Here is a 288,358-nt window from a genome sequence, read left to right as displayed (position 1 = left end):
AAATATTGATGAGAAATAATATTATTAAGCTGCTTGTTATGTGCCAAGTACTGTTACAGATTCTTTACATGTATTTACAGGTAGAGATTCTTTACATGTAAATAATGCAATTTACATAAGAAAATGCACGTATAAAGTAGAGAGATCTTTTTAATATGTAATTTGACTTGTTTATTTTTGGCTGTGCTGGGTCTTCATTGCTGTACGGGCTTTTCTCTGGTTTGTGGTGCTCAGGTTTCTCCTCGCGGTGGCTTCTCTTGCTGTGGGGGACAGCTTCTAGAGCATGTAGGCTTCAGTAGTTGTGGCACACACGCTCAGTTGCTCTGGGCACTCAAGATCCTCCCAGATCAGAATCCAACCCATGTCTCCTGCACTGGCAGATGGATCCTTCTGGATCACCAGGGAAGACCCGGTGAAACAGCATGTGGTAGTTCGTTCTTATTGTCTAGTTGCTAAGTCGTGTCTGTCTTTGCAACGCCATGGACTGTAGCCCCCCAGGCTCCTCTGTCCATGGAATTTTCCAGGCAAGAATACTGGACTGGGTTGCCATTTCTTTCTCCAGGGAATTTTCCTGACCCAGGAATTGAACCTGCATCTCCTGCCTTGGCAGGTAGGTTCTTTACCACTGAGCCACCTGGGTAGCCTGATAGATGTTTAACAGCAGTGGATGTTTGAGAAAACTGAGATTCAGACAGATTATAGTAAACAACCTGCTGAGGTCACACAAACAGTAAAAGCTGGAGCTGGGTTACGATATCTGGAAGCTCCAACAGTCATACCACTGGCCGTCTTGTAATTGTATCTTCCCTGTTCAGCAACTTTTCTTCATGGTAAACATTCCACTTTCATGTGGTGGTGGTGGTGTTGTCACTAAGTCATGTTCAACTCTTGCAGCCCCATAGACAGTAGCCTGCCAGGCTCCTCTGTCCATGGGATTCTCCAGGCAAGAGTACCCGAGTGGGCTGCCATTTCCTTCTCCAGGGGATATTCCCAACCCAGGAATTGAACCCAGGTCTCCTGCATTGCAGGCAGGTTCTTTGCCAGCTGAGCTACAAGGGCAGCTCACTTTTATACCTGGTTATTAGATGAGGCACCTGAGGTCCAGAGATATTACTTAATGCAGGTAGTAACTGGGGTCCTCCTCAGATCCCTTGGAATCCAAAGCCTTGGCAACTGAGCAAGGAGCTCTATTTCCCCAGAAATCTCAGAGGATGTCAGGCCTTCTGTGTCTGTCTTGAAGTGATGTCTGAGGTTTTCTCAAAGAGCTGCCACCTCTCTCTTTTCGATTCTCTATCCCCTTTCTGTCTCTGAACTCTCACTGGAGTCCACCTTCCCCACCACCCACCAAACCCCCAGGGCATCATCTTAAAACTGCTCCCTCCTTTGTCTTCTTGGGGGAGGGGCTCTATACAAAAACTAATACTTTATTATCCCATCCTAATTTTTCACAGTCTGAGGTAGTTCTATAGAGTGCTGAGTCTGCTGAAAATGCAAACTTCAGGTTGTGTAGGGGTAGAACTGAGTGTGGCCCAGGTATCCACCTTTCTTTATGAAGCAGCCCCTGATTCAGACCCAGGCAGCCCCCCTCATTTACTCTAATCCAATATTTCACTATTTTCTGGCAACAGATTTGCATAGCAGAGAGGGATTTTCCAGTGGGAATTCCAGGCCAGAGTGGGTGAAATATTTTATAGCCAAAAGGCCTTTGTTTTTTCTCCTACTATCATATAGGTCACTCTTGGGTATAGATTTGATTCATAGAGATTTAAAGCAAGCACCTTTTAAATATTCATCTCATGTCAAATTCAAAGAATAGGTCTTTTAAAAAAACAAAAATGAAACCTCAGGTTTATTATCATGAAACGTACTAAATAACCATGTTTTTCCTTTTTGATCATTAAATATATACATATATCACATATATGAAATAGTGTTGGAGTTCATAATCAGGCTTCTTTCCCCACTGCTCCAAAGGATCCTGAGGAATAATGTAGAGTTTTTAAAGACTCCCTTTCTTTATCAATATTCTATAAGCTATGTCTTGAAAGATCTGAGCATTTTTCTCTCAATTTCAATGTACTTTCTTCCAATAATAATCAACATGAAAGAACTAAAACATTGATGATAAGAAAAAAACATAGATAGTGGAGAAAATAAAGGATTAATTCTTATTGCTAATAGAAGTTTGAACATTAAGTATTTTGGACTGTTAGGCATCACTTAAAGGATGAAGAGACCCACCCCAAGAAGATTTAACAGTTAACAAGGACAACCATAATATCATAAATAAATTAAGCTTGAATAAATACTGATGCATGCCCTACCTCTTTTATTTTGAGTGTAGAGCTTTTGCACAAACTTCTCATTAGTAATAAATTCCCTTTGCTGTGATGGTGACCTCATAGTTTAAAATGCACAGTTTTTTTTTTTTTTTTTCGGTCAACTTTGGATGTGTTCTGAAGGATTTATCTGAACTTTTTTTTTTCCCAGATACTCCTCTGCTTATATTTGCATAGTCATTTGCATAATGTTATCCCTGATAAAGCCCTGGTTCTCTGAAGAAGAAAATTAGCAATTATTATTTTGCCACAAAATGAATGATAGCAAAGGATGTTAGCTACCAACCTCATTTAAAAACTTTTGAAACAGGGCATACAATAATATAAAGACATGTACTATTAAAAAAATTACCATCCCATCACACATGGCAAAGACTTCTCTTTCAGTGATTAACGGTGTCCACTGAAGGTCTGGTGGAGAGGGGGAGGAGCAGAGTTGTCAGTTGCTAGAAAGGCAGGGAGAGCAGGCAAATTATTCCGAGCAAACCGTTTAATGAGGGCTTTGTTAGCGTGGAGGGCTGCCACGCTGTATGACAGCTGGCACTTAAGAGTCACGTTATTAAGGCAACATAATTCTGTCCATCTGCAGTTCAGCAAAAGGGCCAATAATGGCCCACAATAGCCCAGAGCAACACTTGGTTTTAATTACATTTTCCCTTATTGTAAAATACTATATACATATATGTTATATACACCAATATGCACACACACATTTGTTTAGAATAAAGAGGATTTTTTAATCTTCTCAACACAACCTAAAATGACTCTTCTTCTCATGGTCATCAGGGAAGGCCTCTGACCTCTCCTGTTCTCTGAGGAAGAAGTGCCCAGCTGTTCTTCCTCCCCAAGTAATAGCGACAGGCATCAAGTCACATCATTAGCAGGACTGCCACAGATGGGGTGAGGGAGAGGGCTGCCAGCAAAAGCTAGTCAACACTATCTCACACACCCCCAAATTAAACAGCTTTAGTATTTCTAATGTATTGAAAAGCCAATGGTCACCAATACTATTTCTTTGAGGGACAATGGCAAGCTCTTTTAAAAAAGGAAACTTAAAAATAAATGTAAATTTTCCCTTATAACTGAAGTTATAGAACATTTTTGGGAAAAAGCTATAATTTCATTATGCAGAGATCAAAACTAATAAGCTTATAGTGATGTCTTCTTTTTTCTATATTTTATCTGTCTGTAACTTGTTAAATAGTAATGTTATACCATTATATTGATTTATAACTTTCTTTTTTCCATATAATAATATTCTGCTAACATCTCTTCCTTATCACTCAATATTTTATTCTACAACATGATTTTTAATGACAACCTAATAGTTCAATTATAAGAATCCACCATCTGTTATTTAACCCTCCCCCTAAGTTGGCCACAACTCTGTGACTACACAACAAAAATGTTGGGCATTTAGGTTGTTTACTTTTTTGTTTTTGTTGCCCCTTTACAAACACTTTTTCAAACATAAAAAGAAATTATCAGATAGACACATGAAATAGTCATAGTATTTCCTGAAGAAATTTCCAGAAACAAAAGGCAACTATTTGTTGCACCATATGGGTTGCAGGATCTTAGTTCCCTGACCAGAGATTGAACTCATGCCACCTGTAGTGGAAGAGCAGAATCCTAACTAATGGACTGTCAGGCAATTTCCACAAAAGGCAACTATTAATCTAGGAGTACTTTTCAGTGAGTTTGTATTTTCTTAATCACAGTAGTGTCTATGCACATTTTACAAGGAGTCATACACATACACAGGTTAAAAAACTATTCAACTCCTGTATGAGTTCCTAATATTCTATAAAATTACACAAGTTCAGTGGGGGTCTCTTGTGCACAGGTGGGAAAGAGTTGATTATAGCACAGATGTAGGAAGGGTGTTCCAGAAATCGGCACAGAAAAGTGGCATTAATGTTTCCTCAGATTGTAACCCTCCAGTGTTATTAAGGTCCCTTCAAATGAAAAGCAGGCGCTAATTTGCGGTCAGTGATCTGTATCTGTTTTATGTAATATTTAAGGAAACTTCTTAAACAGCAGGGTTAGAAATCATAACATAGCTTTCATGCACATTATTACAGGTCCACTCATCTGTTTGTGTCAGCAGCTAATATTCAAGATCAGTATTTTGCTTTTAAAAAAACTAAAGAGTTTCTATCTACCAGGAAAATTTGTCTATATCCAGTAAGGAGAATGAAATGGCAACCCATTCCACTATTCTTGCCTGGAGAATCCCAGGGACGGAGGAGCCCGGTGGGCTGCCGTCTATGGGGTCGCAGAGTCGGACATGACTGAAGCGACTTAGCGGCAGCAGCCGTAAGGAAATAAAAGGGTAAACTAGTTTTCCTGCATAAGAAAGACTTTTAGCACATTTCCTAACTCTTACAGCCAAAAGGTAAAGAATAATGTAGAAGTGAGAGAAAAATAGATATTGAGGCAAGAACAACCACAATAAATCTGTTTTAATAGTTCACACTAATTAAAGTCAGCTCAATACATCTATTTTGATGTTTTAGCACATTTGATGCAATTTCACTATTTAAAATTCAAGGGGGCAAGTCATTTGCTATTTCAGCATTTAGTTATTTGTAGGTACACAGCAACAATTTTAAAATTCTTGTCCAAATCTACAAAAAGGTATTTATAAGGACTGTACAAATATCTTCCAGTATCATCTGTAATGGCAGGCCTATAAATTTTTCTCTATTTTTGAATTGGAATAGGCTATAACTTGTAATAAAACTTTTAAGAATCCAGATTTAGATAGAATATTTTTTTAAAAACACAGAATGCCTATGAAATGTGGGTTGGGGGGAGGACGTAAAATTATGCCCTGTGTCTGTGCAAAAATTTTTTTTATTATATTGATGCAAGCCAAGTGTCAGTTGACACTATCCTTCCTTAAGTATTTAAACAAAATCTTGCTTCCTTTCTAAATCACAGTTGGAGTTTGTGACCATCTCCAAAATCTCTGTGCATTTTGGGGTTTACTTTCTGAGTCACTGTGGTGCCAGGCTTCTATGAAACTCTGGATCTCATGCAAACATCATCATGTTTCTCTGCCTTGTTCTGCACTGATACGGATATGGGATGCAGCCATTTTGATTTCCCCTAAACCACTCACACCAGCATCAGGACATGAAGCAAGATGACATAGATTAGGGTGACCAAAGAGGATCACATATCACACAAGTTCAAATGAAGTCTCAGATATCCTTTATTCATAAAAGTCCCTTGATCATGCTGCTATAGAAATTTCTCATTTTTAATTCAGCCATAGCTCCCAACTTGCTGCACAGCTCACTTCTCATTTCCTCTTTCCTCCTCTCTCTCCTTTTCTCATAACTACACTTCTGATTGTTGCATATGCAAGGCAATTTCACTGTCTCTTTGCTATTTCCTTCTAAACATGCCCTGGAGCCTCATTTTCTGTATACAAGAGACTTATTAAAGCACTCATCCTAAACAACTACAACTACAGTTTCATTCTACCCACCTCTCTCTCTTCTTCCAACACATACACACACACACACACACACACACACACACACACACACACACTCTCATACACAGGTAGCGTGATAAATACTAAGAATGTTTATCATATAAAATTACTTTTATAGTTACAAAACATGAAATAATGACTTCATGGGTTTTCTTCTCTGTGTTGGTATGGAAACTGCCTGCAGAGGTACTTGAGGAATGCCCATTGTCAGACTGAAATATAAAGTGACAGTACTAGGCACTGTTTTTTCTTTATAATCCCCTCCTGCCGAGAGAATTGAACTCAGAAGCTTTCTTTCTGTCTTTCTTTCCCTCTTTCTCTTTCTACCCCTTTGTTCCTTCCTTTTTTCTCTTATAACTAAGAGGTGTTTTTATTCACAGTTCCTACAGGTGTTGGCTATGGTTATTTCTGCCAAGTTACATTCCATGTAGTTGAGATGGGGTCTGGACTATAAATAGGATCTTTAAATAATGTTCAAAAAAGAAAACACATGTATACATACTCACATATTCTAAACCATATGTAGCCAACATTTGTTGCTAACACAACAACCATTTTCCTTTCCTTTTCTTTATAATAACCTGCTAAGTCGCTTCAGTCGTGTCTGACTCTGCAACACTATGGACTGTAGTCTGCCAGGCTCCTCTGTTCATGGGATTCTCCAGGCAAGAATACTGGAGTGGGTTGTCATGCCCTCTGCCAGGGGATCTTCTTGACCCAGGGATCCAACCCACATCTCTTGTGTCTCCTGCATTCACAGGGGAGATTTTTTTACCACTAGTGCCACAAGGCAGAGCCCCTATTTCAGTCCTGAGGTGATTCCTCTCCCATGTGACTCAAGGATGAATCATAATTGGTCTAAGCCAATTCTGATGATATAATTCTCTTGCCAGTGACTGTTTTAAACATGGACATGTGATCTAGTCCTGGACAACATATAATAATGAGCAAATAGCAACTGGGGAATGTTGGGAAGCATCCTCTTTGTTCTTAAAAGAAAAAAAAAAAATCCCAAGGACGGGATAATCTCTTCTTCTACTGAATGTTTTCATAAACACATGGAGCTATAGTCGCAGTCTTGTGACTATTACAGTAAGCTAGAGGATGAGTCTGACAAGATGAGATGGCAGAGTGAAAATATGGAAAGAACCTAAATCCTTGATTATATCATTTTACTTTTGAATTAATCAACGCTGCAGCTGCCTCAACATTTATCTTTTTCCTGAGGGGAAAAAAAATTGCCCCTTATTTAGCCAGTTGATTTTGGGTTTTCTGGCTTCTAGTGTGGAGAGCATCCCAGTACCTTGTTTCAAGTCCATTGACTAAAATCAACGGGTTGGGAAGATCCCCTGGAGAAGGGCATGGCAATCCACTCCAGTATTCTTGCTTGGAGAATCCCATGGACAGAGGAACCTGGTGGGATACGGTTCATAGGGTCGCAAAGAGTTGGACATGACTGAAGCAACTTAGCACACAGGCATGACTAAAATCAAACCCCTTTGAACACAATTTTCTCTAAGTCAGTTGGAGCTGCTATCTGAAGGGCTGATGCTTTCATCTTCATGTTTAAAGATGCTTGATCTCATTCACCAGCCATTCTAGAATTGCTCTGTGTTTATGTTGCTTTCTTGGCAATTAATACCAGCTGTTTCTGCTCAGAAACATGACTATTGGACTCCCTGGACTTCTTTTTCTTCCCCCCTTATGCCATATGGTCTCAGGAAGAAGAAGGGTGCTGACATGGTGATAGGTTAGCCCCATCACAAGAATGGCTCCTTTTGACTCACAGCCAAATTTATGAGAAAAGGAATCACCAAGGCCATCGAGTTTCCGTAATTTGATAAGAGGTCGCTAATAGCATCCATTCGTCCTGTCTCTTGTATGTAGACCTAAATGTGGCTCAAAGATAGCAGAATGACATTTCTTAGACAAAGACACCATAGTGAATATTTAAAAGACTGACTTGTTTCGAAAGAGCCTCTGTTACCCTACCCTTTCTTGCCATCCAGCCCCAGGGGTTTCCGGATCAGCAGGGCAGTCTTGTCCTGTCACGTTCTTGCTAGTTTGTAATCTCTGTCTCACCAAATCAATGGGGTGGGTGTGGCTGAAAGTGTTAATGGAGCAATAACAACAGGAGGCAGCCATCTCCATCTCCAGACATCTGGGTCTCAACCCCTCTTTGTGGCAGGAGTGATGTCTATTATTAATCATAAGTATTCCATGTTTTAAAGTTTAACTTTGCAAATATTATAAAATATGATCAAACTACACTATTGACAAACCCATTATCCTTGAAAATATTTCAGAGGGGGGAAAAATCCCTTATCGATTATTCATATATCTTTCTGCTCATCTCCCAAAGGCCAAAATGTGGGAGAGGATTTAATGGGCACTTCTGTTATTCTTCAGTCCTCTGTCTCCATTTAGGATTACTGATATTAATCCAACTTAAACCCCAGCAAGGGCTGTGTGATTTTAAGCAAGTATTTAACCACTTTATGCCTCAGTTTCTTAGCAAAATTAGACTAATAATTTCATCGCCAAGAGTAAGTAATATAATTTAGGTGAAGTGCTTCGCCTAATGCTTGGCAACAAAAAAATGATCAATAAAATATCAAGTATTGTCGTACTGTGTCATCATTGCTAACAATTCTGCAAGGAATTGAGAGGCACAAAGTTAGTTTTGTCATGGTTTTTCTCAACTATAAAATGGAAAATAAAGTCAGTCTAATATTTAAGGATTAAATAGTTTTAATCTAATGCTAAATCTATAAGCATTAGATTTTACAGGCAGAATTTTGGCATTATAATGTGTTAGAATAAGTTTATTTCAAAATACTAATTATATTCAGAAAAGTAAACTTTTTCTTTGATAATTATAATGCTTCCTTCTTTTTTTGCAAAGAAAGGCAAGGCAGCAAGAAGTTTGCAATAAATTTTACTCTGATTTTACACACATAGTACAACCAAGAGATAAGATTAAATCCACAAGAGGGAGACAGGTTCATGCTAAATTTCCTCAGGGAAAGTTAGAGAAAAAAAAAGTACAGCTTTCATTGTGTTCAAGGACTTTTTGAAATTTCCAAAAACATTTTAGGTTTAGCCATTTTTTAATGAGTGTACTTTTAAACTCTAAAAGTAAAGTAGTGTCTTGAAACAAGTTGGCAAACCTTTGAATGTGTGTGCAGGCCTACACACTCAAATGTCTGCTAGGTGATTCATTTACAAAAGAAAAGAGGGTGAAAGGAGGAAAAAAAGAAAAAAGAAAGGGGGGCTGGAGGTGTAGGGGGGGCTGTTAAGAAGGAGAAGGTAAAAGTACTTTAACAAACTCAGCCTACAGGGTTGAAGAGCTGCAGTCTGAGGGTGCCTCCACTCACTGCCCTGTCAACTCGGGCATTGGGCCCATTCCTGGCCCCATCTGGCAGTGAGCTACGCAAGTGCCTCCGTTTAACTGGCTTAGCACTCAGGAGGTCTAGCACCCTCGAGTCTTCCCTTCCTCCACCACATTTCCCTGGGCTGCTCTGCAGGGTCTCTTCTGCCTCCAGAACCGAAGTCTCTGTGAGTGGCCTGCCACCATCTGTTTCTACTCACCAAAGGTGGAGACAGTTTCTCAGGGTCTGAGATAGCTCCCATTTTTCTTTCTGATCCTACCCTTGAGAGCCCTTTGTGGGCTTTTCCTTTTATAGCTCACCTTTCAACTGGCCCTTAGAGAAAAGGGTCTTGTCTAGAGATGGAGCAGGAGCTTATGGGGCCTTCTCCACATCCTCTGCTGTGGCTCCTCTCTGAAGTCCCAGATAATAATATCTCTTGCATATTTCCTGAGTTTTTCAGATGCCAAAACCCATCACTAAATGGAAGAATTAACTATTTGATGATTATGAGTGCAGAACCCCCAGACCTACTGGTACCTAAGGATTGATAATGTTAACCACCCTGTTATCTCAACATCAGCCAATCACAGTATTGTGCATGAGCTGATCCCTTATCCTGGGATGCCCCTCCCTCACCCTGCCTTTTAAAATGCTTTGCTGAGGGAGTTTCCTGATGATCTAGTGGTTAGGACTTGCTGCTTCCACTGCCATGGCCTAGCTCAACCCCTGGTCTGGGATTCTGCAAGCTGTATGGTGCAGCACCCCCAGAAAGAATGCTTTGCTGAAACCCTTTAGGGAGTTTAGGGGTTCTGGGGATACAAGCTACCCTTTCTTCTCGCTGGGCACTGCAATAAACCTTTCTCTGTTCCAAACTCTGACATTTCAGTTTGTTTGGCCTTACTGTCCATCAGGCATGTGGACTTGCATTTGGTAACAGAGAGACTTAAACTGAAACCGAGTTCCTAAGCAGAGCTTTTAACAAAGGCCACAACCATCTCCCAATGTGGCCTTTGCTCCTCCAACTGGGCATAAGGTACCCTCATCCCACCACCCCACCCCCACAGACAGCTCCCACATCTGCTCTCCAAAGCTTTCCCGAGCTCTCCCCTGTCCCCTGCCGGCCCCTCCCCTTCCCCTTAGACAAGAGCAGACTTGGGCACCTGGAGGGCCAGGCAGTCTGGGAGGAAGGAAGCCACTGCTGCTTTGCCATGTGTCATATGTTTTCTACCAGACACCTGGCAGCTTGGGTCCCTTTCTGGAAGGGGGTGAGGAGCCTGGGAATCAGGAGCTGGAGGAAGAGAGACCTGAATGCAGGGGACTTCCCCAGGAGATGAGCAGCAATCCCAGTCCTGGTTCCACCTCACTGAGCTTGGCCCTTGTCCCCCCAACCCCACCCTGCCCAGCTAGAATTTGCTTGATTCTGCATGCCAGAGTGGGCTTCCCCTACATGAGGGATGGTTCATTTGGGGGCAGAACCCTCAGTTCCCAGAAGCCTTCTCTCTTGAAGCTGCTGCAGTGTGTGTGTGCCTCCACTGAAAGACAGGCAGTTCAGGCCTCAGAAGGAGCTTCCCTGGCTCCATCACTTCCAGCCTGTGGGGTTTTCACCCTGTTACGTGGGGATAATGACACATGGTCTGCAGAGCATCATAAGGGTTAAGTGAGGTTAGGCGAGTCAGAGATTTTCAAATCACTCCCTGAGGAACCCTAAGTGTCTGGAAGACATATTTAAGAGACCACACTGGCACACACCCCCACACACACACACTTCAACCAGAATATCTGCTTACATACAAGAGTTTGCCCCTCTCTGGATTAGAATCTTCTTCCTTCCTGTGTCCCCATATACCAGTGGACTTTCAGACTAGTGGTCAGTAGCCTTGAGCATGGCTTCCTTGCAGTTCCACTGGGGTTTGGATCCTCAAAGTTCACACCCACCCCACTCCCACCCCTTAACCAGAGCAGCTCCATTTTCATCTGCCCTGTGTCATTTAAAGCAATTCTGAAGAACCCTGGTGAGGAGAACCTGGTCCAGTGCTCTCAGTCTGAGAACCCCTGGTGGCAGGCGTCTGGAACCACTCAGATGAGCAGGAGTGATGGGGTGTGATGCATGCTGCTGTGAGCCAGAATTGGGTGGGTCCCGGTCTGCCTCAGCTGCAATTGTCGTGCTGGCACCGGGGGCTCAGAATACTTCTCAGCCCAAACACTTACCACGTGCCAACTGACCGGGATTGTTTTCTTTCTTGACTTGTACCAGCTTTACCGAGAAGGAAACTTTGGCTTGAGCCAGGGCACCATCTGTGGTGGGAGAAGTGGCTCCTGGAGGGCAGATGCAGAAGCTGGGATTGCAGAGCACAGCCGCCCCTCACAGCCAGCGCCACCTCCGACACAGTGGATGGCCTGCTAGTGTGGATTGTCTGTGCCATGGTGCCCCATGAAGGAAAAAGATTCCTCATCAGCTTAAAACACCACACACACACACACACACACATACACACACACACAACATTCACATGTGCCCCCTGTTCCCATGAGCATACCTAGATCAGTGGGTACAGACTTAGTGTGATAAAAGCTTATCTCTGGCTATTCTTATTGAGTAAAAAACTGTTCTATTTTTACTTTATCTAACTATAACTTCCCTGTTATCTATTTTTATTTGAATGGTTTAATTATGTCACAATCAAAAGGTGAAAGCAACCCAAGCATCTATCGAGGGATGACTGGAGAAACAAAATGTGGAATATACCCAGAGTGGAATAGTATTCAGTCCTAAAAACGAAGGGTATTCTGACACACACTACAGTGTGAATGAACCTTGAGGATAATACTTTAAGCCAGTCTATACAGAGGTATAGATAGCATATGATTCTACCTCTATGAGGTACCTAGAGTAGTCACATTCATAGAGACAAAAAGCAGAACGGTGACTGCCAGGAGCTGAGGGGAGGATGAATGAGAAGTTAGTGTTTAATGCCCACAGAGTGTGGGTTGGGAAGATGATGGAGATGGATGGTAGTGATGGCTGTACAACAATGAGAAGGTGCTTACTACCATTGACTGTACACGCAAAAATGGTTAAAATGGTAACTTTCATGTTATGTATATTTCACCACAATACCATTTTTAAATGCTTATGAAATATTTCAAACAGAAAACTATATATAACAACAGCCCATTTATAAGTTCCCAGATTTAATAATTTTGTCTTGTTCACTTCTTTTTTATTTCTAAGCAAGAAATCATCACAGAAGCAGCTAAGTCTCTCCTTCTCATCCCATCCATTTCATTCTTCTTTCTCCTCCATAGAGGTAACCACCTTTGCATGTATCTTCCTATCTATACTTTAACATTTTACTACATAAGAACATATGATATTGTTTTGTGTGGTGTTTAAATAGGGTAAAGGGAGTGTCTTTTGCAGCTTGCATTTTTACCCATCTTTTGGGGGGAGCTTTATGCACATTGACCTATGGATTTCATTGAAAATCCTGAATAATATCACATTGTTTGAATCCCACTGATAGACATTTAGGTTGCTTCCACTTTTTGCTGTCACAAGTGCTGCAGTGAATATCCTGAGCATGTTGCCTTGAGCACACATATACGAGTTTCCCAGGCGCCCATTCCCAGCAGTGGAGCTCTGGGGTTGGAGGGGATGTGCATTTCCACTTTATTAGATACTGTCAAGTTCATCTTCAAGGTGGCGGTACAATTGAACTCCCACCTTCATCAAAACAAGAGAATTTCTGTTTCCCCAATTGCCTCACCAAACTTGGATACTTTTACTTTTTTCCCTCTTAATCTAATGAGTATGAAGCGATATTTCATTGAGTTTAATTTGCCTTTCCCCATCAGTGAGTTTGAGCAGGTTTTCACAAGTTTCTTAACATTCTAGTTTCTTCTTTAATAAACTGCTTGCTTCCAATACTGAACATCTCATAAGGGCAAAGACAGTCTATTATTTATAGCAGAATATTCATCACCTAGCACAAAATAGGTCATAATTATTTGCTGAATGAATAAATGACTAAGCACTCTGATAGATGCTGGTAAAAATTTTTTTTTCTAATTTTAATGACAGTTAGTGCTGTAATTACTCCTGATGGAGTTATTTCAACTTCATGGAGGCTAAATAATTTGCCACTTCCACATAGCTAATAAACTGTGGAACCTAGACACAAACCTTGATCTCATATCAAGAGAGCCCACAGCCTTCATATTTCAACATCCTGCTTCCCTTCAAAATTCAGCCAGGAAAACAGAAGAATAATGAATTAATGGATTAGGGATCTTTAATTCTGTTAACAATCCTTTGTTTTAATTAAGCTACTTTACCTTGATTAAATCCCTCCAAAAAATGTGGTTTAATGTGTGAAAGTACATTAGACTTTGAAATCATCAAAGGTTTTTATTAATTTGGAACCCTTACACCAGGAGGAGGGAAAAATCCCCTATTTAAAACAAAAGTTGTTGCCATCTGCTGTTTTCCTCTGCTGCTGCTGCTGCTAAGTCACTTCAGTCGCGTCTGACTCTGTGCAACCCCATAGATGGCACCCCACTAGGCTCCTCCATCCCTGGGATTCTCCAGGCTAGAGACCATTTATATCTGTTGCTCATAATTTTCACCCAAATTGTAGGCTTACACACCCAACTGCCTAGGAGATAACACTTCCTGATGTCTAAAAGACATCTCAAACTTTCCTCTCCAAAGATGAACTTCTGATCCTCATGCTCTGGCCCCCAATCCATTCCACCCACAGCCTTCCCACCCCAGTTGACGATAGCCCCATCCTTCCAGAAGCTCGGAACAAAAACCTTGGAGTCATTTTTACTGTGCTCCTTCTTTCCCACTTCACATTGCTTTTCTCATCAAATCACACTGACTGGGCCTTTCATACATGTCAGGCTGCATCACTGCTACGACCCTCAGCATAACACCCTGGCCCTATCGCCCCACCTCTGCATTAATCTAATAGGTCCTCCTCCTTCTTCCTGGCCTCCAACAGTCTGTTCTCCACACAGCAGTCAGTGATGCTCTGACAGCTCAGATCATGTTCCTCTTCTGCTCAATGGCTCTCTTTTTCACTTGGTCTAGAAATCAGTCCTCAAAATGGCCATAGGCCCCACATGATTTATTTCCCCATTCCTTCTCCAAGCTCATCTCCTCCACTGCCCACTCTCTGGCCCCCTTGCACAGGCGAGAGGCACTCCTGCCTCAGGGCCTTTGCGCTTGTTCTTCCCTGCATCTGAAGAGCTGCTCCCCATAGTCACAAGACTCACTTCCTCTCCTCCTCGAGGTCTTTGCTGAAATCTCACCTTTACAAGAAATTTAAGTTCTGCTCCACCTCAAACTCCTATATTCCTAGTCCCCTGGTCTAATTTTTCTCCTTTCCATGTCATTTATCACATTCTAGCATGACATATATTAATACTATGTACTTAATAAATAATGCTCATCTCCCCTCAACTAGAACGTAAGCTCCTCAAAGTCAGGGATACTTTCTGTCTTGTTCACTGAGACATCTACATAGCTAAAACAGTGTCAGCATATCCAGTAGTGAGTGCCCAACATCTCACATAGATATGGAACATGGATGTAAAAAATCCTCATAACAATTGTTCAGTCGCTCAGTTGTGTCTGACTCTTTGTGACCCCATGGATTGCAGCACACCAGGCTTCCCATGGAGCTTGCTCAAACTCATGTCTATTGAGTCGCTGATGCCATCCAACCATCTCATCCTCTGTCATCCCCTTCTGCTCTGCCTTCGATCTTTTCCAGCATCAGGGTCTTTTCTAATGAGTCAGCTCTTCTCAGGTGGCTTAAGTATTGGAGTTTCAGCTTCAGTATCAGTCCATCCAATGTATATTCAAAATTCCTTTAGGACTGACTGGTTTGATCTCCTTGCAGTCCAAGGAACTCTCAAGTCTCAAACACCCATAGCAATAAATACAAATTTAAAAAATTGATTCCAGTAATAAAAATAATACATCATACCAAATGGAGTTAATCCCAGAAATACAATCTCGGCTCAATATTTGAAAACCAATCATATTATTCACTGTATCAAAAGACTGAGGGAGAAAAACCATATGATTGTTTCAATAGATTCAGAATCAAACCTCTGACAAAATTACTATTCATGCTAGAATTCTCAGCAAGCCAGGAGTAGAGGGGAATTTCTTTAATATGATGAAAGACATCATTTAAAAACCTACAGCTAACATCATACTTAATGGTGTCAGACTGATTACTTTCCCCCTAAGATTGGAAATAAGGCAAGGATATTTACTCTCAACACTCCTACCAACATCCTTCTGAAGATTCCAGCCACTGTAATAAGACAAAGGAAAAAGTGGCATGCAGACTGGAAAGGAGGAAATAAGACTATCTCTATTAGCAGATATGATTGTCTACATAGAAAACACCCTAGTTTCCAAATATGAACTAGAATTATTGGATGAGTTTAGCAAGGTCACATTTTATAAAAAGTCAATATTAAAAAAAAATCAATGTGTTTGTATATACTAAGAATGAGCAATTGAAAACTGAGTTTTTTAAATGCTCCATTTATAATAGCATTGAAAAACAAATACTTAAGTATAAATCTAACAAAATTTGTGGAATATTTATTTGTAGAGTGAAAACTACAGAACATTGATGAAAGAAACCAAAGAAGACCTAAATAAATGGAGAGATTATTGTGCTCATAGATTCAAAGGCTTGATAGTGTTATATTGTACTTGATACTCTCCCCAAATTTATCTGAAGATTCAACCTACAACCTAAACCAAAGTAATAGCATGATATTTTGGAGAAATAGACAAACTGATACTAAAGTTTATGTGGAAAAGCCAAAACAGTTTTGAAAAAGAACAAGATTATAAGATCTTATGTGCTGTGTGCATGCTCAGTCACTAAGTCATCTCTGACTCTTTCTGACCCTGTAGGCTGTAAACTGCCAGGCTCCTCTCTCCATGGCATTTCCCAGGCAAGAATACTAGAGTGGGTTGCCATTTCCTTCTCCAGAAGATCTTCCCAACCCAAGGATGAAACCCCTGTCTCTTGCATTGCAGGCAGATTCTTTACCATTGAGCCACCTGGAAGTACATAAGACCTTTTTCTCTCTAGCTTTAAGAATCATTATAAAGCAACATGGATCAAGACTATGTGGTATTAATGAAAGGAGAGATCAATGGAACAGAATAGAGAGTTCAGAAATGAGCCACACATACACAGTCAATTGATTACTGACAAAGATTCCAAGGTAATTGGTATGATTAATGTTTTGTGTTACTTTAGAGGTTACAGAATGTCCAGAAATCTGGATAAACATTATTTCTAGGTGTGTCTGTGAGAGTATTTCTGGGAGAGATCAGCATTTGTATCAGCAGACTGAGTAGGGCAGATGGCTGTCCCCAGTGTAGGCAGGTATCTTCAAGTCCATCGAAGCCCTGAATAAAACAAAAGGCAAAGGAATGGAGAATTTTCTCTCCTTTTGCCTGACTGCTTGAATGAAAATAATGATCTTTTGCACTTGGACTGGAGCTTAAAACATCCGTGCTCCTGGTTCTCAGACCTTTGAATTTGGACTGGAATTATACCAAAGCTTCCCAGCTTGCAGATGGTAGTGCTTCTTAGCCTACATAATTAAATTAGTCAATTCCTCATAATAAATAATCGTATATATTTTGTATATAATATAAACATAATATAAAGTACATGTAACAGAAATATAAATATATATCCTATTGGTTTTGTGTCTCTGTGCTGTGCTTAGTCACTCAGTTGTGTCTGACTCTTTGCAACCCCATGGACTGCAGTCCACCAGGCTCCTCTGTCCATGTGGATTCTCCAGGCAAGAATACTGGAGTGGGTTGCCATGCCTCCTCCAGGGGATCTTCCCAATCCAGGGATCGAACCTAGGCCTCCCACATTGCAGGGGGATTCTTTACCAACAGACTCACCAGGAAAGTCCCTTGCGTCTCTGGAGAAACTTAATATAGTCATTTGTTTAGAAAGAATAATATTTTCAACAAATTGTGGTGAACAATTGGACATTTATATAAAAAAACTTTGACCCATGTCTTATACCATATACAAAAATGAATTAAACCTAATTTTAATTTTAAAACAATAAATTTCTTAGAAGAAAACATAAGAGAAAATCTTTTTGACTTTGAGTTAGGCAAAACATCTTTATATACCACACTAAAAGTATTATCCATAAAAGAAAAAATTGGTAGAATTAATCAAAATTTGAAACTTTTGCTCTTTGAGGGACAATTAAGAAACTTTACAGACATAAATCACTGACTGGGAAAAATATTTGTAAAATATGTCTAATAAAGCATTTATAACAAAAATGTATAAAGAACCTTCAAAATGCAATGTTAAGAAAATAAACTATCTGATTTTTTAAGATGGGCCAAAGTTTTGAATAGACACTTTACCAAAAATGGTATATGGGTGGCACACAAGGACATGAAAAGATATGCACCACTGTTAGTCACTAAGCAAATTAAAACCGCAACAAGATATCACTATACAAGTATCTATTAGAACTGCTAAAAGAAAAAAACACCAAGTGCTGATGAAGATGTGGATCAACTGGAAATTTATGCACTGCTGGTAGGAATGCAATATGACATAACAGCCACCTTTGAAAGCTGTCAGTTTCTTATTAAGTTAAACACACATTTACCCCATGATTCAGCTATCTCATTTTCCAGGAGAAGTGAAGACTTATATTCACATGAAAACCTGTAAGTATATGTTTAGAGTGATTTTATTAATAAATACCAAAAAATGGGAAACAACTTAAATGTCTTTCAACTGGCAAATTGGTTAAAAAAAGAAAAGTACACCCATACAATGGGGTACAACTCACCAGTAAGAGCAAACAAACCGATGATACATGGAAAAACTATCAACTGTATTAATGCTAAGTAAATAAAGCTATTTATGGTGTGATTCCTCTTTAATTCCTTTTTTAAAGTTAAATTTTATTGAAGTAGAGTTGCTTTACAATGTTGTGTTAGTTTCTGCTGTGTATAAATGTGTATCAGCCATACATACACATATATACCTTGTTTTTAGGATTTCCTTCCCATTTAGGTCACCAGAGAACATTGAGAAGGGTTTCCTGTGCTATACAGTAGGTTATCTCACTAGTTATCTATTTCACACATAGTAGTGTCTATATGTCAATCCCAATCACCAAATTCAACTTGAAAAGGCAAAGATATTGAGAGAAAGCAGATTGGTGGGGGCAAGGCTAGTGGTAAGGTGAGGGTGACTAGAAAGAACAAGGGAACTTCGGGGGGTGATGCACATGTTCTATATCTTGATTAAGGTGGTGGTCATACAACTGTGGGCTTCCTGGGCGGCCCAGTGGCAAAGAATCCACCTGCAGGTTTGATCCCTGGTTTGGGAAGCTCCCCTGGAGAAGAAAATGGCAACCCACTTCAGTGTTCTTGCCTGGAAAACTCCATGAACAGAGGAGACTGGTGGGCTATCAACCATGGAGTCACAAAGAAACAGACACGACCGAGCATACACACACACAAACACACACAGATACAACTGCCACACTTGTCAGAAGTCAGATAACTGCTGTCCATTTAAACAGGGTGAACTTTATATAGTATTGCTCATATGTAAATTATACCTCCGTATGCTCAACTCTTAAAAGAATGAGAGAGGGAGAAAGAGAGACCGTGAGAGCAAACAAAAGAGACATAATCCAGGGCTCCGAGGAGGTTAGAAATTAACCAGGATGAAATGGCTAAAATCTCATTCCTTTTATTTGAAAAAAAGAAGTCTTTTGCCACCAACATCATGGTGGGAAGTTCAGAACAGAATGATGTGGCAAATGAGCCTGCAGGATGGCTCAGCCTGCGAGGCCAGCAGCATGTATCACAGAAGGATCATACCAAGGGAGGCAACAGAATCCAGGGGACCAGGATTCAGGTGAATGGAGGTCCAAGCAGGAGCTGCAGCCAGGACATAACAGAGAACTGGGCTGGTTTGGACTAGGCCTGGAGGAGAAGTGAGACAAGCTCCCCTTTCCTCTAAAAGTACCAGAGAAGATAGTCCTTGAATGGACACAAGCAGACACTTGGACTATAGCTCAAAAAACAATCCAGTCTCAGACTTTTTCTCCTACTACATATCAAGTTGAACTGAATTCATCTTTTACAACAGAAGTATAAACACAGCCCAAAGTCAAGAATTTGCTTGCTTGTTTTTCTGCTTTGTGAATTATCACCACTCTAGCAGATACATTAAACATTTGTTCCACTTAAAGCTGCAAAAAAACATTAAGATCCATCTTTGCATTGCTAACAAATATGATGACAATGCTGTTAGTTTATAGTATAAAAAAATGGATAGCATCTTCTCATTTTTTTTTTTTTAATGATGCAGGGTTCGACTTGGATAAGAGTTCAATGGTGTTCTTTAAAAATACTCTTTTTACAAATGAGTTAGGCTCAGGATTTTATTTGATTTAGGTCAGCTATTCACAAACAAGTATCTTAAGGAAAACTATTTCTACTGTGTAAGCTTTAGAAAAGAGAGAAGAAGAGGAAGAAGGGTGGTCAGATCAGTTGGGAAAATGTGGCACAGTGTTTCCCCTCAGGATTCATGATGCACATTGGTGCTAAAGAACCTTCCAGGAAGCAAGCTTGTTTAACTGTACTGGGACCACGTACATTTTGCCAGGTGTCCAGCACAGCTCCTAAGACAATGAGGCACTCTGTCTCTTGTTTTGAATGAAGTCAGTATTTCCCAAGCTTTAACCAGAGAATCGTTTCTTCTAGAATATCTGTTTTAACAACCTGCTATCAGTGTTTTCAGGAACTTCTGAGTCAGCTTTTTTTTTTTTTTTTAATCAATGTGGAAATTTAAAAGGAAAATTTACATTGCTCAACAAAGAAGAAAAGAGAAAAAAAATTTACTAAAAAGTTCACCTGATATCCTTCTGTCAGATATAGTCACGTCCTTCCTCTGCCATTTAGAGTTCAGCTAAAATCTGGTGAGTTTAGCAGTTTTCTAATTTGGGGCTTTTTTCCTTAGGCCTCAGGAAGTTAATTCAAATGATATTCTGACTTTTTTTTACCACTATCATGTCATGTTTTTAAATGACAGGGTGAAAACAATAATGTGAAGAGCTACAAATTATGCATTTTATAGGGGTTGGAAAAGTTCAGTTAATCATAGTCCTTTTAAGATTGATTTTCACAACTTATCTCATTCCAGAAGGGTCTGGAAATAGGAACTGTCAAAATAGATTAAGGAAGCCAGGCTTCAGCTCTGTAGATCCATTAGATAATGAGGGTATCAAAAATCTTGTAATACAGCTCAGTTCTTTAGGGGGAAGCAAGGAACAAGAGAGGGTTAGAGGTTGCAAAGGCTTAGGAAAGGCTTTCAGTTCAGTTCAGTTCAGTTGCTCAGTTGTGTCCGACTCTTTGCGACCCCATGAATCGAAGCACGCAAGGCCTCCCTGTCCATCACCATCTCCCGGAGTTCACTCAGACTCAGTCCATCGAGTCCATGATGCCATCCAGCCATCTCATCCTCTGTCGTCCCCTTCTCCTCCTGCCCCCAATCCCTCCCAGCATCAGAGCCTGATGGAAACACTATTCCCATGGGTGGGCCCACCAGGATGTATTGCCCTCAGCTTCCTCCATCCTCCTTGACTTTGCTAACAGTCAGGGCCCTTCTCTCTTTACCTGAGGAGGCTTACAGGGAGGCGCTGACAACATACCCTTGCCTGCATGCAGTAAGAGCACTGCCTGCTCCCTCCTTTACCATCTGGGTTTCGTAGTGGTTTTCCAAATGCAGAGAAAGGGAGGAGCCCTGGATGTTCCAGGCTCATGTTGCCTAGAGATCCAGCATAAATGACTCAGGGTTCTGTCAGAGGGGCAGAGTCACTCTATGTTTCAGGATAAAGTATCTTTTAGAGGAACTAGACCTCACACAAGTGTGGAAGCAGCTGGGGAAGTGAAGGTGTGAAAGGGCAAGTTGGGGGATGAAGTGTCACAAACTAGTCAAGCAGAGGAGTTAATCATGTTTCAAGGACTGAAGGGGGATTGTGGAGTGGGATTGTGATGAGGTTTTCAGCAAGCTCTGGCCTTTGTTTCTGCTGTGGGTCTGTAGCCTGGTATCTGGCAAGGGGCTCAGGGCTGCTGGTCAGCGTGGCCAGTGGTCTGGATGCACAGCAGAGTGAGGATAAGCTTTGTCCATCCTTCACCACACGGGACTCCAGAAAGACCCTCAGAAAGTGACAGCCATGGCCTCTCTTCTGGCTTTCAAATCTTGTGCAGTTTCCACTTCTGGTCAACTCTAACCTGGCTCAGGGCAGGAAGAGGACCTACAGAAACAAAGTTCCCACCCAACGTAACTTGGCATAGTGCAACCCACCACATACAGTCTGCATAACTGGCAGGCTGAAAATGTGAAATATGCAAGAGGCCCCTCGGGGCATGCAGAATTCAAGGCCAACTTCTATAATGCTCCATGAGCTCCTCTGTTCATTGGCCTTTGTGCTCCGACTTTTCTCCAGGATAGCACTGAAGACATTGTCTTTACTTGTGTGTGCTCAGTGGCTCAGTCGTGCCTGACTTTCTGTGGTCCCATGGATCTTCCAGGCAAGACTACTGGAGTGGGTTACCACTTCCTACTCCAGGGGATCTTCCTGAGCCAGGAATCAAACCCACATCTCTTGACTTTGCTTATGTCACTGATAATCAGAACATTGCTAAACCTCGAAAGGAGTGCCAACAAAATGTCATCCACAGAAGAATATTCTGCTCTCTCCAAATTACTGTACTCCATCCCGGAGATGGCCCATGGAGACATCCTTCTGGCTTCCACAGGAAAAACCTTAGACCCTAGCATCAGTGAAAGCTTTTATTAGCAAAGGAAGTTACCTGGTTTCTCTACTTTAGTTCTCTCTATATAACTTGAGACGATGAAAGAGATGATCCCTAAGGAATGTTCTAGTTCTGACATTCTATAATTCTACATCTGTGGAAACTTAACGTCTGGAGTGGCAAGTCTGCCATTTTCATGCACAGGATGAAAATCTGCCAAAGAAAACCTCCAACTTATGGAAAAGAAAAAGCAGTAGTCATCTTTTCTCATTAGCAACACCAGATTCCGCTACCTCAGCTGGATGCTGGTTAGTCATCTCCAGTAATAACCTCCACTCCCAGCTCCAGGCCGCTGCCTAGGCTCAGGCTGAAGTCTGTGGTCATGAGTCACAAACTCTTAGAGCCAGGAATTGAAACGAGACCACGAAAGGCAATTTGCCTTCCCAAACTGGTTTCCTAAGAATGGGTTCCTTCCCGAAAGAAAAGAATAGTATTTGTGGCTTATGAAATACCAAGTTGTATTCCCCCTAAACACATGGCTCCAGATATAAGTTTAAATCTCCGATTGGAAAAACCAAGATTTTGGTTTTAGTTATCGCTGTCAGTTGTTGGAACCAGAGCTCCTTCATGGGACATTAGGTCACAGCAAATGCAATGCTTAACAGAACACAATCATTAACACAATCTGCTCCTGTCTGGGAAATGTGATGAGGCTGCTTACTTGTCCTTTTGGAATTTTCCTTTTGCTTAATTTTAGGACATGAATTAAAGCAAGGCTTTGCAGTAGCAGCGTCCTTCTAAGGCCAACCTACCCATCCTCGCTCCCCACAGGTGTGCTCACCTGAGCCTTTGCTGGGATTCTACTAATAAACACTCACTGGTCGTCCTCTCTCTCCTGCTACATTATGAGAAATAAGAAGGAGGTGAGGCCAGTCCTACTTTTAGAGTACCACACCCAGGGCAGCCTCCACTGCCTAATTTCAAAGTTTGAGAGGAAACAGGAAATGCAATTTGCAGACTATAAAAAGAGCCTTGGAGAGGATCAAAGTCTGGATAGAAATGGAAACCCAAGTATCTTCTGCAAAGCTAGTACACTGGGCCCCAGGGAATGGCGGGGAGTGGCTGTATGGACAGTGTTACTGCCAGAATTTGGCCAAGGGAGATAAAGGGCAAGGCTGAGGGTGGGAGTGTGATCCTGGGAATCTAAAATGAGTACATGAGAGGAGAGAAGCATAGAAAACAAGGGAAGAGGCCAAGGAGAAGCAAGGAAGGCCACAACGAAGCAGTGCAGGATTTGAAGATCAAGCAAGATGATTCACGATTGGTGATCTTGCTCAAAGCCCAAGACGAGCTGTTTCTAAGACCTCCCATGGGAAGGGGAGAGGAGTGGGAAAGTTTCCCCAAAAGATCCCTTCCAGCTTCCAGGGGAGGTGATGTCTGTGCTAATCTTAACAACTGGGTTGGAGGGAGTTAGTGATACCACACTGACTAGGAAGCCAGACAGCTGGGCGCCAGCCAGTCCCCACGGCATACTATTGTGTCATCTTAGCCCGAGCTGTGCCTTGGTTTCCTCATCTGTAAAGTTTATTCAGTCAACACATCTTTGCTGAGCTAGGCAGCATTCTGATAAATAAAACAGACAGAAATCCCTGCTCCCTGTAGCTTACCTTTTAATGGATAAGAATAATACCCAACTCAAGGAGTGGTCATTGAAGATTAAGGAGCAAATACATATCAACCACACAAAACAGTCACAGCATATATAACAGATGTTCAACAATGTTACTATTATTTTAATTGTTAGGTGGGCAAGAAGGCAAGGGCATTCCAGTCAGAGGTAGGAAGAATGTGGTGAATATGGAAACAGCAAGAAGTTAATGATGGCCACTTTGATGCACACCAGGGATAAAGATAAAGTTGGAGAGTTGATTTAGGACCCCAGCTCCCTGAGCCCTTAGCACTTCCTACACATCTTCAGAGACAGCAGGCTTCAGGCTCTAGAGTTTACAACTCAGCTCAGTTGTTCAGTAACTTGCTTACTGTGTGACTTTGGATAAGTAACTGGAGCTCTCTGTGCTTCTGTTTCCCGTAAATTGTAGTAATGAGATCTATTTCACAAAGTTTGTAGGGGATTAAGAGGGTTAGTACTTGTTAGCTCTTAAAACCTGTGGTCACAACTCAGGAAGCATTTAAAATATCTAAGCTTCAATTAGTCATTCTTATCATTTTTATTTCTATCATCTTCCTCAACTCTCTAGTTTACCCATAGGTTCTACAGTCATTCTTCCTGTTTTGTTTTTTTCCTTCTATCTCCAACACAACTCATCAGGATGTTCTGCCTTTACCCTTTACTAGGTGTCTGGGATGCTTTCTTCCCCCCCTAGGTTTTCTTTTCTACTCTAGGCCCTCACTGCCTTGTTCCAATAATAGAGCAGCAGTTTTCTAGTTGGCTTCTTTTTCTGAGGTTATCCTTTATCCCAGGATGTCTTCACAAAGCTGCCAGAATTATCTTAGAGAGCAACGTGCACGTGTTCAAGAATCTATAATGTCTATTGCACATATTAGTCTTATCCTGCCATTCAGAATAATTTCATAAGCCCTGCCACGCCAACCACCACTACCACTTTCCTCTAATTCCCTTACCCCCTCTAGGATGGCTAGCTCAGGTGCAAGACAGAAAAGGTACTTTGCCCTCTAGATATTTGACTGCCATCTGCAGTAAAATCCTTGTTATAAGCTAGGGTCTCATCAGGAAACAGATGGTACATTCAAATTGAATACTTTAGGTACGGTTAATAAAAGGGCTATTTACAAAGCTTTGGGTAGGATTTTGGGGAAACAAATAATGAGGAGTGTAGTACCCCAGGGGCTGCAACATTCAGGAGCTGTTATCACCCACTAGGCCTGGAGGTTTAAGGGCAGAATGTAGTTACCAAATTGGGACCTTTAGTAGAGGGATGTGGGCAAGACATGGTAACCTAGCAAACAGAATGGGAAGAAGAAATGTTCTCACATTCTTTTTACCCTCTGATTTTCTCTGAATTCAACCAGAAGCCAGAGAGTGGGGTGGCCCATTGAGACAGCTCATAGAGATCAATTTCTTGGACACAGAGCAAGGTGATAAAGTGGGAAGAGTAGACCAGGAGGAGCAAATGAGAAACACTCCTGCAGAGTCATAATAACAAATATAAATCTATGATGACCCTACAGCTGCACAGTAAATAACATGCGCCGTCAAATGCAATAGTCCTGACACCATGATATGGTTAGGACCACCTCCACCTCCAATCACGTTGTACTTCCACCCCCTAGCCTTCACCACCAAGGCCAAGGCTTGACCTAAAGGTACAAATCAAGAAAATGTATACCCTCCCCAAGACACGACTTTTATTTGATGGAAAGTTTTGGAACATGCTGAGTTTGTTAGAATAAGAGGTCTTACAGCCATCTGCCAGAAAGTGTTCATTATCATAAAGATACAAGCCTGCAAGGATGCATACACAAGGACAGCACCATGAAGCTCTGCAGACCCACTCCCCAGAGGAATAAGCAAAACTAGTGAAAACTATTAAAACAACAGAAACCACATTTAAAGTCTCTGGAAATTGTCCTAAATGAGGAAACCTTTCTTTACTCAAGAAAATTTACTAAAATTTTATTTCAAAATCAGAGAGATCCTGAGGCATCTGAATCAACAACCAATTTCTTCCCTCCCCCTCACCCCCACCCCCCACCACCCCACCACTTTCCCTGCATCTCAGCTGAATGGAAATTCCACTGTAGGCAGGTGTAGCCAAAAAGATTGGGCTTCCTCTCCCCTCAGCTCCCTATCAAAAGTTACTATATCTCACCAGGAGACCACTTCTTATCCCCTCCAGTTCTGAGTTAAAGAGGCTAGATTCCTTGTGAGTGTGGCTGAGAGGTTGGGGTCTCTTCTGAAACACAGCTACCACTTAGAAGACAGGGCTCTAAGCCAGGCATGGAACAAGAACCCTGGAATGGGATCACCTTCATCCCAACTCACTGATGGGGTTGAGGCTCTACCCTGGAAGAGACAAGGTGAGAAGAGGAGAGGCTCTCGCCCTTCCCAGCACTCAGATGGCTTAGAGGATTTGACCTGGGGGAGACAAAGCCCATAAGAAAAGGGAGCCCCCATGCACTTCTTTAAGAAATCGACTTTATTTAAAGTATAAAATGGAGTAGGACAGTGGGACCCTCCTGGGTACAAGTCTCCCATTTCCTGTTTGTAGGATATAGGCCTCATTCAGCTTGCTAAACCCACTGTCATTCCAGGGTGGTTCTGTACACACCCAAGTTTTCACCCTCTGAGGAGCAACACTACCAGAGGGTGAGACAGAGGGGGAAACCGACTTCACTAAAATAGTCTAACCAAGTTACTAAACAAACAAACTATAAAAACAAGCTCCAGAGACAAGAGAGGGAAATTGGAATCCAGAGTTGTTACAATTGCTGTTACCTAAAACATACAGTTTTCAACAACAACAAAAAATTATAACACAGGCATAGAAAGAGGAAAATGTGACCCATACATAGGGAATGAAAGAGCAGACAACAAGATCTGCCTTGATAGGGCCCAGATGTTGGATTATATAAAGACTTCAAAGCAATCATTATAAAGATATTCAAAGAACTAAAGGAAACCATGCTTTAAAAAGAAAGATATGGTGATAATGTCTCATCAAACAGAAAACATTAATAAAAGGATAGAAATTATTTTAAAAAACCAAATGGAAATTCTCCAGTTGAAAATACAATAACTGAAATGAAAAATTCACTAGAGGGGCTCAACAGTAAATGTGAGCTGGCAGAATAATGAATCAGAAAACTTGAAGATAGATGGAGATGGTTCAGTCTGAAGAAGGAAAGAACATGCAAAACAATTGATAGAGCCTTAGCGAAATGTGACACACCTTTAAGTACAGCAACATGTGCATAACTGGAGTACCAGGAAGAGAGGAAACAAAAAGAGCAGAAGAAATAATGGCTGAAAGCTTCCCATTGTGAATGACAACAATTTAGATGTGATGCTTTTTGTGTGGTGCACAGCCTGTGCAGCTGTACATGGCAGTCTGAATTTACCACCACAGTCACCACCACCATTACCATCTCTGCATTCCCCCCCCTTTTTTTCCTCCAAAATAACAATTCTGCTCTATTCAGGTCAGTCTAAATTATCATCTGAACTTGTCTTAAGTCATTCTAGCACGTATCTTTACCCTTATCAACTCCTATTCTTGGCTTACCCTTCTGGTTTCTTTTTATTAGTTACAAAACTATCATTTATACCAAGTTCCCAAGCCCAGGTATTTTTATCTGACTATATATATTGCTGACATGCTTTCTGATTGTTCTAACATTTTATTTAGTTGCCTGACAAATATTTATTGAATGCTTATTATGTTTCAGACATCATACTTAGCAGTAGCAAACAAAAAGACAAAGACGTCACCTTCATTAGGCTGCACGCAAGTAGGCAAATAAACAGCAAAGTTTTAGACAGCAATAGGTGCTCTGTGACTATAAAGCAGGGTGACAGAGGTTACCTGGGGGAAGAGAGCTGTCTTAGATAGTGTGCAGAGAGGGCATGGCTGATATTTGAGCAGAGAACTGAATGAAGACCAGGAGCCAGCCAAGTAAGTGCAAGGAAAGACGCAGGGGAGACAGCAGAGGTGAAGGCCTCAAGGCAGGAACATTCATGGCGGGTCTGAAGAAGAACAAAAAAAGACAGTGTGATAGGAGATCATTAAACCAGCAGGAAAAGAGCAGGAGTTGAAGTTGGAAGAACAGGGTGGGGGTAGGGGCTCCATTGTATAGGGCCATATTGGTGTGCCCTGTCTCTCCTTGGGAAGTCTGGCTGGGAGTACTTCTTGAAATACCTATGTTCTCCCTCATCCTCTACCCAGGCCCCATCTGTCCAGTGGAAGAAGGGCAATTTTTTTATATGTAGACCTCAGAGCCAAAAGTGAGGGCCAGATTGACTGCAGAACAGGACCAGGGTCACTGAGGGTTAGAGATCAGCGACAGTCACTAAGGATGGTAGGGCCCCAGTAAGTCGACAGATAGATTTTTTGTAATGTTACTTACTGTACGTTTAATCTGTGTCAAGACCTTTATATACACAATGCCATATAAACTTCACTGCAATCTTGAGACACAGGCTTTATCTTCCTGTTTCACACAGAAAGAATCTGAGACACAAGATATTAAGTAGTTTGTCCGCAATTACCCTGTTGAGGGTAAAGCTAGGATTTTAATCTACATTTGTTTGGTCAAAAGCCCAGACTTTTAAGCAAGCACTATCGCTTCTGTGTAGAAGCTCAAAGGTTTTATAGGAGAAAAACAGTAGGAAAACAGTAAAAACAGTAGGAAAACCAGAAAAACAGTAGGAAAAGGAGGAAAGCAGTGAAGGAATTTAATAGGAAGAAATCCTTAATTCCTATGACCTGAGAACATTTTGACCACACAAGTAAATATTATTGACCTGAGAACATTTTGACGACACAAGTAAATATTATTGTTTATGGTCAATCTGTTCTTTTTATTTCATATAAGTAAGCATTTGAATGAGAATTGACTTGGGAGTAGAAGATAAAATCCTACAGTTTTTATTTTAAAACCAATAGCAAGGTTTTTGTTGTCTTCTTACAAAACTGTTATATGTTGGTTTGTTTAGTTAGAAAACACAGAAAACAGAAAAAAACAAAAATCACCTAGTGAATACTCATTCAGTTCAAGTGCTGACATACCTGTTTAGAATCTTCTGGGTCCTTATTGTAAATTCTTAGTAGAATCTGATTGGTTCAGCTTGGATCTTATTTTGTTCCTCGAGCCATTCACCTGTAGCCAGGAAGGTTAGGATCATATAGTGATATCAGATTTGCAGAGACCCACCCCTTTGGATTTTTAGAGAAGAAGATCCTGAAGGACCCAAGAGGCTTTGAAATTTGGTTGTGGAAAGCTCTTCCTGAAGGCAATGCTGTTGGGGAATGGGGGGCATCTAGCAGGACCAGAGACAGATGAATTTGGGGCTGTTGCACCTAGGCAAAAAAATAGGCTTCTGCATTAAGTAGTGACTATTGGATGGAGAGCTGAAGAAGAAAAAATTAGGAGGGAGAACCAACTACCTTTGGTGACTGATTTGATGGGGGAGATGAGACTGGGTTTAGGTAAGAGGACAGGAAAACTGGTTAACAAGATGGTGATTTTGAGGTGCCTGTGTAACAACTAAGCAGATATGTCCCATGGGCAGTTGTGAGCAGTTAGAGCTTAAAAGAGTGATCTGGGTTGGAGTGAGGTGGTGGTTCCAGCTGGGAGTGAGGATAAGATACTCAAGGAGAATGTGCAGAGTGAGAAGCCAGAACCCAGGGAGGGCTACTAATGGATAAGGGGCAGTCAGTTAGGAGTCTGAAAAGGTGTGATCAAAGAGTCGAGAGAACTAGCATGGAGTGCTGTCATGGAAATCAGCAGAGACTATTGTCAGGAAAGCTGACAGGAAATGCTGCAGACAGGTCCAATGACACCGATCCTGGAGAGAACCTTTTCAACCTAGCAGCAAGGTAGACTCAGAGTGGGGCGGGGCAGAAAGCGAAGCCCGCTTGTGGAAGTGAACACCCTGAAAACAGAGATGATGTGGGAGGACTTTCAGGAAGTCTGGCCATTAAGGGAAGAAGACAGGATAAGGCAGAAGCCAGAATAAAAGAAATATGGACAGATGAGAGAGAAAGAGTGTGTGGGGTGTGTGTGTGTGTGTGTGTGTGTGTGTGTGTGTGTGTGTGTGTGTGTGTGTGTAAGAGAAAGAAGAGAGAAAGGGAGAGGGGAATGTGGCTAAGTGCATTTAGGAAGTTTAATAAAGAATAAGATGCAGAAGATGGGATCCTGAGCACAAGCGAAAAAGATGGACCAGTGCCTTAGAGGATGGGGAGGGGTGAGTCTGGGTGGTGGTTGGTGTGCAGACCGATAAGCAGTGGGTTGAGGGATCTCTGCCTGGTGGCCTTCCTTTTCTCAGTAACCAAAGAGACCAGGTCATCTGCTGACGAGGTGGGAGAAGGTAAGCTAGGGTTTGAGGAGTATGAACTCTATGTGTGCTGTGCTTAGTTGCTCAGTCGTGTTCGACTCTTTGCCACCCCATGGACTGTAACCCGCCAGGCTCCTCTGTCCATGGGGATTCTCCAGGAAAGAATACTGGAATGTGTTGCCATGCCCTCCTCCAGGGGATCTTCCCAACCCAGGGATCAAACCCAGGTCTCCCGCACTACAGGCGATTCTTCACCATCTGAGCCACCAGGGAAGCCCAGTATGAACTCTATGCCATGTGAACTGGAGACATATAGAGACATTTTCTGCTGACATCAGAATCTGTCATGCTGTGGAGACCTCTGTCTGAGCAGCAAGGACTTCTCTGTAAAGCTCAGCAGCCCAGGCTGAAGAAAAAGAATGCATATGATTAGACTGGTCTGGTTTCGGGGTTTTGCTGAATGTAGGGGACAGAATGGCAAAAAGGAAGGGGTAATAGGCATAAAGAAGATGGATTAGGAAGTGGGAGAGGAGGAGTGGCCAGGGCCAAGGTGGGACAGCAGGAGCACAGCACTGTGTGTTTAAAATAACCTAGTTTCTCCACCCAGGACATATTGCATGACCATAGATGACAAAGGCTTGACTCTTGTGCTTTAGTAACTCTGTGTCAGGCTTAGACAGTCTAGTCTCTAGCTAAAGGCTCTCCCAACCACAGGGGTAATAATAAACTAATAATCAGCTAATAATAAACATTTCTGAGCCCTTCAGAACATTTGTGCTAGTAGCTTCTCATGGTTTACATCATCTAATTCCATGCCAATCCTGTCCTTATGTCTGCTCTTAGCCTCACTTACAGAGGACATTTGGATTCAGAGTCTAATCAACTCCAACAACATATGAGCTTGGCTGATTTTTGAAAATAGCCCCTTCCCCCAAATCAACTCCAAATGGGGTGTTAGCTTCATCTATTGAACATTCTCCTAGGATTCCTGACAGCCTTGTGCATCTCCAAATAACCCAAAGAAGATGACATATCAAAGAATACTCATTTTAAGTTCCATAAACTGTAGGAATTGGAAGAGAAGGGGTCCTTAAGGCTGGCAGAGGGGACAGGGCAGGGGAAGGATGATGGAGAATATCCTCAAGGTGCCGAGAATCCCCCAGAACTGCAGTTTTAACTGAGGTAAATCTGGCAGGAAAGCCCTGAAATGCCTAAAATCTTGAGCCTTTGATCAGTGGCTTTTCTGAAAACTATTTCTCCCGCCGCCTGCCTGACACGTGCAGGGCTGAGAAATCTTATTAAAGACCTTTCAAAAAGGCTCCATGTCTTAGAGCATCTGTTTGTGGTGTGCAAGAGATTATACATGCTTGATCTTGGTCAGAGGGACCCAGCCAGCTCCAGGCTCCATCAGGAAGACAAGACTTCAAACAGGAGGCTCTCAATTAAGGAAACAGCCTTTCCTGGCCATGGCTCTGAATCTCATTTCTAGCACAGGCTCCTCTGGTTAATGATAAGGAGCCCAGGATAAGAGCCTGCTTGTGTCCTGAATGGCTTCCTTCCTGAGGGAGGAGGAAAAAAAAGGGAGCAAAAAAGATTAGCACAAGCATCAGGCTCGTGATTTAGCTTCCCTTCTGAAAAATGTTTTTTTACAAAGAGCTTTTACCATCTGAGGCTGTTTGGATTTCTCTTCTCGCATTGCCCCATTCAGGGTGTGTTTTATTTTCTATGGTTGACCCTGTGCATTGTAGGGTATTGTATCCTTTTTCTAGGGAAGGCACTTAATGGATTAAACCTGAAAAGAGTCAGTGGTAACAGACATCCATTAGAGAGGGCTATTTACATGCAGTCACTCCTAGAGTTTTTGAAAAGCACAGATTTAAGAGAAAAAGTTGCTGGAAAATACAATCATTAGAGTCCTTTGTCCCTCCAGGCTCCTCCTCTTTATACCCCTTACCTGCTGTAGGGGAGGGGAAGGGAAGGCAACAAGGCACTTCTAGGGATTGAATTTGGGAGGGTGGGCATGGTTTCTGGGGTGAAAAGGACAGTCAGGACCAATGAAGATTGTGAGGCTTTACCATTTTTCCATTCTGCTTCTGCTATGTCTCAGGGTCTTTTCCTCTGGCGCTCATAGAAGCTCTCTTGAACGATCTGATTCAGAACAACTTCTACAATTCTTTACAAAAAGCAGATGGCTTGATATGAAGTTTCAGATTCAACCTTGTGCTTTAAATCAATAGTCCTGGGCCAGCGAGTAACTGACAGAGAGCTTTAAGAATTTTACGTCTCCTCCTCCTTAGAGAATTGTCACATTTGAGTTCTTCATTTAAAGGGCTATGTTATGATTTGTCATGTTGGAAAAATCCACACATTGAGAACCTTGTGCTTTGTGATCTTCACAGAGTTAGTTTATTTAGCACAGTTGTTAGCCAGATACATCTTACTCATTAATGGAGAGGGCTGGTAGAAAACACCAGATTTAAGTCTTTTCCAGGTCATATTCATTATGGACGCAGAGATCGGATCTTTGTCTGATTTAGAGAAAATACACAGATGAGAGGAAATACAGGACAATGCTCTCATGTGTTAAAAGATAAACTGAGGCATATTAAACATTTTAAGAGTTTGAACAAAAATCAGTTCAAAACAGACAGCATCCAATTTAGCAGAAAGAAAGGAGCTCTAGGGAGCTGTACAGAAGGAAAGAGGACTATAGACAGGAGGGAGCAGAAACAAGGAAGTTATACCATAGGCAAAAACGTAGGTTGGTTGGTTACTGTAAGGTCACTTTCCTTTAGGAGTTGGCAGGGGTCTATCAGGCAGATTATCTCACTAGTGCTGATCAGGTGATTCCTGAATGACTGGTTTAAGATTATATTTCTGGGTGAGCCCATTCTGTAATTAATTGGGCCTGTGGTCTTGTTTTTTTTTGTTTTGTTTTGTTTTTTTTAACACATCTCAGACCTCAAACCTACATCTTTAAAGTAGAAAGGCTTGGGGTTATAGAATATAAAATTAATAAAAATTCAAAAAGCTTCTGTTAAATTGTGTTGATAGTCTAAAGCAAAATGAAAATCAATTCAACAAATATTTATTGACTATGCTAGATGCTTCTGGGACTAAAAGATAAATTCAACATGAATGAATGTCAAGTCCAACATTTAGGTTGGATCAATTGCATAAACTCACAATACTTGGTATATGGATGAATCAGTTAGGAGGTCATGTGAGAAAGGCCTTGAACTTCTGATGTGCCTGGAAGATAGCTGATGAAGCCTTGGGTTGCTCTAGCTGGGATACAATACTGTTTGAAAAAAATTGAAGTATAGTTGATATACAATATTATATAAGCTACAGGTTACAATACAGGGATTCACAAATTTTTAAGGTTATACTCCATTTATAAATATGGTCCAACTCTCACATCCATACATGACTGCTAGAAAAACCATAGCTTTGACTAAATGGACATTTGTGGGCAAAGTGATATCTCTGCATTTGACAGAATGGAGACTGTTTAACCTTGAAAGGATCTAGTTTAGGAAAGAATAACAATCACAGAATTGAGTAAGAGTGACCTTCTTTAATCTCTATCTCTTACAGATTAGAAATCAGGCCCAACAAAGGGAATTCCTTGCTCACCTCCATCTACAGTCATGCCTAAACCTGCTAGTTTTATTCCATAGCATCAGGTTACATAATCCCAATACTCACTGTATTGCCCAGGTTATGCTTCCTGTCAGCTGGCTGATTCCTATGGTCAGAAGGATGGACCTTCTTGCCCTGAAAGTAATAGAAAAAAGACCTAGAGTCTAATTCCTCTTCCATCCTTCAGGACAACTCAGATGGACCTCTTGGCTAAGCCTTCACCCATTAGGTGCTCTCTCCTTTTAGTTCCCACAGCTCTCTGCTAATATCTCACTGTAGCATCTTTCACACTGAATTTTAACTATGTAATGAGATTACTTGTACGTTCATCTTCCCACTAGACTCTGGCCATGTGGGCTAAATGACTGTAACTCAGCCTGGCTGACACTGTTCCCAGCATGACAAGTGACTTCTCCTTTCGGCCAGAGCTTCCACACAGTTCAACTGCCTTGGGGTAGTCAGGCTCCAAGAGCAAGTGTTCCAGTGAACACAGCAGACTGCATGACCTTTTATGACCTTGCTTCAGAAGTTACATAACGTCATTCCCACCATGCCTGCCAAGATTCTGGGGAGAGGGGCAGAAACCTCACCTCTCTATGAGAGAAATGTCAAAGAATTTGCAGTCATGTTTTAAAACTATCACCTGCTGACAGAAAATAAACTAATAAATATGTGAAATACTAGATACTATGTCTAGTGGTGACTAACTTTGACAAAGAAGAATTTTAAAGGGCAGATAGACAACACTATTATTTGAGGACTTGAGGTGAAATTCTAGATAATGTGGTCAGATAAGGCCTCACTGACAATATGGCATTTGAGCAAACACCTTTCACTATTTGATCTTCAATCCATGTCTTTCCATTCCTTCTGTGTCTTTAGGCCTTATTCTTACTGACTCCACTGTACTCAAAGTTGTTCCAACCATGGACTTTTAAACTCTCATTTTTATGGCATTGTCTATCAGGGTCTGCAGTGTGGATTCCCTCAACCTATGGGTCAGCAGAAGTCACATATAAGCATTCTTGACTGCATGACACCATGTCAATAAAAATGCAGGCATTTCAAAACTGTGTCCTTGGTAAGAGGTGTCAGTTACTAAGGAACCAAGAAAGGGAGCACACAGCCCCTTCCTATTTGCATAAGTTTCAGTTAACATGGCGCTGTGCAAAGACTGCCTGTATTCGCTAGTTTAAAAAAACCTACTTTATTATTTCAAGCCTCTCCTCAGTACTTAACTACCTCTCCTTTGTGTGCACGGCTTGGGATTTTTGATCTAGGATACTTAAGTGTTTGTTGACTGAGTGTTTTCTAGTAGAGAAAAGTTCATGAAGGTGGAAGAACATTCAAATACAAACTTGTGGAATAGGACACAATGTGAATAGAGGTAGCTGGTAGATATTGTATGTTCCTGTGCGCTCAACTGGATGCCCTTTTCTTCATTCACCTAGTGTTTCTCACAGACAAGACTGTGCATAAGCAAAGGCAAAATTAGTGTTATGCTCAAATTATTCCCAAATGTATCAATCATGTTAGAACAAATTCACAATTTCAAAATAAGTGTTATAGCGGAACTGACTGTATTGAGTTTGAGATGTCTACTATCAGGCAAGTGGAGCTGTTAAATAGGCATCTATCTATAATTTAGAGAAAAGACCAAAGTTGAATATATACACTGAAAAGCCATCAGTTTATATAGATATTTAAATCCACAAAATCTTCCAGGGTTTGAGTATAGATAATGAGGAGATTCAGACTGAGGTATTCCAACATTTAGGGGTTAGAAAGACGCGGAGCAACTAGGAAAGGACCCTAAGCAAGAGTAGTCTGTGATGAAGGAATAAAACTAAAGATTGTTCTAGAAACAAAGAGAAGAATTTCAAGGAGAAGAGAATGATCAACTTTGCTCAATTCTGCTGATAAACAAGATAATAACTGATGGAATGGTAGGAGTAAAAGCCTCATTGCAGAGGGTTCAGGAGAGAAAGACAAACTGGAGACAAGTATAGATAACTCTACAAGAGATGTGCTCCGGGAGGAGAGTAGAGAATTTTGCCATAACTAGTATGAAATATGAGGTCAAAAGAGACTTTAGAGATTTTTTTTCAACGTGGGAGGAATGACCGTCTTGTATGATAATAGAAATAGGGAGAGGAAAGGGGACAATTATTGAGGCCCTGGGGGAAGAAATAATTAAAGGAGATAAGACATTCCATGTGAGAGAAAAGATGGATGGAATTCAGTGCCCAAGTGGAAGGGTTGGCTGCAGATGGGGGTGTGGATGGTTGACACGTGGAAATAAGCGGGAAAGCAGAGAATATGGTACATGGTAGGTAGATATGTACGTGAAGTGATAGGAGCTCTTGGCACAGCTTCTTTTTCCTCAGTGAAATGAGAAGCAAATTCATCAACTGAATAAAGATGTAGAGGAGAAGAGATTGAGGAAAGCTATGAGGCTATAAACAGTTTTCTGGGAGGTAGGAATAAACTAGGGATGGCCCAGTGGAGATTAGGGATCATGAGATGATAAATTAAGTACTAATCATATAGTGTTTGGAGCAGTGCCTGGCACATCATTGTAATTCAATCTTTGTTAGCCATTTGTTATTATTATCATCAACATCATCTCATAATCTTTACTCTTAAGAAATTTTAAGCAATCGTAAAAGGAAGGAAGAGGGATTTTATATTGCACATTTAATATAGCCTCCTTACAAGAATTTTCCATTACCACTTCCCACCACAAGGCCTTGCTTTTAACTAGATCACACTTTGTCTACCATTTAGTTACTTACTCCAGGCTGCTGTGACAGTTATGCTGGCAACTCCAGGAGAATCATTCACTCCCAAATGTGATACAAGTTGAGCTGTCATAGAACCCTATGTCTCTGGTAGCAGTAATCCATCGCATGGTAGACATATGACCCATCAGATTCTTTCCCTGTATTACTATATAGCTCCAGGAATTGGTGAAGGACAGGGAAGCCTGGCATGCTGCAGTCTATGGCATCTCAAAGAGTCGGGCATGACTGAGTGACTGAACTGACTGACTGACTGACTATATAGAGCTAAGAGAGAAAGAAAATCTTCTTTCTCTCAGGTTGCCTAAAGTGGGAGATGCTCTACACCATTGTCCAATTGATGCTTTCATCTGATTGCTGGTGTATCTTCATTCCTTCTTTAGCACACACTGAATGATGCCCACAGCACTTTGAATACTCACGCACTGCTTCTAGAGGACTCTCTTGTTTTCCCATTTTTGCTCCTGTTGGTTGAGATGCATACTTACCAAGAGCTGGTTGCATTTATTCCTAAACCCACTTATAAAACCTGTTCTTGAATATAACTACATAACATCATATATATGTATAAATCAATGATATATGAGTATGTAAAGAGAGTTGTGTCTGTGAAAACAAAGCCAAAGGCTTTGGGAAGACTTGATAAAAGCAAAGCACTACACAAAATAAAGTTTCTATCAATTTAAGCATGGGCAAGAAAACTTTAAATGATTGAAAGAATCATAAAAATTTAGATATAAAAGTATCTTTAAGCTCTCCCGCCACAATAAACAAAGCAGAAATAGAAATGATAGATAATACACAATGGAATGGTTTATGTAACAAAGGCCACTCAGAATAGTAACCAGAGAGAACTTGGCACTTTATCAAAAAGTTGGTGAGTAAATGTACATTAAAATATTTTAGGTTAAAATAGACTAAGGTAAATGCATATCATTCTTTAAACTTTATACTGTAATAATATTTCAAAATTTACCTAACAATTCCTAGACCTGATCTCATAGGACAAGAATAATTCCATAGAAGCTTTTGACAACTCTGTTTCAAATTTACTAGGAGGCAAAATAGAGACAGTGAAAGGTTTCATTAGATAAGTGGCATGCAAGAGCCACTTGATGTTGAATCGGGAAGTGGGACTTGGGTCAAATTCTGATCAGGGGTCTAGCTGAAAATTTGTGTTTGGGGGTGTTCCTTGATGTCCCCAAGTTAAATCAATAGGAATTTAGCTAAAGCAGGAGGATAAGTGTTCCCTGGCACATGTGTAGACATGAGGTGTGATGATGAAACAGGTGATCAGTCTAGAGTCAGGATTCACAAGTTGTGCAAGCAAAGAGCAGGAGTGGAAGTGAGCACTGACCCTAGAGGAGAGGCCTAGGGTTGTCTGCACTACTTTATGCTGCTAACAGGACCTGGTAATCCTGGGCCTCAAACTGCTGTCGAGAGGCAGAAAGGATGAAAAAAAGTCTCATTTGAGAAAGAGCTAATTTGAGAAAAAGCTACAGATGCTGAGATTAATTCACATTATGAAAGATTTTGACATTAATTTTTAGTGTGTAGGCTAGTCTTATTGAACAAAAGTTATCTGAAGTAGGAAGGCAAAATACTTTCTATTTTGAAAAGATTATTCCAGGCATTATTCATGACTGTGATTTTTTTTGTACTTAAAGTCACGTTCATATATATACTCAATGCCAGCAGACCTAGGAAAGAATTTTAATTCCTCTTCAAATTTCTTATCAAAAGAGCAAACCTCATGCACCCACCTTGCACTTAATCATTGTTTCCATAGATAAATCAAATACAGTCACAAGTTTTAAGTGTTCATCACTTTTACTGAAAAGTCAAAGACCCCTTTATGTATTTTGAAAATCACACTGCAAAGCTGGATCGATTACTGACACAACATAAGTCTAACTTGAATTTTTTGCTATGTTCCAGATTAACTCTCCAGAGTTTTATGAGGCTTTCTTAGAAAATTTGACTGCTATTTAGGTATAGTTATACTTAGCAATCAAGTGTTACTTTTCTGAACATATCTTATTGTGCATCAGAATTGAACAGTAACTGTACAATCTGAAATTCTTTTATTTCAAACAATTCCAGCAATTACATATGCTTCTTTTGTTTGGACAGATACTAACTTGATGAGTCTCCTAAGTTATCAACACCTGGCTAAAATTTATTTTGAGGCTCTGTGAAATCAATTTCTCTATCTACAGAAGAAATTATTCATAATAAATATGTGGAAGAATCTGGAGATGTAACAGATTAAGTCCCCACAGGGTATCTGGATTCATTCTCAATGGAAATCTGGTCACATAGTTCTGAGGTCAAGGGACAAATTCTACTCTAGAAAGCTTCATAATGATCTTAAAACTGCAATGCATGCTTTTGGAGCAGTCAAGTTGTAATCTTTCATTCGTTCTCGGGTTTTCTTCCTTCAACATTCAGCATATCTGAAGGTTTTATTATATGTAGAAAATGTCAACATGGGATAGTACATGGTTATATGGAAACTTAGGACAAGTGCTCAATAACATTATAAAAACCAAGTAGCAACAAGATAGTCCATTTCTAATTGTCATTGATGTTGGACAATGAGTTTTGTGAATTAAAAGGAGGAGGGAACCCTCATAAGTTAATGTGCAGGATGGACTTGAGCAAAGTTCTGAAAGACACAGTGGATTAAGGAAATGAGATGCACAGGATGACTGAGGGAAGCGGGGGATTAGGCATGGACATGGAAATCATTGTGCTCATTTAACAGCATGGACTAGTCTAGGCTATCTACCTGGGGTAGCTACCCAAAATATTTTTGTTGAATTTAATTGATGGCACACTGGAGTAGAGTCTTGAATGCTCCAGGTCATGGAAAGTCTTTGAAGTCTCTTGAACAGGGGCCTGGCAGGATGTAATTCAAAAGAAATTCCTGCTGTAGTTCAGGAATAACAAAACAAGGACTTGGATTTGGCCAATCAGTGCACTGGCCACAGTGATTATTTCAAAAAATTGAAAATATGAATCAAATATATCCATTGAAAGTGAATCCCAACATTTTTCTGTGATGTCTGGAAGACATCTGTGATGTCTTCTTCTATGATGTCTGGATAGTTCTAGATAATTAGGCTAAGTTGAAGTTTTGGAGAGGGGCTTCCAGAAAAACTTTTAAAGGTCAGATTCAATAAATATAAACTATTTTTGCCTTTTTTCCTGAAAAGTGGAAATGCAAGCTAGAGCCATGAAAAAGGGACAAGAGGCATATTGAGATCTTGGCCTTGATGATTACAAGTCACCCAAAGAACATCACCCACTTCTTACTTGTTACATGAGAAAAACAACTGCTTATCGTATTGTAGCCACTGTTATTTGTTTTTGTTTTTTTTTTGCTATATGCAGTCAATTTCACCTCTGGTAACTTCTCTTCCTTAATTTTCCAATTTTAAGAGGACGAGATGGTTGGATGGCATCACCAATTCAATGCACAGGAGTCTGAGCAAACTCTGGGAGATGGTGAAGAACAGGGAAGCCTGGCATGCTGCAGTCCATGGGGTCACAAAGAGTTGGACACAACTGAGCAACTCAACAACAACAACAACAAATTTTCCGCCATGCCATTTTCCTTATCCTGTCCATGCATTTTCTGCTCCAGGAAAAACAAAATACTTTCAGTTCTTTCAACAAGCCATGTCTTCTCACCTACAGGCCTTTCATATGCTTATTCTTTTATTTTTTTTCTCTCTCCCTTAAACTCTTGTCCTGGTTAATTCTGTTCAACCTTCACCCACCCCCACCCCCACTCTGCCTCCATAGTGGTGCTTTTTCCTTGAAGATGTCACTTTCCTGTCCCCTCTCACCACCATCACCACCACTACTCCCCCAATCCCTACCCAGATTCTAAGCTTTCCTAAGAAATCCAAAGCATACATCACTCTCTCCATTAAGAAAAACAGAACATTAAAGCGGCTCTTTCAAGAATATCATGCTTTTCAATGTGTTCAACATATGGGAAAGCACAGTGAGGGAGCAAGGTTTACACATCCAGGTTAGCTGGCTAGTTTTGGTCTTCCCAGAGAATCTCTCTGCCTGACAGCCTGTCTGAGATCTCATCAAGGGCTGGACTCCTTTACTCCCAAGAGATCTTTTACCCAGTGGAGCACAAAACAAAAAAATGGAGCAACTCAATTCTTATCCTCTAACACATGGATCTAATAGTCAATTCAAAACATAGGCAACCTTGGCTCATTCTTTGCCTTTGGAATTATTTTGATACCTGACTCAATTTATCATACTATGATGTAAAAGAGTCTGGCCTAGGTCTGTGAAGGTTCTATCCTTCATGGTAGTTTATTTTCCATTAAAACAAAAATAGTAATTGTGGGTAGATAATTTTCCCCACTTTGTATCCTTTCCTTTTTCCCCTCTTCTTTTCAAGGAGGTCTGGAAGTCAGCCCTGTTCTCATGGTCTCTGGGTAGGCTTGTAGAAGGAGAGAAAGTGAAGTCACTCAGTCATGTCCGACTCTTTGTGACCCTATGGACTGTAGCCTACCAGGCTTCTCAGTCCATGGGATTTTCCAGGCAAGAGTACTGGAGTGGGTTGCCATTTCCTTCTCCAGAGCAGATAATAAAAAGACCAAGTAGCTGAACACGGGGATCTGTAAGTACCTTTGTCTGGCCAAGGTGCTGGGGGTAGGACAGGAGAAGGTGACCCTGCACCATGCTGTCTGGATGTCCCAAACCTCCCACAGCCTGGTTCCCCTGCAGGAGGGGAAGGGGTTCCCTTACTACCTGCGTGGGTCCAGGGAAGCCCTGCTGGCTGGCAAGCCAGAGCAGCATTTCTGGGCGACAGACAGCGTGTTGTCTTCCAAAACCTTGGGTGAGATTCTGCATGTGACCTCGACTAGATGCCAGCATTTCCTCTCACTAAGGAGCAGGGGCCCCTGGGATGGGGCCTGAGTGCAGGGCTGACATACAGGATTATCTTGATGTTAATTCTATCGCCAGATCAGAAGTAGCTTAGAGAAAGATCTGACTTTATCTTACAAAAACCCTTCTCTCCTCTTCCTCTCTTTCACCAGACTCAGAGAGGACCTCTTGGCCAGCTTATGGAGAGGAAGAAGACAAAGTGAGAGAGAAGACAAAAGAGAATGAGCGATGGAGACAGAGGTGAGCTCTGAGAGAGAACCACAAGCTGAGGCTGCTCTCTGCAGAAGTTCTGTGGGGAAATGGCTGCATGGTGAATCCTGGGAAGGGATCACAGGCTTCTGAGCAAGGGTTCCAATGCTCCGAATATGTAATAGAAACAGCAGCGAGCCTCCGCCCTGCAGGTAAGATGCATATAAAAGCAATGGAAAGCACAGTGGCAACCAGAGTTGCTCCCCTGCTCTCCCACCTCTCCTTCCTGAGGTCTTAGAAATTCAAAGCATCCACCTATCCACATGGGATGGGGGAGAGGCCCAGGAAGGACGAAGGTTATCAGGACTATTGCACACGCATGTATTGGTGGCTTACAGAAAAGTGCTTGAGCTGAGGGGGTGTAGGCTGGCTGAAATCTATGTGTTCTCTGAGCCCCAAGCTCTTTACCTGAATGAAGAGGCTTTTTGTGACTTGCTCTGTGAAGGTGTGCTTGTGATTCTACTACCTGGAAGGGGTGTGTTTTGGAAATTGAGTGCTAGCAGAGCCACAAAAGTTGGCTTCCACCAACCCAGAGTCAGAAATTAATGGGTTTCTAGACAGTGGGATCCATATCTACTACATATGTGCCAGGCCCACCTGATGGATGGCTGAGAAAATCAAATGAGGTAATATATGTGAAGAAAGTATTTGAAAACTGGTGACATGCACACATCCTTGAGGTATTATTATCAGCAGCTTCAAGACTTGGTGCCAGAACAGTTCTTTTTATGTATGATCCATATAAAACATTAAATTTCTCATCATTGCACTTGACTTGGAAGTGAGAGGGCTGAGCCTACAAAATTGTATGTTCATTTTATTCAAGCCATTGCATTTGGCTTGTGGAATGGTTATTCTAGGTCCTTAGATCATTTGTTTGCTTAACAAAAACAATACACATTCTATGTACTATTAAATAAACTGATGATTGTGACGCTAAAATAAAAAATATAAAGTACCATAAACTCAATTAAATCATTCTCAAAGGACTCTAAAACGCAAGCTTTCATGGTGCCAAGATAATTTCCTCGGTTGGTACGCCAGACCAGGTTTAAAATGAAAATACTGAGTGCGCGTAAACTCAATGGTTCTGTCCTATATTGTCACAGTAAGTGTTGAACCCAGGGACTCTAATTTAGAAACTGAATCCAATAAGACTTCTATTTTGGCTTCATAAAGGCCTTCCTCTCTTTCCTAATCCTAATTTTATTTTTTAAGCTATAACTAAAATTACTTAGTAAAAAAATGTTTTGAGACATGTGAATTCATTTATAAAGTAGTTCTGCTGTAAAATATCTTTTTGGCATCAATTTCAATGAGCTCATTCTCCCCCTTATTCTTTTGTTTAAAGATGAGAGAAACTGGTAGGCGGAAAAACTTGGGGGGTAGGGGGAATGGTTGGCGCCCTCAGGACTGCCTGTGACAGGAAGTCCCAGCGGAACAACCCACAGTTACAGGAAGCAAGAAGCCTTTCTTCCCAGAGTCTTCTGCAGCTGTGTCCACCAAGAAGGCCACATTCCTGGACTGACCTCCACTTAATTACTCTGATCAACAAGGCCCCAGACTTTGTCCTCAAAAGTGGAGAGAGTATTTTCTGATATGAAAAGTAGTTTTGCCTCCTCAGCTATCCTAGGCCAGCCGCTGCTGTGGGCTCCACCCTCGGAAGTTCCCTGGAGTCTCCTCTTCTTGAGCAAACCATCTTCTGGAACTGCTCCCAAGTACAAGGTACAAGAGCTTGGAGAAAACAAACAGCCTTGAGAGAAAGAGTATCAGAGTGACAGTCTGCTGAATTTCACATATCTTCTATTTTTATCTTAGTAAAAGTGTAATATCACAAGGGTTTCAACAGGTCTGATAAAAATTTGTATTAATAATAAAAAATAGTAACTGGCTAGAGGAAACAGAATTTATTGGCCCAGAGTCTGGAATTATATATATGAGTCATTTTTATAGCATTTCTAATACCCTGGGCAAGGAAAAAAAAAAATGTCTCAGCAAGATATGCTTGCTTTTGACCTTCAGAGAAGGAATGTGATTTCAAGCCTTTTTAATAGTTGCAATACCTTTAAGCAAAAAGAAATATGCTAACTCAAATGAGCAGTGTTTTTTCAGTGGTGGGAATGGGATGCTCTTAAAACTCTTGCCTGTGTTTCCTACATTACAGAGTTCAACTACCAAATAAATTAGGGCCTTCAAGGAAGCCATAAAAACTCATCATTTAAAGGCACATTAATTCTTCTAGGTCACTGGGTGTCATTAAGTAAATTACTGGCCTAAAACATTTTCAGATGCCTTTGGGGCATCTGAAAGAATATGTGCTTTTCTCAAAGAAGGATTGGATCACTGATGGTTGGCCTGCCTGCCCTTCTTGCCAGGAAAATCAGGACCCATCTATCTTAGACTCATGTTTAATTCTAGGAGGTTGCTATGTATCAATGCCAGGAACCAGCTTCTGCTGAATTGCAACTCTGTGCTTTGTGTAAAGGCTTGATGCACTGATTCTTCACCTTGAAAGATTCCCAACATTAGGCTAAGTGTTTCTCAACTCTTTTCCATTGTTTTCCTCATAAGGATCCTTTGAAGACATTAATTGCTACCCCTCTTCCTAGGAAATTAAACACTAAGTAACTAAGGAATAAGATTTTGTCAGGTAGGTTTGAACCAGTGTAAAATTGAGTTTACTGTCCTTGTAGAGAATATATGCATTAGCTAGGGCTTCTTAGCTTTGACACTGCTGACATCTGGGGCCAGACCAATCCTTGTTGTGGGGGCTCACCACACAGAGTAAGATGTTTATAGTAGGATGTTTAGAGCATTTGTAACTTGACCCAATAGATGCCAGTGGTACCCCACTCCCTTGCCCCAGTGACACCACCAAAAATATCTCCAGACCTTGCCCAATGTCCCCTGAGGGAGAAAACTGCCCTCATTTGAGAACCACTGCTCTCAGCATATAAACAAGAAGGAGGCATGTCAAGCAAAAGTCAGAACAACATTTTTGAAAAAACACAGGAAAGACAGCTTTTGAGAACTCAGGGAGAGTCTAGGAACTAGAAGGTCTAATGCAGAAGATGGTAGTGAGAAAAATGAAGAGCAAAAGGCAGTGCTATGCTGGGGTGCAGGAAAGGAAATGGTTGGGAAATCAGATCGATTTATTATTTGTTCTGGGGTGGGGAGCTCACTGATCTCACTCTCCTCACCCCACTCTGCCCTCTCTGCCCTTGGGGTCCCAGCACACTGAAAGCCTGATGAGAGTTTGTATGTTTATCTTTTATTTATAATTTGTGGATCAGTTTTGGGACTCTTTTTTAATAAATAAATTATTTATTTTAATTGGAGGTTAATTACTTTACAGTATTGTATTGGTTTTGCCATACATCAACATGAATCTGCCACAGGTATACACGTGTTCCCCATCCTGAACCCCCCTCCCTCCTCCCTCCACATACCATCCCTCTGGGTCATCTCAGTGCACCAGCCCCAAGCATCCAGTATCATGCATCGAACCTGGACTGGCTATGCATTTCATATATGATATTATACATGTTTCAATGTCATTCTCCCAAATCATCCCACCCTCACCCTCTCCCACAGAGTCCAAAAGACTGTTCTATACATCTGTGTCTATGCGTTAGTATACTGAATTGGTGTTTTTCTTTCTGACTTATTTCACTCTGTTTAATAGACTCCAGTTTCATCCACCTCATTAGAACTGATTCAAATGTATTCATTTTAATGGCTAATACTCCATTGTGTATATGTACCACAGCTTTCTTATCCATTCATCTGCTGATGGACATCTAGGTTGCTTCCATGTCCTGGCTATTATAAACAGTGCTGAGATGAACATTGGGGTACACGTGTCTCTTTCCATTCTGGTTTCCTCAGTGTGTATGCCCAGCAGTGGGATTGCTGGGTCATAGGCAGTTCTATTTCCAGTTTTTAAAGGAATCTCCACACTGTTCTCCATAGTGACTGTACTAGTTTGCATTCCCACCAACAGTGTAAGAGCGTTCCCTTTTCTCCACACCTTCTCCAACATTTGTTGCTTGTAGAATTTTGGATCACAGCCATTCTGACTGGCATGAAATGGTACCTCATTGTGGTTTTGATATGCATTTCTCTGATAATGAGTGATGTTGAGCATCTTTTCATGTGTTTGTTAGCCATCTGTATGTCTTCTTTGGAGAAATGTCTATTTAGTTCCATGGCCCATTTTTTGATTGGGTCGTTTATCTTTCTAGAATTGAGCTGCAGGAGTTGCTTGTATATTTTTGAGATTAGTTGTTTGTCAGTTGTTTCATTTGCTATTTTTTTCTCCCATTGTGAAGGCTGTCTTTTCACCTTGCTTATAGTTTCCTTTGTTGTGCAGAAGTTTTTAAGTTTAATTAGGTCCCATTTGTTTATTTTTACTTTTATTTCTAATATTCTGGGAGGTGGGTCATAGAGGATCCTGCTGTGATGTATGTCGGAGAGTGTTTTGTCTATGTTCTCCTCTAGGAGTTTTATAGTTTCTGGTCTTACATTTAGATCTTTAATCCATTTTGAGTTTATTTTTGTGTATGGTGTTAGAAAGTGTTCTAGTTTCATTCTTTTACAAGTGGTTGTCTAGTTTTCCCAGCACCACTTGTTAAAGAGATTGTCTTTAATCCATTGTATATTCTTCCCTCCTTTGTCAAAGATAAGGTGTCCATGGGCATGTGGATTTATCTCTGGGCTTTCTATTTTGTTCCATTGATCTATATTTCTGTCTTTGTGCCAGTACCATACTGTCTTGATGACTGTGGCCTTGTAGTAGAGCCTGAAGTCAGACAGGTTGATTCCTCCAGTTCCATTCTTCTTTATCAAGATTGCTTTGGCTATTCGAGGTTTTTTGTATTTCCATACAAATTGTGAAATTATTTGTTCTAGCTCTGTGAAAAATACCATTGGTAGCTTGATAGGGATTTCATTGAATCTATAGATTGCTTTGGGTAGTATACTCATTTTCACTATATTGATTCTTCTGATTCATGAACATGGTATATTTCTCCATCTATTAGTGTCCTCTTTGATTTCTTTCACCAGTGTTTTATAGTTTTCTATATATAGGTCTTTATTTCTTTAGGTAGATATATTCCTAAGTATTTTATTCTTTTCATTGCAATGGTGAATGGAATTGTTTCCTTAATTTCTCTATTTTCTCATTATTAGTGTATAGGAATGCAAGAGATTTCTGTTGATTTTATATCCTGTAACTTGACTATATTCATTGATTAGCTCTAGTAATTTTCTGGTGGAGTCTTTAGGGTTTTCTATGTAGAGGATCATGTCACCTTCAAACAGTGAGAGTTTTACTTCTTCTTTTCCAATTTGGATTCCTTTTATTTCTTTTTCTGCTCTGATTGCTGTGGCCAAAACTTCCAGAACTATGTTGAATAGTTATGAAAATATGTTGAATAATGGTGAAAGTGGGCACCCTTGTCTTGTTCCTGATTTTAGGGGAAATGCTTTCAATTTTTCACCATTGAGGATAATGTTTGCTGTGGGTTTGTCATATATAGCTTTTATTATGTTGAGGTATGTTCCTTCTATTCCTGCTTTCTGGAGAGTTTTTATCATAAATAGATGTTGAATTTTGTCAAAGGCTTTCTCTGCATCTATTGAAATAATCATATGGCTTTTATTTTTCAATCTGTTAATGTGGTGTATTACATTGATTGATTTGTGGATATTGAAGAATCCTTGCATCCCTGGGATAAAGCCCACTACATAATGATTAAAGGATCAATCCAAGAAGAAGATATAACAATTATGCACCCAACATAGGAGCACCACAATATGTAAGACAAATGCTAACAAGTATGAAAGGGGAAATTAACAATAACACAATAATAGTGGGAGACTTTAATACCCCACTCACACCTATGGATAGATCAACTAAACAGAAAATTAACAAGGAAACACAAACTTTAAATGATACAATATACCAGTTAGACCTAATTGATATCTATAGGACATTTCACCCCAAAACAATGAATTTCACCTTTTTCTCAAGCGCACACAGAACCTTCTCCAGGATAGATCACATCCTGGGCCATAAATCTAGCCTTGGTAAATTCAAAAAAATTGAAATCACTCCAAGCATCTTTTCTGACCACAATGCAGTAAGATTAGATCTCAATTACAGGAGAAAAACTATTAAAAATGCCAACATATGGAGGCTGAACAACACGCTGCTGAATAACCAACAAATCACAGAAGAAATCAAAATATGCATAGAAATGAATGAAAATGAAAACACAGCAACCCAAAACTTGTGGGACACTGTAAAAGCAGTGCTAAGGGGAAAGTTCATAGCAATACAGGCATACCTCAAGAAATAAGAAAAAAGTCAAATAAATAACCCAACTGGACACCTAAAGCAACTAGAAAAGGAAGAAATGGAGAACCCCAGAGTTAGTAGAAAGGAATAAATCTTAAAAATTAGGGCAGAAATAAATGCAAAAGAAACAAAAGAGACCATAGCAAAAATCAACAAAGCCAAAAGCTGGTTCTTTGAAAGTATAAATAAAATTGACAAACCATTAGCCAGACTCATCAAGAAACAAAGGGAGATAAACAAATCAATAAAATTAGAAATGAAAATGGAGAGATCACAACAGACAACACAGAAATACAAAGGATCATAAGAGACTACTATCAGCAATTATATGCCAATAAAATGGACAACGTGGAAGAAATTGACAAATTCTTAGAAAAGTACAACTCTCCAAAACTGAACCAGGAAGAAATAGAAAATCTTAACAGACCCGTCACAAGCACAGAAATTGAAACTGTAATCAGAAATCTTCCAGCAAACAAAAGCCCAGGTCCAGATGGCTTCACAGCTGAATGCTACCAAAAATTTAGAGAAGAGCTAACACCTATCCTACTCAAACTCTTCCAGAAAATTGCAGAGGAAGGTAAACTTCCCAACTCATTCTCTGAGGCCACCATCACCCTAATAGCAAAACCTGACAAAGATGCCACAAAAAAAGTTCAGTTCAGTTCAGTTCAGTCGCTCAGTCGTGTCCGACTCTTTGCAACCCCATAAATCGCAGCACGCCAGGCCTCCCTGTTCATCACCAACAGCAGGAGTTCACTCAGACTCACACCCATCGAGTCCATGATGCCATCCAGCCATCTCATCCTCCGTCGTCCCCTTCTCCTCCTGCCCCCAGTCCCTCCCAGCATCAGTCTTTTCCAATGAGTCAACTCTTCTCATGAGGTAGCCAAAGTATTGGAGTTTCAGCTTTAGCATCATTCCTTCCAAAGAAATCCCAGGGTTGATCTCCTTCAGAATGGACTGGTTGGTCTCCTTGCAGTCCAAGGGACTCTCAAGAGTCTTATCACTACAGGCCAATATCACTGATGAACATAGATGCAAAAATCCTCAACAAAATTCTAGCAATCAGAATCCAAAAACACATTAAAAAGATCATACACCATGACCAAGTGGGGACATTTTAAATCATTAGTTCTGCTTCTTTTTGTGACAGAATCCAAGGGAAGTATTGGCATGGCCTATCATGGATTGGGTTGAGATGGTAGGCAACCAGGCCTCAGTTTATAGCCAGAGTTACCAAGGTGAACAAGAATATTCACTTCCTTCCAAACTCCTTTTCATAATCAGTACCATTCATCCTCTACTAACTGATTTTCAATGAGTTAAGAGATGATCTTGACCAGTTACTTGCCTATGTTCCCAGTCTTGCTTCAATCAGTACAGTTGTGCTTCAGTCTTCTCGGGGTGTATTTATAAGATTTTATTTGAAGGAAGATTTCCTTTATTTGAAATAAAAGCATTGATCATTTAGAGGTGGAGAGTTACCCCTTAGAACTTCAATTTACATAGAGTACTGAGAAAAGAGCTAAAGGCATAAGAATAAACACAAATAAAATACTGTAACTCTGTCTTACTACATCTGATTCCAAGGAATTCTGAGGATCTGAAGGATACCTCTTGAAAACCAGCAATCAAGACAGCAATCAAGAAACTGCTATCAGGATGAGATGGTGCTAGTGTTAAAGAATCCATCTGCCAATGCTGGAGACTTAAGAGACATGGGTTCGATCCCTCGGTGGGGAAGATCTCCAGGAGGGAGGGCATGCAACCCATTCCAGTATTCTTGCTGGAGAATCCCATGGACAAAGGAGCCTGGCGGGCTACAGTCTGTGGGGTCGCGAAGAGTTGAACATGACTGAAACAATTTAGCATGCACGCATAGGGACGACAGATCCGACCAAGAATGGGCAACAGTGGCTTAATGTGACCTGGAATAGCTCTATTTAGATTGGTTTGATTAGATTTCATCTCTGCCTGTGAGAGTTGGAGGAGGCTTAGAAAACTACAGCAGAATTGTGCAAGAAATCATATAACTGAAACTAATATAATGTTGTAAATCAACTATACTTCAAAAATAAAGCAACTACTGATTAAAAATAAGTAATGTGTAATAAACAAGAACCAGAAGAAAAGGATTAAAGAATGTTCATTTTCTTAAAAGGGAAAGGCCAAGAGATGACTTAGTGCAGAAAAGGGAGAAGATAGTTAATAGTTTAAGTACTTTCAAGATACCATGATTCTTGGGAATCATTTAATCTTTACAATTAGCTAGAATGGCAGGCTACCATTTGCCCTGTAGCATTCATTCTTCCCTTTTGCCACGGTTAATAGCATTTTCAAGTGGCCTGATAGCCTCCAAAATAAACACTACATTATATGTGTATTTATCTACATTCTGATTATTGGGATAAATGTGTTGTGGTAGACTTTGAGACTCTGCTTCTTCTCTTCTTGAAGTTAGCTGGAGAGTAGATACAGAAACTGGAGCAGGAGCAGCCACCCTGGAACTTCAGGCTACTATGGACAGAGTCACATGATGAAATGAGTCCTTAACGGCATGGAGTGCTATACCTGCTCTGGACCAACCTCCAGACTATATATGAGAGAGAAATTAACTTTTACCTTGTTTGATTCTTCATTATTTTGGATTTTTCTGTCACTCAAACTCACCTAATCTCAACTGATAAATCTAGGCAAAGGCCATTATCCCACTTCCAGGTAAGAAAACTGAGGCTCAGAGGTGCTAAGTAGCCCAGAGTGCTTTTGTCCAACACCAAAGCCTTTGAGTTTTGTATTACACTGAGGCTAAACTACCATACAAACTAAAAGTTTAGACAGGTCTTTAGGTAAAATGCTGTGTATTATTGCTGTTCTTCGTATCCGGAACTGAAAGAACATAGGTTTGTCTTATAGTAAGAGGTTGGTAGACCTACCATATCACCTGATCCCTAGTTAGGAGAAATCAAACTTCCTCAGTAAATCTGTTTAAGTAAAGACCTACCTGCAAAGGAGGATGATCCAAACTTATTTGGTCTCCTTTTAACAATGTCCAGTGAGCAGTTCTTAACTACTAGGTACTGTTCTGACACTGGGGAGGCAGCAATGAACAGAAGAGACAAAAACTCTTGCCTTTGAGGAGCTCATTTTTTTCCAGTAGAAGTAGAAAATAAACAAAAGGGTAAAATAAAAATATTTTAGATGGTGATAAGTATTATGAAGAAAATATACTAAGGAAAACAGATAAGAAATGGAGAGAGGGGAAGAGAAGGGACTTCATGCTTACTTCAGTGGTCAGGGCCTCACTGAGAAGGTGATGTTTGAACCAGACCTGAAAGAAGAAATGAAGGAATATGCAAGGTGGATACCTGAAGGAACAGCATTTGAGGCAGAGGGTATAGCCAGGACTAATGCCCTGAGATAGGAGTGTATTTACTGTGTACTAGCACATGAAACAACAGACTGGTTCCAAATAGGAAAAGGAGTATGTCAATACACGTACTCCTTTATTGTACGTACTCCCATATTGTACATATACAATATACACTGTATATTGTCACCCTGCTTATTTAACTTCTATGCAGAGTACATCATGAGAAATGCTGGGCTGGAAGAAGTGCAAGCTGGAATCAAGATTGCTGGGAGAAATATCAATAACCTCAGATATGCAGATGATACCACCCTTATGGCAGAAAGTGAAGAGGAACTAAAAAGCCTCTTGATGAAAGTGAAAGAGGAGAGTGAGAAAGTTGGCTTAAAGCTCAACATTCAGAAAATGAAGATTATGGCATCTGGTCCCATCACTTCATGGGAAATGGATGGGAAAACAGTGGAAACAGTGTCAGACTTTATTTTGGGGGGCTCAAAAATCACTACAGATGGTGACTGCAGCCATGAATTAAAAGACGCTTACTCCTTGGAAGAAAAGTTATGACCAACCTAGATAGCATATTCAAAAGCAGAGACATTACTTTGCCAACAAGGGTCCACCTAGTCAAGGCTATGGTTTTTCCTGTGGTCATGTATGGATGTGAGAGTTGGACTATAAAGAAACCTGAGCCCTGAAGAATTGATGCTTTTGAACTGTGGTGTTGGAGAAGAGTCTTGAGAGTCCCTTGGACTGCAAGGAGATCCAACCAGTCCATTCTAAAGGAGATCAGCCCTGGGTATTCTTTGGAAGGACTGATGTTGAAGCTGAAACTCCAGTACTTTGGCCACCTCATGTGAAGACTTGACTCATTGGAAAAGACTCTGATACTGGGAGGGGTTGGGGACAGGAGGAGGGGACGACAGAGAATAAGATGGCTGGATGGCATCACTGACTTGATGGACATGAGTCTAAGTGAACTCTGGGAGTTGGTGATGGACAGGTAGGCCTGGCATGTTGCGATTCATGGGGTTGCAAAGAGTTGGACACGACTGAGTGACTGAACTGAACTGAGCACAGCAAGGAGGCAAGTGTTCCTGGAGCAGAACATGAGATAGACAATGAGAGGCCAGATGGTAGAGGGCTTTGTAAGTTATTGCAGAGAATTTTGCTTTTACTTGAATGAGGTGAGAAATAAATACAGGGTTCTGACCATGAAAGTGAAATGAGATGACTTCAATGTTAAAGGGATACTTTAGACTTCTCAAAAGAAAACAGGCTGAAAGGGTAACAGTTGGGGCAAGGAGGCCCATGAGATGGCCATTGCTATACTCTAGGTAAGAAATGATGGCAGGTTCTGGTTCCGAGAATGGCAGAGGAACATGTATCGATTAAACCTCTCACAGATAATAGTTATAAACTCTAAACAAAAGGTTTTCAAAGAATTTTAGGGCACTGTCAATTGATCAGAAGCAGGGGGAAACTGGAGAGAATACAACCCTTTTAAGAAAGGAATCACACTAAGTAGATTGTCGGTTTTCACGGGACAGCAAGCTCCAGTCCATGTAACACAGGGCAGCTAGAACTCACTCAGAAAGCAGTCTTACTGGTTTGAAGAATCAGACAGAATTTAGAGGCTATGAGAGCAGCTGGAAATTGAGCAAAGAAATCTCAGGGAAAAAAAGATGCCACGGCACGGGGATCCCAAAATTCTGCATATAAATTCCATTCAACTTCTTGGTGGAATCCTGGACTACAAACATATGGGGTAAAAAAGTTCAGAGGAAAACAATAGGAAGAAGACTATAAGAACTGATCAGAAATTTTAACTATTGCTCACAGAAGGGGAGGCAGAGTTTGGAGTTTAGCCAAGTAAATTATCATAAAATAACTGGATAACAAAATCCAAGATTCTCCAAGAGATATAATCCACAATGTTCAGCTTGAAATCCTAATTACTAGACATGTAAAGGAAGAGAAAAATGTGACACAAGGTCAAGAATAAAAACAAACAATAGATGCCCAAGATGATCTGATAGTGGAATTAGTGAACAAGACCTTTAAAGCAGCTATTATAAGTGTATTCAATGATTTAAAGGAAAAGTAGCTATTACTCTTGGTGAATCTCAACAGTAAAAATGAGAACTATGAAAAAGATTATAAAGTTCTAGACTGAAAAGCATAATATCACAAATGAAATCTGTGACTATCACAGATGGTCACTAGATAGGCTTACCTATAGACTGGAATAGCAGAAAAAAAGAGTCTGTGGCCTTCAAGATCCTATTTCAAAATCCTAAAAGATGATGCTGTGAAAGTGCTGCACTCAATATGTCAGCAAATTTGGAAAACTCAGCAGTGCCCACAGGACTGGAAAAGGTCAGTTTTCATTCTAATTCCAAAGAAAGGCAATGTCAGAGAATGCTCAAACTACTACACAATTGCATTCATCTCACACGCTAGTAAAGTCATGCTCAAAATTCTCCAAGCCAGGCTTCAGCAATACGTGAACCGTGAACTTCCAGATGTTCAAGCTGGTTTTAGAAAAGGCACAGGAACCAGAGATTAAATTGCCAATATCCATTGGATTATTGAAAAAGCAAGAGAGTTCCAGAAAAACATCTATTTCTTCTTTATTGAATATGCCAAAGCCTTTGACTGTGTGGATCACCACAAACTGTGGAAAATTCTTCAAGGGATGTGAATACTAGACCACCTGACCTGCCTCTTAAGAAATCTGTATGCAGGTCAGGAAGTAACATTTAGAGTTGGACATGGAACAACAGACTGGTTCTAAACAGGGAAAGGAGTATGTCGAAGCTGTATAGTGTCACCCTCCTTAATTAAGTTATAGGCAGAGTACATCATGAGAAATGCTGGATTAGATGAAGCACAAGCTGGAATCAAGACTGCCAGGAGAAATATCAATAACCTCAGATATGCAGATGATGCCACTCTTATGGCAGTAAGCAAAGAAAGTGAAGAAAGGAAGAACTAAAGAGCCTCTTGATGAAAGTGAAAGAGGAGAGTGAAAAAGTTGGCTTAAAACTCAACATTCAGAAAACTAAGATCATACCATCCGGTCCCATCACTTCATGGCAAATAGATGATGAAACAGTGACAGATTTTATTTTGGGGGGCTCCAAAATCACTGCAGATGGTGACTGCAGCCTTGAAATTAAAAGTTGCTTACTCCTTGGAGGGAAAGTTAATGACCAACCGAGACAGCATATTAAAAAGTAGAGACATTACTTTGCCAACAAAGTTCTGTCTAGTCAAGGCTATGGTTTTTCCAGTGGTCATGTACGGACATGAGAGTTGGACTTTAAAGAAAGCTGAGCACTTAAGAATTGATGCTTTTGAACTGTGGTGTTGGAGAAGACTCTTGAGAGTCCCTTGGACTACAAGCAGATCCAACCAGTCCATCCTAAAGGAAATCAGTCCTGAATATTCATTGGAAGGACTGATACTGAAGCTGAAACTCCAATACTTTGGCCACCTGATGCAAAGAAATGACTCACTTGAAAAGACCCTGATGCTGGGAAAAACTGAAGGAGGGAGGAAAAGGGGACAATAGAGGATGAGATGGCTGGATGGCATCACTGACTCGATGGATGTGAGTCTGAGTGAACTCCGGGAGTTGGTGATGGACAGGGAGGCCTGGCGTGCTGCAATTCATGGGGTCACAAAGAGTTGGACACGACTGTGTGACTGAACTGAACTGAACTGAATTAACACAGAAAAACCAGGTAGAAACCACCTTAATCAAATGATTACATTTCAGAATAAATTACATGTATATAGTGTGTGTGTTTGTGTTATGTTTATGTGTTTGAGAGAGGCAAGAAAAGGGAAATGAGTGAAATATAAAGGAATTGAAGAAAAATGTGTAACATTGGTAAATCTGGATAATCAGTGTGCAGTAGCTCTTTATAACCATTTTGGCAATTTTTACATGTTTGAATTCATATTGAAATAAAGAAAATGGCAGCTTGAGCCACAGTGGTAGTGGTGCATGTCATAAGAAACAAATTTCTGAATATATTTTGAAAGTAGAGTTGGAAGGATTTGATAATGGATTGGCCGTGGGATACAAAAGACGGGTACCAAGGATGACCCCAAGATCTGGGACTATGGCGAGTAGAAGAGAGAAGTAGACATTTATTGAGACAGGAAAACTGTGAGTAGAAAAATTCTGTGGTTGTGGAAATCAGAAATTTGTTCTGGGACATAAGTTTGAGATGCCTATTTGTCAAGTAAAGATTTTCCGTAGGCTATTGGAATATATACCTGGAGTTCAGGGAGAGGTGTGGGCTACAGATATACATTTTGGAGTCATCAGTTTATTTAAAGGCATGAGAGGATGTAGGAAATTAACAGAGAAGGCAGAATTCTAGGATATTCCTGATGAAGGTCTTCCTGCTTTAAATCTATAAACAGCATATAAGTTCACAGTCTAGATTTAGCTGTTTGAATACTCATAGTGCAATTTAATGTTACTGTAATTTATTCACTTACATTTTACAAACCAAACATTTATCATCTTCAGTATGCAAGAAAATGTCTTGAAGTGCCTGTAAATGCAAGTATCAACATGTCTAAAAGATTCTACCTAAATAATAGGACTTAGTAGGTAGCATAAATAAACAATTCAGAGTCATATATCTTGTCATGCTGCCTAACTGATTCATAGAAATTTATTGCCCTGATAAAGTACAAAGATGTTTTAGGTAACATTAAGCTATGCTTTTGCTAGAGAAAACATATAACTCTATTTTCTCATCACTTCTGGGTGAATAGGGACAAAGCTTATTGCTGTTCTGTTTACTGATTTTTAAAAAAAAAATAAACCTACTGTTCATGAAAGGTTACAATAAATTGGAGGACACTTAACCCAAAGTCCCCTAGAAGTAAGTTTGCTATGTCTAATCAACCCGTGACCTCTGTGAGACACAGCCTTCCCAAACTAACAGCAATGGAAAAATTCACTTAATTTTGGGGTGGTTTTATATTTTTTCTTTTTCTTCATCTCCTCTTTAATTTTACTATAAAATAAAACACTAATGTAGAAAACCACACAATTTAAATGTATGGCTTACTGAATTATTATAAAACAAAGGTCTCCAAGGTTCTGAAAAGAACTTTACCAGTCACCCCAGGAAGCCCTTTAGTGTGTCCCAACCCAATCACAAACCCTCTCCTCCCCATAAGTAACCACTATCCCGATTTATTCTTCTGGTCTCTATATTTCCTGAAAATTAAATGATGAATCCAGAGACAAGGTCAGATTCTGGTTCCATCCCCTTGGCAAATATATGTAGGTGGTATTTTTGAAGACTATGGAGGCACATAGCATATGATTGTCATTCTTTTCCTGATTTTAGAAACTGTTAACATTTAATACCTATAGCAAATTGTGACATTCTAGTTCTATAAATAGTTGATTTATTCATTAGAATACTTTCATAAAGAGACACTTCCCCACACCCACTATTTGGTTGTACTGTGATATAATTCATACAGGAAAAGAGGGATAAATATTTGGTTCTTCAGCTATACTTGCCAGTTTTCAAGATAATGATTTGACTTTCTATCATCCTCCAAAAGGAGTAATTACTTTTCATATTTTTGTGAAACCATGGATATAAACGTATTTAATATACTCCAATCCGTATAGTTATCATTATGCACTCAAAAATTTCTACCTCTTCAGGTTGACTCCAACTCTTTTAGACACGTCCCAAGTAGTGTCTGATAGCTTCCTTGCCATCTGGTGTGGCAAGGGGTTCCAAGAGTCATCTTATTCATTTTCTGCCTTATACCCAGAACCAGTCATTTCTCCAAGGAGACAGAGTCTCTTGTAGTGAAACATGGTATTGCAAGACCACAGTCTGGGTGTTAGATTGTGGAGGGTGTTAGATTGTAGGTCATTGCAAAGAATTTTGCGTGGACATATCCAAGGATAAAATAAGATCAAGTACCTCATGTGTTTATAAAGAAAGTTCCAATTCAGTTATGAAAACACCAAGCTTTTACTTAACCTCTTCTCTATTACTTTAGTATCTTTTTTCTTCCATATCAAAAATCCTGATTCTCAAGGAACCAGAGATAAAGGAGATGATAGAATTGTTCTCAGGGACGAAAAAGATGACAGACCTAAATATCTTAACGATTAGTTATTTGTCTTATACACCTCATCGTCTCAGGATAGACGAAGATAAGATGAACGGCAATATGATAACTGAAAATACTCTCATCTCCACTTTTAAACAGCTGTACAATATCTATACTATCAGAGGATATAGCTCTAAGCATTCTCTGTTAGTATTTAGCCATCTTAGTCCTAGGGGACTGTTGAACATAATGGGACTTCTCTGGTGGCTCAGATGATAAAGAATCTGCATGCAATGTGGGAGACCTTGGTTCAATCCCTGGGTCAGAAAGATCCCCTGGAGAAGGGAAAGGCTCCCCATGCCACTATTCTTGCCTGGAGAATTCTATGGACAGAGGAACCTGGCAGGCTACAGTCCATAGGGTCGCAAAGAACTGGACACGACTGAGCGACTACACTTTCATGTCTCTACTTAATGTTCACCAACAATCCTTATGTCAGTCAATATCTGTCTAGTTATTTTGTTGTCTGAAGCACATTTTCTGGAAGACTTCACAGGAGGAATCATGGAAACAATATTCCCTGAGATCTGTGCCCATTATACTTGAAAGTTATGCTGGATTTTAAGAAATCTTTGATTCACACTTGTTTCCTTGAAGATCTTAAATTTGTTGCTTCATAGTTTTCTCACATAGAGCATTAGTGTCGAGATGTATAATAATCTAATTTTTTCCTTATAAATTATATACTTTTTCTTTTCTAGATACTCAAAGGATATCTTCATTTTCTTTAGAGCTGAGTGACATATCTTGGTGTTGACTATCACAGGTCAGTATTCTAAGGGTAGATGATACGTGCTTTAAATATTTAGTTTCAAGTCTTTAATTTCAGAAAGATTCTCATATTATCCATACATTCTATTTTCTTTGCCTATCTTTAGTATTTATTGTGTTTTCAAATAATTTTCTGTTTATCTTCATTTCTTTATTCTCTTTTATTTTTAAGTATTTTTATTAAAAAAATGTTCACTTTGAGATAATTTTAGACTGTCAATAAAAATATATAATAAATGTACAAAGAATTCCTGTCTACCGTTTGCCTTGATTTCCCTAAATGTTAACATATTTACATATCCAAAGCACAATGATCAAAATCAGGAAACTAACACCAGTATAACTCTATTGTCTAATCTATAGGCCTTAAACTTTTTCAGTTGTTTCACCAATGCCTTTTTCTCATTCACTATTCGGTCTAGCATCACAGATGTCTGTCTCTTTAGTCTCCTTTAACTTTGAACAGTTCCTCCATCTCTCCTTATCTTTCATATTTTTGAACAGTATTGGTGAGTTATTTGTAGACTGTCCCCTAGTGTGGGTTTATCTGATAAAAAGAGATTTAAGGAATCGGTTCACATGATTATAGAGATTGGCAAGCCCAAAACTGTAGGTTGTGTCAGCAGACTGAAGATCCAAGGAAAAGTTGATGCTACAGTTCAGGTCTAAAGGACAGATGCTTGGGTGAGGTCAGGCTTGCTTTTATTAAAGCCTTCAACTGACTGGATGAAGCTCACCCATATTATGAAGGGCAATGTGTTTTACTCAAAGTCGACCAATTTAAATGTTAACCTCATCCAAAAACACAGGAACATCTAGAATGATATTTGACCAAATACCTGAGTACCAAGTCCCAGCCTAGTTAACACATAAAATTAACCACCACTGTCACTATAATTCAGTTTGTGTTACTTGCAGCCAAAAGCATTTCTGATACATAGTGCTATTTGAAATCTATGAAAACAACTTAGATAGTCCAAGCATTTCTCATTCTAGTTCACCTCAGTCATAACCACACAAAGTATTTTTCTACTGTCTATATTTACCCTTTATCTCTTATATTCTCAACCAAGATTTATGCCTCTGAAAATCCTAGCATTCCATTGTATATCAAAGGTCCTAGGAAACACTGATATCTATGTGCTTTTCAACAGAGAATTATTTTTTCAAATTTTTATTCACATGTTTGTTATGGTATAGTCCTGTGATCTCTAATACAGTAGCCACTAGCTACATGTGACAAATGAGCATTTGAAATGTGGATGGTTTGAACTGAGATGTGTGATAAGTATAAAACATTAATACACATTGAATTTTTATTTAATTAAAAAATGTAAGATATCTCAATAATTTTTTTTTACATTTATTGCATGTTGAAATGATAAGATTTTGGATCTATAGGGGGTCAAATAAAATATACTAATTATTAAAATTAATTTTGATCTTTTTACTTTTTTAATGTGACTACTAGAAAATTTCAAATTACACATACGAATTGCACTTGTGGCTCACATTATCTTTAAAATGGGTATAAACATAGAATTTTCTTAAAAAAATTACAGTCATTTGGTAATTTATCAATATTGCATGTATATTTTACTTGGATTTAAAATTTTTATTCAAAAATATGTTGACTTGTTTTATTATTTTTTTAAAAGGCTAGTCAGAACACTGTTCAGAGTTCAGAAAAACAAAAATTATAATGAAAAATCTTATGTGTAATGAAAGGGTTATAAGAACAGAGAATCAGCACTTTGTGTCCAAAAAGTTTAGCAATTTTCCCAGCTCACTGAATTGTGGGAACTCAGCTTTTCCAGGGAATAAATATGCTATTTTTAACATTTTTATTATACAATTTGTCACAGGCTGTCTCATGAGAGTATCAACAATCAGTTTCAAACAGAATCCAACCACAAACACTTCTCCACATGTGACTTGGAACATCTGTCCTGTTCGAGTCCTGTCCACATCAGGCAAGGGCTGGTCTGCTTTTGATTCTTACTCTCCTAAAATCCTTTGTCCTACTTCCCACACTGAACATGAGATAGGGTGAAAACCACCTTTTAGGGCCAGCCTTCAGCAAGTCTAAGTCCTTGGCTTCCCCTCACTGAAGACTGACACTCTTTCGGATGGAGGCAAGTGCTGAATTCCAGGGATATCACTGACTCAGTGATTTATGTGGCATTTCCCCTACTGATTCCAGATGCAAGCTTTGATCTAGAAGAAAAATCCAACCAGGCACCTCCTAGCTGAAGAGTTCAGCATATCTGCCCTGAGCAGAATGCTTCAAGCAAGAGGTACAGACTCTCAGGAGACTACATCTTCACATAATGAAGAAAAGGCTCATGACTGGAAAAATAAAAAAAGAATATATGCTCATTCATTCAAGGGCAATGAGGCCATCAAAGACACTAAAAGAGGGTGACCTAGTGGGATGGGGAGAATTATGTAAAGAGAACCCAGGAGTCTTAACTCCCCTTTAAGCAATATCAGTCTTTTTGAAGTTAGACACTCACTAAACAATTCATTGATGATGTTGGCTATCTAAATAACTTCCATGCTAGGTACTTTCCTAAAAGAAAAAAATCTTTAGTGAAGCAAAACTATCCCAATATTATGCTTCCCAAGTGCAGATCTCCCTAACAATTTTTCTTTAAATCAGGGCATACACAGAAAATTCTAGTTCATGTAAGAGGTCGAGTCTTCAGAATAGCACGCATGCAAATAAATGCTTGTTTGACACTTCAGCTCATCCCAGTGGAACAAGGAGACACATTACACCTGTCACTACTGTGTGGTTCACGTGAGAAAATATATACTTAGGTGTTTTCAGCAATGATAACAAGACTCACAAGAAAGCATTTGCCTTAATAGGAAACAGATCTCATTTTTAAGAAGATTATTATGAAAGTAGTTGAAAATATTCAAGCAAAATTGATAGGAATAAAAATCCACTGTAAGAGTAAATACATTTAAATGAATATATGCCTTTCCTTTATTATTTTACATGTTATTAATATTAAATATTAATATACTGTTCCTTTTGCCATGCTTGTAATATGACAATTATGACAGAGAGATAGTGAAAGTTTCAACTTGAGTTAAACTCAACTTAAAATCACTGCTATCATAACTTTTCAATTCAGTCTTTTAACTACAATGACAATGTTACATGTAGTATATGTATACATTTTGTACATAGGGCACGATTTTTATTTCTGGACTTTTACAAGGAGTATTACTTAGTTTTTAATGTCATTACATAGTCTTCACAGTATTTCTCTCTATGAAGAATGTTTAATGGATGAACAAATCAATGAATTAAAAGGAAGCAATAATGTAGGAAAATAAAGAAAAGAAATTCTGCAAAGTCAACATAGTATTTCCATTGGAAGAATGTTCTCACAATATGCCTTTTAATTTCAATACCTAACGATAATTCATGCAACCTGTGGGAAAGGTGCCACCTTATGTAGTTAGTGAATGGTCTTCCACATCAATAGAAGGACAATTTCTGTTGTTTGGTTTTTCCCTTTGGAGGAAGAAAAGTCTAAGTGACAGATAGGCCACAACCTGAGAAGGAGACCCAGTACCAATGCCTACATTGCAGGGCCATGAACACGTTCTTCTTCTTAACAATGATGTTGTTGGAGCAATGACTAGATAAAATATTTACATCTATTTTTAAAAAGCCAGGTCCTTAACACTGAAATGCTTCTTTCAACACTTCACTGGGTTTTGCCCATGTTGAAATCCCCTCTAACCAGGCAGATAGGCTATATTCTTAAAGTTAGGTTCATTGTTAGATACACAAATATCTTTCCTTATAAACATAGTTCTAAGAAATAGCTGGTATCCTACACTCATATACCCAAAGGCTATTTATACTATAAAGTGGTTGAAACATTATGTTTGCAATGATACCTAGTTGAAAATAATACTATATAATATTAATCATTAAGAGAGAAAAATAATGAGGTAAAACAAGAAATATTTTCACTGAAAAGCAGCACTTAAGTTTTAACTAGAAAAAGATAAGGAGATAGAATTTTATGTTTACTTCCAGGATTTTAGAGCTTGATCATATTTTTTTTTATAATGTCTACTTTCAGTTGCTTAATAATTTGATGCATTTGTTAATTTAATGTAAGCTTGAGGAGTCTAGGGACTTGTCAATTTTGTCATTATATCTGAGCACCTAGGATAGTATCCGACATATAGTAGATGCTCACTGGAGAAGGCAATGGCAACCCACTCCAGTACTGTTGCCTGGAAAATTCCATGGACGGAGGAGCCTGGTAGGCTGAAGTCCATGGGGTCGCTAAGAGTAGGGCACGACTGAGCGACTTCACTTTCACTTTTCACTTTGATGCATTGGAGAAGGAAATGGCAACCCACTCCAGTATTCTTGCCTGGAGAATCCCAGGGACAGAGGAGCCTAGTGGGCTGCCATCTATGGGGTTGCACAGAGTCGGACACGACTGAAGTGACTTAGCAGCAGCAGCAGCAGCAGCAGATGCTCACTAAACACTGCATCCTCTCATTAATTCAGCAAATATTTACTGAACATCTGCTATGTGCCTGCCACTATATAGAAACTAGGAATATAATAAAAAGAAGTCAGGAAAAACCAGTCTCCACCTTCATGATGTTATTCTCCTGTTGGGAAAAGAGAAACTCACTAACTAATCTTACTAATGAATCTCACTAATGAATGTAAACCTGAGTTCAATCCCTGCGTTGGTAAGATTCTGTGGAGGAGGGCATGGCAATCCACTCCGGTATTCTTGCCTGGAGAATCCCATGGACCGAGGAGCCTGGGGGACTATAGTCCATAGGATTGCAAACAGTCAGACATGACTGAGCGACTAAGCACAGTGAATGTAAACATCCAAAGTTAGCCAAGTGCTCTAAAGGAAAGAGTTACTTTGTCATGATTAGCACACTTTTTTTTTTTTTTTTTTTGGTTCAAAACTGCTATGAAGATGAAGAAGAAACACAGTTCTCCTGAGGAAAACTGAAAGGCTAAAGGGCAATCAGAAAGGAGGTTATAAAGAGTATGTGCAAGCAGAAAAGAATAAACTTTCCAGAGATGCAGTGAAGCAAGCTGAGAGAATGGAAAGACAGAGATGAAACACAGCACCCCTCAGAGAAAATGAGGTGAAAGGAGAGAATGTGAGGAGGAGATATCCTCCCCAGAGCACAAAGCGATTCAATCCAGAGTGGGTCAATGGGCGCAGGATGGTGGGGGGTGAGGGAGCAGAAATGCCGCATCATTCAAAGGACATCATTCAAACACAAGATGTTTCATCCTTAGGAAGTTCCTCTGTTGTCTCCCTGAAAAATTAATTTTATGATTTAGACAAATATGTCTCCATTTAATAAAATTATCTTTATAATTGAGTTCTAGAAGACCAATTGGAAGGAGAGATGTAAGGGTGTAATTGACACTTTATTATTAGAGAGTGTGGTAAGGCATCCAACGTGAACTGCCTCTATACGCAGTAATGTTTCTTCCCACTTATTATCCAGCCCTGGTCACTGTGTCTTGCCTGCTCTTCTGTTCAGATAGCTTGGCCATGTCCCTCTCTCCATGGTGTCATCATCGGCTATTTTATGTCTCTCATCCGTTGTCCCCATGAGTCTGTCAGAATGACCCAGAGCCGACACACTAGTCCCCTGCTGCATGAGGGATGGAGCATCTTCCTGATGGCATGAAGGGGACTACATTTTTCCAGTAGAGAAGGAATTAACAGTGGCTTTTAGAGGTTCTGGCATCAGGGTCTTTGCTTGGTGGAATGTGGTAGATACAGTTCATGGATTCCTATTTTGTTCTTTTGCTCTTTCAAAATTTTAACCCAAATGTTATGAACTTTGAGGGATAGGACATGGTGCTTTCAAGGGAGGCAGAAAGATGCAGGATTGTGTTGCAAAATAGTTACGAAACTATCTCCAGCACTTCCTGATTAGATGTATCACAGATAAGGAGGTCTGCCTATTTGCAAGATGAGGTTAAAATTCAAAGAAGCAAGTGCATAATGGAGTTACTTTTTCTTTCTTTCTTTTTTGATGTATACCCATGTGTATATGGTGGGGTGGGGTGGGGGGCTTCCCTGGTGGCTCAGATGGTAAAGAGTTTGCCTGCAATGCAGGAGACCAGGGTTTGATCCCTGGGTTAGGAAGATCTCGTGGAGAAGGGAATGGCAACCCACTCCAGTATTCTTGCTTGGAGAATCCCATGGACAGAAGCGTGGAAGGCTACAGTCCATGGGGTCACACAGAGTTGAACACGACTGAGCGACACACACGTGTACATGTATGCACGCATGCTTTCTTCAGAGGGGAGGACTCTGGACACCTTTTGTTTTGGGAAACAATTTAGCCACAAGAGAGACTGGATCATATGGTTTCAAAGAATAACATATGTTTGATGTTACATTTAAAACACGTTTATTTTAAATATCCATCTGTCAGCCACAAGCCCATGGAAATCTTATGACTGCTAAGTCAAGAGAGGCCCCCTATCTAAAATTTAAATGCAAATAAGTCTTCCTGTGTTGAATAAGTACCAGAAAAAGATGGAGAGAGAGTTGATACAGTTAGCTTCTTAGCATCTGGGCCCCCAAGGTTTTCAAGGGGAACGGTAGAAACCTATTCCCTACAAAACTCAAATGAAGCATAAATTAAACTCTGCAGATGCAATTATTTCTCTTTATGGTCCAAAGCACCAGCTGGGTAGGCTCAAGAGCCATTTGTTGCTCAGGGGGCAGTTTGCCCGGCTGTCTCTTCTCTGTTTGCTGCCACTCACACCAAGCGCTGAAGGACATGGTTAAGATGCTGAAACCACCACTCTCATCCTCCTTACTTCAGTAGTTGAAAAAATACTTTAAAAACTATTGCCATTTTTGCTTGTGGGAAACATACCTGATCACATTATTCTAATTTTTTTTTCAGTAACAGAATTATTCTATTCAGCAGCTTAGAAAATAAAACAGGCAACAGAAAAAGTAATATCTTACTTTTTAAAACAGAAAGCAACAACAACAAAAAAAACCCAAGTGCTATATAGCAGATACTCTATCAACAAAACAAAATCTGTCTCTAGAGGGATAATACAAATATGGCTTTCTTGGGCATATTCTGAAAAGTTCAGTATTTTTATAAGTTTTATCTGTTATCACTTTACTTTATAAATTTCTGATCACCTGGTTTTGACTTTTCTCTTACTGGAAGTGTAACAAGTCAGTTCCTTTACAAGCAGAGAAGCGCCAGGCTGCCACATTGAACAGTGTGGGTAGCTCTGGGGTTGCTGACTAACTGCCCTGCAGGCAGGGTACCCAGGTAAACACCATAAGTAGGTGAAGAAAAGGAGGGTGCCAAATCTCTGCTTTTTAAGTGAAGACCCAATGCTGCTGTCATGACAGAGGAGACTTCTTCAGAGCTGCTTCGGAGAACCAAGGTAGAGATTATGGTCACAGTTTTTATACAGGATTCTCTAATCATATTTTCACCTGTAACATAGTTTACTGTGGGGCATTTTAATCTTCATCAATTTAATATCAAATAAAAGTACTCATTTGGGTTACTAATTTGTTAATAGAAAATTGTAAGTAATCTTCTCCAGATACTTTTAGGGTCACTCTCCAATGCCAATAATTTTGGGCTCCTGAGGAGGCTTAGAGATGGAGTAATTGGAGAGATTGAGATAAGTGAGAATAACAGGGCCAAGTGACCACTAGTGAAGGTTTGTCCTTAAAAAAGAATAAACATGAGCCCAGTGTGTGCAATAGAAGCCCTGGGCTGTGTGTTTGTAAACCAGGATTAAAAACTAATGGAGCTGACAGACTCTAGAAGAAGCTTCCAATCTGCTCTAAAAAGCTCTTTCTCAAAGATAAAAGATGTCAGGGCCCCTGGTTCTAAGCAGTATAAATCTGTATGAACACCCATCATTACTTCATCAGAGGCTACAAACATTGGCTTACTGCAGCCTCATGAAACTCAATCAGTTTCCCTGATCCTTCCTATTAAATAAATGGTGTGTTGCAAGCAGTCACATTGTTCTAGACAACAACAAAAATTGAAGTACCAAGTCTCATGTTGCTGTTCTTCAGTCACTTAGTCATCTCCGACTCTTTGTGACCCCATGCACTGTAGCCCACCAGGCTGCTCTGTCCATGGAATTTCCCAGGCAAGAATGCTGGAGTGAGTTGCCACTTTCTTCTCCAAGCGATCTGCCAACCCTAGGGATTGAACCCGGGTCTCCTGCTTTGGCAGGAGGATTCTTTACCACTGAGCCACCAGGAAAGCCTGCCAAGTCTCATACAGACTTAATATTATTAATTTAAACAGTCACTATCAGATAAAGTGACAATTTCTCCCTGAGATAAAATACCTAAAGGGTCTATATCTTCTCAGACAGCTGAAGATCTGTTTTCTCCTCCTCCCTTTGGGGAAAATCAGAAGGGTCTATTCTTGACTTGTCTGAAACAGCCTTGAATCCAGGAATGGCTCATCTGAATGTCTGAGTTAACATCTGAGCTTGCCTGACATGAAACACTCTTCCCTGGACAGCTAGTCAGCTCTTCTACAAAAGGTAAGCCCAGTGGGACTCAAATAACAATGGACATGGGGAAGATGCAAATATAGTTCTGAAATGGTGTTCATGATACCAGATAGTTGATACTTCTGATATTAAAGATAAGATTTTTTGGAACATACATCATCTTTTAAAAATTTATTTCTTAACTGAAGGATAAGTGCTTTACAGAATTTTGTTTTCTTGTCAAGCGTCAACATGAATCAGCCACAAGGAATATACACCATCTTAATTAGCTTAGAGGTAACTCCAAAGAATGAATGAAGACCAGAGAAAGACTTACTTAATTGTTCATATAAATGTTACTTTCCTTAAGATTGCAAGAGAGAAAATTTCTTTCTGAAATATTTGCCTGGGAACTGAGAACGATCCATCTGCTTGTGCCTACTTCTTGCCAGAGGGATGGTCTCAAAGTTATTATATAAAGTTATTGGTGGTGAGGAGAGTGGAGAGATGTAGGAATTATTATAAATAAATATCTTTCAGAAAAGTGGGGTTGAGCATTCAACTGTATAACTTGAATGAACAAAGGGAAATCTTCATTTAAGCGAACACTCAGAAGAAGGAAATGGCAACCCACTTCAGTGTTCTTGCCTGGAGAATCCCAGGGACAGGGGAGCCTGGTGGGCTCCCATCTATGGGGTCGTACAGAGTCAGACACGACTGAAGTGACTTAGCAGCAGCAACAGCAGGGGGTAGAGGGAGGTGAAGGGACAGAGGGTTAGAAATGGAGAAGTTTTGTTTCTATCTGGTCTATTTATTGAACAATTATTACGTGCTAGGCATTACAGCTTGGGTTTCTACATGGGGTCCATCTCTCCTGCATGTTTTTTTTGTACTGTGGCATCTTCCATTAATATATGCTCAGTCATGTCTGACTCTTTGAGGCCAGACTCTTCTCTCCATGGAATTTTCCAGGCAAGGATACTGGAGTGGGTTGCCATTTCCTACTCCAGGGGATCTTCCTGACCCAGAGATTGAACCCACATCTCCTGTGCCTCCTGCATTGACAGACATATTCTTTACCTCTAGCGCCACCTGAGAGGCCCCTTCCACTAATATCCACCACTGTAAATTCATAAATGAAAATTCAGGAGTTTGAGCATTCTTTCCTAATCCAATTAAGGGAGCCTGGGATAGGGAGTGAGAAAACCAGGAGACACGGATTACAGTCTGGTTTTGCCAAAGACCATAAAACCTTGGACCAAATTACTCTGGGCCCTAATTTTTCTTACCTGTAATGTAAGGGAACTGTAAGTTATAGACTGCAATTCTCAAACTATGGAGTTTTGGCAAGGGGTCCATGAGTCTACGTGAACTTCTATTTATCGTACCGATGAGAGCAAAAATATGTATTTCCTCTTTGCAAATGTGTTGAGATGTTCTATGATTAAGAAAATGCAAACTTACTGAATGAATTCAAAAATTATGTACCTTCCCAGTCAGAAAATGTTAAAAGCATGAGGTCATGCAGGTATTCAGGAATAAATTACGAAGAGGTCCTCATACTAGGCAACATTGGGATTCACCCAATTACATGACAGAGAAGATCTCAATATTGTTTCACTGCTATTCTTGAAACTCCGCTGTGAAAGGAAAGATTCTCATTTCAGGTAAGAGTTGAAAGTGTTTTCTCTTCACTAACACTTTTAATCCTCAGCATCCACATTCTAAGTCAGAATGGCAACCTGTGAGACACTCTCAATGTACCTACATTTGAAAAGCAGTATCAGGTTTCTACCAAGCAATCAAATGGCATTTTTGTCTAATGATGTACATTTGGCAAGACTTGTTGAGGTGAAGTCTAAGATAAAGCAAAATGGCCCATTCAGGGATCTGATTTTGGTTTAAAGACATTTTATTACCTTCATGAAAAGAACAGTGATGCAATTATTAAATGATAAGTGACTTGGTTGCATCAGAATAGGACTTGATGGCAAAATTGTAAGAATTTAAATCTTTGCACCCAATATAAAGTAGCTCCCATTCCTAGAATGTAGCATGTCTTAGCAGAAAATATAACTGGCCCTTGAACAATGCAGGGATTAGCATCACTGACCCTCTACCCAGTAAATATTCACGTATCATATAGTTAGCTCTCCATATATATTGCTTCTCCATATCTGTGGTTTTAGCACCCAGGGACTCAACCAACTGTGGGTTTTGTAGTACTACAGTATTTACTATTGAAAAAAAACTGCATGTAAGTGGACCTGAAAATTTATACCCATGTTGTTCAAGGGTCAACTGTAGAATGAAATCCTGAAATGGCTGCCCCAAAGAAAAAGTATTCACAGATGGGTTTGGCAGGTACGTTGACAACCATGTGACTAACGATGACTTCTGAGCAATCCAGGATGAGGACAGCCAACCTGTACACCCAAGTGCCCGTTAGAAATGGCGTCTTTAGAAAGAGATATGATGGTGTGTCTGCATGTACACATATCTACATGTACACTTGTGAAATAAGTGGTTTCAAACAAACTCTGTGTGTCTGCTGTGGTTTGGGGGCAGTTCAAGACACCACATGGTATCCTCATCTGTGGGGTTTCTTTCTAGTGGAAGGAACAAATCGGTGGGTGTATTTCCTTCCCTTTTTATAATGTTTCTGCGCCAGCTCCCAACTGCTTTTCATTTAATATTACCAGATCCCGTTTCTTTTTCAGATCCAAGTCCAATTTGTGCAAGGAAGTAAAGACAGCTGTTACCAAACTGCCTTGGAGACAATCAGAAAGATTAGATTCCAACTTCTGACATTTCCTGGATCTCTACCTTAATTTGGCCGTAATACACAGACACAAAGCTATGGTAAAGTGAATTTGCTTTCCAACAAAAAGGTGCGTATGAACATCTTTCTTTTTATTTTTGTTTATAGTCACCGAAAACCTACAAAGTAATACTATGGTAAAGTGAATGTGTTTTCCAACAAAAAGGTGCATATGAACATCTTTCTTATTTTTGTTTATAGTCACCCAAATCTTAGCACCATCCAGGTATGACCTAAATCAAATGATTTAGATCAATCAATGTATAATCAATGACCTTATGAGTATACAGTGGAAGTGAGAAATAGATTCAAGGGATTAGATCTAATAGACAGAGTGCCTGAAGAACTATGGACAGAGGTTCATGACACTGTACAGGAGGCAGTGATCAAGACCATCCCTAAGAAAAAGAAATGCAAAAAGGCAAAATGCTTGTCTGAGGAGGCCTTACAAATAGCTGTGAGAAGAAGTGAAAGGCAAAGGAGAAAAGGAAAGATATAAGCATCTGAATGCAGAGTTCCAAAGAACAGCAAGGAGAGATAAGAAAGCCTTTCTCAGTAATCAATGTAAAGAAATAGAGGAAAACAATAGAATGGGAAAGACTAGAGATCTCTTTTAAAAAAATTAGAGATACCACAGGAACATTTCATGCAAAGATGGGCACAATACAGGGTAGAAATATTATGGACCTAACATAAGTGGAAGATACTAAGAAGAAGTGGCAAGAATACACAGAACTATACGAAAAACATCTTCATGACCCAGATAATCATGATGGTGTGATCACTCACCTAGAGCAGACACCCTGGAATGTGAAGTCAAGTGGGCTTTAGGAAGCATCACCAAGAACAAAGCTAGTGGAGGTGATGGAATTCCAGTTGAGCTATTTCAAACCCTAAAAGATGATGCTGTGAAAGTGCTGTTGCTCAATATGCCAAAAATTTGGAAAACTAGCAGTGGCCACAGGACTGGAAAAGGTCAGTTTTCATTCCAATCCCAAAGAAAGGCAATGCCAAAGAATGCTCAAACTACCGCACGATTGCACTCATCTCACATGCTAGTAAAGTAATGCTCAAAATTCTCCAAGCCAGGCTTCTGCAATATGTGAGCCGTGAACTTCCAGATGTTCAAGCTGGTTTTAGAAGAGGCACAGGAACCAGAGATCAAATTGCCAACATCCACAGGATCATCAAAAAAGCAAGAGAGTTCCAGAAAAACATCTATTTCTGCTTTATTGACTATGCCAAAGCCTTTGACTGTGGGGATCACAATACACTGTGGAAAATTCTGAAAGAGATGGGAATACCAGACCACCTGACCTGCCTCTTGAGAAACCTGTATGCAGGTCAGGAAGCAACAGTTAGAACTGGACATGGAACAACAGACTGGTTCCAAATCAGGAAAGGAGTACGTCAAGGCTAAATATTGTTGCCCTGCTTATAGAACTTATATGCAGAGTATATCATGAGAAATGCAGGCCTGGATGAAGCACAAGCTGGAATCAAGATTGCCAGGAAAAAGATTCTAATTCATTGGAAGGACTGATGCTGAAGCTGAAACTCCAATACTTTGGCCACCTGATGCGAAGAACTGACTCATTTGAAAAGACCCTGATGCTGGGAAAGATTGAGGGCAGGAGAAGGGTACAACAGAGGATGAGATGGTTGGATGGCGTCACCAACTCAATGGACATGAGGTTGAGTAAACTCTGGCAGTTGGTGATGGACAGGGAGGCCTGGTGTGCTATAGTGCATGGGGTTGCAAAGAGTTGGACACAACTGAGCAACTGAACTGTACTGAAATCCTACAAATATTCAAGACAGAAATGAGTTTTCTCTCCTGAGTAAATGTTATACCTGGGCAGCGTTAAACTTGTCAAGCCCTTTTTGAACTTGAATCTCAAAAATGCCAGCTTAGACATCTGAATAGAAACTTACTGATTTTCCCCCATGAGGAAGTATGTGTAAATCACTCAGTCATCTCTGACTCTCTGACCTCATGGGCTGTAGCCCACTAGGCTCCTCTGTCCATGGAATTCTCCAGGTAGGAACACTGGAGTGGGTAGCCATTCCCCTCTCCAAGGGATCTTCCCAACCCAGGGACTGAACCCATCTCCAGCATTGCAGGTGGATTCTTTACTGTCTGAGCCACCAGGAGAAAGTTATTAGGTAGTTTCAATGGAATAAAATGGTGCTGTTTCCTATCTAATAGATACAGCTCTATCTTCTATGAGCTTCTATTCTAAAAGCTGTTTTCAAACTTTAGGAAATTCATTTCAGGTAATTTTTAGGGGCTATAACAAGGAGAATGAGTCTTTATGATTACTCTGCTTCAGTATAAGTTAGAATACATTCTATGAGACAACAGAATGGCAATATTATCATACACATTATGTTACTGAATAAACAATGAAGATGATCTTGTAGCTGAAGGACTACTTTCAGGTTTCTAAATCGAAGTTTTATTTTCTGCTGTGCAGTGCCTCAACAAATCCACCCCTCTCCTTTCTGTGTATAAGCTAAGACCCATGTAAACTTCTTATTTGATTTATAGACATGCATACCTTTCTGGGAAATGATTATTACTACTGCATATAAAATTAACAATAAACATGTTTTTCTATGTTTATCATTTGCCCCTCATAAAAAAAGAAGGGGGTGGTGAATGCATATGCCTTTACTGTTCCTCTCTGTCAATTAAAATCTCTGTCAGGAAAACTGAGTTTGCAGAAATCATTTTAGAGAAGGCAATTCTGAATTTAACTAGCATAGAACTGCACACAAGAGAATGGAATGGCTGATTACTAGGAAATGATTCACAAAAAATATTTTAATTAAAAAACGTGTTTGAGTACCACAGAATTCAATGATGTGAATTCCACTTGCAGTACCTCACAGCCTCACCTACAAATTATTATCACTGCACAAGGTAAGTCATCGTAAAAGATGGTAAAAGTATTGTAGACGACTATTAAAGAACCACCTCAGAGGTCTCTCATGATTTACCACAAAAGAACTGAGCGCAATGATGGCTCAATGGGTAAAGAATCTGCCTGTAATACAGGAGACATGGGTTTGATTCCTGGATCTGGAACATTTCCTGGAGGAAGGCATGGCGACCCACTCCAGTATTTTTGCCTGGAAATCCCACGAACAGAAGAGCCTGGGGGCTACAGTCCATGGAGTCGCAAAGAGTTGGACATGATTGAGCGACTAAGCACAGCACAGGAAAGAACTGGATTGAAGAAGGAAACACCTAAAAATATTCAAACACACTTTTTATGAAGACTGCATGGAAAACTGTAAATGGAGATAATTAGGGATATGGATAGGAGCCACTGAGTTAATGGAAAACCAAAATATCATATAAAATTAGAAGCTGCTAATTTACTTCAAGGAAACCTTGAATCTTTTCTCCATATGATCCCATTAGAAACTCCCATGCCTGATCCTTGTGGCTAGAGAAAGGCTATTTAAGTTCACATTTTTAGAAATCCAACTGTCACTACTTAAAGTACCTGAAAATTTATTAGTCTTAATGCTTTCCCCTTTCTACCACAAGAGGGTATGACCTCTAAGAGTCATGAATTTCACTTCTAAATGACTATGCCAACATGTTGCAAAGCTACAAACTAATATTAGTTAGTACTAACACAAAGATACATAATCAATGTAATAAAGAATCAAACAGTACAGTGGGGCAAGGATGGCCTTTTCAATAAAAGGTGCCAGGTTCACTGCATATCAATGTGGAAAAAAATGAATCTTGACTCCCTACCTTACACCATTCAAAAACAAAAGCAAACAAACAAAAACTCCTATAGACTAAAGAGCTAAATGGGGAAGACAAAATAAAGATTCTAATGGAAATCACAGGCAAATATAATCATAGACTTGGGTAAACAAGCATTTCATAAATAGAAAACTAAAAGTATTAACCATAAAGGAAAGAATCGGTGAACTATACTATGCTAAAAGGGAATATCTAGCCATCAAAAGGCACTGGTAGGCAAGTAAACGGGAGACCAGACTGTGAGACAATACAGACCACATACACACCCTATAAAGGTCTCATATACAAAACAACGGCAAGTCAAAGACAGAGAATTTGAATAGAAGAAAATGTCAAAATACTTGAATAGGCACTTCACAAAAGATGATAAGCAAATGGACAATATTGAAAAGGTGTTTGGGTTCATTAGTCACCAGGAAAATTTGAATTAAAGATCCATCAGAAGGATCAAAGTGAAAATGACGGCCAACACCCGGTATGGCAAGGATGTGGTGCAACCATGACCTCGTGCGCTACTGGGGAGAGTGTAAACTGGTGCCGATTCTTTGTAAGACAGTTTGACGGAATCTACTAAAGCTGGACACATGCTTACCTATGAACCAGCAGCTCTATTCCTAGGTATATAACCAGCAGAAATGTATACAGATATTCACCAAAAGATGTTCATAGGAATGTTTGCAGCAGCACTGTGTGTAACAGTCAAATGCCTATCACAGCAGCATGGATTGCAAAAGTGCTGTCTACTCACATGATGAAGTATCATACAGCCAGGAGAACAAACTTTAGCTATATTCAATAATATAAATGAATCCCACAATTATACCTTCCCCAACTTACGACAGGATTACATTCCTGATAAACCCCATTATAAGCTGAAAATTCCATAAACCAAAGATGCATTTAATACACCTAAACACCAAACAGGGTAGCTTAGCCTAGCCCGCCTGAAACATGCTCAGAACATGTACATTAACCTACAGTTGGGCAAAGTCATTTAAAACAAAGCCTGTTTTATAATAAAGTGCTGAACGTCCCATGTGATTTACTGAATACTACACTGAAAGTGAAAAACAGAAAGTTGTCTGGGCACAGAATGGTCATAGGTATATCAGCTGTTTCCCCTTGTGATCTCGGTGTTGACCAGGAGCTGCTGCCACTGCCCAGAATCACAGGAGCATCTCAGGCCCAGAAAAAGATCAAAATCCAAAATTCGAAGTCGTTTGAATGAAAGAGGCCAGAAAGAAGAGAATATACTGGATGATTCTACTTATGGGAAGCAAAAAAAAAGGTCTAAATTAAAACATAATACTAGGCAACAAAAACAAAGTTACTTTTACATGGGATCATGACTGGGATGCAGGAAGTTTCTGGGTGCTATCTTTGGGGTGCTTTTTTCTTGGGTGCTACTTATATGGACGTGTTCACTTGGTAAAAAATTCTTGGAAGGTCCATTTCTGGTTTGTATATATTTCTGATGTGCTTATCATTAAAAAAATATTTTTAAAGAGAATATGCCAGATCCATTAATTGGTGTGAAAAAGTAAGGAAGTAAAAAAAAAAAGTTGGAGTGAAATGACTTAAGAGAATATTCTTAAAAGTCCTCACCACAAGAATTGAGAGGTGATGAATGTTAACTAAATTTATTGTGATAATTTCACAATAACACATAAGCAAATCATTATGTTGTATACCTAAAACTACCTGGAGGAGGAAATGGCAACTCACTCCAGTATCCTTACCTGGAGAACCCCATGGACAGAGGAGCCTGGCAGGCTCTATAGTCCACAGGGTTGCAAAGAGTCAGATGCGACTGAGCATGAACACACACCTAAAACTAAGTGTGTGTTAGTTAAAAAAAAAAAAAAAAAAAAACATTAAAAAACTAAGTGCAATGAAAAGGTAACTGGCTGATCTATTTCTTTTCTCAGTACTGCCAGGCCTTTTGGTGAATACGGAATTAAATTCTGTTCCCAGTTGTCTCCTTAAACACTGAGAAGCTGAAACTGTTTTCCTTACAAAGTTAGAATTTTGTTGAATTTTATGAAATTGAGCAGTGGGATCTGGCCACCATGCCAGCCCAAAAAAAAAAAAAAAAGTTAATGAGGAAGAGATTATGGTTTATGCTCTACTGTGATTAACTACAGATTTTGAAAATGATCTTCAAACCTAAGAGAACAAAGCGAACAACTTCAAGATTTGGAAGAAAACAACTGAAAAAGAATGAATTTTCTACCAAGTGGCTATTGGAATACAAGCTGATGAGACTATAAAGTGTCAGCTCATCAAGACTGAGGCTTCCTATGGTTCAGCTAGGCAAACCCTGAGAACGAAAGCACACAGAATGGAATTGTTAACATGAGATCCAAAGAAAGAGCCCCTCCAATAATAATATAACGCCTCAATGTTAAATCTTCAAATGGAAAATGAAAACTCACAGCTGCTTTTCTCACCAGGTGGAAAGAAGAGCAGACTACTGCCCTTCCTTTTCATGAATTTGAGTACTGCTGTATTAATGGAAAAACAATGCCCAGTTTAAAAACAAATCCTACTACAATGCCTTTTGGCAAAAGAATAGACCATTATGGAATTTACCAGCAACTTAGACCATTTCAAAAAGTGCTTGCTATTTGAACATCTTAGGGCCTAAACTACCTTACCTAATACATGAAAAATAGCATATAAAGAGAGGAAAAAAAAAAACAACAACAACCCAAATGCTGTTTTCTAATATATGTAGCTTCAAAGAATTTTAAACCATGCTGTAATTATCATAATTATACACAATTACATGAACTTGAGAGTTCTCACTCAGCATATTACTTGAAATGCCATGATAATAAAACCATTTATTCTCTTAGATTTCAGCCAAACCTTCAATTCTAAGGATGTGCCCAGTTCTCAGAACCCTTGGCCCTGGTACATTGCCATTACAGACAGGCCCTGTATCACCTGGAGTACAAGCAAAGGCACTCAAACTGCAGCTGAAGGTCTTCCATTTGAGCATTGGGTCCAAGTTATTATTCCGAGTATGAAATCACAAAGCTGTATCCAGCCTTTAAGTTGGTAACTTCCCCAAGTTCCTTTCTTGCCTTGTGGTAGATGGATGTCAAAGTCAAGGGTAACTGCGTCAACAATGAGGAAACTTGGCAATATCATGGTCTGATGTTTGGTCCTCACTGCCTGGTTACTTTTTTCAAGCACAACATCTACAAGACACTCCATGGGCCAGGCAACCAAGTGGTGGTTGGGAATAAGTTAGGGCTGTGTTACTAGGGTACACAGGAAATCTGGAGTGCCATCAGTACTTTAATTCTCCACTGCAGGACAGTGACAGAAATTCAAAGACACACAAATAGTGGATGCTCACCTGCTACAGTAGGTAACAGTACAGCTTATCATAATCTCTAGTTAGGTGGTGAGCAGCACAGGTTGGGGTGGCCAACAACGTTGTGCCCTGAAAGCTTCCATTCAGGAAACAACCTAACGATGATCAGCAGGGGACTGGATAAATAAAGTATAGTGCATCCATACAACTGAAGACGATATGGTACAAAGAATGAAGAATGAAAAAGGCAAAGTAAAGAACAATATCTATAACATATTAGCTTTTGTCTACTAAAGCAGGAGGAAGGTAAGAATCTCTATTTTTATTTCCTCTTGTAAGCATATGCATAAACTAAAAGAAAGACTGGGAAAGACTGCAGGCAAAAGGAGACGGGGGGAGCAAAGGATGAGAGACAGATAGCATTACCGACTCAGTGGACATCAATCTGAGCAAACTCCGGGAGAGAGTGGAGGACAGAGGAGCCTGGTGTGCAGCAGTCCATGGGGTTGCAAAGAGCTGGACACAACTTAGCAACTTAACAACAAAGTAAAGCAAAACCAACTGAAAACAATAGTTAATTTTTCAGGAAGGCAAAGGAATTGAGCAAATGGGCGACTGATGGGATGAAAAATCTGTGTTATATGTCTTTTCATACTTCTTTTTATGTCAAACAACGAGAATGCATTACATATTTTTTAAAGTATAAAAAAAAACCCCACCTCTCAGTTCCAAATTTCTACTCACCTATTTCAGGAATCATCAATCTACCACTTTAGATACATGTTGGAAAAGACTAAAAGAAAGCAATTATATCTTCTACTTGAACCAATAAGCACAAAGGCTTTTGAGGATTTTTTTACAGGAACAACTTTTTTAAGTACAAAAGTTAAAAGAAAATCCCCAGAAAAATAGTTTAAATGACTGTTTCTGGTTTATAAAAGGTAAGTGAAATTCAATTACACAGAGAACATGTAATGTTTGGATTGTAAAGCCTTTCCGTGCGATAATACATTGACACATAACTTAAGAAAATAGCTTGAAATACAAAAATACAGTTGTGATCCAGGAAATGGCACCAAATTAGAACAGTTTTATTATTTAACATACCAATGTATATACATTATCCTCCCAAATAAGAAACAATTTTGATTCCAAAGTTTAAAATGTGATTTCCAAAATGAATCCTAACCATAAATTTTGGGGTAAAAATAGTCCTGCAAATTAACACACATCATTTTGATCCTTGACTAAAATATGCACCCTGTACTAATCACCTCTCCATACAAAATGTATATTATAAATAAAACTTTCAAAACAGATCTCAGATGTTTACTGCACATCATAGAGAATGCTTACCACCATCTGAAAGGCTTTAAGCCCTTGCCTTTACTAGATGTTTAAAACAGATACTCAAATCTGGATGAAAACAACACTCTGCAGGTATTAGCATATCTAGGATCATATATGATGCTTATCAGAAACAGGAATATATAACCTTGCTGGACTGCTTCTGTTACCTTTTCTAAAATAAGAATTACTCTTTCCTACTGTTTTAAAAGCAATGATAAGAGATGTGAACAAATTAAAAGTCCTGTTCAAATGTCAGTTTTCTCTTTTCAAACAGAAACCACATGTAGAGGCATTTTTACCCAGTCATATATTTCTACTTCCTAGGACCAGCCCTTCTTGAAGTATATATTGTTAAAGACCATCCTACAGGGTTCCTAATGAATGCTGTCCATTATCACCAGTAACTGTTCTGGTCTCAGCATTTTCAAACTCTCTTAGCTCTGGTAAAGCCAGCACAAACCAGCCAGAATACAATGGCCTTAAGGGAAAAAAAAAAGGGGGGGCCCTACTAACAAGTTTTTGTATCGCCTAGTACAGTGCCTAGCACAGAGTAGGCATTCAATAAATAGGTGACGACGAATGGATGCACTATCTTTTGAGACTGTTTCCTACACTTCGATGTATTAGTGATTTATGAGTAATATGTTGCATTAGGGCACACAAATCTAACATGATGACTAAACAAAGAACACACATGACATGGCATAGATACTGTTAGCTTCTACAATTCTGTCCCAGGGCAGAATGTGTACTTTAAGGGTTAAACTACTCCAATAATAAAAATTGATTAGTCAAATATTTTTATTTTGCCAAGGGACTCTAACAGTATTAACCTTTGGCAATTCCCCAACATAGAATGAACTCCAAACAAAACAAAACCAAATTGCACTGTTACAAAGAAACGAGTCCATGGAAGCAGAGAGGAGGCGCCAGTTAAGGGACAGCAACTTCAAGGAGGCGGTTGTTTTTTCGCTTGCACGTTGGGACACTCCCATTTTTCTGGTTGCCCTGAATAAACTTCACGCACACTTTGTCTTGCCTGAACTGCACCAGGAACCTAGGAGGAAAGAATAAGACAAACTGAAGAAAAGTACACACAGAACAGCTGATGATCACATGAACACTAGCCTTTGTTTTTTAATGGATATTTACCTTGACAAGTATTCCCCTTTCCATCAGCCCTTCTAGCCAGAGGATTATACCACCAGGTATTACATTGCCTTTTGCTTCCCACGGCCACCATTTAGCCCTAAGTAAACTCAAGCTCATTAGCTCATCCTATTCCTATACAGTAAGAAGGACTATGAATAATTATTTCCACATTTGAAATATTAATAGACAAACATGCTATTTTTATCCATTTTTCTCCACTTCTGCATAGCAAAAAAAGTAAAATTATCAACAAATTGAGAAAATGAAATACAGAAATACAGAGAACAGGTCCAGAGACATTCCAGACTATGGTTTCTAAATATTGGATATTTATACACTTCCTACACTACTTTTTTAATATCTATACACTAAATAACTGTTTTAAAATAGCTATGACCTACAGAATAAAAATGATGAAATCATAAGTCTTATCTGCCAGTTATATTTTTAATATCCATTTAAACATATGTATACACACACAGGTATATCATCATAAAAATTTAAAAATCTATCATGTACACCTAAAGACATCTCTTATGGTACAAGTGGTACAAGCAGTACACTGTGGGAAACGGTATTTTAGTTCAAATCTTTCCTTTCACAGACCAAGAGCAGTCAAGCGTTTGCCCACAAGACTATTTGTCACAGCTTCCTACAACAGACATGTGACTGGCCTCCCCTGGGCTGGGTGCTGTGAAGAACAGGCACTGCATGTATGAAAGGAGGTCTCTGAGGCATCACTGGGGAGGCATACGGGCAGCACGGCTGTACTGGAACCCAGGCTTTCCCAGCTCTTTTCTCTCTACCATCAGAATCAGTATAGCATTACCACGTTTTCTGTGTGTTTCTCAGGGAACTGTTTCTGAGTTACTGGTGTATAATTAAGTGAGTCAGTCTAAAAAGCATGTGGTAGGTCACATGTTCACTGGCACCCACGATAGCTCTGCTCTGTACATGTCAGTCTCTGCTTCAAGGTCTAAAGAGCCCATGTTTCGCAAACATTATGCCCTGGAGTGAAACGTGACACATAAGCTTGTACTCATCGGTGGTACATCTGAGCTTTAGATGGGCTGTTTCTTTTCAACTTGAAAGCACTAAAAAGCAGCTCTAGTTCCAAATTCGGCTGCGATCTCTCTCTAGCATGCATACTTAAATCTATGTGCCTCAGAGAAAAAGCAAAATCTTTCAAGTTTAACACAAATACATACATTTAAAAGATCAAATATATTTACATTTTAATTTTTAAAGACAATCTGTAGTGTAATAAACGTAGAGGGAAGTTCTTTTCCCAATAACTTAAGCATATACCAACTGTCTCCATGTCCTCAATTCATGCCCATGATTCACTCCAGAAATAACAGTAGCTAAACCTTACTGAGTGTTTACCACGCACCACACTGTTCTCAGTACGTTACACATATTAACTCAACTTTAAAACAGTCCTATGAGGTAAGTATACTATTATCTCTCTTTCACAGAAGAGAAAACTGAAGCCTAGCCCACAGTGAGGACATACCATCCTCCAGCAAACAATCATGTCAGATGCATGATTTCACAGCATCCAAACCACTTAGAATGTCACAGCAAACTGAGTACAGGTTAGTTGTTTGTATTTAAAATATTCAGAAAAACAACTGTATAACTTAAAGGATACACGTATATGTATTATATGTATGTATGCATATATACATATATTTAAAGTATTTGATAGAAAAAATTCACTTTAGTTTTCAATACTACAGATCCATTTTTAGAAGAACTATAGATCTTGTTTAATGTTATCCTTAAAATGTAATCTATTTACAGATTGAACAGTTTGGGAATTTAAGGACTGGGGATCACAAGGCAGTCGAGTCTCTCAATGAATTCAATTCTCATGTCGACATGTGCTGGTTAGAACTGCTCTAAGGAGGAAGCAGGCCTTTGGCTTTCCTCCTGTAAGCTGACATCCAGTTTATCTACAATGATTATGGAGATTGGGTTTGTTAGAATACCTACGTCTATTTCTAAAAAGGATGCACTGAGGGAGGTTTTGGTCACTGAAATGCATGCTGTTTATAACACTGGTCTGTATAGTCCACAAAAAGACATCATGGGCATGCTTGTCCATGACTCTGTAAAATTTTGTTTAAATTTAAAATGCTCACCAAAAAAGTATATAATCCCTGCTTAAGGGCTCCCAGAGGTTATGAAGCAGAGGCTACATGGGAGCCTTGTTCTGCCACGTGGACTCCTGTGCTGCCTAGGGAGGGACTGTGGGGCTATGCAAGGCGCCATCAGCTATTTTCTTTGTATGAGACCAACCAATAATTAGGAATAGGAGAAGGAAAGGTGTTCTGGTCTAGTTTATAATGCTACTAAATGTTTGTTTTCTTCACATGGACACACTGAATCTTCGTTCAGACAAGCATGTTTATTGAAAACTTACACACTTTAGAACACCACCCCTTCTGTGACAAGCAGGGTCCCTTTCACCTGGAAGTCGTGTTCTGAGATCGAATGCCCCAAAGACAAACTGTGAGAGCTGCTGATGGGGTTCTGTGAGAGCTGCTGATGGGGTTCTGTGGTTGACACAGCACACTGCACCCCCACAGGGCGCCTCAGTAGAGTCACCATGTACAACAAGACTGCAGAAGCTCTACGAAGTGCTGTAGTGAGGGACAGTTCCTCTCTTCACAACACATCACTACTAACATCCTGCCAAGGCAGTGTTCTCAGAATGCCAGTCTGGGAAGTGCTAAAAGCAGCAATCCTTAGTGGCCTGGATGTTGGTGTAGTTTTCTCTGTAAAGATGGCCCTATTAACATAGTAAACCACATGTGAAGCTGCTTCATCCATATAAGAAGCATCTGCATCTGAACACAAAGAATCTTTCCAGGAGGTGTGGGAAGACCAGTCCCACTAGAACAGGAGCCCAGCTTCCTGAGTTATGAAGTATTTCAACTAAGAGTTTAAAGATCTAACAACCCTAACAGGTGAACATTTTAACTGATGAGAACCCAACTGGTCCATATCTTTTCTTCTAAGTCTTTGTTTTATGAGAAAGGACTTGATAACAAGGGAAGTTATTTTGTTTAAATTGCAATTTCCAATATAGGGTATACATGAAAGTCAATTACCACCCCTCACCCTCTATTCCCATCTAAACACCATTCCTAGTGTACGATGAGAACAGACGGTGAACTTGAGGTTCTGTCAAACCTAGTATATCAAGGAGAGCTGGTGTGGCTTACAAAGGGACAGGAATGGATATGAACTTATTTTAGAGAAACTTTTAAAAAGCGTTGAAATAAAATAGGCAGGGAAAATCTTAATTAGAAAATAAAATCATTTCCTATGCAATATGGTGATGCAAATTTTACTCCATGTCCAAGAAAGTATATATACAGACAGTAAACAATCTATTGAAAAGTAATCAATTAAGTATCAATCCACATAGTAACTAAAATTCATTCCAGTGATCTCATACTGACAGATTTAATAAACAGAGGGATGCTCCAACCTGTATGCAAATAACAGGTCTCTAGAATTAGAGCCCTACTGCGAAGCAAAAAAAGCAGATTTCAGATTCACAGCAGTCTTAACACTAGTGAACCCCAGTCAACCCAGAATGCTTATTCCATAACTCTACTTTGTATGTAAAAAAAAGGTATATCAAAAATACCTAACACATTCCCAAATGGCACACTTGACTTCCCCCCACCCCCAAACCCCTCATTCTTCAATGTCAACTACTGCAGTAAATGGTACCATTTGGGCTCATGCCCAAAACCTAACACCCAATCTGTTAATAAGTTCTCTTGTTTTCCTTTAAATTACATTCAGAACCTGACTACTTCTCACAGCCTCCCACTCACACCCCTGCCTAAGCCTCGTCATCCTTACCCGACAGCTCGGAGAAGCTCGTATTTCCTCTGCTTTCACTCTTGCCTCCCTACAGTTATTCTCCACACCGCAGGCAGAAAGATCTTCGAGAATCATAAATCTGATCATGTCACATTCTTGCTCAAAATCTATGGTGGCTTTCCATCATCCTCAGTAAACTCTCAACTCTAGGCTCTACACAGACCCTGCCTCTGGCTCCAGGGTCCTCCCCCACTCCCTATTTTGCTCTAACAATGTCCACTCCCGCTTCAGGGCCTCTGCACCTGCTGCCTCTCCTGGAAGGCGTCTCCCTGGATTCCAGTTTCAATTCAAATGTCACCGCATCAAAGCGGCCTCCCTGGTCTACTATCAAAACTAACACTTTCTGACCTTTACTCTGCTTTTTCTTTCCTCTGCCAGCATTTACGACTAACCAAAGTCATGCCACCTATTTATTATTTCATCTGTGCATATCTGTGTCCTCTATTAGGCTCTATTAGGATGTCAGGCATGTGACTGTGGATACTTGGTCAGGGTCACTCACTGCCCATCCGTCACCTAGAACACATGTCGAACACATACTCGGTCCTCAATAAGTAGTAGCTGTCAAAATGAATGAGACCAGGTCCCTCAACTAAAGCAATAAAGCTGACACGGAAAAGACATATTCAAAAAATTCATAAACATACTCATCAGAAATTTCAATATTGAGCTTCTGTTTGGTTTGGCTGAGAGTCGTCCGATAGAGCTTGGTGGCCATTTCAATCAGGTGATCACTGCTGAAGAGAAAGTCTCCCTTACTAGCTGCTTCGCAGCCCTGAAAGAACAAACCAAGAGTCAGGCTAATTGTAATTAAAGACAGCTCAGGAGGTTATGTGTTTACAGGTTTGGCTGAAAACACATTCACAATCTCTTTAAAACATCAGCTACTGGTGTCAAGTCTTCCGAATCAACAGTGATGACAAGAGCAGTCATCGTTTCTTCCAACTTGCTCAGAGCACTTTAGTAAGGTCACCTAAGCCCTTGTCCCCCTGAGCTGGTCGATGGACCAGAAGTACCACCAGCACCACCTAGGAGCTTGTTGGAAAAGCATATGCTGAGTCAGGCCTGACCACAGGCTTACGGCAGATGCTTCCACAACGAGGCCCATGTGTGATCTGTTTGCTTGCAGGTTGGAGAAGCACTCACTGGCCTAACCTACAACTTATCCTGAAAGCGCTGTTCTAAAAGCTCCTCCATGATTTGGTTAAAAAAATAAGAATAGCAGCAACAACGCTTGCAACAAATATTCTAGGGCAGTGTCCCAACCTCAGCTGCACAAGGGACTCACCTGGGGAGTTTTCAGAAAATAGGGTGCTTGTGCCCCATTCCAAGAAACTCTAATTTGGGTGGACTGGGGAAATGGCCTATGCACCAGCATATTTTAATATATAATCGAGGCTCATAATCAGCAATGAAATAATATGCTCCCTTAGGTTAAAATCCACAGTGGGGAAAACAGGCTAAACAAAGCTTATGGGATTTTTTTAAAGTTCAAAATCAGTTAGATAGACTACTATCTATTAGTTAAGTATATGTCTCTATATATGTTAATATTTACTGACATCTGTTTATTCAGTGACTATTATGTGACATGTACTATGCTAAGCACTTTACATAGTTCCATTCAACCCTTATAACAACACTATTAAGTAGGTACTAATATTTTTCGTAAGAGAAGAAAAATTAGGTAGGCATATTAAAGTTTAAATACCTTGGCCAAAGTCACTATAAAGTTAATGGTACCAATGCCAGAGTCTACACTTTAACTGCCCAGTTCAAGCCAGGTGGTCCTGGTTAAGCTGACATCAAAAAATCTTCAGGTCAAAATTATTATGCAGTTGTTTTACTATAGCTGCATCCTTTAATTAGAAAATCCCCAAATTGAGTATGGACAAGAAGACATTTACCAATTTAGGAGATACAAGAAATAATAGAAGGAAGCATAATTTTAAATGTCTTGATATTTCTAGGCATTAGTCTCAAAATAATGCACATAACACTGGGTATAAACAAAAAGCTACTCAATGAAATGAGAATTCAAGTGAACAAGTCAATAAAAGTCATTAATCTTATTTAGTTACTGAAAAATGAAGCCTGAGATTTTATGTAAGAGTGAATATAGCCCGATTTTGCAGATCAGTAAGAAGGATATATAAACTTCAAGTAACAGGATTATCCACATGTGGAAAATCTCAAATCAATAGCTGAGAGATCAGACCAATGCAGAAATCTTTCCGTCAAATCAATAGTTGAAGCTTTACCTCTTTGAGGTGGATGGCAAAGAAGCCATCATTTTGTGAGCTCATGGATACTTTGGTTACATCCACCAGGGGAACCTCTGACTTGATCTGTCCAGACTTTTGATCAGCAAGAAGGAGATTATTATTTGTTAAGAGGAAAATACGGGATGTACTCTATGAGAAAACAAAACAAAAAAAGATATAAAACCCAAGATCAAAAACACCTCCAAATTGTCCATGTGTTTAAGGCATTAGTTATTATAGAAATGCACATCTTATAATAGTATTTTTCAGCCTGCACACCTATGTAAACTGAAAACACACTAAAGAACATAGCCAATCTATTTCAATTTGCAAAAATTTCAGAGAATGAGCAAAATTTCCACCTAAGCTTAAAGGCAAGAGAAAATAGCTTCCTTCAACAGTAACTCTGCAGAGAATATGAAATGCAAAAATTTTTTTGATGTATAGTTGATTTATAATGTGTTAGTTTCAAATGTACAGCAAAGTGATCCAGTTACACATATACTCTGTGTACATATTTCTTTTCAGATTCTTTCCCATTATAGATTATTACAAGATATTGAATATAGTTCCTTACAGTAGGAATTCTCTGTTTATCTATGTTATATAAAGTAGTGTGTATCTGTTAACCCCATATTCCTAATTTATCCCTCCCCTCCCCTTTCCCTTTTGATAACAGTGCTTGTTTTCTACATCTGAGTCTTTCTGCAATGCAGATTTTAACATTCAGAAAACTGTCCCAATTGAAACACTGTCATTAAAGGTGTCCAGGGTTAGCATTCTTACCTTCCCATTAGCACGGTTAATTTTGTTCACAATCTCAGCAATGATAATCTTTTCTTCAATGGCATCTTTGAGTTTCTTATACTTGGGATTCTTATTGATTTCCAGGTAAGGTCCTTGGAATGGCTGCCCAACACTGAAGGAAAAAAGTTCCTAACATTAGAAATGGTTTCAGATGGAAGTACTACTAGAAAAAGGTAACGGGTTGGTTAATTCTGAAATTCAAACTTCATTATATTTTTGATGTGACCATGGCATTTGGTTGGTAAGACTTTGATACAAATCTCATCACATGGAATAACCAAGACAGAAATCTGTCCCAAGAAGGACAGTCAAGACCCATGTGCATGGTCTCATGGGAAGGAAGAGGCAATTTCTTCCAATCTGTTAATATAAAGTTAACAGCTGCCTACACAGGATTCATTAATGCCTTTAAACAGTACAGAGCAATGATAAAGAGGGCACAGATCATTATCTTCTGCTCCAAAGAAAATTTTCATTTTCTCACAAAGAGTAAGAAAATTGACAGGTCTTCTAGGGGGTAGAACAGATCCAGAGCAACCACTTTAGAAGAAAACTTTGGAGCATTTAATATTACCATATAACTCTGGCTCTAAGTTGGCCATGTGTAAAAGGAAAATCGGCCTCTCCTCTTAGGATATGCCCCTAAATGGACAGAAGTGGCCAAGGTAAACATTCAGAAACATTTGAGCAGTTTTCTTCCAAACAAACTACTTCTTGCAAGAGGCACGATCGTGCACCCAGCACCAAGATTTCTTTTCCTAAAGACATGTGGGGTGACTTCAAAGACACCAAGAAAAAACCACGGCTTCACTTTGAGCTATAAAGTTCTGGCAATTTGCAAATGCAACTTAAAATGCTTGCATTGTGGGTGGAGGATCAGGGCTGAAAATCCACGTAGGTGGTCAGGGTTTCACAGCTCCAGGATAGGAAAGGTCGGCACCCCTAAGAGCTGCCGCTTCACATAGGAGTGGGCGCGTACATGATTCCACCTCAATTAATGCCGGAGACTCAGCACGCCATCGTTCCTGAAAACTAGTAAAACTACCCGAAAGGCCGTGGCTTGATACTAACATTTTTGGATGATAGTTCATATTCTAACATGTTTTTAATAATACAAAGTGCTAATAGTATTGGAAATTTGTTTCTTCAAAAATGTTTTATTTTTTTCCCCCTCCTTCCAGTTTCTAAGGAGTCATCCACAGGGAATGTTAATTAAGAAGGTTACTTTACAATTTAAAGATACATTTAAAAAATGCTGAATGAATTAAGTTGGTGAGGAAAGCATACAGACAGTTTACCCGTTTGAATATTCTTTATACAGCAGGCACTTTCAATACCATTGGTTTTAGGCACTATGTTTGACTGAGGGGAGTGTATGCCCCCTCAAGCAGCCAAATCAGCTAACCAAGTAAGCTGTGCTACTAAAATATCTAAAGCAAATGAGTCTGCAACTTACGTTCATTTCCTCCTTTAAGAAGAACAGCTGTAGACATAGAGAACACACGTGCACACATACAACATGCAGTTCAAGTGAATATACTTAGCATATAATGCATTTTTATTTCTAGGACATTCTTTGGAAAAAGCTAGAAGTTGTTACAGATTTGGCTTGAAGTTGTACAATCTACTGTTTTATAAATACCAGATACAAAAGGGATAGGAATTCTGGGGTGGGGTGAGGGGGCGGGAATGATGACCTTGGGAGAAGTAAGAATATTCAGATAAAGCAGTTTTTACCAAGAACTGCACTTGGCAAACTTGCAGTTGGTTTTCCTTCTTTTACTGAGTACTTGATGTCTACAATAAAGGAACTGAAATTACTGCAGAGGCCAGTGAAGTCAGAGGCAATGAGTTAGCTGACCAAAAGTCACTACAGGCCATAGTCTAGGCAACGCCAGAAAGTGACAGACTGGCTCATTCTTCATTTATCTTACAAAGGAGATTCTGACCCAGCTTGTTAAAGTGGGAAGATTGGAATGGTGATTACAGTAGATTGTCAACAGAAACCAGCTAGTCTCTGAAACCAATGGAAAACGAATAGGAATTTACTGAGTAAATCTCTTATTAGCCTAGACGATTTTTATTTTAAATGACAACTTCTAATTATTTAGGAAGTGTTCAGGATAATGCTAAGGGAGTAAGAGCAACACATGTGATCTTGTTTCTCTAAGTATGCTAAGTATGAAAGCTCTTGCTCAAATGTGTTACATTCATATTCAGACTTTTCAGAGTACCTTGGACTGCAAGGAAATTAAACGAGTCAATCTTAAAATAAATCAACCCTGAATATTCACTGGAAGAACTGATGCTAAATCTGAAGCTCCAATACTTTGGCCACCTGGTGCGATGAGCTGACTCATTGGAAAAGACTCTGATGCCAGGAAAGATTACAGGTGGAAGGAGAAGGGGATGACAGAGGATGAGACGGTTGGATGGCATCACCAACTCAATGGACTTGAGTTTGAGCAAGCTCTGGGAGATGGTGAAGGACTGGGAAGCCTGATGTGCTGCAGTCCATGGGGTCACAAAGAGTCAGACACAACTGAGCCACTGAACAACATATCCAGCCAATCTCAAAATACTTCATGAAATTAAAAGTCCATGTGTCACTAAAATCAAATCCCACTAGAAAATGCCTACAATATATTTGAGAAACTTTTTTAAAATATTGATTTTTACAGGTAAAGTCAAACCATAATACCTAGATGGATATAAAGCCTTCTTGTCTTTGAAGAGTTCACTGGCTTCTAGCTTCTCTTCATAGATAAGTTTCTGTTGGTCTGTGAATTGGTCCCTGTATTTTTTACACTGTGAGATATGAAAAGAAGAAAAAAAGACATCACTTATATAAGTAAATCATTACTCATCCTTAAATATGCTAAACCAATTTAACAGCAGTTAAAAATAAGAGCAAACGTGTATGAGATATTCATTAAAAGGTCAAGAGAATTTTTCCTTCTTGAGTTTTAAAAGGCTGGTCTTGGAAAATGTCATAAAAACTATTTGTGTTGCAGAACTTGCGATGCTTCTTCAAAACATACAAGAACCTCTCTGGCCTGAGCCCTCCTGAGAGTACCATTTCCTCCCACTACGTCAGCCCTTGGACATCCACACTCTTTCAGAGACTCACAGGAAGAAAAACATGGTCCATCACAGCCCAGGATGCATACTTATACACACACATATATACAATTGACACAAAAGCTTCAAAAAACAGCACTTATCCTGTCTACATGTCATATATCCTGTTGTTTTCATTTCAAAATGCTGGTAGTAATACTACTAAATTGATTTCATGACTCACAAATATGTTATGATCTATAGTTTGAAAAGCAATGCTCCAAACCCTCCATTACCATTTCATGACATGGACATTGCTGTTTCTTGTTGTCTGTCGCTCAGTCATGTCAGACTCTTTTGTGACCCCATGGACTATAACCTGGCACACTTTTCTGTCCATGGAATTTCCCAGGCAAGGATACTGGAGTGGGCTGCCATTTCCTTCTCCAGGGGATCTTCCCAACCCAGGGACTGAACCTGAGTCTCCTGCATTGACAGGTAGATTCTTTACCACTGAGCCACCAGGGAAGCCGGAATGTGGAAACAGGACCTGAGAAATCTCCCCTTCACACTGACTCTGAGATTGTACTGAAAGGAGACAGGGGATGGCATGAGGAGCAGGACCAGTTTCTTTAGATGAACTTTCTAAGAAATCCAGTTCACGGATGGGTGAGAATCACCCACATGATCAGATCATCAGCATTACTGCCCACCCTTGGAATAAATGCATCCCTCTCTTCTCTCCACGCCCCAAACCAAGGGAGGTAAGGGCAAAATTCAGGAGCCAGGGGGAAGGAGAGGCGGAGCAGATGCCTAGTATTCACAACCTCCCATCACTATTTCTGAAATAGTTTCTGTATCAGACTCAAAGGGGGAAGTGAACATTGAGATAATGGCAAATCTTGCCAAACTGACTCACTAAGTAGGAGAACAGGACTTAGTATTCCATTCCACAGGCTGTGCTGGGAACAATCATTACAGTGATTAGTGATAATGTCTCTCTGTATATACATATGATTCAGCTAAGAACAAGTCCCAGCACTGAGCAGGAAAGTTTCCTGGAAGATGTATCCATCATTTGCTCACTCACTAAATACAAGCCCTTCAACCTAAGACTTCATTCTATCCAAATGACAAATAATTGTACCATTCCATATACCAACTAAGTTACTGAAATAAAATCAACCTCTATACAAGTACCCCACGTAGTCCACGCTGAGCACGACCTAAATTACATGTTACGTGCTCATGTAAAATTAAGTGAGCTAAAATATAAGGCCAAATCAAATAGATTTTGAGCTTCCCTTTCATTCAGAGAGAGGGAAATTTTATGTCCTTTGGGTGACTTTAGAGCTTTTCTCCCCAGTCCATCAGAACGTGTACGTTCTCATATATGTCTATGTAGATCTATGTAGAAAGTAAACTCATATAATTTGTGAGACTTTACTATTCACATGGAGATGTTCAAATTTTATTATTTCTACCTCTAGTAGTATTTCTTCAGATAAACATGAAGACAAGAAATCGAACTACTTGAAAGCAACTAGGATCTAGACGGAAAAGACAATGCAGTCCTGGAGACATCACAGGAGCAATGAGGGCACTGTGAATTCTCACAGATAGCCAAGCATGCTTCTTACTTCAAAATCCTGCTTTTATGTTACCCTTTGCAAACACTCAAAATAGATGGCAAGACGTCTTTGAAAAAACATTTTTACCCTCCACAAGTGGAAAATCCTTTTTAGCTCCTTGTGAGTAGAATCCAAGAACATGTAGGGTCTCGATGGCCAATTCTTATCTATCGGAGATAAGGAAGGCACCTTATTTTTCATTTCCAAGAAGTATTTTTGCACCTGTGTTGGGTTTGACAGACAATATCAGGTGAGTCAAATACACCAGAAAAAGAAAACACTGTCTAATACAAACCAGACTCAAAGAAACCAGTCTTTAGTGGAATTTAGCAAGTTCTGGTCCATAAAACTTTGTAACTCCTCTGAAAAGTCTCTACTCTACTATTCTCACTGGCTGGAGAAATCTGAGCTCCACCAAATGGTTAAGGAAAAAGAAAAATAACCAACGTGAATACTAATTTTATTATTATCACCAATACGAAGAGCTACAATGTCTAACAGGCAGCCACACATGGCTCATGACTACTCTACTGAACCACAAAGACACAGGACGTTTTTGCCACTACATAAAGCTCTACTGGACAGCACTGCTCTCGAGCACTTGCCATGGGTCAGGCACTGTGGGGGCTTTACATTGTGACTTCATCGGAACCCTTACCCTAACTCTACGAGTTAAGTGCTATTACTATCCCCACTTTACAGATGACAAAATCAGGCTTTCAAATCTGTGAGTGGTGGAGCAAGCTGGCTTCAGAGTTCGCACTCTTCAGCACTACACCTATTCTCAGAAAAACGGAGAACTTTTGAATCCATCCTGGGAGAGGAGCACAGCCTCGCTCTCCCACACCCCTCCACCCACTAGTCTGTTTGCCAGCCTTGCTCGGCAGTGGTCCATGGCAGTTTAGCAGGGCAAGATCTTGGCATTCCCCTCAAATTCCTATGGTGAAACCCTAACCCTCAATGCGACGGTATTAGGAGATGGAGCCTTGGGGAGGTAATGAGGTTGAGATGAGGTCACGAGGGCAGAGCTTCCAAGATGGGATTAGTGTCCTTATAAGAGGAGACAGGAAAGAGTTTGCTTCTCTTTCTGTCATGTGAGGAGACCAGGAAGAGGCCCTCATCAGACCCAGATTGCACTAGCACCCTGGAGGCTATACAGAAATAAACGTTTCCGTTCAGAGAAATGAACGTTTACTGTTTAAGCCACACAGTCTATGGCACTTTTGTCATAGCAGCCTGAATTGAGACACCTGGCTTTCTTGGGTTCACTTTTCCCAAAGTATGTTCTCTCTGTCAAAAAAAGAATATTTGATTAATATTCTTTAATGGGCCTCTTTCTGACACAATTTACCTGAACTTTAGGAGTGATGATAAAAAAAGGTCATATTAAACTCTCAATGTCACAATTAGGATTTGACTGTTACCAGATAAGTCACATACTACTGAGTTGGTGCTATGAACTAGTTAACCCAATAATACTAATTAGCCACATATAAAGTATAAACTCACAATTCTCTGAAGTGTAAATTCATAAATTTTCTTGCCAGCATTGGCTCTGAAGAATTTCCTGTACTCCCTGCGTACCTTTAAAAAGAAGCAGCAGAATACAGAGGTTAGTGTGTGGCCAACAGATGCCCATAAAGACAACACACCTCTATTAAAACCAAAAATTAAGTGGAAGAAGTAAATTCACAAGTGTCTTTCTGGATACAGGAAAGTAATTGAAGCATATTGAGACAGTGGGTTTTAAGTCAGAGGAAAAGAAATTAAGAGATGCAAGATAATACCAGAATGTTTTGATGTTTTAAATCCTCTTAACTAGCTTTTAAAGAGCCTGAAGATCTGATGAGAAACACGGTACAGGCATAGCTGCAAATCCATCAAAAATCAAAATACATTTCAGAAAAAATTACATAAGGTAATTTTCACTTCAAACTGTTCTTAAAAGGCAAGAAATGCCTGAGGAAATATATGGCAGTTTCCAAAAGCCTTGCATATGAAGACAGGACTTTAGTACTACATACTGAGAAGGGCATATGACTAAAAATAAGAATGTAAAAGGAAGCTTTTGAATGATCATTATCTTCCACTTAATCACATTAATTTTTCTCTCACTCCTACTCCCACCAAACTTTCTACTAATACTAATCACAACACTTAAGACACTGTATTAGTTTTAGTTTACTATTTCTCTGCTATATTGTCATATTTACTTTGTATGCTAGTGTCTAACAAATAAAATAACTGAGGTGTCTGTCAAATGAATGAATGGTAGTTAAGTTTTATAATTGAGGGGAAAATATTTAAAATGTTTATCATCCAGCTATAATTAGGAGAGTTAGTATCTGGCAAAATATTTGCCTATTTGAATAATTTAGATAGTATGTTTTTCTTATATCTTAGCTTTCTGGGTTTAACAGCACATGTTCAAAATATTTCTGTACTAGGGGCTATAAACTAGCAACCAAGTAACCAAATTCAATTTGTTGAAAAATATTTTATATGCACTTTAACTTAAGACTTTCACATAGTTCAGACTGCAGATTTCTCTTACAATTCTCTAAGATTTAGCAACAGGAAGCCCCATTCTCACACAGCAAGAACTGAGTGAGCCACAGCAGCCTTTGGAAGAGAGCTGCTTGCTCCAAACAGCTGGAGGCCTGTGTTCCCTCCCTACCTCTCATCCGTTACTTCCCTTATCCACGTGACCCACCTGGTGCCTCTGGGCTTTCGAGTACCAGACTTATTCTCTACACCTATGGACTTTTAACGTTTAAAAATTCTCTTATATACCATGTACTCATGTTACTGATGATCATTTCTCTTGTAGTCATAGAGTTGGTTATAGGGGCTTCTCAGGTGGTGCTGGCGGTAAAGAACTTGCCTGCCAATGCAGGAAACATAAGGGACACGGTTCAACCCCTGGGTCAGGAAGATTCCCCTGGAGAAGGAAATGACAATCCACTCCAGTATTCCTGCCTGGAGAATCCCATGGACAGAGGAGTCTGGCGGGCTACAGTCCACTGAGTCACACAGAGTAGGACATTACTGAAGTGACTTAGTCTGCAGCATGTTGTTTATAACTATTTCAAAAAAAATTTTTTAAGTTTATGTTTCATTATTTTATTTTAAAAAAATTAAAATTTTTTTGTGGGGGAGGCTTATCACGTGGCTTATGGGATATTAGTTCCCCAACCAGGGATTGAACCCAGGGCCTCAGCAGTGAGAGTGTGAAGTCCTAACATTTAGACCACTAGGGGATTCCCTTCAATCTTAAGCTTACAAGGATAAAAGGAACAGGAAAAAAAATGATACTCATTAACTGGCTCCTAAAATTATACTAAAGCAGAGAAGTTAAAGTGAGGTTTCATGAAAACATATCTTTAGAAATGTACTTGAATGTACATTTATATACACTTGAATGTCATTGTAACTGAGCTTAATGCAACATGCTTTGTGATACAGGACAGGCCCTTTCTCCTGAAATACAGCTACACACAGAAGATGCCTGGTGACAAGATGGTACACAGAATGGGTTCCCTTCATGGGCCCCAGGGGTCTTAAAAAGGGTCCACTTTGTAATAATTCCACAAGAATCAAATCCTTTAAAAGGGCAAAACTACTGTTCATATCAACAAAATTCTTTTTTAAAAAATATATAAAAATACAAAATTATTATATTCTTAGACTTCAAAGAAGTTCAATCGTTTAACAATTTTATGGTACCACATTAAAATACTCCTGTTTTGTGGAAACTAGGGGAAAAAAGACAGTTATGTCTATAGTAAGGCCAGTTAACTAACTAAAATAGCATTCACCTACAAACTGAATTTGGTTTATAAGATGCGAGCACACACTCTTAATATGAAAGTATTATAATAAATATAAAATCATATGTGCAGTTAGTTAAATCCAGAAAACTGAAGATAAATGTGATGTTGCTGGTACAGAGCATTATAGAGAGTAAAACTCCTGACACAATGCTGTTTGTTCTTTCCTTTTATGAAAATTAGATGCAAATTAGAATGTGAATAAAACGGGAAATAAAATCCTCAATTTTGACTTTAAAAAAGTCATTTCAAACTTGTTCAATTTTTGAAATAGAACATCTTAAATTCATATTTAAGTTACTTCTTAATTACTTCAAAATTTGATGAATATTCGTTATAATCAAAAAGTTAATTTACTCAAAGTTATAGGCTAAACTTTCAGGGAAAAATGCAGACTCTTAAAAGCAGAGTTTTATGGATACTGCTAACTCAGTTCAGATTCAGAGTTAACGGTTTCCTGGATAATATTCAAACATTTAGAAAAAAGTGAATTATTACAGTATTAAAGTAAAAAGAATGAAGAGCAAATACCAAAAAGGGGCCTAATTATCCCCCCAATGACAATATGAATAGCTCCCTATAGTGATGAGTTATTGACTCTTAGGAAGACAAAATCCTTGTATTGCCTAAAGGTCATTCTCAAGGTTTTCCAGAGCTTATTTAGGTACCTGCATCCTTACCTCAAGCAGTAAGAACCTCTTTGAAATAAACCCTGCCTTAAATGAGAAGGCATTTGAATCTAAAGTTCTCTTTAACCTGAATGATCCACTGCTGGTCTTGTCAAAATCTGTACATTTATGCAACACTCTTTAGTTTCTATGCTCAACAATTACAATGATGGCCAGTTTGAAGAAAGCTCTGCTCCAGGAGCCATCAATGGGACCGAACAGAAGGATAAAGGGAAACAAAAGCCCAATATCCCCAGGCTGGTCACTGCAGACAGTGGGTCAGCTTTTAGCTCAACTGCTATAACTCTGTATCACAAATGGGGGGAAAAAAAACACTTCAACCTCATGGAGAGGATATTAAATAGAATTTGCATAACAAAGAATAAAATATGCTACAATACTATATTTAAATAATATGCTATATTACTTTAAACCTGTTACTTAAAGAAAGACACTGCAATAAAATCAGAAAATTTTAGCGTATAGGTTTGCTCTCTAAAGGAAACCAAATTAGGCAAGATGCCACTGTAAAAGATTGTGCAGACCATCAGCAAGCATAATTGATCATTTGGTCAGGGTTAGTAGGTGCTAGAAGGGCTACATCGAGTCACCGTGGACAGAAAGAAGAGGTTGAGGAAGTACCTTCAGTCCAAGCCAGTAAGCCCAAATGACAGCAACTGCATGCTTACGCCTAGCCTCCTCCTTCAAGCGTTTCAATTCCCTTCGAGCCTAGAATGTTTTAGATGGTAAATAAAAGAGACAGCCCAATGCAGATAGCACAAATGACCAGAAAAAGACACCCCACCAAACAGGAGAGCCAATTTATGTATCAGGATTTCAGAATGAAAGAGAAATGGTGCACAATCATTTAAATCCAAAGCATCGGTGTCAGGCTGGCGTACTTTCAGGGCACTGAGACTCTGTCTCCAAGGAGGACAATCCATGTGTGACCCGAGGGAAACACTCCCCGCCTGTCCCCTTCCTTCCATTCCATTCCTTTTCTCTCCCCTGTTCTTTTTCCCTCTTACATCCTCATCTACACTCTCTCACTCCCTCCCTCATCAAAGCCTCAGAACTCTAAGTGGCACCTAATAATTTCTGTGGACTCCTCTTTGCTGACAGTCCATGGGGCTAAAGACACAGTGAATTTCTGAGTCCATTCACTTGAACATACAAAAAGATAACTCTTGTGAAAAACCATTTAGAAAACTGGAAGGAATAAAGGTTGCTTCTCTGAACTTCCAAAAAAAAAATAAAACAAAACCAAAAAACACCCAAACTCTGCAGTTGGAGAATTAGAAGTAGCATGTATCAAAATTCAGTATTAGCTAGGGCCCCAAACAGTGACATATACAGAAGCAAGATAAAAAGTGAAAACAACTCATAGGTTTAAAAATCAACCTGAGGAAAAAATTGATCTGAGGCATGTTATTTTATGAAAACAGATAGGCACTCATGTTTCATGACATCATAGTACTGAGACCAGGAAATGAGTTCACTCAGTGGAGAAATCCCACTGTCCAGAGACCCTTTGCCTCTGATTCAGTTCCCTCAGCTCATAAAAGGAACTAGCTAGTTCCACACAGATGTTCAGGGGCAAACACAAACGAACAACCTTGGTTAGCTTGTGGCAAGTTATAATCTTTATGCAGGCAAATGTTGACTTTTCTCATTTTTCTCACAATATGGGTTTATAAGGCTGACAAGGTAGACTTAAAAACATAGGACTATGTTGCTATTTGAGTTTGTAACTGGGATTCACATTTTTAGCAGAGATGACCTTTGATTTTCTAAGTAACGAAAACATCTAAAATGCTCGTCCCTTGGGGTATGTGAAATGTTCACAGAGCCCACGACTCTGCCTGGGGATTAGTGAGAGTATTTCAGGAGGCCTTTGTTTCTGAACACAAACAGCTGATGCCGAAATTCCTGGGATTCTTCAGGGGCAATTACAGCTAGTTTTGCATGAACATAGCTTTCTACTAAATCACAGATGATCATTCTTTTCACATATAATATTTTGCTTATAATAATCAATAGCAGCTACAGTGAGGCTAAAAACCAATTTCATTCATGGATTAATATTTTTGCCAAGCATGCATTAAAGGCATTTCTATTATCAATGTTACAAGGACCAATCAAAATCCAAATTTTAATTAAACATTCCCATCATGCCCCCGCCGTGTACTAAAAACACCTTTAGAAAACTGACAGGACACATCAAGGGGGTAAAAACAAACAAATGAAAAACTCCTCCCAAACTAAACATGCACATTATTTGAGAGTTTTAAAAAAAAAGAGCAGCTATGCTAGTACCTCATTAGTAAGCAATTAGTCTTTTTTTTGCCTATACGTGCTTAGAGTTAGCTTCCTCTGTTGGCATGAACATGTCCAGGGTTATTAAATCTCACTGCTAGGACATGCGCCAGTGTTAACCGTGGGACTCCATCCCCTGAGACGCTAGAAACATGGGTTGATTATTGCAGATTCCAGGATGGGAGTGATGGGATATGCATTTCAAGTACCTTAGATCCAAGCCAGTAAGCCCAAATAACTGCAATAGCATGTTTATTCCTAGCCTCCGCCTTCAGCCGGCTCAGTTCCCTTCGCGCCTGTGATGCATTTGAAAAGGATTTACAGAGAAGTTTAAGGCAAGAAAGGTTACTGCTGGTTCCCAGTAGAGAAAGAGGAAGACAGACACCGTCACCATCAAACAGTAAACAAAAGCGTGAGCCACCACCCCACACCAAAACGTTGGAAAGAGCGAGAGGCAAACGCGTGCTCAGGAGCTTAAGCCAGTGAAACCCGAATGAGGGGGTCCCTTGTTCCACACGTCACTCTTGACCCACTGCCATCCTGGGGGGTCTCTGGCCTACCTGGGTGCCGTGCCAATATGCTGCAATGGTGGTGACGGCTTCCTCACAGCGCTTCTGATGCTTCAGTTCCCGCAGGATTTTCCGGGCCTAAAGCACACAGAATGACCCAGAAAGAGTGAAAATCAACCAAAAAACAAACCCCGTGTATCCAGAGTGACTTGAAAGAAAATACCTGAAAATATAGTCATAATTTCTATTCTCAAGTGAAAAATTAAGAGCTTAAAGAAAGGAAAAGGGAAAGTTGCTCATTAGCCCAAAATGGACCATGAGGAGGAGGTAAATGAAGACACTGTCCATCATGACAGTGTAGCCCCACTCAGACAGACAGCATCCTCCCACACTCTGATGAAAGTGAAAGTGTCAGTCACTCAGTCGTGTCCAGCTCATTGCAATCCCATGGACTGTAGCCCTCCAAGCTCCTCTGTCCATGGGGAACTGGAGTGGATAACCATTCCCTTCTCCAGAGGATCTTCCCCACCCAGGGACTGAACCCAGGTCTCCTGCACTGCAGGCAGATTCTTTACCATAAGTCTGACCACAGCAATATAAATTGGATGCGTCAGATGGAAAGAAGAGTTCTCTGAACATGGTGGGTGTATATGGTAGGTCTATCTCCAATGATCCATCAAGAGCCACTTGATCACTTTTCCTATTACTGTCTGGAATGGAAAGTGTAGCTGTACTTTTTATTCAAAAGAGATAGCTAAAAACTTGTTATAAAATAAAATTATCTCACTGGTTCAATACTAGTGGCTTCCTTCCAGTCACTGCTGGAAAGTGACTTAGTGTGGGGGGCTAGGAGGACAGCTGGTTTGGAGGTGAATCCTGTGTCCCACCTCTGGTTTCTGGACTGGACACCTGAACCCCAGGACTCAAAAAGTAGTACATCAGAAGAAAAACCTGCAGGCAGCAATCTCACATACTCTGTATGCTCAGACTTGTATTTGGCCATTGCTGTGGACAACTATTAATACTAAGTCCCTGGGTTGGCCTAGACAAAGGGCAATGGAAGCCATGGGACTCCCAGTCCAAGGCTCCACCTCCGGAAAGTTCTCCAGGCCTGAGAACTACCCTGAAGTAGTCCCTCTGGATCCAGCTCCCTCCACAAAATCACCCAACAGGAATATGGCAACAACAGGCCCTGAAGTACCTTTGACCCAAGCAGGGAACAGCAAGCTTTATCTGCAGAAGGACAGATAGTATATGTTTTTGGTTTTGCAGATCATATGTTCTCTATCACAACTGCCAACTCTGCTGTTGTAGCACTAAAGCAGCCACACACAAGATGTCAAACAAGTGAGCACAGTAATGTCCTGTTGTTGTTCAGTTGCCCAGTCTTGTATAGGACGTAGTATACTAATAAAGCTTTACATGAACTTTGCACTTCAGGTATGCATATATTTATATGAAACTTGTATTTCCTATAGCTTCACATGTCATGAAATAGTCTTCTTCTCTTTTTTTAAATTTAATAATAATATATAAATACAAAAACCATTCTTAGCTCTCAGGCCGTGTGAAAAGAGTCAGTAGACTACATTTGGCTTGTGGGCTACAGTTTGCTGACTCTGAACCAAGCTTTGGCAGGAAGGACCTAGAATCAGGTGCAGCAGGTGCACTAGGACAACCAGAGCTTAGGATCTTTCAATCACGACGGGACAGCCTGTAAGACTGTCACAGGGAGGGTATGGAAGGCACGGGGCTGGGGGTGCTGAGGTCTGGCAGAACTCACATGTGCTCAGCCTCATGAACTACAGCTTCCCTTGCAAATAGGGGGTGAGAGGAGATTGCCATCATGTACAGTATTATTTCAAGGACTTCCTGCTCAGAGAACAAATCTTGAAAGCAGGAAGCAGCCAAGACATGGTGCTGTAAGGCCCCAGCTTGGCCCATAATATTTATTCTTTCCATCTGACTGTTTACAAGGTGGGCAGGAGACAAGGAGCCCTCCCCTGCAGAGTGAGCATGAAGACATCATCCTTTGTAAAGAACATGAAAACACCACATAAGTAAGAGTCACTTCTTTCAAACTCACCTTCCAACCCCGGATATAAGACTGAATTACCAAGGCAGAGCTCTTTATCTGTTGATACCTCTTCTGTTGCTATAGGATGAAAGGGGAAGATATCAGCAGTTCTATTTATATTATCCACAACACACATACCAAGAAAGAGTCGGCTCACTTAGTGCCATGAACTCTTGATCACCCATATTCCTTCTGGCAACCAATTAAGTATAGAAATCAAAATATCCAAGAATCCAAAATTATTACAGTTAATCCAAAGTTTGCTTCAAGGCTGGTAAATACAATTAACTAATGTCTAAATGACTTAGGACCCAGCATTATTAACATCTGTTCTCTGCATCATGTTGTTATAACACATGGTCAAATGCACAACAGATACCGATGAACACACATGGAATAAATACACACTGAGTTCTGCACTGCTTCTGAGCGTGCTCTCTTCTCGGTGCCATTTCTCACCATGCCACTGACTGGGTCAACCTCTGACATCCCACGCTTCTTTTAGGTTTGCTGCTTTTACTCCTCAAGCTGGGAAGTCAGCTCACAAATTGAAGTAAACGTTTATCAACTGACTAAACTTTATTTATCGAGCTGCTGCTCTACATCCAGCCCTCGAATAGAACTGTGAAGACGGAGATGTTACCCTGCCTGCCTCCCTGCACTCAAGGACTCAGAGGGGACACCAGCCAGCAGTGGAAAAGAGAAACAGGGTCTGCCCAGAGAAATGCGAGCCCAACAGGCAGGTTCAGATGCAGCAGAGATTATCCAGAGATGGGCAAGGTTAAGGAAGACCCAGTCAGAGTCTTCCCAAGGGTCAGTGAGACAAGGTCAATGGCTGGAGGCCCTTCTTAATTCCCAGCTGATGTCTTGGAAAGCGGAGGCTGCTAGAACACTAACTCTAGAAAAAGTGAGTGTTGACTGTGTTTAGTGGGGAATATTCACTACAACGTGGGCCCTTGGGATGAAGTTCCACAGTTTTTCAAACAAATGACTGAAGCCAGGCTGTGACTCTGATCCTGGAAATGGCAGACTGCCCAGCTCCCTTTCTCTAAGGAAGGACAGATGCTCCAAGGGCTCTAGGCTACGTTCTGGAAGCTCAGAAGAGATGGAGGGTGATGTTATCAATGTATGAGCAGCAGAACAAAAGATGATGCCAGAGAGAAAGGCAGAGATCCTGACAAAGGGCAATGGAAGCCACGGGACTCCCAGTCCACAGCTCCGCCCTTCATCCCCCAGCCACGGAAAGGATTCCAGGCCTGAGAACTACCCTGAAGTAGCCCCTCTGGACCCAGCCAGAGGACCTTGTTTCTGGGACCTTGGACAAGTCACTGCCCTTGTTGGTCTCAGTTTCCCCATCAATCAAATGAGGAGCTGGAATACTCCATGACTGTAGGGAACAAACTGTACCTATAATACCTGACTATTGCTTCTCACATCCATTTAGTACCTCCATGTTTTCTTTTAAAATTCCTACATGGCTTGAAAATAACTCTCTCTTTAAAATTCACCTTAAGGAGCCATGAAATATCACAGAATATGGGTTTTAAGGTAATCAGTATCTGAAAATGGACATTCAGAAAATCTGAGTTACTTGGTCAAGGGAAAATCACTGGCTTGGATAATTATAGTTAACTGATGGAGGTATTACATAGATACTGGAGTTTAAGAAATTTTTTTTTTTTAACAAATTGAAGGTTTGTGGCAACTCTGTGTTATCAAACGATAGTTACCATTTTTTAACAATATTTTTAAATTAAGGTATGTACTTTTAAAGCTATAATGACACCACACACCTAATGGATTATAGTGTAGCACACACATAACTTTTATATGCACTGGGGAACAAAAGATTCATGTGACTAGCTTTATTGGAACAGTCTGGAAACAAACCCACAAAAGTTTCTGAGTTTTGCCCATAGTTAAAATTCTGAAACAGAAATAACATTAGAGCAGTCTAAAGCTTGGGCTATTATTTGTTTTCATTCTAACTCTCAGCATCAAGAATTAATAATACATATGAAGACTTTTTTAAAATCTGGCGATACCAAAGCTTTATCAGTTCCTTTCCTGTTTCTTCTCATTCTTCTGACAAAACGGCCCCTTCCAGAAGGTCTTCCTTGACCACCGCATCTAGAGTAATATCTGTCTCACCATTATTCTAGATGTCGGTTCTCTATTTCCTTCCTAGCACTTACTACAATCTGCCATTGTTCTGATTATTTATTTGCTTAAATGCACATTGTCACTCACTAGACATGAACTGTATGAGGTCAGCAACCAGGCTATTTGGTTCACGTTGCTATCCCCTCAGAGTCTGGCAGAGGAGGAGTTTCAAGACTATTTGTAGAATTGAAGACAGATGAATTTAGGATGCTTCAAAACTTGTTTTTTTTTTTTTTCTTAATGATCTCAAAATAAAGAAATAATAAAAATGGGTTCCTTGAGGACTGATTATTTGTTAGTCCTCCCACTCTAAGGCAAACAGAAAACAGAGCGTTATAAAACTGCCAAAGGGCAAAGTACCACTACTATGTGCAGCCAGGCTGGTGACAACAGCCCTCTGGGCCTTTGCAAAACACATGTGAATAAATTTATCATTAATGTGGCTGGCTAGGCTCAGACTTTAACACTTGTACTGTTGGTTATACTCTTTTAGCTCCAGGAGTGTTCTTTTAAATGTAATTTCTCTCATTTAAGCAACATTGATTTCTAAAAGTCAGAATTTACACTAAAATGTATTACATGAGAATAGGCCAGCATAAGTTACGTTCTAATTATACACTCCTTTAAAGTAAAACTACTCTACAGCTGAAAAAGAACACACTCAAGGAGATTTGATTGCAATTTTAATTCACTCTCCAACCCACTCTCTAGTGAAAAAGCAGAGAATGAAAATACACTTGGCAGCAGCGCTCTTATCACTAAAATTCATTTTGTGAGGCCACAATGCCAAGTTCAACCTAGCCTAGAGGCAAACCTTCAGGTTTCCCTCAAACCAGTTATGCCGCCAATGAAACATCTATAATTGAGTGAGAAAGAAAATTCCCCAAAGAAATTCCATATCAATTAAATAAATATACTTTATTTTCGAATCTTTTCCCAAAGGGCCTGATATCTGAGGACTAAAGGAAATCCAAACCTTTACCCAAACCCAGAATTCTACTAAAATGTGGCACTAGCTTTCTGGAATTAAAACCATTTTCAGAGCTCCTACAATAAATGGAGGACAGCCAATTATTTGGGAAACTGACCCTACCCTACTCAATTGGTTAAATAACAATATCTCTTCCAATCTGAAAACCAAATTCAAGATGTAGACCTCCACTACATGTATTTTTCAATGGAAAACAGTGGGATGAACTCAGCTGGAGCTCTGACTTGTCCTGGACTCAAACCCCATCTCGGCCATCTAATAGCTGTTACTTAGTTTTCTCATCTTTAAAAAAGGGGACCAGAAGAGGACCAATTTCACCAGGTCATTGGGAAGATTAAGTATGTAAAAAGTTACTTTCATAGTTAAGTACAGAACAAACATTCGCAAAGCAGTACCATGATTACACCTCAAAAACGTCATGAGCTCTTACCGCGTATCTCCTGAACCAGGCAGCAATCACGATTTGGCTTTTTCTCATCAGCAGGAAATGTGTACGACATTTCCACCCCCGATAAATCTTCTGAATGAGAGTGGCCAGGTCCTCAAGCCGTTGCTTCCTCAGGTCTTCTAATTTGAATAACTAATAAAACAACAGATGGAAAAAACTATTTGGATGAATTCACGCAAGATACACAATTTAGGGTACAGTGTTTTACAAATGTTTTACAAAGTGTTTATGACAAATCACATAAGGGCTGGACTGAGCTCTAGATGTGCCTTCACATTATCAATGAGGATGAAATTGTTAACAGAAGGGAGGTGCTTTCAAATGACTGCCAAGGTTTCTCTCAAACGATTTAAATACTTTCATATTTCACCATATTTCCAATAAACCTCTATGTTCATTATATTTCATGCTAGTCTCTTCAGTTAAAAATGCTCAATCAGATTTCTTTAATAAGTAGAATTTTAAGTGTTCTTAACTTAAAAAATTTTTTTAATTTGGGTGACTTCATGTACCTCTAAATGGTAGAGTTGTCTTTCCTAAAATTACTGTATAATTCAGACATTACACGTACAGACTGAATTAACCTCCAATTTTTATGAATGAGGGAGGTTTTATTGTAATATCAGTTTCTTTATGATTTTTTAAATATTATACCATCTATCAACTCAAAAATTTTGATGTTTCATAAAACATGTGTTCTTCCACTGCCCCTTATTAAGCCGCCCACTTGGACATTTGTAGAAAAACAAAAATGTGACATTCTTGTAGCATCTTGGGTAACACTATAAAGTTAAACATCCTTTAAGAACTTGCTTACATGATTATAATACAAATGCAAAATTACATACTGTTCTTGGGTTTCTAATGAATATCTTTGATCTACCAAAGGAGTATTCTTCCACAGGAATCTCCAATTCATTAAACAAAACTTCCACACCAGCTCTATAAAGATAAATAAAAGCAACACATTTTCTAAGTTACAAAAATAGGTTATCTTATCTTAAACCATGATATTAGGTTCTCAGCAATATAAAAAAAAAAGTTTCATTTCAAGTATAATTGTTCTTTCAGTAAGCATCCTTTCATCACAGAATTCCCAGATTGAATTCCACAAATTTAACCAAATCCAGGGGTAAATACTAAAAAAGCATTTTGGGTTCAAACTACATATTCTAAGAAAATATACTATTCAAGCCAATTTCTTGATTTCATTAGCAGAGGTGCTCAAATAACACTCATAACAATGGATCAACCAGGGCCAAAAGAGTATACAAGAAATTCACATCTATTTGGAATCCTCTTAGTTAATCCCTGTAAACATTTTTAAGGACTCTCCTACTACTCAGATTGTAGACAGGGACCAAGAGTGCTAAGCGCCAGGCAATGGAATGCAAAAGAACACAGGCTTTACAGGACAGAAGCAAGGGCCTGGACTTGGCTCTAACCCCTTCATCCTAGACCCTGGATTTAAAGTCAGGCTTTTGCCCTAAACTCTGCCCCAACAACTTGTGGACTGGATACCAGGCAGGGAGTGAATACTTGTTCTGTGTATTATAGTAGACAATGAGCATAATACCCTGGAAATTAGCAGTGGGAAATGACATAGCACCCACACCCTAATTACTTGGGCATTGAATTATGCATCAGAGACCACACCGTAAGTCTGGAATTTCTTGCAAGAGGTGAGCATGTAATTCTACTGATGCTCCTGTGAAAGGTCAGGTGCACTGACAATGTGGAGGCACAACCAGTGCAGTGAAAGAAAATCCCCATCAAACAGCACATTGGCCCTGCTCTAGCAGTTGGGAAAGCTCCTGTGGCCTGCAGAAGAGTAACTTCTGACTCTGGTGAGAGCAGAAGAAAGGCCCCTGCACAGACAAGGCCTGGATTCTCTCCTGCAGCAGCCCCCCAGCAGCACACAAACTCTCTCTGCTTGGGTCTGCAGTGGTCCAGTGCTCTGCTGGGACTAGATGGCTGAGTGCAATGCAGGGCGGATGAGCTGAAAAGCCACATGGCCCTGAGTTCTGCCATATTCTCCAATCCAGTTTTACTTGCAATAACACTGACACTGTGAACTCTCCTGTGTTCAGATACAGAACACAGCATAGATAGATATAGTGAAGTGAAAGTTGCTCACTCAGTCATGTCCAATTCTTTACGAACCCGTGAGCTATACAGTCCATGGAATTCTCCAGGCCAGAATACTGGAGTGGGTAGCTAGCTTTTCCTTTCTCCAGGGGATCTTCCCAACCCAGGGATTGAACCCAGATCTTCCACACTGCAGGTAGATTCTTTACCAGCTGAGCCACAAGGGAAGCTACGAGGGAACAGATATAACTGCTCCTGTATCTATTTCTTAATTGGTACAGACTTGGGCAAAGAATGCAATCCCCATTCCCTTCTCACTCTCTCTGGGGTTAATTCTCCAGAAAAAAAAAAATGAAAAGCTGAGAGCAGTGATACAGGATGCCTCTAACTCTTCCCTGCTATGATTCTACACAAATATACTTATCAATCACAAATTTCCCTCCTGCTAACTCACCACAGCATATTTTAGAAATTCTACTGACATACAAATTCCAAAGGTAGATTTGATAAGCCCTGTTTTAACCTTGAAGACAAGTGCTCTATAATCAATAAAAATTGGCACAAATGGTATCCTGACAAAAGATGGTCCAAAACAGAAGTTACATCCAACTTTTCACAGGATTCTGTTTTGCCTGAACAGCATGTGAAGAAAGCAACATGGTATTTGTATGTTTTAAAACTTCATCATTAAATGTGATTAATGAATGTCTTACCTTGCTGGTCCTTTCCAGTGAGGCCATGTTTGTTTACAAAGCATTTTGTATCTTTCTAGGCAAGGTTCATAGGCCTGCCTGAAGGCATAGCCTGCCCTTCTCACGCGGACATTCTCCAAAAGACCCAGATACCTGACCTGATGACACACTAGACCCTCGTTGAAGATGTGTGCTGCTTTTTTATCGTTTGGTTTGATACACCTGAAAGATTATACAAATTTTAGGTTTTAAACTCTGTCTCTTACAGATTGATCTGTCCATGTTTTACAAAGTATTACATATAATTATTTCACAGTGACATATTACTTATTATTCTTGGAAACCTCATCATTTCCTTTGAAATTATTCTAGATCATTTTATAAAAACATTAAGATGAATACACTGCAGACTCAGCAATAAAAAAGAATAAACTCTTATGTACAATAACATGGATAAATATCACTGACATTCTGTTGAATGTAAGAAGTCTGATGCGTAAGAGTACATAGTCTATGATTCCATTTATACTAAGTTCTAGAGAAACTATTCCTAGTGAGAATTCGGCAGTGTTTTACCTCTGGGGAGAGGAAGGCGTGAAGATGGACAGGGAAGGGGCACAGGGGAATCTTCTGGGTTGATGGAAATGTTTTATATCTTGGTCAGGATGGGGCTACATGGGCACAGAAATATGTAAAAATTCAACAGCCTGCACAGTTAAGCTGCATATATTAGACTGTTTATATGTATATTACATACCTCAGTGAAACAGTTAAAAACACTGCTGTCTCACTAAATCCCTATTATCTCCCTCCTTTTAAACAGAGAACTTTGCTGCCCAAGGAAAGACGAGATTTCCCAGCTTCCTTTGTAGGTAAGTGTGGCCATGTGACCAAAATTCTAGCCAGAGCAGAAATGATGTTTGCTACTTTTGATGTATTGTTAAAAGGAACTTGGTTCTTCCTTTGCTCTTCTGCTAACTGCTGGTTGGCATGTTGACATGGTAGAGAGCTATCTCTGACTATATACATAAAAGGAGATATCCTGGAAATGGCAGAGCCTCATCACAGAAGACATTGCTCTGTTAGCCTTGAAGTCCGTACACTTAGAAGTTACATAAGAAATAAATGTTAATCTTGTTTAGGCCCCTATTATTTCTGGATCTTGCTGGAGCAATCTCTATATCTTAATTAATATACTGTTAAACATTTACAGTTATATCTGCCATAACTGTCAAATAAAATCCACATGCATATACAATATATGGACAACTAAATCTTACATAGTTTGACCCTAGTGTTTTCTATGGTTTTCCTTTTTACATTTATAAAAATAATGCTTACTTTTTGGTTTAAGAACAAACAGATCAATGGAACAAACTAGTGAGTTTAGATCTGGATGTCTACACATATATTCAACTGATTTTCAACAAAGGCATCACGGCAAATGAGTGAAAAATAGAGGTTTGTTTTTCTTTTCAATACACAGTGCCAAAACAAGATACCTATCTGGGAAGAATAGACCTTAAAATGAATCTGAAACTGAGTCTAAAAATATAGATATATATATACACTTAAAATGATATATTCACAACATTGGAGTTTATTAATTAAGAATTCTTAGAGACCAATTAAAACCACTGAAAGAGAAGGAGAAGAAAGGAATTTTCTGGGGGTGATGGAACATTCCATGTCTTGATCTGAGTAGTTGTGACCAAAGTGTATTCAGTGGTGAAAAAACAATGGAGCCATTCACCTAAGATCTGTACATATCACTCTATACAAATTATACCTCAATTAATAGAATCTTAAGGTTTAAAAAAAGTTGACTCAAATGAGAATAACAAAAGGCTGACTGCACAAAGCTTCTTGGTTCATGTTTTTTGAAACTAGGATCCTTACCTAATATATGTTCTAACTTGTTTGCAACCAAACCAGGGGACGCTATTTACATTTGCTATGAACACAAATATTAGGGCAACAAGCCAAACAACGAAAATATTCTTCATGCTAACTTCCTCATAACTGAATTTTCAAAGACAACAGGAGAAAGTATGTGTGGGCACGCATGTGCCACATGAAACCTGACCTGCTAGACACACACCCTCTATTACCTAGTTCATCAAATACCCACATCGCAAACTCTAATACTAATCGGCATTTACTGAATGTTGAAATCTATGATGACTTAGAAGCAAAAAAAGAAACCAGATTTTTTAAAAGGGGTTCTTGTCTTGTTTTGAAAAATTCCGATTGTTTCAGAAATCATTACTTGAGGCACATGCTTCCTCACACAAGCCCTGCAACTCAGGTTGTCAATGGGCCAAGTCAATGTTACAAGAATCCAAAATGAATCCAACAGAAGAGTTTATGCAAAACCTTATCAGAAATAAATTTATATTTTGTTTCTTGTCTTTTAAAAAAAAAAAAAAAGTTGAGAACTCCTGTGTGCCAACAACCTATTTAAGTATCTATTCCCATCGCCTGCCACACTTCTTTCCTTCTTGAATTCCTTATTTTGGGGGCACTGGAGTATTTTTCAAGCACACCTAAGACACCATATGATTCGAACTGTAAGTACTTTAGTTACTCCTCTGCTTGGGCCACACTCAGATTTAAGCACACAGGAAAATGATCTTCCTAGTGAATGCCTTCATAGTTGAATGGCCAAAGAATTTTATGTGCCAGAAATACCTAATGTAGTTTGGATTCTTGGTCTGTAGATTTTTCATCAGAGTGGCTACGGATGCTTTGAACTGTGAGCCGGCTGTAGGAGGCCTTTTCAGGTTGATCTTGGCAGGGTTTCCTTCGGGAAACAAAGATTTGATGAGGGCGTGTCCAGCCTTCCACATGGCTTGGGACAGGTCCCGATAGAGAAGGTCATTGTTCTTGTCCACAAATCCTTCCACTTGGTACAGCACCTATGAGCAGCACATGGGACTCAGTAGCTGATACGCTGCACACCAGAACATCAAACAGCTGTTAAAAATATCCTGAGACTATCTATACTGCAGCCTCTTCTTTCTCCATCAAAAAACCCTCAACACGTTAGTCATACTCTAATACCAAATTAGCCTCCAAGTTTAAATTCCATCTGTCTAAATCACAGAGGAGTTCAAAATAAATTCTATTACCCTTCAGGATTAGCAAGAATAAACTTCAAAAATGTTATCATAACATTTTCAAAGGATTTTAGGGATTTTTTGGGTATTCAATCATATTTTTGAGGTTTTACTTATATTTTTTAGTTTACATGTGCCAATTCGAGCGTGTTTAAAAGGAGACAGGGGAAAACACAGACAACACTGATATTTTTATAGACATCCTACACTGGCAGGGAAATTGACCAGAAAAGTATTTTTTAATAACATGGGCTAGTAAAAAAAAAATGAAGTAACAAGTTCCAACATTTTGAAATTAAAGGTAATTTAGATACTATATACTTCATATTTGGGATTCCCTGGTGGCTCACTGGTAGAGAATCTGCCTGCCAATGCAGGAGACTCTAGTTCAATCCCTGGGTCAGGAAGATCTCCTGGAGAAAGAAATGGCAACCCACTCCAGTATTCTTGCCTGGAAAATTCCATGGACAGAGGAGGCTGGTGGGCTACAATCCATGAGGTCACAAAAGAGTCAGACCATGACTTAGTAACTAAACAACAACAAAACAACTTCATACAAAATACAAAATCAGATTTTGTTTCTCCTTTGATGTTTGCAAGCTTATTTATAATTACTGTAGGGACTTCCCTAGCAGTCTAATGGTTAAGACTCTGCCTTCCGATGCTGGGGGTGTGGGTTAGTTCCCTCGTTAGGGAGCTATGCCTTGCAGCCAAAAACCCAAAACATGAAGCAGAAACAGTACTATAACAAATTCAATAAAGACTTTAAAAATGGTCCACATCAAAAAAATAAATAAAATTTAAAAAATTAAAACCTTACTGTATGTCTTTAGTGACTGCTCATTTTTACTGGCAAATTTTTTATACGTGTCAATAGGTCTTTTTTATAGGCTAGCTCTGAGCCTGAAAATAATAAAATTTATTTTTTAATATATACTTGAACTCTTTGATTAGGTCCGCTGGCTTTCCTTCAGATCTCAGTACTAGTAAGATTTTTCTCAGTATGGTCCAGAGTCTATGCCCACTGAACATTCATGGATTCCACGGCCCCTCAGCAGCTCCATTTATCCTCCAGAGCTGGCGCTGGTCAGAATGCCATCTCTGAGGCAAGCTGTCTGCTCTCCAGGGAGTAACCGTGACCTCCCTGGGGTCCCGGGCTCCCACACCTTGCCGGCATAGTGCTGGATCCTGAAGCAGCTGTGAGGAAGGGAAGTGTCATTGAGGAACCGGGAGCACTTGCTCATCCTGCTCTCAAAATGCTGGTGGGTAGCGCAGACTTGGTTCAGCTTTTCCAAGAAGGTCTCATCCGTGACCGTGCCCGGCCTAAGGCACTCTTCATCCAGCATGGCCAGGATCCCGTTTGTGTTCTAGGAGAAAGGAAATAAAAAAGGTTTCCTTCCTTCCTCACTGTATTGTTTTCATAATTATTCCTAATTATGCTGTTAAACACAATCAACTTAGTCACAAGAAAATCTGTTTTGTTACAACAAAAAGTGGAGAATCAAAACAAATAACAAAGAAAAACACAGGAATCAACCCCTTCCAGGGTGTCCCAGGTGTGTTGGAGGAGGGGGCAGGAGTGTCTGTATGAGGCTCCCCCCACTTCCCCTGTCCATGGTGCCTCCCCCACAGAACAGGACGTAGATGTCACCTCAGCCACCTCAGCAGGCTGATGACTGAAACTTAGGTAGTTTAGAAAAAGGCAACTTATACCGCAAAGACCAAAAAACAAATCTGAAAGTCAGGGACTAGTGTGACACTACTATCTGTATAACATGCGGTCATAAATCACAAAGCACTGTCTTCTAAGGCCATTATTTAATTCGTAGCTTGAGAAGGAAATTGGTTTCAGATGTTTCCAAATTGCTCACGTGTTCAAAATAGTTTATTTTCTCTGGGAAAAAAAAGTGATGTGATTGGGATGCTGTTTTTAATGATCAATGCAATCAAGCTATATTTCAAGAATCATCTGTTTAGAATAAAATTCTCCTTTCATATTAAATTTCGAAATGGATGTTAAACATGAGTTGAGAATTTGCTTGCTGAGTATTCAGACCCTGTGATCATATTTATCCCAAGAGCTGTCAGCCCAACTAAACCCAATAAAAAATCAGGAAACTTCTACTTTGCTAAATAAAGGCTGTTGTTCCTTCGATTGCCCCTACGGGCCCACACATCTCCATTCCACGGAGAACAATCTACTGACCATCAGCCCCACCCACTTCCACTAGGGCAAAGTCTCATGGTTCTCCTTTTCTCTTTACAAGGCCATGACATCCTCTGACCAGCACTTAAACATTCCACACACAAAATCTGGGGGAAGTGTGGACTCTCAGGAATCAAATGTGTTCATAACATCCCCAGAATAAACATTATTGTTAGGTGTTGCTGAAAGGAAACATTTCCTTTATGTATCCAGGCTCCTACGAGGACATGAGTTTCTTTAATCACATATGCAAGGGGATTTGGGGCTGAGATAATTTAGCTATATTAGGTGTATTACCATTGTTCCTTTTTCCCCCCCTTCCTTCTGAAGGGAAACAATTAAGTGCAATGTTATATTTATGAAGAAAAAAGTGTTAGTCACAACTTCTGAAAGTTAAAATTCCCTCAGCAAATTTCTTCGGTCACAAAACTTACCAGAAAAACTTTTCAGGAAATCGATTGATTTTCTAAATTTTAGGCTACAGTTTTAAATTGCTTAGGTGGAATATCACTGTTCACAATCCAAAACTGTCCAAATTTTTCAAAACAAGGTTTACTTTTTAATTGAAAAATAATAATGGCTCAGAACATTTTTTTAATTCAATAATCAAAGGTACAGCTTTCAAGAATATTGTTAATACTGAAGGAAAAGATATTGGCGAACTATATAATATTCAAAAAGATCTTGTTAAAGATGAATAGCAAACGACTTGTTGGACATTTAGAGCCTGTGATTCTATTGCTGAAACACAGCACTCATCTATGATGACAGCTAAATTTACGCATTGCTTCAGATTACTTTGTTATCAAGGTCAGGATCCTAAGCTTTTACACACCTTCCCACAATCAATTCATTCACAATAAACTACAGAATATGATGTAAACACAAAAATCTTAGATTTGGAAAGGTTACTAAAAATGATGCAGGAACTTTTCACAGCTTAAGCCTTTCACATGCATAATTTGTCACCTGAAAAATCCCATGGCCTTCGGCCACCTGTGAAGTCATATACACTGTCCGTCACATCCTAAAGCAAGGCCGTGATCCATACCAGCCACCCCTGGGATCCTACATAATTCAGCTCCCGAGATGGTGCCTTTATCTTCCTTTACTTAAACTTGCACTGCATGGGGTTTTGTTGTTGTTTTTGTAAACTATTTTCCAGTTTTAACGAGATATAACTGACATAATACTATGAAAGTTCAAGGTGTACAACATGTTCATTGATCCACAACAATATTGCTAGTTACCTCCTTCACATCACATAATTACCATTTCTTTTTCTGTGGTGAGAACATTTAAGACCTACTTCCTTAACCACAAGTATATATAATACAGTGTTGTTAACTCTATCACCATGCTGTACATCAGAGCCCAGAACTCATTCATCTTACAACTAGAAGTCTGTACACTTTGGCCTACATCTCCCTATTTCCCCTAAACGTTAGCCCTTGGCAATCACTCTTCATTTTATTCTGTTTCTGAGTTTTTTGTTACTTAGATTCTACATACAAGTGATATCATAGAGTACTTGTCTTTCACTTAACATAATGCCCTCAAAGCCCATCCTTACTGTCACAAATGGCAGGATTTCCTTCTTTCTCAAGACTGAACAATATTCCACTGTATATGTGCACCACATCTTTTTACCCATTCATCTGTGGACGGACCCTTATGTGGTTTCCCGAATCTTGGCTATTGTGAATAAAGCTGCAGTGAATACGGGAGGAAAATACTTCTTTGAGATCCTGATTCTGGTTTTTTTTTTTTTGGATATATATACCCAGAAGTGAGATCGCTGGGTCACATAACAGTGCTATTTTTAATTTCTTGAGGAACTTCTATACTGTTTTCTTGTCTTTTTTTTTTTTTTCTCTCTACACTGTTTTCTATAGCGGTTGCATCAATTTACATTCCCACCATCAGTACACAAGGATTACTATTTCACCACATCCTCACCAACAATTATCTTTTTGATAATAACCACTGAATAGTATGTTAAGAGGTCACTAGAATTTTAGGAACGGCATAATTTAATTGGGCAAACATCTTTTTTATTGATCTTTTCCTATGATCAGGGCTCTTATTTCCAGGAGCTGTGGATTGGACCTGGGATCCCAGCACATAAGATAGAACAGTATACGTAAGGGCATAGCATCTGAGTGTCAAGAACGCTCATATTTTACATTTCAAAAGGGTTGACTGTACAGCTCTTGCTCACCAATGGAAGACCATGCCTGCAGGACTTGCACCTGAACAAGCACTCATCGTGTACTAGATGAGTGAATGAATGAATGGAGGGCTCTCAAAATACAGACTTAAGGGAATCAGTACATCAGAATCATCTATCACCAATAGGACCAGCATGGGGGAATACTGGCTGAGTATCAAAATGTCTAGCAGTCTATGTATGTGTTTGAGAACTGTGTGTAATTTCTTAAGCTTGTGACAAAGTCTCCACAGAACTCTGTATTTCTCTAACATGTTCAAATACTGGAAATACCAAAGCTTAACACTGAAGGCAGTCAGATCATTCGTAACTAGTAAATTATACTACCAAGAATTTGTTAGAAAATTGTACTTAATACTCACATTTTCTATTAGGTCACAAATGATAGCATTATTGAAGTACTCAATGTGAGTCCATTCTATGTCCTGAAAAAGAAAAAACAGAACATAATCAAATCCCATATAATGATGCTACAACACTACTATCTCTAATACAAGACTTTGCCCGTCTTACTATCTTCCACTTCCTCTCTGAAAATTTCCTTTATAAAAGTCAGTGTGGCAAATGCCATCTTCTGGTTCCCAAAACTCTGGTAATGCAGCAGTCTAGCACAGACACAATGGCAACCCACTCCAGTATTCTTGCCTGGAAAATCCCTTGGACAGAGGAGCCTGGTAGGCTGCAGTCCATGGGTCGCAAGGAGTCGGACACAACTGAGAGACTTCACTTTCACTTTTCACTTTCATGCATTGGAGAAGCAAATGGCAACCCACTCCAATATTCTTGCCTGGAGAATCCCAGGGAAGGGGGAGCCTGGTGGGCTGCCGTCTCTGGGGTCGCAGAGTTGGACACAACTGAAGCGACTTCGCAGCAGCCGCAGAGACACAACTCGATTGAAATAAATGCCCTTGACCTGGGCTGAGACAGCCTCCCCTTCCAGACTCCCATCTGTGGCAATTTCCCATGCACTTTGCTGGCTCTGGGCCATTTACTCACCAGGCCCTCGGGTCAATATTACTTTGTATATATTTACAGTGTTTATAAGGAAATAAGTCAGAACTTGAACCCAAGAATCTAAGGCCTAGATTTTTCTGTTCTTAATTTGTAATCACAAGGAAAAAATTCATTTTAGAGTCAACCCCATGTTTAGGGCCATTAACTATTTCAAATGTAAAAATAGAACACTGCTGAGAAAAGTATTTTCAACAGAAAGAAAAAATGAAAACCTAGGCACTGGTTGTAACACTAGCTACAAAGCCAAAGCTGGGAGGCCAAATGTAAACATTCTGTATCTGCGTACACTCTGTCCATAAGTGTAAACATTTATTTTTCCTCTAAGGGGAAGAGAGCTAATTCATACTGCAAGGGAAGGATCTTCCTATATACTCTTAGAACTGGCTTAGACAATCTGTACAAACTGTTTTAAGTTACAGATCAAAGTTTGGGTATTCATTTTAGGATGAGAAGACAGGAAGAGAATGAATCTGGCTTTTAGGATGTTTATGTTGAAAAAGGTGTCATTCAAGTATAAAATGTTTCTAAAGCATGATATTAATTCCAAATGGTAAATAAAATATTTATGATTTTGTTTTTCAGTAGATGAGTTATTTTACTAAGTCTCTGGGGATAATATTCACATTAGAAAAATCTATACTGAGAGGCCATAAAAAGAGGATTCTGTGTCTTTAATGACTTAAAATGACACTATAGAAAAATGAAGAAAAATAGGTAACATTACTAAAATATTAAAGCAATAAATGAAAGGGAAACAAAATATAATGCAATACAGATACAATAAAATTTCTCCTTTTGTCTAAAATAAATACGTTTATACATAGAAAACTGTTGGCTATTTTTTAAAAAATCAAAGGGTGAAAACCAAGTATGGGTTTTAAAATTAAGGATGAATGTACTCTGTAAATATTACTTGATTGTTTTCCAACTACATCTAAATGAGATAGTAACATCCACAGCACTAGCATTAATACCTGCTTTTTATTAAAAATTTTAGAAAATCAATGCTTTTAAAGAGTGAACAAAGTCTTAAAATATTTTCAAATTTATATACAAGACTTTTTTGGCGTACTATTCTCTTAAATTTGGGCAAATGCGTAGCGTCAGGTAACCACCACCACCACAACCAGCCTCCAAAATTTCCCCAAGCTGCCCCTCTGTAGTCACACACCTATCCCCTGGCCACTACTGACTATTACGTCTCTATCACTGGTGCCTCGACAGCTCTGACTTCTCTAGAATGACATACAAACAGGCTCATACATATGTAGCCTTTGAATCTGGCATTTTTCATTTAGCAAAACGCATCTGAGGCTCCTTAGGCTGTTGTGTATCAACAGTTTGTTCCTTCTTATTGCTGAATACTAGGGCCTTGTACAGATGTACCACTGTTTTTCTGTTCGATCATCTCAGACTAGTTTCTTAACAGGGTACTATTTTATTTCATTGCACTGGAATCCTGTGAGACTCAAGTCCATCAACTGATGTCGACTGAGCACCTACTATGTGCTGAGCACTGTCCTGCACCCACAGCAAAGAAGTTCCCAGTCAGCTTAGATGTCATAACAAACAGGCTTTTAAAAGGTACTTGATACATCTGAATGTAAGGTCATGTCTGAATAGTCTTCTGAAACCAGAATTTGTATTATGAGTTAAAAAAAGGAGTACTTAAAAACTTTTTTCAACATTACCTCCCGTATATACTCCTCTTGCTCTTCTTTAAGAGTCAGCTCAATGAAGATTTGTTGCAGCTTTTCATTACAGTAATTGATAATGAACTGCTCAAAGCTGTTGTCCTGTGTGGAGAAAAATGAAGACAGCCTTATAAAGCATGCCAGCAGCGCTCCCACGACAACGCAACTCTTAACATCTCACTCCACGAGAAACGTCACACACTGTCTTGCGGACCGAACCGCGGCCCAGCACACAACTCCCGGACAGATGCTGGCACACTGTAGGCACACGAGTCAAGTGAATGAATGAAGGATACACAAGTTATGCAGATTATAGAGAACGAAGAATTTTAGTTGACAAATAAGCAGCCCACACACGGTAAAAATGAAAAGTAAATACATTCCCCACAGAAGATCATCAAAGAAACAGTGAGAGTCTTCATCTTGGTCATCCAAGTTCTCAGTCTTCCATTCTCAGGTGAAACTCTGGAGCTCAAGAAATTCTTTCTTTCTGAAAGAGCTCTTACTCCCCCACTCAGGGTCATATCCCTTATTCTGACTCTTACATACCAGCACTTGTGAAAAATCATGTTATGTGTATATAAGCATGTACATGTGTATTCACACCTTTGATTAGTTTCATACTAATTGGTCTCACTAGATTTTACATTTCAAAAGGGTTGACTATACATTTCTTACTCACCAATGGAAGCCCATGCCTGCAGCAACTTGCACCCGAGCAAGCACTCATCATGTACTGGATGAGTGAATGAATGAATGAAGGGCTCACAAAATACAGACTTAAGGGAATCAGTACATCAAAATCATCTCCTAGCTAGAAACAATCTCCTCTCAGAAGGGTCACCAGTGTATCACTTTTATGATTCTCAGCAGTTTCTTTTTCACAGCAGAGTTATTGCCTAGAAAGATCCATTCTTAAACCATTTCCGAACAATCTGCAGCTCTAATGTATTGCTGTACATACAGAGGGCACAAAATGCATGTCTGTTGGATGAGAACACCAAGAACCACACCGTTCAGAAAGAAGCATCTCTGGAAAATAAAACTTGTGATTTTCACTCTCTCCCCCTCTTTGCACAGAGAGGACACGGTGGCAGTGAGTGAGAGATGGTGACCACACCACTGACTCTTCTCCCACTGCGGTGGACAGTCCTGGCCTTGAGGCTAAGAGGGGCCGCCTGTGACGGCAGAACTGAAGCTCGCCACTCTGTGAATACTGAGCAGCTGCCTTCAAATCTCTCCAGAAATGATGACATCAAAAGTCATAGGTTTTTGAAAGTTGATCTTTCAAAATGAAATTTAGTTCAACCAGGACAAATTGTAAAACGATACCTGGGAGGGAGCACCTAACCACATACTGTCCTAGAGGTTGGCTAAGGATCTCTACTCACTAGAAAACTAATTAATCCAGGGAAATTTTAAACTCTAAACCATAAACTACACATAAAATATATTATCACTGATTAATCTTTTAGTGTTAAATGTTGAAGATAAAAGTTGTTTTTTTTTTTAAATCCTGAAGTTTCTGATTTAAAAGGCACACAATTATCACCAGAACATTCAATCAATATAGTCCTGGACATGAAGGTCATTCCCCAGCACTCATTTTCATGAAAAGTTTTAAAAACCAAGTGCTCCAATTCTCAGAGCTTAATCAGTTTGACTAGCAGCTGATGTTGGTCTGATGTATCAATAGATGCCTTATTATAATCAGTCTAAGGCCATTTACGAGAAAGCCTGGCTTTCCTAGTTTGGTAAAATTTATCTGTAGACAGTGCTACTACCCCAAATTAACACTTGTACATAAAATTAAAATTTTAGAGATTTATAGGAGCAGATCTTTGTTTTTGTTTTTTTTTTTTAATTCACGGAGTGAATCCTTTCTGTTATTTAACAGGTTTGTACCCATGGAGCTATTTAAACAAAATTATGCTAAATTTTCAGATGGTAACTAATGAGAAGAAGGGAGGGGAGAACAACTGGTGTCCTTGACACAGTATGTGGCTGTCAGCAGCTGGAGGTGTGCTTCTAGAACAGGACTACGAAATAAATGCACACAAGCGAATTAGGAACCAAGGCAAAGCTTCACAATCACAACACAACCTAAGGCGTAAATCTGAGCTAAAGTAAATTTCCTCTCAATTTTTATAAATTCTTGTATGAACTTTTTTGTAAGTTCTTCTATAATACACTTCATATCCACACACAGTTAATCAATGGCCATTTACTGCAAAGACTTCACACAGTTGGAGAAGCTATTAACACAGGCGCATGCAACACCCCAGCACTGCACACAGTTCATACTTACTGCATTCTGGTGCACAAAGGGACAGATTACACAAAATGCAGTCAGTTCTCAATCTGCAATGAACTTCTAAAAGTAAACACTGATGGATATTATTTATTGGTACACATGAAAGATTTTTTCATCCAGGGTGTATTTCTGATTGGCACAAAACTTGAGATCAAAACACGTGTCCCATCAACAGGATCACAATACCTACCCTACATGTGGTATTCTGAATTGGAGTTCTGCTAGGTGAGAGCTACTCAGGATAAAAACCGTTTGCCTGAAATATGTCATATATCCTGCTTGAAGTCCTAAAGCTTCAGAATGTAGTACTTCTAATACAAAATTATCAGCAAAAATAAAATGTGTCTGACATATTCACTCAAAGACTTGGGGACAAAGTCGGCAAGTCACCAAAAGAGTAGAGGTTCATCGAGATCCAGGGCACCCCTCCCCTTTCCCACCACAGCGACCCCTTCCTGTGGTGCTCGTGTTGTGTCCCCTTCAAATACAAACAAGAGGGACAGGAGAGTGTTCTGTAAATAGCCTAAGAACAAAAACGACTCTGACCTCAACCTGCTGCTTAGAGAACAAAACTCAAAATCAACAGCACAGTCAATAAGGCAGAAGCCAGCTTACTTCCAAGAGAAACACCTTGCATTTGTTGCAAACCTACCTCACTGACCCCAAACATGCCATGAACTGTCAAAGAGTGATTCATTACTGCTGAAAATGAAGGCAATCATATTTCCTGTGATTAATGTTTAAGTTGTTGACAGTGTCCCAAATTTTGGGGAAATGAGACTTCACAAATCATTACATGTAAGTTGCAAAAAATCACAGTTTGCAGAAAATTAAAGAACAGTCTGTTACTAGCTCATACAGGTGCAACTTGCACACACTCAGTTTCTTCATTTATATAAGCATTAAATATCACCAGGTTCTTCTGCTCCCCTTTATAAAAGTTAAACTGGGTCAAGGAACTATCACACGAATATGTAGGTGCCAAAGCAGCTTGGAATTTGGATGTTTTTTGGCTTGTCCAGAGCTGCGGGTGGCCAGCAATCCCTGAGCCGGTTCTCTCTTGTACACGACAGTCCTGTGAATCAAATTCTCCAAAGGAGGAAGTAGGCAGGAGCATGTTCTCATGAATGACTCACCTCCTCTCCTTCCAGTTTTCTATCCATGCTCCACTCATGGAATTTTTCTCCATTGTCTAAAGTACATTCATCCCTAAAGACTGAAGGATAATACTAAAACTCTTGGCACAAGAACATACTGAATTTTCCACTAGACAATCCCCTTAAATGAAGCTCAGAAACACCCTTACTCTTGTTGGACTGCTCTAGAAAACATAAGTAAACAGCAAAGTGTCTGGGTTTTATACCCTTCTACACTGTTTACAAAGTGCAGACTGGGGTAGTAAGCACTCATTGGATTTAGAAATATAAAATACACCAACATTTTAAAATCTAGGCCTTTTATTAAGAATTCTAGAGTTTGAGTCCAGCCTTTCAACATCAAAAAAACCCATAAATTCATATTCCCAAAATTCATAGCCAGTTTATACTCATGTCAACCATGAGCTTTCTACTTGTAGTGATTTTGAAAGATGAATCAAAAATATTGGCCTATTATCATATTTGTATATTCTCAGCAATAAAGAAGGCTAATGATGTCTTATACTCTTTATAAATAATAAACATTGAAAGGAAGATGTAAAATAAACGAGGTAGCTCCTTTAACTCTATCATTAGGATGGTGGGTGGGAAGGAGTCTGCAGATGAACTAACCTGCCTACCAATGCAGGAGACACAAGAGATGTGGGTTCGATCCCTGAGTCACGAAGGTCCTCTGGAGGAGGGCATGGCAACCTACTCCAGTATTCTTGCCTGGAGAATCCCACAGACAAAGGAGCCTAGGGGGGCTACAGTCCATAGAGTTGCCAAGAGTCAGACACAACTGAAGCAACTTAGCATGCAGATAATGTACGAAACAGGGGGGCAGTTCAAACTCGAAGATCATAACTTACTTCAGCAAAAAGCACTATTAATTACATATTTAATCGATATTTCCCATAGCTCAACATTTTCATCTGAGGTCAAAGTTTGGATGTAACAGGTTGGGTGGGGGTTCCATATTTTACATACAATGGAGTCTTTTGCATAACAAATGAAATAGCACATTTATCTAAAAGTTCTAAAACTTTGTTACAACACTGTTTTAGACATTGGGCTGTATTATTGCTTTAAAGTGTGTTGTTGGTCTTAGCAAAGGTTTACTCAGCGGAAAACACTTGGGCAGTCCCCATTTATAATGCTCTTCCTACAGGAAAATACAATGCACTTAACAATCCATTTTCAAAAATCACAGTGTCAATAAGTGGGCCCCAGATCAAGAGCCACTTTTTTTCCCAGAAAATTAACTTTGTAAAAAAAAAAACAATCCTCAGAGTAGGAGAGAAACATTTAACATTAAAGATTCTCCTTTTCAAAAGACACTCACAAAACTGACTAACTGAAGCTATAGAAAACTTCCCTTTAAATATGTAACATTTTTCTTTCCAGTACCTACTCAAATATGGTCCATATTAGAAAAAAAGCATTCTGGTTCTCTGAAATACTTTTTAAATATGTTTTGACTTAAAAAGTTATAGCAACAACACTGACAAACAAGCATATACATGTTATAAACTATATTAATTCTCAAAATTAATTAATGAAAATTAATTTTCATTCTAAAATCCACTTTCAATCATCTCCTCCCTCTTCAACTATAAGTTCTCCAACATATAAAGGACAAAATTAAATACAAAAAGCTGGAACAAAAGATGTTCCCTGCAACTACAATCAATCTTCTTTTAAAAAATATTTTAGAAAACAAATCCTATAATCATTAGATGAACTTACCAGTTGGTCTCACACTGACATTTCCCCAAGTATTAGTTAGATTCTTTAATTTGAAACAATCATGGCACCTCGCCGATCACAGCCTTACTACATATGGCCACTTTCAATGAGGTTCTGAGAGCAAGATGAGTAAGGAATGCCTGATTGCAAATAACAGCATTTGGCCTGTGCAAAACTAGCTCAGCCGCAGGAGAGGTAAAATATTCAGTCACTGCTGTCCTGCTTTGGTCTACAGGACACTAACAAGAGTTCCCCAGTAAACCACCTGTCCACTCTATTAGATAAGTACTTAGAAAAGAGTTGAATCAATTTAGATTGCCCAGCATTGTTCTGAATTCAGTTTCACTTTTTTTTTTAAAGAATAGCATTTGCTACTTTATGGAGATGCTATAAATATTCCTCAGAAATCTAAAGGCATGTTTTCAGTTATAAGAATATCCAAGCTTAATTGTGAAGATTTGGAGTGTCTGGATTATAATTCTCTTCCTTTGCAAAACTGAATATGTTCTACCAGGATGTATAGCTAGATTTTTCTCCTCAATGAACTTTAATTCATTTCACCTTATTTTTGGTATCAATGTTCCACTAATCTGTTTTCCAAACTGACATTAGATCACGTGTGGCCAGCAAGGCACAGCCATTCACCCAGCTGGGACTGGAATGTTTTGCAGTCAAACGCATGTGTCATCATCCCATGGTTTAATGCATCAGTTTCCCTCTTCCGTTTAGAGACAGACCAAAGTAAATGAAAGGTTTCCACCAGCTCAGCTGAAAAACATTCTCATGGGAACTGTCAGTAGGGTCAAGAGGCAGAATTAGAAACATTTAAAAAAATTCCTTCTAGTCCTGTACAATTTTTAAAGTGATGCCCAGGGCTTTCCAAAAGGCAGGACCTTAATTCCTGCAGCCATTTTTCACTGAAGAAAAAAGAAAGAATTTTTTCTATATTCTATAAGTTTATTTCCACTTGAGTGTACAGTATCACTGAAATTTTCATTTTTGCACTGATGTGGATTCTGAATACCTCCTCTTAGGTCATACTCTTGAGTCCTTGCACATGAGCGTATGGTACTTTTACGTCCTCAATTATCTAGGTTCCTAGTGTTCAACCTGATGAGCTCTGACATTTCCACATGTTCCAATTTTGCTGAGAATCCAGAAAAATGTATAATAGGATCTGGGGTATTTGTGTGAATACATTAAAAGAAAAAAAAAAAAACAACTTTCTAATTCTGAATCAAAAAGCAGGTAAACGTATCTTAAAAGAGCCCAACCAAATCCCTCCTCTGCCTTTGCCCCAAATAAGTTCATTTATAAAAGAAATAATGCATAAATAGATTATTAAAAATCAAGATGCTTGAAAGATTAACTGAGAAGGTTTAGACGGGAAAATGGAGAGAACAATTAACTATAATGAAAAACAAATCTTAATTCTCTTAAGAAATGGTGGGGGGGGGGAACCCTATTTACTGATTTACAGCATGGAGAAGGAAAATTAACTTCTAAAGATTTTATGGCCATCATAAGATTTGCTGTAGACATACGACTGGTTGGATCTGGTCTGTTTAAAAAGAGTAAAAGTATAACCGATTTGGTTTTAGGAACATTATATACACACAGATTAGGTTTAGGTTAAGATGAATTGTGTGTGAGGCAGGACATCTAGTGCAGAGGTCAAATGGCAAGGACACCATATTAGCTTGGAATTTACAGTTCACACTGAAGATTCCTGTTTATAAAAGCAACCTTGATGGCACATTGGAATTACCTGGGAGCTTGAAAATACTGCTGCTTGGACTCCATATCCAGAAGTTCTGATCTATTGGTCTGGGGTGCAGCCCGAATAGTTAAAAATTTTCCAAAGTTCCCCAGGTGAGTCCAACGTGTAGCTAAGTTTGAGAACTATTGAACTGGAGTCATGATAGAACATTGGGTTGGGTTCATCTTCCAGTAAGCTCTAATTAGCCGTGAGAACTTCAGAACTTTCTTCTGAAGGAAGGAAGACCATTTAGAAACATAATGCAGGCATTTTCAGAAAGTCTATAACTATAACAATGTTGAGGAAAATGGTGATAAAACTTGCAGAAGGAAAGCATGTTCGGAAAGGTAGGCTTGTAGAAAAACCTGAATTAACCATAAATGAAAAATATTCCTGGATTGCTAAAGGGTGTCCCACTCAGTGCTAAGTTACAGCAAGTTTCCACTTGGAACGTCTAAATTCTGTTATGATTAGGTCTGCTTGCTTGCTGTTCGCTGGTTTAGTCACTAAACTGTGTCAGACTCTTTGTGTCCGCATGGATTGTAGCCCACCAGCCTCCTCTGTCCATGTAATTTTCCAGGCAAGAATACTGGAGTGGGCTGCCATTTCCTTTTGCAGAGGATCTTCCCAACCAAGGGATCAAATCTGTGTCTCCTGCATTGGTAGGTGGATTCTTTACCACTGTGCCATCAGGGAAGCCGAATTAGGTCTATAATAAACACTTTAAAGAAGAAATCTAATTTCCTGATTAGAGCTTCCTACCAGAGAGAGAATGTGTCCTCAGCCAGCAACAGACTCTCCATCTTAGGACCAAGACCATAAGCTCCATTCAGGCAAGGAACATCTTTGCCTTGCTTACCACCAGCATTCTGGCTCATTGGAGGTACAGAATAAACCCTGGGGAAATGACTCCCTCACTTACACATGGTCAAACTGCTCATGAGGTTTAACTCAGCGGGGCAGGGCATGGCAGGTCTCTTTTCCCATGGCTAATTAGAGCTCACTGGAAAATGAAGCCAACCAAATGTTCTATCATGACTCCACTATCCTCTTTAAACAAACGTTCCCTGTACTGTGACATGACACCAAACACTCGCCCATTGGCAAGGATCAATGAATTTTTTCTGCCAAAGCAAAAATAAAATTAATTTGATCTGAGAAATATCAATGAATGGATTTTTTCCCCCTAATTTTCTAGTGAGATCTCCACTTTTGCCCTGCACATGAAACCATCTAAATGAAGATAAGCAATATGCTGGGTAAGAAACCTCTTTCCCTGCCAATGGTAAAGAATGACTTGACATTTAGTGCCCATCAAGTGACAGTAACCTGAGGTTTTGCTGGAAAGAAACTAATTTTAGCACCATGACTTCTGAGTCTACTCAGGCAATCCTTCTCATGCACAAATCCCAAATTCTTCCTCTTACCAAGGGACTGGGAGCTCTCCTTTTCAGAGTCTGCTAAAGGGACACCAATATAAGCAGACACTGTGCTGAAGCGCAGTCTTCGAGGGCAGCAGGAAGCACAAAAGTCCCTTGCACTCTTCTACCAGCACACAGATGAACCCTGGGAAGGCGGCCCACAATGCCCAGGGGCTTAGAATAATGACAAACATGCAGATATAGGGAGCATTTCGGACACTTTAAGCATTTGGGTTTTTTCTTTGTCTCCAGATACTGGGAACCATGTGAGTTTGGGTAGAAAAGTAAAGAAAAGCCCAGTAGAAGGCCTTTTTAAATTATTTATCAAAGAGGCCTAAGATTTAGGTCCTGAGTCTGACATATAGTAGCCACATAACCTTGGGATAGTTATTTGACCTTCAAAGCCCTGCTGCTGCTGCTTCTTTTATAAAAGGAGAAATAACAGCAGCCACTCCATGAGACTATTGTGGCAATTAAATCAGACAATGTATATAACACTACAATTCTTGCATATAGGCAGTTCTTGATGATCATTTCCCTCTAGCTGTTAAATATGGAACATGATAAAGCAAGGAGAAGGCATGATCCCCAAAGTAAATGTTGTAAGAAAAAGGCATTTACTAGAAAGGACTGGTTGAGCTGCAGGAAGCGAGCTGATGTCTTTTTTGTGATTCTGTGACACTGATACTTAGAACATGTAAATTCTTTGGGTGGTCACTCTGGGTAGGGCCTCATTGTTTAAAGGAATTCACAAATTACTGGTGGGGAGAGTTAAGATCTACTCGTTATTTTTCCTGAACCAAACCAAAATATAGTCCTAAAAGTAAGACTCCTTTAGGTCTCACTTTAAGCGAGAGTCCTTTAAGGATGCCTGCTGCTGCTAAGTCGCTTCAGTCGTGTCCGACTCTGTGCGACCCCATAGACGGTAGCCTCCCCTGTCCCTGGGATTCTCCAGGCAAGAACACTGGAGTGGGTTGCCATTTCCTTCTCCAGTGCATAAAAGTGAAAGGGAAGTCGTTCAGTCATGTCCAACTCTTTGCGACCCCATGGACTGCAGCCTACCAGGCTCCTCCGCCCATGGGATTTTCCAGGCAAGAGTACTGGAGTAGGGTGCCATTGCCTTCTCCTAACAGGTCCTTAAAACAGCTTCTTAATGCCAAAGTTAGCAAGGGGGTAAATAAGAAATTCTAACATAAGTCTATCATGTTTAAATATTTAACTTGCAATGAACATGGAGTCTTTTAAAAAAAGTTTCATTGTGAACTTTTAGCTGAAAATTTCTTTCAACCTGTGCAGCAGAACTCATAAGACTACAGTTGGATGAGACCTAGCTAAGATCCAACAAAGCACATAATACAGACACTCTCTGCCTGAGTCCTACAGAGATGAAGTAACCAGCTCCGGCCAGGCCACAGCCAGCCTCTGGCTCTCCCATTTCTGGCTTTTTTTGCGGCACCATCCTATCTGATTTTCAAGCAACCTACAAATGAGCAAATATTAATAACTACAGACATAACGTCTATATACTTTGTTGGGAATTTCACAGTAAGAATTTTGAATTTGCAATTTCAAAAGTCAAGTACTAATACAAGAAAGTTTTTTTAAACAGCACAGTCTCCAAAATGCTGGATCTCAGCTCTTAACACACATACACACACACAACTGTTACATATTTACAAGAGTTACTTGTAGATTAAGAGTCATATTAATTATATTAAATGTTTTCTATAGAACACAAGATTTAATCTCCAACTGTTTCACAAAATTAAGATAATAATAACAATAATAATAATAAGCAGCTCACCTCAAAAATTTCGAAGCCATAAATGTCCAAAACACCCATGACTTTCTTTCTCACTTTTGTTTGTGCCTTAAAAATAGTTTCAAATTGAAGGGTTAATTTAAGCATTACATATAACACTAAAAGCATAACAAGGACTATAGACGTAGATTACAAGTTAGTTGTGTCTCAGGCCTAGAAGAATAGAATTTAGGTTTTTTTAAACACATGAAAGAGGAAAGCCAGTTTATATTTGAAAAGTGTTTATTTGAAAACTCTAAACAAATTTAGTATTTAAAGTTTTTCCTAATTTGTTTTTCTTATATTTATATAAAGATTCCATTTGTATGGAATCTCCCCAAAATTTTAATAATAGATGATTTAAAGAAGGTGTCATTATGCTTTCTTTATCAGTGCTATATTAGATGCTTAATTATAAAAAAAGAGATCATAGGGTCTTTCAAAACCATCTAGTCCAATACTCTCATTTTCTTGAAGAATATATTATAGCTAGACTGATCCAGTGACCTCTTCAGCCAAGTGTGCATAACTAGTCACCAGATGAGTCACAACCAGGACCTAGGATGCTCTCTTTTGCAGTAACTCTGCAAATACCATGAGACTACTCACTGGTGAGATTTCTCATAACATGCATGCAAAACAAAAACAGAACTGCTGATAAATTCCAATCCTAAACAAGGGAAATGCTTTTCAAGGAACAATCTTGGTAAGTGCTAATCAATTACCTGATTATAAAATTAAAATATCCTTAACTTAATGTTTATACTCTGCATACCACTTATTACAATTATTTATTTATCTGTGTATAGAGATTCAGTACCTTAATGCTTTCATTGATTCGATTTACCAGCCATGAAAACAACCTGCTGTAGAGGTTTTTAGCCAGAGCATCACGGGCATAATAAGCCTATTAAAAAGAAAAAGAAAAACTCAATACCCACAATTACCACAATGCTTAATTTCAATAAAATAATGAAGATATTTTTAAAAGATATTGAAAACTCTTTTATTTCAAATTTCTTTTCAGAGCATTTTTATTGTGCTCTAGATGAACAGTCAAGCCATTAAGAAAACGGGAAATTGCTTATACCCAGTTATTATACTTTTTTGCATCCCAGGAAATTAACTTTAAACACTGCAAAGGCTTTCTCCACACGGATATTCATCTCAGTGTTATAGAACAGAGAAAAATCACAGGCAATTTAGATGTTCAACAACAGAAGCATAGTAAAATAAATAAATAAGTGCCTGGTGGAAGGGAAGTTACACAGTCATCACAGAATGATTGTTATAAAAATCAGATAATGAAATGAAAAATTCCTATTATGCTTTGTGATAATAAAACATATACATTTATTATAATAACAACTATTTTTTAAACTATTAGATGTAGGAAACTCAAAGGAAATACACTGAAAATGGTTTTGACTGATGAGATCTGTAGTTATTTTTCATCAATCAGTCTTTTGAGCATCTAGAAGAACTTTTGTAATAAGCAGTATAACAACATGTTGTTGGATAATACTTTGTATAATAAAAATAAAGTGCTTTCATTTCTTATCTGTTTGAAAGCTGTTCACAGCTACTTAACAAAGAATAGGTGGAAGACGTGGATGTTTCTCTCACCTTGATTTAGAATACAAAGGTTGGAGAAAGCTGGGTTTGGTCAGGAGGCCTAACAGACCCTAAATAAACGTACTGGGTGCCAAGGGTATGCAGGAAGTAAGTACTAGTGATACATCTGATACCATTGCTCTGGGGACAGGCCTGGAAATGGGCAGCAGCAGCCCAAGAAGAAATTGGCCTCAGGAAAGAAGAGGTTCTGTTGCTGTTTTTAAGACTAGACATATGTGTGTACTTCATTGTTTATAAACAGAAAGTTGGGCATTACAGTTAAAGTAAATCATTATATTTTTATTTTATAAAGAATACAAAATACTAAATTATGTGAAAATTCTTTCTCTACAATTCTTCTGAAATGAAGTGTGACAACTTTAATAACAGACTCACTCCATGATAATATACTACAGCTGGGAAGAGAGTACCTTTTCCCTTTATCTGATACTTCCATGCTAATCCCAAACCTGTCTCCCAAAGTCTCAGCCAGCTACTCCAATAAGGGTAGAAAATTCACCTAGACATTGGTAAAAAAATAAAACCTGACTGTCCAATACTATACGTGAGGTGGGGGCTGGAGGGCAGAGGGAATAATTCCACAGAAGAAAATGTATATATAAAATGCTGGCACAAAGACAGAATGTTTAATTTAGAAGAACAGTCTTTCTCCAATACCCTTTCTTCTAGGTTTTGTTCTGTTTTTTTTTTTTTTTTAAATAGATATTTTAAGTGCCTAGAACAATGCTTGGCACATAGTCTGCAGGTGTATTTTGAAGTGTCCTCATCCTCTTCTTCAGCCTCATAAACCTAGATAATTCTTCCTTAATCCTTTCCCCTTTCTTCTTATAAGATCAAGTCATTTCCAAACACTACTTATTTACAAACAGACCCTATTTCATCATCACATCATCCAGCTCTCCTAACTGTATGCAATTTGCTATAAACAAACCACTGTTTCAGTATGCAACTGAATGAATAGTGACAACTTATTCTGGTAAACTGCTTTATATTTTTTAAAGTGTAACCACTGACAATCTTAACCATCCTTGTTTCGTTCAAATACTTATTTAGAAGTCTCAAACTCAGATGCTTTCAGGGACTGCACAATAGAAATCAATGGGAAATAGTGGGGTCCAAGTGAGCTAGAGACTGCATTCCAGGTTAAAGGCACTCAACTTCAAAATTTTAAAACCAAGCTAACATGAGAAAACAAATAAGCCAAAACTACGATTTCCTCAAATATTCATCAAATAAAGTACACCTACAGAGCTGTACCTGGCCTCACGGATGTCAGTTTGCTACCTGTAGTTTTTTGGGTCTGATTGCTGCCACCTCATCTCCACAGTACCATCCTCTAAAGGAAGGTTTATTCCCATATAAGGATCGTGAGTAAGGAGTGTAGAAATGAGGGAAGACACCAAGTGCACAGACTCGCCATCTCAGATTCTAAGCACAAATGACAGGACTGTTTCTGCAGCTGATGAAGCTCTTAGAGAAAAACCCCAGGAGGAATCTGCTTCCATGATGATGTCCAGTATCAGGCGTGACCCAGGACAGTAGGGTAAGTGGAGACACAGAGATGCATGGGCACAGGGCTCACCTTCCGGGAGCTTAGAGAGGAATATGGGAGGTCAAACAATCGAAGGGCAAGTTCCAAAGGAGTTTGCAGGAGAAAAATGAGCTCAGAGAAGGAAGAATCAGGGCCTTATGATCACGGAAGGCTTCCTAGATGAGGTACAATTCAAGGACCAGCTAGACAGCAGAAGGAATTAGCAATGACATGGATAAGCAGGAGCAAAGGCCTCCGGTAGAAATAAGTATGGCATTTAGAGAACTATCAGGGAATAAACTGGGAGAAGTCATTTAGGATCAGATGACAGGGACTCTGGGAGCCAAGGCACAAGTATGTGGTAGAAGCTGAACAATAACTCTGTTTTGAGTTCCTGTTATTTCAATATTAGTCATTCCATCTGGGGAAAGATCTAAATGCCTTGGGGAAAATGAGGCATAGGGCAATAAAGATGATAATGGGGCCCAAGAATTGAAGTTATGAGGAAAAGGTAATAAAACAAATCACATCTTGTAGGAATAAAAATCTTTTAGGCCATAAGACTGGTAGAAACAAACTCTCTGAATCCTGCAACAACAACAACAAAACTAGAATAAGAAGATGAATAATCTGAGATCTCAAGCCAATTCTTTTATGTCAATAGTTAAAAGAATGGGGGAAAGTTTTACCCAGTGATGCAAGGTGACTCAAGATTATACATGTAAGAGGCACCTGGGTCTGATTTCTCTACAGGATGATTAAAAAGCAAGAATAAAACACACACTAAAATACATCCATATATGAAATATTCCTAAAGCGCCTCTTAAACAGACTTTTTCTCATCGCATCACTATATACTTCACCATCCCCAATCTATTGAAATATTCTCAAAATGGGACCTTGGGATGGACAGTGGCAGCAGCAGCAGCAGCAACTGGGAATTTGTTAGAAATGCAAATTCTCCCATCCTACCTCAGACATACTGAACCAAACACGCCAGGGGGTATGACCTGCAAACCAGGTCTAAGAAACCCTCCAGGTGATTCTCATGCACCCTCAAGTTCGAGAACCACTGTTGCACACAATCCACTCTGACATCATTTCTAGCCATGTAGCCCTGAATCCTCTTTACATATTTATAGCCTTAGGTTAAAGCGTCTGCCTGCAATGAGTGAGATCCGGATTCGATCTGGGTTGGTAAGATCCCCTAGAGAAGGAAATGGCAAGCCACTCCAGTATTCTTGCCTGGAGAATCCCATGGACAGAGGAGCCTGGTGGGCTACAGTCCACGGGGTCGCAAAGAGTCGGACATGACTGACTGACTTCACTTTCACTTCACTTTAACCAAGCCTGATCAACTCTTTTTTGCTATGTACTCCAAACCTGGCTCCTCTCACACTTTTCTTTTCAAAATATCATTTCGTCTATTCTTTATACATCTAAATCCTTCAAAGACTGGCTCAGAAACCATGTTCTCCAAAAATCCTCTTTAATCCCTTATGTCCCTACTAATGGTCTACACGGAGGCTTCCGCTGTGTGGGCTCAACCAATTTTTCTTGATGAAGCAAGTGACTCACCATCTGACTTTGAATGAGTGAGGTGGACAAGGACAGACATCATAGCAGTAGTAGTAACTTAGGAAGAAGGACACATAGCAGTTATAGCTAGAAAAGGATTGTTACACCTCAAATTTACATAATTATAAAGGTATAGTATTTTCATAGTCAAAACTGCTTGCCTAAAATAAGAAATCAATGTTGAAAGAAAGCTAAAAGCATGTATGTGTTTTGGGTTAGTAAGAAAGACTAGCTCAGAGCAGTAGAGAGAAAGACTAAGCCCACTCAATGTTTTGCCGATGCTTAAGTCTACTTACAAGGAGGATGAAAATACAGCTAGATAGAACAGGCTTGAGTGGGAAAAATCCTTAGTTAATCATTTAATTCTAGCCCATATCAACACTGACTGGTAGGAGAGTGTCTAAGCCATAGAACAAAGGATTTATACTGAAAAGGTCTATACAAGCTCCTACATATACAAGCATGCCGGAATACATCTGTTCATCCATCCTTGAACCAAAGGAGAGAAGACATAAGCAACTCAGACTTGTGTCTTAGAAGGACTCCACTGGCCTAAGTGTGGAGGGTGGAGGGGGAACAGTAAGAAAGGCAGGGAAGCCAATCTGGTCATTAAACCACAGCCAGCTCCCCCACTATCTTCTCCAAATCAATAACGGTGCTTGGGCCAAAAGTGTCGGGAGTCATCCTGGACTCTTCTGTGTCTTTCATCTCACATATACCAACGCATCAGCAAATCTCATTGCATCCCCTTTCAAAATATACTTCTCATTCCACTGCCGCCATCTGGTTCAAAAGCCACCATCGACTCTGGGTTAGCATACAACTGTGTGCTCCCCTGAGCTATGAATGTGTATCCCCCTCCCCCAAATCCATATGTTGAAGCCCCAGTGTGATAACATTTGGAAGTGGGGCCTTTAGAAGGCAAGTAGACTTAGATGTGGTGGTGAGGCTGGAGTCCCCATAATGGGACCAGTACCCCTAAAAGCTGAAGCTCCAGTACTTTGGCCACCTCATGCGAAGAGCTGACTCATTGGAAAAGACTCTGATGCTGGGAGGGATTGGGGGCAGGGGGAAAAGGGGGCAACAGAGGATGAGATGGCTGGATGGCATCACCGACTCGATGGACGTGAGTCTGAGTGGATTACGGGAGTTGGTGATGGACAGGGAGGCCTGGCGTGCTGCGATTCATGGGGTCGCAAGGAGTAGGACACGACTGAGTGACTGAACTGACTGACTGAATGACCCTTAAAAGGGGTGAAGACACCAAAGCTCATTTGCTCACTCCTTCTCTCTGCCATGTGAGGACACAGTAGGTAGGCAGGTGTCTGTATGTAAGGAAGAGGGCCCTCAGCATGAATTCGACTGTGTTGGCACTCTAATCTCAGCCTTCCAGCCTCAAGAACTGTGAAAAATAACTGTTTTTGTTTAAAGAGAATACAGTGTTCTGTTATAGCAGCCAAAGTGACTAAGACACCCTCTGTCCCTTATATTATGCTGTCTATACTGCAGCCAGATGACCCCTTACAAGGCAGATCATACCACCTGTGCTCACAACTCTCCAGCTATTTCTCAGCTCACTCAGCCCCTCTGCCCTGAACACCATGGGCCTCCCTTACTCTGCTCTATTTTCTTCTCTTTGTCCATTGCACTTAGCACCTGCTAGCTTGCTGTATGAATTTTCTAGGTCTACTGCTTTGTCTGGCTCCTCCTGCCAAAATTTTAAGCTCCACAAAGGCAGGGATCTTTGTCTGTTTAGTTTACCCTGTACCCCTAGTGCCTAAAACAATGCCCAGAATATAATATGACAGGATAATAGCCTGAAAACTAAAATTTTTGTTTCCACTTATACAAGATTCTGAAGACTTTTAAAACTCCCTTCCAGACATTATGTTTCACTCACCTGAGCCACATTCAGTGTAGTTGAAACTTTCTCTTGCTTGGCCTCGACCGTTCGGAAGCTGAAAGCTCGCTCTAGAACTGACTGGTCAATGCCGGTCAGCTCACAAATTTCTTTTAACTCTGTTGTAGGGGGAATGGTCACAAAGAGTTACTGCATATCTGCTGCTAATAATCAATCACTTTCAAGGCTTACAGTGTTCTTTCTAAATCATTTTCAAACCAATCAATGTAAAATATATAAATCAAAAGACTTCAGACTGAGCTGTAATTACATTTCTGCTCGGTTCACTAGAAAGTTTTTTCAACTCAAAGCAAGTTTTACTTTCTACATTAAAAACTGGGCAGAAGTTCAAAGTCAGTTTTGCTCAACAGGGCCCGTCCTCCACTGACTTACCGTTTTTATCTTTGATCTTGCTTTCATCTAAGCCATTCACTCGCGATTCAGGCTTGAACTCAATGTTCCCCAGCTTCAACACCGCAGCCACCACCTCCAACACAGACTCAGCTTCATGGTCCATGAAACCCACGATCTGCATGGCATTCTAGGGGAGAAAAAGCACTTGTTTTCTGTCTGCAGTTCTCTATTATTTAAAAAAAAAAAAAATCATAAAACAGACTCACCTCTGAAAAAAAATCAAAAAGACAAAGTGTCCCAGAGTAAACTTTCCAAAAGGCAAAACTAACATCACATGGAAAAATCTGAACGAACTTTGTGGCCAACCTAATAATGAATGAACTGAATTAGCACCACTGCTGGGCTCTATCTTGCTCAGTGGTTTCAAGTTCGAATTCAAGGAACCCTGGGGTATTTCACAGGCTATGTCAAAGAGGAAGATAGAGGGAGAGAAGAAGGTGGAGAGCTGAGCCCTGGTTTCCCACTCCAACTCCAATCACAGCAGCTCTGTGTGTGTGTGTGTGTGTGTGTGTGTGTGCTTTCATACTGGAGTTCTGCTGCTAGAAACAAAACCAAGCAAAAAATCTTATATAATCCCCTACAAAGAAACCTCCTCATTTATTTTACATATGAGAAAAACTGTGGTTTGCAAAGGTGAAGTACTCAATTCCAGGAACTATGGGTAATAAGGAACATTCATCCAGTCATAAATTTTTATTGAGTGCCAATGATTTGCCAAGCAAAGTGGTCACAGAACTGGTCCCAAACTTAAAATCATGACCAGGGATCAACAGGCTTCCATATGAGGCTGTTCAGACAACTTAGAAAAAATGATACTCTCAAGAAACATCTTCTTTTTTGAAGAACAGCCCAGTCTGCTTGCTTGCTTATTTACTTCCCCCCACCCCAATCAATCTACCTGCCTATTTATTTATAATGACTAGGTTACACAGCAATGGGAGTACTATAAGATTTACCCTTCTAGAAAATTTCAAACATATACAAGTCTAGGGAGCAGGAAAAGAACCACGTTATATTGACTCACCCCTAAAGATGAACTGATTCCAATCTTATTTTATCTATAATCCAGCCTATTCCCACCCCTGCCACTATTGCAGCTGTATCATCTGGAAGTAAATAACAGTTATCAGGATCATTTCCTAATAGAAGCAACTTTCCAAGTGCCTCAGAAACATAGAAAGCAGAATTTAATTTAAAATAATTTTTTTTCTAATGAACACAAATGCTAATTATTCTGTTTTATGGAGGATTTTTCAAAAACTATATATAAACATGACTGTCTGAAAAATAGATTTGACTTAACATGACTGTAGGACAGTTTTCACATGTAGAAATTAACTACTGAGCATATAAATACATTTGGAATTTCAGTACAATATAAAAAGTCAAACCCCAAAATAGATATAAAACAGTAAAACTGCACGCTCCAATTAAGTCTGGCCTTTTCAATACCATATGACTATTGAGCTAGTAAAATATCAAACTAATACAATAAATTCTATAATTCTAAAACCTTTGGGAGCATGAGTTAGAAATCAAAGAAAAGTCCGAACTTTAACAATGCTGATTGAGCAATATAACATCACCCATTTTAAAGAGTAACCAAGGCATTACATCTTACCCTGACGGTTCTGAAATTTGCTGCATCATCCACTCCATTAACTTTGGCCGAGTCCAGACTCAGGTAGTTATATCTGCTGAAATCCCGCTCAAGTTTAAGCTTATCTATTGAATCACACATACGAGTTGATAAGTTACTTCAATAAATCTAATCATCTTTAACATCTCATTCCTTTAACCCTTCAGATAAAAAGACTTTCATACTATGCATTGAACCAAAAGAACAGAAATGAATGGTATCAACTCAAATATATCAGTAATAGTATTTGACCAAAATCACCTTCATCATGTGTACATATTTCAAACTGTCTTTTTTTACAGACCCTTTCCATATTTGGATTATTTATCTTCAATGTGCTATTTCCTTATAACATATGATGTCTGCCTAGTGATTCTCCCCCTGTTGGACACTTGGATTTTCTCCAGTTTGTTATAATAAATAAAAGCCAGTGATAAATGTCTTCACACAAAATATTTTTTGGATTCTTTTGAATGATTCCATTGGGATGTAATCCAAAAAGTGGTGTGCCTGGGCAGCAGGGTCTGATCATTTTATGACTTCTTCTGCTTTGCCAACTAGTCCCCCAGGAAAAAGTCCTCACGTTGAAGTGATACTCAGAAGCTCTAGACAGATCAGTCCTGACAACTCTGCCAGCTTTATCCTCTTCAATAACTTTAGCTAATATGTGTACAGGGGCTACTTCAGTGCTGCCTCAATTTACATTTGTTGATAATTAACATCTACTTCTGCTTTATTGACTATGCCAAGGCCTTTGACTGTGGAGATCACAACAAACTGTAGAAAATTCTTCAAGAAATGGGAATACCAGACCACCTGACCTGCCTCCTGAGAAATCTGTATGCAGGTCAGGAAGCAAGTTAGAACTGGACATGGATAAACAGGTTCCAAACTGGGAAAGGAATACGTCAGGGCTGTATACTGTTATCCTGCTTATTTAACTTATATGAAGAGTACATCATGAGAAATGCCAGGCTGGATGAAGCATAAGCTGGAATCAAGATTGCCAGGAGAAATATCAATAACTTCAGATATGCAGATGACACCATCCTTATGGCAGAAAGCGAAGAAGGACTAAAGAACCTCTTGATGAAAGTAAAAGAGGAAAGTGAAAAAGTTGGCTTAAAACTCAACATTCAGAAAACTAAGATCATGACATCCTGTCCCATCACTTCATGGCAAGTAGATGGGGAAATGATGGAAACAGTGACAGACTTCATTTTGGGGGGCTCCAAAATCACTGCAGATGGTGATTGCAGCCATGAAATTAAAAGATGCTTGCTCCTTGGAAGAAAAGTTATGACCAACCTAGACAGCATATTGAAAAGCAGAGACATTACTTTGTCAACAAAGGTCCAACTGGTCAAGGCTATTGTTTTTCCAGTGGTCACGTATGGATGTGAGAATTGGACTATAAAGAAAGCTGAGTGCTGAAGAATTGATGCTTTTGAACTGTGATGTTGGAGATGACTCTTGAGAGTCCCCTGGACTGCAAGGAGATCCAACCAGTCCATCCTAAAGGAAATCAGTCCTGAATAGTCATTGAACAGACTGATATTGAAGCTGAAACTCTAATACTTTGGCCACCTGATGTGACGAACTGACTCACTGGAAAAGACCCTGATGCTAGGAAAGAGTGAAGGTGGGAGGAGAAGGGGATGACAGAGGATGAGATGGTTGGATGGCATCACCAACTCAATGGACTTGAGTTTGAGTAAACTCCAGGAGTTGGTGATAGACAGGGAGGCCTGGCGTGCTGCAGTCTACAGGATCGCAAAGCATCGGACATGACTGAGCGACTGAACTGAACTATGAGGGTAATTTTTTCCCCCAAGTGTGTTGATTTTCCATAGCTCTTTTTGTTAAACTATTTGTTCAAAACTTTTCATCACTTAGTTACTGACTATTGGATACTCTCCTGATGGACTTATAATAATTCTCTAAAATATCTAAAGGTCAGATTTTTGTCTCTTGTATCAGTTGCAAATGTCTTTTCCACTATTTTTAAATTGTCACTGAGTAGTATGTTTGTATATAATTATACTCATCTACTGCTCCCTGCTAACTTCTCTCCAAGTGGACTAATTATATTCTTCCATTTTTTTTTTTAATAAATAATGAGCCTCTCCCCCAACTTTTAGTTTTTTTAGCAACCCATCTGAAACACAAATTATAGTCTTCCATTTTATTTTTTTTTTAATTGATAATGAGTCCCTCCCCCAACTTTTAGCTCTTTTAGCAATCCATCTGAGACACGTTCCAGTACCTGGTGAGGTACTACAGAGACAGATACCAAAGACTGCAAGGTGGTAGAAGCCAACCGATCGTGTTCTTCCCTTCAAGTGGAATCATGGAAAAATTTTAAGACAAAAAGAGGAAAATCATAAGGGACACTTCTGCTTTGGATGCTGCAACAGTAAAAATTAAATTAAAACACAAAAACTTACTGAGAAGCTCTTCAGAGGCACCAGAAAGCAGCTGATAAAACACATGGAAGTTTCTTTCACCTCTTGGCTGCTTAACAACTCGAGATTTCTCTAAAAGATCTAAAGAGAAAAAGAATCAAAATCATAATAGAGTATTAATCTCACTTTCAAATACACTGTGCTTCCTTCTCTTCCCCCTCAACTTTCTTTTTCATTTTCTGTTTTGTACTAATAAAGTAACAACAGAAGCTACATTTTCAGTTCTACTTTTAGGAAGAAGCACAACTCTAACTAGAACCACTAAATTAAACAAACCACCTTCTGGTACAATAGTGAATATGCAAAATAAGTTTAACAATATAATCAACAAGCTGATTAAAGACAACATAGCTTTTGTAATAATATTCTCTTGATTTCATATATGATGACACTGCATGCATGCCAAGTTGCTTCAGTCATGTCCAAGTCCTTGCAATCCTATGGACTGTAGACTGCCAGGCTCCTCTGTCCATGGGATTCTCCAGGCATGAATACCAGAGTGGCTTGCCATCCCCTCCAGGGAATCTTTCCATCCAGGGATCAAATCTCCTGCATCGGCAGGAGGGTTCTTTACCACTAGTGCAACCTGATGACATTAGGTTCTTCAATATGTAGTATCACAAGTCCAAGTAAGGAAATGCAGCCATTCAGTTAAGAATACACTTAACTGAAGAGTTATAATGATAACAAATTAAATATTTTTGATATTTTATGCTAAGTGCCTTATAGACATTATTTCATTGAATCCTCCTCATCATTTTGTAAGGTATAACTTCACAGATGAAAAAACTGATAGTCCAGGTGCTTAAGAAGGACTTGAAATCAAGCCATCTGACCTCAGTGCTACCTGGCATAAAAGCAGCAAACCTCTTTGATCTCTTGAAGTCTTAAAGAATGAAAGGTGGTTCTCATGGAATCTGTTGTTATCTGACAGTATACTTTCATTGATGCTGGATGATTTTTTTCATGTTGTAACTGACACATTATCAAATTTTCAGGAAGGGAGGGAGGCAGACAGGGAGAAAGGAAGGGATGAATACCAGCAAGCCAACCAGAAAGGCACCACTGTGGCAGAAACAGGGAGTGGCAAAGTACAACTGCAGAGAATATTCCTACCTAGAGTCCTGTTTATCACTGATGGGCGATATAAAACAGGGTCTGCATTCTGTGGTCAAAGGCCAAATTTATTTATAAAATTATGCATCAGTGATCCCATTATTGAGCACGAATTCTAGAGAACAGACACATTCGATTTACCATCAGACTGAAATCTAAACATTATCCAAAAAATTAGTAAAGGAGAGTACAGTGTGCAACTTCACAGGGACTTTTCCCTGAACTTCTTAACTTGTATTTATGGAAACCTTACTAGCACAAGAGGAGGAGTTTAGGGAGAGTTAAAAAGTGTAGATTCAGTGAACAGGGACGTCCTAGGGTGCTCCAAATACATGAGGCCGTTTGTAAGAATGAAGAGATGGGTTAAGGGGATACATAAAGTTGACAGAAAGAACAAAAACATGTAAACACAAAAATTATTAAGAACAAGATGCTGCAGAGATTTCATCTTCAGCTCTCACTTGACTTGGACAACTGCCAATGCCCTCAAATCACAGATGGAGAATAATGAAGACTTCATATTTAGCCAAAAAAAAAAAAAAAAAACTGCAACTGAAAAGCACAAGTGAGATAAAATTCAAAAAAGGATTGTGCAATAGTCATCATCTCTCAGGACTGAACGTTTCAATCGATCAATAAATACTGACATCCAAGGCAGCAGACAGAATAAACAAAACAGGTAAAGATAAAAGTATATCATTGCACTCATCATGGACCAAGCTCCTCTGGGGTCCTAAGAGTACCAGCACACTTTTAGAAGAAAGAACTCAGTGCCTGGGCAGAGTTTTCACTGAGACACTGCTGCTACTGCTAAGTCGCTTCAGTCGTGTCCAACTCTGTGCAACCCCATAGATGGCAGCCCCCAGGCTCCCCCGTCCCTGGGATTCTCCAGGCAAGAACACTGGAGTGGGTTGCCATTTCCTTCTCCGCACTGAGACACTAACTAATCCTAATTCCTCAAGCCTAGAAGAAAGTAACTACATGAAAAACACAAACAAATGCCCCGGTTTACTTCATCCTTTCATGAAGCTCACTTACTGCTCACCCACCACGTGACAGAATTACCTGGGATGAGCCCAGCACTGACTACACACCTGAAGACCTTCTTCCTCTGGGCCTACACCTGTCACACCTACAGCTGTCTCGATCACTCTCACCACTCAAACCCAGGGCAGCAGCTCTGTCTAAGCTGGGCTGCCAACACCCTTGAGAGAGACAGCAGAAGGTGGGGATGAGAAAGGCAGAATGACCATGTGTCCTTCACCTGCGAAAGCCCGCAAAACCCAGGCTCTCCCCATAGCACCAAGAATCCCACCATGCTGCACAAGCATCGGAAGCCTGCTGCCCTCGCCTCACGGGGCCCCTCAGTGATGATGACGAACTGTTCAGTGCCACTCACCCAGTTACACCCCACAAGCAAACTGTACTACTTACTTCAAGACACGAAATCAACTTCAGACCCCAGGACAGGGACACAGTGTGCAACAGCAACACGGCCAGCCTCATGTTTGGCACTTTTTGAACAAATGCTCCCACACAATGGGGAGCTTAGAAACAGTGATGGCTCTAAGATTCAGCAGATAACAGTCACCAAGTTAATGAATGATATTCGCTTATGCAGTGTGGAAAAGAATGCTGGCCAGTGTACTCCTTTTACCACACATCCTGATATAATCAGTGATCACGATCACACTCAAATCTGAAACATAATATAACATGAGTTTAAAAGGAAAAGTGCAGGAGGGGAAGTACAAGGAAACTTTTTACTGACGTTTTGCTCCCCATTCAATACTTTTCATTTATTATCCTACCTCCTCTGAAGTTGGTTTTACAAGCCCCATTTTGTAGATGAGAAAATGAGGCAACACATTGTTACTAAGTGACAGAGCCAGAATGAAAAGCTTTAGGACACTAAGGTATCCTGCTTATGTGCTTTATAATTTCCTTTCAAACAGAATGCTAAATCCATGAACACTTGGAAAGGCTGAGACTATTCTTCACAAAAAATGTTTGACTTCACCTAAGCAACTTGATCACAAAGTGAGGAGCTTTTTACTACAAAGCAGTTAAGGGTTTTACCATGTAAAATGCTTTGTCGATTACCCCAGAGCCTCTTATTTCTTTATGACTTTTCTTTAAGTCATAAGCTTCAAGACAGAAAAGTAATCAGGAAAATGTTTGCTCCTGAATAATTTACTAGTGCTTAAAGCCATTCCCTATTCTATTTTTTAAATGTGTGTGCACCAACATAACCTAACAGCATGAAGCCATATCAAATAATTACTCAAATAAATTCAATTCACTCTAAGGACTTGCCACCTGAACATTTAAATTTATTTAAGTGTTCCCCTAACTGAAGGCAAACCAAAGCACTGGCAGGGCCTCCTCTTTTGTTTTAGATGCTTCTGCCACCACTGCTAACAAGACTGCACCTCTGCTAACAAGACTTAATAAATAGGAGTACAGGATACACCAGATATTTAATAGAGAAGACAGTAAAATAATCTCCACATATTCCATCTATTCCAATGAAGCTACATTCCTCCCTCAAGACATAAATCTAAGTTCATATTAAATTTGATATAAGTGAAAGCATTCATCACTCAGTTGTGTCCGACTCTTTACAACCCCATGGACCATCGCCCACCAGGCTCTTCTGTCCATGGGATTTCCCAGGCAAGAATACTGGAGTGGGTAGCCAATCCCTTCTCCAGGGAATCTTCCTAACTCAGGGATCGAATTCATGTCTCCTGCTCTGCAGGCAGATTCTTTACTGTCTGAGCCACTAGGGAAGCCCATTTGATATCTGATATAAATTTAAGTTTAAAGGGAAGAAAGAAACCTATGAAGACATTCTAAAGGGGAAAAGCAGTGGGAAGGGACAAAGAAATTCTGAAATCAGAACTTCCCCCGACTCCACCATGATACTGACACCTGACTATTAACAGCACCAGAACAACTGAGGGGCTTTCTTAGTTTTGACTAATTACTTGCTAGGTCATAGCTGATACATGTGCCTTGCACTGAGACAACCTCCCTAAGGCACAAGAAATGAAAGAAGTAGAATGTCCATGTTTGCACCTGTTAAAGAAGAAAGTCTTTTAATAAGCCAAGGAATAAAAGAACAAGTAGTGGTTTCAAAGAAGAAGAAAAAAATTTCGCATTACTTGGAGTATAACAGATAAAGGATTAGATAGCAGGATCAAAGTTTCTTTACTTTATGTATAATCTCTCTTCCTGGACGAAAAAGAAAAAGAAATGGTCCAAGATCTTGATTAAAGCTTAGAGAAGAATCAGCTTTGCCTGTTTTGCTTGTAAGGCAGGAATGACAATGAGCCCTGCTCCTCTCCACAGATACACACTAGAAAAAAGTGAGTGGCACTGAGGACTTCCCAGGTGGCACAGTGGTAAAGAATCTGCCTGCCAATGTAGGAGACACAAAAGACAGGTTCAATCCCTGGGTCAGGAGGATCCCCTGGAATAGGAAATGGCAACCCACTCCACTATTCTTGCCTGGAAAACTCCATGGTCAGAGAAGCCTGGTGGGCTACAGACCATATGGTCACAAAGAGTCGGACACGAGAGAGTAAATGCAAGTGCATGCACGCACACACTCGTGCGCACACACACACCCACACCCACACACACACACACACAAGGCTTTTCCAACTGATCTATGTCCCTTCCCTAATGTGAAATGATACAGTTAGCAGTAATTAAGGACCTGCCACCTAAGAAACAACATTTATCTCCATATGGACTCTGCTGCCTTGGATCACCATCCGTGAAAAAAAATGTCAAATAACCAGTGATTTACTGGGCATCAGTTCAGTCCAGTTGAGTTGCTCAGTCGTGTCCAACTCTTTGCGACCCCATGAATCACAGCACGCCAGGCCTCCCTGTCCATCACCAACTCCCGGAGTTCACTCAGACTCACGTCCATCGAGTCAGTGATGCCATCCAGCATCTCATCCTCGGTCATCCCCTTCTCCTCCTGCCCCCAATCCCTCCCAGCATCAGAGTCTTTTCCAATGAGTCAACTCTTCACATGAGGTGGCCAAAGTACTGGAGTTTCAGCTTTAGCATCATTCCTTCCAGAGAAATCCCAGGGCTGATCTCCTTCAGAATGGATTGGTTGGATCTCCTTGCAGTCCAAGGGACTCTCAAGAGTCTTCTCCAACACCACAGTTCAAAAGCATCAATTCTTCGGCGCTCAGCCTTCTTCACAGTCCAACTCTCACATCCATATATGACCACTGGAAAAACCATAGCCTTGACTAGATGGACCTTAGTCGGCAAAGTAATGTCTCTGCCTTTGAATATACTATCTAGGTTGGTCATAACTTTTCTTCCAAGGAATAAGCGTCTTTTAATTTCATGGCTGCAATCACCATCTGCAGTGATTTTGGAGCCCAGAAAAATAAAGTCTGACACTGTTTCCACTGTTTCCCCATCTATTTCCCATGAAGTGATGGGACCGGATGCCATGATCTTCATTTTCTGAATGTTGAGCTTTAAGCCAACTTTTTCGCTCTCCTTTTTCACTTTCATCAAGAGGCTTTTTAGTTCCTCTTCACTTTCTGCCATAAGGGTGGTGTCATCTGCATATCTGAGGTTATTGATACTTCTCCCGACAATCTCGATTCCAGCTTGTGTTTCTTCCAGTCCAGCGTTTCTGATGATGTACTCTGCATAGAAGTTAAATAAGCATGGTGACAATATACAGCCTTGACGTACTCCTTTTCCTGTTTGGAACCAGTCTGTTGTTCCATGTCCAGTTCTAACCGTTGTTTCCTGACCTGCATACAGATTTCTCAAGAGGCAGGTTAAGTGATCTGGTATTCCCATCTCCTTCAGAATTTTCCACAGTTTATTGTGATCCACACAGTCAAAGGCTTTCTCATAGTCAATAAAGCAGAAATAGATGTTTTTCTGGAATTCTCTTGCTTTTTCCATGATCCAGCGGATGTTGGCAATTTGATCTCTGGTTCCTCGGCCTTTTCTAAAACCAGCTTAAACATCAGGGAGTTCACGGTTCATGTATTGCTGAAGCCTGAGTTGGAGAATTTTGAGCATTACTTTACTAGCATGTGAGATGAGTGCAATTGTACGGTAGTTTCAGCATTCTTTGGCATTGCCTTTCTTTGGGATTGGAATGAAAACTGACCTTTTCCAGTCTTGTGGCCACTGCTGAGTTTTCCAAATGTGCTGGCATATTGAGTGCAGCACTTTCACAGCATCATCTTTCAGGATTTGAAACAGCTCAACTGGATACTGGGCATAACTGATGGTAATTTCAATGAAAAACTTGGATTATGAACAAATGTTTGTTCATACATTGGGATATATATTCTAAAATCAACTCTACAGTATATTTTTGGAAATACACAACATAATCCTCAAGAATGACAATTAGGAAGTTTCACTAAAGACAAGCTTTAAAGTAAAAAAGATGGGGCATATATCTTCTTACAAATCACTCCCTGTGCCCATGTATTATACTAAAAGAAAGCAGACACGGGTGCTCACCCCAGGGCTCTTTCTCAGCCTGGGTCTCACACAGACCTCTGTGTGGCTACATGTCCCAGACTTTGAGAACCCTCAAACACCTGGCATGACAGTTTTTCCCATATCTCTACCTCCATGCAGCATTTTCATTTTTAAGAAATCAGCTTAAAGTTCTAACTCAAACGTCAGAATCCTAAAGTGATAGATCAGTACCAACGATAGCTGGACATGTTGCATTAAAAGTTGTGAAAGGACTCTCACTGTCTATACATAAAAAAATCAATTTGGGGTTTGAAATACTAAGAAAATGTGCCTTATTATCTACCTAATTAACTATGGGTGTTTTGCTAGAATCTGGTTCCATATATATAGCACTTAACGCATTTTCACCATGGATTTTTTTCTAATACAAATTTAAAGTTTATCTAATAACTGAAAAATTACTCATGTGTCTATGTATTTGAATCTAAAATTTGATGCCCAACCCAGAAATAAATTTAATGAAATATCTAGTCCACAATATCTTATTATTATACACATTATTCTAATAAATCCCAATTCATTTCTTAATCTGAGGTTAATTTAGACATATGTGGACATCTGATTTCTTCTATAGTATTGTATGCAGTCTTATTTCATGATAAACATGCAGTCTTTTCTTTTCATGGTATATTTTTATATAAGAAAGAATACCAAAGTAAAGATGAGACAAAGCATCTACTTTTATATACAGTCATCCATTACAGAGGAACAGAATTGTTCTCTGAAATTTCAGCTTTATTGCTACAGATACTTTACAACCAATGGTGGATTATTTCTGTCTTCTGTAGGGGTATTAGATGTCAAAATGCTAAAAAAGCCCAGCCTTGAATTATAAACTAGGTGATGTACTGCCTCAGTTTTTTGATGAATTTTGACTCTAAAGAAGACAGATTACAAACAGACCCTGTTTATTTATAAAAACAGACCTTGATGAATAGTCACTAGATGTTGAGAACTGATTTATGTACAGGAAAGTCCCTAGTTCCACGTCAATACATAGCACACATGAACACACACACACACACACACTCAGTTGCACCTCAATACATAGCACACATGAACACACACACACACACACACACCCCAAAAACCAAAGCAGATTCAAGTTTCCTTTAGGAAGTGTTGTAACAAGCAGTTCTGCTCCCAATCACCCACTCATCATCAATTAAGCCAAAGGTATAATGTAAAAGGAAGAAAAAAAGCTATAAATCTCAAACAATTTAAAAAGAGTAAAATTATATTCCATATGCTACAAAATGGCATGCGTGCACCATACATATGGATTAAACAGCATGCCGTGAGATAGCACATAAACTAATTCCACCAAAAATTCAAACAAAATGTAAAAGAAAAGGAATTCAAAGCAATTCCTTCTACCCATCCCCCCCATCTTTCCAGTGAGTAAGGTGGGCATTTATTCCTGCTTTCTGAGTCCATGTGGAAGGATTTTCTGTGATTAACTCCCCAGCCCTGCAGACCCTCACTCACTCCTCCACTTGGCAGGAAGAAATACACCTCTGAGCAGCGAAGTTTGGAGAAGAAATGGGCATGTGTGTACAGCTCAGTCCTCTGGTTCCCCACACTGTGCACATTCCGCTCCACTCCCCAGGAGCTGCTCAGTGTGGTTGATACCTGCCCACCTGCCAGAGGACTACTAGCATCCCTCTTGGTGATAATCCAAATCACTTTCTTCAACCTTTCCTCTACAGTAATAAAGCTGCCTTCTCTCCAGCTTGATTCCTATGCCTATTTCGCATGTGTTTCCAAACTGTGTGGGGAAAGCACATTACCTATTAGACCTCTGTCTTAGTTATTTACTTTCCACTGCATAGCAAAGGCCCCAAAACCTACCAGCTTAGACCAATATCATTTATTAACTCATGAGTCTGGGAGTTAGTTTGTAGTTCTTCTGATCTAACCCAGGTTGGCTGGCAGCTGGCTGACCTAAGATGCTCTCAACTCATATGTCTGCTGGTTCATTCCATGCGTCTCTCATCATCCAGCTGACTCACCCAGGTTCATGCACATGAAGGTGATGAGCGAGTTCCCCAGAGAAGCAAGAGAGGACAAGTCCCAGCACAGAACCAATTTTCATGTCCATCAATGCACCATATTTGTGAACTGTTCCACTGACCAAAACAAATCTCACAGCCAAGCCTTATGTCACTGAGAGAAGGGACTACTGCAGAGGGTGGATCCAAGCTAAAAAATTGTTGCGGCCATTTCTGTAAATGATCTATTGGGTTTAAGCTACTTAAAATAAAATGGTCACCAATTCTTTCCACAGTCTTCCCACTGAGAGGTGGAATCTACATCCCCCAGCACTGAAACTGAGCAAACTTGTGCCTACATGGACTTAAGAGTGTCAAAGTAACACTGTACGATTTCCCAGGTTCCTCAGGCTTTTTCCTGGTTCTTTCAGAACATGGTCTGTCAGTATGTTCCCTTTTGGGGCACTCCCTCTCAGAACCTCGCCGGCCTGCTGTGAGAAGCCCACACCACCCATGGCCACACGTAGATGGCTCTCAGTCTAGCTGAGCCCAGTCCTTGGATGATCCCAGCCCAGGAGCCTGACACGTGAGTGACAAAGGCTTCAGAGGACTATGACCCCACATTCGTGTAAGTCTTCCCCGACACTGGGGACGTCCATGCAGCTGAAGCTCCATACGCTGTGGTGACAAGCCAGCTCTGCTGACTCCATCTGAATTCTTGCCCCACAGAATCCAAGAGCATATGACAGGGTGTTGTTTTACTCCACTAAGCCTGGGGTGGTTTACTGGGCAGTAATCATAACTGGACCACACACCAATTTCAACATTTGCTTTCATTCACAATCACAGGATTGCATTACTTCTTTCAAGCTGAAGAGACATCAGCAACAGAGGAAGTTTGATTACCAACAACTCTGTTAGCCTTTCTGGGATTTAGAAAAAGTATTTTTAAATGATTAGCATATAATTTTTGGATAAAAGTATCCAATGAAGCAGTTTTATTATTCAATAAATTTCTCTATGTCAAACTGTACTTGTTATACACTAGGTACTTACATGTAGTTAATTCAACAATTATATAATAGACATCAGACACTATTTTAGTTACTGTCATTCAGCAACCATACAAACTAAGTCTCTGTTATTATAGGGTATATATTGGTCTGGGAGCTAAAGACCATCAACAAATAAGTACAATGAAAAGAAACTAACGTTTACTGAGTGCTTACTTCATGCCAGGCCCTGTTACAAGCACTTTGGATGTTAACAAATTATTCACAACTCATCACAATTCTATGACATCAGCACTATTACCGTCATTTCAAAGATAAAGAAATGAAGGCAGAGAGAATTAAGTAACTTGTCTTTTTGTTTAGACATTGGCACCCACATGATAAATCACTGAGAGCTGCATATGTAAGCTCATGGATATGCCCCAAATAATAAAGCAGGAAAACACAGAGCCTACCTATATTTAACCAATTCCATCCTTGTCTCCAGCATTTACTGAGCACCTACTGTATGCCAGATATCACCCTAGGCTCCTGATAAGTTACTGTAAACAAGACAGTCTTGTCTCCCATCCTTACAGTTCCCTCAGGTATATATGCACACTTGAAATCTTGAGGCTTCTTAGTATTAGATTACCAAAAAGTTTGTTCAGGTTTTCCTGTAAGATCTTATGGAAAAGGCCAAATGAACTTTCTAGCCAACCCAATATCTGTATGTTATTCTTCTTTTAGGAAATAAAATCCCTTGAGACTTGTACCATATTTTCTGCACAGTCTGAATTGCCTTTTACTGCCTTAACTATAAAAAAGTATCTATGGCTATTAATAAAAGCAACAGGTTTCCAAACATTCTAAGTTCATAACATTAGGTCCAAAATCCTCAAAGGTAAATGTATAAATTTTATGAGATCAATAAGAATTAACAAAACAGGAGAAACAGTATTCCACATCAGCCAAAAATCTGGATATGCATCCATATTTTAACTTCTCTACTGAAGTAAATGTTTGCCATTTTCTATTTTTGTAACACCTCTCTCCTAATGACACTAATCTCAGAAACACATAGCTTTCAAATGAGTTGAAGACAAGTTTTATAGCACACCTCTCTTAGAAAGACAGAGTAAGTTATTGGGCTTTCCTCCCACCCCTTCCTAGGTACACAATGGGCTCCAGTGATCCTATGACTTTTTCAAGGTAATAATTAAGCCAAAGTGACTTACACTTTCACTAGCTGGCTGCTAACAAAGCAAGCAATATAGACTTTCTATAAAATGGCAAATCTTGTCTTCTTTTAACTAAGATCATGGTATCCAGTCCCATCACTTCATGGCAAATAGATGGGGAAACACTGGAAACAGTAGCTGACTTTACTTTTCTGGGCTCCAAAATCACTGCAGATGGTGACCGCAGCCATGAAATTAAAAGATGCTTACTCCTTGGAAGAAAAGCTATGACCAGCATAGACAGCATATTAAAATGCAGAGACATTACTTTGCCAACAAAGGTCCAACTAGTCAAGACTATGGTTTTTCCAGGAGTCATGTATGAATGTAAGAGTTGGACTATAAAGAAAGCTGAGCGCTGAAGAATTTATGCTTTTGAACTGTGGTGTTGGAGAGGACTCTTGAGAATCCCTTGGACTGCAAGGAGATCCAACCAGTCAATCCTAAAGGAGATCAGTCCTGAATATCCACTGGAAGAGCTGATGTTGAAGCTGAAACTCCAATACTTTGCCCACCTGATGCGAAGAGCTGACTCCTTTGAAAAGACCCTGATGCTGGGAAAGATTGAAGGAAGGAGGAAAAGGGGACGACAGAGGATGAGATGGTTGGATGGCATCACCGACTCAATGGACATGAGTTTGGGTAAACTCCAGGAGTTGGTGATGGACAAGGAGGCCTGGCATGCTGCAGTCCATGGAGTTGCAAAGAGTCGGACACGACTGAGCGACTGAACGGAACTGAACAAAACAGCAGATCTTGTCTTCTTTTCTGGGTACAAGAAGCTAACTTTTAGCAGCTTGATGAGAACAAGAATGGGTTTACCCGTGGCTTTATAACTCCCTTAAGACAGCAGTCAGCAGTTCCCTGTGGCCACCTATGAGTCAGTCCTCTGTCTATACTGGGTGAAATTTCCTGTTCTCACCTCACCACTAATGTTTCCCTCTCCTTTTCAAAGCAAAGGATACTCTAAAATACCAGGGTGTTCCCACTACCACAAATTTCAATATAATTTCATTGTGGGAACAAATGGTAACAGAGTCCATCTGAAACCCATTCATGATGATATATTAATCTTCACTGGAAATGAATTGAGTGTTTACTATTTATTCTCCATGGATACTGCAAGAACTAGGGACAGGAAGACATTTGTGTTTGAAATTTGAAACTCCAAAATGTAAAACCCAAGTGATTTTCTAATACTTTCTAATCTAAGTCATCCTTAAATATTTTCCTAGAGTCCTCAGGAGTAACATAGGTTCAGTCATCTCAGAATGTTCTATAATACAGTTCATTTATTCTCATTTTCAAAATAATGTGCTATTCAATTAACAACTAGAGCGAATTTCTCTTATAAAATACAAGTGCTATAAATGTGTTAAAACTATCTTTCAGAATAAAAGTTAATCATTTCTTAAAATGGTGGTCTTAAAATTGAGGCTACCTTTTCCTGTATAGCTCTCACCAATTGGCACACACTGTGAAGGAAGCTTGCCTAACAAACTAGGCAGGGTTATAATCATTTGCTTTTGGTGGTATCATAAATGGTTTGCATGAGTACTTCTGCGTCCTTATTTGACATTTAAAATCATTTAACATAAGTAGCACCACCCTAGCCAATTTCACTTCAGATTAAAACTTCATCTTCAGGATGTTCCCCAGTAACAATACATTTTTGCAAATATGGATAATCCCAATGGATGATACACAAACTAAATTTAAAAATTAAATTATTTAAAAACTACAAATGGTAGAAATGGGAAGAACCATGGAGTTCATCCAAGTCAACTCTATTGTTTCCAAGATGAAGAAACTCTAGCCCTAGAAGTTTACTCCATGAGTTGTGGTTTTTAAAAAATTCAGCTGCATGGTGTGCCCAAATTCTAAAAACACTCACTTTGAAATCAAGTGGCATTCCTCTGGTTCTAGAGTTTTTCAGGAAGATCTCAGGGGCCACCTGGGGGTCTAGGGGTTCTGGCAACTCATATCCTCTTTAACCAGATGAGGCCTTGTTTTATTTTTGGAGTAAAATTTCATTTGGAGAAAGAATGCCACTACTATAACAAAAAGCAGTGCTTCAGATATCTGAGCAAATTTGCTTTTGTCTAGTACAGGCTTAGACTGCTTTCATTCTAACAAACCCAATAGCATCTTAGGGCAGAGAAGAGCCAGGGGAAGGTGGGGAGTGGGGTGGCTCAGCAGTGTGGCCCTCAGAAAAACAAGACGGTAGCCAGGCTGTGGCTCCCACTGGATGGGCACAAACCCTGAGTTGTCATCTTACACATCCCAAACGAATCAGACTAAATCAATACGAGCAGAGACATCAGGACAGTTCCAAAGTGTGGATGAAGGGGCCTCACTGACAACAGGTACTGACCACTGTGTCCCCCGAGAAAACTCTGCACCTGGGACTGCTGAGTAGACCTGACCTGATTTTGTTCCTTTTTTTCATCTTTAACAGAGAACGTTTCACTACAATCACAAATCATAACTAAAGAAAACTAAATAAATCTGTTTCTATTATCTAAATACACTTAAAGACAAAATTTCTTAAAACCTGAAGAACAGGTTTTTCTCATCCTATCACATAAATGTTATCTCAAAAAATTATTAAAATCAATCATTATTTATGGTTTTTTTTAAACCATAATTTTGTTAAAGAAAACAACTGTTGAAGAATCTTTTTTATTACTGGATTGGCTACAGAATATAAAATACAGACAACTATTTAGCTAACATTTAAATAGCTAACATTTATTTCTTTAGCAGATTTCTAAAAAGTTTCTCAAAGGCAAAGACTCTGATCTTTTAAAAAAGACTTGGAAATTAAATATTATAAAAACAATCTAAAATGCATAGGTTAAAAAACTAAATGTAAGAACAGGAAATGTATCCTTATAGCTATTTCTTAAAGAACCAGTATCTAAACTATTCTATTTACATATTAATACATATTTTACTATTCTGAACTTCTTTAAAATACTCACAGTTACTTATCACTCCTCCCAGTGGATCGCCTTTAAAATCAAATTCAATATCCATATATTTGCCCTGCAAAAGAAAGAATTTGTGAGTTAAGTTCACCTCAAAATATTCAGTCTGTATCTAAAACATAGCATAATAAGCCCTTTATACATTGGTTTAAATGTAATTAAGAAGGACATAGTTTATGTAACCATGATGCAAAACAACATGCCTCCATAAATAACTCATACTAAATACTCTATTAGCTCAAACTCAACATATCTCATTGCTAATTTAAGAATACATCTTTCAGCCATCATAAGACTTTTCCATTTTCAGATATGTGCTTCAAAGCTCTCAATGGTGTGTGTATTCAATCCAAAAATGAAAAACAGACAAAATAAGTATTTCTTGCATATGCACTAGCTAGGAATATAAATTATTTCAGTTTTATAGGCAAAGTATGTTTTAAGCCATGACTAGACATTTCAGACAAACTGGTTGGTGGATAAAATGGAACACTTCAAGTTCTGTTTTTACATCTACTCAAATCAAATGAATGATTATGTGTTGTGACCACCTCAGAATCAAAAGACTGATCATTATTATTCTTTTTGGCTCTTGATCTAGATTCTATAGCAATATATAACCCATGCTGCAGATGGATGGACCCATGTATATAGTTAGAATTTCAAACATACAGGAATACACGTAGAGTCTCTCATACTATGATTTGTAGAGAAGAATCTCGAATCATCTGGATAAAGAGTAACAAATATATCAGAATAACCGAGAGTTGTTTTTTGTTTGGAAAAGTGTGTGTTGATCTAATAAGTTGTCTGGTTTTGTTTCATGTTCTACCTTAATCAGATCTATGGTTTATAAGTAATTCTCCCAGAGAATTAATTTAATTATATTTTTCAAAATAATGGTAAAGGAGAAGAAACACGATCACATGGCACAAATCAATGATGCAATTTGTGACTTTTTTTAGATTGTGAACGCTCCCCCGCCTTCTTCACTGTCATGGGTCATCTGGCCTCTTTAAGTCTTCACTTACTCATTACGAAAATGTCTATCAAGCAGCTCCTAGATACTAACATAGACACAAGGGAAAGCAAGGCATAGCTCCTGCCCTCAAGGAACTTACAGCCTGGGGGAAACTGGGACATAAACAGGACATAACCATGTACAGGGTTGCGTCCTACAGTGGGTCATGGTGCTGTGCACAAAGAAGAGGGGACGGAGGACGGTGTGGGAGATCTGCCCTGACTTAAAGGTGAAGTATCAGGAGAGGTCAGGCAGGCAGGCACTCGGGGGTCAGGGAGGAGCAGGCTTAAGGACTGGCCCCCACGAGGATGCTAAGGGAAGCCACAACATCATGACACCAACATTTTCTCCTGACATAAAAGATCTGTCATTCAAGGTTCCTCAACAAGGATGCAGTGATCAGACTTGCCTCTTTCTAAGATCACCCTGGCTGTGTAGAATGGACTGCAAAGGACCTAGCTGGCAGAGGTGACAGCACATGGGGAGAAATGGTAGTTTGCAGCTGGAGTAGCAAAGGAGGAAACTAAACGGAGTTGAGAGCTACGAAGGGAGTCATGATGACAGGCTGCAGTTAGACGCAGAAGGTAAGGAGGGTTGGTCAAGAATTCCAAAGTCCAGGTTGAGATCCAGGCAATCAAGAGCAGTGCTCTGCAGGAGACATGGGGACCCCGGAGCCAAAGCAGCTACGAAGCGGGGAGGAAGAGTAACCTCACAAGAGAGTCAGAGGTTGACCAGAGGAGACAGGATGACTTTGATGGCAAGTGGTCCCTGGGCACAGGCGGTGACAGAGCTGGAACGCCCAAGGAGGGACGAGTGAGAGACAGGAGTGAGTGTGAACTGACATGGGGACCAGGAGGTGTCAAGGAGTGGGGCTAAGTGAGTCTGCAAGTTTGGAAGATGATTCCTGTGAAGCAGGCATAAAATACCATCAGCTGAGAATAAAGAATAGGAGGTTTGAAGTGAGGAAACCCCATGGAGAAGGGAAATGGAAACTGACCAGGGCTCAACTCCAGGACAGCACTGAGAACCCAGCGGATGCACGTGCTGATGACCTCCCCAAGGCTTGGTTCTGATCCTGTCACCAGGGCACTCACAAATAACCAGGGGCTTCCCGCAGACTACAAAACCAAGTCTGAGACCCTGACCGTGCTTCTCCAAGCCCTCCACCTGGGGCCCAGATCCAGCTTCCCAGTGCTCTGGTCTACGGCTCCATTCACAGAACCTCTGGCCTGGCCACGAACTCTGGCAAATGCAGGTCCACACTGGCGTCTGCCCCTCAGTCCCTTATGCTGTGCTGCCAGCTCCTTGGGCTCACCACTCGATTCTGGCTTCTGTGGACCCGCTCAGGACTGTCCCTGCCCCGGACTCCTCCAGCTTCTTGAGTCTGAGCTTCCCTAACACTTCATTCTGTACTTGTCATGGGGAACTTGCTAGTTTCTGTGTTGTAATTATTTTCAGACATGTCCATTTTCCTGACTAGCCTCTAAGCTTCTTCAAAACAGGTATCCATTCATCAACAAATAAATGTCTCCAGAGTGCCCTATGGCAGCAGCTTACGCAAGCTCCTAGGGCCACTTTAGTGAACAAGAGGCTGAGCAGCTTGCCTCCTCGGCTCCTACTCTCCAGGGCCAATGAGGATGGAAATGGGGGAAGAGAGCAGAGTTAACTCCAGAGCCCGATGAGTGCCTTCAAAAATGAAAACAGGGTGAAGTCACAGAGGCTACAAAAGGCATCATGGAAGTGACATCTGAGATAACACCTACACAATATGAGATGCCAGTCATACACAGAGCCGGGGACAGAGCACATTAGCCAAAAGGACCAGCAACAGAAAGGCCCAAGGCCGGGGAAGCACTCAGACATGCCTGGCAGTCACAAAGGCCTGTGTGGCTGAGGCCTCGGGAGCCCAGTAAGGGTCGGCTGGGCAGCCTAGCTCGCCCTAGGAGGGTGGAAGGAGCCCAGGCTGTATTCCAGGTGCAAGGGAACCACAGAGGCTGTCATTGGCGGGGGACAGCAGTTTGCAAAGATCACTCAGGCTGCTAGTGGAGAAAGGACTGCAGGCTGCAAGAGGACATGCAGGAAGACCTAAGCTTAACGATCTTAAAAAAAAAAAAAAAAAACAGAGTTTTCAAACAAATGAATAAACTGTGTGTGTGTTTCTATTCTTACTGAATGAGAGGTGATGAGATCTTCCTGACCCTGTAACGCTCTCTCCCATGCTCTCCAGAGCCTCACTCAGCTCAGAGTACACAGCAGATGCTCAATGAAATCCCCTTCCAAAGTTCTTCGGTCAAGAAGTGATTTTCAAAGCCTTAAACCAACCCCCTCCAAAAAAAAAAAAAAGAAAAAACCACTGAGTCTTAACAGAAGCTCAATATGTCAAATTAAAGTGAGTGCTGGGGTGGGGGTCACTATGAGATATATCATGGGAACACTGGTCGACACTGTCAGCTACAGTGAGATGAAGGGTCTACCAGATTTCTCAGCAAAGAGATCAAGAAATTTATTCCAGGATAATCAGTCAAGCATAGTTGAAGTAAAGGTAATTTCCCTGGAGTCATAAACCCCTGTTATATATACAGCAGTAATTTTAAACATATAAGAGTCCTACTATAGTATTATAACACAGACTTGAGTATATTACTGGTCAAAATCACAGGCCGCAAAGCAGGGTAATTACTAAAAACTGGGCATGAAATGATTTAGCTTATAATCAAGTATTAATCTCATATCCTAATACCCGTGTTATGATAGCATTTCTCTGAAGTTATTCAACAAGCTGAATCACTTGCCGAGCCTTTTGCTAGATTTTCCATTATCTCTAAGTACCAATGACTCTTTAAGCAATATACTACACTGCATTTTTATGGTCTATAGACTAAATATATTTGCAAATTTTTTTAATGTATGAAAAAAATAAAATAAAATAAAATGTATGTACATTTGCCAACAGCAAAAACAAAATCTCTAACCTATATAGAAGCTTGATCTTTGGAATTACTCCTATCTGCCCACACTTTGCGTCTAATTCTATTTATGTAATGAGATTAGCCATGTTACCACAACAGGAAAAGGCATGGCTTAAATCAGTTTTAACAACTTAAGGGGGTAATCCAATGGAAAAAAATCATTGCCTTGGAATTAGGAACCTTAGTCTTTCACTTTCCAAGCTATCAAAACTCTCTCCACCTGAGGTCATTCTCATGCCTTAAGCATGAAAGTGAAAGTGAAGTCACTCAGTTGTGTCCGACTCTTTGCGACCCCATGGACTGTAGCCTACCAGGCTCCTCTGTCCATGGAATTTCCCAGGCAATAGTACTGGAGTGGATTGCCATTTCCTTCTCGAGCGGATCTTCCCAACCCAGGGATCGAACCCAGGTCTCCCTCATTGTAGACAGACGCTTTACCGTCTGAGCCACCAGGGAAGTCCATGGATGACTCTAATAAGAAAAAGGTAAAAGGGGACTAAAAGAAGCTAGGGGTGGGGCTTGGGGAGGAGGTGTGGGGTACAGGAAGAATCTCAGGGAGGCACAGAAGATCATCAATAATGGTCCCAAGCAATGTGTATAAGAACACAGCTTTATCAAATTTATAGAACTAAACTATAGGAAAAAAGCCATCAATTTCAAAATGCAACCATCACACTCATCTTATTTCCCCCAGCTGCCTCCAGGCAGTGTTTGTCTCCATAAAGACCAGAGGTGGGAGAGAAGGCAGCCCAGCTAGAGAGATCCCAGGGGCTGAGTGCAGAGTGCACACTGCAGAGAGATGGAGATGAGGCTGGAAAGGATTCAGTTAGCTTCAGTTGTCACTATTTGGTACTCCTCTCATCCCCTACTGGTTGCCACACTAATTGATTTTTACCTCTATAAGGTTTTAGAATACATGTCCATTCTTTCTGGCCCCAATGAAGAAAGGGTAAGAGCTGTACAGTATACAAACTTGGCACCTAGTCTATCCTCCTTTCTACTTAACTTCTAAGTCTTAATTATGATCTCTAAATATCAAAACTCACATGAGTGAAGATTCTAAACAGCCCTATTTAAATTGCTCATAGAATTTTATGATAGATGATAAGAAAACGTGGGGAAAAAAACAGCCTGTCACTCCAAGAAGAATTTGAAAGGAAAATTCCAGAAAGCATGAAAATAGTCCTTATAGAACTTTTAGCCTGTCTCAATACAGTGTTTCTTATTTTTTTAAATGTGGGTATTAAGAAATATTAAACATCTACTGGTTGTTTAAACACACATGAGCTAAATATTAGTGTTAACACTTATGCTTATACAAATACTTACAAATCTAGAGGAGTTGTCATTCCTTACAGTCTTGGCATTTCCAAACGCTGGTAGGAAAGAAACAGATGTGTGGTCAAGCGACAGAAAAATACTTTCAAGCCAAAACTAAAACAAATATATGACATCTATAAATTTCTAGAAATGCTACTTGCAGTAATGACATTTCTGTCCAGAAAATTTCCATAGAAACTAAACACAAGTTTTTTAATAAGCTGCCAAAGCTCCCATGTCCTCTTATAAGTTCATAGAAAGAATCATCCCTATGATTCGTGGAACTGTTTTTCAAGTACTACTGTAAACAATCTTGTCTACTTCAACACCTTTTAACTGTTTTGATAGTAGTCAACTGAATGGCTAGCAAGCAGGGCTTCTGTGTTCTTCTTCCATGACTAACAACGACCAAGGTTATTTTAGAGATAACTACTTAACATTACCAAAGGTTTTATGAAACTCAACTGATGAGGTTTCCAGGTGGAAAAAAACATAAGAAACTTTAAACTGTTTAATCAACTTTGAAATAAAAGCTATTTAAATGTAATTAAATATGTAACTCTGAAATACAGAAAGAGTAAGAACTTTGGAAGCTAACGTCATTTCCAAAAGACTAAAAATACCACAGTTTCATTAGTTCATGTCCATCAGACCTAAGCGAAACTTTCCAGAAAAACAAAACAAAAACAGCCCACAAGGCAAAATCAAGTTAGTTCCAGGCTTAGCTGCTTCAAGGAGCCAGAATCTTCCACAGGACGCCCTTTCCAACGAGAGCACAGAAGAACCGCAGGGAACGCTGCTGTCTGACAAAGGTCTTTCAGTGTCAAAAGGTAAGAGGACTGTTTCATCAAACTTGTGCATAAAATAGGAGCAGATTAATCTGGGCCTTGGTAACAGAAGATTAAGTGGGATAAAGGTAAGTCATAGAAGCAGAGAGGATCCCTGTTGGATGCTGTGAAGCCCAGAAGCATACCTCAAACTTTGATAGGTAAACCAATCGCCTGAGGATCTTGTTCAAGTGCACATTTCAGCTCATTGAGTCCAGGGATGGACATGAAATTCTGCTTTTCTACCAATACCCTCCCACCCTACCCTGAGGGATCCATGGGCCACACTGCAGCCAGTAGGGACTGCAGTGTGATATGCGATGATGTGGTGAATAGAAATGGCTCTAGATGAGAGGTCAGGCATCAAAACCCAGCTTTCACAACTTCATTAAGTTAAACAAAGACAAGAAGATCAGAACAGTAAGTTCACATGATTAAAATGGCCAAAAGATGGTCCAAGTTTTGAAAGCAACTGTCTGATCAAAATGTGGAAAGTTCACTGTGGCTATTCAATAACCAAACCTGCTGTCTTAGATTTCATGTTAGCTGGTATTTTTATGTTTTTGATTGTTAAAAAAAAAAAAAAAAAGTAGTTGGTTCCTGCTCAGTTAAGACAAAATTTACAAAGTCACACCAGGCAAGTCCTTTGATTCAGAGATTCCACTTGGAATGGGTATGGCTTCACGGTCCCTGCCAACAAATTCTCTTTTTGATAGTAAATAAGCTGAGATGCTGTGTTAAGTAAAGAAGCCTGCACATGAAAAACACTCAAAAAAGGATGCTTGCTGAAGAGGTCCTTATCCCACGTCCACTACCAGCTAAAGGGCCTTGATATATATAACCTTGCTAATGGTTGAGTGTTGACCTAGTCATCATGAACACCATAACTTTTCCGTGTTTTCATAGGCTAGATCTTCGCGGCGGGGGTGAACACACAGGGATGCCAAATTAACTAATATGCACAGCCCCGAAGTCTAGCACAAGATGCTGACACACAAAGGAGAGTTTCTTGTGGTTTGAAGGTCAAGGGCAAGTGAAGGAATTGCTTCAAGAAACTTTATTCAGGGTGCCATTTGCAAGCCATAGACCATCTTTTCATCAAACAAATCTGAGTTGCATATTACTAAACATAGCTCTAAACACTAAAGTCTTTTATTGTAAGCCTCAGAAGCAAAAACAAGTGTTCCATTATAGAACACTCGAGACACATTCCTCAATTGTTTTTCTAAGTTCATTGTTCTAAGTGTTCATTTACAGTAGCAACTCCAGTTAAAAAGTAAAGCATTCCCATAAAATATAATACATGCCTACAGTGGACATTTCTCCCATTTCCTGCACTGAGGCCTCATTTCAAATACCATCAAATAAAGAGTCAAATTCTAATCACAGATGTGAGCTATAGCATTCCACAGTGTTTCTCTGTTAGATCTCAGCATTCTTAAAATAAGCATCTACAGAAATATAACACATGTATAGCATCCTGACTTAAAAGCAAAAGACAATAAACAAAAAGTCAAATACTGGAATAAGAAGAAGATATACTGCTTTCTATCATAGCATCTTTATTTGTTAAGGTACTGAAGGGAAAGAAAGATCAGTAACAATATAATAGATGTTTTGGCCTTTGTTTCTCACATGCAAAGTATTCCCATGAGTTTTATTTCACTATCTGGGGGATAAAGATGTATACTGTGTAATAAAGTGGACGGAGGGACTCGGCCTGAGTAACAGAGACAATGGGCAGGGCTCTGTTTCTCCATACTGGGTTGGGGCAGCGTGCGGGGGTGGTTCTCCCTCCAAAAGCCACTCTGCTTTAATCCATGTTAAATCTTGACCTTCCATGACTCTGAACAAACAGTTGAACCAAACTACTCTTTTGAGACCAGAACTTCTGACCAGGGGTTGTCTTGACCCCCACAGGGGACAGCTGGCAATGTCCGGAGACATTTTCAATGGTAACAACTAGAGGCAGGGGTGCAACTGGCACCCAGTGGGTGGAGATCAGAGATGCTGCTAAACATCCTACAAGGTACAGGACAGCCTTCCACATCAAAGACCTATCCAGTTCAAATTGTCAATGCCCCGGCTGAGAAACCTATTCTATCCTAACAACTGTGTCAAATGACAATACAGGTATGCTTACAGTATAAAGCAATGCAGTGGGCCTTCCATCAACAGAGACAGGCTTTCATTTACTGATTTCAACATATGGATGGCTTATGCTGATGGTTTATGCCAACCTCCATGGTAGAAGGGGACTTATCCCTGGCTTGGTTTCCTGATGGTATTATGGACTAAATGCTTATGTCCTTCCCTCCCTCCAACTTCACATGTTGGAAGCCCTAACCCCCAGTGTAATGATATTTGGAGATGGGCCTCTAGGAGGTAATCAGATGAGGTTATGAGCCAGCCCCCAACCACCCATCATCCCCCTCCTTCTCCCACATATACACACAAAGAAGAGGTCATGTGAGCACACAGCAGGCTGTAGCTGCTTACAAAGAGGCTTCAGAAGAACACCTACCTTAGCAGCAGGTGATCTTAGACTTCGGAGCCTCCACAAGTGTGAGAAAATAGATTTCTGATGTTTAAGCCACCCAGTCTGTGGTACTTTGTTATGGCAGCCCAAGCTGACTGACCCAGACGGCCAACCAGAGAATAAAGTCAAGTTTAGGCTTTCTGTAACCCTTAGAAACTAGTCCTTAAATGTTTCTCTGACAGAGCCTTGGTTTCCTTGACAACAGAAATCTCCAGCCATGGGTGTTATTCTGAATAAAATAGCACTGCCCTCACATTGCTCTTTTTCACTAAGTTTCTCCCAGCTGTCAAGTCATACGCAAATATCAATTGATTATTATTAAGCAAAATTTAAGTAATTCAAACAAAAACTGAGAGGGGAAAAAAGTGACTGCAAGTGGGAGAGCTCCTTTAGTCAAGGAAAGTGTTCCCTCCTTCAAGTTCATGCAGCCCCGAGTTCCTATGGCATGCTACCTGCTCAGCAGGTCTGGGCCTGACTCTCCTCTTCCCTCTGCCCTCCTAGGCTACCTCCAGGTGCCTGAAGTGCCCTGAAAACTGGATTTACTGTTCAAGTCACACTGAACCAATATACACCCAAAATCCTACCTTCCAGAACTGGGTTGGACTGTAAAAGCTGTTCTTTGACTTGATTAACTTCTGCTCCTTTTCCACAAACAGCTGCCACGTAGGACATAACAAGCTTGCTGGCCTCTGTGGATGAAAACAAGCCATATTAATAAATTAAGCCAATAAAATTTTTTTTTATTTTGGGGTGAAGAGATCTGGGCAAGAATATGCACTAATAGTGTTTTCAAAAACCTGCACTTCCTGGGAGCAAAGAATGTTTTGGAAACCTTTTAAAATATTCATGCTTTCTATTCAGATATATCACTGATTTAGATGTAACAGGAACTGTGCTTAAAGGTTATCACTGAGTTGCTAAAAAATTGGCTGAGTAAACATAGCCAACAAGATCTCAGGACTATCTTCTTAAAGCAATTGTTTCTTAAAAAACTAAAAATAGAGCTACCACATATAATCCAGCAATTCCACTCCTGGCATATATCCAGAAAAAAAGCCATAATTCACACTAGTATGAATAAAACAGATAAACAACAAGGACCTACGGTATAGCACAGGGACCTATATTCAATATTTTATAATAACCTATATGGGAAAAAAATCTTAAAAATAACTGTTTGTATATAAATATATACATATAACTAAATCACTTTGCTATATTCCTGAAACAGATTGTAAATCAAGTATACCTCAATAAAAAATTAATTTTTAAAAGCAATTGTTTATATACAATTACTATACTATACACAGGTGATTCAAGTCAAAATGAACTTGATAACCTGGGTGTCTTTACCAAACGTATTTTTAAAGTTTAAAAGAACTGCCTCTCCTCAAAAATACTTTCTAAATCAAACTGGCCTGCTTACAATCAGATTAATTACTCTTCAAATCAATTAAAAATCGAAGCAGCTAATCTTAAGGATTCAAATACAAGAAATACAGACCTTCCAGGGAACCTTTTAGTTATTTTCATAGACTTCACTAGTAGAAAGTTCCCTGCTAAAACACACAGGCCACCAGAAGCATGCAAAGAACTCTTTGCTCAAACTGGTGCTTTTGCTTTGCACGAGTGCTCACTGTGCTCATTGTGTCCCACTCTTTGTGACCCCATGGACTGTAGCCCACCCAGGCTCCTCTGTCCATGGAATTCTCCAGGCAAGAATACTGGAGTGGGTTGCCATTTCCTCCTCTAGAGGATCTTCCCAATTCAGGGATCAAACCCACATCTCCTGCATCTCCTACAATGGCAGGCAGATTCTTTCTCACTGAGCCACGTGGGAAGCCCAGCTGAAACTGGTAAGGTGGGCCAAATCTGGTTTTATCCTTCCCCAATCAGTACATGTCTCTTCACAGCATCTACTTCCAAAAAACTGACCCTTTTAATATTGTTCCAAGGAATGGTAATAGATGTTAAGGGAAAATGAAGTCCAAAGTCAAATGAATCTGGGGCCACAGTGAGTTAGGTTAAGTGAAACAGGTTTCCTTATTACATGGCTTCTTAGAGGAGCATGTGCATTGTAGAAGTCCAGAAAAAGATCAAGAATTCACCATTTCCCAAACTTATTTGCTATTGAATTTCTTTTGAACTGTCCCAGTTCTAATGTTCCATAATCAGGATCTGGTAAACACTCAACCAGTAAATGTCAGCAAAATAACACAGGGACCCACATTCGGGCAGTCAAGAAGAAAAACCAATCTCCCCAAATCTTACTTTCTTGAAAGTTCTTTACTCTGGTGCCACTGTCGGAGGGCAGGAGAGCCTTCCCCAGGTGTGAGTGGCAGGACCCCTACCTATGGGTGTAAGGGGATCAAACTCAATACTGCTCTTTCTCATGAGGACGTATACAAGTAACTTCTAGCCCATTTCCCACATCCATATGTGAAGAAATGAATGACTGGAACATGACCTTGGGTACATTGCCCAACACGTGCTTCAGGGCCTACACAGAAACCCAAAGCATCAACTAGTAACAGGAGCCACAGACTACCAGGAATCCACGCAGGTCCCACAGAGTCCTCAGGGAGTGCCAGCAGATACAGTGCTGAGGAAGCAGACGATCTCATTGGAGCCCTGAGGACAGTGGTGGGACGAGGGGTACTTCTTCAGTGGTTGGAGTTAATGCTGCCTCCAATTTGCTTTCTGGCTAACGAGAATGAGTCCAAACAGGTTCTCTGGTGGTCTGTGATGGCTGATTTCTGCTGTCTCCTCTTAAAGACTGTAACTGAGAAATATCAGTCTTGCGTTTTTGCAATACCCTCCTTCCAGAGGGCACTGTCCCTTAACACATCCTCCATCGTGTCTAGTTCCTGAACCACGTTTCCCGTTGTGCTCAGGATTTAACTATGTAAAGGCAAGCGAACCGTATGGACACACTTTTGTTGCTCCATCAGGGCGACCTGGCCTCAGTCTTGGACAAAAGTTTATACTATTACCTTTCATTTCACTTCTGGGTGCTACATTTCCCTATGCTCACCAGTCCACACTGGAACTCTTCTTCTGTCACTTTGAGATACTTTGTTTCTAGGCTCTCTGGCTTTCAAAGTCAGGTGAGACAGCCCTCCCAGCAAACTCCTGACGTCTTGCACTATCTGGTCTGCCAACTGTGGGCCAACTCTCCTGAATCACCCACGCATTCCAACCCTATGGTGTGGCCTCTGAAACCATTCACCTCCAGGCTTGCTTTCTCATCATCCTGCTTTCTCAGCAGCATTCTTTGCTCCCCATCCCCACCTACAATCTCACATGTATGTTTTACCTATACTCTTCCTGACTTGAATTTCCGGCCCTCTACTTATTATACTACTAAAGAATGGAAGCATTTACAGGCAAAAGAACTGCTCTAGGTAGTGGTACACACACAGACACAGACACAGACACACACACACACACACACACACACACAGAGACATATTTCAGATGGAAAGGTAGGTTTTCTTTTAGGTAAACTAACAAGAAATATTAAAAGTTCAGGCCAGGCTATCTTGCTTACTTCAGTGATTATGAACCTCACTACAGCCAAACCTCAAACCTCAGATACATGGCTACACCCTGTTCTCTGAAAACCCTGTTCGAGTCCAGGATGGACACCAGGGACAAACTGCTGTGTGTGTGCATATGGGAGCAGAGGGAGGAAGGGAGATAAACCAAGAATGAGAACTCTTTGGTAGCTGGGAGAATTGATTTTGACCTCCCAGAGATCTTTTAATGGCCTGAATGAAACAGTATCAAATTCTCTCGGGGTCAAATCTATTTTAAAATGGCACCAGTAGCAGATTTTTTGGAATTTGGATTGGACTGACATCATATGGCTGTTAAAACTGTATGTAAACTCACAATATCTACTGAGATACCAAGATGAGATTAACTTAAGTTGAAATTAGGAATCAGTTTTATTAATTTTAAAATCTATTTAAGTAATTCAAATGTAATTTTTTAATATACTTCAAAGATCCTTCTAAGTTGTTAACAAGTTTCTATGTTCATATTCTACTATCTTCAGTAATTCTACTACTGGGTTCATTTTTATAAATCATTTTTTGAAGCTGGGATTAAGGGTAATTTTTTCCAAATAAAGCCTCACTGTCTAAAAAAGACAACGCTTATTATTTTTTTCCTGACATAATACTTGATATTTAACTCAAGTAGTTCACAAGAGAGTCGACTACTTTAGAGAAAATAAGTAAACCTGTAGGACAAGTGGCAAGGTCCAAGGTAGTTTAGAGACTGTTTTCATTATATTTCGCCATGCTGGAAACAAGAAATAATAGCTATCTCATGAGACTTTCTGCTTCATTTCCTTTGGCACTTCTATTGTAAAGTTCAAATAAATTTCGATCTTTATTCAGGTGTTTAAATATTTATCTAAACCAAAACTTTATGTAATCACCTCTACAAATGAAAAATACTACATTTCTGAGGAGAATCAAGAATTAAATTATCATCCTTCTCCATACTACAAAGCCCAATTTTTGAATCATGTTAACTATCACAGGAACCGCATGACCTTGGCAACCACAACATAAAACAGTAAGCCTTTTCCAAGACAATACTTTTGAGTAAAATGAATGCATTTATCCACTAATCATACTCTCAGTGACAATGTCTTGCATGTTTGCTGTAAAAATATAAAAGGGTTCTATTTAGGACAAAAAAAAAGGATATTCTTATGTGTACTCATAGTTCTAAAAAGCACTGCTGTTCTAGATATAAGAACACTGACATTTAAAATTAGCAAAACAACAGCATTGCTTACAACTGATTCTAGTTCATCGTTTTCTCCAACTCATAGATACTTTACATGTGCAGATTTATGTACACATACACATTTGAATGTAACTTAAATTTTAAAATGTATTAAGTCAGACAAATAAAATATGAAGTCTTGGATGTCAAAATATCTTCTCACCAGAGAACAGCAGAACATCAAAGGTTATCCAAACAATATACACTAATGGACAAATGGCCTATCACAAAACATTTCTAGATCAAAATATCTAGATCAGAATTCATTTCTACAAGAATGGAAAGGGGTTATAGGTGACAGCTTATGATTCTAGAAATTCTTACTTGGAAAAGGAGTACGTCAAGGCTGTATACTGTCACCCTGATTATTTAACTTCTATGCAGAGTACATCATGAGAAACGTAGGACTGGAAGAAACACAAGCTGGAATCAAGATTGCTGGGAGAAATATCAATAACCTCAGATATGCAGATGACACCACCCTTATGGCAGAAAGTGAAGAGGAACTAAAAAGCCTCTTGATGAAAGTGAAAGAGGAGAGTGAAAAAGTTGGCTTAAAGCTCAACATTCAGGAAACTAAGATCATGCCATCTGGTCCCATCACTTCATGGCAAATAGATGGGGAAACAGTAGCTGACTTTATTTTTTTGGGCTCCAAAATCACTGCAGATGGTGATTACAGCCATGAAATTAAAAGATGCTTACTCCTTGGAAGAAAAGTTATGACCAACCTAGATAGCATATTCAAAAGCAGTGACATTACTTTGCCGACTAAGGTCCGTCTAGTCAAGGCTATGGTTTTTCCTGTGGTCATGTATGGATGTGAGAGTTGGACTGTGAAGAAGGCTGAGAGCCGAAGAACTGATGCTCTTGAACTGTGGTGTTGGAGAAGACTCTTGAGAGTCCCTTGGACTGCAAGGAGATCCAACCAATCCATTCTGAAGGAGATCAGCCCTGGGATTTCTCTGGAACGAATGATGCTAAAGCTGAAACTCCAGTACTTTGGCCACCTCATGTGAAGAGTTGACTCATTGGAAAAGACTCTGATGCTGGGAGGGATTGGGGGCAGGAGGAGAAGGGGATGACTGAGGGTGAGATGGCTGGATGGCATCACCGACTCGATGGACGTGAGTCTGAGTGAACTCCGGGAGTTGGTGATAGACAGGGAGGCCTGGCGTGCTGCTATTCATGGGGTCACAAAGAGTCAGACACGACTGAGCGACTGAACTAAACTGAACTAAAGGTAATGATAACTAATTCAACTCTGTATACTCTGATACCTTGCACTGTGTTGTGAATAATATCTATTGTATGTCATTGTAGAATTACATAATATGTAATCATGTTGTTTAGAAACTAAGTCGTCTCCAACTCATTTGCAACCCCATGGACTGTTGCCTGCCAGGGTCCTCTGTCCACGGGATTTTCCAGGCAAATCCTATGCATTTGAGACTGGGTTGGCCAAGTCCTCCCCCAGAGGCTCTTTCTGACCTAAGGATCTAACGTGTGTCTCCAGCGGCTGCTGCAACAGCAGGCACATTCTTTACCACTGAGCCACCTGGGAAGCCCAATATGTAATCATATAAATTCATATATGGTAATGTTTTATGTAAGAAAACATTGCGAAACAGCTATAGGTGCTTGAGAAACAGAAAACAATGAGATTTGCAACCATGACGACAAAAGGATGGGAATCTCATTATAGTATTAGTCACTCAGTCACGTCCAGCTCTTTGCAACTCCATGTACTGTAGCCTATGAGGCTCCTCTGTCCACGGGATTCTTCAGGCAAGAATACTTGTGGTGGTGGTAGTTTAGTTGCTAAGTCGTGTCCAACTCTTGTGACCCCACGGACTGTAGCCTGCAAGGCTCTTCTGTCTATGGGATTCTCCAGGCAAGAATACTGGAGTGGGTTGCCATTTCCTTCTCCAGAGGATCTTCCCAACCCAGGAATTGAACCTGGGTCTCCTGAATTGCAGGTAGATTCTTTGACCAACTGATCTACAATCCAATCCCAAAGAAAGGCAATGCCAAAGAATGCTCAAACTACTCCACAACTGCACTCATCTCACACGCTAGTAAAGTAAAGCTCAAAACTCTCCAAGCCAGGTTTCAGCAATATGTGAACTGTGAACTTCCAGATCTTCAAGCTGGTTTTAGAAGAGGCAGAGGAACCTGAGATCAAATTACCAATATCAACAGATCATGAAAAAGCAAGAGAATTCCAGAAAAACATCTATTTCTGCTTTATTGACTATGCCAAAGCCTTTGACTCTGTGGATCACAATAAACTGTGGAAAATTTTGAAAGACATGGGAATACCAGACCACCTGACCTGCCTCTTGAGAAACCTGTATGCAGATCAGGAAGCAACAGTTAGGACTGGACATGAAACAACAGACTGGTTCCAAATAGGAAAAGGAGTATGTCAAGGCTGTATATTGTCACTCTGCTTATTTAACTTCTATGCAGAGTACATCATGCAAAATGCCAGGCTGGAAGAAGCACCAGCTGGAATCAAGATTGCTGGGAAAAATATCAATAACCTCAGATATGCAGATGACACCACCCTTATGGCAGAAAGTGAAGAAGAACTAAAGGTCCTCTTGATAAAAGTGAAAGAGGAGAGTGAAAAAGCTGCCTTAAAGCTCAACATTCAGAAAACTAAGATCATAGCATCTGGACCCATCACTTCATGACAAATAGATGGGGAAACAGTGGAAACAGTAGCTGACTTTATTTTTCTGGGTGTCAAAATCACTGCAGATGGTGATTGCAGCCATGAAATTAAAAGACGCTTACTCCTTGGAAGAAAAGTTATGACCAACCTAGATAGCATATTAAAAAGCAGACATCACTTCGTCAACAAAGGTCCGTCTAGTCAAGGCTATGGTTTTTCCAGTGGTCATGTGTGGATGTGAGAGTTGGACCACAAAGAAAGCTGAGTGTCGAAGAATTGATGCTTTTAAACTGTGGTGTTGGAGAAAACTCTTGAGAGTCCCTTGGACTGCAAGGAGGTCCAACCAGTCCATCCTAAAGGAGATCAGTCCTGGGTGTTCATTGGAAGGACTAAAATGTTGAAGCTAAAACTCCAATACTTTGGCCACCTGATGCAAAGAGCTGACTCATTGGAAAAGACCTTGATGGTGGTCTTGAGGTCAGGAGGAGAAGGGGATGACAGGATGAGATGGTTGGATGGCATCACCAACTCAATAGACATGGGCTTGGGTGGACTCCAGGAGTTGGTGATGGTCAGGGAGGCCTGGCGTGCTGCGGTTCACGGGGTTGCAAGAGTTGGACACGACTGAGCAACTGAACTGAACTGAACTACAAGGGAAGACCCATACATGTAAATGAGCAGGCTCCACATGGATTCAATCACTATGCCAGGGAAGAAAGGTATGAAATTAAGCAAGGCTTATTCTGAGGATCTTTTTTTTCAGAACTAATAAATTTATCCAGGAGTTAACAAGTACCCACCCATGCATTAACAGATAGCTAGGTTGGCCAAAAAAATTCATTTGTTTTCTTTCCATAACATCTTATGGAACCCAATATAAGTATTATCGTATGTCACATACACATCACATAAACCATGTTACATATGTCACATAGCAAAGAGAGAGCCATACACTTATACACCCAATACTGATAAATTTCTCAGCTTACACACTTCTCTATTTCCTTAGCTAAAGCACCCAAGGTTTTATAGGGGCTGAACAGGTCTGGTGGTTCAGTGACCCAAAGAGTGTGACTGCCTAAATCAAGCAAGCCATGTTTGTATACAGTGAAACAAGGACTCTGCAACATAGAAGAACACCCTTTTTAGTAGCCCTGAGTCTGCAGTGCTACAAAATAACCCAGCTGCAGCACATCCAAACTGACCAAACAGGCAGCTGTGAACTGCCCCAATCAAAAGCAAGGGTCTTGCAATGAAAAACTGCCTCTGCTCCGAGAGGAATCGTGACTAGAAATGTTTTTATTGAAACACAATTAAGAACAAGTTGCTTTGCCTCTGAAAGTTGGCCACAAAATCTCTGATAATTCATATAAAACACACGAGTCATGAAAGACCTCGCTCACATGAGGAAGAAAGAAAATATAGCTCACGGCATTTTGGCCTTGAGCTTGCTTAGCTCTTTTGCGTCCATGTGGAGATATTCAGCATTGTAAAACGCTTATGCATGTTTAGGCTACAAAAAGCCGGTCACATCTCTGTTGCTGACCAAGTCAGAAAACTATCACAGATATAAAGCGGTGCAAGGTCATTCGGGGTTCAGAACCACGGGTCTTAACGAGCAGGGCAGGCTTCACAGCTCTTGTAGCAGATGGCTGCAGAGTTCCTAGAAACTGATGTAACTGTAAAATTAGAAGCCAAATAATTTATAAAGCTTTCTTATATCAGGATCATCTTCTCAGGCCCACAGTTTACTCTGATGTCCTTGGAAAAATGCAGTTATGATGGTTCCCTCATGTTCTGCCTCCCTGCCCCCATCAGTGCTTGAATGGCTCTCCTCAAACTATCTGTATTCATGATAGTGAATTGTGAGTTCACTGCCTAGAAATAGTTGGGCACTTTTATGAGGCATGATGAATTTTTTATTTAGCACAGCAGTAATGAATTAAATAGGACCCCAAAGGATTCAAAGAGTTTACACCTCTCCCTGGGAGCTCTCATTATACGACCCTACAGTGTAAGAGTGTCTCCAATGTTTAAGACCAATAACATCATCATCTGCCAAGAGAGGTTTACAACCTCATTAAGTTAATTACTTCTTATAAAATGAGTCCTCTGATACTGCATGGTGGTTCTGTATATGCTATTAAGTAAAAACTCTCACTGAAAAGAGACACTGTATAAGCAGAGAGCATATTCCAGGCCCTCAATAAATGTTAGCTCTCTTCTTCTTTCATTCATTAGCTGATACAAAAATGCTAATAACTACATGTACTCAAAAAATTTTTGGTGAATAAGATAACGTGACATTCAAAAAATGGCCTGGCATTCCTCTTCCCCACAAAACTGAGATTAAACCCCCTCTAGAAAAGCCTCACACACTGTGCTACAATCTCTGTATTATTTTCCATCATTTCATTTTCCTGTAAGTAATCTCTATGAAACAGAGACATTAAACGACACAAAGTCTCTTTACTCAAAACTATAACCTAATGACAATCAAAACCTTAATGCAATTTGAAACAATTTCTGTGTCACTACTTTCAAAAGGAAGGAAAAGTAGAAAAAGATGGGAATAAGTAAGTAAAACACTAACTGTCTCTATGGAGATGGAGAGGCAGGAGTGCTTTTGGAATCTATAAATGAAAGGAAGGGCTAAGCAGTCACCAAAGGGTATAGCTGAGTAGTCTTTACAAACAGAGTTCTTAGGTATAGCGCCCACCACCCAGCACCAGGAATTCAATGTAATGGATAAGTGAAGCCTCACCAGGTCTAGGAAGCACAGTAGCTCAAAACCAACACAAATGTTCCAAGTGACTTCTGGACAGCGCTACTCAAAGTATGGTTCAAGGACCAGCACTACTCAAAAGCTGATCAGTCCATGAACAGCTATTGGTCTGCCTACACATGAGAACAGACTTTGACAAAGAGAAGTTTCTGTAGCAATCTGGTGCCTTGTCTGTTGAAACTAAAACTGTAAGCTGGGAACTTGTCTATGTCTTCTTCGATTTCTTCTGGTATTGATTAGCAACAGTCTGGGCGAGAGAAGAAGCTGGTGCTTCCCAGTGGAAGGTTTGACAGTGTGACTAACGGTGGTACCCTCCTCCAACCTCCCACAGGAAGCAGCACCTGTAAACAAAGCTTCCCACCAGAGCAGGTGGCAATGACCCTGTGAAGCAGCTGTCCATTCTTCAGCTTATGAGAGGGTAAACGGGGGCTAGAAGGATTAAATCTAGGGAAGATGATAGGATTTCAAGCAGTGAATGGGACACTGAAACCAAGAGGACAAGGTATCAAGTAGGAAAATATCAAGAGAAGAGAAAAATATAGAAAAGAAAAATGAACTCAATGTGCCACTAGATTTCCACTAGAGGAATAAGGTGTTTCTGTTTTTCACGGAAAGAATGAATGTCCACCCCATGAAACAGGAACAGCAACCTCTACTCCATCTCTCAATAAGGAAGGGACACAAGCCCAACCAGGAAACAGAATTCTGCACCAGGAGGAAGCAGGTGGTTTACAACTCTCTGAGAAGGAGGAAATCATATACTAACATGGCTCAGGAGGGGACACATGTTCCAGAGGAGATGAAGAACTGGCCCACACTAATCAAACCAGTGACCACAATCCACTTCTGATGACTCACTTGGTAACAAACTGAAATAATCTGATACTCAAAAAAGTATAAAAGCAGGATGAAGGATGAGTAAAAATCTGAAAGAAAATTAATAGGCTTAGGAATATTTTCATCTCTTCCTCCTTTATGCCTTAAAAAGGAAACAAATGTGAAATGAATAGGCTGGTAGATACCAACAAAATGACTGGGGTGGGGATAGGTGACAGGAGACATCATCAACACAAATGGCTCCGTCAAGGGACGCAGTTTTTAACTGGCCTTGCCACCACTTTCACTGGTCAACCTGGGGACAATCAAGAAGTGGTACTGCTTTTAAGAATTAAATTCTGTTTCACAAGAAAGAATGGTTAGTAGCAGTGAAAGAGCAAAAACTTTCTCCCAAGAGATCAATTTCCTCCTAAAGTTCTTACTGGGAAGAAGGAATCCTAAATAGTGAAAGATTTCACAAATTTCTGAGTGAACAGAGGTAAGAGCCCATACCCAGAGTTCAAATGAATGATCTAAAAAGGGGTGGGAAACTCAATATAATGACTATTTATAATATATACCGACAGCACACAGCGAAAAGTAAACCCTTCAATGAATAGTAACATGAGCTGCCACTGGGGTGGGGGAAACATGAGGGGAAGGTACAGAAGCAGGTAGGGGCTAGGTCAAGCAGAATCTTCTGGGTTAGGCTTATATTTTAGCGTGATAAAAACCATTTCGTGCAATGAAAACTTTATATTTAAAAAATACCTTGAGGCAACAAAAATGGAAAAATACACCAAAACTGATGAGATGCAGCAAAAGTGGTTCCAAGAGGAAATTTTATAGCTATAAATGCATACATCAAGAATAAAGAAATATCTCAAATAACCAACCTAATATTACACCTCAAAAAAGTAGAAAAGTAAGAACTAAGCCCAACCTTAGCAGAAGATACAGTTTTTTGAGGAACCAATAAAGATTAGAGCATAAATAAATGAAATAGAGAACAGGAAAGCAACAGAAAATTGAGTTGGTTCTTCAAAAAAATAAACCAAACTGGCAAACTTTTATCTAGACTAACCAAGGAAAAAAAGAGAGTTCAAGTAAATAAAATTATCAGTGAAAGAGGAATCAACAGATACCACAAAAATAAAGGATCATAAGAGACTACTCTGGACAGTCATATGCCAACAAATTAGACAACCTAGAAGAAATGGATAAGTTTCTAGAATTATGACTAGAAAATCTGAAGAGACCAATTACTATTAGGGAGAGTGAACCAGTAATCAAAAACTCCAAAATAAAAACACCAGAACTGTCTCAAACTCTTGTAAAACAAAGAAGAGGTAACACTTCCAAACTCATTTTAGCAGGCCAACATTACCCTGATACCAAAGCCAGATAAGGATACTATAAGAAAAGAAAATTACAGGTCAATATCCTTGATGAATATATATGTCAAATCCTCAGTAAAATACTAGCAAACTGAATTCAATAGGTTCATACACAATGATCAAGTGGGCTTTGTCCTTGGAACGCAAGGATGATCCAACATATGCAAATCAATAAACATAATACATTACAGTTAATACATGTATCACATCTGAATAGAATAAAAGGTTAAGATCATATGATCATCTCAACAGATCTGGAAAAAGCATGTGATATGCAGGAGAATGAAACTGACAAAATTTAATTACCACTCACAAAAATTAACTCAAACTGGAATTGAAAACTTGAGTGCAAGACCTGCAACTGTGAAACTTCTAAAAGGAAACAAAGGAGAAAACTCGTATTAGACACTAGTCTCGGCAACGATTTTTTGGATATGACACGCAAAGCACAAATAACATAAGCAAAAATAAACAAATGGGATTACATCAGACTGAAAAGCTTCTGCACAGCACAAGAAATGATTAACAAAACGGAAGGCAACCTACTAAATGGGAGAAAATGTCTCTAAATAATATGACCAGTGAGGGGATAATATCCAAAATACATAAACAGTTCATACAACTCAATTCCGCAAAAAACCCAAAACCTTGATTAAAAAGGCATTTTTCCAAAGAAGACATACAGAGGGTCAACAGGCATATGAAAAGATGTTCAACACCATCAATCACCAGAGAAATTAAAATCAAAACCACAATGAGGTATCACCTCACACCTATCAGAGTGGCTAACATATGTATAAAACAAACACATACACACAAAACATAAGTGTTGGAGAGGATGTGGAAAAAAGGGAATCCTTGCGCCACTATGAGTGGGAATGTAAAATTGGTGCAGCCACTATGGAAAACAGTATGGAGGTTCCTGAAAAATTAAAAAAGAAAACAGAACTACCATATGATTCAGCAAAACCACTTCTGGGTACATATCCAAAGTAAATAAAATTACTAGGTTAAAGAGAGATCTGCACTCCCATGTTCCTTGAAGCATTATTTACAATAGTCAAGACATGGAAACAAAGTAAGTGTCTGTCTATGGATGAATGAATAAAGAAAATGTGTTGTATATACACAATTGAATATTGTTCAGCTAAAAAAAAAAAGGAAGGAAATCCTGCCCCTTGTGACAACATGGATGAACTATGAAGGCATTATACTCACTGAAGTAAGTCAGACAGAGAAAGACAAATACTGTATGATCTTGCTTATACATGGAATCTTTAAAAAAAAAAAAAAACACCTCATAGAATCAAAGAGTAGATTGTTGGTTTGGAGGAGAAGGGGGAAATGAAGACATGTGGTCAAAAGGTACCCACTTCCAACTACAAGATGAAGTGCTAGGAATCTAATGCATAGCATAGAGTCTAGAGTTAACACAGTATTGTATTCTTACAAGTTGCTAAGAGAGTAGATCTTAAAAGTTCTCACCACATAGACACAAAAGAAGGTAACTCAAAAAAAAAAAAACAAAACAAAACTAAACAGGCCAAGGCTTTGATCCAGTTTTCAGTTTTACAAATCATTCTGGTGTCTTTCTGCAGGCAAGCATAAGGGGGAAAGAGACCTGTTAGATATTGCTACAAACAGTCCTCAAAGGAAAAAAGGATCCGTGGGTTGTTCTAACTAGAGTCTCCAGGTGGACACAAAGAAAAGGAAGAAAGAGCTTGGCAGGAGATATATTTTAGAGGTAGGGCTGATAGAAAATGGAATTCATGTGGACAATACAGGAAAAGAAAACATCTAACATCTCCAGCTTGAGAACCTAGGTTGACAGGTGGTTCCATTTATTGAGATCAGGAAGTTTGGGTAGGAGGATGAAATCAAGAGTTCAGTTAGGGCATGCTTAGTCTGAGATGTCTCTTAGAGACTCACTTAGACATGACAAGCAGGTACTGGACATGTAAGCTGGGAGACCAGGTAAGAGGAACTGACTGGCGTATACAGTTCAGGAGGCAACTACATAATCTGAGACTCATTGTGACCCTCCCTTAACTGATAATATAGATGACTTCAAATAATTAAGCAACTGTCCTGCAGAAGAGCAACTAGACTTATTTGGTAAGCTTCCAGACTACTGAGTAAAGAGGAATACATAGAGGCAGAATTCATCTCTAGGTAAGGAAGAACTTTGTTAGCCAAACCTCTGTGACAAAGTCCATAGGCCACCGTTCAGAATGGTGAGCCTTCTATCAGATTCTGCTGTTCCTGGGAGGACCCTACAATAGATGGTCTATATGAGACTATGCTCTCTGTTACCTAAGATTCTCACATGCTGGACTTTCCCCCTCCATTTCTGTCCACCCAGTGCCTAGAACCTGCATAACCAAAAGAAACGTGCACCGTGTGTCCAAAGGCTCTAGGAAGGGAGCTGGACACACTGATCTAACTGTTCTTTCTTCAGCTACCCTAGGGAACAGGGAAGAGGCGCTCCTCATGAAAGTGGAGTGGAAATAGATACTTCAGGGAAGGTAGGGAGAAACAGAAATAGGTATTTCAAGGCACAGATCTAACTAAGGGCTGATGAACAGAATGGATGCAGTCAGACAACTGAAACACCCACAGGGGATTTTCTTCTTTTGATCATCAGGAAATCAAAGTTATTAATCTGACAACTAATTAGCCAAGCAAAGTGGAAACATTTAAATCCCACTCTGGCAAACAAGTAAAAATTACCAATTAAAAGAGTCTTATCTATAAAACAAGAACATCTTAGAGATGAAACAGGCATGAAAATATCATCCTCCTCTTTCATGGGCTCATCAGTTCCATCAAAGAAACCCACTGACAAAAGCAGTCCTAACCTGTCCAAGTTTGACTGACTCAGACAGCACAGCTCTTCTGAACCTTTTCCAGGTAGCTGGGCACCACCTGTAAAAGCACATTCTCACTCAAGACCATCAATCACACAAATCGTTTTTATTAAAAGCACGAGAAATAAAGCATAATCCCTCCATTTGAGGGGTTGTTTTATGGGGAAGTTGCCAGCCTGTCTAAAAATATATACAGAAATCTCAATTCTTCAGACTTCAGAGGAAGACTTATCTTTTTTTCAAATAGTTTTTTAATATTTACTATTATTATTTTTTATTTGGCTGCACTGGGTCTTAGTGGCGCCATACGGGATCTTTAGTTATGGCATGTGGGATCAAGTTCCCTTACCAGGGAGCAAACCTGGGCCTCCAGCATTGGAAACCTAGAGTCTTAGCCACTGGGACACCAGGGAAGACCCAGAGGAAGACTTCTCTGGAGCTAAATCCAGCATTTCTTGGGGCCTTCCTTCACATTTAAGCAGAGGTAGGCTTGTGGTTGTGGTCTCCCTAAACTCAAACAATTATTCCTTAGGGAAGACGTAAGACTTTGCAGGTTCTGGCGTCTTGGAGGAAAGGTCAAAGACCCTGAAGTACTCAGGAACTACACTAGAGGTCTAGAATCCAGGAACTGACTCCCGCATTGGCTGGAACTCCTTTTGATATGTGCCTGTTCCTTCACATGAAAGATGAGGCAAGTTCTTCCTGGAAAACATTCCAGGATCCTAACAACTGGTCTTCCTGCAAAGAAGCCCTGTAAGCTTCATGCTAATGAGCCCACTTTGCTGACATCATCCTGTCCATGGTTCACCTTCTTAGAGGAGAAAGTAAGTTGTCCAGTGGTGACCTTACCTGTTTTTCCTGCTCCGCTTTCCCCAGTAATCAGAATACACTGGTCTTTATCTTGATCTCTTAGGGATCTGTATGCTTCATCTGACAGGGCAAAGCTGCAGGGGATAATGAAAAAAAAAAGTCCTTACAATTCAGCTCATTATTATTTGTTTACCAGATATAACAGGCTCTTTAAGGGCCACTGATATGTTTCAGGTAGAAAACAGACATATCACATTGTTTTTCTTCAAATTCTTCAAGTAAATAAATAAAGTTATTTATTCTTTGTGGCCCAAGTTATCTTCTCCTATGCATTCCCTATTAACTAAAATGGTATTGATATACTGTACACCATAAAGATATGCTTTCTTTAACCCACATGCTATATTTACAGCTTACTTTATTAAAATCCGGGCAACTAAGAAAACCAAGAAAAAAATTTACAATACATGTCCACAACTGGATGATGATGATATTTCCAGGATGATACACTGGAGTTTCAAAACATTGAGAAAAAAGTTCTTCAAATGTTAGAAAATGTTATCAAATACTAAATAGCTGATACTACCATCACAAAACTAAAACAGAACCACCACCTCCACAAACAAGACAGTTGAAACTATAAGACCCACCAGTGGCAGGTGGTCCTGCAGGTTTGCCATGGTCCTTGTCCAGTCTTGGGCTCCATGATGACAAAGGGCCCCCTATCAAGTAAGCTCTCATGTTGACCTTCCCCTCCTCAAAATCAACTAACAGGGTAAATTTTGACTCCCTCTAGCTAACTGAAAAATAATTTTGACAATATGATGCTATCTTAAAATAGGTAAAGCTGCTCTTCTAATTCATTTATTTTGAGTCTACCTAATGTGAAGAACATGCTAGGAATGCAAAGATAATTAAGATTCAGCCCTTCTTTGATGAGTTTTCAGCCAAAAGTAGGGGAGAGATACAATAAACTGCAGAAAATTCTGAAAGAGATGGGAATACCAGACCACCTGACCTGCCTCTTGAGAAATCTGTGTGCAGGTCAGGAAGCAACAGTTAGAACTGGACATGGAACAACAGACTGGTTCCAAATAGGAAAAGGAGTACATCAAGGCTGTATATTGTCACCGTGCTTATTTAACTTATATGCAGAGTACATCATGAGAAACACTGGACTGGAAGAAACACAAGCTGGAATCAAGATTGCTGGAGAAATATCAATAACCTCAGATATGCAGATGACACCACCCTATGGCAGAAAGTGAAGAGGAACTAAAAAGCCTCTTGATGAAAGTGAAAGAGGAAAGCGAAAAAGTTGGCTTAAAGCTCAACATTCAGAAAACGAAGATCATGCCATCCGGTTCCATCACTTCCTGGCAAATAGATGGGGAAACAGTGGAAACAGTAGCTGACTTTATTTTTTTGGGCTCCAAAATCACTGCAGATGGTAACTTCAGCCATGAAATTAAAAGACGCTTACTCCTTGGAAGAAAAGTTATGACCAACCTAGATAGTATATTCAAAAGCAGAGACATTACCTTGCCGACTAAGGTCCGTCTAGTCAAGGCTATGGTTTTTCCTGTGGTCATGTATGGATGTGAGAGTTGGACTGTGAAGAAGGCTGAGCGCCGAAGAACTGATACTTTTGAACTGAGGTGTTGGAGAAGACTCTTGAGAGTCCCTTGGACTGCAAGGAGATCCAACCAGTCCATTCTGAAGGAGATCAGCCCTGGGATTTCTTTGGAAGGAATGATGCTAAAGCTGAAGCTCCAGTACTTTGGCCACCTCATGCGAAGAGTTGACTCATTGGAAAAGACTGTGATGCTGGGAGGGATTTGGGGCAGGAGGAGAAGGGGATGACCAAGGATGAGATGGCTGGATGGCATCAATGACTCGGTGGACGTGAGTCTGAGTGAACTCCGGGAGTTGGTGATGGACAGGGAGGCCTGGCATGCTGCGATCCATGGGGTCGCAAAGAGTCGGACACGAATGAGCGACTGAACTGAACTGAAGTGCAAGGAAAAAGATATATGCAAAACCTTGCAGAACCAGACAGGGCCCTCAGTAGGGTGAGGATTGGAGCTAGAGTATCTTAAGAGGTAGAAAAAACAGTCCTAAAGAATTAATCAGCAAGACAAAAGGCTTTGAGGCAAAAACAAAGGCCAAAATATCCTAGAGGTGGGCTAAGGGTATGAGCAGTTGCATGCTGCTGAAAGGCAAGGCCTGAGGAGAAACGCACTAGAGAGACGAAGTGAAGTTGCTCAATCCTGTCCCATGGACTGTAGCCTACCAGGCTCTTCCATCCATGGAATTTTCCAGGCAAGAATACTGGAGTCGGTTGCCATTTCCTTTTCCAGGGGATCTTCCCGACACAGGGATTGAACCCAGGTCTCCTGCATTGCAGGCAAATGCTTTCCCATCTGAGCCATCAGGGAAGCCCAGAGAGATAAGCAGACTCCAAATCAGGGGAATGGATCCACCCATCGGGACTGTAAGCAAAGGAGGGGCAGGACCAGACAGTAACCAGAGAGTAATTGGAGCTAAAACACCAACGTTTACCCTGCACCAGCAGGGGCCCCAGGCCCTTCGTATTTAAGGATTCTAAGTCTCACAATGAAACCACTATGAATATATTATTATTAATCCTATTTTCAGATGATGAAATCATGGCACAAAGTGAAGACAGAAGGTGTCAAGGTCACACTGGCAGTATGACACAGTGGAGCCCAAACTGAGCCCTGCTCTTGACCACTAGCACACACCACCTCTGTGTTCTGGACAGATCATAGGGCCACAGGAGTATACTAAGAGCGATCCACCTGAGGCAAGGAGCCCAGTGAAAGGCTGGGGCACTTGGAAGGGTGTCAATTCAGCCTTTCAATCACAGTCTTGGGCTTTTCTTCAGAAAAGTGTGTGCAGCCATTGACAATACACTGAGCACCTTCAATCTGCCAGGAGCTGAATCTTATGTGAACAATGTACACTGATCTCTTTCCATCCAGCAGCCCTCCCTCCCTCACCCTCAAACCCCTTCAGCCATCCCCTGAATAAGCAGTGCCCTGCTCACCCTCAAGGATGCTCAGTGGCCTCATCGTTGTCCAGTGTTCCCTGATTTCCAAAGTGAGAAGCAAGTAAGCCCCTCTGTGTGATTACATACTGTTGTTGTTGTTTAATTATGAAGTCGTGTCCAACTCTTTGTGACCCTATGCACTGTAGCCTGCCAGGCTCCTCTGTCCAGGGGATTCCCAGGCAAGAATACTGGAGTGAATAGCCATTTCCTTCTCCAGGGGATCTTCCCAACCCAGGGATGGAACCCGCATCTCCTGCATTAACAGGTGGATTCTTTACCACCGAGTCACCTGGGAAGCCCCACTGCACCCTGGGACAGTGGAAAAAACAGTAAATCTGGAGGCAGAGGGCATCCCGGATGGACAGGACTCTCTGGGCCCCAGAACCACAACTTACCACCTACAGGACCTGGAGCAAGTCACTCACCTTGGCTGAACTTTCATTTCTCCAGGTACAAAATAAAGAAATGTAGCCCTGTACTTTAGCTCAGAAAATTAAATCAAACTGTATGAAAGCACCTTAAAAGTGAGTAAGTCCTCAATAAATATCTAATGCCTTTCTGTATTATAATTAGTTATGCAGACATCTTCTTATCCCTTACCAGGATGCAAGCTCCTGGGGGCACAGCCTTTCTGTGTAATTAATTTTCGTGCATTCCACAGAGCTATAAACATAAGACATTGTCTATATCAAAATATGAATGAATGAATGAGTGGACCTTCTCCAAGTTTTGACAAAGCCCCTAATGGACTGAGCTCCATAAGCAGGAAACTCATATCTCCTATCGCCTTCAGACAGGGAAGGAAAGCTTTACTTGGATTTCTTATTAGCCCCCTCCTCCCTCCCACACCTCCCACCTCCAGACAATAGTTCAGCAGAGCCAATGTCATCTTCACCACTGGCAAGAAATGCAGGAAAGCATGTTACGCCAAATACAAATGAACTCTTCCAATCATAAACTGATGTATTTGCTGACCTCTTCATGGATTAACGCAGGCCTTTCCCCAGGCTCCTAGTACTGCAAGTTAGCTTTATATATTATAACATCATTAGATCACAAGTGATGCAAAATTACTTCTAACATGATTAACCACATGTGATTATGACTGCACACATACATGTGCACACACACACACACACGGGCTCAGAAGATCACCAAATGACCCTGACATGGGTTTATTTCCTATCAGAACACCCAGATGGAACACTAGTTTTCTCTTGTCTATCTAGACAGAATCGTTAACTGCTGTTCCCAACCTGGGCTTGATACATCTAGTGGGGAGTATATTTTAAGATAAAGGCTAAAAGGGATGGTTATTCTGTCAGGTTTCTGAAGAGTCAATGATTTCAAACTGTCATTAAAATTTACCAATTAAAGTACTCACACACTGGGAAAACTGGCCAGGGATACTAGCACACCCACCTCAAGCAGAGCATAATGCATTCTTACTTATTTTGTATAAACACAAGATCTTGACTTCACTTAAAAAAATAACACAGGGGTCAGGACACCAGCTTCCCTCCCAACCTTACTCTCTTTCTCTCTGGCAATGTTCAATCTTACTCTCTCTGGCAACGTTAGCACGTACCCATCACCACAGCCAACATTTGTAACTAAACTGAAACCACATGCCAGTCTTCCAACCACTCTATAATTAAGGAATCTAAATAAATCTTTAGAGCAGTTTTTACTTAACAGTTGTGACCCATATGCTTCACATTATTTTGTGAGCATGTCAGCATTGTGATTTACCACACACAAAAATGAATGCTTTACTGCACTATATGATGCTAACTTAGGGGGCAAACATGGTCTTCATCGGACCACATCAAGAGCAGGGCTTCATCTATTTCTTCTGTCCTCTACTTGAGCTCTAAGAATAGCGACAGCCTGACGTTTGAATGCAAGTCTCTCCTTCATTTCCAGATTAGCTAAACAGCTGTTCATTGAGAGTCAACCTTCCATCCATATTGAGCATGTTTGTTGCACATTTGCAAACAGTTGTTATCTATCATTTATAGGTTTCGGAAGCCAGATTTGGGGCTCATCTATCATGTTCTGTCTGAGCAGAAGATTGAGTTGCATGTTCAAAATTATCTAGCCAGTATTTATGTTCTTTCACCATTTTATTTCTGCTCAGAATGGGAATCTCTGCCATGGTCCTGCTTTCGTGGGCATCAGGGCACCCCTGCCCAAAACTCCGAGCTCCTCACCCCATCATTTTCTTTCTAGGTTTCCTTCACCTACTTCAGGGAGTAAACAAATGGTGTGACACCAAATATACACCCACCACCACCTAAAGCTGATGTTCTCCTAAAGTGAAGGTCGCTCAGTCACGTCCGACTCTTTGTGACCCCATGGACTGTAGCCTGCCAGGCTCCTCTGTCCATGGAATTCTCCAGGAGTGGGGAGCTGTTCCCTTCTCCAGCAGATCTTCCCCACCCAGGGATTGAACCGAGGTCTCCTGCACTGCAGGTGGATTCTTTACCAGCTGAGCCACCAGGGAAGCCCACCCATGTTCTCCCAAGCAGACCCCTTTTTCTCAGTCCCTCTGGCTCTCCTAATGAGGCGCTTGAGGAACCATTCTCTAAAGCAGTCTAATCCATTCTGAAGACTTCTAGTTTGTCATCTCCTCTAGCCAAAGTGTTACACAGAACAGATTTTGTCTTAGGAAACTTTCCTAGATTTAGATGACTGTTTCTACCTTTCTGTTTCTATCTTTTTTTCCAAGAACTCTCAAAATGGTACTTCCTTTCATTCAATTCTGAATCCTAGAATACTTTCAAATCACACTAAGGAAATTCTGCTTCTGAATTTAACCCTCTTAAAACAGCTCTGTCTCAAAATTCTAATCCACATTGAGACCTGCGAATCTTAACTATTTCTCCACTTTCTAGCTCTGATTCACCTCTAAAAGCAATATACTTTTAAAATTGAGCAATAATAAACAAAAATATAAAGTGTTTTCTAAAAAAATTCCTAACCTCTAATTGTGCCACCAATTTCTAACTTCATATTAAATCCTATTAAGGACTAAGGTCCACAGCAAGGACACACAAGAGAAGGAAAGAAAGAAAGGGAATTATGTACGGTGTATTTTGTATAGTATCCTTGAGGTCTGTTTATTTGCTGGCTTTTAAGGACCAGGCTCTCTCGTCCCTAGGATTCTCCAGGCAAGAACACTGGAGTGGGTTGCCATTTCCTTCTCCAATGCATGAAAGTGAAAAGTGAAAGTGAAGTTGCTCAGTCATGTCCAACCCTCAGCGACCCCATGGACTGTAGCCCTCCAGGCTCCTCCGTCCATGGGATTTTCCAGGCGAAAATGGAAGTGGGGTGGAGTGGGGTGCCATTGCCTTCTCCAAAGGAGACACACAATGCTGGCCTTTCTTGTAAAATACTATTGCAGATACCTATACACCTATAATTGTCTCATACTCTTAAGTCAGAAACATTCACTTGCTTGAAAAATAACACTGAGTTAAATTAGTGTTATGCTCTTCTGTGACACATTCATCCCACATCTTAAGGAAAAACTTCAGGGAAAATAAGTTTTTATACTTGTTACAAGTAACTATAACTTTTCATCCTGGAAAGCTCTGTTCCATTCTTGTCCTATGCCATGTTTTCGTAATTCTCACAATATCTCAAGCTTTTTCATTATTATCATGTTTGTTATGGTGACATGTGATCTGTGATCTTTGATGTCACTATTATAACTTTTTGTTTCATATAGTTTATTTAATGTATATACTTTTTTAAGATTTAACACTATTACATACTTTACTATGAGACTATTGTATAGGGTATACGTAACTATCATATACACTAAGAAACCAAAAAAATTTATGTGACTTGCTTTACTGAGATAGTCACTTTACTAAGGTAGCCTGGAACTGAACCCACAATATCTCTGAGGTGTCCCTTAAAAAGCACAGTAAAATAACATATTTACAAAAATACATTTACTCCTACATAGCCACAACATTGGTAAGCATTCCTAACAATCCAAGAGAAGACAGAACAAAAGTAAGCCTCTCTTCAAAATAAACAGCAATGGGTATATGTATGCATGTGTGCGTGCTAAGTTGTTTCCATCGTGTCCGACTCTTTGCGACCCTATGGACTGCAGCCCGCCAGGCTCCTCTGTCCAAGGTTCTCCAGGCAAGAATACTGGAGTGGGTTGCCATTCCCTTCTCCAAGAGGACATATATATACTATGAAGTACAAAGGCAAGATTATGAGAAAGAAAAAAAGAACAGAATTGGAGGGAGATGGATGGTAAATGGACCTAAATGATGGCAAGGTTTCTGCATTTTACATAAAGCAGCACAACATTAACTATGTATGGATCTTGAAAACCTTAGGATATACATTAAACCATGAACAATCATAAAATAATAACACAAAGAGATATAAAATAACAAAAGAATTAAAATGGAATTCTAAAAACAAATTCAAATTATCCAAAAGAAGGCAAGAAGAAAAACAGGGAACAGATAGAAAGTATATTGTTAAATGGTAAACCTAAATTCAAGCACATCAATAATCACACTAAATGTTAATGGACAAAATACTCCAACCAAAAGGCAGAGTATGTTAAAATGGATATAAAAACAAAAGCCAACTTATGCTTCCTATGGAAGTCAAACTTAAAATATGAAGACATGGATAGGCTAAAAGGAAGTAAGATGGGAAAAAAAAAAAAAAAAAATATATATATATATATATATATATACACCATGCCAAAACAACAGGTCAAAAACAGAGTGAGAGAAAAGTACATTTCACTTTCTTTTCTCTTTATTCATCTAAACTCAAAGAGGTCCCTAGTTGGCAACTCAATGAAAAGAAGGCTGTTATGTCATGGCATGACATATGGCAGATTAAAGGTGAAACTTCATTAACATCAATCATTTTTTAAAAAAATATTTATCAATATTTACTTTTTAAAGTTCATATGCATTCTTATACCCTAAAAGGCTTGTTTCTATTAGGTACAAAACAGAAATCTCATCAGGGATGAATCATTTTAAAATGACATCTGTTCTGAAGTGACACAGTTAAGGTATCAAATAAAGCTCAGAAGGTTTTAAAATAAGACATAACAAATGGGCACAAAAAGGTTCTTCTTCCTCTCTAGAATTACACTGGCTTTCAAAAAACAGACTACAGAGTATTTTTGCAAATTTTCATAGACTGAGTCAACCTCAATGTACACTAGGCTTCCCATTATTTTTTAATGAGTCACTCAAACATAGTTTCTGGACAGTCAGACATAACCACTAAAGGGACAAAAACCATAGCATTAGAATGTTTTGCGCGAATAAAATGGTTCACATGTATTGTAACGTTCTAAGGACTAACAGAAATCCCTGTGTAATTAGACAAGAAATTCTTCTCCTTAAGTAATAGAATTTACAAACAAAGCTCTTTAATTCACCAGTTCACATGCTAGATATGCAATATAATCCAAAACAAACTGCAAAGAGCACTTAAAGGGTAGTCGTTCAAGATTTTAGGAATTTTATTTACAATTCTCTTGTGATGGAAGAAGCTCTGAGGCATGCTCACATTTTCCCAACCCCATGGGCCCATCCATTATCAAAATTATGATGGAGTTCCTCAGTTCTACTCAGCCCGGGGTCAGCTGGCTGAGTGTCCCTCAACAGAACAAACACCTTCCTTCTCCTGAAGAGGGATGTGAAGGTGGACTGAGCCAAGAGGTGACTCATTTACAAAGGTGAATTGCAAAAGCCAGGTACTGAAGACAGACATTAGGAAGTAGGTAAGAGGTTTAAAAAGACTAAATTATGTCAGGAAGGAAAAGCACTGGACTTAAGATATGAAGGCCTTGAGGAGGAAACATCTGCCTTCAGACCCTAGAAGCTGCTCTTTGGAACTTAGCAGTAATCCCTTGTGCTGTTGAGGACTTCCTTCTGCAAATGGTGTCCTGAGCATGAGAGGCCACAGGGGAGAGCCCGTCACAGGGCCAGCATCCTGCTTGGACTTGGCAAGCAGTTAAAAGCACAGAGGCTGACTCCACTTTATCAGTCTTTGCTGCTGAAGGGCCTTATCTCGCAAATTAATGAAGTGTGGTTGGTTTCTTCTATCTTGAACGAGGGCCCCTAACAACTAATATGGAAGAATACGCGGAGGTTAGGGCAACAACATCCACAAGGGTGAGGTTCCCAGGCACCCCAAGCTGAAAGGCATCATACTCACTGTGAGGCTTCTGGGAATAACGATGAAGAAAATCTGTCTTTCAACAGCTTAAAATCAAACACGAAAGACATTAAATCCCCCCAAAAAAGAGCTGTAGAAGAACATTAAGGTGCATAATATTATTCATACAAGAGGAATTCCAGTTAAACCACACTTATTTCTCCCTTCTAATCCACTCCCACTCTTAAAAGATTCTGTCGAAAACAATGACACAATGATACAAAGCTCATTCTACACAGAATCCTGAGTTCTGTGTAGAGCTCCACATTTCCTATATTTCTGGTATCTAACTTCTACCATTACACAAGATATCCTTTCAATGAATATGATAAAATAATAAACAGCACAAGACGCAAGCATTCTGGCCTGTCTTCCCCGGTTTTCCATTGACTTGTAAATAGATCTGAACAGAGTTCCTCATTTAAAAAAAAAAAGGTGTGGGAGACGGTAAGAAACATACGATCAGTCCCCTACTGAGAAAAGTATGTCACAGAAGACAGGTATGTCACATCGAACCCCAAGGCATACACAAGGACAGAGGCTGGGAGAACACAGAAAACAAGAGGAAATTGTGTTATTTCCTCTATCCAGAAATTAACAAAACACACCTGATCTGAGAGGGAAAAAACCAGACAACTGAGCTCTTAATGCAAATTCAATAAGCCCTCAAAGTATTTTTAGCATCTCTTTTAACAAAAGAATACTAACAAATAACCTTTTATTACCCAACTCTCATAAAACTAAGGACACAGCTATTTATTTACAAAAATAGCCTTTTTTGCTTAGGGTAAATATAATTTAAACAAACTCCCAGCACAATCGTTTCCAAGGTTTTTAGCAAAATAGCTTATTTCAACCAACTTATGGCTTCCCCAGCGGCTCAGTTGGTAAAGAATCTGCCTGCAATGCAGGAGACCCAGGTTCGATCCCTGGGTTGGGAAGATTCCTTGCAGAAAGAAATGGCAACCCACTCCAGTATTCTTGACTGGGAAATCCCATGGACAGAGGAGCCTGGTGGATTACACTCCAGAGGTTGCAAACAGCAGGAACGACTGAGTGACTAAACCACCAACAACCAACATCATGGGTTTTTTATGATTTTATTATAGGCAACTCAAACTTCAGGTTAAAAATATCTATTCCAAGAGACAAAATGTGGTCCACTGGAGAAGGGAATGGCAAACCACTTCAGTATTCTGCCTTGAGAACACCATTAACAGTATGAAAAGGCAAAAAGACAGGACACTGAAAGATGAACTCCCCAGGTCGGTAGGTGCCCAATATGCTACTGGAGATCACTGGAGAAGTAACTCTAGAAAGAATGAAGGGTTGGAGCCAAAGTAAAAACAACACCCAGCTGTGGACGTGACCAGTTACAGAAGCAAGGTCCGATGCTGTAAACAGCAATATTGCATAGGAACCTGGAATGTCAGGTTCATGAATCAAGGCAAATTGGAAGTGGTCAAAAAAGAGATGGCAAGAGTGAACGTCAACATTCTAGGAATCAGTGACCTAAAATGGACTGGAATGGGTGAGTTTAACTCAGATGACCATTATATCTACTACTGTGGGCAAGAATCTCTTAGAAGAAATGGAGTAGCCATCATAGTCAACAAAAGAGTCTGAAATGCAGTACTTGGATGCAATCTCAAAAATGACATAATGATCTCTGTTCGTTTCCAAGGCAAACCATTCAATATCACAATAATCTAGGTCTATGCCCTGACCAGTAATGCTGAAGAAGCTGAAGCTGAATGGTTCTGTGAAGACTTATAAGACCTTCTAGAACTAAAATCCAAAAAAGATGTCCTTTTCATTACAGGGGACTGGAATGCAAAAGTAGGAAGTCAAGAAGCCTGGAGTGACAGGCAAATTTGGCCTTGGAGTACAGAATGAAGCAGGGCAAAAGTTAATAGAGTTTTGCCAAGAGAATGCACTGGGCCTAGCAAACACCTTCTTCCAACAACACAAGAGAAGACTCTACACGTGGACATCACCAGATGTTCAATACCAAAATCAGATTGATTATATTCTTTGCAGCCAAAGATGGAGAAGCTCTATACAGTCAGCAAAAACAAGACTAGGAGCTGATTGTGGCTCAGGTCATGAACTCCTTACTGCCAAATTCAGACTTAAATTGAAGAAAGTAGGGAAAACCGCTACACCATTCAGTATGACCTAAATCAAATCCCTTACGATTATACAGTGGAAATGACAAATAGATTCAAGGGATTAGATATGATAGACAGAGTACCTGAAGAACTATGGACCGAAGTTCGTGACACTGTACAGGAGGCAGTGATCAAGACCATTTCTAAGAAAAAGAAATGCAGAAAGGCAAAATGGTTGTTTGAGGAGGACTTACAAATAGCTGTGAGTAGAAGCGAAGTGAAAGGCAAAGGAGAAAAGGAAAGACATACCCATTTGAATGCAGAGTTCCAAAGAATAGCAAGAAGAGATAAGAAAGCCTTCCTCAGTGATCAGTGCAAAGAAATAGAGGAAAACAACAGAATGGAAAAGACTAGAGATCTCTTCAAGAAAATTAGAGATACCAAGGGAACATTTCATGCAAAGATGGGCACACTTAAGGACAGAAATGGTATGAACCTAACAGAAGCAGAAGATATTAAGAAGATGTGACAAGAATACACAGAAGAACTATACAAAAAAGATCTGCACGACCCCAATGATCACGATGGTGTGATCACTCACCTAGAGCCAGACATCCTGGTATGTGAAGTCAAGTGGGCCTTAGGAAGCATCACTACAAACAAAGCTAGTGGAGGTGATGGAATTCCAGTTGAGCTATTTCAAATCCTAAAAGGTGATGCTGTGAAAGTGCTGTACTCAATATGCCAGCAAATTTGGAAAACTCAGCAGTGGCCACAGGACTGGAAAACGTCAGTTTTCATTCCAATCCCAAAGAAAGGCAAAGCCAATGAATGTTCAAACTACCACACAATTGCACTGATCTCACATGTTTGCAAAGTAATGCTCAAGATTCTCCAAGCCAGGCTTCAACAGTACATGAACCGTGAACTTCCAGATGTTCAAGTTGGATTTATAAAAGGCAGAGGAACCAGAGATCAAATTGCCAACATCTGTTGCACCATCAAAAAAGCAAGAGAGTTTCAGAAAAACTTCTACTTCTGCTTTATTGACTATGCCAAAACAAAGCCTTTGACTGTGTGGATCACAACAAATTGTGGAAAATTCTTAAAGAGATTGAATACCCCTGACCTGCCTCCTGAAAAATCTGTATGCAGGTCAGGAAGCAACCGTTAGAATTGAACACAGAACAACAGACTACTTCCAAATCAGGAAAGGAGTACGTCAAGGCTGTATATTGTCACCCTGCTAATTTAACTTATATGCAGAGTACATCATGAGAAATGCTGGGCTGGATGAAGCACAAGCCAGACTCAAGAAGGCCAGGAGAAATATCAATAACCTCAGATATGCAGATGACACCACCCTTATGGCAGAAAGTGAAGAACTAGAGAGCCTCTTGATGAAAGTGAAAGAGGAGAGTGGAAAAAGTTGGCTTAAAACTCAACATTCAGAAAAGTAAGGTCATGGCATCTGGTCCCATCACTTCATGGCAAATAGGTGGAGAAACAGTGGAAACAGTGACAGATTTTATTTTGGGGGCTCCAAAATCACTGCACATGGTGATTTCAGCCATGAAATTAAAAGACACTTGCTCCTTGGAAGAAAAACTGTGGCCAGCCTAGACGGTATAATAAAAAGCAGAGACATTACTTTGCCAACAAAAAGTCCATCTAGTCAAAGCTTTGTTTTTTCCAATAGTCATCTATAGATGTGAGAGTTGGACTTTAAAGAAAGCTGAGCACCAAAGAATTGATGCTTTTGAACTGTGGTGTTAGAGAATACTCTTGAGAATCCCTTGGACTGCAAGGAGATCCAACCAGTCGGTCCTAAAGGAAATCAGTCCTGAAAGACTGATGTTGAAGCTGATACTCCAATACTTTGGCCACCGGATGCGAACAACTGACTCACTGGAAAAGACCCTGATGCTGGGAAAGATTGAAGGAAGAGGAGAAGGGGACAACAGAGGATGAGATGGTTGGATGGCATCTCATCCAACTGACTCAATGGAGATGAGTTTGAGTAAACTCCAGGAGATGGTGATGGACAGGGAGGCCTGGCGTGCTGCAGTCCACGAGGTTGCAAAGACTAAGTGACACGACTAAGTGACTGAACTGAACTGATTCCAAGAGAAGTTATTCCCATGGTCTTCCTAATTGTCCTGAGAACTTTATGTTTATTCATTAAACAGAATGACTTCACGTTCTCAAAATGCTGATTTTTGAGATAGGTGTTCCCTACTGACTAGAAGCCTAAAAATGTGCCACTTCGTATGCCATTTCTGTGTGTCTTTGTTTAACACTGAAACACACATTCTGATAAGTAAGACTGTTCAGTAAACTTAACTTTTCAGCATTCAAATGTCACGCACTCTGCATCATCATCTAACTTCGATAGTCCCCATTGCCAGGTATATGCACAGGATACAATGACGTGAGGTGGTCTCAGCTTCCCTCCAGTAAGAGAGAGAAGAAGAGAAACACAGGGACAGCTATCCACACTGGAAGACGCTGTGCTGAGCACCCTGCATGGCACCCCGTACTAAAGAAGTGTAGAGAAATCTGGCCGTGGTTAACATGGAACACAGTGAGTAGAGATGGCCTCTGAACAGGAACTCCAAGTACACCTGCTTTGGATTTAAAAAAAAAAAAAAGCACAGAGGAGAGGGAGCAGGCAGCAGTGAAAGCTTTGAAGAAGCTGTTAGCTTTCCAGCCTGACAGACCTGGCAGAAGGTGCCCCTTATAGAGAGGCCGCAGGATCTAAATAAAGGACTGGAAGGCCAGATGGGGCTAAGACTGCATGTTATAGAATCAAGCTCACAAATCAACTCACATCTGCAGAGAGAGATCCACCACCATTTCATAGAGTGGATACACAATTCAGTGAAATCAACAAATATAGGGTTGGCCAAAAAGTTCATTCAGGTTTTCCAATAACATCTTACAGAAAAAACCTGAACGAACGTTTTGGCCTATCCAATATTAAGATTCCTGGTTACAAAGAGATACATGTACATACATACACACACACACACACACATAGATTGCCATGTACATACAATGCAATTGCCTGAGCTTACGTATATTGCTGCAAAGAAAAGAAAGTGAATTGGCAAAATAATAATAATAATAATGAAACTTCCTGAAATTAGCTAAATTTATATCATGATATTGTAAGGGAAGAAACATCTTTGGGAAATAATTTTAAGAGAATTTAGTATTCGTTAATTCAATAAGCATTCTATGTGCCATGGAGTATTCCAGGCAGAGGAATATAAATGATGTCATCCCCACCCTCGGGTTGCTCAGTTTAGAGAAATCACATACTGTCTAATGAGACAATAATTCAGTCATTTGAGGACATGTCACTTGGTCTATGTGGCTTACTTAAAAAAACAAGAAATCCATTTCCTAAAGCTTGAGGGATGCCAGTACTAGAAAAAAAATTTAATTAAAATTTTATTTGATTCTTTCATGCAGGTACTCAGTATTCCCTTCAAATCTACCCCTTTCTCTCCTCTCCATCACTAGTTTTTTATTGCCTTAGATGACTTCCTCATTTCTGGCCTGAGCTTTGGTAACTCTTAAATGGGTTTTCTATATCCAAGTAAGATACTTTTCCCAAGCCATCTTGATACAACACTGTCAAAAATTGAGGCCATTTTTCATTGACATGACTTTCTTCCCTGATCTCATCGCATTCAGGTTTAGCTTCTTGATTTTACGTGTTTCTGTGACAAAGCTTTCCCCCAAAATTTGTTAAACTCAAAGCTAGGTTGTATCGTTCCTGTCTTCCAAAACTATGATCCTATGGAGCACTGTGATTTTAAGTATAATGCGGTTATTTTTGCTTAGGCACCAGACACAAGTACTGAACACATGGTGAGGATTTCATAGTGGTTTGGACTGAACTGGAGTGATCCTAAGGGGCTCTGCTGGCCCACAATCCACCAGAGTTTAATATGTACCTATTCCAATAAGGTTTACAACTTTAGGACAAGGACAAAATGCAGAAACCTTTCTTCTGAATTTCCAAACAGGAAAAAAAAAATTACATGGCCAAATCCATGTCTCAATTTTAAAAAGAAACTTAAGATAAAGGGAGGAAATCAGAGGATTACAAAACAGACCATTGAGACAGAAGCCCCCTCAGAGAATGAGTAGGCTCTGGGCTTGGGGTGACTGACAGCCCTCTCTGAGAGGCTAACCAAGGACGACTACTCTTTACTTGGGTGCGGCTCCCAGACAGATTTCATGGCCACTCCCTCCTTATTCTACCTCTGCTCCCCTTCGCAAGGAAGGGGCTTCAACAATAACATAAGGCAGGCTCGTAAGATGCCAGGAAGTCTGCTCTGTACAGTATTTGGTTAACTTTTATGTGTGCGTATGTGTGTGTGTGTGTCTTATGCTAAAATATCTGCCTTTCAAAAATGGCTTCAAAGTGGCCACGTAAGAATGCATAAACCAAAAATACCATATGCCACTCTGTCTGTAGGCTGGCTTCCCCACAACCCTCCTCCTTCTAAACTGCGAGCAGGTCACTCCCTCCTCCACAAGCTTCTCTGGCCCACACTTGAGGCAGGGGATGACAAAGCAACAATGCTTTGAGCTACTGCTGGAGGAAGATTTAATGCTGATACCCACAAAGTGCCCTAGCACTCAGAAAGGGGTCTGAAACAACTCTCATTATCACTGCGGCATGCAGAAAGCACAGCTCCAGAATGGACTTAGAGCACAGAGCATGCAAACATCTGCTTTCAAGATTCTTAAGCTAGGTCACAGTGTCTGCAAAGTGGCCACAAGGAAATGACTACCTTGAAATGCCACATACGCAGATGACATGGATATTTGAGAGAAAGACTCGGATCTGCAAGTGGGCAGTTAGTATCATTACCATATGACTGAAGAACAAAAAGTCATCTGATAAAGACTTTGTCCTAAAAAACTAAACTTTGAAATACTAAGAATAAAGTCCTGGAAGCCAGCAGAAATCCTCTCAGATGAGCGGCATAGGGACAAAAGATTCTGATGAGATGAAACCATGCCCCAGGTGCTCTAGATACAAATACTGGGTCCCTAAAAGCTATGCACAGTGCCAGGGTATGTTTTTATTATAGAGTATAAGCTCAAGACTCAGGAAGATCTCCTGGAGTAGGAAACGGGAACCCACTCCACTATACTTGCCTGGGAAATTCCATGGACAGAGAAACTGGTGGGCGACAGTCCACGGGGTCGCAAAGAGTCACACCACTTAGTGACTAAACCATGAAGCACTTAAAAACGTCCTTCATGTATATCCCTACTGGTTTCTGGCCCAAGGGGTCAAAATCAGGCAGGTCACCCACCCAGAATCCAGTGTCTAAGGGCTTTATTTCTCACTGGTGTGCTAAAGAAGCCAAGCCCCTCCCAGGAGCAAGATCAGTTATGTCTCCTGTTTCATCTCCCTGTCAGTTCCTCTTCTGCCCGCACTATCCCCACCAAACACTCTTCTGGAAATCCTCACTGATTCCCATTGTTCAAAGACAGTGTTGCCTACAAACCTACAAAAATCCCATCTGTATATCTATTGTATGTGGTTTAAATTTCTGGAGAACTTGTTTTGCTTTTTTCCCTTGAGAGCAGAAATTATGACTCATCATCTCAGTGGATGATACACGGTGTATGGTCAGAATAAATCTGTGAAATGAATCCTAACATAGTCTTCTCTCCTAGTCATGTAAGAAATTGACAGAATCACTGTATGGCATTTACAAACTTCAAGTTTACCAACTATTTGTAACTAAGTTAGGGAGAAATTAAAACAAATGTTATTCAGGTATGTATATGTGAGTGCACATTCACATCTTTACAAAGAAAGAGACTTATGGATTTAAAATACTTAGAGAAGAAAGTTGAAGAGAACTGGGATTCTATGTCATATTTTCTAGTTGAAATTTTTCATTTAGGTTTCTTACTATCTAGCAATTCTCCCTAACGTTAATCCATATAGATTCTGTTTAAAGACACAGGCAAATGGTCACCTAAAATCCTCTGCTTTAGAAAGACAAAGCATGATTATATTTGCCCTGGTAACACTCTAAGACCTTGCTATTACAGTTCTTGAACTAAGAGGTAAAAGCAACCAGTCATTTCCAGAACTGCCTGATGAAGAGATCCTGCTCCTACTGCTTCTCAGAGCCCTCAACTGATAGTCCCGCTCCTCTCCAAAATATGTATAGCCCCTCTGCAAGGACCCCCTTGAGCAAATCATCATGTTTATCCTAATGTGCTTCTCAGATTCTACAGCCAATATCTATCAAGAGGGTACAACCCACCAGGAACCATGCACCCAGCATCAGAGGACACGTAGATGAAAATGAGCTTATCCTTACCATCCAGACCATCAAGTTCAAGGCTCCCCCTCCACAGCCCTGACTCTGTTCAGAGTAACCCAGCACAGTCCCCTTCAGCTCCCCCAGCAAAAGACTCCACTGGAAGAAGGAATGGAGTCTCACTGTCTGGAATTTACATTCTTCAGAGCAGAGTTTCTACACCAAGAAAAGCACTGGGACAGGCAGAGGTGTGGCACTCAAAATTTTTGTCAGATGAATAAACCAATAAATCTTCAGACTTCATATATCAAATCTTTGAAACTTACACTGGTTACAAAACTACTTAGAAAAGCTATAGTCATAACCCTCTGTCCCTTTTCCATGTGTCTTTTTTGCCATTGAGACCTATGGTCCCTAAACTTACTGTTTAAGGTTACACACACACACACACACACACACACACACACACACACACGACTGCTCTCTACCTACTAACCGAGGAAATATCAATCTCTGCAGTAACCCCCCAGACCCAAAGACTGGGACCATCCCTATACCCCTCATGGTTGCCTAAGCATAAGTGTAAACTAGTTCCCGTCTAGAGAATCTTCTATTTGTCATATCCGTAGCCCACAACTCTACAGAGAGGAAGCAGCCACCCATTTAAATGAGTCTTGGTTTGCTTCCTCAATTTTCATAAAATAATGACAACCTTATTTCCAAATTAAAGCTCTATCTTTTCCTGACAACAGAGTATGTATATTCTGAGCTCTTTCCAAAGAACATCATCTCTGTCAGCAGACCACCATTAATTCAAAGCCCAGTTATGAAAAAACTGAAAATAAATAAAGGAACACACAAAACTGTCACAGATTATCACCTGAGGGGGAAACGGCAATCTATCTGGTCCTTGTATTTCTGAATCAAGCCAAACCATCAATAACCTAGGTACCTGTACTGGTGGTTCTCAACCTTGGACACACATTAGAATCACCTGAGGAGCTGACGCCTCGCTACCCTTTCCCCACCTTCCACAGATGTGATGGAATTCTGTGGGGGTCCTGTGGAGCAGCCAAGGATAACCAATCGCTAACTTCAGTGTCTTACAGACTTGCGTTTGCAAAACTGTGCTTTGGTGTTATGTCCTCTGCTTCTACTTAATGAAGTGACATAAAAAGCAGCTATATAAAATTCCTACTTTATTTTCTGCAGAGAAAGTTTGGGAGGTGTTGCTCAAGATGCTATCCTTCACTTCGTAAGTCCCGTTGAGACTTCAAAATCTCTTTTAAAACTAACTGGTAAGGAAAACTTTTCTCTTGAGCAACTCAAGTACTTTGATCTTGTGTGCAAAAAGAATTTTGTAACTGATCACATTCCCCTTTTTGTTTTGACCACCAGGAAATGAAAAATCCAAGTTCAATAACCATAGAGGACAGCATGGTATTAACTTTTGCTTTGGTCTCATTATTTCTGTTTCCTTTGCTTTTTTTCCTATTTTTTTAAAGCAAAGGAAAGGTTTATTACAAAGCCAAGCAAGGAGAACAGGTGGCTCATGCTCCAAAAATAAAAAAAATAAAAAAAATAAAAATCCAACCAGCTGTGGCTTTTTGAAAGCTATCATTTTAAAATATTGACTGTAAAACAGTAAGCTGCTTTCAATCAATTGCAACATGAGGAGATAAAACAATTAGTTCCCATCCATACTTTTCACTTTCATGCATTGGAGAAGGAAATGGCAACCGACTCCAGTGTTCTTGCTTGGAGAATCCCAGGGATGGGGGAGCCTGGTTGGCTGCCGTCTATGGGGTCGCACAGAGTTGGACACAACTGAAGTGACTTAGCAGCATACTCTTCACATATCTTTAAATGTATATATAAAGCTGATTCACTTCATTGTACAGTGGCACTAAAAACTATAAAGCAAACATATTCCAATAAAAACATTAGATAAAAGACCAAATACTGGCATTGCTGTGACTAAAATCCATGGATACCTGAAACGTTCTTCTTTGGTGTTTTGTTTTGTTTTTGTTTTTGTTTTGGAGTGGGGAGGATAGACAAGTAGGTAGATAGACAGACCTCCCTCAAAATATATGAGCTCACTTAAAGTATAGCTAAGAATGGCAATTTCCCAGAAATTTTTTATTTATTCAGTTAAAACTGTAACATTCTAAATTCACAAATCTAGAAAAACCTTCAGTGTGCAAGCAGGTTTATCGGAAGTAAAAGACTACAGTTTAAAAATCATAGCAACACTGAGTTAAGAGAAACCTCAAGACTATTGCCCCACCTCATGTTATGTAAAGAGAAACTCTGAATGGGTGACTGTTGGCATGGATTCTATATCTGTTCATTCCTAATTCTATGCTTTCCTCTAACCCACCACCCAAACACTTCAAAACTGCCCCATCTCTTCTGAAAAACTCCAATATTCTCCTTTCTTGCCAATTCCAAGAGGACTCTTTCCTTACATGCTTTTATGGAGATGCTGAGAAATGAGGTGTGTGCTTGTGAAAATGTACTATTCCATTCACTAAGATTTCCAGAGTATAATAAACAAATTCTGGTCACCAGTAACTCAAAGAGAGTTAATAAGACTTCTTGAAAGTTATCTCTATAAAGAGAATTGGAGAAGATCTGCCTTCTTTTCCACGTAAATAAGACCTTGCAGGTACATCTCCACCCTGATACAGAAAAGTTTGTCACAAGTGCCCAACTGACAATGAAGCTGGAAAAGGGCAAAACTAGACTTTAAATCTAGATATGTTAACTAATCTTCAACTTCCCTAATTTAGACTGTAACCTCAGAAACTGAAGAATCAAATGGTCCTATATACACACTGTGCTGTGGTTAGTCGCTCAGTTGTGTCGGACTCTTTGCGACCCCATGGACTGTAGCCCACCAGGCTCCTCTGTCCATGGGGATTCTCCAAGCAAGAAAAATGAAGTGGGTTGCCACGCCCTCCTCCAGGGGATTTTTCCTAGTCCAGGGATCGAACTCAGGTCTCCCACATTGCAGGCGGATTCTTTACCATCTGAGCTACCAGGGAAGCCCAAGAATACTGCAGGGGGTAGCCTATCCCTTCTCAAGAGGATCTTCCCAACCCGGGAATCGAACCAAGATCTCCTGCTTTGCAGACAGATTCGTTACCAGCTAAGCTACCAGGGATGCACATATACAACCTATTACCTAGTTATTCTAAACAACTGAACCAACTAACATTTTAAAAAATCAGGAACATTAAAAAATACTTTTTTCTAATGAAAGTTTTCCTAAAATACACTCCATATTTCTTAAATAGGAAGATCATATACTGATAGGATTTCAGAGTTGAAAGGAACCTTAGAATTAAATTATTTCCCATCCATAAATTCTTTGTTAGCATTCACAACTCAAAACCACCAATAATAAGTCTACTGACAGCACAAGTTCATCTGTTTACCAAAAACAAGCATATTTTTCCAGATCAAGAAGACCCAAGAAAAGTATGTAAAGGATATACCATAAGCATTGTTGCAAAGTACTTAATCATGACCAAAGTTTACAAGAGAATGACTGTTATAAACTAGAAGTAAAATTTTAAAAGTAATATATCTATATTGTATAAGATGAAACTACAGAGTAACATTACTTACTGGGAGTGACATTATTTATTTATGGTTTTTGGTTTTCCCACCATGAAAATTAATATGATTGCTTTAAAATTAAAATTTTTTAGTCAGAAGTAATATTAAAATTCTTCTGCATCCATCTTTAAAATTTTAATATTTCTTCACCTTCCACCTTTGACTACACTCATATTTGGAAAAAGAATTTCACTAAAGTTGTCCTTAAACACAACTTAAATTCCACAATGTAAAGGAAACTGATTTTTATTCATTCATTCTCAGAAGAGTTAAATCCAAAAAATTTAACACTACACTGGCTTAAGATTCAAAGCTGGTCAGACCATTTTGCCACAATTCTCAATAAGGGAATATGTGAATTAACATAGATGAGATCAGCGTTTAATTTTCTAAAATTCTCAGTAAACATACTTGTTCCAAGAAAATCGATAATATGGGAATTATACCAAAGACAGATCTACTGGCATAAACGATCAAAGCATTTACACACATCTTCAAATATTCATATATTAACTACTTCTGTAAACAACCACAATGAAATTGGACACTACTATAAACTCTGTTCATAGTAAACGAATAAACCACTAGTCTCTGCTGAGTGGGAAAAAAGGAAAGGAATAACAACAGAAACATGAAAACTGAGTGAACAGTTTTACTTTTGTAGTTTAAAATGCACTCAAATAAGATTCAAATGGAAGTGTGAAAATCCACAGTGATTATAATCATAACAAGGGAAATATTTGACAGTACTTTAAGAGGACTTATTTTCTTTCTAAATTATACTACTGAATTCATGTTTAAATTCATGCAGAAGCTTGCTTTACTTGGTAAACCATGAGTTGAATTATTAAACAGCAACAACCCTAGTGAAATGAACAGATCATCCTAGCAAATAGGAGGCCATGACACATACTGACTAAATCCCATTCTATTTTCTTACTTCCTGGGTGCATTTCCCAGCTTCCTTTGCAGGAGGCTGGGCCCACGTGACCACACATCAACCAATGAGGAAAGGGTAGACCATGCTCTCTCTCTACCTCCCACAGCAAACTTAAATGCCAAGTGTTCCAGTTGCTACAACTACAGCCTGAATATGAGTCACCACTCAGAGGACAGCCTCTGAGGAGAGCCATCTGACCCCCATCAGACTGTGGAATCAGTAACAAGCAAACTTGCACTCTGTTATGACTTAAGGTGTGAGGGCTTGTTGTTCAAGCATAACTTATCTTATTCTAATACATTCCTGATATTCCCTAACTAGATACAAAATATACACTATTGCCTTAGGGCTTCCCTGGTGGCTCCGACAGTAAAGTGTCTGCCCGCAATGCGGGAGACCTGGGTTTGATCCCTGGGTTGGGAAGATCCCCTGGAGAAGGAAATGGAAACCCACTCCAGTACTCTTGCTTGGAAAATTCCATGGACAGAGGAGCCTTGTAAGCTACAGTCCACGGGGTCGCAAAGAGTCGGGCACGACTGAGCGACGTCACGTCACTTTATTTTGGACAGGTAGAAAATTTGTTAACAACCAGCAGAAAATAGCTGAAGGCTAAAAATAAATACTTCCTGTGTCCCTAATGTGTCCCTAACTCTAGGTCTCCAAAGTGACATGTGGGCATCCCAGGGCATGCCTAAGATAAGCCACTTGAATATGGATATAAAATATTAGAATTTCTATTTATAGGTCTTTATCATATTTTTAAAGTTCTTGTTCTTGTGGATGTTTCATAATGTACTCCATACAATAGATAAACACACATATTGGATGGATTTTAAGATCCATAATCTTGAGACAAGAAAATAATTATAACTGTTTGGTCCCTGCTCAAAAGATGCTCCCTCTTGTCCAATACTTAAATCAGAAATAATTAATGAAATATATAAGACAGTATACAATAAAGTTCATACAACTCTGACATAATGCATGCTATGGAAAATACATGTTAGAACCACCAAGTGGCCTTTTGGGAAACGGCTTCAAAATGCAGGTGTCCTCTGGATGCATCCTGAAAGATGAGTAGGATTTGAACACATGGTGAAGAATGGAGCGAGTGAAACAATACACGACCAAGGTGCCTAAAAAGAAGGAAAAATGCAAGCAACAGCAAGACAGGCGAGGAGAGGCCAAGAGAAGGAAAGCTTACAACTAACAGATCCCCAGCCAAATTTATTCAAACTCAACCTCTCTATTTTCAGCCAAAATTTTCTGTTCAAGATCAATGCCAGACATATGCAAACAGCAAGGAAAAATCTTTACAATGACAAATTTTCAAATCTGAAGATTCATTTATGCTGCCTGATCTATGCCTGTGAGATACAATCATAGATAGGATACTATTATAATGACAATCATATTACACTCTGAAAAGAAAGAAAATGTTCAAAGCATTATACCCCATTTTCTATTTGTTTTAGGAGAGATGCCCAAGAAACACCCAGAGACATTTCCACACTTCCTCCTTCCTTATATCCATGTTTCAGGTAATGAGTAACCAGAGAGCAAGGACTCACTCATATTGAGTAATCTTAACCAGCTAAGTGGGTTCATTTTATGATTTATGTCCTAACAATTTTATACTTCAGTAACATTTTCTTTAATACATTTCTCTGACCATGGGTGGGATTCTGCCATTTTTAATATCCTTGTTTTTATTCATAATGCTATTCACACATATAAATCACATTTAAGCCTCTGCTATTAACAACAGCCAAGGCAGTTCTAAACAGAGAGAAGCAGCAGCAACACTGAAGGAGAGAACGTGAGACAGCACGTATGAGACAAGAGTCTGTCCTCTGAAAGCAATCAAAGCAACAGCTTAAAAATTAGCAAGTCCTAAGGGAATACTCAAAAGCCCTTAGTAACCCACGCTTCACGAAAATAAACATGACAGAAGTGGAAATGGACTCATGCAGTGGCCATCTAGGCCTCAAGTAGGCAACCTAGGAAGATGCCTGTCTGTGTTCCCCAAAAGTAAAAGTCCATGGTATAAACTGTGGCTTCTCTGGTGGCTCAGACAGTAAAGAATTCACCTACAACTCAGGAGATCGTGGTTCGCTATCTGGGTCAGGAAGATCCCATGGAGAAGGGAATGGGAACCCACTACAGTATTCTTGCCTGGAGAATCCCATGGACAGAGAAGCCTGGTGGGCTACAGTCCAGGCAGCTGCAAAGAGTCGGACACGACTGAGCGACCAACACACACAGCTGGTACAAACTAGCCAAACCTTCCCTCCCTCCAGGTACTTTCTAATGTTTTGCTGTTGAGGTGGACTGAAGGGAAAAGATTAGTAGAAAATGTATACATGCTAACTTATGCCTCTACTGCTTTTGTAAAATTAAGTCAAACCATCAATAGGGCTTACAATGCTCTCAATGTAATTGAGTATATTCTTTTCAGATCTCCACTGACCAACCAGGCATTTGGACACTGAACACGAATCTCCCAAGAGAAGGACTCCATATTCAAAGGAGAGTACATCCTTTACAGAAGTCAATAATGATTGAAAATCAGGATTACTGTACATAAAATGCTCTTCCTCCTGAATAACAGTGTGATTCATCACCCATAGCAACTAGAGGTTTTGTCATAAAACATAATGAATTAACATCTGTTTACACTTCTAAAATTCATGCAAACATTCAGTCACTTACCACTCATTCATTAAAACACTGCATTTACACACATACATATTTAGGCATATTTGACAAGCCTGACATTTTTTTCCAGTTGGTGACTGAAAATGCAAGATGGCAATTCTTTCAGACACATAAGCTTGTAATTTTAAGTAATGTCCTCATCCCAAACCCTCCTCCTGTTACTTCAGAATAAACATAATCCTTCAATCCTCCCAATGATTCAAGTAGACTGGTATTTGAATGTTTTATTTTTGTAAAAAAAAAAGTTCTACATATGGCTATCATCTCAACTCAAACACCATTTCCCTTCCTCACATACCTTCCTATCATCCTGGAGCACTGTGCCTTGAAACTAGTCCTTTGCTTTTTCTTCTACACAGATCATTATTATACTTTTCAGTGGCCACTGATTTCTAGAATTCCTTCTTAAAGACTCAACACAGGTGGCACCTTCAGAATCTTTGAACCCACCAATCTTTTGTGCTTCCACCTTATTCCCTGTCATTCCAGGTACGCTGTTATATTAAAATGACCTGTTTATGGAGCCATTTCTTTCTACTTCCAACTAGCCTGAGATTCTTGGAAACAAAGAACATCTGTATCTTCTATACACAGTTTCTGACTAAAGAGTAGGCTCCCCATAGTCATTAAATCAGTCACTCACTCAACAAACACTTAACGCAATGGCTGCTATGGGACAGGCATTATTCTAATTGCTATGGATACATGGATATGTAAAATAAACACAGCCCCTGCTCTCCTAGAGATGACATTCAAATATAGGAGACAAATAATAGAGACGCAACAGACACCTAGTGAAATGTCAGACGATAAATGAAAGTAAAACAGTCTCAAGGGACAGCGAGTGGCTGCAGCACGGATTGCTTTTTTAAGTATTTTAGGTAATCGTGGACAGTTAAGGAGTTTCCTAACTGAAGTGAGAGGACTTCTCTGGTGGCTCAGATGGTAAAGAATTCACCTGCAATGCAAGAGACCAGGGTTCGATCCCTGGGTCAGGAAGACCCCCTGGAGAAGGAAATGGCAACCACTCCAGTATTGTTGCCTGAAAAATCCCATGAACAAAGGAGTCGGGAGGGCTACAGTCTTATGAGGTTGCAAAAAGTTGGACACGACTGAGCAACTAAGCACACACACATACAACTGAAGTGAGATAACAAACATGTGGGTCCCTTTACGGGGAGAAAGTGACACAGAGTATGTGACACGTGAGAGGAGCAGAGAGGAGGCTGACCTGGCTAAAGCACAGGGATGAGAAGTCAGGAGATTGGTGCCCACATCAGGTGGAGCCCTGCAGACCACATGCGAGGCACTGCAGGTTTCTGAGCAGCAGAGAAAAGCAAGCCAATGGGCATCTTCAAGAAAAGATCACTTCAGCCAGAGCCATCACATTTTTGGGCAAAAGATGGTTGATGTATTGAGGTGTGGGTAGAGACACTGGGAGAGCTGAAACAGGAAGCCCCACTAGGAGGCTCCCACAGTAATCTAAGTGGGAAAGGCCGGTGGCCTGGACAAGCACGATGGCAGTGGTGGTGAGACGGGGATCTATACAGGCAGTGCCAACAAGTGAACTGAATGTGTGGTGGGAGAGAAAAGGAAGAAAAGGTTTGTGGCATAAGTAGCCAAAGGATGATGCTGCCACTGCCAGAGACGAGAAAGAGGAGGTGGAGGGGGCAACCCGCCCTCCAGTCTGAAGCAGCTGAAGTTCATTTATATACTGAAGGGTTGAATATAGTTGAGTCACCAGGAGCTAGGGGCTGAGGTCCAGCTGGAGACCTAAATCTGGGGGCATCAGCACATCTTTGAAGCCCATGTGGGTTCCTCTAAGTGTCTACAGAGGAGAAGGAAAAGGCCCCAAGCCAAGCCCTCAGAGGTGCCAACCTTCAGAGGTACAGGCACATCCAGCCTTCCAACCAGCAAATGGAACAGCCAGCTTGCTGGAGGTAAAACAGAAAGCCAAATTCAAACAGGGTTTCAGAAGGAACTGGTCATATTGTCCAATATGATTGATAATTAAAGGAAGGAGAGAATTCAAAATTGACTACTGGAGTTGATGACATGGAGGTCACAGATGACCTTGATAAAGAATAGTTTTCATGGAGAAGAGAAAGAAACGCCTGACTAAAGAGAACAAAGAAAAGGAGATAAACTGGAGACAACACACATGTGCAACTTCTTCAGAAAGTTCTGTAATAAAGGGGAACAAACAGCGTGATAGCTCGGAGACACGGATTCAAGAGAAACATTACAGCATGTTTGTTGGTGGGAATGGGCGGAGGAGAAGAAAAGGCTGATAACAGCGCAGTGGGGAGATACTCACAGAGCGAAGTCCTGAGGGCATGAGAGGGGCTGCATGCCCATCTCCTCCAGACCTGACAGTGGACTGGACAGCCCAGTCTCTATAATTCTCAAGTGTTTATGGACCTGAACTCCCCTTAGTTAAGATATTTCTTATAAAAAGGAGTCCCACTAATTCAGCTTTCTAGAACACTTTACAGAAACTGTTGCATTACCTGGCTTCAGGAAGCTAACACTGGAGTATTTCAGGGCAAGCTTCCTATGCTTCTCAAGAAGGGCGTATCCACACATACCAACCTGTGGCACGTGCATGCTAAGTCGCTTCCAGTCATGTCCGACTCTGTGCGACCCTATGGACTGTAGCCCACCAGGCTCCTCTGTCCGATTCTCCAGGCAAGAAGACTGGAGTGGATTGCTGTGCCCTCCTCCCGGGGATCTTCCTGACCCAGGGATTGAATCTGCATCTCTTACGTCTCCTGCATTGACAGGCAGGTTCTTTACCACTAGTGCCACCTGGGAAGCCCATCTCTAGTATAGAAAGAAATATATTTGGTCTTTGACTTGGGTTCCTGGCACAGAGCTCCTAAAACCCTTGGAGTTTCCTGAGTAACAGGAAAGTCTTCTGTTATTCATAACAAGCCCCTTTTGGCCACACCTGAGTTTACACTAATGAGGTGACTCACAGCGGGATCCCCAAGTAGCTTCAGCTTGGGGACTGGTCACCAGAAAGACCAAATGTATGATTAGAGGGGAGGGGGTCTTTCAGCCCCCACTCCCCACTTCCAGGAAGCAGGTGGGGGTGGCTGCAGATTAGGTTATAAAACTCTTCAACAAGGAGATTCAGAACTTCTGGGTTGAAGGCACTAATGTGCTGGGGAGCTGATCCACCCAGAGAGAGCATGGAAACTCTGCACTTCTTTTCCCCTATATTTGTGCTATGCATTTCTTCCATTTGGTTGTTTCTGAGTTGAATCCTTTATAATGCTGAGTCACTTCAGTCATGTCCAACTCATAGAAACCCAATAGACCCCCATGGTGGGCTGCAGTCCATGGGGTTACAAAGAGTTGGATATGACTAAGCGACTAACACTATGAGACCCCATGGACTGTAGGGTCCTCTGTCTGTAGGATTCTCCAGGCAAGAATACTGGAGTGGGTTGCCATGTCCTTCTCCAGGAGATCTTCCCAACCCAGGGATCGAACCTATGTCTCTTAGGTCTCCCACATTGGCAGGTGGGTTCTTTATCACTAGCACCACCTGGGAAGCCCATCCTTTATAATAAATCAATAAATGTAAGTGTTTTCCTGAGTTCTATGAGTCATTCTAGCAAAGTATTGAACTTGAAGGGGGATGCAGAAGCCCCCCAAATTTGCAGTCAGCTCTAGAAGTGTTGGGGGGCCTGGGCACTTCATTTTCTGCTGGCATCAGAAGCAGGGGCCGACTTGTGGGGCAGAGCCTCTGACCTGTGGAATATGCAATAACTCTGGTAGTTAGTGCCAGAATTGAATTGCCAGCTGGTGTCAGAGAACTGGTTGGTGTTGGAAATAACCATACCTTTGGTATCAGAAAACACACAACATCTGCTCTTAGGCCATGAGGGAATAAAGCAAACAAGTGATAAGGGACCATGAGAATTGATGACAGCAGTGAATGTCTCCATGCTGAAATTTCAAAGCTACCAGGTTTAAGGAATAAGAAAAGAAGACTACAGAACCGCACTCTCTTAAAAATATACACAGGTAACTCTGGATCTTAAATGTAGAAAACATGAGGGTGGCGAGTTCACACACAGCAAAGGCTGGTCTATTTGCTTTCCAAACCTTAATCACCCGAGGAGAAAGGTCAGACCAAAGCACCGCAGAGTCAAGCAATTAAGAAAGATAAACAACTGGACTCGGAACAAATAATTACCTTAAAAATAAAACAGCTACGTGGTAATTTCATACACTAATGAGGGATTCAAATTTTACATAAAACCTTTCAGAAGCACATTTATAAACAAGTAAGGCTCTGTGATTTAGCATGAGTGGCAAGGATTCAATATTGGAAATGCAGGTCTACACACATATTCTCTTCCAGAAGTTCAGACCCCATGGACTATGTCCACATGCTTGGATCCGCTCTGTCCACATGCTTGGATTAGGGAATGTGAAGATGCCAGGGAAGAAGTGCCCCATTTCATGTCCAAGCCAACTCCCAGTACCCACAAGTGCTTTACAAGGCTGTCTCCAGACTAGCTTAGCTTTGGGGGGACTGCTTGGCATCCACACGCCCAGCTCAGCCAGGAGTCAAGACTGGCCACTAAGCTTCCTCCCACCCCTCCAAGTCACTCCCACTGGATTCTATGGGTTTGCCTCTGAAATGTTCCATTTCCAGATGAGACTCTGCCCTCATCCCTTCCAGCCTGGATTATTGCCAAAGCTGATCAGATCCCTAAACTTCACTGTCCTTGAGTTCCCTTCCCCTGGGGTACCAGGACAGTTCAAATCTCAGTTCAGTTCAGTCATTCAGTTGTGTCCAACTCTTTGTGACCCCATGAATTGTAGCATGCCAGACCTCCCTGTCCATCACCAACTCCCAGAGTTCACTCAGACTCACGTCCATCGAGTCAGTGATGCCATCCAGCCATCTCATCCTCTGTCGTCCCCTTCTCCTGCCCTCAATCTTTCCCAGCATCATGGTCTTTTCAAATGAGTCAGCTCTTCGCATCAGATGGCCAAAGTATTGGAGTTTCAAATCTCAAGTCTGCCCTTATCTCTCCTGCCTGCTTAAAAGTGCAAATCCTTAGCACACAAGCCCTTTGTGACCCAGATCAGCTCTTCCTCTTCCACATATATCCCCCTTCATAGCATGCATCCTACATTCCAGCCTCTGCAGACCACAGGAATTGAGATCAAGGACGTGCCATGTCTTTGTACCTTTGTCTCTCTCCTTCAGTGCTTGGCACCTGCTGTTCCCTCTGCCAGAACACTCTTCCCTCCAAATGGCTCATCCCGTTATCTCCAGGACCCAATGGAGTATCACAATCTCAGGAAGTAAGGCATCCCTGGCTACCCTGTTTAAAATGGTACACCATGGTACTCCCACCCCCAGACAGGCCTCGTGTGTTCTTGTCACCATCTCCAACACCATTTATTTCCTTCTCTGGTTTATTGTCTCTCCCCCTGCTAGGATGTAGGCTCAAAAAGGCTGAGATTTTTGCCTGGTACCTGCACTCATGCCTGGCACATGACAGACACTCAGATAACATCTGCTGAATCACTGGATCAACACTGTTCCCTCTGCTGGGAAAATTATATCCTGGCCCTAAATACTATTCCTTATCTATGCAGCTAACTCATTCTTCAAAAATCCTACTGTCCCATCCCCCTGCCCTCAGGCAGGGCCTAACACCTTCTCCCTGGCATGCCCACAGCACTTTATCCATGGGGGACCACACTCAGGACACCTGCAGACAGGGGGCACTACTGATAATTATGCTGGAATGACAGGCTGTCGAGGGCAGGCCAGAACACAAGGTCACTCTATCTCCCACCTTTTTCACGGCGATTCTATCTCTTGTGTATTCATTTACTTCCTGGTATGTTTCCCCCACTAGGCTATAAATTCTTCAGGGACAAATCATCTCTGTATCCCCAACACCTCACACATACTGTGGATGCTTAATAATGCTGAGTGAATGAATGAACCATTGCTTCTGCTTGGGGATTTGGAACCCTGAGACAGGCTGGAGCACAGCACACCTAGACAGTGGGCACAGCAGCAAGCACCGCCCCACCCTGGGGTGGGGTAGGGGATGGTCCTCCAGGACCCACCCCCCTTGCAAGTATTTCTGTCCCATGACAGCCCTGGGGCCCTGTCTCCTAAGAGTGGTCCTCCTAAGTGCCTTACTGAACTCTGTTACTATTACCCTTGATTTTGTTGATCTCCCCCAGAACAGACCAGTATTTGCTGGGCCCTGTTTAGACAAACTCCCATACAGTTCCCTTTGCCCCACCCATCCGGTCCAATGGTCACACAAGTCCCAACAACAGGCCACAGCAGTGAGTATTATTTCAACAACAAAGAGGGCACCTTTCCCCACCTTCTGAACACAAGTTCTCTAGACAGCACTCCTCGCATGGGTTCTAACAGTAGATGAAGTGTTACATTAACTCCTTTCAGGGCTGAGGCCTAAGGTGAAATGGATCTCTTCCAGAATGTTGTAGGATTTCTCAGGGCCTGTCAAATTCCTGTAACATTCTGGCAGGAAGCAGCCTATTTTGCTAAGAATCAAATTTTTCCCTTTAATATTATATACCATTGAAATAATCGTGTTTGCTGGTATGAATATGTGCTTAGCTAGCTCAAAGAATCACCTTTTCAAAATAAACTTTCTTTCAGGTCTGAGATATGCATTTTCTAAGGAGTGATAAAAATTTTAATTAGGGATCTAGAAATTAGAATTCAGAGACTTCGCATGGAAAAACATTTTCCATTAATAAACATATCCTTCTATCACAATTCTCATGGTAAAAACATCACAGTTGTATAGAACCTAAGCCTTCTGACTTTAATTTTAAAAGGTTCATAAACTATAAGAGATATTAGCTGAGGTCAATTTCTGCTAATAATACATGTTCTAAAAGACTGTTTTGAAAATAACTCCCATAAAGCTATAGACAGAGAATAAAAGTTTGAGTTAAAGGCAAGAAGTTCAGATCACAGAGATTCGTAAAAGCTGATTCAGTGAGAGGCCCAGGAAGCTTCCATTTAACATCTGTCCTTCACCACCACAGGGCATCACATTGCTTATATAAACCAGTCTTTCTACATCAAGAAATTTTTTCATCCACTGTTGTCCAAAATCCAACAAGTATATGCCAAGACAAACATGGTGACTGCCATCTGCTTATTTTGACCCAAGACAGTCAAACAGCAAGGGAAAAAGGGCAATTTTAATGATTCTTAAGATACGGCATTCCATATGAGTTGTTAACTTAAGGTATTCAAACTAAAGAGTAAGATGGAGCTCAGGTGCTCCTGAGCACAAGTTACTCACGTGGATTAGAGACCTAAGCAGATATAAACCCTACCAGATCACAATCAATGGCCTACTGACTTAAACTACCTGAGAGAACATGGCTTAGAGGTGCTTTACAAGAATACTATTTAAATTCATTTTGTCAAAGATAAGGTGTGCATAGGTGTGTGGATTTATCTCTGGGCTTTCTATTTTGTTCCATTGATCTATGTCTGTCTTTGTGCCAGTACCATACTGTTTTGATGACTGTGGCTTTGTAGTAGAGCCTGAAGTCAGGCAAGTTGATTCCTCCAGTTCCATTCTTCTCTCTCAAGATTGCTTTGGCAATTCGAGGTTTTTTGTATTTCCATACAAATCTTGAAATTATTTGTTCTCATTCTGTGAAAAATATGGCTGGTAGCTTGATAGGGATTGCATTGAATTTGTAAATTGCTTTGGGTAGTATACTCATGTTCACTATATTGATTCTTCCAATCCATGAACATGGTATATTTCTCCATCTATTAGTGTCCTCTTTGATTTCTTTCATCAGTGTTTTATAGTTTTCTATATATAGGTCTTTAGTTTCCTTGGGTACACCTTATCTTTGACAAAGGAGGCAAAAATATACAATGGAGTAAAGACAATCTCTTTAACAAGTGGTGCTGGGAAAACTGGTCAACCACTTGTAAAAGAATGAAACTAGATCACTTTCTAACACCGCACACAAAAATAAACTCAAAATGGATTAAAGATCTAAATGTAAGACCAGAAACTATAAAACTCCTAGAGGAGAACATAGCCAAAACACTCTCAGACATAAATCACAGCAGGGTCCTCTATGATCCACCTCCCAGAATTCTGGAAATAAAAGCAAAAATAAACAAATGGGATCTAATTAAAATTAAAAGCTGCTGCACAACAAAGGAAAATATAAGCAAGGTGAAAAGACAGCCTTCTGAATGGGAGAAAATAATAGCAAATGAAGCAACTGACAAACAACTAATCTCAAAAATATACAAGCAACTTATGCAGCTCAATTCCAGAAAAATAAACGACCCAATCAAAAAATGAGCCAAAGAACTAAATAGACATTTCTCCAAAGAAGACATACGGATGGCTAACAAACACATGAAAAGATGCTCAACATCACTCATTATCAGAGAAATGCAAATCAAAACCACAATGAGGTACCACTTCACACCAGTCAGAATGGCTGCGATCCAAAAATCTGCAAGCAATAAATGCTGGAGAGGGTGTGGAGAAAAGGGAACCCTCCTACACTGTTGGTGGGAATGCAAACTAGTACAGCCACTATGGAGAACAGTGTGGAGATTCCTTAAAAAATTACAAATAGAACTACCTTATGACCCAGCAATCCCACTGCTGGGCATACACACTGAGGAAACCAGAATTGAAAGAGACACATGTACCCCAATGTTCATCGCAGCACTGTATATAATAGCCAGGACATGGAAACAACCTAGATGTCCATCAGCAGATGAATGGATAAGAAAGCTGTGGTACATATACACAATGGAGTATTACTCAGCCGTTAAAAAGAATTCATTTGAATCAGTTCTGATGAGATGGATGAAACTGGAGCCGATTATACAGAGTGAAGTAAGCCAGAAAGAAAAACACCAATACAGTATACTAACACATATATATGGAATTTAGAAAGATGGCAATGACAACCCTGTATGCAAGACAGGAAAAAAGACACAGCTGTGTATAACGGACTTTTGGACTCAGCGGGAGAGGGAGAGGGTGGGATGATTTGGGAGAATGGCATTCTATCATGTATACTATCATGTAAGAACTGAATCGCCAGTCTATGTCTGACGCAGGATACAGCATGCTTGGGGCTGGTGCATGGGGATGACCCACAGAGATGTTATGGGGAGGGAGGTGGGAGGGGGGTTCATGTTTGGGAACACATGTAAGAATTAAAGATTTTAAAATTTTTTAAAAATAAATAAATAAATAAATAAATTCATTTTGTTTTTCATAAGTTTCTCTTCCCTTCCTCTTCCCTTTTCCCCTTGAACGGATGGTTTGAACAACATCGGTTCCTGTACACTTAAGTTTGAGGATTCTCTCCTTCATGATGACAGAAATTTTATCGGCTTTGTTCACAGCTATATCCCAGTGTCTTTTAAAAAGACAGCCTGGTATATGGTAAGCTCTCGATAAACATCTGCTCAGTAAATGAGTAACTTTGCTAAAGCAATAACCAGAAAGAATGCTAGATGGGAAAGCACAAAACCCTTTACTGAAAGTGGTTTTCCGGAAGGGACTGAATCAATGAGAGGCTCACCTATTTCAAAAGGAAAATTAGGGAAATAATACAAAAGCCTCAGTGACAGGACATCACATCAGCGTTTTCTCTTGTTCTCTATCTTTCTCCCTCTTCCTCTCGTTCCCTTCTCCTTCTCTCCATCTCTCTCCTTGAGAAAGTACCTTAAACCCAGTTGTAAAAGCAACCTCTATGAGAATTCAGACTCTAGTTACCATAAGACTTCTCCAAACAAATAAATTTTTACTCACAATATTTTAACTCTGCTAAGGAAAATACTGGTAACAGAACAGGGACAATGCCTGGGGCTTCTGCCCTAAACCCTATCCTAAGTCCTGGACATGCAACCACTGCACCAGCACATTGTGAGATACGGTCAGAAATGTTCTTTCTAATATGAACCTGGTTCACCCTGAAAGGAGTACAACGACAGGATCAACAAGGACTCAAAATCCACAACAGCATCTTTCTAGCAACACCATTCTCCAGGCACTAATATCTGGCCCTACAAATTCAATCACCATAAAATTAGGCATCAGAGGTTCCCTAGAGAAAACTGACAGAAAACTGACAGGAACACGGTCTACACCCTCCCATTGATCACTTGTCCCTTTTTCAGTGAGAGTAGCCAGAAATTTTTCAAGGCCTTAAGATATTTTTCTCAGTTTTTAAAATGCGTTGAAAGCTTTTCCATTTACCAGAATGTAAAGACTGCTTCCTTCAAATAGTGCTTGTAATGCCTATGTAATACGACCACCATATTATACCTCAGTCTGAGAAGGACACATTTCAGCTTGCTCCTGGGTTGCAACCACTGAGAGGGGTAGGTGGTGGGGTACTTTTCCTTCTAGAGGCATGTTCCCTTCCCTAGACATTGCATATAATTAGATGGTAAGTGCTCTACATCAGGAATAAATTGAATCTGAACACAGTGTTGAATGGCACTATAAAAATACTTTAGTCTACTTTTTTATAAAAATGAAAAAAATTCTCATTATACCACATGAAGTTTTGAATAAACTCTGCAAATAGCCTTCCAAGAATAGTTTGATTTCCTTGAATTGTCAGAGATAATACAAGCAAAATGTAATGAAACATTATTTAAAACCTCTTTTGTACTCAAGTTATGGAGCTCTTAAGAGAAAAGCACTGAGAAAGCCATAGAGATGGACAGAATAAAGTTCCTGATCTATAGAAGCTTCTGTCTCACTAAGGAGGATGATGCTGAAACACAATTAGCCACAGTAAGCAAGGTGGTGTGTAAGATCACATGAATGGTTCCAAGAATTCAGAGGCAGGAAAAGTCACCAGTGGATCAATCTAGGGCTGATCAAGCCTTTAAGACAGAACCTAGGAGACAGGCAGGATGTTAACAGTAGAGTTGGGGTATGAGGTGGGAGAGGTAGAAAGGAGAAGACATGGAAACCTGTGACTCCAGAAGGCATGTAGCGGCGGTTAGGCTGAAGAGGAGGACTGAGGCTGGACTGGCAGGAGCCTGAACAGTAAGCCAAGGAACCTGGAGTTCACACAGATAGTAACGGGGAGCCCAGGGAGTTTTCTGATTTTACGAAGATCCATCTGAGGGTGATAAACTCTATCTAGTGCTGCAAGGTAAAAAAAAAAAAAAAAAAAGCAATAACCCAAGAACAGGCCAGTCGATTTAGTTAACCAACGTATCAGAAAGGGTATGTCACCACGGTAGTCTGAGTGGAGGGACAGTGACCAGTTCAGCCATCCCCCTTATCTCTCCCCTATCATTCTTCCCCAACTCTGAGGTTTGGCCTTTGAGGCAGTTCTCCATGAACAGTTACTAAGTGGTCTGAAATGTAGTAAGTCCTCCCTAGGATACTTAAGAAAAATGCCTTATACGCAAAAACTGTAAAAACCACACTGGAAAGACACGGCTTACACAATTAGAAAGGTAAACAGTATCATCTATGCAGAGCCAGCCACCCCATGTTATCAGGCTTGAGGTGTAGCTCCAAACATACAGGGGACAGGAATTCAAAGACGGAGGGGAAAGAAGAGATTATGACACTAGAAAACCATTTTTGGCTTCCCCCCCCCCCAATTACTTGTATTATTTATTTTTCTTATTAGAAAAGCAATGCATGGCTCTTACATAAAAGAATACCAAACGAGACGAACAACATTAAAAAATGTCCATAATACCACTCAATAGAGACAATTAGCCTCTTCATACAAATTCTTCAAAATCCTGTCTTATGTATATTTATTGTATATATGTACATGTGGTGTGTTAGTCTTGTCGTTCAGTTGTGTTTGACTCTGCAATCCCATGGACTACAGACCTCCAAGGCTCCTCTGTCCATGGGAATTTCCAGGCAAGAATAATGGAATGGGTTGCCATTTCCTTCTCCAGGAGACTTTCCGATCCAGGGATCAAATCTGGGTCACCCGCATTTCAGGCAGATTCTTCACTGTGTGAACCACCAGGAAAGTGCTATATATGTACATATGATTCCATAAATTAGGTAACACTGCTTGTAATTTGTCTGTGTTGTTGTTCAGTCACTAAGTCGTGTCCGACTCGTTACAATTCCGTGGACTACAGCACACCAGGTTTCCCTGTCCTTCACTATCTCCCAGAGTTTGCTCAAACTCATGTCCATTGAGTCAGTGATGTCATCCAACCATCTCATCCTCTGTCACCCCTTTCTCCTCCTGCCCTCAATCTTTCCCAGCATCAAGGTCTTTTCCAATGATTTGTCTGTAGCTAACTATAATTTATACAAGTGATTGATGGTCATTTATAACTAACAATTAATTCACTCCATTTAACCCCTCATTCATGAGTTAAGAAAACACTTTTTTCAAGGCATATAGATAAGAAGCCACTGTTTATCTTCATTTTATTCCTTTATACATTTCCGCTCTCTGAAAGTCACATACTTATGTAGAATGTAAATATTTTTCAGTTGTCTGACACTTAAGAAAGACCATTTCTGGACATCTTCAAAAACACATTGAGTTATGAGGGAAATATCTGGACAGATTTGCAGACTAACAGTGAACAACAGATCAAGAGAAACTTCACATAAAATATGAGGCAAATTAATCAGCAATTTTCAAGGGACATGGTTTGAGCAGCTGCTTAAGTTATTTTTTATTCAAACTGGAACCAAATTCCTGAAGTAGTTATGATTAGAATGCATCCAAAGCTTAAAGTCATCTTATCTTCTTATAGTGGATCCAATCTCTGAAAAGGTCAGGGTGGGTTTTAGTAGGAAAAACTAGAAACCTGTTTCAAACGCTGTCAAAGATGGACATTCGCAAACAATAATGAAGGAAAATGCATTAAAGTAAGTGAAAATGTCCCACCATGGAGGAGAAAACGGTAAGGAAGAGCTTGTCAAAATGTTGGAAATGTGTCCCACTTATAATAATTATTATACTTATCACTGTTAATAGCAGCAGCTGTCCATAACAATGGATTCCCTGCTAAGCACTGTATTTATATCAGATAATTGTATTTTCTAAGTATCTTCTAGATAGTTATCCCTCACAAAAATCCTATGAGTTATTTTCCCATTGTACGCAGCAAATTACTTAATTTCTGAGTTGAAGGTTTTTTTTTCAAGTAATTTGCTAAAAGTTACAGAGTTTATAATGGGAAAACTGGGACTCAAACCAAGTCTTGATCAATGTATTTTGAACACTTATTTTCAGGTGCTAAGAAAATTATGGTGAGCAAAAGCTGGCAAGGCAGGTAAAGCTGAAAGGAATCAAATAGTGTCCGAAAGAAATGTTTAACTGTAACTGTGATTGTGACAAGAGCAATAGATCTGACTTTGGCAAGGAAAGGGTCTAATGCAATCTAAGATCTAAAGAACAAGAGTTGCCTTGGGGGAAAGGGAGGGGAAAAGCATTCCCCTGAAGAAGGCACAGAATGCGCAAAGATGACCTGATGGTGGGAAGGAATGCACTGAGGAATGAAAAGTGAGGTGGGGAGGGAGCTGTGATATGAACCTAGCGATTTCAGATTTAATAGGTGAAATTGTACCTTTCACCCCACATACAATGTTTTATGTTCCTGTTTAGTTGTTAAGCTGCCTCCAGCTCTTTTGTGACCCCATGGACTGCAGCCCGCTAGGCTCCTCTGTCCATGGAATTTCCCAGGCAAGGATACTACAGCAGATTGCCATTTCCTTCCCCAAGGGATTTTCTCGACCCAAGGATCAAACCTGCATCTCCGGCACTGCAGGCGGATTCTTTACCACTGAGCCACTATTTTACAGAGCATGGCAAAAATATCTTGTCTTTATCATAGGCACTCTGGGAATTTATTGCTGGTGTGGTATTTTCCCCTTGGGGATAAAAGGTGAATTCAGGTAAGCAGTGCTCTTATAAGAATCTTTAGGAGCAGGGATAAAAATGGATATTCCAGAGCATGAATTTCTGTGTTCTAGAGTATACATCTAGCATACAACTAAACAACCCCAAAGTGGAGATTTCAGCTGCAAATGGAAGAATGGCATGCAGTCTCTGGAGGCAAACCGAGGCACAGCGAAGTTATTCTGGAGAGCTCAGAATGCAGAACATAAGCCCAAGGATAGCAGAATAAAACTGCACAGTGACAGGCCTAATGTGAAAATGACAGAATGTATTTCCAGCTGAGAGGCATGGCAGGTAACTATTCTCACATCCCTGCTCCTCAACCCAGAGCTGGGTGGCTTTGTAAATGGGTGATTATTCTGAGACAATTTCCCCTCTCAGATGGCACCAGAGGTAAAGAACCCATCTGCCAATGCGGGAGATGTAAGATACACAGGTTCAATCCTTGAGTTAGGAAGATCCTCTGGCGAAGGAAATGGAAACCCACTCCAGTGTTCTTGCCTGGAAAATCCCATGAAGAGAGAAGCCTGGTGAACTACGGCCCATAGGGTCACAAAGAGTTGGACACGACTGAAGCAATATGGCACACACATATGCACACACAATGGTACCTACCTCACAGAATTATTTTGAGAATGGCATGAGTTACAATACACGTCAAGTATTTACAGAAGTACTTGCACACAGTAAGTATTCAATAAATACAAGCTATTACTGCTACTATTATTATTAATGCTATTACTGTAAAAGGCAGTAAGCAGTTAAGGAAAGGAAAACATCTGCAAACATATATCTAAGACAATGGCTTCCTAGGTGGCTCAATGGTAAAAGACTCCACCTGCCAATGAAGGAGATGTTGGGAACATCCCCTGGAGGAGGAAACGGCAACCCACTCCAGTATTACCTGGAGAATCCCATGCACAGAGGAGCCTGGTGGGTTACAGTCCATAGGGTTATAAAGAGTCAGGCACAACTGAGTGACTGAACACGTGAGCGTGCACACACACACATACACACAAGACACAACAGGTCCTCAAACTTGCAAATACCTCTGAATCACCTGGAAAGCTTGTGTAAAATGTAGATTCCTGGCCTACCAGAGGTAAGGCTTAGAAAACTAAATTTCTCCTAAGCTCCTGGCACAATATTGATACAGCTGATCTAAGCACTTAAAAGGCATGACTTGAAGGCTGAGAACTTAAATCTTAAGGCATCAAATAAGACATTTCATTCTAGGGACTTATAAAGAAAACTTTATTAAACAAATTTCAGATTTTATTTTTGCTAAGGCAAAATCAAACAAATTCACTTACAAAATATACTCCTAGGAGAAAACTGAATAATCAGAATCTACTCGATTGGTAAAATACAGTGTTTAGTTTTAATAATCACTCCCACAAATTATTTAAATCTTTAGTTTCAAATAGTTCAAAAACATTACTGTATGTTCCACTATCAAAAAAAAAAAAACCTAAAATAAGTATCTGGACAGTGGTGTGCATTTTCTTTAATTATCAGATTTATTTTCTAGTAAAAATAATAGAGCCCATCTTCAATCATACACAGAAAATTCTTTTCTGCTAGGACACAACTAAAACTCTGCAGATTCTCTGATTTCAGCTCAGGGTTTCTCACTAGGTAACTAGTGTAGATTACTGGTTGGTTGGTTTTAGTCACTAAGTCATGTCCAACTCTGGTGGTTGGTTTCAGTCGCTAGGTCATGTCCAACTCTTGCGAACCCATGGGCTGCAGCCTACCAGGTTCCCCTCTCCGTGGGATTTCCCAGGCAAGAATACTGGAGTGGGTTGCCATTTCCTTCTCCAATTATAGATTATTACTTACGGGAATTATTTACAATGACAAGCGACCTTCTCAGAAAAATCAAACAAGTGACTAACTTCAAGGAAGCTGAAATCATAGGCCTAATACACACATCTGGTGAACAATGTCCATGAAGATTATAAACTGAAGGTATTATTTATTTCTTTTTCTCAAAACCCATTACACAATCCAACACTTGGAATCTTTCTTGACCCAACAAAGGCATGGAAACACTGCTTGGGCTCTTTATAATAACAAACAATGCACATTCCTGTTTTATTTGCAAAAATAATTAGCAGCAGCTGCTACTTACACAGAATTTTTAACAGAAAATACTTTACATACTGAAACCAAATACTTCAGGACTTACAGAGCCTGAGGACAAATGAAGTCTGATTTTTTTTTTAAATTTAAAATAAGCTGTAACAATTAGCTTCTATGTTCCTTCATCTGGTTTTTAAAAATGACTAATAACATTTTCCTGAGACTCAAAGGAAACAGCTGGACACATCTGTCAACTCAACATCTCTGGAGTGAAAGAGAAACTTGATACTTTAATACCATACTTACATATGAGGGCTCAGTTCATAGAAATTTCTGTTCCTGTAATCTTCCACTTTCTCTGGTGAATAAATGGGCAATGACCGGTATGGGTTAACGGATATAACCACACTTCCAATGTATGTCTGCAAAAGAAAGAATAAAATACAACCATTTTACCATCTTACGTCTTAGGGTCGCATGGCTTTATCCTTTTAAAAACACTGGTTCTACTATACTCCAGTATAATATAAAAAGTTTTAACAGTGGTACATCCTAAAAATAATTTCAAAATTTTAAAAATAAAAACACTAGTTCTACTGCCTGATCATTTTGTACTTTTCAAGAACACTTTACATCTCTGAAGATAGATGGCCGATAATGTTTCTTTTGCTGATACATGGAAAGCACAGATTTATACATTGAGAAAAGCTTTCAAAATAAATCTCTAGATTAACTCATGATCCTGGATGAGTCCTCCACAACCCTGTCATACTTGCCAAAAATTTCGTCACCAACCACAGCTAATTGTCAACAAGACTATGCTTTCCCGGATTCCAGCTACAACTGGTGCTTCCTTCTCTCATCTTTATTCTCCAATTTCAGTCTATAGTGACCCAGGCTTCCCCTCCTCCCTGCCCACATCCATACCTATCCAATGGGACCTTGACTTTGGCACTGCCCTTACATAGTCTGTCCATCTCTACACTGGGCTTAGACCACATATAACTCAATATCAGAGTTACAGCTTTCCCTTGGGCATCTTGCTTGGAGAATCCCATTGACAGAGGAGCCTGGCGGGCTACAGTCCATGGGGTCACACGAGTCTGATACAACTTAGTGACTAAACCACCACCACTCAAACAAAATAATTTCATATTACATCTAATGGGCTTCAATACCAGAATTGAAAAGTACTTGCTGAAAGAGTACATTTCATGTTGAATTTAAATTTAATGTAGAATTTAAATGTACTTTCAGAAGGATCCATGCTGTTATCTTAGCAGACAGTAACCGTCTCACACTGCAAACCATAACATTATTTATGTTTTTTTCCATTTCTATCTTTGAAATTCTCAGCAGCAAAAATAGTGTTGGGTTAGGTCACTTTATACAAAGACTAGCACAATGCTGCAAGCGAAAGTTACTTAACTGTAATTCATCTTAGCAGTTTCATTTTTCCTTTCAGTTTCAACATTATAAAGATGGCAGGAAGGGAGATGCTAACAAAAAGATGTCAGTTATGAAAAGGCTTTTAAAAAAAAAGGTAAAAAAAGAAAGGAAAGAAGAAAAAGCTCACTTCCAACTTCCCCACCTTTCTAGGGTCAAGCAGCAAAAGGTGACATTTTTAAGCAAGTTTTTCCAGTACTATCACCACTGGATTCAAGGAAACTGTTAGATCTTTCTAGAAAATTAAACAGAATAGAAAACAGAACAGTAAAAATGTTCTGATCTTTTTTTCAAAACGTGGGTCACAATTATTTTAATTATAAAAGCCTTTTCCCCCAACCTGGAAAACGGAACAGGTCACTTTTATATCTATTTTCATCCTATAAGGTCAGAGAAGGCAATGGCACCCCACTCCAGTACTCTTGTCTGGAAAATCCCATGGATGGAGGAGTCTAGTAGGCTGCAGTCCATGGAGTCGCTAAGAGTTGGACACGACTGAGCAACTTCACTTTCACTTTTCACTTTCATGCACTGGAGAAGGAAATGGCAACCCACTCCAGTGTTCTTGCCTGGAGAATCCCAGGGACGGGGGAGCCTGATGGGCTGCCGTCTATGGGGTCGCACAGAGTCGGACACCACTGAAGCGACTTAGCAGCAGTAGCAGCAGCATCCTATAAGAATACAATCTAAGCAAGAGCAGACAAGACTGCTGCTGTAAAGAAAGACCCTCAGCTCCCATGCAATTAGGGTGTAGGGTGTCTATTTCCCAATAGAATGGGAAAGAATAGAGATCTCTTCCAATGAATATTCAGGACTAATCTGCTTTAGGATGGACTGGTTGGATCTCCTTGCAGTCCAAGGGACTCTCAAGAGTCTTCTCCAACACCACAGTTCAAAAGCATCAATTCTTCAGCGCTCAGATTTCTTTACAGTCCAACTCTCATATCCATACATGTGCTCATTCCTACCAAGACTTCTTCCGTGCTGCATTCACACTCCACCTGGTCCCTCTGTCCCAAAAGGGCTCACAGATCAACACCTACTGGAATCCAGAGCCTGTTCTTCTATTCAGCTGATCACACCAAAAAGGACTCCTTCACATAATGGCAAAGACTACTTCCCAATTAGGTTCTATCTACCTTCTCCACCAGGGGCAAGTCTGGTTCTCATTACCCTCGGTGGGTGGATGGATGGATGTGACCAGTCCATGTCCTTTTTCACTCCGTGTAATCAACCTCCCAGCAATCCTAGCTTACCACCTCCATACTCCCAGCCCTCAGCACCCTGAGTCCTGAAGCGTGCACATCACCAGACACGGAAGGCCCCCTCCACTCTCACCACCCTGTAGACCCAGCCTCTGACATCTAAGAGGGAAGAGGGAAGGGAAGGAAAAGGATTGGGGAGAAAAGGCAAAGGGAAGATGGAGAAGAAAGACGCTACGTTTCCACAAATGGCACATTCAATTAGCAAGTTTATCTCTCACTTCTCAAGGGCAGACATTAAACCAAGAATGTACAAACATTCCTAAGTCAAAACAATCTCATACTTCAGATATCTCTAGAATTCCAGAACAGGCGCCTTGTAAATATCCAAATAATACTCAAAAGAGGGCTCCTCCTGTGATGACAGGGAAAACTGAAATCTTTACTGGAGGCCAGGCACCCCACAGGCTCCGCTCTCCAGACCACAATCCGGAATCCAGAGGAAAGGGCCCAGACAGACAAACAGCGCAAGAACAAAGCATTTCACTCTACAGGAAAGTTCTTCCAGAACCTCATCCTCACAGATTCTATTTCAACTGTCTAGAGAAGGGCCAGGCAATCGCATCTTTCTCCCCAGAAAAAGAACCAAGTAACCAAGGTTAAAAACACTGCTGACGCCTTCACCCTCAGGGCTCACAGGACCAGGTTTTACTTTCAAACACAGCTGTGTTGGCCTATCTTCTATTTTACCCTCCCCTTTAAATTGTCCTATGTAATTAATTCCATGAACACTTCAAAAAGAAAAGAAAATTCTCCCAGCTTCAGTTACTTTCATCTAAGCCACATTTATAATAAACTCAGCATATGGCATCTCAGTACACTACAGAGAAACAGCGGCTGCATCTGTAAACTGGGGCCTTTCCATGGCAGTATGTTTCAAACGTTTGACTTTGACTGAGTGTAAAAAATACTTTCATCACAACCAAGTACTTGTGCTTGAATGTATATTTACATACACATCCATGTATACATATGTATGAAATAAAAGTTTAGAAAACCATAAATATCCTTATCATATGCAGTGTACTGATATTCTTTGTTCAACACTATTCATTTTCATTACAAAATGTTTTAAAACTGGTGGTCCTAACCCACTAAATGGTTTTCATCACTTAAAGGCTCAATCTTGCAGTTTAAAAAATACTGCTAACTGAGCACTTCATCTTTTTTTAGCTGTTGATGGCTTTGAGATGCCAGTGAAAGCTATGAACCTTCTCTCTCCAAAAAACACACGTGTAATACACACATAAGAGTTTGCATACAGTTGATATACCAGATTACAAGTTCCCACCCTAAGAAAAGAAACAACAGCCACTAACAGGAAAAGAGAGACAGAGGGGAAATGGGTGGGGGGGGGGGGAGAAAAGCAAAGAAAAAAGAAAAGGAGTAAGAAGTGGTCAAAATAATTCTAAAAGTATAAAAATGAAGAGTCATTTAGAATAAGAGCCAATAGCTCAGCTCAGTTGGCCCTGAGTGCTTTATTACAGCACTGAGTCAGAACACAGCCTAACAGTTAAGAGCCAAAATGAGATAGACAGTATTCTGTTTCCATTGACAAGGACACATGCAATACATTTCGGAAAGATATCTAACCAGAAACACTTTTTTTTCAAGTTAAAAAGGAAAGCCTTTTTACAGTTTTAATATTTTGTGTGTCTCAACTATGCAGAACTGTATACACATTCTTCCACAACACCAGGTTCACGAAACGCTAGCAAACATACAGAACAGTCACAAAGGTGTCACATCTTCATATCATAGTTCTTTGCAGTGCAATATTAAGATCTTTAGAAGCCCTAACCCTGAAAGCTTATATTTCAATTCCCCATATGAAATAGAAAATAAAACTATAAATAAACCATAAATACCATAGGAAATCCTATAGTGACTTCTTTTCACCATGATGATTACTTGGAGGCTTCTTTTCAAATATCAGATTCTTCCAAAATCTTTTTGAAGCCCCTGTTCTGCTGAGGCTCTAATTTGGCATCCCCTATGTCAGCTTCTTCCTTTCTTCAGAACGAATTTTGGCCATTTATTTACAGTCACCGCAGTTTCTTAAAAACTCACCCCCACAGTTGTTAAAGTTTCTTGTATATAATATACACTGAAGCACCTTTTTACTAAACTCTTCCTAAATCCCCATGAGACAGAAATGAAGTCTCCATCTCAATGTCCTTAACAATGGAGCACAAAGAAGTTAAGTGGTATGACCACATTATCTAACAAAAGTGGAATCAGAACAAAGAGCCAAGAATCTGTTCTCTTTTCATGACAGCACACAATCCATGCTGCTGTCAGGCCTGGGAAGCTTTGGCAAAAAGTGGCCAAGAACACCTCATCACAGGAACTTGTGTTGTACAATGCCTTACAACAGGGTCTTCACCTTTGTTTAACAGAGTGACTCTGCTGGGCAGAAGCCTCTTTCTGACTATTTGAGGAATGCGGACATCCTTACGCCACCAGAAATAAACAAAAAAGAAAAGGGGAGAGAAGATCTTCTAGTTACAGGAAAATTTTTTATCTCAACGGAAAAGAATTTTTTTTCATGTTTATTCCAGCACATAAAGTTGTGCCTACATCTTGAAGAAACGCAAGACACTGTGTCACAATCATCATTTTAACTTGAGAGAAATGAATCAGCAAGGTGGCAATGGAACAGGTCATGTTTATTTAAATAGTTTACTTAATGCTAATTATTTAGTCTAAAATTTCATCAAAAAATATTCAAGAATATGTTGGAGTTCTCCAAGTCCCAGTCTCCAAGTCATGTTATTTTCACCTCTAAAGTAATAATAGTTCAAATCCAGAATGGGTCAGTACTCAAATAAAGTAAATATAACCTTTCACAAGGCTGCACAACCACATTGTCTTGACTGAATTCAGGCTACAGCGTTTAACAAGTAACCGGTAAATTTTGCAAGAGCCTTCTTTATGCAAAATATCCTATTAGGCACAGTGAAAATGTAAGACACTCCTGTGGCCTGTGCCCTGTGCCCTGTGCCCTGAGGAGATTATAACAGAGCTTAGGAGGTAAGACTTCTAAATCATAAAACATAAAGTTTAAGGGTTATCCACTCTAGCCACAAAAATAGATGAAATAGGATTTAAGTGATTCTTAGCTAAATGAATGCATTAGTCTTCTTTCTAAAGGAGTGCTTTGGGTTTAAATGAAGGTCACTGTCAACTGCAGAGGTCCAAGAATGTTCCAGAAGTTGGAGGACTTGGGCAGGTCTAAAAGAATGGGCAAAATTCAGATAAAGTAGCATTCCCCCAAAGAGTAGCATGAGATTTGGTTTTCAGATCACAGTTGAACCCTCCCTTTTAAAAAAATTTTTTGCTAAGATTGTTGTATGCTTCAAATGTATTTTTTTTTTAAACTATGAATTGCTGGAGACTCAAAGCAGATATCTGCACACCCAGGTTCAACTTTGGCTCACAAGTACCACAAGGCAGAAGTAACCCAAGTGTCTACAGATGGATAAATGGGAAAACAAAATATGGTAGACAGATATAATGGAATAGTATTCAGCCTTTAAAAAAAGGAAATTCAACACATGCTTATAACAAGGATTAAAACATGGATAGCAATATAAAGGCCCACCCAGCCACACTTCAGACAAAGAGAAACAAACAGCTTACCTTGAACAAAGACCTTCTGTGAATAACAGCCTAGAAAATAAGACTGGGATCAAATTGCAGACAGCTTCAAATGTCAGGATGAAGAGTCTGAGCTTCAGTCTGGAGGCAGTTTTGAAGTAAAAATCAGTGTGTAGGGTGAAGGGGTTAGATGATGAAACTGACTGAATTTGAACCCAAGTCACCCTTTGCCCATAAAAAAGCCTTTTGAATTGTGGTGCTGGAGAAGATTCTTGAGAGTCCGTTGGACTGCAAGAGATCAAACCATTCAGTCCTAAAGGCAATTAACCCTGAATATTCATTGGAAGGACTGATACTAAAGCTGAAGCCCCAATACACTGGCCACCTGAAGCAAAGAGCCAACTGATTGGAAAAGACCCTGATGCTGGGTAAAATTGAAGGCAGAAGGAAAACAGGGTGGGAGAGGATGAGATGGTTGGATGGCATCACCACTCAACGGACATAAACTTGAGCAAGCTCCAGGAGATAGTGGAGGACAGGGAAGCATGGCATGCTGCAGTCCATGGGGGTCGCAAAGAGTCGGACACGACTGGGCGACTGAACAACAACATCCTGACTTTTATTGAGCTTTATGCTCGGATTCTATGCCATACAACATTACAAGGCTTCAAGTGTTATCTAGCAAAGTTTTTTAGTTTTTATGTGAACCCGGGTGCATTACTGAACCTCTCCAACTGCAGTTTCATCTCTGGACAAGGAGGACAAGACTGGTTCTTCCCCTTGTCCAATCTGAGGGTTAAATGAGATTGTGTGTTAAAGCACAAACCACAGCACCTGACACACAGCAAGTATTCCATCAATATTATCTACTCTGATTAGGGAAACACAGTTTGACTCTACTGGAAATCTACTGGCTATTATAAACAGCCAACTCGGGACTCGAGTATCTCAGTTAAATTCATCAATGAGCCCTATGACACTTACCAAATGGTCTTACCAAATGGTCTCTGTATACAGGGAACAGGTGAGTTATCAATATCAGAGGGGTGCATGAGGTATGTATGGTCTTAATAAGTTGGTATGAAAAGCCTGAGATACACAAAATGCCTGGATAAGAAAAGCTGGTGGAATCTGCAGCAATGACAACATGCTACTCACTTCACATGGAGGAATTTACCCTCTTCTCGGGTCTTGGATCTTGGGAATTTGATCACAAGACATTAAAACATTACCTGCCACAGCATTTTTGGTTTAGACATCTGTCTTGGTTTTTGAAAGACAGTTTGGTCTACCAAACTCTTCAGCTGGTTTTTCAGACACAATTCAAAATTGTGAAAAGCTGCCTGCCTATGTGAAAAATTATAAACATAAGGTCAATAACAATTAGGCTTCTATCTGGATCTTATATCAAGAACAATGGAATTCAGTAAGTACACCTCACAAGCCCAGTCGAAAGAACAGATTTGTGGTATAGAAGAATAACAGCCTAATTTTCACAGAGGAAGAAACTGAAGATTTTAGAAGGTTTTAAAAACCTAGAAAAGCTCTCACACTTAGTGGCAGAGACAGTTCCATGTCAACACTCTCACTGGAGTCTGTGATGCCAGAAGAGAGAATTATGATTTGGTCAGGCTCTGTCAGCTGCTGGGCACAGAGACGCTCTCTAGTTACATCAAGTACAGAAAGTTCTATTATAATAATGACACACTCAGGAACTCCCCGAGGAACCCATCCCTGAGCTACCAGAAAAGCTGGGACCCAAGCCCACCCAAGAGTGAGTGTGGATGAGTATAAGAGTGCATTACAGAATAAAGCACCTTGAGTTTGTGAAGACCTCCTTTCCAGGCCCAGTATCCATGTGCTCATCCCGTGCTCATCCCCTGCTCATGTTTCTGCTTTTTCTGGGCCTGCTACTGACTGATCTTCTCACTTTCTACTCCATAGCTGGCCCACTGCAAAGACTTCTTCAAAGTTTCTGCCTGTATATGGCCCATCATGGCCTCACTACATCATGACTGCCAGCCTCTGCTCCTGTTGATATATATTTTTTTCCAGTACTTCTCAATTCAAAGTTGGAGGAAAGAACCAAGCCCTGTTCACCTTTTTATCTATGCTGTGCCATCAATCACTGGCCTTGGACTAGCAGGTTTATCAGGTTAGCCTGGTCCCTGTCAGTCTAGTCTGAGACATGCCTTAACCACCATATGATAATCCTTTGTTCTTGGGATGCCAGTCATTTCAGACTATGAATTAAGGAACTATATATGAGTTCTATGCTACACTGAAATACCAACTAAAAATATCACCTCGGGCAGTTTTATTTCAGAGCAGGATAACACAATACTACCTCAACTTCGTTGAAATAAACTTTGTAATGAGTAAGTATTTTCCAAATATGCACCATTTTTAAGACTCTCTTAACGAAGGTACAGAGTGGACCCACATTACAGCTTTGCTACCAGCTACAAGTCTTGAAAATAATATTATGCAGCTAACTGAAAGTAGTAATCCAACAAAAAGGCTTCCCTGGTAGCTCAGTGGTAAAGAACTCACCTGCCAATACAGGAGACTCAGGTTCTATCCCTGGGTCAGGAAGATCCCTTGGAGAAGGAATTGGCAACCCACTCCAGGATTCTTGTCTGGGGAAATCCCATAGACAGAGGAGCCTGGCAGGCTACAGTCCTTGGGCCCACAAAAGAGCTGGACACAGCTTAGAGAGTAAACAACAACAGCAATCCAACAAAAATGAGATCTGTATGATGAATACCAAAGAAGGAGGGGCAAGCGGAAACAGGGAGTACGGAGGGACAAAGAAAGAGTCCGAGAAGGGGAAAGAGAGAGAGAGAGATTTTACTTATAAGAAAATCTCAGGGTCCCAAATCTTGGACTAAAGTCTTTCTGGGTTTCTAAGATTTTCCGATGGTCATGGCCCCAACTAGGTACTCCACTCCAACTATGTGTCAAGCACTGAGCTAAAATGCCTCTTAATGTCCAACACAACTCAACAAGATAAGCATCAAGACACCTATACTATAGATGAAAGAACCGACCATCACTTACTTCAGTGGTCACAGTGGTTGTGAGTGGCCAAGATACAACCTTGGTCTGTCAGCCCATACCTTTCCCAATATGCCACATTGTGTCTCACCCACCAACCCCTCCACAACAGAGCTGAATGAACAAAAGAGCCTCTCCTTAGAAATTAGGATTATCATTAATACCTATCTGTACTATAGATGTAAGAGCAGAAATAAACACATATATAGAAGGGAGGGCTGAATCAGCCACATGAACTGGGCACACATCTCCTGTGCTGAATTGCTTCCTCTACTCCGTGCTTCATCTTCTTTTTTTAAGATCCTGTGGTGAAAGCACAGAATCTTAACCAATGGGCCACCAGAGAGGAAGTCGACCTACTCTGTGCTCTCAAAGGTCAAGGACCACATGCAGCTGTCCAGTGAACAGGATGAAAATCAATCTCCTCCCAAGATCTTCTCCCATCTTCCAGAGATAAAAACACCATCCTAAAGGTTGCTGTCACTTTTTTTGACTAGGGAACACCTAGTTTAGAACTGAACATACTTGTTCCCTGCCACACTAGTTCATGTCACTGCACCATTGAATGCTCACTCAACCCATGGCAGGAATACTGATTATCACTTCCATTATCTGTCTAGGTTGCTGAGACTGCCTTGCTCCAAACCCACACATTCTTCAGTATCATACTCAATTATGTTGAACAGCACTCTGCAGGCTGAAAATCCTTCCCTATTAGTGGTATCACTGATGTGCATGGTAACTGTAAAGTCAACAGGACTGTTAATAAGAACTACAGATCCAGACTTTCTGGGTGTGAATCCCTGTGCTACCTCTTACCGCTATGTGACCCTGGTCAGGGTACTCAAGTCTTGCTGAACCTCTTTCTTCATATGTAAAATGAAGATAGTTTTAAAATATATAGCACATAAGACTCTAGTAAAACTTAAACATTCTGTGTTCATCACTCAATCATGCCCGACCCTTTGCAACCCACCAGGCTCCTCTGTCCATGGGATTTCCCAGGCAAGAATACTGGAAATTGAAAGTGAAAGTGTTAGTTCCTCAGTCCGCACTGGACTCTTTGGGACCCCATGGACTGTAGCCCGCCAGGCCCCTCTGTCCATGGGCTTCTCCAGGCAAGAAAACTGGAGTGGGTTGCCATTTCCTTCTCCAAGGGATCTTCCCGACCCAGGGATTGAACCCAGGTCTCCTGCAGTGCAGGCAGATTCTTTACCGTTTTAGCCACCAGGTAATCCCAAGAATACTGGAGCGGGTTGCCATTTCCTTCTCCAGAAGGATCTACCTGACCCAGGAATCAAAACTTCATCTCCTATATTGCAGTCAAATTCTTTATCGCTGAGCCACCAGAGAAGCCTTAGTTTCCCTCCAAATCGAACTTCAGGTATGACTTCAATCAGAACATTTACATTAATATATTATAAATATTAAACAAATATATCAAATAATAGTGCCTACATGAAGAAACAACTCTCTAGGCTTGGCAAATAACAGACAAACATGTGTCCATTTTGCAAGTTTAAAGAGGAAACATTTTTCCAATCACCAAAGATTTTAAGAGAGCTTGGACAAGTTGAAACTGGCAAGCTTTTACGAAAAAGATAATTGTTTTGAAAAGCATTATAAAACAGTCCAAGAGTTAGACTGTGCTCAGAAAGTAGACACAACAGCCTTGTGATCTGCTGTTTTTCACAGCACTAGGAAGATTTATCTAGCTTCCTAATGCTATGACTCCATTCCAAACACCAAAGCTACACTCCTGAAAACACATGATTTGTTCTTCATGTTTCCTTAACAATCTACCTTTTCAGCTAGCCAAGCAGGCAGAGTATGCTCACTATGAATCCCTCACAAACAGTGAGGTCTAGGCATTTCACTCCACCAGCTCAGGAGTCCCTCCTTCTTCCCCTGTTTGGTTAAGGCATGACAGAAGGTGGCATTAAAGAAGATTCTTGTTTCACACAACTTTGCTGGGTCTGGGTTCTCTGGGAAAGACTGATCCATTTAGATGAAGGAGAACCTTCTATTTTCAACTTTAAAACAAACCAAAACAAAAAATTTTCATTTTAAATCAAACTTACATGATCTGGAAAATGACCTACCTAACTAGCATTAATTCTAGAAATGGGACTAGGGTACTGAAATAAGAAAATTAAATTTTTATGTTATGTATCCCTATACTACCTATTTTTGTTTGTTTGTTTTCCCAAAAGCATTTGTTATTTTTGTAATTTTTTTCAAGGCTGTTAAGGAAATTTAAAAAAAAAAAAAGTTGGAGAACGTCTAGGTAGCAGGAATAGCACTAAATGGACATCTGAACTCTGGCAACAACCCTGTGGGCTCAGAAAAGGGACGAGCCTCCAATGAGACTGCAGTCCTGGCTTATACCTTGATGGCAGCCTTCTGAGGCCCCGAGCAGAGGACCCAGCTAAGCCGTCCCAAAATAAGAGTCAGATAATAAATGTACATTATTTTAGGTCACTAAATTTGAGGCAATCTATTCTGCAGCAAGAGAAAACTAGTATACCATTTATACCAAATTCTCAGGAATAAATGTTACCCTCAGGAGGTAGGAATTTTCATGTGCATAAATGAAAACTGACTTTGACACTTTAAATAAATATATAAATGTTAACTAGAATTATTTTCACTTGCTTTGCAATATTTTAAACCAAATATACTTACATTTAAATATCTTTCATAAGAGCATTGAATCTCATCCTTACATGGATCCTAATTTTACTTCTGACTTCTAAAAATTAAGACAGTTTTTACTAGACTTTGAAAGCAGTCTTATCTACAGTTAATTTGACTTAAGATCCTAAAATTGGACTAATTCAAACCTCTCTATCTGGATGATCCCCACCTGACAATCAGCTAGGAAAAAAACTAAATCTACTTGTCAGCATCAAAAATACTTCCTGTCAAGAGAATGGACACCTTGGTTCTTTAGTTTCCAAATTTGCCCTGGGCCTTGTTCTTGCCTAAATTGCACCTTTCCTGTTTCTGAACAGAACCACAGTCCTGACCAGTGACCCTAAAAACAGCATCACGTCTGGCTGGGTCTCCTGCATTACCAGTCCACCTGAAATCCTGCCACTATCCCATCTGGCTGAGGGCGGGGGCGGGGTGCCAGAAGAAGGTCTGACAAAGGACAGGCAAGAGCGCAGCAGAGCAGGGCTCAGGAATGTCACAGCCAGCACTTCCCACCACTGGCTGACCCCACAGCGACCGCTGGAGCACCAGCTTGCCCTGCAGCTGGGCCCAGCCTGCACCATACTCTGCTAAGAGTGAGGAATCAAAGCAAATAGTCTCTGACTCTACACGTTACCCCATCAGACCAACATGCCCTCTATCTGTTCTCACCCGATCCTCCTCCATCCATCTCCAGCGGAACAGTCTTCCCACGAGGACCACGTCAATATCTGGAACTGTCTCAGATTTAGAGACTCTGCCCGACTACAGACAGAGTGATAAACCAACTCCAGCCTTTTAAAATCAGTGTGTGAACCCAACTCAAAGCAAAGAACAGATAATCCTGAAGTATGCATTAATATCTTTCATAAAATACCAGATCCTACTTTTATGAGGATCCTAATTCTAGTACCAGCCTCTAAAGATCAAGACAATTTTTATCAAGACTTTCAAAGCAGTCCTTTTACAGCTACAATTCGTTGAACATGAGATCCTAAAAGTGGACTAATTCAGTCTTCGACGGCTAGATGATCCCCATCCTGACAATTCAGATAGAAAACTCAAAGGGCTTGTCAGCACCAAAAACACTTCAAAGGAGGGTTGCAAGAAGCATAGCAGATTAAAAAAAAAACCATATGCATCACAGAATAAAAGAAAACTCGAGATGACTTCAGGAGCAAAGATTTCAACACAATTTCCCTGAAGTTGATGGACTTCAACTACACCCTTCTCCCCTGGGGCCGCTGTTTACTCTGCCCTGCCTTGAGGAGTTCACCAGGAGAAAAAGCTTAAGAAGTGTGCCTCTGGGTGCACTTCAAGCTTAGAATTTCAGTAATAAATGCTTCTCATAGGGCGTGTCCTTCAGCCTGGTAACAACACCAACCAATAAAGCCACTTCACTACAGAATTCCCTACCAAGCCTGTGGGGCTTCCCTTGTGGCTCAACTGATAAAGAAACCCTCCACAATGTGGGAGACCCAGATCCCTGGGTTGGGAAGATCCCATGGAGAAGGGAAAGGCTATGCACTCCAGTCTTATTGCCTGAAGAATTCCACGGACTGTATAGTCCATGGGCTCGCAAAGAGTCTGATACAACTGAGTGACTTTCACGCACGCACGAAGCCTCTGAGGGGCTGACAGCAGAGGGTCTGGTCAGCATCAACTCCTGTATTCAGTAGACTATTTAACCTACTTACACACAATCCACCTATTTTGTTGTTTTTTTCTTTAATTTAAATTTATTTTTAATTGGAGGATAATTGCTTTAAAATGTCGTGTCGGTTTCTACCATCTAACAACATGAATCAGCCATAGGCATACATATGTCCCCTCCCTCCTGAATCTCCCTTCCACCTCCCAACCCTCTAGGTTGTCACAGAGCACTAGATTTGAGCTCCCTGGATCATACAGCAAATTTCCAATGGCTATCTAATTTTACATACGGTAATGCATATGTTTCAGTGCTGCTCTCTCAATTCCTTCCACCCTCTTCTTCCCTCACCAGCCCTGCCCACAGTCTGTTAACCCATCTGCCCTGGTGGCTCAGAGGTTAAAGCGTCTGCCTCCAATTCAGGAGACCTGGGTTCGATCCCTGGGTCAGGAAGATCCCCTGGAGAAGGATATGGCAACCCACTCCAGTATTCTTGCCTGGAGAATCCCATGGACTAAGGAGCCTGGTGGGCTGCAGTCCACGGGGTCACAAAGAGTCGGGCACGACTGAGTGACTTTACTTACTTTCCCAAACCTCAGAGTCAACATTTTCTTAAGCCATTCAGCTCCTTCTGGTCACCTGGCCACAGTCACCTGTGGTGACTTGGACTGAAGAGTATCTGTGACTCAATGGCCTACCCAGAGTTCCAGGTTTACCTGACAGGATCACTAGTGATTATGAATGCTCTAGAGAGGTGATCCTGCGAGAACTCTGTGAAGGAAGGGACTATTTCTTACCTGAACATAGGGTGGTGGCAGCAGGAGGGTGGACGGCAGGATGGAAGTGCACGTCCTCTGATCTAGAGCTGCAAAAGCTCTGAGCAGAGACAGAGTTCTGAAATCTGAGCCACACAGCCCTCCATTCACGGGCCCCCTTATCAACCACAGCATGAACAAACAAATGACTGTTCAATATGCTTGCATGCTGGATCACGCAAGAACATCACACACTTTTACAGAATGAAATAAAGCCAGGAGACTATGACAGGGACTTAAAAAAAAACCTGTATCTTTCTGGGAAAGAATTAAAAAACAAAATGAAATGTAAGATAGTAAAATATCACATGTTATTAACTTGGTCTTTGATACCATGCTAAACAGTTTTGTAGCAAAGCCACGTACAAAAGCAAAGCAGAAATATCAGAATAAAGGCCAAAAAAAAGATTTCCCAAGGATGGTATATACAATTTGTGGGGTTACAGACGTGGGATGATCAAATTTATTGTCCTATATTTTTTGTTAATTACAAAACCAATACATGCTTGACTTAACAAATCCTATAATACAGAGGCCTAAAAGTAATAACATTTCCCTGTCCCTGTATCCCATCCCCTCCCCCAACTAAAGTCAACATGCCTAAACCCACCCACACTAAAGTTAGTACGGTACTAAAGTTAGCATGCCTTTCTCTTTATTCATTCAAATAAACAAAGAAATCTGTATGCAGGTCAAGAAGCAACAGTTATAACTGGACATAGAACAACAGACTGGTTCCAAATCAGGAAAGGAGTACATCAAGTCTCCTATATATTGTCACCATGCTTATTTAACTTATATGCAGAGTATATCATGAGAAACGCTGGGCTGGATGAAGCGTAAGGTGGAATCAAGATTGCCGGGAGAAATATCAATAACCTCAGATATGCAGATGACACCACCCTTATGATAGAAAGTGAAGAGGAATTAAAAAGCTTCTTGCCAAAGTGAAGAAGAGAGTGAAAAAGCTGGCTTAAAGCTCAACATTCAGAAAACAAAGATCATGGCATCTGGTCCCATCACTTCATGGCAAATGGATAGGGAAACAGTGGCAGACTTTACTTTTTTGAGCTCCAAAATTGCTGCAGATGGTAACTGCAGCCATGAAATTAAAAGACACTTACTCCTTGCAAGAAAAGCTATGAAAGCAGAGAAATTACTTTACCAACAAAGGTCTGTCTAGTCAAAGCTATGGTTCTTCCAGTAGTCATGTATGGATGTGAAAGTTGGACTATAAAGAAAGCTGAATGCCGAACAATGATGCTTTTGAACTGTGGTGTTGGAGAAGACTCTGGAGAGTCCCTTGGACTGCAAGGAGATCCAACCAGTCAATCCTAAAGGAAATCTGTCCTGAATATTCATTAGAAGCGCTGATGCTGAAGCTGAAACTCCAATATTTGACCACCTGATGCGAAGAACTGACTCATTGGAAAAGACCCTGCTGCTGGGAAAGATTGAAGGCAGGAGGAGAAGGGGATGACAGAGGGTGAGATGATTGGATGGCATCACCAATGCAATGGACATGAATTTGAGTAGGCTCTGGGAGTTGGTAATGGACAGGGAAGCCTGGCATGCCGCAGTCCATGGGGTTGCAGAGTCAGACACGACTGAGCAACTGAACTGAAAGTTAGCATGCCTTTCTTTTTATTCATACAAATATACTAACATGTACATATCATATACCTCCCATCTTTAAAAAAGTCATATAACACACATTACCCTATAAAAGCTACTTTTTCCCCCCTTTTTTGCTTAAAATAGAGAATGCCTAGTGTTGGAAAAGAGTCTTGAGAGTCCCTTGGACTGCAAGGAGATCCAACCAGTCCATTCTAAAGGAGATCAGTCCTGGGTGTTCATTGGAAGGACTGATGTTGAAGCTGAAACTCCAATACTTCGCCACCTGATGCGAAGAGCTAACTCCTTTGAAAAGACCCTGATGCTGGGAAAGATTGAGGGCAGTAGAAGTTGGACAACAGAGGATGAGATGGTTGGATGGCATCACCGACTCAATGGACATAGGTTTGGGTGGACTCCAGGAGCCGGTGATAGACAGGGAGGCCTGGAGTGCTGCGGTTCATGGGGTCGCAAAGAGTCGGACACGACTGAGAGACTGAACTGAAGCCTCCAATATGATGTGTGTTTAAAGTTACAAAATGAAGGCAAATATCATGGAAATGATAGGTCCAAAGTATCATGGAAAACATTAATTATATGAATATCTGGAAGTAGAAAGCAATTTTCTGCTTTTGTTTTATACTAGAAAGAAGATTCCTAAAATAGTCAGAAAATAAAATTATGTAAGGCTGAAACCCAGACATTTCGTCTGCTAAAGACTCATGAATGTTAACACTTGGCATTTTGTTTAAAAGGAGACTGTTTTATTTTTAGTGGGTACAACAAATCAGGTATTTGAATGCATGTAATGTTCTACTCTCCATCCTATTCTCAATTCACCTGAAAGGGAATTCTGCTTCTCAGAGCCAAAAAGAAAAATGATCAGCTGCCTTAGGTTGGGATATAACTGATTTCTCCTATCTCCACCTGAAAGACCAATGTTTAAAGTCTGTCTTTTATTTGCTATCAGACCACACTTTCAATTAAAGCTGCAGAGCCGTGCAGTTTTCCCACCTGAAAGCTGATATAGCCTGAGGAAAGGTGACCCGGGGCCTCAGTACCCAACCAAACCACACCTTCCCCCTGTTATAAAAGCAACAGCATTTTATACCTCGTCCACCTGAATCAGCAGTTTACATAACTGCATCTCTGAACTTAGGTTAGGAGCCAGTTACCCAATTAATATTCCAAAGCAGTACCCACATATCTCATTGTTGTTACTGTCAACCTACCCCTATCTCTAATACTCAAATCAAGAAAGAGGAAAAGTTCAATTCCCAGATGGTGACTCCTATTTCATTAAGAAATTAATTATCCAACGTTATCCTTGAAACATGATTGCTACCTGAAAAGGAAAGCTATATGAGACATAAAATATAGCTTTGCATATGATTTTTTAAAATATATTAGTTTCACAAAAGTTACAAATCAGTTATGTTCTCTCCTTTTATTTATTTATATTTCTTCCTATTGTTTGCACACTAATAGGAAAACATAAAGCATGTCTCAATAAACCAATTCATATCCAGACACAGAGACACTATAGAGTGGAAGAAATAGAACTCAAAGGTGATGTAGGTTCTACCAAAACTACTTCTACCCAATCCACTGGTTTCCTTCTCAGCTGCTGGTACAGGGCATCACTGCCCCATTTCCTTGGTTTAGTTAACACCATGTCTCTATCTGCGCAGATGCAAATTTCTGTGCTTTCTGCAAGTTCCCAAAAAGCTGCACATAAAAGCATTTGTCATTTATATTGTAAATATATTTTAAAAACTCGACAATGTAACACTGTGAAATCCTTCACAGAGAATTTTTACAACATAAAATTTCTATCACTGAATATATTTCTATGTTTTCATTCCTGTGCCTGACATGATACTTTTGTATAGCAGGACATGTCTATTCCCAAATCTCCAGAGACCAAATACATATTCATAGCTGGTAATTTGCTCCTGTCTCTACTAACTACAAATGTCAAGAAGGTTTCTCTCTCTTTTGATAGTTGACTGACTTGCATTTCAATAAGTGGTTTCTTGAAGGTTAGACTACTAATCTTATGTAGGCATCCAAGACACTTCTGGATTTCAAACTTCCTCCTGAGCATATGTCCCTCAGAGGGCAGAATGTAGTCTTCCACTTGATTCTGAATACCATCAACATCCAGCGCAACACTCTGCCTGGTCAGCAGACATCATGTGTGGAAAGAGACTCACGTGACTCTCATCAACATTACTCACGCACCAGTGAGCAAACACAAACTTCTTCCTGAGGGTATCAACAAATACCTCTGGACTCCAATAAACACACTGAAAAAAGAAGAGTCTGAGGAAGAGAAGCCCACTCCGCACCATAAAATGCAAAGTCTAAACTCCCCAGATGACCTTCCGTGCACACTCACATATATCTCATTGTGGTCAAAGCGCTTCTTGAGGTTGTCGATGACGGTGTCCTCATTGAGAGGTTCTAAAAGAACCATATCTCCAACTCCAATCATATTGTCCAGCAGTGACGTTTTCACCTCCATCTTGGCCATTGTCTCTTGCTGTAGGAAAGAAAGAGAAAGGGACAATTTAAATGAGCAAGATTAGTTCAGATAGGTTCTTGGCATCAATGGAGAAATGAAACACTTACCTCACCTCTGTTGTAACCTCTCCTTTCCTACAACCTACATCAGAAGCCTAGGGGGTGGAGGGGGTGGGGAGAAGGCTGCAGTCACTGCCAAGCTGCTAGAAGTCCCAACTGCCAACATGCCACCACAGATGAACCTCCCTCCCAGTCATCATCAGCCCAAGCAAAGTCCATCTACCGAAAGAGCCACTAGGTAGCCAGGATTGCTGTTTCCTTCTTTTTAGATCATTGCCTCTTCCCAACCAGAAGTTGCAAAACACTAGCGAGAGAACCCACCCCTTTCTACCAGCCCTTGCCTACCAATGTCAGACCTGAACCCACAGAAACCTGCTGCCCCAAGTGGCATCACCCAGTATTCCATGAAGAAATGCAAAATGCCATTTTCCCAAAAAATATTGTGTTTAAAATGATGTTAACATTTACGGAGTACTTGGTGCATACCAGATGCTATCTCAAGAACTTTCTGTGCATCAATGAATTTAATTCTCACAATTCTATGAGGTAAATTGTTATCATTATACCCATTTTAAGACAAGGAATCTCAGAAAGGTTAAGAGATTTTGCTTATGATTAGTTAGGACTATATTACATTTATGTGTTAAAAGAACAAAATCACCACTTATAATACTACACCTATGAGGAAAAATTTCATTCCAGGAGTCAACACTGACTCATATAGAAAAAAATACACCCCACTTGAAAATCAGAGGTTGCCTATGTAATATAACCTGCCAAGAATGACCTCAGTATTCTTAATGCTCATTCCAACAGACACACTGCTAGAAGAGCAAAGAGACATTACTTTGACAACAAAGGTCCATCTAGTCAAAGCTTTGGTTCTTCCAACAGTCATGTATGGGTGTGAGAGTTAGACCATAAAGAAGGCCGAGCACCGAAGAATTGATGTTTTTGAACTGTGGTGTTGGAGAAGACTCTTCAGAGTCCCTTGGACGATAAGGAGATCAAACCAGTTAATCCTAAAGGAAATCAACTCTGAAAATTCATTGGAAGGACTGATGCTGAAGGCTAAAGCTCCACTACTTTAACCACCTGATATGAAGAACTGACTCACTGGAAAAGACCCTGAAGCTGAGAAAGACTGAAGCCAGGAGGAGAAGAGGATGATGGAGGACGAGGTGGCTAGATGGCATCACCGACTCGATGGACATAAGTTTGAGCAAGCTCCGGGAGATGGTGAAGGACAGGGGAGCCTGGCGTGCTGCAGTCCATGGGATTGCAAAGAGCCAGACATGACCGAGTGGCTGAACAACAACATTAAAAAAAAAAAAATTTTAAGTGTGTACTGAAAAGCCAAAAAAGAGAGAGTAAGAACCAGCAGCAAGGCTCTCCAATAAACAAAAGCAACCAATGCCAACTACACCTGGAATAAACAGCCTCAGGTATTGCTAAAACCCAGCGACAGTCGCACCGAGAATGGTTTCACATACCTTGAACCAGGCCAGATTCTTTCCAAATAAACCAGGTGGAGGAAGGAGACCTGTCAAGCTCTATGGATGCACAGAAGCCAGAGACAGGGCTGGGCCCACATTAAGTCTTTGGAGACTTGTTCAGGAATAGGAACGTGAGTGCCCAAACTGTCGCAATAAATTAACATTTTAATCAAATTTCAAGTTCTCAGACTTGAGAAATGCCAAAAGCAATCTAGCAGCGATACATTACATGTAATTTGGCAGATGAGGGAAGAAGGCTTAGGGATTAAGGGGAAAGTCAACCTGAGAAGAGTTTCAAAAATAACCACCTCAACCCAGCAATTTGAATTAAGTAAAGAGGCCGAATGGGAACTCTTTGCCCCAGGGTAGATTCCTGTATATAAAGTCTATTTATGGAAACAGCTACAGAAAGACAACAGCTTCGTGGCAGGTAACAGCAATTAAGCAGCCAATCTTTCTGTGTAATTAAACCTGCTTCACCATCATTTCAAATATGAGTTTCAAGCGAGAGTATGGGTTCTAATTTTTACACTTCTTTCCCAACTTTATAATCAATCCGAAGGGCAAGGGCGGAAGAGGGCAAAACAAATGCTGTTATAGGCAGTGGGTAAAAGGGAAAAACTCTTAAAACACAACTTTTGCAAATCAAAATACCACAATAAAGTAAACCAACTGAAAAGGTGATACCAACATCCACTTAGTCCAGCCAGCACAGTTTTGTTTCATACCAGTTTTTCTTTTTTAGCATCTAGGTTTTCTGGGGGAGCAAACAGTGATACCCTCCCCCACATTCTCATTCTGGTGAAACTGGAACCCTGATAAAATGGCACAGAGATACTTCCTATCTTCACACAAATGGATTGATTTCCCTGACTACCATCTCCAGGCCTGGTTGGGTCACTCTGACATCTCAACAAAATTAGCCCATATATTTCGTTCAGCCGAAAGAAACTGACTTGTTTCTTCTCTGAAAGAGCAACACTGACTACAAGAACAAATTTCAGAATGACTTGCTAACTCAAGGTTTCCATAAACTACCAGAAGAATCCACACGAGAATACATGGAGAGCACCAAGGACACTTTGTGTTTGATGCATACAAGCTCACCACCTGCACCCTTCCCAAGACCCCCCAGGGGAATCCACGTTGTTCCAAGGAAGCCACTTTCATCTCATGTCCAGGAATAGAGCGTGCGATCTAGACTGTGACAATGAACACATTTCCATCTCCCAGCCACGAGAGCTGATTCAGCGCCGGTCATCTAACTGAGCCTGAAGCTTTGGCCTGGAGTATTAGGACAAAGGTTCCATCTATCTCAGGGTGGCATGAGTTATAGATGTGGTACTAGGAATTGCTGAGACCATGACTGCTTTTGGAGCCTCCCTGGTAGCTCAGATGGTAAAGAGGCTGCCTGCAACGCAGAAGACCCGGGTTCAATCCCTGGGTCAGGAAGATCCCCTGGAGAAGAAAATGGCAACCCACTCCAGTATTATTGTCTGGGAAATCCCATGGACAGAGGAGCTTGGCAGGCTACAGTCCATGGGGTCTGCTTTTATGAGGGAGCTGGTCTGAGGAGGAAAACAGTACACAGAGGAGGGCAAGGAAAGAAAATAACCCAGTGACATCACAAACCTCCAGAAAGGTTTGCACCTGAAGCCTGCCACACAGCTCGCAAGTTTTCAGTCACAGAGGCCAACTAAGTCTCCTTATTGTCTAAGTTGTTTGAGTTGGATTTTCTATTACTTGCGACAGAAAGCATCTTACCCAATAAAAGAAGGTGGCACAAGGAAATAGAATGTTGTAAATAACACACTAAAGAGCATGAACCGGCTAAGCCAAGGCCGCAAGGGTGGAGGCATGAGGACCTACTTACTAATTTGGACTGGCAAGATCACCATTGATATTTAACAGAGAAACAGGTGATTAACGGCCTGTTGTGCCTTAAAACATGGACCTTGTGCTTGCAACTTTTGAGAATGTAAGAAAAAAAAATCCGATGCTAGAGTATGTGTGGGCTACTCATTGAAGATCTACAAGAAAGCTGTAAAACTAGCCTGTCTGAAAGCCAGAGGGGAGAACATATGATTCTAAGAGGAGTCACTGCCTGGAAGCAGGAGATGCAGAGAAGTCCGCTATCCCAAGAACCAACTATTTCATCTCTACAGCCCGAGAACAGGATAGAACACCCACCGTGAAGATGGAACGCAGGGGAATTATCACCCACGCTACTGCTTCCTAAGCTTCTTAACTATTCCCAGGTGGATTCCATTCACCAAGAGCTAAGGCCAGGTTCAACTGCCCAGAGACAAGTTCTCAGATCGGGTTCTAGGTCCAAAACCTTAGGGGTTGGTAGTATGTCTGATTTTTATTGGGACTTCCCAGGTGGCACTAGAACCTGCCTGCTAATGCAGGAAATGTAAGAGACAGGGGTTTGATCCCTGGGTCGGGTAGATCCCCTGGCGGGCTATAGTCCAGGGGGTCACAAAGAATTGGACAAGACTGAAGTGACTTAGCACGCACATACTGTTTTTTATTAGTCCATGGAAGCAGTAAACCTTGAAAGCCAACACCATTTTTAAGGAGTCTGGCTGACAATGACGAGTGCTTAATCCTTAAGACAATCAACACCAAGACCTCCAACTCATAAAAAAACCTAAAAACAAGAACTGTTAAAACATGACAAAACCATCATTCCCTACACTCCACTTTAGATGAGGCCACAGAAGACAACAGGCGAGAGAAATCTTCCTGATACCCTCTGTGGAGGGGCAGTGATGTTTTCAGCCACACAGGGAAGAGCTGCACGATGCTGGCTGGAGCACTTCATTTTCTTAAGCCGAAGCACGGAAAGAAAGGCATATGTGAGTGCTGGGCAGCCACAAGAGGAGCCAGAGGAGACATTCGTCTTTTTTCTTTTTTTTTTTTAATGGAGACACTATCCTGTATACAATCCTATTCCAGTAAAGAATCTGCCTGCAATACAGGAGACCCAGGTTCAATCTCTGGGTCAAGAATATCCCCCGGAGAAGGGAATGGCAACTCCCTCCAGTATTCTTGCCTGGATTCTCCAGGACATGGACAGAGGAGCCCAGTGGGCTAGTCCATGGGCTAGTCCCTGGGGTCTATTCTTCAGTCCATGGGGTCGCAAACAGTCAGTCACAACTGAGCAACTATCACACTTTTACTTTTTTTCCCCCTTTCGAGGAGTCCAAGTTACCTTATGACAAGTAACTAGTGATAAGTAATGCCCAGTTCTCACTACAGAATTCGAAGGAGACAGACATGCTTTCTTCATCCCCAAAGAACATGGCCTGCATGCATGCGTGCGTGCTAAGTCACTTTAGTCGTACCCAGCTCTTTGAAACCCTATGGACTGTAGCCCGCCAGGCTCCTCTGTCCATGAGATTCTCCAGGCAAGAATACTGGAGTAGATTGCCATGCCCTCCTCCAGAGGAGCTTCCTGATCCAGGGATCAAACCAGTTTCCTACATCTCCTGCACTGCAGGCAGACTCTACCCACTGAGCGACCTGGGAAGGCCAAACATGGCTTATGCACAGCCAATCACATCCTCCTATGACCAGGAGTCCTGGGACATGATGATGGCTGGTGGTTATACTCATTGCTCACTGCATGACAGCAGCAGCATGAAGACCAGGTGGTTCCTGTGCCCTGGCTTCTTTTATGGATCCTGCTGCCCAGTCCCCCAGTCTTTCGGAGGTTCCTGCCTACCTTCTAAGCCTGTATCCTTCCTGGTCCTCTGACCTTTCAGCAATTCTGTGAGTTCCTACATCCTTTCTGCATTGCACCCAACCAAGATCCTTGACTGACTTGAACACTAAGTACTGTGCCCAATATAAGTATTAAACCACTGTTCGATCTTCAATATTATGTGAAGCTAATCTTTTTCCCCCAACCTTGGAGAAAGCAATCCACCAAATACAATGACTGGCGGAGCCTTTAGGGGGCCACTTAGGCAGGACCTCCACCTAAGGGCACTGGTTTAGCCCAGCCAGAAGCTCACCAACTGATAATAGGTGACTCCATGGCTGCACAAGCTCTTTTCACCTGTTTGTCCATCCAAGAAAAACAAAATACATGTTCACAACCATTCTTTCCCCCACTTACTCTCATCTCAAAAACTTACCACCTATATTGCAGTGTATATCAGTTCATTTACTGGCATATTTTGCAGCATAAAAATACCATTTAAAATCTGAAAAGCATCATTTCAAAAATCCCTCAAAATCCAAAAGAATGAAACATAAACATCCTACAGCATTTTAAAATGCCATCTATAACCTAACATTTATATATGAGTAGTCTACCCAGCCCCAACCTTAAATTACAAGTCACCTACCACGTTAATGTTGTCTATGCCTGGGGATGTCAAGACCAGCATTCCCCAAGCCAACAGCCCCACAGAGACATGGCCACACCAGACAGTAGATCCTTAGGAAGAGCATGGCCATTCTACTATTGACATCAAAACAGCAACACTGAAAAGTTATTCCAAAGTAATCGGTAATTTAATTACTAAATAAGAGATGTATTTTAAGCTGAAATATATTATCTGTTGGTCTCCCAGTTACTCAAAAGCCTCAGAATGCCACAGATGAGAACAAATGTGTATTTTTAAGTTGAAACAGTTTTACTGTAGAATTTGAAAGAACATTCTCAAATCAGAGCTGAGCTGGGCAATGGTTCACAAGAATTAACATTAATTTATGAACACAATTTTAAATTTGAAGAAACCTTGGACTACAAGCTGCTGCTGCTAAGTCACTTCAGTCATGTCCGACTCTGTGCGACCCCATAGACGGCAGCCCGCCCGGCTCTCCAGTCCCTGGGATTCTCCAGGCAAGAATACTGGAGTGGGTTGCCATTTCCTTCTCCTATGCATGAAAGTGAAAAGTGAAAGTGAAGTCATGTCCAACTCCTAGCGATCCCGTGGACTGCAGCCTACCAGGCTCCTCCATCCATGGGACCTTCCCAGCAACAGTACTGGAGTGGGTTGCCATTGCCTTCTCCGGGACTACAAGCAAGTATTACATAAAACAGATAAACAACAAGGTCCTACTGTATGGTACAGGAAATTATATTCAATATCCTGTAATAAACCATAATGGAAAAGAATATGAAAAAGAATACATATAAAACCGAATCATTTGCACACCAGAAACTAACACAACATTGTAAATCAACTATGAAAAAAAAGTGTTTGTCGTTCAGTCGTGTCTGACTCTGCAACCCCATGGACTGTCATCAGCCAGGCTCCTCTGTCCAAGGATTCCTCCAGGCAAGAATACTACAGAGGGTTGCCATTCTGTTCGTCAGGGGATCTTCCCACCCAGGGATCGAACCTGGTTCTCCTGCATTGCAGGCAGTTTCTTTACCATCTAAGCCATTCAACTTAAAAAAATAGTAAATAATGGAAATTTCCTGGCAGTCCAGTGGTTAGGACTCTTAATGACACTTTCACTACCATGGCCTGGGTTCAATCCCTTGTGGGGGAACTAAGAACCTGCGAGTGTCCCAGTATGGCCAAAAAAATAAATGATTAAATAATAAATAAATTTTAAAATGTGAAGGCATTTCTTAAGCATAGCCATAAAAGCCACTTGCAGGAAAACTTAATGAAAGCAGGTTATCTACTGCTCTGGTAACTGTAAATGAGGACGTCTGAAATACATCTATTATAATATATATCAGAAGCAGAGCCTTTGGGGAGTCTTCTTACCATAGTAACCACTGTTATTTGACTCGAGTTCCCCTCATTAACCTCCTTGTGCTGTAGTCTTGTATGCTTTATAGCCCCTTTTCTGGAGAATCAGCTCCACAGTGTCAAGAATCACCCTTATTCATCTTTATCTACCCAAAGGCACAGTGCACAGCCTCTGGCACATGGCAGGCATTCAGACAAACACAAAAGGAAAACAAGTATGCAAATTTATGGTTGACAACTGAGTTGTTCAATAGTGCACATTCTCACAGCTGCCATCCTGGGTTGGGTGGTTCCTTCCCAGCCGACCAGAAGGCAAAATAATGACTGTGGCTTCAAGCCACTTTGATCCATTCCTCTAAAAACACAATACTATCAACAAAGGACAGGAAACAGAATTGAGCTATTTGGCTCCCAAAGACATCGCTAATGCTTTTAAGGATAACCTGAGAAACACATTTAACTAAGAAAACAAGGCCAATGTGGCAGGATTTCATGAATAAAGTAAAATTCAGCAAATCCTGATAGCAAAACAAAGGCAAAAGAGAGGCCAAGTCTATAGGACGTGGTTCAGTACCAAATATAATGGGCTAAGTGATTTAAAAAACCCTGAAACTTCCTTCCTGGATCTTTCAAAATAGCACCAACCTCATCTTTGAGAAAAGTCTGATTAAATTTCCATTCAATTCGGTTCAACCACCGCTTAACGCTATTCAGCCCTGTTGGTCCCTGGCATTGTGTTAAGTGCTAGGGACACACTGAATAATCATGGTACTTCCTTGTCCCATATACTCCCCAGGAGCTCACAGTCTAGTAAGAGAGTCGAGACAAAAAATAGGTGACTTTTGAAATTTCAAATGACCATCTTAATGATTAAAAGCAACACGAGTTCACTAGAGGAAAAAAGAAATCAGAAAATGTAGATGAGCAAAAAGAATATAAGCCAAATCCAACAGCCTCATGCTTTAGTTTAAATCCTTCTGGACTCACTAGAATCCCTAGAAAACCTGATTTTTATAACCAATGAAATGGCCATCATTTCTGGCTTTATTGATCTATGTAAGTATTTCTGCCTCAGGTAGGAATGTGAAATAGATCCATGGGAGCTATGAAACTCTGGAGCTACACCAATAATATCCAACACTTTAACATTCAGCCAAATTGTATGGCCATCTGCCCCTCTGTTCTTTACCTTCTGTGTGTATGCTTAGTCGCTCAATCATGGCTGACTCTTTGCAACCCCATCGACTGTAGCCCACCAGGCTCCTCTGTCCATGGAATTCTCCAGGCAAGAACACTGGAGTGGGTAGCCTTTCCTTCTCCAGGGGATCTTACCAACCCAGGAACTGAACCCAGGTCTCCTGCATTGCAGGCAGATTCTTTACACTCTGACCCACCAAGCAAGCCCCTCTTTACCATCTCCCCACCCTCAAATTAGCAACCCACAGCATCAACCGCCTGCCCACCAGTCATCTCTACCACTTGGCTGTTTCCAACATATCAGTGCACATCCACCTCTCTTCTACCATCACACACCACAAGGCCAGAAACAAAAACAAAACCATCTTACTCTCCCTAGATTCCACAGTCATAACTGATTCAGTTTCTCACCCTTGGCCTCTCCCTGTCTCTAACTCCCCACACAATGTATCACCTTGATTGTATCGGCTTAATCACCCCCGCTCCATCCCTTCCCACCCTTCCCCACTGGGACTGCCCCAGTTCAGGCTTCATCATCTCTCACCCTGAAGGCAGCAACCTCCTAAGTTGTCTTCACCACTGCCTCTGCCAGGCCCACTCCTCCCCCGATCCACGCGCCACACCACCCAAGTTGCCTTTCTAAATCACAGTTTGATCAGGTAAGTCAAAGTCACTCTTTATGACCCCATGGACTGTAGCCCACCAGGCTCCTCCGTCCACGGAATTCTCCAGGCAAGAATACTAGAATGGGTTGCCATTTTCTTCTCCACTGATCAGGTAAGCCCTGCTCTAAATCCTCCAATAACTCTCCAGCATCTTTTAATATTCAAATTCCTTAGGAGATGATCAAAAAGATCAGAGAATTACCATATGACCCAGCATTTCTACTTTAGAATTTGAAAGGAGGGATTCAAATATTCCTGTTCAAAGCAGCATTATTCACAAAACAAAATGTGACACACAAACAATGGGATATTATTCAGCCTTAAGAAAAAAAGCAAATTCTGACACGCTGTAGCACAGATGAAACCTGAGAACATCATGCTAACTGAAGTAGTCATAGTGTTAGTCACTTATTCATGTGCCACTCTTTGTGAACCCATGGATGGTAGCCCGCCAGGCTCCTCTGTCCATGGAACTCTCCAGACAAGAACCCTGGAGTGGGTTGCCATTTCCTCCTCCAGGGAATCTTCCTGGCCCAGGGATTGAACCCAGGTCTCCCGCATTGCAGAGTTCTCCCACATTGCAGGCAGATTCTTTATCATCTGAGCCACCAGGGAAGCCCCAAGAATATTGGAGTGGGTTGCCATTCCCTTCCGTGGGGGATCTTCCTGTCCCAGGGATCGAACCCGATCTCCCACATTGCAGGTGGATTCTTTACCATCTGACCAACTGAAATAAGTCAGTCACAAAAGGACAAGTACTGTATGACTCCACTTATATGAGGTCCTAGAGCAGTCAAATTCATAAAGACAGAAACTAGGACGGTGGTTACCAGGAGCTGAGGGAGGAGGGAAAGGGAAGTTGCTGTTTAACCAGTACAAGGTTTCACTTTGGCAAGATGACCAATGGTGCTGATAGTTACACAACAATGTAAATATACTCGATGCCACTGAACTGCCACACTTAAAAACGTTAAAATGGTCATGATACGCTATGCATATTTTATCAAACATTAAAAAAAATTCCTCATCAGAGCTGACACGACTCCATAATTGGACTCCAGCCTTCCTCCTCATTCTCACTGCTCCTTGACCAAGTCTCTCAACCCCTTAAGGCAAACCTCACATGAGGGACCTCCTGGGACAAACAGAAACGTGGTTCTAGCTGTAGGCCTTTGCTCCACAGGATCAGCTGAGCTGCTTGTCTTAAATAAATCCCCTCTGACTTAAACCAGTGTGAGCAGCCCTTCCCCCAAAGCAGTGTGCTCTGAGCAAGCCCTACACATCCAGCACAACTGTCAGCTTGCTGGTCTCCTCCGGCCTCTGGAGAAAGCCTGCGCTCCCCACGTGTGAAGACCCCCGCTGCCTGGCCAAGGGATGGTGCACAAGGAGTTGGTGTGCAGAACAGGTAGATGGATGCACGTGGGAGTGACTCAGCCCATTTTTCCTTCCAGGGCTGTTTCCATTATCTCTACCCTTCCTACCAGAGAGCTTCATGAGGTTCACCAAGAATAAGAAAGACCTGGGTTAGAAACTGAAGGCCAAAACACTTTCTCAGTATTTATGAAGTTAAGGGCAAGTAGAATGAAAACTGCATTCTTTAGGACAATTTACTCAAGGAGAAGAGGCTGGTGGGCCACACAGGGTGCTGTGCAGGGCTCCCTCCAAGTCTAAGAAAATGGGCCATGACATTCATTTATGAAACAGCATCTGAGGATGATGCCAATTTTCATTCCTATCAACACACTTCCTTAGAGAAGCTTATAGTATACAGTATGCCGATTCATGGCTTTACTTCACATAGTTATCTGATTTTCCAATCCTGTTTTCCACTGTTAAAGCCACTACACACTGAGGTTTTATCCATCTTTCTCTAAAGCGTTTTGTTAAGGATATTTAATAGACTGCTAGTAGGAAGGTTTTGTTAGCATCTTAGATTTAGGAAAGAAACAGGCCTAACTACTGGGCAGTTTCCATACAATAACTGTTGTCTTGAGCTCCAATAATGGATAATAAAAAGGACATTGAGTTATCAGGCAATGATAAAATGGAATAGATTTGAACTGGGAATGAAAACAAACAACTAAAACCATACAGAAGCCCATAAATCACAAAGCCAGACTCAGATCTTAAAAAGCTTTGTGAATGCGAAAGGCAATTAATACAACTTTCTGAATATCTAAGAGTCCACACCCCAGAGAGTACCTCTGAATAGGCAGAGATGGGCCAGGAACCACTCAGTGTCAATGTCAGGTTTGTTTCTGTCTGGGTATAGCAAGGCTAGCCTTATCAACCAAAGCTGTCAGCCAGGAGCTGGGCTACCCTCAACCCCAGGCATGGTCCAGTTATTAAGGATCTGAAAGATAGCATCTAGACAGAACTTTATAATGTGATAGGTTAAAAAAAAAAGTTTTTTTCTACCTAAGGAAATGATGAAGTGTATTATCGAGACTAATTAGAAAGACTTCTGAATCAAAAATAACTGGCTGCTATGACAACATTGAAGGTTCTGGATTACAAACTACAGACTACCTCTTCTGATGTATGAGCAAAATTTCTTAGGATCCCAGGCAAAGCCTTATTTTACCAGAGATAGAAATGGACCCAGGAGATGTTGCATATTTGGTTTCTGGAAGAGCCAGGGTGAAGAGGAAGCTTTCCTAATGGGTCTAAGCGTATAGGCTTTCATACTCATTATATTACACACACATCCTTCACTCTAATTCCTAAGTCATCAAACTTCAGAATACGCCACAGTTCTTAAAGAGAAGCTTGACTCGGGAAAGAGTAACTTTTCACAAGTTCAGTAGCAAGAGTTTACCATGACTGAGAATTCACTTTTGATCCACCCAACATGGAACATCACAGGCTTTGAATCACTGACCCAAGCTTGCATCCAAGGAAATTCATCTCTGGAATTCGAGTTTCTGATCTAAAAATTCAGGGATAACAACATCCAGTTTACTTCCTCTTTTGAGAAAGCAAAGCCTGACTCCCAAGAGGCTGTCACCAGATGCCAGTTCTCTCCCTCCCTAGTGCCTGTTTCTGCTAACCTGAAGAGCTCGCCTGCTCGGCCCTGAGGTCTCCTGGCCAGTGTGTCCATGTAAATAACCTCGAGCATTGCCTCATGTGCAGTGGACATCCCATGGAGGTCAGTACCCCGAGGAGGCACGCAGCCAACAGCACTGTCTCCACCGTCACTTCCCGGAGGAAGTTCTGCAGAGTCATGGCAGGAACAACTGCCAAGGGGCAGGGTGCCTTCAGAGAATGCCACCCACCCTCAAGACTGGGTCTGAAAACCACCCCCATGCCTCTTCTCCACCCCTTCCCCAGCGTAGTACCCATCAGGAATAGAAGACAAGCCATCCTGGCTTTAGGGGGAACCTATGGTCATGCTGTCCCACTCACACTGGACGTTATGAGAACTCATGAGCTAATGTCTGAAAAGGCCTATGAGTTCCTGAGGGACAAAGGAGCCAAAAACTATAAACCACTGTTATAGTCAGAAACACAAACTCAGCTGCACTGGGACGTGCAAATTATAACCAATAGGCCTCTCAATCCGTTCCCTCATGACGGATTAAAAAAATTTCCAAGAAGTCCAACGTGTTTAGATTGGCAAACCTGATGCCCTGGAACCCCCCAGGTGAACATAAAAGGGCTCACATGTAACTGGCACACCTGCCAGCTCTGATTAGTTCCTGGCTGGTGCGCAGACCCCAAATACAACCAGTGGTTATTAAACAGAACACAGCCACCAGGGGAAATCCAACTTTCCTTCCAAACGAACTGCCTCGTTATTCAGAGGGTCTCAGTCTCGTCCCTCACGCTAATACCCACACCAAGTTCTCCTGTCCTCAGCCCCTCCCCTTGCTTACAAGGTTTGGGGTCCCTCTCTGGTCTCTGTATGCTTGACCAGACCATCCAAGCACTCAAGCTGTTCCCTTATAGTTCAAAGTATGGTAATTTGCACCTAGGAGCTATACATGTAAGCCTTGTACCCAGCAGTTTGGGGGTCCCACTATATCAAGTTTTGAAGACACTTGGCTGAACAAAGACACTCACATGAAATAGCCTGGGGTACACCAAAGCAAAACTACTTTCCTTTAAAAAGGCTCCTTTCATCATCCAGGCTCTTTTCCATGACAATGGAGGGAAAGGTACTGAATTGCTCTCTGCGGTAAGGAAGCAAAGTATCTCTCCGGGAAACATCAGCTGTTGCACTCTGCAACAGACCAGAGAGTTGGAATGAACACCTCAGTGGCTCGGAAAGAATCCCCCAAGTTCCATGCTGTCGACAGCTCTGCGGTAGTGCAGGGAGACCCAGCACACTGCCAATGCTGAGCCTCAGTCTGTCGACAGCTCTGCGGTAGTGCAGGGAAACCCAGCACACTGCCAATGCTGAGCCTCAGTCTCCCCACAAAGGGGCTGCACACATCATCTCCTAAAGTCTTGCTCCGGCTTCCATCATTACTGACTCAGCAAGAATAGCTCAACTGGGAAAGACTGACTTCCTTCATTTCAGGGTAAGCAATCACGGGTGTGATTACAAAGAATGTGAAAAACCAAAAATGCCAGGCCACAGAAAACTTTCCCAATGACACTTACTCAGATGTAAAGGAACGCAGCTCTCTTTGTTCTGACCTCACCAGACAAAAAAAAAGAAAGAAAAATATATTAAGGGAATAACCACACACAGCACAGAAGGAAATGCACAAAATCACAGGATCACCATCAGGAAAGGCATCGGGACACATGTGACTGTGTTGTCTGTTTACAAGTACATGCTTAGCTGCAAAAAGGCACTGGCTATTTTAACAAATATATCCAGTTATGAAAGCAAAAAGGGATCTAAAAGTACAAATTAAGAAATCCATATAAAACCAACCATAATAAGAATTAAAGAAAAAGAAACCATAGTAAAAGAAAAATATGCATCGCTCAACAGTACATCTTCAGTAACGTCTCTGTACTTGTGGTTAAGAAAAAGTATTTTTGGAATAATAAAAATTCAGAAGCTTCCTCAAGCAGTTATCCATTAAACTACTTTAGTGGATAGTTACATATCCACACTATGTAATCAAAGACAGAGATGTTTATACATTTACGTTAGGGCTTCCTGAATGTTTATTAGTTGAGAACTGATCAAACAAAAACAGCTAACATGTTACCAAAATGACACTGATATGTAAATTGAGAAGGCAAAATGACTTTGTCACTGAAAAAGAATTTTTAAAGAAAATAGCTACATTGCACTGGGGTTACTTCACCTAAATTGACTAAAATTAGCAATCAGACTCGAATTTGGAAGTTTTTTCTGGAATAACTTTTTTCTAGTTTTGCTCATTTTGGAAGCATTACTGAATTTAAAACCAAATGAACCAACTTTTCTGTATCTCTAAACACATTATAACGTATTTAGGAAGAAACAAAAAGATATACAATATAGCAGAAACATTTACCAGGCATACCATAGCTAAATAACTCTTTTTAAGTCACAAATTAAAATGTCTAACAAAATTTATGTTTACTAAATTTAAATTGATAAATGGTTACTAAACTGTAATAACAGTTCTGTTCATTTCCCAAAATTCTGTCGGAAGCAGCAATTATTTCATATATTTACAAAAGTATACATACATAAAAATGCCCTTTAAGACATGCACACTTATTTTTTCCCTTGAATACAGCATGGTCTCAACCTGTAAAGCTATAGAAAAATCAACTGCTAATCAGTTTGACCAGGTATAGAACTATACAGTAAATTTTCCCAAGGGAAGTTCTGGTAAGATATAAATATTTAATAGTGAACTACACTGTATATGGACGATTAAGAAAAGTTCATTTCCTGCTACAAGTAGTTTACGAAAAAAAGATTTTCCAACTACCACATTTTAATATTGTAAAGCATCAACTCAAAAGGCCTAAACACCTTTAAACTTACACTCTATCCTTAATCACGTCTCTCACTAGGTAAGTAGGTAGGCAGGTAGATCTGAAAACTACAGAGTTCTCTTTAAATGACATAATTATGATATCCGAGTTTAGAAATTAAAACTGCTTACCAACTTTTCTTCTCCATTGTTTTTTCTACCAATTTAACTAGCACTTCAGCATTCAGTTCATATGAAAGGGAGAGACAAACATTCGTTGTGACAGGGAAAACACACTAAGTACAACAAATATTTTGCAAACAGATAAGAGGGGGAAAGTAGGTCAATATCCTGTGGCTAGGAAGACACAGCCTCAGCTTCCGTCCAGAACTGAATTATATGATTAACCAGGCTGGACTCTCTTCCAATCACAGCCTCCTGTTCTGACTTGTGCCCCTGGAAGAACAAGGAATGAGAGACCCTTCAGCTGCTTCCCTGTCATTAGCAAACTAGCTGGGTGAAAAAAATTCTTAGGAGCAATGTAACTAATAAAACTCAGGGATTTCCCAGGCTGCCCAGTGGTTAAGACTTTGCCTTCCAATGCCAGGCAGGCTCAACTCCTGGTGGGCAAAGCTAAGAACCCACATAGCTTGCGAAGCCAGCAAGCCAAAAAACATAAAACAGAAACAAAATTGTAACAAATTCAACAAAGATTCTAAATATGGTCCACATCAAAAAAAAAAAAAAAAAAACTTAAAAAGTGCTCACATAGGGCTGATAATTCATTATAAAAAGAATATAGAGACCACCATCTATGTTCAAAGGTGAACTATTTTCATGGTCTAGGAGAATCACAGAAGGATGGCTGAAGAGGTGAAACCTGACCATGAGGATCCTTTTTGAGGATGAGCAGGATATGATTCGGAGAAGGCAATGGCAACCCACTCCAGTACTCTTGCCTGGAAATCCCATGGACAGAGGAGCCTGGTAGGCTGCAGTCCATGGGGTCGCGAAGAGTCGGACACGACTGAGCAACTTCCCTTTCACTTTTCACTTTCATGCATTGGAGAAGGAAATGGCAACCCATTCCAGTGTTCCTGCCTGGAGAATCCAGGGACAGAGGAGCCTGGTGGGCTGCTGTCTATGAGGTCGCACAGCATCGGACCTGACTGAAGCGACTTAGCAGCAGCAGCAGCAGCAGGATATGATTATTAGGATGTGATTAGGGGCTTCCCAGGTGGCGCTAGTGGTAAAGACCCACCTGCCAATGCAGCAGACGTAAGAGATACAGGTTCGATCCCTGGGTCAGGATGATCCCCTGGAGGAGGGCATGGCAACCCACTCCAGTATTCCTGCCTGGAGAATCCCCATGGACAGAGGATCCTAGTGAGCTACAGTCCACTGGGTCTCAAAGAATCGGACACAACTGAAGCACATGAGCACTGAGGATGTGATTAAAAAGAAAAGAACTTAAAACAAGAGGTACAAAACCTATTCAGAAGATGGTGTCTAGACAGAACGGCAGCAGAAGATAGCTGATTTCATGTCCTGCTGGGCCATGAAGCTGGAAGGAAAGGTGAGCTGGGGCAAGGCTGAGAGTGTGGGCTAAGGGGGTGGAAATGGGTGGGAGAGGAGAGGGAAGCATCACACAGCCTGCCTCTTGCAGTCATTGCTGGTATCAGTGCATCCAGAGGGCAACAAGTGTGACTGACAGTCACTGGTGATAGTCAGATGGAAAATGAAGTTGAGGACAGCCATTATAGATGATGGGAAGTCATCAAAAATTTTTGAGCAGACATGGAGACAACAAAAATTTGAGATTTGATCAGGAAATAATCTGAATTTGTTGGGGGAGTGAGAAGAAGCAGGAAGTGGGATTGCTCTGTGCAGTGTTCAGTTCATGCACTGCATTAAAGTGGGCCAGCCAAGGGGTAATGCGGGGACTGACATCAAGTCAAGCTACTGAGGGGGGGTGATTGCCCTAAAGGACACCTTTTTCTACTTGCATAAGTGCACTGTACAAGCTAGCAGCAGGTAATTCAGCTGGGGCATGAAGCTAGAAGTCAGGAATAAGAACTAGGGTAGAACTAATGGAAATGAAACAAAAAGGTAAGTGCAAGAGAAATAATAGACAAATCTATCATAAGAGGTGGGAAACTAACTTGATGGGAGGGCACAAGAGAGAGAGGAGGATTTAAGACTCACGTCCTTTTTCATCCTCATGCTTAAGTTTGGCTGGTTGGTTTTTTTAAAAGGTCAGTTAAGGTTGGAAGTCATAAGTAAATGATATATACCAAAGCCTATTAATATTATTTTTTAATATATGTATTTAGTTGCACCAGGTCTTAGCAGCGGCATGTGGGATCTTAGTTCCCCAACAAGGGACCAAACCCAGGTCGCCTGCAGTGGAACCACAGAGTCTTAACCAGTGGACCGCCAGGGAAGTCCCCCTAAACCTATTATCTTAAATAAACCCTATAAAGATATAGATTTATTTTCCAATCTTTTTCTGTAGTGTTGAGGCCTTCTGAGTCTATGTCCATTGACTGTAGTCCCCAGTGGTCTCTTGTAAAACATTCTCCATGATATCACTTTCCAGGTCTAATTTCTTCAAAGAAAGGTGAGGTTATAAAGACACCTGGGATGCAATGTGGGGTGGACTGCAGTATTTCTGACAAATGCTCACTACTCTTCTCTATGAGGTTGCTGAATTCAGGTGTATAGCTAAGAAGGTTTCACATTTGCCCTTCGTCTGCCACAAGGATAAGCAGCGTTTCAGAGGGCACAGCTCCATCACTCTGCGCCCTGGACTGAGGACCAGGGCAATATGGGTAGACCTCCCACCTCACCTATAATGGCCCACCCACTGTGAGTGTGATTATTTGAGTCACTAAGATTCTCAGGTTTACATAATCACAAATTAATCTACTTATGCTAAATAACTGACAGTTTTAATGGGAACACTTTTATTTTATGATCTCCCAAATTCTTGGGGATTCCCTGGTGGCTCAGTAGTAAGGAATCTGCCTGCCAAGCAGGAGACACAGGTTCAATCCCTGGGTCAGGAAGATCCCCTGGAGAAGGAAATGGCAGTCCACTCCAGTATTCTCGCCTGGGAAATCTTATGGATAGAGAAGCCTGCAGGGTTCAGTCCACAGGGTCACAAAGAGTCAGACATGACTAAAAAACTAAACAACAGCAAATCCTTTAGTTACTTCAGCTACTCCTAAATCAGCTGTATTCACTTTTAGAAACTTACTCTTATTAGGTGGTTTATAAAATAATCAAATGAATTTTCATAGAAACAGTTCTTTTTGCATCCATTTTAAAATCATTATATTAACTATAATAGTAAGTAAAGCTGGCATAAATAGGCTTGAAATAAACACAGCTGAGTCCAGATAAGCATAGCCTAGTAGAAAGAGAAACTCAAGAGCACACTATAGGATGGCCCTCTAACTTTGGGCATTTACTGTGTTACGGGCATCAGCTGATATATTTTACATAGGAAAAGAGCACCAACTAATCCAGCCAATCTGGAGGTCACTAGGAGCTTAAAGAGCTTTTTAAAGCTATGAGCCTAGACAGTTATAAGAATGAACAGTACTATCATATTACCAGGCTAAAAATCTAGTTGGCTTTTCAAAACCATATCCAACTACCATATTTATTCTGTCCCAAACGTACAGTCAGAAGTGCTTAAGTCATTTAAGAAAGCACAAAAATAACACTTCAAACCCACAACCAGACATAGAGTCAAGAGTACAAGGTCACAGGTCTTTCCAATAACCTGCCTCTCAAAGATAGAAAGAAAAAACACAGAAGTTACTATTAAAAACTAAATTTGAGTTTCATACTTTAAAATTATATACTTCTTTTAAAACTGTCGACAGAGATAAATGTTCCTCTCAAGCTTGCCCAGAAAAATCTGGGTGCTTCTATTTTAGGTAGCCAAACAGTAAATCTACCCATAATTTATCTCCTTTGAGAAATCCGATAGCCTTTTCAATAAAAATATGAACTTTTATGTAGAAATCATGCTGATATATTTCAATAGACTACCGAGAGAAACACTGTGTAAACACATATACAGACACCCCAAAGTGACCAACCATTTTAAATAACATATACTCACAGTTCAACCCCAACTCCTTTACCAACACCATGAATGGAAAGCCTCCCTCCTCTGCATCTAGTAGGACAACCTAAACTTCTATATACTTTTAATTTAAAAGAAAAAAAAACCCACATTTGGAGAAAAAAGGCAGTAATACCATATCTACCCAAACAGTTCTGCCCCCAGGCACTACTGGGATAGTCACCCACTCAAGTCTTCTTTTAACTGACATGGGCTCTTGTGGGGGAAAAAAAAGGAATCGAAACCAAAACTTTGCGGGGGGGGGGGGGGGGGAGGGAAGCATTAATTTGTAAAATATAAGGGGAACTCATAAAAATTTTGGCTTAACCCTGACTAAATCAATGTTCCCACTATGGTTTAGTTTTTTTTTTTAACTGTGACATGAGCAGCCATGAGGACAAGATTACAGAATGATTTAATCTGATCATCAAATAAAATTTACTACAGGGTTAATGTGGCACAACTTTTATACCTGAGAGAAGGAATGCTTTGCTATATGAGATTGAGTTAGAGCTGGGAGGAACTGAAGACAAATAAATGAACTTGATCCCAGGAGGAGAACAATGCCAGCCAAGGCCTAAATCCTAGAAAATCTGCACACCGAGGGACCAGGGGAGGAGAGGATGAGACTAGAGCAAAGGTCACCACAGCCACACCGGTGCGGCTCCGTGTGAGGGTGACAAGGAGCAGCAGAGGGTCAACGGTGTGCAGGATGGGGGACAAGGAGGAAGCAGGAAGGACAAGTGTGTCAGCAGGTCTAAAATCCACCTGGTAGGAGCTGAACTGTGCCTTCACCCCAGTGCCAAATTCCTACGCTGAAGCCCTAACCCCCAGCACCTCAGAGTACGGGACAGGGGATCTTTCCCCATCCAGGGATCGAAGCTGCATCTCCTGCGTTGCAAGTGGATTCTTTACCTCTCTTTACCAATTTTTATCCCTGGGTCGAGAAGATCCCTGGAGAAGGAAATGGGAACCTAGAAGATTCCATGGACAGAAGAAGGAGCCTGGCAGGCTACAGATCATGGGGTTGCAAAACAAGTCAGACACGACTGAGGGACTCAACAACAACACCACTTGGAGACAGGGCCTTTAAACAGGCGATTAAGTTAAAATGAAACCATTAGGGTGGACCCTAACCCAGCATGACAGGTGTCCTCATAAGGTAACAGGAACATAGCCAGCACAGACTGAGGGATGCCTGTACAAGGTCCAGTGGGAAGGTGGCCATCTGTAAGTCAAGAAGAGAGGCCTCAAAGAAATAACCTGCAGACTCCTTGATCTTGGACTTCCAGCCTGCAGAAGTGTGAGAAAATTTACTTCTGCTGTGTACGACACCCAGTCGTATCATTTTGTCACAGCAGTGCATGCAGAGTAATACTTTGACGTTCTATAACCCCTTGTAAGATTGCCTACTTCTCTCTTCCTCCACAGCCAAGCTTTCTGATGCACCCAACCTTTGACCTTGACCTTTGCCACCCTCCCCAGGCATCCAGAGCTCATTCAGCACATGCCACTGAAACACCTTCAAGTACAATGTCACCACCTGTTTGCTGCCCACCACACTTCTTCCTAAAAGCTCTCTCCAGCCCTGGCTTCCCTCTGGCCACTTCTTCCTGGCTGTCTACTTCCCACCCCCACCACTCCTTCTTCTCCTCAGCAGCTTCTTCTCCTTTGTCCACTTGTCACAAAATAACGTCTCCCAGACTCCTATCACCCACCTTCTCCCTTTCTCCTTCCTCACTCTAAGTGACCCTCACAGCATCCACAGCTTCGATCACACCTAGATGCTGATGGTCCCTCCATCCAGTCCTCAGTCCCTGGCCTGTCCCTGAGCCCTAGTGTCTGTACTTCGTGCATCTGTTAAACCCCACTCTCTGCCTGGAGGCCCCAATCCCAAATGAAACCCACTACTTTCAGCCTGCCTGTGCCAACCATTCCCAACGTCACACAGCTAGAAACTCGGGAGTCATCCCAGACCCCCACTTCCCCAGCCCTCTCCAACCCAGTCACTACATCCCCCCCACTGATTAAAGAAGGGTACATCAGAACACTCACCACAATCATTGACCCAATCAGCACATTCTCAACAGCTACTATCAGCAAATCACCCAAAATACAGAAAAGGCTGTGTACAAAAATGTTCATCATAGTATTATTATTTTACAGCAGCAAAGTGGTAGAAGCAACCCAAATGCCCAATAAAAAAGAGGTGCTTCAGGAAATGATTGTACTCAACAGAATACACAACTATAAAATTTATTTCAAAACCTGCAGTAATATAGAAAATACATGAACTCTATGATTGCAATCATTCCAAAACAAACACATAGAAAGCTTGAAAAGGAATATTCAGAAATGCACAGAGTTGATATTTTAAAGTTAGCTGCCTCAAGAAGTCTCTTAGTTTCATTTTCTAAACTTTCTGTAATGTTCTTAGGATGATTTTTTTTTTAAGTACAAAATACCCAAAGGCAAGTGTTTGTTAGTAATCTTGGACCTTCTGAGTTGCTTGGTTTCAGCATAAATGGGAATTTTACTGTAGAACTCCCTTCAGCTGCCGTGCTACCTTCATGTCACATCTGTTGCAACATCCAACACAAACTCCCACGAAATTATGTTTCCCTCTAAATCCTATTATACTTGTAGCCCTCAGAGTGAGATCCTAAAAATTAATTCTTTCAAGAAATCCAACTGGACACATTAACAGCTGCATGACTGCAGAACTGGGCTCTCAACATCTGCCACGGTTATTAACTGTTCTAGCAAGAGAAGATCAACACACAGGCGCTGCTGCCAGGAGGGCAAGTGCAGAGCTGGAGTGGAATCACAGAAGGTGAAGCCCCTTGGTATCAAGAGTCCGACAGGGGTGATGACTAACAGGTAAGGAAGGGGCACTTTCCCATCCAAGGAAAGAAGCTGTCAACCCTTTCATCCCAAAGTCCATGAGATATGAAATAGTTTCCTGTTGCATTTTACCTACATTTTTCTGTTTCTATTTTAAATTATCAAGAAATGGCAAATATAAAGGATTTGGCTGACAGTTTGACCACTATCTCTCAAACAACTCATGTCATCCCCTTGGCATGCGTCAGCTAAATCCAACAAATTTCTCTTCCTTGATGTATTGGTGTATATAAAGTGAAACAGACAAGCTATAAGATCTTGTCCATGCCTAGTGGGTCAGTGATAATACAGACCTTTCAGAACTGCTGCCTTACTCAGTAGTAGCATATATGTTGTTTCCTTTTTAAGAATTCCTCTGATGAATCCCTTTGAAAAGTAAATACTAAATCCCAGTTATGTGTGTTAGTGGCTCAGTCATGTCTGACTCTCTGTGACCCCATGGACTGTAGCCCACCAGGCTCCTCTGTTCATGGAATTCTCCAGGCAAGAATACTGGAATAGGTAGCCATTCCCTTCGCTAAGGAAATCTCCCCAAACCAGGGATGGAACCCAGGTCTCCTGCATTAGCAGGAGGATTCCTTATACCCAATCTATCAATCCAGATTTCACCATAAGTAAACTAGACTTCCTTATACCAGAGAAAGAACACATTAAATGTTTATGTTATGTTCAAATCAGACATTGTGGTTGGAGATGAAAAACATTAACAACTGTGGGGTAAAGTATAGGAAGGCATCCCTTTATTTAAATCCCCTCAACTAGATTTTATATTTGACTGTGAAACATCGCTGAAATTAGCAATATTTCTCAAAGAAATAGCTACTCTGCTGATACCAGGCAACACTGCTGCCACATTTCCTTTGAAATTCGTGTCAGTATCATTTTGAGATATTTACAGCATGCCACTGCTTAAAAATAAATTCCTGTAGATAAAACAAACTTAGCAGAAAAGCCCATTTCCCCACTCACAATTATTTGAGAAGGGACATATGAGGAAAACTGTAAAGCTCACTGAACTTTTTAAAAAAGTAATTAAAATCAACAGGCTTTTGAGGAAACGTGTCATATTTGGCCAAGTTCTCCTTCTAAAGATGTATTTTGGCAATTTTCCAGAAAATTTTATTTTCTTAGGCTCCAAAATCACTGCGGATGGACTATTGCCACAAAATTAAAAGACACCTGCTCCTTGGAAGGAAAGCTGTGACAAACCTAGACAGCGTTAAAAAGCAGAGACATCACTTTGCCAACAAAGTCCATGTAGTCAAAGCTATGGCTTTTCCAGTAGTCATGTACAAATGTGAGAGTTGGACCATAAAGAAAGCTGAGCGCCAAAGAACTGATACTTTTGAATTGTGACGCTGGAAAAGACTCTTGAGAGTTTCTTGAACAGCAAGGATATCAAACCAGTCAATCCTAAAGGAACTCAACCCTGAATATTCATTCATTGGAACGACTGATGCTGAAACTGAAGCTCCAGTACTTTGGCCACCTGACACAAAGAGCAGACTCACTGGAAAAAGCCGTGATGCTGGGAAAGATTGAGGGCAGGAGGAGAAGCGGGCGACAGAGGATGAGATGGTTGGATGGCGTCACCGACTCAATAGACGAGTTCGAGCAAACTCCAAGAGATAGTGAAGGACAAGAAAGCCTGGCGTGCTGCAGTCCGTGGGATCACAAAGAGTCAGGCATGATTTAGCTAGTGAACAACAATAATTTTCCAGGATTTTGCTCTTTCAGCTTGGAAAACTTTAAAACTTCTGAGACATAACAAGATGGGGGCCATGGAGATGACCCTAAGCAAAATAAGGAAAGAGAAAAAATTCAACTTCAACATTCCCTCAATTTTCCAAGTCCTCCAAGATTCTCAGTGCTTTGATTTAGGAAATCAAAGACCAACCACCCCCAGCAACCCACTCTAGTATTCTCACCTGGAGAATCCCACGGACAGAGGAGCCTGGCGGGCTACAGTCCATGGGGTCACAAAGAGTCAGACACAACTGAAATGACTTAGCACACAGACCACTCCCCCAGCCTTTAGTGAGCTACGAAGTTAATTAATTCCAGATATGAATAAATAAAAAGGCAACTTAATTTAGATTTTGAGGGTGAAAGTTACATTTCTTTTTACAATTAAAAATAATAAAATTTAGTCTTTACTTTGAATTGTAGAAATGTGTGCATCATTTCCGTGTGACAAACAAGTAAAGGAGAAAGATGGGGTCACTGAAAGGAGCGGTTTTCAAAGGGAGGGGAGTAAGAGGATACCAAAGGGAGTAACAGATGGCCAGAGGCCCACTCAGGGAGTGCAGCCAGAGACAAAAAGGGAAAATGACGACAGAAAAAGAAACACTCAAAGACAGAGGAGCCTCATAAGGTCCCACATCCCCGTCTTCTAACTTTTAGGGATACTTCTGTTGAAGACTTTTATTAAATACGGTGTGTTCCTGCAACTATAAGCATACGTGGGAAACTCCTGCACCTGTGAACTGCAATCAAAATAGGCAGACCCCAAGCATCCCACCCTCTTCTGCCCTACTTGAGGGAATCATTGGGCAACAGCAGCCTGGTCTTTCTTATAAGACTTTTGTGTATTATTATTAGTTCAGAGATAACATAACCAGATTACAGAAAACATGGAAAATAAGTAGGGTTGTAAAGCAAGCCATCCCAATCTACTAAATTAACATGATCACTGTGAACACTTTGGTTTCTTTGTCATCTTTCTTCCTATACATTTTTCAGAGGAGTATCTAGAGACCCATATCATATCATATATGCACCACTTAGAGTCAAACAAATCTGAATATCTAGAGGGGGAAAAGGAGGAAGAACCCCAGAAATCTATTTTCAGGAAAGACTAAGGAGTAGCAACCAACATTTACACCAAGCACTTGCTCTGTGCCTGACACTATTCTATACACATTTTGACTCACTGAATTCTTAATACAACTCAAGGAAGAAGGCTCTACTATTATCCAAATGTTGCAGATGAGAAAATGGAGGCAGAGACAGATTAAGCTATGTGCCCCAGGACGTGGACAGGGGCTTCTAAGTGGAAGAGTCAGGTTTCAAACCCAGTACTTTCCCCAGAGTGAAGTCTATAATAATTGAAACACACTGCCTCTCACTGAGTGAGGGTTATCACCACGTAAGGGAGAACCAAACCTTGACACACTTGGCCCAGATACAAAGCCTCAGAGACCAAAAAAGCTGCAACTGAAGTGTGCAGTCTGCAGTGGAATCAAGTGTGCATGACTCAGACCAGAGTCCCCCACCCCCACCGCACTCTGTCACAACAGAGCCCTCTGCGTGTCTAGAGAAGGGGCCAGAGAGAAATGGGAGAGAGAGACCCTAGACCTTGGAACAGCCACAGATGGCCCTACTCCCAGGAGGAGAGATAGGGCTTCTCCAGACCGCAGAGCAAAACTCAGTCCAACAGGGCAGAGCCCAGGACGCTAGTGTGCCCAGCAGCCACTAGGAACCAGGGCAGCGGCAGCGCTCAAGGGGTGGAGCAGGGGCTTGGGGGTGGGCAGTAGCCCCATTCAAGCCCCATCACACAGGCAGTGCTCTCTTTACCTGGGCGGCTTCATTTGAGAAGGAAGGGGAACACACTGACCAAAACTAAACATTTTTATGCCATCATAACTTAAACACTATTACATACCATTATGATGGTGAGGGTGTGTTAGTCGCTCAGTGGTGTCTGACTCCTCACAACCCCATAGAGCCTCCCGGGTTCCTCTATCCATGGAATTCTCCAGGCAAGAGAACTCCAATACTGGAATGGGTTACCATGCCTTCCTCCAGGGGATCTTCCTGATGACTTACTATGATGATGACTTACTAAGAAGTCAAACTTTTTAAATCATTGATTACTAACATTTCCATCAATCTATGATTAAAGCAGGACTGCACCTCAGGGCTTCTGGGCCCACTTTCACTGCCTGGAAAACTCCACCATCCTTCTCTTCCCGGAGAGGCACATCAGGCAGCTGCATGAATGCCTGCTTCCTAAGGCAGGCCTTCCCTCCACCCCCAAGCCAAAGCCTCCCCTCCCCATCTTTCTTATTCTCAGTATCCTGTCCTTTCCCTTCATAGCAAATATCACAATTCACAAACATGTCATAAATATCTGTGTTCACTTCTGCAGCGTCTCTCCCCTCACATTCCACGAGAACAGAAACATACCTGCTCTGCTCACTGTTACTCAGCACCTAATACCGTGCCGAGGACATACTAGGCACCCAAACATTTGATGCCTGAATACATGAATGCATTAAACAACCAATAATCACCCCTTCCCCTTACTTCTGAAAGTATCATACAAAATTTTTAAATAGAAGTGAGTTATGACATTTCCATGACAGGCTGTTAGTTATTTCACACTTTTATTAGAAAAGCCACCCGACTCCAGGCTCCCATAGCAAACACCAGTTGTAATGTGAACTTGGTCAAGAACCCATCAATAAACAAATACAAAATTGATCCCATTCCTGTATACCAGAGACACCAATCAGAAATGTGTTAAACGATTCCACTCATGATGACCACAAAAACCATAAAGCACCTAGGTACCAATCTAACAGAAGTTGTGAAAAAGTTTTACACATAAAATTATGAAAGTTACTTAGGTCTTCTATGTCCTTTCATTGAAGGACATAAAGACCTAATCAATACAGAGGTATATTAGGTTGCAGATGGGAAGCCATGAGACTCTAAAGATATCAATTCTCCCTAAACTTTTATTATGAATGTAATTCCAATAACACAAATAAAAAATAAATACATAAACAACCCACATGCTTGGAGAACATATGTGCAGTTTAACCCATGTGGAGGGAGAGAGAAGAATGCAACACGCATTTGACACGTCAACTGACACAAAGACAGAACACGGCATTTGGTGTGAATTCCAGTAATTTAACTATTATGGGTGTGCAGTGTTACTTCCAATACTTTGTTTCAAATATTTTCACTGTTGTAAGCTGTGAAACAGTAAATGCTACCAGCTCAGGGAAACTGGATTGTGACAGATATGTAGGTGTGACAGGTGGAGAGGGGCTTCCAGGAAAAAGGAAAGATCCAGAACAACAAGGCAGAGAAGCAAAAGAAATATCTGAGCGAGAACCAAGTAACACATGGTCCCATGGAAAGCCAGACAGTGACAGATCTAGAAACAGTACAATGTAGTAACTCCAGCAGAGTTACCTACAAAGTGATCCTGCCACAAAGGGGAACACTGGTCACATAAGCTGGGACCTGTGCACACCCAATCTTCCTCTTGGAGATCCACAGTGCACAGTCACAAATAAAAGCCCCCGATAAGGCTTTCTGCAAAGAGGAAACTGTTTTAAGTTTATTTAAAGAAACTTATTCAAAATGTTGTTTAACCAATACTTACTTGGCCAAAGAAGTCTTTTTTACACTCACATCTACCAACTTTTCATGGAACAACACCCTTTAGGAAATGTTGCATTCTGGTAACCCAGCCTTTTAAAGGCCTGAATCAGAATAGACTTAGGGATTTGAAAATAAAAGGCAACACTAAGCCAGACACTGTAACTGAGTGGACGGATGTAAAAGTCACAGAAACTAGAGAAGTCAGTGATGCTTCTGAAATCCAAAGTCAAGATGACTATAAGAACGCTATTAGCACATACATAAGATCAACTACTTAGGTAGTGGGCCCTAAGGTTGGATTTTGATGGATCTGGAGAGAGAGTAAGACTCCCCTGGAAAGAAAACTGAGCAAGGAGTTCAAAGATCTGGAGTCCAGTGACAGATGTATCCCTGGGTAACTTTTTGAGCCTGGGCAGTTCTCAGATACATGGAAGGGGTTACGGGGGTGGCCTGAAGGCCCTTTCAATTTTACCACTCTACCATTCCAAAAACTAAATATCTGAAGTCAAAACACCGAGAGAGTCAAGTTCTGCCTTTAAAGAAGGTGTGAAATGTTTACAACACAAGATACAAATAAACAATTCAAGAATCTGAATATATGAATTTAAGTACAAGGACGACAGGTTTTTAAGAGATTATACAATTATGGGTGCTAAAGAGACTGTCCCAAGATCTATGAAAGCTATACAGTCCCCTCTTCCACTGTCACAAAATACTTAGTATTCTGCTACGGCAGAAAGTAGATTTCTGAACCTGACCCAGTGTGGTGGTTCATATATTTTTATGAATGCCTCTCAACACCCTGAAGATTTCAAGCAAGTGAGAACTTTTTACTAGATGGCTCACCACATCAGAAGTAAATCAAAACTGTGGTCAGCGTATTACAACTGTAATTAGACTGCATGAGGGCTGCCAAAAAAAAAAAAAAGCCATGCAAACTGGCCTAAGCCCTATGTTCATAAAAATTAAACTTTTCCTAAAAGCATTTAGACAGGGACTTTATAAAATGAATAAAAGAGTGATGATCCTTTTGAAGCACTTTCAAGGGGAAAAAATGATCAGCTAGGAACCGGGCTTATTTGCAATCTGAACACTGCAAACAGTGCTTCAGAGTCTAATATAGAATTTATAAGAAATGAGCACCAGGGTAAGACAGAGAAGGTGTACGCTGGCAAAAGTCAGTAGGGCCAGTGGGAATTCTTCAACCAAGGTTTTTGGTTTGTTTCTTTCTCTTCTGGTGGAAGTGTGCAGAAAATGTTTCATGAAGCCAGTGAAAACGAGCAGTGTTCAATATGCACACACACAATAACAAAACCAACAATGAATAACCTGCTCCATTCCATTGTCCTTTCAATGCAGTTTTCTAAAGTCTCTTCAAGGATGTATTTTTTTTTAACAAGTTTTAAAACTTCTAAAGTACAATTCTGAATAATATCTTCATTTTAACACAGCAAAATGAAGCCATCTGTGTAATTTCAAGGCATCTTGAGTGCATGCAGGATTGATCAGAAGTCTCTGGAAAGCAGAGACTGGTCTCCTCCTGGCCCCTCCAAGTTATCTACGAAAGCCAGGCACCTGGTGTTTGTAAAGCTCAATGTTGTGGTTTATCTGCTAAGCAAAGAAGGAATATCCGTTTTCATTTACCTCTAGACTTCAACTTCAAAAACTGCCTATCTTGGACGAGAATGCATTTCATACCAATTCTTTTCTTCCTTTCTTTGTCCAAAGTCTTAACGCCCAAAGTTCCAGCTCTGCAATGGTACTCCCACAGTTTATCCACATGCATGAGACCCTGAGCTCCAAATGGATGCCCAGCAGCATAACTATGCCCACAGAGACTGGAGGCCAGAGATCAGACAAAGCCCCGGAAAACTCCCAGAAGGCCAGTGAATTCCCACAGAGAAGGCGGTGATCAGGAGAGGATGAGAAAGATCACCAGGCACGGCTGGCTCCTCGGTTTGTTTCACCAAGTCTCCCTCACTTGAGAGAGAAGAATAATGCAGGAGAGCCAAGCACAAGACACAGGAAAAAAAGGAGAAACTCAGAAGCATTTCAACCAACTCTCCCAGCACTAGTCCAGTCAAGGACACAGGAGCCCTGACTCCAGGGGACAAAGGAAGCTATCTAGGACGGAGAGACACTGTCGGGGGGCTCGCTCTCTAACTCCATAAAACTCACTCCTCAAGGCTTCCAAGAGCACTGCACCAAGAGGAAGAGGGCAAAGCACACAGTCTTGGGTTTGATCTCTACTAGCCTGGGCCAGTTACTCAACCCCCCATTTACAAATACCTCCTACTAAAGAAGAACAATGAGGAATAAATGAATCAGGCTATGGAAAATACAGAATGCAGCCTGACACAGCACGAGTACCCAATGCTTAATGGACAGCAGCATGAATGTCATGTAGCAAAATATATTACAATTCTTTGGTGACTTGGCATTTCCTGTCCACAATGCAAATAGGCCTGAAGTCTATGAACAGCCTCAGTGGGGCTGAACACAAGATGAGGAATGGTGGGATGCTAGCAGGGAAGAAAGCAGGAGGGACTTGCTGGACAGCAGGGCCAACCATGGAATGCAACACCCTCTCCCATGGGATGGTACTTTATGCATCCTCAGGGTCTAAAAAAGGATACAGTCCTCTCTCCTCAGGCAGCAAATTCACAAGAAAGATGCTCCTTAACATCCCAACCAGTCCAGCCTTCAGAGGCAGGTGTTCAGAGACTCAATCCTCTGGCACCATCAGAAGTTGGAGGAAACAAAACCAAGGCTCAGGCGCTGGGCTTGGGTCCTCCCACTCTCACACTTCTGTTTGTTCTCAGCTTTTGTCTCAGCAGCAAGCGTTGATCACCACAACTGTCACAGTCATTTTCTTCATTACCAACATCCACTCTCTGGGTGCACTGAGCTGCCCTGTACATCCTCTGATACACAGTAGATTTCCTTTGCTCTTTTTTAATGCACAGCCCTACATCAGCTGTGTGCTTAATAAGATATGAATTGATGAAGACACTGGCAATTGAAAAGAAACCTAAGACTGGTGATAAGAGCATCCTTCATCCCTCTTAGCTGGTATGGAAGGTGCTCCCAGTTAGCACTCAGCAGCCCATGTGTGTGCATCCCCTCTAAATATCCAGTGGATGGGAATGTAATGGCCTCAGGAGACAAAACTTACTGCACTTCTACTACAGTCTCTGAAGACCCCAAATGATGTCCTAGCTTGAAATAATTAAACAAGTAAAGGTAGAACTTTCAGTCTTCAGTCTTATCTTAGGAACAACAACAACAAATAGAAACCAATATTGACTTTTCCACTTGCCCAGGAGCATTTTGAGAAGTCCATAAGCAATTGATGATGCCAAGCGTTCAAATCCACTCTGCTCCTGCACTCAGATGTCTCCTAGGTCAAGGTTAGGTGCCTCCAGTCCAGCACCATACTTCACTCCCCACCCCAAGGACGGATACCACTTCCATTCCCCTCTCACGTGGATGCCTAAGCTTCCCTTCCCTTCCCCTGTGGGGACAGGATGAGCACAGAAATCCTGTGGAATGTGTGTTCCCACAGAGCTCAGAAATGTGATGATCTCAGAGGATATTGTAAAGAAAGACCCTTGACACTTCCCTAAGGAAGAATGTCTTCTGTAAAAGGCGACTGCCAGGACAAAAATCAAGTGCTGGGAAAATCTAAGGCCTGCTGCTGTGTATGACTCCAATTCTGATGTCCCACTTCCTCTTTAGAATCACATTCCTTTCCTCCTTATTCCTCTTCTAAAAAGACATGCTGGCATTAGGTCTCAGTAAAGAAGCAAAGTGCAGTGTTCTAATAAAGGCTGGAAGAAAAACAGGCTAAAATAGATTTCAATAAATATCAAGTGACTATAAGATCTACTCCATTCCACTACCTTTAAATGTTTCCCCTGCCAAAAAACAAAACACTTATTTTTAAAAATGTGCAGCCTAACTTTTTCATGTATTTCATTCACTTAAAGTTTATTAACATAGGCCATCAAACAGCAAAGCTTTTTAACAAAACAGTTTGAAGAGTTGTCACTAATCTAGCCTTTCAAACCTATCTCACAGTGGATTTTGAAAGAATCCATGATGGTAAGATACATGAAAGTGATATCAAATCTGCAAATGGCTAAACAAATACATACCTGGGCTTCCCTGATGGTTTAGCAGGTGAGGAATCCACCTGCAATGCAGGAGACACAGGAGGCTCAGGTTTGATCCCTGGGTTGGGAAGATCCCCTAGAGGAGGGCATGGCAACCTATCTCAGTATCCTTGCCTAAAAAACCCCATGGACAGAGGACCCTGACGGACCACAGCCCAAAGGGTCACAAAGAGTTGGACACTGAGAGACTAAGCATAATCAAATAGATAATCAAGTTGCTGTCATTCCCGGTATTAAAAGATAATCACACCATACACTGCGGAACTTGGAATCAGAGATTAGAACTCAAATCTCACCTCCACCACTTACTAGATACCTACGCAACTAAGCAAGTTACCAAATCCCCTAGGCTTCAGTTTCAAAAGTTAAAATGGAGATAATACCCACTTTATCAAGTTGTGAGGATTAACAGAATAATGCATATAAAACCCTTTTCACATACTAAATACTAAATGATGGCGTAAAATCAAAGTGTCCATTGAAAATAGTAGAAGGGGGCTTCCCTGGTGGTCCAGTGGTTAAGAATCTACCTTGCAATGCAGAGGACACCAGTAAGACCTCTGGTCAGGGTATATCCCACTTATCACAGAGCATCTAAGCCCGTGCACCACAACTACTCAGCCTGCGCTCCAGAGCCCTAGAGCCTCAACTACTGATGCCCATGCACGTGGTGCCTGCGCTCCACAAGGGAAGCCACCGCAGTGATAAGCCCATGCACTGCAACAAAGGGTAGCCCCTGCTCTCTGCAATGAAAGAAAAGCCCACTCAGCAATGAAGACCCAGCACAACAGAAAAATGAGAAATAGCAGCAGGGAGGGGGACAATAGAAGAATCTCGCCCAAAAGGAGAACAAGTATTGAAAACATGGATCCTACCCGCTGAGGATTCCCTTCTTGGCCAGATACCACTCCCACCCATCTCCACTCCCTCCCACTGATGTCAGAAGCTCCTGGATGCTTTGCATAACTGAAGCAATCAGGGAGAGAAATGCTCTTTAACTCCAGGGTTAACAAAGTGATGATTCATCCCATCCCATGAAGAGGGTGCAGCCTGTAACCAGCCTCATCATACAATGGGAAATCCATCGAATGGCCTGTGGCCAGAGACCAGCTATTTAAGAGCATCCGCCATCCATGTCTTCGGTAGCAGGGACAGTCTTACACTTTGCATTTTGTTAATGTATATTCCAAAGAGTACTTGGGAGGAATCCAACTGTGCTCTATTTTATAAAACAATTCACAACATAAACAAAAAGCCCCAAATGCCAAGACAACAGTAAGGAAGGCAGTCTCCCTCTGTTCACTGCCCATGGCACCATGTTTTGCCAAGCAGTGTGTGAGTTATAACGACAAACAGCTTGACGCTTGGACAGCATCCCACTTCAGCTGCACATCATAATGGCTCCTGAGGACAAATCCCACTGCTTTTCAGCCTGGCCTAAAAATCTGACCACATCCTAGTAGCTGGTACAGCTCTTTTCCATTACCACTGAGTGGGCAGGAAACATTTTTCTCCCCCGGAGTAAGTTTCTCATCCCCCTTCTAAGGTTAAGAGACTTTCCAACTTGGTTGTCTTCAAATGAATAGCCAATGGGGTAGTTTACCGTGAGCCCTCAGACGTCTCAAAGCAGCAGCTCTGCGTCATTTCCCAGCCCTGCCTGCAGCCAGACAACTATAACTGAATGTCTCCTGAACTATCCCCACAGTAATTCTAACCTTCAGTACAACTCTGGGATCTTTCCACCAGGGTCCCATAGGCACAAACCATGAATGCCTGGAAATGTCAGCCTCCCCCCTAAATGGTTTCACTTGGAATACTCCATTCAAAAAACACGCATCATTCAATCCTCTGACTCCACCCGGGAGGCCAGCCAATCCTCTTGGGCCTCTTGATTCCAATCTAGGACAGGGTCACTTAACATATGCCCAACACCTTACATTCAATTCTACCTCCCCCTAAAAAAAGATTCCTGTTCACCATAATGCTAACTGTTCTCTCTCTAAGTCCAGATGACCCACATTATGGCAGTGAAAGCACAGAAGTAAGTCATGACTCCTCAACTCAAAGCCCAAAGAGTGGTGTGTATGATGTGTTTTCTGGGAAAGACTGTAAAGGGTTTTTCAGGCTGGTGTTACCTAACCTGATTCATTTATTTAGCAATGTCTAATTTTCTGATGGTTTCCCTCCTCCAATATTCCTGGAAATTTGTTATATTACAATGGAGAAAACTGTGGCAAAATCAATGCTATAAAATTTGCTCCCTACCCATTCAAGTCAGTACCTACTAGCTACAAACAGGGATACACAGACACATATATGCACACAAATACTCTGATTTACAGCGGGGGAAAAAAAAAGTCTTCCATTCTAATTAAGAAGATTTGATTTCAACAAACTAACACTGAGAACGCCTAGAACTCAAGGAAGTACACAACTTGTTGCAGCAATAAACGCTCGGCCGCAGTCTGAACAAAGCATTCCAAATAAGCTCCAGAAACCCACACAGCAAGCCCTTGGACAAAATGCTGGGTGTTTGTAATCAACTCCCCACTCTCTCTCATCACCCACTCCCCAACCCTCTTCCCCGCCCCAGCAAGAACCCTCCAGGACGCCCGCTCCTAAACTGGCTTCCATTCCTGCCCCGCCCCCTCCCCTTCCCTCTCCAGGACCGTGAATCAATCCCATCCCGGGCAGGAAACGAGACCCAGGGCAGCCCCCTCCGCTGCGGTGGAACAAAGGAGCAGAGCACAGCTGCACGCGCAGGACGCCCCATCGGGTCCCGGGCCCTTTCTCCCCAGCCGCCGGGGCACGCCGCACCTGAACCCCACTCCCCAGGACGCCCCATTGTTCTCCCTCTGCTTTCCTTCCCGGAGGAGGCCACCCCGCCTCCTTCTATAGAACCAGGGGGCCAGGAAACAGCTGTGCACCAGGGGGATGGAGGGGGTGTAGGTGAACACCAGGAAGACCTGGATTCCACTTTGCCCACAGGTACAAGGGGGATGGGGCAAAGTGAGAGCAACTTAGTTTAGCGCCCTCTACTCTCCCACCGCCCCCGAAGCAACTGCGGAGTCGCGACCACCCTGCGCGACCTCCAGGGTCGCGGTGCGGCAAGAGCCGCACCGCCGCCCGGCCCGGCAGGGGAGACCTCAGACCCCGCTGCCCCGCGCTCCGCGGGTTGCGTCAGGACCACGGGGGATCGCGGGCACAAAGGACCGAGCGGGCAGGGCAGGGGGAAGAGGGAAAGCGCTCGCGCTACCTCGCCGAGCGCCACTCTGCCTCCTCGTCGTCCACCCTCTCCGGTGCGCTCCGGGACGCTGGCCCTCTGTGAGGCTGCGGGGCTCCTACGCGGCTACTCGGCGGATGCTGCTAGCGGCTGCTGCCCGGCTACTGCTGCCCCTGCACCCGCGCTCCCACACCGCCTCCAAGCGCCGCGGCCGGGGCTCCCGTGCGCGGCCAGTTGCAGAGTGCGCGGCCGCTGCGGAGTGCGGCGCTGCGGCGGGAGGCGCCCGGCCACTCCCCTCTCCCCAACGCGGGCGAAGGGGCCGGCCGAGGGGCGGGGGCGCCGACCTCGCAGCCTGGGATTCGCCCCTCGGCGAGCCGGCAGAACCCGGAGCCGCCGCCTCCCAGCCGGCTCACCTCCGGCCGCCTCGGGGCCGAAGGCACAGCGCCCCCCGGTGAGCACGGGTGCAGCCTCGGCCTCAGGACCTGCCTGCACGGGGCAAGCAGTGGCAAAGAGGGAGAGGAAGAGGCGTCCCTCTCAGCCCACGGAAGGCACGGCCCTTCTACATTGTTTACTCCCGAATTTATTAACATCAAACGACAAATATAATTACTGGAGGGGCAGGCCAGGGGGACCGGGCCGGCGGGGAATAACAACTAGAAGCCAGCCTGCAGGCACCGGCTGGCAAAGAGTAGGAGTGTTCACTGTTCCTTCTCCCTTGGATAAAAAAAAGTTGAGATACCCAAGAATATTGGATAATATTAATCTGACCGAAAAGGAGAAAAGTGTACTGAGTAGCAAAGTGTGCTTTTATTTAAAAGATTTTTTAATATTTGCTAACTCAGTTTCATGTTATGCTAAGTAAACACTGGCCAAGTCTCTGATACAGAAAATAAAAGATAGTTTAAAAAGAAGTTTCAACTACGTGTGTATGTGTATGTATTTTTATTTACAAGATTTTTTAATATCTGAACAACAATACATATGAATATAGAATGATCAGTGACAATGTGTTCAACTGTATGTTATTTCGGTATCCTGGAGTGGACAGAGAATCAGGCCCTCCTTCACTCCAGCTGGGTTCTTGTCTCTGTAAAATTCAGAACAAGCCATTTGACCCTCGCCCTGGTTTCCTCATCCCAAGAAGGGAAGGGTGCTCATCCTAACTTACTCACTGGGTGAGGTGAGGATTACTTGGCTAAGGTGTTGAAAGCAATGTAGACATGGTAATTGTTATTCATGTTTCTATTTTATCCAATAAGGAAATAAGTTGCCATAAATGGGGCCAGGTTTAAATGGACTGACCTATATCTGGAAACTGTCACTAAAATGAGGTGATCCAAAGAATTCAGACCATATATAGTAACTGTCCCCACAGGCATAAGAACCACAGGCAGTGCTATTTGTCAAATGCCACCAGTAGAGACTGAAAAGGTAACTGTATCTTGCTTTGAAACGACATTATCACTGATGGCACCATCAGCATTCTGATCTACATAAGACACCCGAGATGTTCTAAACTTAAACATATTGAGTACCAGGTACTGGTTCTTTTCCTGTTTAATCTTCACAAAAAACTGGGAGGTAAGTTATCCTCTTTGTCCTTGTTTTACAAACAAGAAACCAACAACAGAGAATTCTTCCAGCTAATAAGTGGCTATACTTGTTTGAGTACACACCGGCAAATTCCTTTACACTCCTTCCATTAAGGAATGGAGTTAATTGCCTTCCTCTTGCATATAGGCTAGACTTAGTGACGTGATTCTAATGAATAAAATCCAGCAGAAGTGATGTTACATAACTTAAACTTCTGATTCGAGATGAAATCAGATGAAACAACACAGATGAGGTTTAATGACCTTCATTCGAGGTCGTTAAAGGAGCTCCAGCTTTCACCTGGCCCTCTCCTGGGATAATCATCCTTGGAACTCAGCAGCCATGCTATAAGGAAGCCCAAGTCACATGGAAGGTCAGGTATGGGTGGTTCTGCTGATGATGCCAAGTAAGGACCCAACCCTCAGCCAAATGAACAGACAGACATGTGAGTTACAAAGCCATTGAGATTACTCCAGTCCCAGTCCCTGACTGAGAGACCTCAAAAGAAACCCTAATTGAGCCTAGTCAGTGCCTAGAAACAGGACAGGTAACAATTACACAAGATTGTCTTCAGGGTGGTCACTGCAGAGCAGTAGGCCCTGGGAACATTGGGAGAGCTGGGGTGTGAACCCAGGCAAGCTGACTGCACAGTCTTCACCACAGTCAGGCACACTACCCCAGACTTTGATAACCCAGCCTAATGAACACCCTGAAGATGTCTGCCTTCGCAACAGACAGCATACAGACCTGCTACCCCATGACAAGTGTTAGACTCTCTTCTCCATTTTGCCCATCTGACTTCAGCTTCCAAATTAACTACTTTTAGCAGTTTGGTAGTCAGGGAGCCCCTGACCTCTGCTGTCCAGTCCAGCTTTTCAAAAGTCACAGAAATTCAAACGGTAGTTTCACAAGAACAAATGTAAACAGGTGGTTTGAGAGAGTAGGCGAGTTCTACAACATTCTGATCTTGGAAGAAGACCAGGTTAGTAAAAAGTAGGTTTAAGACAGGTATATACTGAGTAGGATAATTAAGAGAGCTTCTCTTAAGAAGGTTTTGGAGCTCCTGCCCCAAGAAAGAAATTGGGAGCATAGTTATGTACGAACAGTTTGCTTCAAGAAGAATCTAGCAGAGTGGGCACACCTGAGGCATTCTCCCTGTTTTTTTTAAAAGCAAGTTCAGAAAAGAAAATAATAGAAACTGTTGAACTCATCCTAGTAACACTGAGAAAATGAACCAAGAAGCTATTAGAAAACCAAAAATGTTTCTAGAGCAAAGCTATGCTTCTCTTTTAAAAATACCATTAGCCTAGTTTTCGTAACTTTCAAACTTCTGAAGACATACCATGAGGTTTTTAAATACTTTTACCTTCCTGGCTGTTCTTTCCAAAAGTCAATCAACAACTTTTGAATTTAAAAGAAGCAGATTACAGCTGTTCTAATAACTGTCAAGAATAGATAATAAATCCATCAAGTACAAAGCATTTTTTACTTTCCCCTAAGTCTATTTGAAGGAAGTAGAATCTATGAAGAAACAAAAAGACTGTTATTACAGTCATAAATTATAAAATCGCTAGAGTAAAAGAATGTAAGAGGTATATTTTACCTCAATGAAAACATGCAGTGATTTAAATTAAAACATGGAAAATCCTGTCATCTTTGTGGAAAATTTTAGAAATAAAAACACATTTGTGTGTGTCCCAGGAAGAGAATTATTTTACCACTAAATGTGTAGAGTTGTTGTTGTTTTCCTTAGATGTTTTTACTTGAACCCTTAAAAAAATTTTTTTTAAGAATTAAACATTGGAGAAAATTGACCAACGAAAGGATCACATGACCTGATTCTACCTCATACTGGTGTAGCGAATGACATAGTGTGCTGGAAGTCATAGTTTCAGATTTTCTCACTGGTTCTGTGGGCAACTAACTTAAGAATTTTAGCTAAAAAGCTCACGCTTTCTGCCCTAGTTATTTTACATCATCTTGGATGTGTTCAGAGCCTCTGGTTCTAAAAAATCTAAGAGTCTTTATTCTTGCCATGTTTTCTCTCCCTACCTACCTGTCCTTATTTTTCACCAACTTTACTTATCCTTTGAGACCACACTCTGCTGTTGCTGCTAAGTCGCTTCAGTCATGTCTGACTCTATGCGACCCCATAGACGGCAGCCCACCAGGCTCCCCCGTCCCTGGGATTCTCCAGGCAAGAACACTGGAGTGGGTTGCCATTTCCTTCTCCAGTGCGTGAAAGTGAAAAGTGAAGTGAAGTTGCTTAGTCGTGTCCGACTCTTAGCGACCCATGGACTGCAGCCCACCAGGCTCCTCCATCCATGGGATTTTCCAGGCAAGAGTACTGGAGTGGGGTGCCATTGCCTTCTCAGTTCTTACCAATTAGTGACCACCTTCTTGAATTGGATCCTGCTTCCTTTGCTCTAGTAACATCTTGATGCCACATCTTCTCCATACTTCACAATTTGTCCCAGGTTGTGAAACCTTTCCAGTTGTTCTCTTTGACCTTTCCAGCTAGATGACAAATCTCTAGATTAAAGGAGTAATTCAGTTTGGGAATACCAAGTCGATGATGGTAAGAACTGCCTGAGAGAGCTTACTCTGTTCTAGAACATAATCTAAATTCTTTGCATGTGTGTTGATTTATTTAACCCTCATAACAACAACAACAAAATAACCCTCATAACAGCCCAATCAGGTAGGTTTTTATGATCCCATTTTACAGGGAATGAAACTGAGGCAGAGCAAAGATTATTACTGACCAGAGGTTCCACAGTAATAACACTAGAGTCAGGATGTGAAGCTGGTCAGTCTAGCCTCAGGGCTTGATCTCTTACCTAAAGTCTAAAACTAGACTTCCTCTCACATCTGTGAGCTCTTTTTTTTCTTTTGTCTCTGAGAAAACAAGTACTGTCTCATTTCTTTAATGTATATATTTCTAAGTTTATAATAGTGCTCTAAATGCAGTAAGAACTGAATTAGTATTTCTCAGTTCCATGCAAAAAAAAAAAAGAATCTTTTTTTATGTATTTAAAGAATGCTTTGAAAATAAATGCATATTGCTTAAAGTATCATTTGACTCACAATAGGTATTGTAGAAAACATTTCTATAGCATTTTCAGCCTGTGGGACACAGCAGGAAATATACAACTCTTAAGTATTAAAAAAGCTATAGATAGAAAGCAAGTAGGAAAATAGATCTTGAAAGTTCTCATTATAAGAAAACAAGTAAAAATTTTGTAACTCTGTATGATAATGGATATTAACTGGTCTTACTGTGGTGATTATTTTTCAGTTTGTACAAATATCAAACCATTACATTGTACACCTGAAATTAATATTGTTTTGTCAATTATACCTCTAAAATAGAATTAATTAAAAAACTTAAAAACTGTAGATAAGCTATAACAAAAATATTACAGGGTGAAAAATGATTGATAAATTTCTTCCAAGCAGGAAAGTTTGCTAAAACTTTTAGACGACAAAAAGAGAAGAATTAAAAACTCAGGAATAGGGCTCCTTATAGGAACTATATGTGAAGACCAAAAACTGTGCTTTATAAAATATGAGTGTAACTGAGCACTAAAATTGGGCAGTGAAACTGAAGTGTAGTTTTTTTCTCCACAAAATACATTTGTCTATAGATCAGAATACTGATCCCTCAAATAAATTATAGATCCATTGCCAGGAAATGTAAAGCCTGAATTTTTCCCCTAACATTTTATAATTTAGCATTTTGTCATTTCAACTAGTGAAATAATTGTCTTTTTTATTTCCACTCAAGCTGTAGCAAGTGAGTACCATTATGGCAAAGCCTTGCTGTTAAGCAATAAATCAGTCTGAAAAATGACTAGATGGTTTTTCCAATCTTTTTTAAAAAGCATTTTCAGTTTTTTAATGATAACTGGGGAGTTTGTCATCTCATTGCCAAGAAGACCTGAGGAGGACTACAAGGAAAGGCAAATTTTATGCCAAAAGAAAACAAAATATTAGCTATCTATACCAAATGAAGAGCAATTAGCAAATATATGAAATAATTGTCTGCTTCTGCTTCAGTCCCTAAAACTAAATGTCCATTTATTTGAGTATGGTGAATACATTCATCATAGGTATTAGCATATGAAAGAAAATACTGATAGAGAAAGATAATTGTGTAGCCAAAAAACATTTTAACATAACCAAGACAACACATAATCCAGGTGTAAGGACTATTGACTAAATAAACCAAAATTTAACTGAAACTAAAAGGCTTTCATAATAGATTTGTTCATTGGTTTCAGCTGCATTCTCAATCTTGTCATCTTCTGTACAAGATGAGAATCTCCATGAGGGTAAGAATTTTATCTCTTTGGCCCACTGTCATGTTCCCAGAGCCTAGAAACATACCAGGTTCAATATTGTTGAATTGATGAATGATGGGGTTTTTTCCCACCAAGGCTTGTAGGATCTTAGTTCTCTGATTAGAGATTGAACCTGCACCCTTCAGCAAGTGAAAGTGCAGAGTCCTAATCACTGGACCAGGGAGTTTCTGAATTTTATAAATCATTGTTATTTTAGGTAAAGCGAAAGTGAAAGTCGCTCAGTCGTGTCTGACTCTTTGCGACCCCATGGACTAAATAGTCCATGGAATTCTCCAGGCCAGAATACTGGAGTGGGTAGCTTTTCCCTTCTCCAGGGGATCTTCCCAACCCAGGGATCAAACCCAGGTCTCCCCCATTGCAGGCGGATTCTTTACCAGCTGAGCCACCGGGGAAGCCCATTGAACTAGCACATAATCTCAGACAATATTTCCAGATGGGTCTTAGATCAATTTTAAAACTTTGCACAGCAAGATAAAACAAAAGTAGGTCTTGCTGATGGGTTCCACAGTCTACTTCAACTGTGAATAAAGCTGAAACTTTAAAGAGAGAAGCCCTGAAGAGTAGCCTACCCCCTGGGGAGGAAGAAGAATGAGACCACATGAGCCCATGTATTGAACAGCAACTGAGCTCCCAAAGGCAGCGTGACTCAATTGAAAAGATGCATAATCTTCTTTCCCACGAGACATGCTGAAATCCTATCATACTGCTAAGAAAAGGACACAGACACGTGTCCTAGACTCTCTGGGCCTCTCTTGCTAGGCCTCACCTGCCCCAAGGCTCCCTCAGCTAGTGGGTATTTTACAGGTTCTCCCCAAATCTCGAATCTGGACCTGAAATAATCTTGATCCAAAGACCTCAAACGTTTCCTTCCCTGGAGTGCTGGGTCTGCAAACTGCTTCAAAAATCCTGAAGTCTCCTCGAAACTCATTATCTACCATCTGAGGTATTCTGCAGGGTCATGCAAGCTTCTACAAGTTCACAGTTTGGAAAGCATGCTAAAACTTCTCATTTTTCTTTATGAATTTTTATTAGCCTAAAGCAACTAGCCCCAGCCAGATGTAGCCTGGGCATAAGGGAAAAGAATCTCTTTATTTCCTGGCACGTGGGCTGTTCCGTGCTTTTGCTGCCACTGGGTGATTTTGATTAGTCCTATAATTGCTCCAGGTTAGTGACCATAAAAGGCTTTCCAGGTGGTGCTAGTAGTAAAGAAACTGCCTGCCAAGGCAGGAGAACTAAGAGAGTCAGGATTGATCCCAAAGACCCCTGGAGGAGGGCATAGCAACCCACTCCAGTATTCTTGCTAGGAGAATCCCATGGACAGAAGAGCCCGGCAGGCTGTAGTCCATGGGGTCACAAAGAGTCGGACAAGACTGAATCGACCAAGCATGCTCACATGCACAGCGACCACACACGAACCTCAATCTTGGTGACTCCTTCTGTTCTGTTACTTGTGGTCCTGCATCACTACCCCAGGGCTAAATAGTGAAGTAGATAAAACCTGTCCTACATCAAGAGGTTTTAAGTGAGTCCGTGTCCAGTCCTGTGCTGGCCCTGTCGCTAGGATGGGACAATGAACAAGATGATTGTGACCTTTCAGTGAATAAGTCAAACTTCAGGTCTTTGGCTCCTTCTTCTGGTGACTGAAACTCCCTTTTCCCTTAGAACATCTCCCCAGACCTCAGGCAGTGAGAGCCCTGATGCCTCTCCCCCAGGCCTCAGCAGTCCAGCTGGTCCTTGATGTGTTGCCCTGAGCATTTTAGATCAGTTATTCAGAAGGGCTACAGTGCGGTCCAGGATTTCAATTCTGAGTAAGAGATTAAAAAGCTGCCTTTTGTTTCTTCATTTCAAACTTTAATCATCAAATTTCAAATATTCAAAAACTTAGTAGCTAAAAGATATCCTTTGACATTTCTCTAGTCAAGAAAGTCAAATACTAAAGAAACTACGTGAGTTGTTTTTAAACTTTTGGCCCCTGTGGGTTTTGGGATTTCATGCTATATTTACTTCTTTTTCATACAAACAGTGTTCAAGTTTTTGTAATAATAAACATGCATTATTTTTACAATCAGGAAAAATAATAAAGCTATTTTCATTTTGGACAAAATGTGTGGTCTGTAAGTTTTGAGAGGATGTTTTTTTTCATTAGCCCTACCGAAAAAAATAATAATAAATATTGCTTGCACACTTTTTCTAATACCTTTCCATCAGAACATTTCAGTACTCAGTGAACTTTTCTGTCAAATATGTTAGAAAATAGTAGATCTGATAACTAGCTCCACTGAGTGAGAGTTTATGCAAAGAACCTACAGAGAACATTTACCTTGAGTGCAAAGTCCTTGGATTTCTTTACTGAATCCTCTTTAATAGAAGAGGGCCTTCTTTCCACTTCATGAAGTCTCGTGCCCATGGGTAGGGGGCAGAGAGTAGGAGACAGGAGTGATTGGAGGGTGTGATTGGGAAAGTCTCTCCATTGCCAGCCTGGCATTTGGCTATGATGACAATCTCAAAGGAGAATTATGACTGTGAAGACATCTGTCAAGGGCAAGACAACCAAGATCCCTGGGCCAGGGGGCTCTGTTAGAATCCTCAGAAATGGCTGAACCACTGCATACATGTAAGAACTTAAATATTAAATCTATAAATTCCCAACTAGCTATTTTCCTATGCTGGTTGCTATTGCATACAACATCACAGTTCTACTTGGTTTCCAGTCAATAATAATTCATTCACAACTAGCTTTTAAAATTAACCCGACAACTTAATGACCACAACCCCCACCCTGTCACTGTGCTGAGGTGTCCAGGTGAATTCTACATTAGTAACCTCCGTAGTTCCTATCTATGTATAGTATCGAATTCTTGAGGAGTGGATGATGTTTTATACTACTACACTATAAATTCCTTTTTGGGAAAAATATTTCATTTATAATACAAATTACTATAAGAAAATCTAGAATAAAAGGTGCTTGGTGGGTAGAAATATTCAGAAGATTGAGCCACTATACTCGGGGAGATGGGAGCTCTATCTGATCAAAATTCTGAGCTAATTAAGTTGCATTCTTATGAAAGAACCTGGTCTTAAAAGCTCTTGCCCCTGCCTATCAAGTTTTAGAAAACCTTTTTACTTCTTTTTATACCCAGGCTTTTGCTCCTATGACTGTATTAAAAGTGATCTTGCCAACATGCTCAGTTTAGTTGTCACATCTAAGGGGCAGTTTTAAGTCCTTGTGTCACCTGGAGTCACTGCCACATGAAACCTTGCTGCCTTCGTGAGCCACTCTTCTTTGTTGGCTCCATTTGGCTACCCCTTATTTTCCTCTTAATGTTCTTGCAGGCTTTTCTCAATATTACTTAAAATTCCTTTGTCTCTGCCTTTCCTCCATAAATGTTGATGTTACCTTAGGTTCTCTTTTCAACCTTCCCTTCTAATTTCACCCACATCCAAGGCTTCAGCTACTGATGACTTCCAAATTTATGTCTCTTAAGCTCAAGTTTCCTATATTTAAGTGTCTACTGAATATCTACCTCAAATTTAGTACATTCAGAACAGAAACTCGCAGGTATCTCAGACAAAACATGAAAAAAGAAACCATCATCTCTACCAATCCCAACCTCATTTTCTTGTCCCTTGTGTATGCAGGTCAAGAAGCAGCAGTTAGAACTGGACGTGGAACAACAGACTGGTTCCAAATTGGGAAAGTCAGGCTGTATATTGTCACCCTGCTTATTTAGCTTGTATGCAGAGTACTTCATGCAAAATGCCAGGCTGAATGAAGCATAAGCTGAAATCAAGATTGCTGGGAGAAATATCAATAACTTCAGATATGCAGATGACACCACCCTTATGGCAGAAAGTGAAGAAGAACTAGAGCCTCTTGATGAAAGTGAAAAATAAAAGTGAAAAAGTTGGTTTAAAACTCAACATTCAGAAAACTAAGGTCATGGTATCTGGTCCCATCACTTCATGGTAAATAGATGGGGAAACAATGGAAACAGTAAGAGATTTTATTTGGGGGGGGCTCCAAATACACTGCAGATGGTGACTGCAGCCATGAAATTAAAAGATGCTTGCTCCCTGGAAGAAAAGTTATGACCATCCTAGACAGCATATTCAAAAGCAGAGATATTACTTTGCCAACAAAGGTCCATCTAGTCAAAGCTATGGTTTTTCCAGTAGTCATGTATGGATGTGAGAGTTGGACTATAAAGAAAGCTGAGGGCTGAAGAATTGATACTTTTGAACTGTGGTGTTGGAGAAGACTCTTGAGAATCTGTTGGACTACGAGCAGATCCAACCAGTCCATCCTAAAGGAAATCAGTCCTGAATATTCATTGGAAGGACTGATGTTGAAACTGAAACTCCAATACTTTGGCCACCTGATGGGAAGAACTGACTCAATTGAAAAGACCCTGATGCTGAAAAACATTGAAGGCAGGAGGAGAAGGGGACAACAGAGGATGAGATTGTTGGATGGCATCACTGACTCGATGGACATGCATTTGAGTAGGCTCCGGGAGCTGGTGATGGACAGGGAAGCCTGGGGTGCTGCATTCCATGGGGTTGCAAAGAGTCAGACACAACTGAGCAACTGAACTGAACTGAACTGATTCTTGATTATGGTGAATACAATTGTTAATCAATCTAGTGGTGCAAGACGGAAGCAAATGTATTCTAGCCTCCTTGTTCTCTGTCATCTTCTGAATTCTGTCAATCTGGGAGCTATTGTTATTCTACATCCTAGCTAACTCAAAGATCCGAGCTCTTTTCTCCATATTCACTGTCTTCTCACCCTAAAGCCTTTAGCTTCCGATTACTCCATTGTCAGCATGGCATACATGTGATGTGTGCTCCCTCTCCAGCCCATCTCACACCACACCGCCACCCAGGTCATCTGCACCAAGTCATTCCAGTCCCTGATCTCTTAGGATTCTTTACTTTCACCTTTGCATGTGGTGTCTCTGCTGCCTGGGGTGCCTCTCCTTTTTCCCCTGGAAAGAAGACACCTTCTCATTCTGGAAAACATCACCTTCTCTGAGATCTTCTAACCTCTAAAAATGAGAAAAGAACACTTCTTCAGTGCTCCAATAATGCTCTGCATGTCTGTCATAGAATGTATCACACCATGATTAAATTACCTATCAGTCTTTTTTACTATACTGAGACAATCTTAAATGCAGAATGATGTCATTCATTTTCTTATTCCTGTGTTTAACAGAGGTCCTGGAATGTAGTAGGCATTCAGTAATGGTTGTTGAATAAACAAAGAATGAATGAATATCAAGCATTTTCAATATATTCTTCCATGGGTCCTGCATAACTCTTACCACTCAGTTTGTAAGATTACCCCATTTCCTATTAGAGAAACCCTCAAGAATTTTAGTATAATATCCTCTTCTATTAAGCTCAAACACACAAAAAATTAGCTACAGATGCTTAAAAGAAACCCAATCTTTCCTTTTTAATCAATCTTGAAACTGACATCTCCTATACTTTTGAACACACATTCCTACCTGGATGCTAAAAGGTCCTCATTTCTGTAGAAACAGATACACTGGTCTGACCCACTGAGCTTGTCACGAATACACCATAATGGTTTCTAGCTCTGCTTCTCAGTGAGTACATATGTTTTTCCTGGTCTTTCTGCCCAAGTCAGTCCATAAATATTTTAAATCTATGAACTTTTAAACTCAAGAAGATTTATGGGGCCACTTTAAATACTTATTTCTTGCTTACATGGGATTGAAAGATCACAATGGCTCAGTATCAATTGCATTTCATCCTTTCAGTACTTATTTCACAGCTGAGCACTTCTCAGAGTTATGAACATGAGTTCAGTCCCTGACAAGTCATAGCAAAGGCCAAAAGAATGAGCGAAATTATCCACTCTCGAACCACATGGGACAGCAGAGACTGAATAGGCAGCATCTGCTGTGACTTATTACAGCATATATGTTACACGAGGCCCCAGATCAATCCCCAAACGGAAGTCTTATATCATGGGTCTTTCACCACCAGAAAGAAGCATACACATACATTCAGCAATAACACTACATAAATCTCTGTTCCAATTACAGAACTTTATCTTATGTGGTGCCAATAAGTAAAAGAGCTATCTCAAAACAGCAGGAGGAAATGCCTGCTTCATGTGCAGAAGCATTTAATATCACTATAAGGAAGTCTTTTAACACAAGTAAGACATGGAACTATCTGCTTAAGGATCAATCCAAAAGAAGGAAGAATCTCTCCAAATAATGTCTGACAGATTTTGTATTTTGAACTTAAATCCATCATTGAAAAGGAGGTAAATGGGAAGAAAATAGGTTATATATAAAACATAAGCAAAACCGAGGGCATTCTGGATATTAAGAATAATACTTGACCAAAGACCATCTAGTTGGGCAGGGGGTGGAGCATGCTTAATCTGGAATTAGTGAGCTAGCTGAGATGTATATCAAAGTATGTGTAGTGTGTGTTTGTGTGTGTGTGTGTGTGTGTGTGTGTGCATGCATGCACCTGAGAGGTACACCAAAGAGGAATCTGATGAGTCCCAGGATTCTCCCAAAAGGGCTTTGACTCATGGAGTGTTTCCAACCACTGCTCTATAGTAAATATTTCTCAGATTCATAAGCAGACAGGTGCGACTCTCAGGTGAGATTCAAGATTATTGAACCCAGTGATGACCAAAACCACATTACTGGAGTCTTGAGGCAGCGGCACAACGTGAGTGTGACATATCCTCTCAGATGGAAACGAGAAAGTCACCGCCAACTCTCAAATGGCATTTTGTATAAAGCACATATTAGTAAAGTACATGGAGAATCCTCCTCTCCACATTTAGGAGAGTGAAAACAACAGGATGCCCTCTACAGGTGCAGAGAGGACAAGACACTCCACCTGCTTCCCTAGCGCACCTCTCCTGTGCACCCCAAAATTACCTTTGACATTGATTTTGGGCTTTGAAAGCTCTTGGTTTCATAAGGTGTGCCATGTGTATAAAAGCCCAGAGGAGAAGAAGGCCATACAGAACAGGGTTGAGAGAACTGTTGATCTTAGATGCTGCTGTGGTGGTTTACTGCTGTTGCTGTTGTTGTTGTTTTGCAATAGTTTTTAATTGCCCTTTTGATCTTTATTGTTTTACTACATCAAAATTATGAGTACTTCCATGTCTCTGGGAATTTTGTATCTCTTTCAACACGGGCAGACCTACTAACGCAATAGTCTAAACATATTTACATGGCTGATTTGGAAATACACGTGGAAGATTCCATTCAGTTCAGTTCAGTCGCTCAGTTGTGTCCGACTCTTTGCGACCCCGTGAATTGCAGCAGGCCTGGCCTCCCTGCCATCACCAGCTCCTGGAGTTCACTCAGACTCACATCCATCGGGTCAGTGATGCCATCCAGCCATCTCATCCTCTGTTGCCCCCTTCTCCTCCTGCCCCCAATCCCTCTTAGCATCAAAGTCTTTTCCAATGAGTCAACTCTTCACATGAAGTGGCCAAAGTACTGGAGTTTCAGCTTTAGCATCATTCCTTCCAAAGAACACCCAGGGCTGATCTCCTTCAGAATGGACTGGTTGGATCTCCTTGCAGTCCAAGGGACTCTCAAGAGTCTTCTCCAACACCACAGTTCAGAAGCATCAATTCTTCGGCGCTCAGCTTTCTTCACAGTCCAACTCTCACATCCATACATGACCACTGGAAAGACCACAGCCTTGACTAGACGGACCTTTCTTGGCAAAGTAATGTCTCTGTTTTTCAATAGGCTATCTAGGTAGGTCATAACTTTTCTTCCAAGGAGTAAGCATCTTTTAATTTCATGGCTGCAATCACCATCTGCAGTGATTTTGGAGCCGCAAAAAAACAAATTCTAACACTGTTTCCACTGTTTTCCCATCTATTTCCCATGAAGTAATGGGACCAGATGCCATGATCTTCATTTTCTGAATGTTGAGCTTTAAGCCAACTTTTTCACTCTCCTCTTTCACTTTCATCAAGAGGTTTTTTAGTTCCTCTTCACTTTCTGCCGTAAGGGTAGTGTCATCTGCATGCTACTGCTAAGTCGCTTCAGTCATGTCCGACTCTGTGTGACCCCAAAGACAGCAGCCCACCAGGCTCCCCTGTCCCTGGGATTCTCCAGGCAAGAACACTGGAGCAGGTTGCCATTTCCTTCTCCAATGCACGAAAGTAAAAAGTCAAAGTGAAGTCACTCAGTCGTGTCCGACCCTCAGCGACCCCATGGACTGCAGCATACCAGGGTCTCCATCTATGGGATTTTCCACGCAAGAGTACTGGGGTGGGGTGCCATCTGCATAGCTGAGGTTATTGATATTTCTCCCAGCAATCTTGATTCCAGCTTGTGCTTCTTCCAGACCAGCGTTTCTCATGATGTACTCTGCGTATAAGTTAAATAAGCAGGGTGACAGTATACAGCCTTGACGTACTCCTTTTCCTATTTGGAACCAGTCTGTTGGTCCATGTCCAGTTCTAACTGCTGCTTCCTGACCTGCATATAGGTTTCTCAAGAGGCAGGTCAGGTAGTCTGGTATTCCCATGTCTTTCAGAGTTTTCCACAGTTTATTGTGATCCACACAGTCAAAGGCTTTGGCATAGTCAATAAAACAGAAATAGATGTTCTTCTGGAACTCTCTTGCTTTTTCATTACCTTGTGTAAATTTGATCATCTCATCAGTCCAAAAAATGACTAATATTTGGATATTTGTTATAGTATTTATTATCCATGTAAATCACTCATTTAAGATCTAGCTATTACTTGAGTTCATCTCTTCTCTACCTGTAACTAACGGAGTTGTATAGCTGCTAAAATAGCCCGAATATGCAATGGCACAAATGGAATGACAGCTTCTTTGTTGTGCGTGTGCCAGTTTGAAGATGCTGATCTATTGAGTAGGCCGCCTTCTTCTATGTGGTGATTTAGGGACCTAGGCTCAATCCTTCTTATGGCTCTGCCATTCCCAAGTATTTGTCATCCAGAATCAGCTTATAAAGACATCATAAGACTTGAGTTTTGAGAGGTTCAGTTCAGTTCAGTTTAGTCGCTCAGTCATTTCCAACTCTTTGTGACCCCATGGACTGCAGTACACTGACCTCCCTGTCTATCACCAACTCCCAGAGTTTACTCAAACTCATGTTCATTGAGTCGGTCATGCCATCCAACCATCTCATCCTCTGTCATCCCCTTTTCCTCCCACCTTCAATCTTTCCCAGCATCAGGGTCTTTTCAAATGAGCCAGTTCTTCACATCAGGTGACCAAAGTATTGGAGTTTCAGCTTCAGCATCAGTCCTTCCAATGAATATTCAGGACTGATTTCCTTTAGGATGGACTGGTTGCATCTGCTCGTAGTCCAATGGATTCTCAAGAGTCTTCTCCAACACCACAGCTCAAAAGCATCAATTCTTCGGCACTCATCTTTCTTTAAAATCCAACTCTCACATCCATACATAACTACTGGAAAAACCATACCCTTGCCTAGAAGGACCTTTGTTGGCAAAGTAATATCTCTGCTTTTTAATATGCTGTCTAGGTTGGTCATAACTTTTCTTCCAAGGAGCAAGCATCTTTTAATTTCATGGCTGCAATCACCATCTGCAGTGATTTTGGAGCCCAAAAAATAAAAAATAAAGTTTGGCACTGTTTCCAATGTTTCCCCATGTACCCATGAAGTGATGGGACCAGATGCCATGATCTTAGTTTCCTGAATGTTGAATTTTAAGCCAACTTTTTCACTCTCCTCTTTTACTCTCATCAAGAGGCTCTTTAGTTCTTCTTCACTTTCTTCCATAAAGGTGGTGTCATCTGCATATCTGAGGTTGTTGATATTTCTCCCGGCAGTATTGATTCCAGCTTGTGCTTCATCCAGTCCAGTGTTTCTCATGATGTACTCTTCATATAAGTTAAACAAGCAGGGTGACAGTATACAGCCTTGACGTACTCCTTTTCCTGTTTGGAACCAGTCTGTTGTTCTATGTCCAGTTCTAACTGTTGCTTCTTGACCTGCATACATATTTCTCAGGAGGCAGGTCAGGTGGTCTGGTATTCCCATTTCTTTCAGAATTTTCCACAGTTTATTGTGATCCACACAGTCAAAGGCTTTGGCATGGCTAGTAAAGCAGAAGTGTATGTTTTTCTCGAACTTTCTTCCTTTTTCAATGATCCAACAGATGTTGGAAATTTTATCTCTGGTTCCTCTGCCTTTCCTAAAATCAGCTTGAACATCTGGAAGTTCACGGTTCATGTATTGCTGAAGCTTCGATTGGAGAATTTTAAGCATTACTTTGCTAGCATGTGAGATGAGTGCAATTGTGCAGTAGTTTGAGCATTCTTTGGCATTGCCTTTTTGGGGATTGGAATGAAAACTGGCCTTTTCCAGTCCTATGGCCACTGCTGAGTTTTCCAGATTTGCTGGCATATTGGGCGTACCACTTTCACAGCATCATCTTTCAGGATTTGAAACAGCTCAACTGGAATTCCATCACCTCCACTAGTTTTGTTCGTAGTGATGCTTCCTAAGGCCCACTTGACTTTGCATTCCAGGATGTCTGGCTCTAGGTGAGTGATCACACCATCACGATTATCTGGTCGTGAAGATCTTTTTTGTACGGTTCTTCTGTGTATTCTCGCCACCTCTTTTTAAGATCTGCTTCTGTTAGGTCCA

General features: G+C 40.6%; 1 protein-coding gene across 4 annotated transcripts; it reads right to left on the bottom strand.

The window, feature by feature from the left end:
• Window positions 1-77,847: 77,847 nt before the first annotated feature.
• Window positions 77,848-271,781, bottom strand: MYO1B (myosin IB). 4 transcript variants are annotated; one of them, XM_068968255.1, is made up of 31 exons: window positions 271,760-271,781; window positions 236,751-236,894; window positions 218,517-218,632; window positions 177,213-177,307; window positions 161,600-161,704; window positions 157,659-157,705; window positions 152,334-152,397; window positions 138,442-138,540; window positions 135,977-136,080; window positions 134,335-134,482; window positions 133,942-134,060; window positions 128,118-128,204; window positions 127,301-127,366; window positions 117,115-117,219; window positions 114,772-114,834; window positions 111,140-111,340; window positions 109,546-109,772; window positions 106,876-107,076; window positions 104,923-105,016; window positions 104,057-104,206; window positions 100,482-100,550; window positions 98,447-98,533; window positions 98,096-98,182; window positions 96,213-96,299; window positions 92,582-92,656; window positions 91,160-91,294; window positions 89,083-89,189; window positions 86,361-86,493; window positions 85,572-85,724; window positions 83,958-84,085; window positions 77,848-79,309 (listed from the first exon to the last, which is right to left on the bottom strand). In XM_068968255.1, exons 2-31 carry the CDS (start codon window positions 236,883-236,885, stop codon window positions 79,186-79,188), a joined length of 3,411 nt encoding a protein of 1,136 aa, XP_068824356.1. In that variant the 5' UTR covers window positions 236,886-236,894; window positions 271,760-271,781; the 3' UTR covers window positions 77,848-79,185. The 4 variants fall into 4 exon arrangements, with proteins under 4 accessions (XP_068824356.1, XP_068824357.1, XP_068824358.1 ...); XM_068968256.1 differs by lacking the exons at window positions 98,096-98,182; window positions 271,760-271,781 and adding an exon at window positions 252,079-252,159; XM_068968257.1 differs by lacking the exons at window positions 96,213-96,299; window positions 98,096-98,182; window positions 271,760-271,781 and adding an exon at window positions 252,079-252,159.
• Between the last annotated feature and the right edge of the window lie 16,577 nt (window positions 271,782-288,358).

Source organism: Capricornis sumatraensis, chromosome 3 (genome assembly GCF_032405125.1).
Source record: "Capricornis sumatraensis isolate serow.1 chromosome 3, serow.2, whole genome shotgun sequence".
NCBI lineage: Eukaryota > Metazoa > Chordata > Mammalia > Artiodactyla > Bovidae > Capricornis > Capricornis sumatraensis.
This window is presented reverse-complemented; position numbering and strand designations above follow the sequence as displayed.

Coding starts and splice junctions, on each gene's coding strand:
- MYO1B (XM_068968255.1), bottom strand. CDS start 236,885: ATGGCCAAGATGGAGGTGAAAACGTCACTGCTGGACAATATGATTGGA. Junction 138,541..152,333: donor GGGAGGAGTGATAAGTAACT/GTGAGTATTTTA, acceptor TTTTCTCTTTAG/ATCTTTTAGAGAAATCTCGA. Junction 84,086..85,571: donor TTGCCATCCACCTCAAAGAG/GTAAAGCTTCAA, acceptor TTGTTCTTTCAG/GGCTGCGAAGCAGCTAGTAA.